The 288,358-nt window shown below is 45.8% G+C and overlaps 6 protein-coding genes, 5 long non-coding RNA genes and 1 pseudogene across 16 annotated transcripts in view; 2 read left to right on the forward strand and 10 right to left on the reverse strand.

The window, feature by feature from the left end:
* Positions 1-4,275: 4,275 nt before the first annotated feature.
* LOC146755097 (uncharacterized) lies at positions 4,276-6,093 on the reverse strand. Its single transcript, XR_014938461.1, has 4 exons — positions 5,884-6,093; positions 5,601-5,697; positions 5,023-5,095; positions 4,276-4,347 (listed from the first exon to the last, which is right to left on the reverse strand). It is a non-coding gene; the product is annotated as an uncharacterized LOC146755097 (long non-coding RNA).
* A 705-nt stretch (positions 6,094-6,798) lies between these two features.
* Positions 6,799-216,562, reverse strand: LOC146755098 (uncharacterized). 4 transcript variants are annotated; one of them, XR_014938466.1, is made up of 5 exons: positions 216,397-216,562; positions 211,699-211,819; positions 11,858-11,956; positions 11,702-11,783; positions 11,035-11,314 (listed from the first exon to the last, which is right to left on the reverse strand). It is a non-coding gene; the product is annotated as an uncharacterized LOC146755098 (long non-coding RNA). The 4 variants fall into 4 exon arrangements; XR_014938465.1 differs by lacking the exon at positions 216,397-216,562 and adding an exon at positions 212,751-212,917; XR_014938464.1 differs by lacking the exon at positions 216,397-216,562 and having other exon boundaries at positions 211,699-212,529.
* LOC146755099 (uncharacterized) lies at positions 57,872-59,871 on the reverse strand. Its single transcript, XR_014938418.1, has 3 exons — positions 59,733-59,871; positions 59,045-59,187; positions 57,872-58,032 (listed from the first exon to the last, which is right to left on the reverse strand). It is a non-coding gene; the product is annotated as an uncharacterized LOC146755099 (long non-coding RNA).
* On the reverse strand, positions 60,255-73,009 carry LOC146755100 (kinesin-like protein KIF20B). The gene is made up of 11 exons (XM_085526415.1): positions 71,807-73,009; positions 71,228-71,366; positions 70,376-70,498; positions 69,915-69,975; positions 69,550-69,675; positions 69,147-69,286; positions 67,790-67,949; positions 67,716-67,729; positions 64,683-64,841; positions 63,636-63,733; positions 60,255-60,261 (listed from the first exon to the last, which is right to left on the reverse strand). Exons 1-11 carry the CDS (start codon positions 72,952-72,954, stop codon positions 60,255-60,257), a joined length of 2,175 nt encoding a protein of 724 aa, XP_085382541.1. The 5' UTR covers positions 72,955-73,009.
* Positions 171,631-172,754, reverse strand: LOC146755101 (olfactory receptor 14C36-like). The gene has a single exon (XM_085526410.1). It carries the CDS (start codon positions 172,594-172,596, stop codon positions 171,631-171,633), a length of 966 nt encoding a protein of 321 aa, XP_085382536.1. The 5' UTR covers positions 172,597-172,754.
* Positions 184,544-185,479, reverse strand: LOC146755102 (olfactory receptor 14J1-like; annotated as a pseudogene).
* Positions 191,762-194,177, forward strand: LOC146755103 (uncharacterized). Its single transcript, XR_014938468.1, has 2 exons — positions 191,762-192,389; positions 193,460-194,177. It is a non-coding gene; the product is annotated as an uncharacterized LOC146755103 (long non-coding RNA).
* Positions 198,531-201,818, forward strand: LOC146755104 (uncharacterized). 2 transcript variants are annotated; one of them, XM_085526353.1, is made up of 4 exons: positions 198,531-200,273; positions 200,348-200,429; positions 200,828-201,021; positions 201,461-201,818. In XM_085526353.1, exon 1 carries the CDS (start codon positions 199,308-199,310, stop codon positions 199,722-199,724), a length of 417 nt encoding a protein of 138 aa, XP_085382479.1. In that variant the 5' UTR covers positions 198,531-199,307; the 3' UTR covers positions 199,725-200,273; positions 200,348-200,429; positions 200,828-201,021; positions 201,461-201,818. The 2 variants fall into 2 exon arrangements, with proteins under 2 accessions (XP_085382479.1, XP_085382480.1); XM_085526354.1 differs by lacking the exon at positions 200,828-201,021.
* Positions 208,815-210,632, reverse strand: LOC146755105 (uncharacterized). Of its 2 annotated transcripts, XR_014938463.1 has the most exons (4): positions 210,423-210,632; positions 210,140-210,236; positions 209,562-209,634; positions 208,815-208,886 (listed from the first exon to the last, which is right to left on the reverse strand). It is a non-coding gene; the product is annotated as an uncharacterized LOC146755105 (long non-coding RNA). The 2 variants fall into 2 exon arrangements; XR_014938462.1 differs by lacking the exon at positions 210,423-210,632 and having other exon boundaries at positions 210,140-210,413.
* Positions 216,563-246,222: 29,660 nt separating the features above from the next.
* Positions 246,223-247,158, reverse strand: LOC146755106 (olfactory receptor 14J1-like). Its single transcript, XM_085526374.1, has one exon. It carries the CDS (start codon positions 247,156-247,158, stop codon positions 246,223-246,225), a length of 936 nt encoding a protein of 311 aa, XP_085382500.1.
* Positions 247,159-273,569: 26,411 nt separating this feature from the next.
* On the reverse strand, positions 273,570-277,524 carry LOC146755107 (uncharacterized). The gene is made up of 7 exons (XM_085526375.1): positions 277,359-277,524; positions 276,240-276,430; positions 275,661-275,799; positions 274,809-274,931; positions 274,347-274,407; positions 273,982-274,107; positions 273,570-273,718 (listed from the first exon to the last, which is right to left on the reverse strand). The coding sequence occupies exons 1-7, from the start codon at positions 277,410-277,412 to the stop codon at positions 273,570-273,572; spliced, it is 843 nt and encodes a 280-aa protein (XP_085382501.1). The 5' UTR covers positions 277,413-277,524.
* A 1,178-nt stretch (positions 277,525-278,702) lies between these two features.
* Positions 278,703-288,358, reverse strand: part of LOC146755108 (uncharacterized) — a 12,420-nt gene continuing 2,764 nt past the window's right edge. The window contains exons 4-12 of the mRNA XM_085526376.1: positions 288,220-288,358; positions 286,431-286,477; positions 282,492-282,647; positions 281,373-281,563; positions 280,794-280,932; positions 279,942-280,064; positions 279,480-279,540; positions 279,115-279,240; positions 278,703-278,851 (exon numbers count right to left, since the gene is read on the reverse strand). The exon at positions 288,220-288,358 is cut by the window's right edge and continues 62 nt beyond it. Of these exons, the coding sequence (XP_085382502.1) occupies positions 278,703-278,851; positions 279,115-279,240; positions 279,480-279,540; positions 279,942-280,064; positions 280,794-280,932; positions 281,373-281,563; positions 282,492-282,647; positions 286,431-286,477; positions 288,220-288,358 (1,131 nt within the window). The remainder of the gene's footprint in view (positions 278,852-279,114; positions 279,241-279,479; positions 279,541-279,941; positions 280,065-280,793; positions 280,933-281,372; positions 281,564-282,491; positions 282,648-286,430; positions 286,478-288,219) is intronic.

A 288,358-nucleotide genomic window follows, 5' to 3' on the forward strand; every position in this document is an offset into this window, starting at 1 on the left:
GGCTCAAACTTTCAGGCATGCGTGAGTCTGTGCTTGACTTGGAAGCAGCAAAATGTCTGCCAGAACACCTCCACCTTCCTGGAAAGAGGAAACGGTGCAATGTCTTAATTAATTTGCCTCTCATGAGGGATGTTGGCTCCAAGAGCCCCCATGGAGGTAGCAAAATAAAGGCAGTGTTTGTTAATAGGATCAGGGGATTAGATGGGGATTCAGTCAATTGATAATGGGGATTTCTGTAGGCCCCATGGCAAGTGTAGCTGTAGCAGGGAGCTGCCTGGCAGCCACTTGGACTGCAGGAGGAGCGGTGAGCTGGGTGAGCTCTGGCTGGTGTTACTTGGTTCCCTCCCCAGAAGAGGAAAGGAAGGAAAGACTGTGTGGTAAGTCCTCAAATTCCCAGGCATCTATCTCAAGCAGTTTTTCTCTTCCATTTTTGACTGTTCAAGCAGGTCTCCCTCTCTGACCACATGCTGTCCCGCTCACAGTGCATCCTTGTGCTCTTCCAGTGCAAGCTGCATGATCCCTTGAGGCAGGTTAATAAGCAGCTTGTGACCCGAGTTCCAGTTCACATAGTTCAATTAAATCCCTATTATTCCTGCTCAGACCTAATTGACTTTCATTCTCATACATGTGCTTCTCTCTGCTTTAGAGATGCTCTCTGCTGATGTTCCCCACTGGCAGCAGCGGAAGAGCCAAGGCTGTCTGTGAAGAGAACCAATACTTCCTTCTTGCTGTTCTGGAAGTTTTGAAGCCAAGATTCTTTCCCAGCCTGGTGTAAAAAACATGAAAAGAGCCCTTTGGTGTCTGGGTGCCAGGGAGTGTCAAGGCTCCATGTGGTGATACTTAAGGAGAAAGCAATGAGGCTGTAGGAGGGGAGGAGGTGGTCGCTGCCTCTGTTCATGGAGGTAGTTCTTCCAGGACGGTGTTCTGTTGCTCACAGCGTGTTCCTGCAGGGATCAAGATGACTGTATTGATTTTGTTTGCTTCTGAATCTCATGAAGCATTGGACTGACTGCAGCAAGGAAGTGGGATGATGAATGGAGAGTGCTGGCGTTTGGATCCTGGCTGCTTGTTTGGTGATGAGGTTGGCTGCCAGGTTTGGTGCTCTGAAAGGATCTGACCCTCCTCATCCTCAGACCAGAAGGGATGATTTGGCTGGGGCCGTCCCACAAGAGATACGGAAGCAAACCAGTGTCGGCTTTGGTGTGTCTGAAACTGCTGCTGACTGCAGGGCAAAGGTCCTGCTCTCCTCCAGTACCTGTAGCTTGTGGCTTTGAGCAGTTCTTCTAAGTTTATGGAGTGGTTTTGTGGCTTTTGTTAAGTGGATCAGAGCAGTCGCTGGTCAAAACGTCCCTTGTTTGGGCTGGCAATTACAGGGTGATGATCCTGTTGGTTTCACATCTCTTCCTTTAAATTCAGCTGCTTTTCCCATCTTTCATTCTTGGTCTCCCAACTTCACCGCCCACCCCGGTCTGTCACCACACATCAGTGCTGTGCAGTCCCCACCTCTGGTGATGTTCACTTCCTTCCCCTCAGCTTGTGGGGTTTCACTCGGAGCCTGAAGGCCCTTGTGTGGCTCTGGAGCTTTCTGTACCCTGTGTGAACAGCAGCTGGCTGCAGCCAAAGGCCCTCAGTCTGCAGCTGAAGCAGAGCCCAGTTGATTCCTGCACAGCCTGGGTCCAACCCACCTGCCAAACACAGAACCATGCTGCTGTGTGAGAGCCTCCTGGCTGGAGAGAAGGATCCCAGCATTAGTCCCCCCGCTTGGCAAACCTAAACCAGCCCTAAGCTCATAACCATGGGTTCCTGATGCTGGCCATGCTAATTGCTAGCTGTCACACCCACACTCTTTGCATGTCTGCCAAGCTCAGTGATTGTAAAATGATAGAATTCCTGAGCTGGAGGGTCCCTGCGAGGACCACTGAGTCCAGCTCCTGGCTGCACGCTTCAATGGCTCCAGGTGGGGATGGCAAAAAGCTGCTTGAGTTCCTGAAAAGATCAGAGCAAAGGCTCTGCTGCATCTGTCTGCGACTCAAACACCACCACTGTGTTATTCATAGTAATAATTCCTACAAATATAGTTGGAATTTGCAGCGAGCAAAGCACAGCTCACCTCAGGAACAGAATCAAAGGCTGGCACAGTCTGGAGCACACACCTCTGCCTGTTTTGCTGTTGCCCGGGCAGATTGCAGCTTGATGACATCCAACAGCAAAGCAGTTCTCCTTCAGCAGGTATCTTCTGAACTCACAAGCACCTCTGCACTGCAGAGCAGCCCTGTGTTTAACAAGGCTGTCCATCATTCACACTGGTTTCAGATCTGACATTCCTCTCCTAGCACCCAGGACCAATGCTTAGTCACTTCCCCATGAGGAGGAATGACTTAGCATTAGGTAGTAAATGAGTACAGGATTCTTTCCTATGTTGCTCCCTTATAAGCTCAATAACCACATGCTGCGCGTGGGTAACAAGAGCCAAACAGGAGCCGTTCCATCCCAGACTACACCTGCAGATGTCTCCACAAGGTCCGTCTGAAGAGTCTAACAGCTGAAGGTCCTGGGACTGCTCTTCCTCTCTCCAAACACACGGTAGCTGAGGAAAGCTCCCTATTAGCTGAAGAGACCAATTTCAGGACCTTCACTGACTGGAGGAGCCACTGTGGGACACAGGTGTCCCCTCCCACTCACCCTCTCTCCACAGCCGACCATGGTGCAGCTCTTGAAAAGATGACGGAGCTGTCTAAATCAAACCCTAGCACTGACTACATAAACAAATACATTGACTAGCTGCATGAAGAGCAAGCAGCAGACAAAGCAACAGCAAGTCAAACGCAACCTCAAAAATTTACTAACGAAGAGTCAAAATGCTACATTTCCATGGGAAGCCTAAAACGGATCAACTCAGGTGTGACAGTGGCTCCCAAGGCAGTTCTGCTCCACACATTGCTGGTGCACTTGCTAAGACACCTCATCTTTGTCTTTGGACACTGGGAAAAGGGGAAAACATTTTGCTACTGGTATGTCATTCTTGGGAATGGGAAAGAAAGTGAGTGTGGGACTTGGGTCACATCAGTGCAGCCTATGGAGAGCCCCTGGGGTGTGTAGCTGCCCTGCAGCACAGCACTGCCGCTCCACTGCTCCAACAACACCTACAGCAGCTGTGCACATAAAGATGGCAGACTACAGGGAGTGCCATGCAGGTGCTGCAGGGCTTCATCCCCTAAGCCCGCAGTATCAGCAGTGCCCAGCTGGCTTTGCTGCACAGCCTTATCACCTGAGAGTCTGCAGACTTGGGGGAAAAGCTCAGCAGCTGCGCAGCTGCCGAGGTTCCATGCCATGCCCCGGCCTGCACACAGCCCGGCTCTCCCTGCTCTGCTCTCCCAGTGTTTCCCGCAGCCCCTGTGCTGTGACCAACACGAGCGGGCCCAACACCCGCTCACATCCCCAGCAGGCAGAAATAGCACACGACAGAAACCCAGCCTACCTGCAACCCCCAGCAGCAGTTCAATCCTTCATTTCTACACTTGTGCTTCGTAACACCAAACCAATAACGACAGGACGAGCATCTCTTTGAGTCATTTTATAAAAGTATTTGACTTACAGAGATATTGTTACAGTTTCCTGAGTACTGGAAATTACAATACAAGGAAATTTCCACAATTAACTTCATACAGTATTTTACCATCCAGTGCTGCTGATCCCTGTTCATGTCCTTGTTCAATAGAGCAATACACAAACAGTGATGCTGGAAGAAAATGAAGACACCACAAGAATCAGGGGCTGGAGATACCAACAGAACCAAGAGCTGAATTCACAGACAGAGCACAGCATGTCAGAATGATGCAAACAAGACAATTTTAACAGGCTTTTCTTTTTCAAGTTTTTTTTTTCTTTTTCTGGAATAGAAACACATTAAAATATCAGCTCCCGCTGCTTGATCAGATGAAGACATGACGCATTTACTGTGCAGCTTCATATAGGAACATTCATATTCATATAGGAACCTGAGCTACCTGGAGCAATAAGGCTTTGTTAATTCGTCCATCAGCAGCTCAGCAGCTCATTCAGTTTTTCATGTCATTTTCATAAGGCAAACAACGAAACAGAAGTTACTTTCATGTTTGAGAATTGGGATTAGTTGGCAGCTACATACGAGTATGTATTTGTTATGCAGTATGAATTCACACAGATCAGGTTGCTCAAGCAGTGCTGGGAGCAGTAAAGTCATTCATCTCAGCTGGAAGTCCAATATTACCTGGGGTTGCAGATGCTGTGGGGTTATCAGTTGCAAATAACAGCTTTTCCTTCAGCTGCTCATAATTCTTATAGGCTGGGAGGTCCAAGCGATTGAAACTGAAAACAAAGAGAAACCTTAAGTATTGAACAACAGTTTAAACCACCAAATATCCATTAGGAACACAGGCATATGAACTGTCCTGTTCAGAAGGAAAACTGCATTTGTACCCTCTAAAACACCTGTATCTTGACATGCACTTGTCTATGAAAGTGAGAGTTAAAGCACAACAAGCACCTGAGCAGCGATAACTTTCCATAACTGGCAATGTATTTAGTAACAAGTCTCACCTAATCTCTCTTCTGTATCTGAAACTTAAAATCTGAGCATCTTCACAAAGCACCAGCGTAACTGAGAAACTGAGTAGAAGCTACATTTTCTCCAGCCAAGAGGGAGCATGAGCGTGGCTATTTATTTTCATTGCCAAGATCGAGCGTGGTGATAATGAAAGATCAATCCCAATCTCTTTAAAAAAAGGACAACCTTAAGTACTAAAAGTAGCTTTACGTTTTTAGTGATGTGCAGATCCATGGCGTTTACAATGGAATCAGCTCCACAACAAAACTGCTTTTCAGAAGTTCAACTATTACTCAGCAGAGCTTACTGCCATAGCCCAGTGCTTTGCTTTCACACAGTCTCAGACACTTCCATATCACACCCACTTCCTAAAATCTCAAAGTAGATTTCTATCCATAAGAACAGAACCACAGCAGAGTTTGATCCTTCGTACTTACCAGGTGTGACTTCCAGGTAACCAGTTTTCCTTTCCAACTTTCTCAATGCAAAATTTTTGGGGTCTGTTGCTCCCTGTACAAAAATCAAACAATGAATTCTTAGGTCTAACTGCCCGTGTATACCAGTAGGTAATACATGAACACAGCGCGTGAAAACAAGACTATAACTACTTGCAGAGCACAAAGACATTTGTCTCTCACTACATCCCTCTGAAGAAATCCACGTAGTGAAATGCATAAATATGAAGCGGTTTTCAAAGAAACTCGACCACTGAATCACATCGTTGGTTTGGTACTGGAAGGAATCTCTGGAGTTTACCTAGTCCTGCCACTCTGATCAACCAAGGATACCCAGAGCAGGCTGCCCTGCCAGGACCATGTCCAAACCATGGATCAAGTCACTGATGCAAGGCGTGTTCACATTCCATCCATCCCTTTTTCTATCACAGCTCTACCAATATGCAAGACTCAGATTCCATATAAATTCATTTAAAAATACCCTTAAACACACAGCTTGGTCCTTATTAAGAAAAAAGGAAATAACATGAGCATAAAATGCATTAAAGAGGGCTCATTACCCGTGAGGTCAGCAAATCCTCCTACTGGTAATCTGCACGTTCCAGTAACAAACTGTAGAAATCTCATTCTCTTCTCATTATCTATTTATTTCCCAAACTGAAAAATAATAATTAACATTGATGTCAAGTTTAATATTGAAATGTTCACTTCCCCATCCCCCATGGGACAGCTGGATTAGCAGTTATCATTTACATTTACATGCTACTTATCTGTTGAGTAATTCTGACTATTGCTCATTAAGCTGTTGCTGCGTTCTTGTGTGGAAAAAAGAAGTCTACAAACCTGCCAGAACCACAATATCTGTCTGCAGGTTCTGCTATCATGCCGGAAGATGGTATTGCCTCTGCCAGTCATTCAGATCAATTTCTTGAATTCCACACAGGAGCACCTTTAGGGAAGAAAAATTTCATAAACATGGAAACTACAAGCTACTACTTTGCTTCTACAGCAAGACTATTGTACTGAAATACTACTGTACTTCAAAGCACCCGCAATCACAGTTGTCATGGTTTAATAATTTTGTAATTTTTGCTATCAGTATTCCACATCATAACATCATATAAAGCATGAATAATTTTACTGAATCTGCAACTTACAGAAGAAGACTACATCTCCCAGAGAACAACACGATAGGTCACGGGACCTGGACTCTATATTAACTCAGTCGCAGACTAGACTGACGTCTTTCGAGTTCTGGCGTTCAGGGGAGTGTGTGGGAGCCTTCAGCCGTTCGCCTAGATTCACAGTAGGCCTCTCGGTTACAGGACTCATTCTCTCTCCTATTTCGCTTGATTCATTAGCTCAATTTTCAATTTTCAATTATATTGTATTATATTGTGTTATCCGGTATTTCGATATAGTATTTAGTAAATAAGTGTGCCTCCTTAGATCGTTGCCGCTGTTTTCTTTTCCTAATTAACTTTTTCCCTTTCGGCCTAGGGCCCCTCCGGGGCCCACGGCCCCCTGTCACGGACGCAGGTGGATTTTTCGTTCAAACCGTGACAACAGTACGCTTGGTTTTAATATTAAACTCTTAAACTTCCACAGCAAATAATAACATCCGTGGCAACAAAGAAGATACACCAGTCATGAAAACGAATGTATTTAGACATATAAACCATACTTTCTCATTGCCTAACCGTACAATTCTGTGCTAGAAATACGATGTTCTGCTGCAGAGTATAATTTGGAGAGACCAAAAGCAGCTAAAACCTGCTCCTCTCTGTAATTTGACCATCCGCTGATATTTGGTTCTTATCTCCCTTGCTTTCCAGTCACTCACTCTTTAGACACACACAAATCACATTGTCAAGGACTACAAAAACACTGTCAGCCAAAAAATTTATGTTGGCAGAATCTTAACGTTAGAAATGTGTCTAAGTTGGTTGCAAAGAAGAAAGTGAAGAACAACACAGTAACCAAATACTACCTGATACATAAGGCTTCTCTCACACATCCTGAAAGCAGAACCACCAGCCTTAATGAACTCTGCTCTTCAGACTCTGACTGAAATTCAAGTATTACATGTAGCAGCCTGGATCTGACAATAGTCTTTTACTTCCAGCTCCTTAGCATCAAAGGACCGCAGATACTGCTGGGGCAGAATTTCATTGAAGCCTTCAAAAGAAGCTTGTGTCTGTTCCTCAGCGCCTCAGGAAAGTCTCCATTCTGCTACCAGCCTGGAAAAGACACAGAAGGATCATTTAAAACGGGCTACGCTAACCCAAGTTCATCTTTGTTAGTTTGTTTTGAAATGAACCGTAAGCTGTGTTAAGAAAAATGCTGGAAAGTTCTGGGGATAGAGCACTGTGTAACTGTATTCTAATTGTGTTCCCAACCTTCACCCTGCACAAACAATTTTAAGTTAAAACCCTATGTTTCCAACCACTCAACTATGGAAAGCATTTTAGGCTCCAATAGCAGGCAGCATCTACTCACTGTTGATATTAATGAGAGCACAGGAGTCCCTTGCTACCCGGAGGAAGAAAAAAATGCAGAGCTATATTCATCTAATATGTTCCATATTTGTTTCTGTTAATCAGGAAACTTTGCTCTGTGGTAGAAACTCCACTCTCCATTAAGAAAAGGGAGAAAAGCAGGCAGGAGACGCAAAGAACCTGAACCCAGGGAGAAGCAGATATTATGCTGAATTCAAGCCTAACCTGTCAGGAGAACTGGAATCGAAAGGAGAGATGAAACTCTGGGGAACGCAACACAGGACCCAGAGTGTGACAAAAGAACATTGCTTAAGCTGCAATCTGAGCTCTCCCTGGCTTCCTCAAAACCAGAAGAGAATGGTCTTCTGCAGGTACTCCCTCCTCTCTATCCCAATGAGTATTTTGCACAACTGCCAATGCCAATACGTTCCTTCTGCAAATGTCACTGTTTCTGTGAAACCTTTCCAGATGACTTGTGACAAAAGCAGTTTCTACTCCCTCATCCCTCAAAACCTTCCCACAAAGAAGCCTTCACAGATCAGATGGTAAGAAAGAGGGAATTCTACGGCCACAGCAATAAAGCGCGCAAAAAAGCAACCAACACAACCATGTCAAACTGCAGCCCGGACTCGTCCCGCTCACTGCAATCCAGACCCACTCCATCTGTACAAACCTTCATCCACGCCCACTGCCCCAGCCCAACACGGCACCGAGGCGTGCGGATCCATCGGCACCAATTCCAGCGGGGAGTCCTCATTCACACCCCCGGAACAACAACGCACACCAACACGGCCGGGGCCGGCTCAGGCTCTGCCTCCAGGCTTTTGGGGCCGGCCGGGTGACTCCACAGCACAGCGAGACCGTGGAGCTGCCTGGGAGCCACCTCTGGGTGCCGGCAGAGCCGCGAGCTCCTCCCCCGACAGCCCCTCCGTGCCCCCGCACCGAGGCCCGACCCCGTTCGCAGCACAGAGCCCACTCCTCCCGGCCTCGCTCATGGCCGCCATGCCGCCATGGCCCGGAAGTGCTCTCCGCCGCCTGCAGGAAGCACTTCCTGTCACTGGCACTGTCACCTGGCTCAGGCCGGGCTGGGGCCTGGTGGGGGGGGGCGGCTGCCAGAAAAGGACCCAAAATTCACGTCTCGTTCCATGTCTTTCCTCTCGCTTTCCCTCCTTTACATTCCCATTCCCTTCCTTCCTTCCTCGCCCTCGTCCCCTTCCCTTCACCACCTCCCTGTGTCCATTCCAGTGCCTGGCCACCTGTTCTGACCAGTAATACCTCGTAGTGTCCAGCCTGAATCTCCCCTGTCGCAGCTTGAAGCCATTCCCTCTGGTCCTATCATTAATGACACGAGAGAAGAGGCCGAGCCCCAGCTCACTACAGCCTCCCTTCAGGAAGTTAGAGAGAGCAATGAGGTCTCCCCTGAGCCTCCTCTTCTCCAGGCTGAACATTCCCAGCTCCCTCAGCCGCTCCTCATACGGCCTGTGCTCCAGACCCCTCACCAGCTTTGTTGCCCTCCTCTGAACACGTTCCAGGGCCTCCATGTCTTCCTTGCAGTGAGAGGCACAAAACTGAACACAGCACTCGAGCTGCGGCCTCATCAGTGCTGACAACAGGGGGACAATCACCTCTCTGCTCCTGCTGGCAACACTGTTTCTGATGCAGGCCAGGATGCAGTTGGCCTTCTTATTATACAGCAAAGGAATCTCCTGAAATGGAAACCAGAATATCTGGCAACATGAAACAAAGTTCGGATTCATAAAAGACTGGCAGCAAGGCCTGAATCTCTTGTGTAATCTGCTCTTGATGTATCACATTAGCACTAGGTGGAATGCAGAAGCTTCCTGAGATGTGATAATCAAAACTTAGTCCAATGCCTTAAAAAAAGCCTTTAAGAGATTACTCTTCCTTGTCTCTTTAAAATAAACTTAGGTAGTACAAAAGGTTGGAAAATTTTTGGACAGCTCCCCAGGGCCAGGCTTTGGAAGGCCATATTGATGAGAGTCAATCAAGCTCCGGCTGCAGGCGTATATGTGTGTGCCAGTTCTTTAACACAGTAGGAATCACAACTTGCTGCATGATCAAAATTCTACATATGCTACTCCTGAACCCCAATTACTTCCAGCAGTGTTAAATTACCCCTGATCTCAAAGCAGAACAAAACAACAAAATGCCACACCAATACTGAATACATAGAAACAAACAACTCCTTGGGCCTCAAGGGGAGGCTGATGCACAGGCCACGGCTGCCAGTGTGCAGCTGGGCTTCCCAGGGCAAACAGCAACACACGGTGCATCAGAAGCTGAAGGAGCCCTCAGGGAAGAGAGGCCAACTCAAGGGGCTGAGCACGGGACACCCTTCTTCCTGCCGGGCTGCTTCCCCTCCTCTGGTTTCTTTCTGTCGGACCTCAGAGAGTAAGGAGATGCTCACAGCCTGTCACCAGCACTTACGGGTTGGCTGAAAGGCCACAGGTTGGGAAGACCAACAAGGAAACAGGGGAAAACGTGCACCATGTCAAGGGAGAGACGTGAAGCCTACCGCTTCATCGCCCTGTGATTGCCAGCCCGAGCGAGGGACGTTCTGACCACCTACTGAAAGAGGCAGCACCAGGTTTAGAAAGTTCGCTTCAATTTTATTGTGGACAAGAAGATTTGGCTATTATTTATTACCCCGCCCACACCCCAAAATGAAACCCCGCTGCCCAGGATTTCCTCTTAGCAATCAGTTACTCAGCCTCCAGTCAGACCCAAGGAGAAGCCAGACCCCGAGGCTACGTCACCTCCTCCCTCTCCAGTCCCAGCCAGCCCTATTTCAGCCTAACCCTACACCAGGCCTGGACCTCAAGAGACACACCCTGAAGGAACACAGCATCTCCAGCTCTTGCCATACACCAAGTCCTGCCTATGTGAAGCCCTCTTTGCTTCTAACGCAGCACAAGCCCTTCCTGTCCAGTTCACTTCCATCATCTCCACCGTCCATGACAGGGAAAGCACGGCTGTGCCAGTAAACTGGACTGTTCAGTCAGCAGCTTTTGGTGCCACCTCCGAGGAAGCGCTGCAGGTGGTTCTGCTGTCCTTTGTAGCTTCTTGCTCAGGCCATCATCCTTACTTTCTGCTTTCCTTCTCAGCTTTCTTCCTCAGCTGAGCAGCGCTTGCCTTGGCTTTCTTCACTCTCTCCCAAGTCTCAGTCCCCAAACTCTCCGAGTCCTACAAGAATCAATTCGGAAACGCTCAGGGAACCTTCTCAGCTAACAACTGGTTGGCGGCTCGCTTTGGGAGCTCAAGTCACCCTCCTGGGCACACTGGGCTGCCAGAACTGGGAACCGCCTTCCTGACAGTCAGGCACACAAGAAACTCCACCCCTGTCTCATTCCCCAAATCCCACACAAACCAGAGCCTAAAGCCCTTTCCTGCAAGGTGGTCCCTGCACGGGCAGGTGGACTCTCTGCCTGGCAGCTCATAGGGCGCAACAGCAGCCACAGGATAAGACGAGCTGGCACCTCCAGGCTGCTGGCAACAGCTACAGATGGTTCCCTCCCAGCTGGTTGCCCGTGCCTTTCTCCCAGCCCATGAGAGCACCACTTACTGCCTTTGGGTACTTGGAAACTGGCAGCATGATGGCCAGCACAGAGAAGCTGCAAAACGGCTCTGTAGAAGAGTCCGTGGCGCAGCATGTTCTTCATTAGCATGGGCTCAGGGATCTCAGGTGGCCAGAAATGCCGTTCAGCAGCCATAGCACAGACAGCCTGCTGCTCTACTGCTCTCACGGAGGCTGCCTGCTGTGAGGGGGGAAAAAGAGGCATCATTACTCTCAGGCACTGTGATGGAGTTACTTCCTGCTAGAAACATTTCCAGGCTGACTTAGAGAAGTGCTCTGAAGCTTGGTCACCTTGGGCTACCGACCCAAGAACAAAGAGGGACATCAAACTTGCATTTTAGTTGCCCTTTAGTGCCTGCCTCGGAGAACAGCCCTCAGCCTTCAGTACTGCTGCACTTACAGGTGAGGGGAAGAGAAGCAAGAGAGGACGGGTGAGTGTCAAAGAAGGGAAAATTTACCAGGCAAGAATAAACCTATCCCTGAGCTCCATCACACACATGTGAATACTGCCTTACTAATATGAACAATAACATCATTCACACAGCTAAATTTACTCACATTCACGTACCTGGTTGTGGACATGTTCGAGGCCTCGCTGCTGCTGTGCTGTTCAACGCCGGCCACAGCAATAAAGCGCGCAGAAAGACCATCTGTTGCAGACAGAGGAATGAGCCGTGCTTAACCAACACTGCTTCAGTGCACGCTTACAGTAAGGCACACCTACCTTGCGCTGGCCATGCAGGAAGCTCGTGACGCAGCTCCAGACTGCTCTCCTGAGGCCCAGCTTCATTTCATGGCCACTCACGCTCTGCTGCTGGACATTCTGCAACGGAAAAGCCACCGGATGCAAATCCCATCCCTCGCAGATGGCATCAGACCTCCGCTCTCGTGGCAGTTGCACTCACGGCGCCGGGGGAGAAAGCAGACGTGTGCTTACCGAGCGAGCGCTGTTTGCTGCCAGCTGCTGGTAGGAACCCACGCCTAACCCTACAGTACCAACAGTAACCTATGCCTAACTCTACTATGGGAACAACAATCTACTCCTAACACTAAAGAATGAAGAGGAACAAACTCCTAACAGGAAAACACCAACTCCTAACACTAAACCTACTCCTAACCTACTCCTAACACTAAAAAATGAACAATAAGCAATGCCTAACTCGAAAACACAAACAATAACCTATGCCTAACTCGAAAACACTAACAACAACCTACACCTAACTCTAAAACTAAACTAAACCCAAAAACCAACTATAGAAACAGGGACTGGAACAAACAGGGTAAAGATGGGACTGGGGGCCCACAGAATGTGGCTGCAGAATAGGCCCAAAGGAGGAACAGATGTTACAAAAATGCCACCCAGCTAATGCAGGGGGCGGGGGCCGTGCAGCGGGTAAGGAGCTCAGCGCCTGGACCAGCCACGGTGGAGCTGTGACCATGCCAACGCGGGGCCTGGCACGGTGGTGTGGTGCCAGGCCAGCTATGCCGCAGGCGGATCCACCTCCATGGGCTCCTCTGCAGGTGGATCCACCTCCATTGGCTCATCTGGAGGTGGATCCACCTCCATAGGCTCCACATGGGTGGTGGTCACGGGGCTGGTCCAGGCACGATGGAAAATGGCTCTCTTACCCCTCCTCTGCCTGGTGGTCATGGCGGGCCCCCTCCTCCTTCTCAGTTCTAGGGCCCCCAGCTCCATCCTCCCGCCTGAAACAGGGAAAACTTCTACCCTAGCCCTCTTAGCTGCCGACATGGCTGCTAACTGCCACAACTGTCAGAGGCGAGTGCGTTGCGCGCGGCAGCGGTGACCAAGGTGACGTGGTGAGGGTTCTAAAATGGCGGCCGCACTGCTGGCACTGGTGTTCCACATAGGATGAGGAGGGGCCTGGTAATAGCAGGACAAGGGGAAACTGATTTAAGTTGAAAGAGGGAAGATTTAGGTTGGATGTTAGGGGAAAGTTGTTTACTAGGAGAGCGGTTAGGCCCTGGAACGGGCTGCCCAGGGAGGTTGTGGATGCCCCGTCCTTGGAGGTGTTCAGGGCCAGGTTGGACAGGGCCCTGGGCAACCTGATCTAGTAAAGGTGTATGTTTGGTGGCCCTGCCAGGCAGGGGGGTTTGTTCTTCATGATCCATGAGGTCCCTTCCAACCTGGGTCATTCTGTGATTCTGTGATACTGGTGTGTGGCTGTTTGTCCCAGCGCACTGACATTTTGTCTTCAGGTTCACCAACAAGACTGTAACTGATTTATGGAGGAGGCAAGTGATGGGTGCTACTGTGTGACAATCAACATCACTTTGTGGACATTTGAAAGCACCTTCCTCCAGAGCTGTTCACCTCCAGAAGAGGGTGCTCAGAAGTGTTTACTGGCAGGAGATCTGGCTCCAGATTGGTATGGGAAAACTGGGGAATGATACCATCGTGTCCTGTGAAGAACAAGAAGCAGGTGGGCATCCCTGCTCCCTCTTGTCTGCTGGCAAGACCCAGATGAGATCCCAGAGCCAGAAGCTGCCATTCCAAGGAGAGCTGACTCAACCATTTTGGATTTGAGCTGTCACACCAAGGAGAACTGACTGAACCACGTTAGACTTATTTGTAAGTTTATACTATCATTGGAAATTGTTGCCGTGGTCACAGTCATCATCAGCGGAACAACAACTCTTGCCCCATATATCTGATCCACATTCACCCACTACATCTCTTGCCCCATAGATCTGAGCCACAGTAGCTCCTGCCCCATAGATATGAACCATACCTGCCCCACAGCAGATCCTGCCCCATAGATCTGACCCACATCAGCTCCACAGCAGCTCCTGACCCATTGATCTGACCTACATCTGCCCCACAGCAGCTCCAGGCCCATAGATCTGACCCACATGTGCCCCATAGCAGCTCCTGCCCCATAGATTGTGCTGTGATGTGAGGTGGAATTAGATGGAAGAACATTAGCAGGGGGAAGATTGAGTGAGGGACTGAGTGAGTGTTGGAGCTCAGTATGCTTCATAGGGAGCATGGGAATGATGGTGGAGTTCTTTATTCCGTAGTGAGGCTGGAGAACTTTCTGTTCACCAGATGTGCAGTAAACCAAGGGTACGTACTACCGTGTTTAAGAACCAGCTGCGTTGTCTTAGGAACGTGGTGTGAATAGGCACGGAAAGATTTTTGTCTGGTTTTGTCTTCTGTAGAGACATTTCAAATGCCTGCAAAGAAGGAAGTGTATAGGTCCCTACTTAAGAGCGGTTGTACAGGGATGGGCTGCGGATCTGGAGTGGTAGAAGTGAATGGTCCACTCGTAATGGGAAGAAGTTTGTTGTTATCCCCTGTGCTGGGTAGCCCAGCTGCGGTCCCAGCGCTCCAGCTGTGATCTCCTCAGGGCTGAGCAGAGGGCGGGATAACCGCCCTTCCCCCACGGGTGGCACCTGGCCTCACGCAGCCCAGGACAGCGTTCGGCAAGGCAGCCCGGGTGGGTTCCTTGCAGGTTCAGCCTGGTGTCCAGCAGGACTGGTGGTTCTGCTCCAGCTGGCTGACCCCAGCTGTAGCACGGCCTGTGGATGTTGGTCCCCAGGAGCAGAGATTTGCCATTACCCTCTCTGAAGCCCGTGGGGTTCGTGTCTGGAATGCAACAGTGGCAGCAGTTGCACGGCAGTAGGAAAAAGGGGAGAGAGCGTCAAGGATGGGGAAGCGTCAACAGCTGTGCTGTTATCAATACCAACACTCAATACCAACACTTTGTTTTTCAATTGTTTTCAATGTTAATTTATTGTTTGCAGTCTTTCTGTTTTCTATTTGAGGTTGAATTGGACGGTGATGACAAGGGTCCGTTGGGGCCAGTGTGTGTCCCAGGTGCTGCCTGGCCCCAGCCTCCTCAGCTGCCCCATGGGCTCTTCTATTGCTGCCAGCGGGGTGGCCTCTTCTTTGATGGTGCTGAGGCCTGTGAGTCGCCGGCCTTCCTCTTCAGGGCTCGCCGGGTCCCCTCAGGTGGGCTGGTGCCGGAGGGCCCTGCCACAGGCTCTCCTGGCTCCTCCTGAGGCGCTGCCTGCTCTGTGGTGACAGTTGCAGGGTTGCCGTGTGGGCGGCTGGGATGCCCACGAACCTCTTGTGTTGCCCTGCCCAGCATTTCGTCCCTGTTGGAGCTGGCAGGGCTGCTGGAGGGTGCTGAGCCAGGGACAGGTGGCTCCTCTGGTGTGGCAGCTCTGGGCTCTGCTGCTGTGGCCTCCTGTGCCCCAGGAGCAGGGGGGATGTTGAGGCCCAGGAAGCGGCCTGCCACCCGGCTGCACCTCCGCACCGCAAAGGCGATGAAGTGCCTCACAAAGGTCACCGTGTGGCCGTGCAGGTCAGGATCCAGCATTTCTATCAGGATCCCCTCTGCCAAGCCTACGAGGAGCAGGGCCCAGATGACACTGTCAACCAGGATATTTGCCTGTGGCCCCTCGGTGCCCAGGATGCGGTGCAGGTTCTGGCGCAGCCAGGACCGCAGGGGCCGCAGCAGGGCCGGGTGCTCCCTGAAGAGGGAAGCCCAGGTGGCAGGGGAGAGGCCGCCCAGAGGATGAGGATGCGTGGGCACTGCAGGCCATGGCCGGGCTGCGTGGTGGAGTGCAGGTCTCCGTGTAGCAACGGACGCCTGTGCAGCTGGTCTGACCTCCACCTCCTTGTACTTGTCGTCCGCTTGCACGGAGTGAATGATGGTCTTCACGTCCCGTTTGCACAGCGGACACTGGGGCCTGGTGCTTGTCCACCGCTGGATGCAGCGGAAGCAGAACTGGTGGCAGCAAGGCATGGCGTATGCTGCGCTGTCCCAGTTCTCCAGGCACACGGGGCAGCGGGTCTCAAACTCTGCCTCCATCCTTCCACCAGTTGCGGTGGGCCAGTGGGAGCAGGAGATGGTAACGTGCTCCCCAGCACTAACGCTGCAGCAGCAGCAGCAGGTGACACGCTGGAAGAGGACAAGAGACATTAGTCAGACTCCGGCCTGGGAAGGGTCCCTCAAGTTGTGCCCCCCCGCTGCCAGTCTCTGTGCCGCCTACCTGTGCTGCTGCACACACTTTTTTCTCTAGGATGTCCCGTCTGCCTGCTCCCGGCAGGCTCGGGGAAAGAACAAATGGCTCTGAGAAGGCCGCTGGGAGCTGTGCTAACAGCACCCAGAGCACTTTCCAGCACCAAAGCTCGCCCTGTCCACACTCCAGTCCTCGCACACACGCTCGGTCGGAGGCCAGGCACGAACTGCTGGGCTGAGCTGCTGCGCCCGCATCAAAGCCGGCGTGGCCTATGGGGTCACAATCCGTTGCCTGGTGACGTCTCCAACCATGGCTTGGCCAAGCTGCTGGGCGTCACCTTCGCTTGACCTTCGCTTGGGTACATCACTGCCCGTCTCACAGCGATGCCGCAGTCCACTGCTGGGTCATCACAGTGAGCCGTCCTCACCCGCAGCACGTGCTCCAGCCCCAGCTCAAGTTTCTGGGCTTTTCCCAGTGCCGCTGCCCTCTCCCTTCCCCACATCTCATGTGCTTGGCATGGGTGTTTCCTACCAGAGTGGGGCCTCAGCCATGTGATCCCATGATCCCCCTCAGGTCTCCCTGGCCATTACACACATGCAAAACACGTATGGTGTGTAGTATTCAATAAAAGTTCATGTTTGTCTCTGATAGATGGACGTGATGATCTTAGTGGTCATTTAACATGTCATGGACTTTGAGTGTCCTCTGTTTTCACGCACGTAATGTTCTTCTGTGATCAGTACTTTCTGTCTTTTGTCACAACCATTTCATTTGTCAAAAGGGTTATTAATCCCTCTGAGCAATCTAAATGATGCATGGATATTCTATTTGAAGTTTTAGGGTGCAATCATTATATTCCTTGTAGAAGGACCATGTATTGAAAAATTTAACTTGAAAGCCATTTTTACAATTTTGTACTGTTAATATACACTGTACCAAGTTCTTATTAGATTTAAATGGAACCAATAGTATATGTGGATATTATTTATGAATACTTTAGATATCACATCAATTGTCGCTGTGAAGTAGAGCGGCATGTATTTGTTGCCCAAGGCATGCATTTGCTGGGTAGTGTTAATATCCATCTTGTACTCCTGAAGAGCTCACTGTTTACAAATGGCACCTGTTCTACTGCTCTTCTGATGGTCTAGAAATGGAATTCAGCTAACTGTAAAGATTGCAAGTACTGCAGTGTTGCAAGGATCGAGTTGCAATGCTTTAATGTAGTAGGTGCCTTCTCTCTGACAACCTTAAGGTATTTTCTTGTATGTATGTGTCATCTTCTTTCCTGAGAGTTTAAGCTCTAGGGTACAATGTTTTGGAGGTCTTGATGCTCTTTGATACAGATTTGAGAGGGTTTTTGACATTTATTGTTTCTGAAATGGTTTGATCTTGTCTTAGAGAGTCGAATGCCACAAATAGGTAAATACTATCTCCTGTTGCTGAATCAGTGCAACATTTATGGCATCCTGCTGGTTTTTTATTTGTTTTTTAATTTCCTGATTGATCTATACATTATTGCTGCATATGAGCTCGCAGATGAGTTAACAGGTGATGAGAACTCTAATGCCGGGCAGGGCATGACTGCTCTTGTAACAAAACAGGGGCTGCTACTGTGACCTGATATTTAAAGGATAAGTTGAGTGAATAAAAAGATGCCTGAAGTTGAACTCAATAATTGTGAGGAAATAGAATGTATTTTTTTGGTTAATCATCTCTTCCTCTTTTTATGAAGGGTATTGGTTTGCCAGATATTTTCAGATTCATTTCAGATAAATGATTTTGTGCTTCTGTCATTTGGTGGGTTGATCGCACAGTTTGTTTTGGGGCAGCGCCTTTGCTGAGGGATGGTGAGAGAAAGCACCTCTGGTACTATGTGTTCATGCCACCTGGTGGCTTTGCTGGGCAGCCTGGGCTTCAGATACACAGTTAAAAACACAGGTGTAAAGTGTCTGTAAAATCCTCTACATTCCAGTACTGTAGTTTTTTTCTACTAACCCAGTGAGAGTTAAACTTTTAGTATATGCAGATCGACTTAAGCTGGTTCTTATCTTTGTTAGCAGTTTTTAGCTTGTGGTTCTTTTGATCTGATATCAATGACATAAGTCAGAGCATTTGTAAATACAGATTCTGAGTGGAATGCACAGATGGTTTGTCTCCAGAACAAAACAAGCCTTCAGTAAAAGGATTTTGTAGGTATTTATAGATAACTATTATCCTGTTGCTAATTACATACTGTGAATTTAAAGTGGAAAATATTCTTTCTTGTCTCACTTAGAATACAAAGAGGTGCATAATGTTGTGCTGTTTCCCAGCTTCATTAATTGACTTTTTTTTTTTTTTTTTTTTTTTTTTTTTCCCAGGCATCAGTATAGGGGTAGGTCCTGTTTAATATCTTTATTGATGATCTGGATGGGGGGATTGAGTGTATCCTCAGTGAGTTTGCAGATGACTCCACGCTGGAAGGAAATGTTGATTTGCCTGAGAGTAGGAAGGCCTTACAGAGGGATCTGAATTGGCTGGATCAATGGGCTGAAGGCAATTGTATAAGGTTCAACAAAGTCAAGTGCCAGCTACTCCACTTTGATCACAATATCATGCCACTCCATTTTGCAGGCTTGTGGCTAGAATCTAGATTCTGGTGGTGTTAGTTGACAGCCAGATGAATGTGAGCCAGCAGTGTGCCTGGTAGCCTAGAAGGCCTGGCTTGTATCAGAAATAGTGTTGCCAGCAGGACCAGGGAGGTGATAATCTCTCAGTACTTGGCACTGGTGAAGCTGTGACTTGAGTACTGTGTTCATTTTTGGGCCCCCTCACTACCAGAAAGACCCTGGCACATGTTCATAGAATGGTAATGAGGCTGGTGCGGGGTCTGGAGCATAAGCCTTGTGAGGAGCAGCTGAGGAAGCTGGGGGTATTTAGTCCAGCGAAGAGGAGGCTTGGGGGGAGACCTCATTGCTCTCTACAACTTCCTGAAGGGGGGTTGTGGTGAGGTGAGGTTCAACCTCTTTTTGTGTGTAACTAGTGACAGGACAAGAGGGAGTGGCTTAGAGTTGTGCCAGGAGAGGTTCTATTGGATGTTCGGAGAAACAACTTCTCAAAAATAGTCATTAGGTATTGGAAAGGTTTGCCCAGGGTGATGGTGGAATCACCATCCCTGCAGACGTCCAAGAAACGTGTAGATGTGGCTCTGAGGGACATAGTGGGCATGCTGGGAGTGGGTTGATGGTTGAACTAGATGACCTTCAGTGGTCTTTTCCAACCTTAAGTCACAGAATCATAGAACCATAGAGTCATTCGTTCTTCTAAGAACCAGCTACACTCTGAAATGCTATACAGGTTGGTTGGTCCTTCTGATCCTTCTCATTTATGGCTCTGTATTATCTTATCCTCAGTGATCCTGCCGTCCTTCAAGAAAGGTGCTTTAGATATACTTCTGTTATACTTCAGCTTGATTGCTTTAAGTGTATCTCTCAATACCACAGTCCAAGGAAATGTGTGTGTACATTCTTCCGGCTAGATAAATAAATAAAAACACAAAGCATCTCTGAAGCTCAGACGCACTGTGTTTATTAAATGTTTTATTAACTTCATAATGACTCACAAAGAAACATTTTAATTTTGATTGTGTGTTTCTGTCTATGCTCTGATTTCTGTTAAAATCAGCTTTTGGATATGTAGAGGGAGAATTTTTTCGGTGAATAACTGTGTGTTTAGGGCAGGAATGGATGATCCTTGATTTCACATGGTAGATGTTCTTTACCTGCTCTGTACTCATTTTACAAATCATTTCATGCTGTAACAGTAAACAAATGGTGAATTCTTCATCAGATACATCTGCTACTGTAAGGTCTTTGTCTGATTTCAAAGTTAAAGTCAGAAGTCAAACTAAAAGAAGAAAAAACTAGTTTGATAAGGACATATAGAAATTCTGCCTTTCTGTAACACAGCTTTGTTGGAAGTAACCGTGGGAGACAAGTCTCATGCTATCATGGTCAACAAGCCTTGTTTATTAGGTGTTACAGCATCTCATTTATACAGTCAGTAGTAAGTTCATGCATATTGCAAAAGTAAAGCTCAGGATTGGTGAATTAGACATTACTTCATCTGACCTTTGTGGTTAGTCTTATAGATACTTTTTCTTTGCAGCTCTGTCTACACCTTGCTACACATCTTGCTTTTCCCTCAGGCCGTCCTTGCCTCTAGATACATATTTCGTCTTTAGCTACATACCCTGTCTTTTCACATCCTGATTTCTTCTCAGCTGCCTAGCCCGTGATCGGCCCTAGAATAGACCGTCTTTGTCTTCAGTCACGTTCATTCTTTCACAATTTAACTAGTGGAATCTCTTCATGTCCTTTCTGATGAAGCCATTCTGCATAAACATTCTCCACACAGCTCTCCTAAATAAATGGCCGTGGTTAAGGGCATGTTTTCAGCAGGCCATTTAGACACACGCTCCTGTCACAGCCTGCCAGATTTCCCCATCCCTTGTCTTTGTTCAGTCAGATACCTCCCAATTATCGGTCTGATTTCTGACTTTTAGGGGGATGACTCACGTTTGCTCCATCTCACCAAAGTCTGATGGACTGTGTTGTCAACTTCTTCACCGTGATTCTTCCCTTCCTATCTTTTCATTTTCTCTTTCTTTTTCTTTTGCTATGTCATTTTCTTCTCCTTTTCCTTTTAATTTTCCTTTTCCTTTCATCCTTTCTCTTTTTTTTTTCTTTTTCTCTTTCTTTTTCTCTTTCTCTCTTTTTAATTTTTCATGCTCAGTGTGTGAAATACTCACAAGTCCTGTTCAATTTTACGTTGATACCTCCCAACTCCCTGGTTGATCTATCCCAGGGAGATTACTGGAATTTTCTCCATTCCTCAAAAATCTGTTGTCAAGTCCTTCACCATGATTTTATCTATCCCATCCTATCAGTGTCTAACTCATTTCTTGTGCAAATATTCCCTAAGAAAGATAAACCTCAATAGAAGCAGCTTGGACGTGGCATGCAATTGATCACTGTGTTTTTCTGTTCATTCAATTGCATCACCTTTCCTTCTGTTTGTTGGCCATAAATAAAGAGAAATCTTTCTTTTTCTGTGTGCAGCTGGTTCTCTGTGGAAAGCCAGTGGGAGTTTGTACAAAGGAGGTTTAACACTGAGTGGGTGACAACAGAGAAGAGTGATGTGAGGAAAAGTGATGCAAGTCCCATGGGGCCAATGAGAGTAGAAGAGGGGTGGGGAGGTTGAGGAGGAACTTTGTCCACACAGCAACAGAATAGAACTCATTGGGGACATCCTGCATTGACATCAGTTGTAAAGTGCTTCTTTAACTTCTTGTATAAAACAAACTATAAATAAACAGACATTAAATGCATTTTGGATTCTTGCTCTTTAAGCTCTCTCCATTTTGCTGAACACGTTCTGAAAACCTGAAGAAGACAACAGGAAGGCACAAGGCACAAGAGGCTCTTTAGTTTATAATGGGCCCCAGTGAGCATTTGGTGCTGAGTCCATCAACCTCCAGTGCAGAGAGAAGTTTGCATAAAGTACTTGGCAAGACAAAGTCAGAAGTAACAGTGAAGTTTCTTGGAGTATTAATGGGTCCACTGAGGGCCATTAGCAAGCAAGCTTCCCAAGGGACTTGTTAGAGCAGATAATTGGAAGCCATGACTCCAGTCAGGCAGAGGCACTGGTATGGTGGCTCTGATGCTAAGAAAATCCTCCTTTGTCTTAAAAAGCAAACAGGACAAGACCTGATTCCCAGACCCTTGGCATGGAGATCCTGTCTCTCATGTTGGCTCAGGGCACTTCCTGTGGCAGTGAGTTGGAAATCTATATGATGTTAAGTGAAAGACATGGGAAGGGAAGATCCCAGGCTCTGCATGTGTTGCAGAAATGCTGTCAAGTTCATAACCCACATGTGCCCTGTGTCTCATCACAGGATGTGGGATGTGAGAAGGGCCCCGTCTGAACAAGCAGTCAATCCCAATGTAACTCTGAATCTCTGATCTCTCAGTTCCAGTGCCCTCCTGTGCACACTCCCCCATAATTTGATGCACTTGATCTTCTGCGGTGCCCAGAAATGCACCCAGTGCTCCAGGTGAGGCTGCAGCAGTGCAGAGCAGACAGGGACGACCCTTTCCCTCACCCAGATGGCAATAACTTACTTGATGCACTTCATGGGACCATTGGCCTTCCAGTCAGCTGTCATGACTCTTAACTTACTTAGATGCAATTGAAATGAGAGTCCAAAGCATACTAAGGTGTCATCATTGAAAGAACGTAGGTGTTCCGTAGCTTTGAAATGCCTTGGACTCCAGAGTATGCCAGAGATGGAGCAGAACAGAAGATTTGCCTCTTCTGTAGTGAGCTCATCCATTTAGTAAGCAGAATAACACTACATGCTACATGGGGACAGTTGCTCTACTCTGTTCTGCTCTGCTTTGCTCTGCTTGCAGGGGAATGGAGCGGGGGGTTGCTCTCATGTCAGTGCAGATAAACTCACTTTCTCTTTAACCCTTTTTCCTCTGTGAACTATTCCACTATTTGTACCCTCAGATACACTTCCACATTCCCTCAACAACACTTCCATATGCCATTAACAATTATGATTTCTTATACCATAAGAACAGTTTGTCAAACAATACAGTTCTTCAGTTCCCATAAACACCGTTAATACCATATATCTTTCCATTAACAGTTAGTATTCTTCAGTGATAAACACCTTGCCACAGAACCAGCACTGACTGGCCCTCCTCCCTCTCACGCTTCCTCACAGGCAGAACATAGTATTACGTAAATGGGTTGACACTCATTAAATAGGATAATAAAAAAGGCTTTTGAAATTATGTTAAGAATAATATGAAGACTAGTGAGACTGTGGGTCCCTACTAAGTGAGGGAGGTGTTCTGGTAATGGGAGTTGTTGAGAAGGTAGAGATACTGAAGGCCTACTTTGCTTCTGTCTTCAGTGTAAAAGCTCTCCTTCAGGAATCCCAGACCCTGGAGCTTAGTGAGAGGGTATGGGGAATGGAGGACTTGCCTTTAGTCAAGGTAGAGTTGGCCCATGAGCGCCTAGGCCACAACAATATTCAGAAATCCATGTGTGCTGAGGGAGCTGGCAGAGATGACTGCAGAACCACTCTCTATCATCTTTGAGAGGTCTTGGAGAATGGGGGAGGTGCCTGAAGACTGGAGGATAGCCAGTGTCAATCCTGTCTTCAAAAATGTGTATGAAGGAAGATCTGTGTAACTACAGGCCAGAGAGCCTCACCTCTGTCCCTGGAAAGGCGATGGAACAGCTTGTGCTGAATGCCATCTTCAGACAGTTGGAAGAAAAGGAGGTTATCAGGAGTTGTCAGCATGGGTTTACCAAGTGGAGGTCATGTGTGACCAACCTGGTAGCCTTCTATAACACTGTTGCTGGCTGGGTGGATGGGGAGAGAGCGGTAGATGTTGTCTACCTTGATTTCAGAAAGGCTTTTGATACTGTCTCCCACAATATCCTTATAACAAAGATAAGGAAATGTGGGAAAGATGAGTGAACAGTGAGGTGGGTTGAGGACTGTCTGACTGACAGAGCACAGAGGGTGGTCGTTGTCAAAGCAGAGTCCATTTGGAGACCTGTAAGTAGCGCTGTTCCCCAGGTGTTGGTGCTGAGCCTGGTCTTGTTCAGCTTCTTCATAAGTGACCTTGACAAGGGGATAGTGGCCACCCTCAGCAAGTTTGCTGATGATTGGCTGACACGCCTGAAGGCTGTGCTGCCATTCAGTGAGACCTGGACAGGCTGGATAGATGTGCAGCAAGAAACCAGACGAGGTTCAATGAAAGCAAGTGTAGAGTGTTGCACTTAGGAAGGAATAATTGCACACACCAGGACAGTTTGGGGAATGAGCTGCTGGAGAGGAGCTCTGTAGAGAGGGACCTGGGTGTCGTGATGTCAGTGTGTGGAAATATGAGTAGGAGAAATGAACAGAAACTGGAGCATAGGAAGTTCTGCACGAATTTGTGCAAGAACTTCTTTATGGTGAGGGTGATGGAGCACTGGAACAGGATACCCGAGGGGGTTGTGTTGTATCCTTCACTGGAGATATTCAAGACCCGCCTGGACGCCCACCTGTGTGCCTACCTGGTGTTCCCCAGGGGTCTGTGCTGGGGCCTGTCCTCTTCAATATTTTTATTGATGACCTGGATGAGGGCACTGAGTGCATCCTACATAGGTTTGCTGATTTCACCAAATTGGCTGGGAGTGTGGACCTGTCTGTCATTAGCAAGGACCTACTGAAGGATCTGGACAGGCTGGAGATCTGGGCTGAAGCCAATGGGATGAGTTCCACCAAGACCAAATGCCACGTCCTGAACTTTGGGACCTGGCATGGACTGCCAAGGGAGGGGGTGGATTCACCGACCCTGGAGGTGTTCCAGGAATCATTGGACATTGTGTTGAGGGCCATGGTTTAGTGGGAGCTATTGGTGATAGGTGAACAGCTGGACTGGATGATCTTTTAGGTCTTTTCCAACCTTGGTGATTCTATGATTCTATGATATCCTGTACTTGTATGAGTGCCCTCTTTGAGCAAATACTCTCTGAGAGGCCTCACCACATGTCAGGAATTAGTCACTGACCACCTGAAATCTGTTGTTAAATTCAACAGATTTCAAAGCACAGTCATGATGCTGTTGACTTTCAGGAACTGTTGGCCATGATGATGCAGGGAAATCTCAGGGGAGACAAGTGGGAAGGATAAAAATGACATCCTCTACTGCTCAGCTTGGTTGGGCACCTAAAACACAGGGAGCTCATAAAAGTGGGCAGAGATGTAGAGAGACAGCTGTGCCCAGAAGCAGCTCCTGTGCAAAGCACAGCCTGCAGGTGACAGAAAGAGAGGAGAGAAATTGGAGTGAGCTTACAAGATATGTACTGTGTGAGCGGGCTGTGAGCTCTATGAAGGAGCATTGCTCACAGACCACAACACGGTAAGTCTCATGCAGTAGGCAATGCAGCTGCTTTTAATAGAGGGTTAACAAAATATGCGACATTCCATAGCAGATTGGCTGCAGGTAATGCATGTTTCTTTACTGTGGAAAAAGCCTTCTACTCCAGCTGAGGGCTTCTGTGCTGCAGCATAAGAGCTACGGGGTGTGTGTGTGGGGGGGAGCTGCATGTCCCAGCACGGCTGCAGGCTGTGCAGACGGGGCTGCAGGCGGGTGCCCAGGGCTGTCCGGCAGAGCAGGGTCCCTGCTGTGCCCCAGGGGCTGTGTGCCGGGTATGGGACTCTGCCGCCTGCCAGGCTCAGCACTCAGCCTGCCCGGGGAGCTGCCCAGGGCGCTGCAGGGAGACGTGTGGGGGGAAGGAGCCCCCTGTCAGGGCTTGTGCTGCCACAGCTGCTGCCTGGGGCAGGGGAACACAGCTCCACTGCACAACTGAATGTTTCTGATGGTGTTTTGTTTCAGGATAGCCAAGGCAGGGGGTTTCCTTTTCCTGTTCTGAGGGAATCTTAATTTTCAGTAGACATGGATAATTCACTCAATCTGCAAACAGGCAGTTTTTTAGGATTCACACTGAATGGCACAGAGGCTGTTTTTGGGGCTCTAAGAGCAGTTGGGTTAAAGATATGAGACATGAAGCACATGAAAATATCCAGGGAGGTGGGATAAGAAAAGAAGAGGAAGGTTAGAGCTCCATATGCTGCTTCTGCTTAAAGAATGCTGAACAACATGAAATTAAATGCAAGTAATGGTGCTAAATGTACACTGTTGTAGGGGAATGAAAACATTTCATATTATAGCAGGAGGAGTGTCTCTGAGAATGGTCTGGACTTGTCATTATCTTCTGCACTCTGAGCAGGACTCCAAGCCCAACAACAGCAGATGCCCAACAGCAGCTCCATCAGCGAGTTCCTCCTGCTGCCGTTGGCAGACACGCGGCAGCTGCAGCTCCTGCACTTCTGGCTCTTCCTGGGCATCTACCTGGCTGCCCTCCTGGGCAACGGCCTCATCAGCACAGCCATAGCATGCGACTGCCACCTGCACACTCCCATGTTTTTCTTCCTCCTCAACCTGGCCCTCCTTGACCTGGGCTGCATCTCCACCACTCTCCCCAAAGCCATGGCCAACGCCCTCTGGGACACCAGGGCCATCTCCTACGCAGGATGTGCTGTACAGCTCTTTTTCTTTCTCTTCTTCCTCTCAGCAGAGTATTCCCTTCTCACCATCATGTCTTATGACCGCTACGTTGCCATCTGCAAGCCCCTGCACTACGGGACCTTGATGGACAGCAGAGCTTGTGCCACCATGGCAGCAGCTGCCTGGGGCACTGGGGTTCTCAATTCCCTGCTGCACACTGCCAGTACGTTTTCACTGCCTCTCTGCCAAGGCAATGTTGTCAACCAGTTTTTCTGTGAAATCCCCCAGATCCTCAAGCTGTCCTGCTCAGAATCAAATCTCAGGGAAGTTGTGCTTCTCTTTTTTACTGCCAGTTTAGCCTTTGGCTGCTTTGTTTTCATAGTTGTGTCCTATGTGCAGATCTTCGTGGCAGTGCTGAGGATGCCCTCTGAGTAGGGACGGCACAAAGCCTTCTCCACGTGCCTCCCTCACCTGGCTGTGTTCTCCCTGTTCCTCAGCACTGGTGTTTTTGCCTACCTGAAGCCCTCCTCCATTTCCTCCCCACTCCTGGATCTGACAGTGGCACTTCTGTACGCAGTGGTTCCTCCAACACTGAACCCTATAATCTACAGCATGAGGAACAGTGAGATCAAGCACGCTCTCAGGAAGGTGTTGCAATACACATTATTCCAGCTTCCATAAAATGCACAACTTCCTCATAGGATTCCCAGTGATGGTTCTTTATGTTCAATGCATCTTTGGTTGTTTGATTACGTGAGATATAGCAACGTAAAAAAAATAAAAAAAAAAATAAAAATAAAAAAAAAAATTGAACTCATAAATAAAAATGTATTACACTTTTTTCCTACCTAATTTCCATTTTTTCACTCCAAGAGCTCATGTAAACATGTAACCGGATTCCCTGAATACGTTTGAAGATACCGAAAATGTTTTCAAAAAAGACATTTGCTTAGGTTTTCTGTTTTCCTACTTTGTCTGGATTTGGGGAGGTACAGCCACAGACAGCAGCTCAACGTGCTCTTTTCATTTCTGATCTCTTTACACCACCACAGTGCTCTCGAGCCCTCTCATTTGTGCAGTCCTGATGGTCTTGTGTGACTCACGATAGTCCTGTTGCCTCTATAGCAGCAATCCAGTGCTGCAGTCAGTAGCCGGCAATATGAACAGGTCTGTTAGAGCTGATCTCCTTGCTGGCACTGCCATAACAAGAGAGCTGCTTTAGAGTAGGACCAGAGAACTGGAGGGAGGCCTCTTCCAAAGCTGGTGTAAGGAATATACCTCAGGAGCTGCTCCCTGAGAAAACCTCGAGATCTTCTGGTGCTCTTCAGTGCGTGACCGGATAAACTGAATAGTCCCAAGGAGATCAGTAAGAGACTTGGGGCAGTGCTGTGGTTTAAATTTTATGGGTTGAGATAAAGAGAAAAAGAAAAGGATAATAATTATGACAAATGTATTTATAAATATATAATTAGTATGTTTTCACACATATACAACATATTCAGTTGTAAACATATATGCACAGATACTAAATACATATGCATATCTGTTTGCAAGTCCAGGACTAGTTGCAGGGATTTTAACAGCCATAGGGTTCACTGTAGGAGCTGTACTGACTTTCAGGCTGTTGCTGGAGTTGAAGCGACCTCAGAGTTCATTGCCAGAGCTGGAACCACCACAGGACATGTGACGAAGTTGGAGCAGCCACTGGGCTCATTGGAGGGGTTGGAGTGACCACAGGGCTGAACCTCCTGGCACAGTGCACCTCCCTTGGGAGGAATTTGTAGGATTTTCTTATTACCATACCTGGAACAGCTACAGGGCCTGTAGCAGGAGTGACTGCAGAGCTCATTATGAGGGGTGGAGTGACAGTGGGATTTGTCCTACAGCTTGGAACAACTGCAGGACACGTGGCAAAAACTTCAAACTGCTGCAGGGTCTGTGCCAGGAGTTGCAGAGGTCGCAGCACTTTCAGCATTTCCAGGTCACTGAATCTGGCACACTGCAGTCATGTATGTGTTTTGGGGAATTACCAGAGCCACAGCAGACCTGCCTCCAATATTCTACCAGTTTCTCAGGATCCTGCAGTTGCTCGGAGATGAAGTTCCAAAGCCCCGGCGGTGCCCACCTCTCCAGGAAGCTGCCCAGACCGTCCCACACCCGCTGCCATGCAGAGCCTTCTCACCTTGGGGCAGATCTCTCCGTGATATTCCTGAATAATTGTTTAACCTCAATCCTAGAATCCTAGAACCACCAAAGATAGAAAAGGCCTAAAAGATCATCCAGTCCAACTGTTCACCTATTACCAATAGCACCCACTAAACCATGTCCCTCAACGCAATATCCAGTCACTCCTTGAATACCCCTGGGCTCCCAGAGAAGACAATGTAAAATGTGTAATTCCTAATCATACCAACAGTATTACTTCCAAAACCCAAAGATGACCACAGAGCTAACTGTGCACAAAATTTCATTTGTCAGCTGCCAATTTTATCATGATACAAATCAAGGTCAAACAGCATAGCAAAATAAATACCCTAACCCAGCATCCCGAGTTGACAATTAATGTAGCAGGGAAAACAAGCAAAAGCAAGGAGCTGTGCATTGCAGCTTCATGAGAAGACTCAACAAGCTCCACAAACAGGGAAACAATCAGCGTCATGGCCTGCAGTTCTCCAGCTTGCACAAAGCCCTGTGTTATCTCGCTCTGGACAGATGTGCTCTTATCTCAACCCTTGGAGCCTCTCATTGGGCACCCGAATGATGGTGGTTGTTGAATCCAGCATGTGGCTCAGCAGCACACAGTGCTTTGTGCACTGCCCCATTCCCAGTGGGATGGGGAAGAGAATTGGGGAAAAAAAGTACAACTTGTGGGTTGTAACAAAGCAGTTTACTAAGAGATATAAAAGGAGAGGAGTAATAGTTATCACTGTATATCTGTTGATATGGAATCGTATGTAACAACTGATGCACAAGCACTTGCTCATCACCACCAGACTCATGCTCAGCTGGGCCCTGGGCAGTGAAAAGACTGAGATGAACTCCCACCCCTTTCAATACAATTTCTGTGTGCTGTCAGGTGCTACAAAACATCCCTTTGGCCACTTCCAGTCAGCTGTGCGCAGTCTGTTCCTTCCCAGCTCCTTGAGCACTCCACTGACCATGGCCTTGGCTCTGTAGAACACTGCTTAGCAGCAGCTGTAAACATCAGAGTGTTATCAACATTGTTTTTCTCTTAGAAACAAAACACTGCACCATAGCAGACAGTCTGAAGAAAACAATTCCATCCCAGCTGTAACTCAGATACCTGCCTGTCCCCTCTTCTTGTTCTTCCTGATCAGGAAGCAAGGAACAGAATCTGCTGCTCTCCACTTTGAGAACTTTCCATCAGTTCTCAGCTGGCTCCTCTGCCATCCCCAGGCAGAGCTCAGTGCCCTCTCACAGACAGCAGCAGCATTTCTTCATCTTCATTGCCTAATCATAATGAAGAGCCTGTACCTACTTTGCTACAGCTCAGAGGTGGAAACCATCCCACCATGTCTCTGTGAGACAAACTAGACCCTAGGCCCGCAAAGGCACAGAGATTTGGAGTTCGCTGAGTGAATGTTTGTGGTCCTCTCATTAGCGTAAAGACTCTTCAGAAAGCATCCCCTTCCAGAAGCATGTTTTGATTTAGCCTGGCTGGGCCTTGCATCGACACTGTGGTACTGGTGTTCAGGGCCTTGCTCAGAAGCAGAAGCCTGCATGAAAGGAAGTGCTCTGTGGTTTTCTCTTGAGTTGTCCCATTTATTTCTCATGCTATCCACACTGGTCTACAGGCAATTTTGGGCAGCAGCAGGTTGGGGTTACCCCCAGAGGGTACATAGTAAGATTTAGGATGGGGTATTGGTAGTAAGACCTTCTCTGAGGAATCCTCCCACAGTCCTATGGAACAACTCAGAGGCTTTCCCTGCAATCTCCAACAGCAACATCATCCCTCAGCCCTTCTCTGTCACATCCAATTCCACTCCCTTCCCACTTCGGACCTGGTTTAAAGCCCTTTAATCAATCAGTGCAGGAGCATTTCAGATGGGGTCATGGAGGAGGCAGACTGCCATTCTTGGGGTGGCCATTTTCCCAGGAGGGCATGGTGGGAGGGCTTGTCCCGTCCAGTTCAACCAACACTTGTATCCACCCAGCAGAAGGCTGTGCCCTCTGTGTCCCACTTGACCTCTGCATGGAGCTTACAGTTGACAGGGACATGGCTGAGAAGCTCTGGGCATGGACTAATGGACAAGGAAGTAAGGTAGCTTCTTAAATTCCTCCCTTCATACCTTAGCAACTTCCTTGTAATCTCCCCAAGTATCCTGTCCTTTCTTCTCAACGACGGAGATTCTCTTTTTCTTCCTGAGTCTCAACAGTTTTTCCCAGTTCAACTACACTGGTCTTCTTCCCCTATGGCTCACCTGATGGCATTCAGGGACAGCCTGATCTTGTGCCTTTAAGATTTCCATCTTGAGGAGTATCCAGGCTTCCTGGACCCCTTTACCCATGCGGAGCGACTCCCAAGGGACCTGTGCTACAAGTGTCCTGAACAGGTCAAAGTCCGCCCTCTAGAAGTTCAGGATAGTAGTTTTGCTAGTCACCCTTCTGACATCTCCAAGAATAGAGAATTCTACCATTTCATGGCCACTCTGCCCAAGACAGTCCCCAACCTTCTAAACTCCAACCAGTCCTTCACTGTTAGTGAAGATTTGGTCTAGCAAGGAACCACATCTGGTGGGACTTCATACCAGCTGCGTAAGGAAGCTGTCTTCCATACAATCTAGAAACCTCTTGGACTGCTTCCTCTGCTCTTTATTATATTCCCAGCATATATCAGGGAGGTTGAATTCTCCCAAGAGAATGAGTGCTGGCGATCGTGCAACTTCAGTAAGCTGCTCATAGAATGCCTCACCCATCAATTCATCTTGATTAGGTGGTCTATAAGAGACCATTAACAAGATGTCACACCTACAGGCCTTTCCCCTGATCCTTACCCACATGCGCTCGTCTTGATTGTTCTGAAGCCTAAGCTTTTCAACATCAAAACTCTCTTCAATATAAAGGGCCACACCTCCACCCTTCCTTCCTCATCTATCCCTTCTGAAGAGCTTGTAACCATCCATCGCAGCACTGCAGTCATGGCAGTGGTCCCACCATGGGTCGGTAATAGCAACTAGGTCATGGTTTGTCAGATGCACAGTTGCTTCCAGCTCCTCCTGCTTGTTGACCAAGCTGTGTGTGTTGGTGTAGACACACTTCAGCTGAGGCATCTGCCTCTCTCCCAGCTCAAGAAGCGTTCCCCTAGGCTCATCTCTGGTGAGCCTTGTTTTGTCCCCTCCCCCATCGTAGCTAGTTTAAAGCTCTTTCGATAAGCCCTGCTACCTTCTGTGTGAGGATTCATTTTCCCCTTTGAGACAGTTGGGTTCCATTCATGGATAACAGACCATGGGCCAAGTAAACTGCCCTGTGATCAAAGAAACCAAAATTTCTGGCTCAATACCAGTCTCTGAGACAACTGTTCATTGCTTTGCTTTCCAAGCCTGCTCCGTGTCCCTCACTGCCACTGAAGGTATAGAACAAAAAATCACTTGATCTCCCACTCTGTGAACTAAATGGCCTAAAGTCCTGAAATCTCTTTTCATAGTTTGTAGTCTTATCTAAGAAATTTCATTACTGCCCACATAAACTATGAGTAGTGGAAAATAATCAGTGGACCTAACCAGCATGGGGAGTTTCCTCGTTATGTCCCTGACCTGAAACCAAGAAGGCAGCAGACTTACTGACGCCTCGGGTCCAGTCTGCAAATGGGGCCCTCTATTCCTCTGAGAAGGGAGTCACCCACCACGACCACCCTTCTTTCTTTCTTTCATGGCAGAGAAAGTCACAAGGCTTGGTAGTGAGTGCCTTGCATTAGGCTCCCTCCTAGGCAAATCCTCCATTGCCTCCCCATTCTTATCTCTTTCAGATTTCAGAGTGTCAAACCTGTTGCTTAGAGGGAGCAGGGGTAGAGGGCTATGCAGGTATGGGGGGGCTCCTGTGATGTTGAGTTGGGACTCTCTTCCAACCCTCCTCATCAGTCAGGTCTGTCCGACTGTGACAGGTCAGGGAGTCAACCACTTTTCTGGGGGTATCTGCGTGGCAGCCTTCCCTCGGGGATGCCAGCAAGTCACTCCACCAGCCCATCTCCAGATCACACTCCCTGATGCTAAACTGTGAGTAAAACCTTGAGTAAAGTGAGAGTTCACCTAGACAAAAGTATGAGTAGAAACCTGGATTGACGTGAGGGTAAACCCAGAGTAAAACCAGGATCCCATCCATCATCATGCTCAGCCTCTAAGGGGAACATTTTCCAGTGTTGCTGTGTAAAAATATAGGTTCCTCACATCTAACCTATGTCTCCCCTTTTTAATTTAAATCCGTTTCCATTTGTCCTGTTATCATCAGACCATCCCATCCTTATTCTAGTGTTAGGCATCTCATCCTCAGATGGAAACCCTAGGGCTGAATTGGGATCAGTTTTTCAAAGAACCACGGGAGCTGCAAGTTCACCTAGCTGAGTTCAGATGTGCACAGTGAGGTGTCTGTGTGTGAGTCCCTCATCTGAATCCTTGGTTTTTATTCCACAGGGACTGCACTGCTCATACACAGTCTCTCAGTGATGCCCAAGGTGCCTTGGGTGATCCTAGTTTTGTGCTAGTGCTTGTAAACTGTGACGGAAAATCTATGAGATAGACACCTCCTTCTGGAGCATCAGCTGAGGGCCAGAAGGGAGGTATTCTTGGCCATCCTAAATACCACTTCAGCCCCGTGCTTAGGGCACCCATTGTGTCTTTTGCACCTGACCCCATGGAGTACGTAGTGATATTCAGCTTATCAAAAGGATGAGCTCAGAACAGAAGAGGCAGACTTTCCTCTCTGCTCCATCTGTGGCATAGTCTGGATTTCAAGGCATTGCAAAGCTATGGCACATCTACGTTCTTGCACTGATGACACTTTAGCATGGTCTGGGCTCGCATTTCAATGGCATCTAATAAATCTAGGGTCATACCTGTTGACAGGAAGCTGGCAAATGTTGTCACATTGTAAGGAAGAGCAAGAAAGATGACACGGGCAACTATGGACCTGTCAGTCTCACTCCAGTGCCTGGTAAAATTATGGAGAAAATGATGGTGGGAGTTATGGAAAAACAACTGAAGGACAGGTCACAGACAACACAAGATACAGAGGGGAAGGTCCTATTTAATTTCAGGTCTTTTTATGACACCTTTATCCATTGAGCTGAACAATGGAAGGCAGTTGATGCAATCCTTGAGGATTTCAGTAGAGCTTTTGATACTATTTCTCCAGCACCCTTCTGAACAGAAATTCCTGCATACAGCTAGACAGAAACAGAACGTGATGTGTTGTAATACAAGAAGAATTTTACAGAGCAGCAGCCATGGATTGAGATAAGGAGTTCAGAGAGCAGCAGCTGCGGAGCAGGATAAACAGCATGAGAACAAAGGACATCTCTAGGAAAAGAATGAACGGCTCGTGGCTTTGAAGGGGGTTATAGGGTTGTTATTGCAGTAGCTTTCCTCCAATTAGCGTGTGTGATTTTTGGACACCCTTGTCTGTCTCCTTTAAAATCATGGCTTTTCGGGCAATAGATTGACGCAGCTATATGTAACTATATTGGTGTTTGTCTGTTTGTCCCAGCACGCTGACATTTTGCCTTTCAGGTTCACCAGCAGTGGTGGGTGAGCAGTTGGCCAGTAGTTCTGTCCCAAAGGATTATAGTCAGTGGGTTCCATCGGGCTGGTAGATGGTCACTTCCAGAGTTCCCCAGGGTTCCATTTTGGGGCCACTTTCATGTTTATGCAGATGATTTGCATGCAGGACTAGAAGACGTTCTGAGCAAGTTTGCTGGTGAGACCAGATGAGGAGGTGCAGTTGCCTCCACTGAGGGTGGAGAGGACTTGCAGAGAGATGTGGACAAGTTAGAAAACTGGGTACCAGTTGGTACTAAGCACCAAGTGCATAACGCATAACAAGAACAAGTGCCTGATTGTGCACCTGGGTATGGGCAACCCTGGACATAAACACTGTCTGTATATTGGACACATTAGAGACGTCTGACTGAAAAGGATTGGGGGTCCTGCTCAACATAAAATTTTAAGTGAGTCAGCAGTGTGCCCAGCCAGCCAAGAAGGCCAACAGTCCCCTAAAGTGCATCAAGCAATTTATTGCCAGCTGGGTGGGAGAAAAGTTTGTCCCTCTTTGCTCTGCACTGCTACAGCCTCACCTGGAGCACTGGGTGCACTTCTGGGCAATGCAGAACATAAAGAACATCAAACTATGGGAGAGTGTGCACAGGAGGGCACTGGAACTGAGAGATCTGAAGTTCAGAGTTTCACTGGGATTGACTGCTTGTTCAGACTGGGCCCTTCTCACACCCCACATCCTGTGATGAGACACAGGGCACATGTGGTGGGATATGAACTTTAACAGCATCCTTGCACCACATGCAAATGCTTTTCCCAGTGCTTCAGTGTTCCACCACCCATTGCTTTCAACATAGTTTTCAACACCCCATTGTATCTTTTAATTTTACCAGAAGCTGGTGCATGGTAGGGGATATGATAAATCCACTCAATGCCATGAACTTTGGCCCAAGTATTTATTAAGGGAATTTTTGAAATGTGTCCCATTATGAGACTCAGTTCTTTCTGAGGTGTCATGTCTCTATAGGACTTGTTTCTAACAACCCAATATTGTGTTTCTGGCAGTAGCATGGGGTACTGTGTATGTTTCAAGCCACCCAGTGGTTGCTTCCACCATGGTAAGCACAAAACGCTTATCATTATGAGATCCTGGCAAGGTGACATCATTCACCTGTCACTCCTCCTAATATTTATACTTTTGCCTCGGCCTTCCCCCCAGAGAGGCTTCATATTCTTGGCTTGTTTAATTATGGCACATGATTCACAGTCATGAATAACCAGTGCAATAGCATCCATAGTTAAGTCCACCCCTCAGTCTCTAGCCCAATTATATGTTATGTCCATTCCTTGATGGCCTGAGGTCTCATGGAACCATCAAGCTTGAAATAATTCACTCTTGTTCTGCCAGTCCAAGTCTATTTGAGCCACCTCAATTCTGGCAGCTCGACCTACCTGATGGTTGTTTTGTTGTTCTGCAATAGCCCGACTCTTGGGCAAGTGTGCATCCACGTGACACACCTTTACAATCATATCTTTTTTTTGAGCAGTTATGTTTTTCTACAGTTCAGCAGCCCAAATAGGTTTACACCTCAGTTGCCAGTTATTTTGTTCCCACTGCTGTAACAACCCCCATAAGGCATTTGCCACCATCCATGAGTCAGTATAAAGATAAAGCATTGGCCACCTCTCCCGTTCAGCCACATCTAAGGTCAGCTGGACAGCTTTTACCTCTGCAAACTGACTTGATTCTCCTTTACCTTCAGTGGCCTCTGCAACCTGTCGTGTGGGGCTCCAAACAGCAGCTTTCCATCTCTGATGCTTCCCTACAATATGAAATGATCCATCAGTGAAAAGAGCATATTTCTTTTCATTTTCTGGTAGTTCGATGTATGGTGGGGCCGCTTTAGCACATGACACCTCTTCTCCTGGTGATGTTCCAAACTTTTTATCTTCAGGCCAGTTCATGATCACTTCTAAAATTTCTGGACGATTGAGGTTCCCCATCCGCGCTTGTTGTCTAATCAGTGCAATCCACTTGCTCCAGGTGGCATCGGTAGCATGATGGGTGGAGGGAACCTCCCCTTTCAACATCCGGTTCATCATTGACAGTCGAGGTGCCAGAAAGAGCTGCATTTCAGTACCAGCTACTTTGGAAGCAGCCCAAGCCCCCTCATACGTGGCTAAGATCTCCTTCTCAGTTGGAGTGTAGCACTCTTCAGACCCCTTGTACATTCAGCTCCAAAATCCCAGGGGTCGGCCTTGGGTCCCTCCTGAGGCTCTTTGCCACAAACTCCAAGTGGGACCTTTCTCTCCAGCAGCAGTATAGAGGATGTTCTTTACATCCTGTCCAGTCCGTACTGGCCCCAGGTCCACGGCACAGGCTATCTCCTGTTTAATCTGTTCAAAAGCCTGCTGCTGCTCTGGGCCCTATGCAAAATCATTCTTCTTCTGCATCACCTGATAAAGGGGGCTTACAATGAGGCTGTAGTTTGGAATGTGCATCCTCCAAAAGCCCACTGCACCCAGGAAAGATTGTGTCTCTTTCTTGCTAGTTGGTGGAGACATGGCAGTGATTTTGTCAATCACTGTTGGGATGTGATGACATCCATCCTGCCACTTTATACCTAAGAACTGAATTTCCTGAGCAGGCCCTTTTACTTTGCTTCACTTAATAGCAAAACTGGCTCATAGAAGAATTTGAATTATTTGCTCTCCAGCACAGCAGCACTCAGTGGGGGTGTGACCTCATTCAGGCCACGGTAGTCTACTGTCAGCCTCCATTCTCCACTGGCTTTACGCACTGGCCATATGGGACTGTTAAAAGGTGAGTGAGTTTTACTGATCACTCCCTGATTCTCCAACTGGCGAATCAAATCATGAATGGGGAGCAAGGAATCCCTGTTGCTGCGATACTGCCATCTGTGCACTGTCTTTGTAGCAATCGGTACCTGCTGCTCTTTTATTTTTACTCGTAGCAGCCTCACAACAGACGGGTCCTCTGGCAGGCCAGGCAAAACAGACAGCAGCTACAGAATGTTGTCCATATCTACAGCAGCGATTCCAAAGGCCCAGTGATACCCCTTAGTATCCTTGAAATGCCCTCTTCTGAGGTAATCAATACCAAGTATGAACGGAAACCCTGGGCCACTCACATAGGATGTTTTTTCCAGTCTTTACCAGTGAGGCTTATTTCAGCCTCCAGCACAGTCAATTCTTGAGAGATATTCAGAAATATGGATTGATTCTGTCCCTTCATGACTGGAGGGCATTAGGGTGCACTGTGCACCGGTATCCACCAGTGCCTTATATTTCTGTGGTTCTGATGTGCCAGGCCATCAAATCCACACAGTCCAATAAACTCTATTATACCTTCCACTCCCTTGACTGAGGGCAGGGCCCCTCTATTGGTTACCTGTGATAACTGGAGCAGCCGTACTGGTGGTTGGACTGTTTTGTAGTTCCCTCACCCGTGCTCATAGTACAGGAGTAGGCTGGTCATGCCACTTCCTCATGTCTTCTCTGTGGTCACGTAGGTAACGCCACAAGGAAACATGCAGTGCAATTGTACTGTTGTTCCTTGCTCGAGCTGGAAAGCACTTGTGTCTAATAGCTGAGATTTTTAATGATACACATGAAGGCTTTATGATCGTTAATTTCTTTACGATCTCTCGCCTTCAACTGAAGCAGCAGCTAGGCCAATTACCAAGTGACACCAAGGAGATGAAGTGGCAAAATGGGAATTTATTGAAACAGACACATCCTTATATAACCTACGCCTTTTTGTCTACACCCACTGTATTACACTAAGATTCTTCCAGAATATGGGGAAGGGCCTGTCACATCACAACAAGCTACCGTCCCAGCTGTCCCAACAGCGAAGAAACCAGGTAACAAGAGATTCATTCTGGTGCCGTGTGAACTCCTTTCTTACGCCTTCGATTTCAGTCATCTTCAGGGGTCGACAAACAGTAATAGAGATTTCCTCCTCATCACTCTCTTCTTCACGCCACTTTTCCTTTTGCCTTTCTCGGTACTGATCCAGACCTGTCAGCTGGATCTTCTGTTGCCTTCTCCTCCACTTCTTTTTTCCGTTCTAGACGTGAGGACATCCATTTCCATTTCTTGCCTTCCACAGGGGCAACTGATATTGTTACTGGTGCCTCCTGTGACTGATCAAAATTGACTTGGGGATTTCCCTTTTTGGCTTGAACCTCAGCTCAGAAACTCTCTCTTTTCGGAACAGTGTTATATAGAGCACGGTAAGAACAATTCAAGCCCCAACTAAGTCATACCCCCTTAGATCTATCTAGGCTGCACCATCCCTGACTCAAATACTGGCTTAGTTTCTCGGGATCCCACAGGTGTTCAAGAGTTAAATCCCATGACATTGCGGCCTCCCACGTGTTGGCGAATCTGAAGGCAAAAGTCAGCGTTCTAGGACAAACAACCACACACCAATATAGTTAAATATAGCTGTGTCCATCTATTGCCTGAAAAGCCGTACTTTTATAGCAAACAAACAAGGGTGTTCAAAAATCACACGCACTAATTGGAAGAAAGCTTCTGCAATAAGAACCCTAAAACCCCGCTTCAAAGCCACGAGCCTTTCACTCTTTTGCTAGAGGTGTCCTTGGTTCTCATGCTGTTTATCCTGCTCCGCAGCTGCAGCTCTGTAAAGTGCTTATCTTGATCCATGGCTGCTGCTCTGTAAAATTCTTCTTGTATTACAACAGAATGGCAGTTCCCTGGGGTCTCCAGCACACCCCCAGCCAGCTGGCAAATGCTGCTGAGGACCTTCAGGAAAGACATGCCCAGGGTAGTGACAATGTCCACTGGACAACTGTGAGCCCCACAATGGGTCTCGTACCTGTGTGCCATCTTCTGAACACCAGTAGCACGGTGTAGATGCAAGGTCCAGCCAGGCAAAATCAAAACATGCTTCTGGAAGGGGATGCTTTCTGAAGAGTCTTTACACTAATGAGAGGACCACAAACATTCACTCAGCTAACTCCAAATCTCTGTGCCTTAGCAGGCCTACGGTCTTGTTTGGTTCACAGAGACACAGTGGGTTGATTCTCAGCTCTGTACTGTAGCAAATGGGGTACAGATTCTGCATGACGGATGGGCAAGGAAGAAGAGAAAAGGCTGCTGCCATCCATGAGAGGGCACTGAGCTCTGCCTGGGGATGGCAGAGGAGCCAGCTGAGAACTGATGGAAAGGGCTCAGAGAGGAGAGCGGCAGATTCTGTTCCTTGCTTCCTGATCAGGAAGAACAAGAAGAGGGGACAGGCAGGAATCTGAGTTACAGCTCAGATGGAATTGTTTTCTTCCGACTGTCTGCTGTGGTGCAGTGTTTTGGTTCTTGGAGAAAACCATTGATAACACTCTGATGTTTACAGCTGCTGCTAAGCAGTGTTCTACAGAGCCAAGGCCATGGTCAGTGGAGGGCACATGGAGCTGGGAGGGAACAGAGTGAGGACAGCTGACTGGAAGTGGCCAAAGGGATGTTTTGTAGCACCTTACAGCACGCAGAAATTGTATTGAAAGGGGTGGGAGTTCATCTCAGTCTCTTCACTGCCCAGGGTCCAGCTGAGCATGAGTCTGGTGGTGATGAGCAAGTGCTTGTGCATCCGTTGTTACATACAATTCCATATCAATGGATATATAGTGATAACTATTACTCCTTTTATCTCTCTTAGTAAATTGCTTTGTTACAACCCAGAAGTTGTACTTTTTTTCCCAGTTCTCATCCCCATCCCACTGGGAATTGGGCAGTGCACAAAGCACTGTGAGCTGCTAAGCCACATGTTGGGTTCAACAAGAACCATTATTTTGGTGCCTGATGTGAGGCTCCAAGGGTTGAGATAGCAGCACATCTGTCCAGAGCGAGATAACTCAGGGCTTTGTGGGAGTTGGAAAAGTGCTGGCCATGATGCTAATTGTTTCCCTATTTGTGGAGTTTGTTGAGTCTTCTCATAAAGCTTCACTGCACAGCTCCTTACTTGGTGCTTGGATGCTGCATTAGGGTATTTATTTTGCTATGCTGTTTGACCTCAGTTTGTACCATGTTAAAATTGGCAACTGACAAAGTGAAGTTTTGTGCACGTTCAGCTCTGTGGTCATCTTTGGGTTTTGGAAATAATATTGTCCATATGATTAGGAATTACACATTTTACACTGTCTTCTGGGAGCCCAGGGGTATTCAAGGAGTGACTGGATATTGTGTTGAGGGACATGGTTTAGTGGGAGCTATAGGTAATAGGTGAACGGTTGGACTGGATGAACTTTTAGGCCTTTTTCAACCTTGGTGATTCTATGATTCTAGGATTGAGGTTAAACAATTATTCAGGAATATCACTGAGAAATCTGCCCCAAGGTGAGAAGGCTCTGCATGGCAGCGGGTGTGGGACGGTCTGGGCAGCTGCCTGGAGCGGCGGGCACCCCCAGGGCTTTGGAACTTCATCTCTGAGCAACTGCAGGATCCTGAGAAACTGGTAGAATATTGGGGGCAGGTCTGCTGTGGCTCTGGTAATCCCAGAGAGCTGGATCTGATGACAGTGCTGCAGCCTCTGCAACTCCTGGCACAGACCCTGCAGCAGCTCCAAGGTTTTGCTACACGTCCTGCAGTTGCTCCAAGCTCTGGGACAGATCCCGCTGTCACTCCACCCCTCATAATGAGCTCTGTAGTCACTCCTGCTACAGGTCCTGTAGCTGTTCCAAGTATGGTAATAAGAAAATGCTACAAATTCCTCCCAAGGGAGGAAGTACAGCCCTGCGGTGACTCCAACCCCTCCAATGAGCCCAGTGGCTGCTCCAACATAATCACAGGTCCTGTGGTGGTTCCAGCTCTGGCAATGAACTCCGAGGTCACTTCAACTCCTGCAACAGCCCAACAGCCACTTCAGCTCCTACAGTGAACCTTGTGGCTGTTAAAACCCCTGCAGCTTGTCCTGGACTTGCAAACAGATGCGCATAGGGATTAGTTCATATATGTTTGCAACTGCATATGTTGTATATGTTTGAAAATACACTAAATATATTATATATGTATAAATACATTTGTCATAATTATTATCCTTTTCTTTTTCTCTTTGTCTCAACCCATAAACCTTAAACCACAGCACTGCCCCGAGACGCTTAAGGATTTCCTTGGGGCTATTCAATCTGATCTAGTCACACACTGAAGAGCACCAGGAGATCTCGAGGTTTTCTCAGGGAGCAGCTCCTGAGGTATATTCCTTACACCAGCTTTGGAAGAGGCCTCCATCCAATTCTCTGGTCCTGCTCTAAAGGGGCCCTCTTGTTATGGCAGTGCCAGCAAGGAGACCAGCTCTGACACAGCTGTTCATATTGCCGGCTACTGACTGCAGCCCTGGATTGCTGCTGTAGAGACAACAGGACTGTCGTGAGACACACAAGACCATCAGGACTGCACAAATGAGAGGACTTATAGCACTGTGGTGGTGTAAAGAGATCAGAAATGAAAAGAGCACGTTGGGCTGCTGTCTGTGGCTGTACCTCCCCAAATCCAGACAAAGTAGGAAAAAAGAAAAGCTAAGTAAAAGTCTATTTTGAAACCTTTTTAGGTATCTTTTAACATATTCGGGGAATGTGGATACATGTTTACATGAGCTCTTGGAGTGAAAAAATGGAAATTAGGTAGGAAAAAAGTGTAATACATTTTTATTTATAAGATCAATAATATATATATATTTTTTTGCACGTTACTATATCTCACATAATCAAACAATCAAAGATGCATAAAAAATAAAGAACCAACACTGGGAATCCTATGAGGAAGGTGTGCATTTTATAGAAGCTGGAATAGTGCGTATTGCAACATCTTTCTGAGAGCCTGCTTGATCTCCCTGTTCCTCATGCTGTAGATAATAGGGTTCAGTGTTGGAGGAACCACTGCGTACAGAAGTGCCATTGTCAGATCCAGGAGTGGGGAGGAAATGGAGGGGGGCTTCAGGTAGGCAAAAATGGCAGTGCTGAGAAACAGGGAGACCACGGCCAGGTGAGGGAGGCACGTGGAGAAGGCTTTGTGCCGTCCCTGCTCAGAGGGCATCCTCAGCACTGCCAGGAAGATCAGCACATAGGACACAACTATGAAAATAAAGCAACCAAAGCCTAAACTCACACCAAAAAAGAGAAGCACAACTTCCCTGAGATTTGATTCTGAGCAGGACAGCTTGAGGATCTGGGGGATTTCACAGAAAAACTGGTTGACAACATTGCCTTGGCAGAGAGGCAGTGAAAACGTACTGGCAGTGTGCAGCAGGCAATAGGGAACCCCAGTGCCCCAGGCAGCTGCTGCCATGGTGGCACAAGCTCTGCTGTCCATCAAGGTCCCGTAGTGCAGGGGCTTGCAGATGGAAACGTAGCGGTCATAGGACATGATGGTGAGAAGGGACAACTCTGCTGAGAGGAAGAAGGTAAAGAAAAAGAGCTGTACAGCACATCCTGTGTAGGAGATGGCCCTGGTGTCCCAGAGGGTGTTGGCCATGGCTTTGGGGAGAGTGGTGGAGATGCAGCCCAGGTCAAGGAGGGCCAGGTTGAGGAGGAAGAAGTACATGGGAGTGTGCAGGTGGTGGTCGAATGCTATGGTTGTGCTGATGAGGCCGTTGCCCAGGAGGGCAGCCAGGTAGATGCCCAGGAAGAGCCAGAAGTGCAGGAGCTGCAGCTGCCGCGTATCTGCCAACGGCAGCAGGAGGAACTCACTGATGGAGCTGCTGTTGGGCATCTGCTGTTGTTGGGCTTGGAGTCCTGTTCAGAGTGCAGAAGATAATGACAAGTCCAGACCATTCTCAGACACACTCCTCCTGCTATACTATGAAATGTTTTTATTCTCTTACAACAGTGTACATTTAGCACCATTACTTGCATTTAATTTCATGTATTTCAGCATTCCTTTAGCAGAAGCAGCATATGGAGCTCTAACCTTCCTCTTATTTTCTTACCCCTTCTCCCTGAATATTTTCATCTGTTTCATGTCTCATAACTTTAAACCAAGTGCTCTTAGAGCCCTTTACCTCAGCTTCTGTGGCATTCGGTTTCAGTTAGAAAATGCTGCCTGTTTGTAGGATAAGTGAATTATTCATGCCTACAGAAAATGATGATAATTCCATCCTTCGAGAAAGGGGAGACAGAAAGCACATCATGTGTGACTGGTCAGAAAACAAGCAATTGATTGACGAAAAATTCTCAGAACTCTTATTGCCCCTTTTAGATTTCTGACTCCAAACCTCTTTGCCTCAGAACAGGAAATGGAAATCCCCTGCCTTGGCTCTCCTCTTGCAAAGTGCCCTCAGAAACATACTGTTGTGCAGTGGAGCTGTGATCCCCTGCCCCAGGCAGCAGCTGTGGCAGCACAAGCCCTGCCGGGGGGCTCCTTCCCCCCACCAGTCTCCCCGCAGCACCCTGGGCAGCTCCCCGGGCAGGCTGAGTGCTGAGCCTGGCAGGCGGCAGAGTCCCATACCCGGCACACAGCCCCTGGGGCACAGCAGGGACCCTGCTCTGCAGGACAGCCCTGGGCACCTGCCTGCAGCCCCGGCTGCACAGCCTGCAGCCGTGCTGGGACACACAGCCCTCAGGGCTGTGCTCTGACACTGAAGCAGGGAAGCACTCAGCTGGAACAGAAGGCTTTTTCCACAGTAAAGGAACATGCAGTGCCTGCATCCAGATCTGCTATGGGATATCCCAAATTAAGTTGACCCTCTATGAAAAGCAGTTCACGGTCTGCAGTGAGACTTACCTTGTCATGGTCTGTGAGCAATGCTCCTGCAGTGAGCATGCAGCCTGCTCACACCATACACATCCTGCAAGCTCTCTTCAATTTCTCTCCTCTCCTTCTGTCACCTGCAGGCTGTGCTGTGCACAAGAGCTGCTCCTGGGCACAGCTGTCTCTCTGCAGCTCTACCCACTTGTATGAGCTCCCTGTGTCCCAGGAGCCTGGACAAGCAAGCAACAGATGATGTCATTTTTATCCTTCCCACTCATCTCCCCTGACATGTCCCTGGGTCCTCATGGCCAACAGCTCCTGAAAGACAACAGCGTCATGACTGTGCTTTGAAATCTGCTCAATTAACCACCACATGTCCAGTGGTCAGTGACTGATTGGAGACATATAGCGAGTACTAATATAGTTTGTTTGATGAAGCACAAAGGGCAACCAGACGAGGACAAGGAGGTTTGGACATTCCCTGTGCAGGGCAGTGATCCAGCTGAGGCAGTGCAGGAGTCTCATCTGTTGACAGAAATCCTGGAGCTGAAATGGGATTCAGCTCCCTACACACCCACAGGAGCTGGGATTCCTCTGGTTCAGTTCAGAAGTGCACAAGGAGTTGCCTGCATGTGAGCTCCTGCTCTGAGTCCTCGGTCCTTCAGCAGGGAGGCAGCTGCTCACACACAGACACTGGGTGATGCCCAAGGTGCCTGGGCTGCTCCTGATGTGTGCCAGAGCTTGTAAACCATGTGGGAAGTCCCTGAGACAGACACCTCCTTCCTGGGCATCAGCCGAGGGCCAGAGAGGGGATAGCACCGGCTGTCTGGTGAATTCACACACAGCTGCAAGTGCAGCACAGGGCCTTCAGCAAAGCCATGCCCATGGTGTGTCCGTGCTGCTACGTCACCTCCAAGACCCACGATCGGTCTAATGTTTGTGTGCCACCTTCTGCACACTGATACCATAGTTGAGCTATCCAGTCAGGCTATGTCCAGTGATGCTTTTCAATTAGGATGTTTACTTCTGTGGTTTTGCACTAATGCAAACACCAACACACAAGAAGCTAGAAATCTTGGTAGAGCTGCAGGCTTGAGCTCCTGTTTGGACCATGGGGACACAGTTTAATGGCTTCCACAACTGCACTGTAGCACAAGGGGGATACAGAGTCTTTAGGATGGATGGGCGAGGAGATAAAGAAGGGTGAATGTTCTCTGTGAGAGTGCACTGAGCTCTGCCTGGGGATGGAAGAGCAGACAGGTCAGAGCTAATGGAAATGGCAAACAGAGGAGACCATCAGTGTCTTTTCCTATCTTCCTGATCAGAGACAGTCAATGGAAGGTGCCCTCTGCAGACAGAGTCTGTCCCTTGTCCCATTTGGGGGCCTTTGTCACTCCATTATCTGCGGCAGGGACAGCACAGCAGGGCATGTGGCATCCAGCAGATCCATGGAGAGCACAGATGGCAGCTTCTTGACCAAGCAGTGGAGGAACCAAAGAGGAGAGGTGCTCTGCTGGATCTCATACTCACCGGCATGGAAGGACTTGTGGGAACTGTGAAGGTCAAAGGGGCATCAGGCCATGTGCAAGATGCAAATGTATCTCTTTTTATTTATTTATTTATTTTGAGGCTGTAAGCTTAATAGTTGATCATAAATGTCAATAAAACTGAAACAAATAATTGAAGACAAAGATGGAAATCAATGAAAATGTGTTAACCCTTCTCAACATGAGAAATTCTCATGAGTCTTGTTTCATTTTAAGTTGAATATATGAATCTTTGAGGTGATTTGATGTCTTTTTTTTTCTTTCTTTCTTTTTTTTCATTAACTGAAACTACAGTGTTTTCCAGAACTGTGTTCGCTGGACACAAATGCCTTCAGGTTCAGAGACACAGACAGCGGTGCCAGTGCCAATGCCCTGTGACTATAGCCCAGTGCCCAGCACTACTCTTCCCTGCTGCCTATTTGATGTGTCTCATCCTCCAGGTGTTTTCAGCTCTCCTAAATAAATGGCCATGGTTAAGGGCATGTTTTTAGCAGGCCATTTGGGCACACACTACTCCCACTGCCCTCCAGATTTCTCCATCCCTTGCTCTTTGTTCAGTCAGATACCTCCCAATTATCTGTCTGATTTCTGACTTTCAGGGGGGTTACTGGAATTTGTTCCATCTCCCCAAAGTCTGATGGAATGTGTTGTCAACTCCTTCACTGTGATTTGATCTATCCCTTCCTATCTATTCTTTTTCTTTTTCTTCTTATACTTTTTCTTTTTCTCAATCACTGTCTCTTTTTTATTAAGGTACGATGTCTGAAAGATGTTCATTAATGTCAGTAAAAGTGTAAAATAGAGTTAGAGACGAAGATAGAAATCAGTGAGAATATATTAACTCGTCTCAATGTGTGAAATACTCAGAAGACCTGATCAGTTTTAAGTTGATACCTCTCAACTACCTGGCTGATCTGTCCCAGGGAGATTACTGGAATTTGCTCCATCTCCCAGAGTCTGATGGCCTCTGTTGTCAACTACTTCACTGTGATTCAATCTATCCTATCCTACCTCAGTATAAATCATTTCTTTTAAAAGTATTCCATATGAAAGACAAACTTCAATAGATGCAGCTTGGACATGGCATGCAGTTGATCACTGTGTTTTACTGTTCATTCAATTGCATCACCTTTCCTTCTATTTGCTGGCCAGATAAAAAAGAGAAATCTTTCCTTTTCCATGTGTAGCTGGTTCTCTGAGGAAAGCCAGTGGGAGTTGGTGCAAAGCAGTTTTAACACTGAGCGGATGAATGCAGAGGAGAAGAGTGATGTGAAGAAAAGTGATGCAAGTCCCATAGGTCCATTGTGAGCAGAAATTGGGTGGGGAGGTTGAGAAGGACCTTTGTCAACACAGTAACAGTACAGAACTCATTGGGACAACCTGGATTGGTATCAGTTGCACAGTGCTGCTTTAATCTCTTCTTTAAACCCAACTATAAATAAATAGACAATAAATTTATAATGGATTCTTTAAGCTCTCTCCAGATATCCCTCCTTTTTGCTGAACAAGTTCTGATAACCTGAAGAAGATAACAAGATGGCATAAAACACAGGAGATTCTTTAGGTTATAATGGGCCCCAGGGCACATTTGATGCTGAGTCGATCAACCTCCAGTGCAGAGAGAAGTTTGCACAAAGTGCTCAACAAGACAAAGTCAGAAGTAACAGTGAAGTTTCTTGGAGTATTAATGGGCCTACTGAGGAACATTAACAAGCAAGCTTCCCAAGGGACTTGTTAGAGAAGATAACTGGAAGCCATGACTACAGGCAGGCAGAGGCACTGGCATGCTAAGAAACCTCTCCTTTGCCTTACGAAGCAGACAGGTCAAGCCCTGATTACAAGACCAGTGGTAGAGAGATCCTGTCTCTCATGTTGGCTCCGGGCATTTCCTGGGGCAATGGGTTGGAATTTTGTATGATGTTAAATGAAAGACATGGGGACAGAAGATCCCAGGCTCTACATGTGGTGCAAGGACGCTGTGAGGTTCATGTCCCATATGAGACCTATGTTTCATTGCAGGATGTGAGCAGGGATGTGAGAAGGGCCCAGTGTGAACAAGCAGTCAATCCCTGTGAAACTCTGAACTTCAGATCTCTCAGTTCCAGTGCCCTCCTTTGCACATTCTCCCAGAGTTTGAAGTCCTTTATGTTCTGCGGTGCCCAGAAGTGCACCTAGTGCTGCTAGTGAGGCAGTAGCAATGCAGAGCAGAGAGGGATGATCCTTTTTCTCACCCAGCTGGCAATAAGTTGCTTCATGCACTCCAGGGGACCATTGTCTTTCCTGGCTGCCTTGGCAAACTGCTGACTCAAATTCAGTGTGATGCTGACCAGCACCCCAACCCTTTCCAGTCAGACTCCTCTCCAGTGTCCCATATCCAGTCAGTGTGTATGTCCAGCGTTGCCCCTACCCAGGTGCACAATCAGGCACTTGTTCTTGTTATATTTTATGCACTTGGTGCTTAGTACCAACTGGTACCCAGTTCTCTGACTTGTCCACATCTCTCTGCAAGTCCTCTCCACCCTCAGTGGAGGCAACAGCACCTCCTCATCTGGTCTTATCAGCAAACTTGCTCAGAACATCTTCTAGTCCTGCATTCAAGTCATCTGCATAAACATGAAAGGAAAGTGGCCCCCAAATGGAACCCTGGGGACCCCGACAGTGACCATCTACCAGCCTGATGGAACCCACTGACTATAATCTATTGGGACTGACCTACTGGCCAACTGCTCACCCACCACGTTGTGTTTCTGTCTAGCCATATGCAGAACATTCTGTCCAGAAGGTTGTTGTGAGAAACAGTGTCAAAATCTCCACTGAAATCCTCAAGGATTACATCAACTGGCTTCCCTTGGTCAACTAAACGGATAACTGTGTCACAAAATGAGCTTAAATTAAACAGGACCTTCGCCTCACAAACTTGTGTTGGCTGCGACCAATGACAGAATTGTCCTTCAGCTGTTTTTCCATAACTCCCACCATCATTTTCTCCATAATTTTACCAGGCTCTGGACTGACAGGTCCATAATTGCCCATGTCATCTTTCTTGCTCTTCCTTACAATGAGTCAACATTTGCCAGCTTCCTGTCAGCTGGCATGACCCTAGACTTCTTTAGATGCAATTGAAATGAGAGTCCAGAGCACACTAAGGTGTCATCATTGAAAGAAAGTAGATGTGCCATAGCTTTGCAATGCCTTGAACTCCAGAGTATGCCACAAATGGAGCAGAGGGGAAGATTTGCCTCTTCTGTAGTGAACTCATTCATTTGGTAAGCAGAATAACACTACCTGATACAAGGGGACTGTGTCTCCACTATTCTCTGCTCAGCTCACAGGGCAGCGGTGCAGGTTGTTGCTCTCATGTCAGTGCAGGTAAACTCACTTTAACCCTTTTTCCTCTGTAAATGCTTCCTCTGTTTCTATGCTCAGATACACTTCCACATTCCCTCAAGTACACTTTCATATATCATTAACAATTACACTTTCGTATACCATCTAAACAGTTTGTCAAACAGTACAGTTCTTCAGTGCACATAAACTCCCTTAATACAGTCTGTATTCTTCAGTTAAAAACACTCTGCCACAGAACCAGCACTGATTGAACCACCTCCCTCACACACTTCCTCACAAGCTGTACATAGTATTACATAAATGGGTTGACACTCATTGGTCAGGTGGAATGTACACCTCTCCTCAGGACCATCTTATTAATCTACAGAGTACAAACTCCCATCTTCTTACATACAAGCAGAAAGTACTTATGAGTGGACAGACAACACAGTCTTTCACTTTGTCCGTGTCTGGCCATTTCCCTCACAGGAGGAAGGAAACATGGATCGGGACTCGGCACTCACCCTGCAGCTGTTCTGTGTCTCACTCACACCACACTCACTCTGACATTTAGATCAAAAACCATGGTTTATTCATACTACACAATGCTGACAACGTTTTCTAGCTGGAATCTTAATAACACTCATACTCTGGTCGACCAGTTGCAAACGTTAATGTTTTTCCCAGAGTCGGCTTGACACACGGTACCAAACACTTAAAGCAGATGATAATAATGAACATACAACCTATAAGCCCCATGATTACACCTTGGAGAACCCAGGCTACCATTTGACAGGCTATCCACTATATCCCATACCCGTAGGAGAGACCAACCTAGGTCCCTCCTATTGCCAACCACCTGGGAGAGAGTATTTGTTCTTGTTTCCATTCATATGACATACAGTTCCCTTTCATAGGAACTCACCCAAGGAGTCTTCCTACCCCAGCTGGCAACCAAAGCCATGAGCTCACCTCCCTGTGAGCAGCACGTATGGCTGTAAACTGTGTAGGATGTCTCCTCAAGACATATGGGCTCCACTTACCATACACATACCTGGTCCACCTATGGGTGGTCCTTGTCTGTCCCTGCAGTGATCAGGTGAGGAAGGGAGTCCTTCAGAGAAATCTCAGGGTGCGCCAAAAGTGTCTCCCTCTCAGCTGGTCCTGCAGCAAACAGAGCTGGTCCCACCTGGGCCGCCAAATTGACTACAGGAATTGAACTCTATAACCTCTATAACTGATACAGTCTCCCATGACATACTTATACCAAAGTTGAGGAAGTATGGGATAGGTGAGTGGACAGTGAAGTGGGTCGAGAATTGGCTGACTGGCAGAGTGCAGAGGGTTGTCGTTGGCGGTGCAGTGTCTGGCTGCAGGGCTGTAACTAGCGGCGTCCCCCAGGGGTCTGTGCTGGGTCCGGTCTTCTTCAACATCTACATCAACAACCACCCTCAGCAAGTTTGCTGATGACATGAAGTTGGGAGGATTGGCTGACACACCTGAAGGCTGTGCTGCCATTCAGCGAGACCTGGACAGGCTGGAGAGCTGGGCAGTAAGAAACCGGATGAGGTTTAACAAAAGCAAGTGTAGAGTCTTGCACCTGGGTAGAAATAATTGCATGCACCAGTACAGGCTGGGGGAAGAGCTGCTGGAGAGGAGCTCTGCTGAGAGGGACCTGGGCGTCCTGGTGGATGACAGATTGACCATGAGCCAGCAGTGTGCCCTTGTAGCCAAAAAAGCCAATGGCATACTGGGGTGCATTAAAAAGAGCGTGTCCAGCAGGTCGAAGGAGGTGATCCTCCCCCTCTACTCTGCCCTGGTGAGGCCTCATCTGGAATATTGTGTCCAGTTCTGGGCTCCCCAGTACAAAAAAGACAGAGATCTCTTGGAAAGAGTCCAGCGGAGGGCCACTAAGATGGTGAAGGGCCTGGAGCATCTCCCCTATGAGGAGAGACTTATGGAACTGAGTCTGTTTAGCCTTGAGAAAAGAAGGCTGAGAGGGGACAGGATCCAGGTTAATAAATACCTGAGGTGTGGGGGTCATAGTGGTGAGGCTGGTGTCTTTTCAGTAACGCATGGGGACAGAATTAGGGGTAATGGGATGAAAGTACAGCATAGGAAGTTCTGCACTAATGTGTGCAATAACTTCTTTATGGTGAGGGTGACAGAGCACTGGAACAGGCTGCCCAGGGTGGTTGTGGAATCTCCTTCTCTGGAGATATTCAAGACCTGCCTGGATGCCGAGCTGTGCAACGTGGTGTAGGGAACTTGCTTTGGCAGGGGGACTGGACTCAATGGTCTCTGGAGGTCCCTTCCAACCCCTAAAATTCTGTGATTCTGTGAATATCATGGGGTGGTTTGGATGGGGGAAGACTACCCCTTTGAATGACCTTTTGTCAGGGCATGTCCTGGGATTCCTAGGATCCTCAAAATGCAGCATTGCTTCTGTCACTGAAAAATGGGGCCCTGTGTGGGACGGAGGGAGGGTCCATGAGTCCCTGGCCCACCTGACTGAGTATTTCCATGGTCTTAGCAAAGACATACTTACAACTTGAGAATGACAGTTAGCTGCGTTCATGGTGGCATGGCCACTGCTGATGGCCTTGAACTGTCTGAACATAACTGAAGAGGCTCAGGCTGATGGAAATCAGCTATTGAATGACAGTGTTGAAAAACTGGAAAGACAGGTGGCAGTTTTGATGGGAAAAAAACCTAATTCAATCATTCTCCTATGGAAGATCAGTAACAACTCTCTGGAAGACCATGGGGACCCTGTACAAGGGAATCTGTATAAAATGGACTCTGTAAATGAAGGCACTAAAAGGTCAGATTTTGAGGTTCCATTTGGACTAGATCTATTTGAGATCTGACTGATTGTAACCCAAAAATGAAAAAAAAAAATAAATAAATGCAGGATAGGCTGGTGAGAGTGCCCTGACCAGTGTCCAACCCCCCAAACCCTGCTGCCCATAATACAGCAGCTGAACTGATGGATATAGTACAATGGTTTAGACAGAAACCAAGAGAGCATGCCAGCATAGCTGCTCTGGTTATAGGACATGGAGGCAGAAAGCGCTGTGGTGAATGGACTGGAAATTTCAAAACTGACATCCATTACTACTCACCCTGCCCTCAGGCAAAGACTGTATGCTCTGTCCAAAATAATGAGGATAGCCATTTGATCAGTGAATGATTTATGGCTGTGTGTCATATAACATGGCCAAATAAGAATGACATACCATTAAATATCAGCCTGTGGTCCTTTATGGAGGACTAACAAAATTATATTAGAGAATTAGGCATGAAAGAGGCAATCTATGAAGATGATTTTGATAGCCCAGTCAATAAATTTTTCATCAGGAACGAGGGATCTCATCCTACAGCCATCACCTTTACATCAGGATGGGTCTATGTTATCCATACTGAACCCCCTAGTGGCCCTCAGGTGCTGTAATACAACAGGCTGCCCAATTGATGGGGAGACAAGAGTGCCTATGGCCAGATGCAGGCTCTGAATGGTGGTGGAAAGGTCAGAGAACCATCTGCTGCCATGACTTAGGTGTCCAGCCCCTAAGGTAATCCAGTCTGGACCCATTAGGGTCTTGAGACAACAAATGTTTAAAGACCAGATTAGAGCAGGAGTTCAGTTTAAAAAGATCGATGGACAGCATAATCAGGAAAAAATATCTGTTAAACAGGCCCAAGCACTGAGTATTTATAGTCCAACCTTTTCAGCCAAACTAGATGTGAATGTAACTCAAGAAGGGTCTGGATGGGGGCTCTGGCAGAGCCGGAGTTCTTTGTGAACCCCTATGAGGTTTTGGTCACAGGTTTGGCATGGAGCAGAATAAAGATACATCACAGCTGAAAAGCATTTATTGGCTACCTATTCTACACTACAGGTGGTAGAACCAGTAACTCAGATTTCAGAGGTTATCGTTAAACAACAAGGCCAGTCCAGGGGTGGGTAAAAGATCTAACACACATCTCTATGATGGGGGTGGCCCAATCACAAGCAGTGGTGCGCTCAGTTGTTCTGCTTGCCTGCTCCTCAAGGAGTTAGGAGAAATCTATGCCTGTTGCGTGTTCGAGTGCATGCGCAATGCCATGTGGAGGGCTTATCACAATAAAGATTGGCGGATTTGCTGCGTAGACCGGTCAGAACTCAGATCTGCGTTGTGCTTCCTGCGGCACCAAACGCCCAGCAGTGGCAGTTCCGTGTATTGGCCAGCAGGTGGCAGCAGAGACCACGGAAAGACCGTCTGCGGGACAGACACTGGGGATCCGTTCTCTTTTGATTATAGGGGAAGAACACGAGGATGGATTAAAAAAAAAGGGGGGTGGGGGGAGGGGGAGTGGGAAAAGAAAAAAAGAAAAAATCAAACCACAGCAAACAAATAAAACTTCTCCAAATGTAGCAAACGTGATTGTCTGTCAATAAATAAATGAGTAATTGAATTGATGTCTGTTTCCCCTCCCCCCCGCCCCTCCCCCCCCCTCCCCCCAACATCTGAGATGAAAAAAAAAACACCTGGTATCAATTGGACAGATGCACACAGTGAAGCCAGGGATGGTCTGAAATGCAAAACAGCTGAGCATCTTTTAGAAGAAAACAGAGTAGTAACAACTTCTGTACCTACATTCACCACTCTGAGATCCTGTCTGGGTCACCCAAGGCTTGTAAATAACCACTGGGTCGGTTCTGATGTCGAGTGATTTGTTGTCAGTTCTCTCATGGTTCTCCGGTCAGTTCTCCGGTGCCAGGATCTGCCACAGGGCATTCTGACCACGGGCATCATGTTTCTACGCTGCCGCCTGCATTAAACAGGCAATGGAACTGCCCAGCATGTGCACGGCAGCACCTCTTTCACACCACCAGAATGTTTAAGGCTGTTGGGATTGTTGTTAGCGTCCCATTAACACTGAGGCTAGAGATACCCTTAGGATTGACATTACTATTAGCATTACTTTGATGGTGCCCTATCTGGGTCATTTCCAGGGGATGTCAGGAGTAAGGCACAGTGTCAGGAGAAAAAGAACAGACTCTGTTACTTTATAAAAGTGATAATAGAGAGAGTTCATTGGAAAAAATACAACTCTTAAATAATACAAAGCTTGCTTCTGATTGGATGCAGGCATCATCTGATTAATATTACTCTTAAGGTAAAGATTATTGATCCCTTAGTGATTGTTTTTTGGATTATGATCAGGGTTAAGGTTCCTTTTGCTACAAACTTCTAGCATCATTTTTGTTGTTGCATTTGGAGTTAGGGACGATTTTAGAATCAGGGTAAGGGTTAGGATTAGAGTTACATTGCGGGTTAATGCTGTTATCTTTACAGCTCCTGTGAGGGTTGGGGTCTGGGTCAGGTGTTTAAAAAATGAAATGAAAAAAGAATAAAAAAATATATTGACAGCTTCAGATTTCCTTAATCTTTGTGGGAATCATATAATGTGCAACTCAGATCTACCTCTTCGTGCAGTGACTGCCTGTAAATTTGCTAGAGCCTAATATAATATGGCCTTGTGCATTCCGCTAACTCACCTTCATTTCATTTTCATTACATTTGCTTGGTAGTCAGATTTTGGTGTGTGGATATTTTAAAACAATCTAACTGACACTGGCAAAAAATTAAAAATAAAGAAATAAATGTACAACAGCATCAATTGTATCAATTTTTAGAGATAAGATAAAGAAGAGCAGTTTCCCTTAGTTTTCTGTGCCTCTTTACTTTCTTACCCTCTCCCCTTGTGTGAGAAACTCTCAAAGTAAAAGATTTCTGGTTAGGCAAAGATGGCAGCGATAGCAGCAGTGTTTATTCATTATTGCAATACTGCGCGCACATCCCCTATTGGCAAGGGAGAAATTGCACACCAGTCAGTGACATTAATTCTGTTCTATGCCCTAAACCCAATGCAGGTAATGCTCTCATGGCTCTCATTGGTTGAGCATCACAGGCTCACAGACTCCTTGAGACTGTTGCTAGGATTCATTTCCATATAAGGTCAATTACCAACCTCTTGTTTTTAGGTCTGCCTTGTACTTTTCTGCGGAGAGAGAAGGGCAATGTTTCCAAAAGTCAGTACATTCATTCTGTCCTGTGCTGGGCTCTACCCACCCCGTGTATTTATCTTGTGCTTGTCTCAATTCTACCCATGTCAGAATGCCCCCAGTCTGAACTTAACTCTGTTCAGCAACTTTCTTGGTGGAAAAACTACTTATACAGCTGTTTTACAAGAGGGTTATACATTCAGTTAGGGCCTACACTATGTACTGAAAATACTGGAAACTCGCACTGCAAAAACACAATCTACCTCTCCCATCTGTGCAGCCTTGCAGACCCAGAGCATGCCAGGTTATTTCTGCTTTCATAGCATTTGCATGCTGTAGGGTGAGCAAAAGGTTCTGCTGCTTGATTCTTCTGCAAGAGCTGCCTACCGGCAAATGGTTGCAGGGATGGAGGATGTGACAGAAAGCATTTGTCTCCACAAGAGCATAGTTACATTCAGTGCAGAGTGTGAGACTCAGGTTGGTGTGGAAAAGCAGTGACACGCTGGGGATGATGCAGTGCTCACATGTCTAACACTCACAGACATTACTGTCAGAAGGGTGGTGCTGTGTTGTGCTTCTACCTTTGGCAGCCCCTGGAGAAATGCTGTGGCACACAGAACACCTTTGTATTGCACTGACTGCTGCCATGCAGCATGGATTTAACACAGCAAATCCAGAGGAGCACGACTGCATCTAACTTCCCTGAGAAAAACTACTGTAACTGAAGAGATGAGGAGGCAGCTGCTCATCTGCAGAACAAGCAGTACTGCCAGACATTGGGCCAGGTGAGCACCTCCTGCTGCAGCGTGATGATGACAGGGCTGGAGATGATCTGCAAAGCCAGCTTAAAAGTGGGAGACGTGAGTCAACATGGCAGGAGGACAGAGGTGTTAGGGAGCAGCCAAGGCATCAGAGAGTATCAAAAGGCTTTGAAAAGTATCACAGAGTGACAGCCAGGAAGACTGGGATTATCATGAGCAGCAACCTGGATGCTAGAGATTATTTGCTCCCATACAAAATGGTAGAGATCTTGCTGCAGACATCCCAAAGCCAGGCAAAATGGGAACCCAGAGCTCCGCCTGCACGAACCCCACAGCCAGAGTGTTGCAAGCTGAGCTGCCTTGCTGTTTGTTGCATTCATCCCAATCCCTGTGAATGAAGACTCGGAATGCAGTCAAGGCGATGACTGAGCATGAGAGTGACTTTATTCAATAAAAGACAGGAGGGCTTGAGAGGTCAAGGGTGAAGATGGGACTCCTCTTGTCAAGATGAGAGTGGCTCAGAGCTGGTGCTGCTGCCTGGTGCCTGGGACTGGCAGCATCCCCCATCTAAGTCCCCATCTAAGATGCTCAGCTTCACCTCACTGATGCTGACCTGCTCCTGCATGGTGGTGCTGCTGCTGGGGCACTCGGGCTGTGCTTGGGATGGGCAGCACTGCAAAGGCACTGGGTCACAATCCAGGCAGGTGACTGCTGTGCCTGGCAGGCTCAGGTCAGCATCTTCAGCAGAGCCAGGAGATATGAGAGCATGAACGTGGATGAGCCCCTTGTGTCCATCACTGTTACCATGTCGAAGGCTGTCATCCGAATTGCAGCGATTCATGCTTAATAAGAACTCTCCATTGATGGAAACACACTGCACATCACTACTTGGTTTGGATCTCTGGGGTTGACAAGGGCTCGAATCACCTAGGAAGGCATAGAAACACAAGGGTTAGTGTCAAACATTTGCAAGTTGAATCATGAAAGGTTGTTGATATTTGGTAATAGAGTGGCGGCAGGAAGAAGCAAATAGGCTTCAAGCAACAGAGCCACTGTCTTGAATGTGATCCTCATGCAGGTCCAGCTCGTGTGTTGTTTCACTGTAATCTGCTTCTTAGGGTCTACCTAGTGGGCAGCAACACTCGAGCTGTTACTGATATCACTGAAAAGAACTGGAGACAATTGTTCTATTCCTAAGAGCTTCAAGGTGCCTAGAAGCACAAATAGAAACCAGCGGTATTTCATCACTTCACCAAAAGGAAGGTCAAACACCTGAGCTGTGAAGAGCAGTTACAGAACCTATGCATAATATCACACCAGGCATAGTTTGTTCTAACAACAGTTATGGCACATAGTCCATTTCCTTCAATATTCCCAAAATGAAATGATGTGGAGCATTACAGGGAAAGAAACACTGCACACAGACACTATGACCCTGATTATACTCAAGCAGCAGACTTAAAACAAGTCAGAGTTTTAGATTCCAGGATATTTCAGGACCTATCATGTGTGAAATTCAGTTACACAACAGTGCCTAGGTGCCTGCGTTTCAAGCAACTTTCAGATCACAGCCATGTAAAATAAAAACAAATTCAGTGCAGAAATAGCAAGCCTGTACCTTAATACTCATGAGATTATCCATTTTTTACAGCACTCTGACTAAGTTCTAAAACTTGCTCATCCCAGTTCACTTCAACAAGTTCCACCAGTTCAAGCAACGCAGTTCTGAGATCCTATGTATGTTATGCAGATAGAATTGAACAGTGCAGAAATAATCTCTGACAGCTTAAAAGCTCCATTCTGCTTACAAACTCTCAGTCCAAAATTATTCGCAGTTTTAAGGAAATGAACACCTGAAGCAGTTGGATCATCTGCCATTTGCTGCATTCTGCTTCTTGGCATCATGATTAGCACAAAGGGTTTTCTGCTGTCCTGCAGAGATGGACAAAGTCCTGCTTACAAATGGACCAAGTTTCAGTGTACAGCAGAGTTTGTACCAGACTAAAAAGCCACGTCATTCAATTCATGTGCTCAGGTTGTTATGCACTCAGAAAGGAAACAGAACTAACTGTTGAATTCTGAAGGTAATCTGTGGGGTCCTGTAGAGAGTGTTTTTTACAGCTAGTTAGCTGAGAAGGGTCGTAAACACGGTGCGGTTAATCAAGCAGCCATAACACCTGCAAGGACAGCAAGAACAACAGGATGCCCTGTGATGGTGAGAAACTAGCCATGGTTCTGGGAACTCAGCAAGGGAGTATCTTTCAGTTGATAACAACAAGCTGTTAAGATACTCGGGGATAGTATGTAATTGGGAACCAATGATGAGCTCCACTTTTGCAATATGTATGAGCTAATTATCCGTATTATAACGGTACACGCAGCCAAGGAATAAATGAGATTCGCTGATCATATGTCAATGACAGGTGTGATCGTCTGCTTTTCTCCCGCCGTTCTGCAACAAACACCTATATACAAATTTAAGAACACAACGGAGTTACTGTTACTGTTTATTAACAACCAGTTTTAATAATACGATAAAAGTATGTCCTGAGAAAGGGGAACAAACACGCTTCTTCAAGGTTTTTTAGCTGTTCTGGATCTCAGCCGTCGCTTGATGATCAGATGATCACTTTCCTTCTTTTGTTCCTCAGATTCCTGAAGAAAACATTTCAAAAGTTACTCATCTTTTCACACAAGACTGACAAGCTCTTCTTGACACACGCAAACATATTTCTTCCCCTAAATGGATTTCAGAATGGCATTTGCTTATTATATTTTATTCAGAAAACTATGGGATACCGAGATCATTTTAATGCAGCTTAATCACAAGGAACAAATATGGAGAATGTACAAAATCCTGTTTATCTTAAAAAAGCACGCACATCTGAGGAAAGCCTGAAGGCAGCTTTCATTTTGAAATACTTGTTTTCAAAAGAGTATTATAATACTTGTTTTGTGAAACATGAAGCGTTCAGAAAACATTTTTAGCCTCAATCCCTGTAGCTATGACTTGCCCAGAATTTCAGTTCTCGGTTCAGTTCCATGTTCTCAGAACTACAGTGAGAAAAGAAATTCTCATCTTCTTCATCCTCTAACAAAAAAAAATAACATTTTGGTTTCTGCCCCTATCATTCGTCAAATCATCAAAAAATTCAGAGGGATATTACAGTATGGGCAAATGAGCACTATGCTGAACAGAAAAAGGACTCTAATATAATTAAAAGATGCAGTTCCAACAGAGCAAGAATGTTCTTAGCACAATAGCTGCCGACAGAGTCATGAAACTGGCGCATCAGATCCAACTTGCAGTTGGCTTAGACAGGAGATCATAGTTTAAGCATACCTAAAAAGCTGTCTAAGTTGTGCTCTAGAAAAGCGTGTAGTAGAATAATCCCACTCCAACACACTGAAATTATCTATGATTCCAAATTAGAAGACATCTCCGTGATTGCTACATCACCTACTTAGTAAACTGTAAGCCAGCCAAACACAGAGATCTTTGAGGACAAACTAAAACAGAACAGCAGGAAGACCAACAAGAATTACTTGGTAGAATAAAGAAATACCTCAGTACTTTCAACCTCCTCCTGCAAATAGATGAAACCTCCAGTCTGTTTGGACTCCTTAGTAGTTTATTTTAAGCCAAGACTACAGTATAATCGCTTACCGAAGAAGCAGGTATATCTAGAGGGCCAGAAACGGCAGTGGAATACAGCTTCCTTTTGGATCGTTTTGGCTTGGTCTCTCCTTCTTCGAGACTTTCAGGTTCGTTTGATTTAGGAGAACTTACTGCTGACATCAGCTTCTTGGCTAGAAGAAATTTGTTTTGATACATAAACCAATCAACATACTGGTTTTGTGAGTCTTTAAATCAATGAATGCAAAAAAAGCTTCGTAACAAACTTGGTTTATAAATGACACGTAAAATTTAAGTGAAAATACTCAGAAATTGTATTTGTTCATCGAGGCTCTTTATTGCTTCTATAGCTGAAGCTGTTTATAGGTTCAGGTACGGCAACTTAAAGCACACATTAAAATGGAGTATGAAAGACAATCATGGCTCAGAAGTCGCTGGAAGTCAGAAACTTCAGCAGGAATTAAACAACAGGCCTAACTTTCGTGCTGACAGAAGCACAAGACAGAACCAACTTTCTCTGTATACTTGTAGGTTTTCACAAATGTAATAATGAATCTCTGAAGAGACGAATAAATGCATTTACTTCATAAATCAAAGGACAAGACAACTTAACATGGCAGACAAGTCCTCTAGGAACACATACATTAATAGCCTACAGGAGAAACAAGCCATTCTACAATGTCTAGAAAACATGGAATAAAACTTATTCTACACCAACCTTTAGAGTGTATAATAGAAGGAGAGCTTTGAATAAAATCTCCAACTTTTTGCAGTGTTTCATCCTTCTTTTTAGTCAGTCTTGAAGCATGTACTCGCTTTCTCAGGAAGTAGTCTTTTCCGGATTTCTGTACAACAGAGATGTGAACATGTGAAACAAGAGCATTGTTTAAACTTCATTTTAGTTCAACGTTATTTTAAGTTGACATTTTGAGCTTTACTACTGACACCTCTGTTCATTATGCTGATGATACCACAATGGCAAGTAATGTAGACAATTTTATACCCTTTAGGGAGTTGTCAAAATCTCAGCTATTTCAAGGCATACGTTTCTTAAAGTTTATTAATAAGGCAGTAGTTTCTTTAAAAGTAGCTCCCAAGCTGTGGAGTTGTTTCTTACATAAGCTGTTCTAATTACATAAAATAAACAAACATACAAAACAGAAGACAACAGATGGGAAAAATCTACTACTCATACTCTGAACATGCCAAGGATACTGCTAAAACATGTGAACATCCGTTTTTAATAACTGCCATGCATATTAATGATATGAACCTTAGTTTAATACAAGGGCTTCACTTACAAAAGCACACGATAATACACTAAAGCTTCTCTTCCCAACTATTCAGTGTGCAATATCCTTCCCTCCAAATCATTACACAGTACAGCCATTACACGCTCTGGGGACAGACTGACTTGCCCTTTGGTTAGCTTATGGAATTTAATAGGAAGAGCTCATAAGCATGTAAGATTCCCATTCAGGTATACACATAAGGATAAGACACTGCTTCTTTCGTGTGACCACACAATTACAGGAAGTCCCAAGCTAGCTTCAAAACTAGAACAAAAAACAACCATTTTCTCGTCACTTGCAGAGGGTGAATTAAAAGCCATGACAGATTTTGTATTTTTCGTGTTCTCACTTTTCACAAAATCCTGGGAAAATAAGACAAGTTTCAGCCATGATTCTTTTGGAAAGAACAATTGATGTCACAAAAGTGAACACTTTAAACACTTTTGCTAATAGTAGGGAAGTATTTGCTAGTGGTAACTATTCCACTGTAAATCAAATAATAAATAAGCATTCAATTATAAAAACAGGACATTAAGATATCAGTATTAGACATCTCATGATGTCTAAAAAGCTGATTTATGTCTACAGGTTTCAAAGAAAATACACAATGGAGTTAAGAGAAATTCCCTTCTCTTAAACCATTATCACTGAGCTTGGCTATTAGTTTTGTTCATTAAAGCAGTTCATTGATTAAATTCTTCAACTACTTTACTGAGGTAGAAATAGCATTTTTTTAATGCTTAAATGAGAATGGTAAAAAGGCATCAGATATTTTGTTTTCTGTTGGGTCTAGGTCATACCTCATCCATGTCATCACTTCTTTTCTTTTTTGCCTTAGGCATTTTCACTCCTAAAGGTATCATGCTGCCGTGCTGCTTTATCTCCATCTTATCAGGTTGCAGAGGTGTCAGTGGGATTTCCAGCTCCGGTTTTGGGAACCGACTAGTTTTGCCATTTTCTGCGGACACTCCAGAAGAGTCGAGGACAGTTTCCAAATGCTCCTGATAGCACAGAAGAATTTTAAGTGCAAGTGTTAAGGTAGCCATGAGATTAAAAAGCTATAAAGCATCTGGAAAAGGATATGTAAGCATTCCATTTTCCTGCTGTAAGAACACTTGTAACAGAAGGAGTCTATTTCAGTTACAGCAGAGTTTTACCCCTCTTTCCTAGAACTTGTTACATTTAAAATTATTTCCAATCTATGATCACAAAAAAAGTTCTCCATGTTAAACTGAGCCTGATACTTTACAAGTCATTTTTTCTCAAGGGCACAGACAACTACGCTTTTTTTTAATAGAGAATGGTGGTAGAACTGACATGATTTTCTTCATCTCAACTCTGCTGTGTCAGAACTGGGCAGGAACAGGAGCATTTGATTCAAGTGTTCGATTAACTTCCAGCTTAATCTTAGGGAATTTGCCCTTCTCTTCTACACTAGAGATGTTATTTACATAAGTAAGGTCCAGCTGGCAAGGTGCAAGCCCAGTACAAGTCATTAAAGAACTCCATTGCTATCTTTTCCCTGGAGAGAATACAGACATTCAAGCAATGACACCGTACTTAAGCTGAAGGCTATCATGTACCTGCTCATGGTCAAATGGCAGCAAATTCACAGCTAAGTGACAGGGAAATGTCAGTATGCATTTCCCCAGCAGCACTTACTGTCCACAATCCACCCAGACCTGTTTTTCTCAACAGGAACAACAAAGTCAGAACTGAGATCACCTGGACTCCTCCTTCTCTATGGCAGGAATTCAGCTAGCATATCAAAAATGAGTTCAGATGCTGGCTGAACACATGGAAGACAGGCTGCTGGGGACATCAGAAAATGGTAGATGGCTGCTTCTACTGCTGCTAGTAACTAGCAAACTCCAGTGTCCCAAACACAGACTAGCAGCTTTTACTACTTACACTGTTCCGACCCCCTGAGGGGAGTCTTCTTCCTCTCAAAAAGTTACCAAAGATTGTAGAAAGACAAAAAGTAATCAGAGCCACTTTATCAGGCTCTGCTAAGAATCTGAATGGAGTATCACCACCCACTGTATTTCCAAGAATTAAGTTGGTTAATAAATACTTTGTTTTTAAAATATATGTAACTGCTATTTTATGAAAGTTAGCAATTAAAAACTTATATAGGAATGATTAACATCATCTGCTAACAAAACAATCTCCAGAAATCCTGCAGAGGAAGAAAATAAGTTCAATTTGCTGTGCCCGTTTCAGTGGCTCCATGAATTTTTTCCAAGTAACTTATCTAATCGTGAGCCACTTCATAAGCATTAACATGAGGAGAGTTTTCAACAGCACCTGACAAAAATTCATCACACAATTGTTTCAACAGCTTTTATTCCTATCAAAGGCTATAAAAACAGGTGATCTGATCACCTTGAAAGGGATAAATAAATTAAAACTTGGGAATTGTTTAGAGAACATGAGATCCTTTCCTACTCATTCCTTATCAAAAGCAATACAATCACAACATTTTCAGATCTGAAGTTTCATACTAACGTCAAATTCATTTAATGAAGTGAGGCTCCTAGTACATCGACGTGACAAATAATTGTCTTCAGCTTTGCATCTTAATGGAATACTTTCTCCAGTTTTAGTTTTGCTTTGTTGTTTCCTAGGCTGTAAATATTTAAAAGGAGTAAAGATTAGGCTATGCATTAGACCTCCAAAATATCTCGAGTTTTCTAAAGTTACAGTGTAAAACCTCAAGCTCAGACGCCACATGAACACGTAAGCTGAAACACAGCACAAGTGTGGGAAGGTAGTAACATCTATTCATTGTGTGATCTTCAGATACACCCTACTGGGTCTCACTAACAGTCTCAGGCAGTATTCTGCCTCCAAAAGAGAGAAAGCGAGACATTATTTAGGGACAAAATCTGTAACGCTGGTCTTTTTGTCATCCATTCCCCCCATACTCTGCACGCTCACAGCTGCTATGCTAGAACACCAAAGGCTAAACCTCTGCCTAATCTTCAGCATCCACATACGAATACATGGAAAACTGCATGGAAAAGTTCCATAATGTACACAGAGAGATGGTGTTCTAGTAAATAAAATATTTTTGAGAAGATGAGAGCTCATGTTTGAGTGGAAGACAAAAAGAACCAACAAGTACTCATCACTGAATATGTAGTTAAAGGACTATATGCTAAGAAAAATGATTCTAGCTCCAGTATCTCCTAGGAAAACAGAAGAACAAAAAGGGGTTAACAAGATGTTAAGTACTGACTTTCTATAAATATAATCATACCTTTTCATTTACAGAGTCATTCCTTCTACTTTGTCTTTCTTCAAGTAAAGGTATTTCTGGCAAACACTGAGGGCTACTGTGGTTAATGCGTTGTTTTAATTCCTTTATAAAGTCATCTTTGTCAGCCAGTTCTTTTCTTAACTCTTCTATCACAGTTGCATTATCCTAATAAACAGTAAAAACTGCTGAGTTGTGGGATTGGCAAAAGGAATTAACACACACAAGCAGTATTGCAATTACTTAGTAGCATCAGTTTTAGAATTACAGGCTAGAACACTTAACTATTCAAGAACAGTAACATTTCACGGATTTGTACGGTCACTGTTACAAGTGCAGTAGTCACAGAATTGCCTGGGAAGTTGTAATACAATATATTTTGATTCTTCTATTTTACTTATGTGCTTCAGCCTTCATCTCCCTTAAGATATAATAACCCAAGCTTTTATTTGTTCCCAAATCCTCGGTACTGTGAGAAAGTTGGCAGTTGTAGGGGAAGTTTTGCTATGAGAACATCTTTCTTCTCAGAGAAAGTGAATCCAAACATTCTCAAAAGAGCACAACTCATTTAGTCTTCTGTTTAGCTTCTGAAATTCTATGCTACGGCTTAGATTGGCTATCCTGATTAAAAGCTGGATGTTGAAATAAGAAATGCAACTTCCAGAGATCATCCCCCCTCTGCTTTTTGATGCTTCCCTTAATCTCTCTCCACGTCCCCTTCTGTCTTTTCATGCCATTGTACATACTACCTCAGAGAAAGCAAAGAAAGTAAGAAACCTGAGACAGAACTACTGTCTGAGTATTGAGCCTAGCTTGGGATCCGGAAATGCTGTGAATTATCGGAAAAAGCTACAGATGTCCAGTATGATTGTAGGATCATAAGCATCAAACTGACATCTGCTTATCTGAATACTGAAAAAATTGAAATTTTAGTAATTAACAGAAATTCTGTTTCTGAAGAACAAAAATAAAAGCTGGTGCTTTTTTTGGTTAGTTGCACATGATGTCAATACGACAGTGTTCAAGAACAGAAGAACACCCAGAATACAAAGAGCAGGTACAGGAGTCTTAAAGAATTTATGGGTAGCTAATCAGGTAGGAGGAAAGGAGAGCTGACCTTGCTTGAATCCTTTAAGGCAGATTGTCTCAGTTTTGCTATTTCTGTCTCTTTTTGTATGGCATTAGAAGCCAAAGTTTTGAGCTGTTCTTCCAAAGCTTCTACTAACTGATCTCTCTCCTCACGCCACTTTTGAAGATTATGGTCCTTTTCCTCCAGCTCCTATATTTCATGTTGAAAGAAAAGCATAGACAGTAGAAACAAGCAGAATCTTTAAGACAGCCTAGAATTAATAAGTTTTTCATATAGCATAAATAAGGACTCAAGCTGATAAAAAGAGTTTATGGTAAGACATTTCAATTAACATATCGTGATGTCACTCAACAAGATCAGGTTATATGCATGTATTACATATGTATTTACTATGCAGATTATTGTATTTAAAGCAATCTGCCAGTGCTCTGTAGTGACTAATTATTTGAATATCTTTCATGGTCTACCGCTAATTTCAGTTGGCCACTTTCATTTTGCTCCAATTTTTTAATTTTTTTTTTCACCTTTTTCCTGTTGCTTGGAAAACCTGCATCATTCATTTAATAAAAATTAAGAGCAAGTAAAATACCTGCTTAATTTGTTGGATATAGAAGTCTTTATAATCCAGCTCATCCTTAAACTGGTTATTAATCCTTTCAAGTTCTTCCATCTTGTTCCTGAGGGATTCCTCCACAGAACGCATCGTGGACACCTGTAATGTAAGCACAGCTCACGGTTCATTAAAAGACTTCTGTAATCCAACCTGGCCAAATACTTCTTTGTTAAATAAAGAGGAATTCACAAACAAGTGCTGAGTAGGAAAACGACAGCAAGTGCAAGGTTACCAAGGAAGACATGAATTCATTTTTAAGCTTCATTTTTCCACCCCAGGCACACCCAATAAACTTTCAGACTAAGATCCTGCAAAATGGGTTTTAAGATATCTTCTTGTTTAATAATTAAATTTTAACTATTAACATCACTGAAGTTGAAATTGAAGAAAAAAAATATACATGCTTATATTAAAGAGCCTCTGGAAATTAGTCTATTTCTCTTCAAGTAAATAGCATTCTTCTTCCCAGTTATCAGCGTTTTTTCACAAGACTTAGGTTTTAAGCTTTGGAGTTACCACGGATACCAATGGCAAGTCACCAGTAACGTAGAGATAATAACAAGTCCCCTCCAGAGGCAGATTAGCTATTCTCTTCACAAACCTTATTCCAGACTACCAACCAACTTTACTTTCCTCTGTTCATTATCTATGTGAAACCATGTTTTAACTTCTGGTCCCCTCTAGAGCTTCAATGGCATCTTTACCTAAGATTTGCTGCTAGCCACACTAGTGTGAAATTTCCAGCTTCATAGTTAAAGTTTGAGAAGTTTTAACAGCTGAAAGCCAAGCATAATCTTACAGAAAAAAATATCTCAGTTGCCTACAAACCTCGCTTTGTAGTTGCTGAATTTGTTTCTCGGCATCACAATGTTTGTCTTTTAGATCTGCATACTCTTCTTCTTTCCTCTGCAAATCTTTTTTCAAATTCAGTACAAGGGCAGAACTCTCAGAAAGAATATTTTCTAGCCTTATGTTAAAAATAAAGACACAAAGAACATTACTGTTACACATCTCATGGAAACAGCAATTACAGCTTAATCCATGCCCTGCCTGTTGGTTTCTATTTGTAAATAGACTCTTAAATCTATCTAGACCAGTGACAAGATTTAAACAATTACTTTCGAATTTCAGCTTGCTTCTCATAATCAGATGCTGAAGCAATAAATTACTCAGATGCTATTCTGAGGGATGTACAAGAAAACCACCAGAAATCCCCATATTATTCTTTATTTCCTTGCACACTCCTGTTTTCCCTTGGAACTCAAGTAGCATACCAAAGCATCCTAAAGTAGTAGTTTGGCCATTGATAAGCATGCAGATGCATTAAGTCGAAGGGATGTTCCCATTAACTATTTTTAACTCTAGTTCATTCTCAAAGGGCTCTTAGTTAACTCAGTGATTACTTACGATTCTATACGTTGCACTTTCTCCATTTCACTCTTTTCCTTTTCCCAAAGAGAATGTTTCATCTGCTCCAAGCTTTCATTTAAAGCCAAACTTTTGAGCTGTTCTTCCAAAGCTTCTACTAACTGATCTCTCTCCTCACGCCACTTTTGAAGATTACGGTCCTTTTCCTCCAGCTGGGCAACAAGTCTTTCCTAAATGAAGAACAGATGAACAGTGAACATCACCTACTACACACTGAACTGTTCTAACACTTCGGTAGTTAGCACCGTTTTACAGTCTTAGTAAATGTATGATCTCTTCAAGATCCACAGGAGCTCTAGAACTAGTTGCACTACATACTTACAGAAGCAAAACCATGCTTCTATTAGACAACCTACATTACTCTCCTTGTGAAAAAATATTGGTATTATTTAAGAACTTCAATTTGCTCATTTAATGATTACTAATGAGCTTTAGGAAAATAAAGTCACAAAGTGATAATAATACTAAGCTCCTCACATCCTTCTATGCTGCTTGCAGGTCCAGAAAGTCGGGACTAACTACTTCCAGATGTAAAAAAAGCTTTGCAGAATGTACAGATTCACATGTTTAAGAAGTTACATGACAAGAGCCCAGCAAACAGCTCAAGTAACTCTAGTGACTTTGTTATCAGTCACTATTTGGAAAGTGATAAAGGAGCAAAACTGTGGCTGTTTGACCAAGTATTTTTATTCAGTATCTGGAGAGAAGTTTGTGGGGTTTCTTTAGAAACTCAATTGCCTTTTCTTCCTTATAAAGGCTTAAAGGCCTTCTGCTTTGCAGAAAAGAGAACAAACAAAAGCTATTGTACAAAATACTTTCTTAGCCTCATTAAATAGTGATCTATTTTTCAACTGTAATTTTCTTATTTAGTCCCACATACGTGACATTTCATTATGCACTTATGAAAGATCTTTCTTTTTGTGGCCCCCCCATTCCTTCCTTTTCCAAATCAAGCAGTTCTCATATGGGCTTTGCCACATAAGAAAGCAAGGGGACTTGGACAAGCTGCTCTTATGCACCCTTACTGTTAATACTTGGTATGTAGTTGTCTCCAAACTACAGGCACCAGACAACTCTGCCAGGACCTCATCACTTACGATTTCTGCTTGTTGCTTTCCATAATGTTGTCGGTCCTCAGCAAATTGTTTCATTTCTTTGTTGCGAAGATTCTCAGCTTCTTTTATCTGATTTAGGAGCTCTTCTTTCTCCTCCAGCCACTTTTTTCTATCAGTTTGATACTTAGTCTCATTTTCCTATTTCAAAGAAACCAAAAATGAAATAGTGAGTCATTAAGGAATAAAAGTCTTAAAAGCCAGGTCATCATTAAATAGACTTGTTTCTGCAAGATAACAGAAACATTAGCAGTTTTTACTACAGAATATTCCCAAAGGCAGGTATTGGATAATCATTAGTTCTTTTCCATTAAAAAATAATCATTTCCAGTATTTCTTATTCAGACTGGAGAGCCTCCATAAAACATCTCTTTTTCTTTATAAATGTTCACACAAGCTTTACAGAACTTACACCAAAAGTCAGTATAAGAAAAACTCTTTTAACTTAAAAACTTCTAACACTTTACGCTGCCTTGCGGCAGTTGTAGAAAAACTTGCAGCTCCTTCAGGGTTGAAAGACAAAGAAAAGCAACATAGTTTACACTGTAGGAGTAGTCTCCTTTCCTATCAAACCTACTGGCAGACATTCTCATATATAGGACAGAGCACCTGAGAAACTGCTTGGAAAAAATAAAAGTCTTTTAACCAAGGAAAATTAGTAGACCCGCAGCCCAACAAAAAAGGCTTCCTGGTGATAAAGTTAGATGATGATTTCGATAGCTTATATTAGTTGCCCAAGCAACTAACAGAAAACAGTTTTGACAAATACACCGTAAGTTACAATTTGCTTTGAGTTAGTATTCCTTTCTTGCAAACAACAGTTGTATAAGTATACTCTGCTTATAGCACATTGACGTGGTATAGAATGAAGCAATGAATGTTCAACTTTCCCCTCTTCTTGAAAAAGTGAATTGGCTCTGCGCATTAAAAAAAAATATCATGAATAAGCTTACTCAAGGTGAAGGAGGAAAGAAGCTCAGAACCATTCCACTAACAGAGTGGATGTAACCTATTGTATACTCACTTAGAAAACTCCCACTGCCAGCCCATTACTTTTATTTAAAAAAACAAACAAACAACAATAACAAAAAATAACATCAGATGGGATAAGACAACTAACTGTTCAGAGGCCAGCAAAAGAAGCACTGCTCATGGCAGCATAATGTAGGGAAGGCTACACTTCCTATACTATGGGGGCATCAGTGATGCCATTCTTAACGTACCACAAAAAAGCTGCACCTGGTTTCTATTGCATGTTGCACTGCAGCTTTTACAGGAAGTTTCTGTAATCAATATAACAGTTTACTTTATCAAGTTACAACTTTGAAGTTAAGTTACCTCCAGCTCTTTTTGCAGCTTTATTAATTCTGTACTGTTTTCATTCAAATTTGCCTCATCACTTTCGTTGTTCTTTTGCTGCCAGTCACCATTGCTCTGGTATTCCAGTTCACTGTATTTGTGTTTCCATGCAATCAGTTCTACTCAATACACAAAATGAGGTTAGATAGCATATCATTTCAAATATATATTTGAAATACCACACCAATGACTTTTTACTAAAGCAGCTTCGGTTTTATCTGCTACAGACATAAAGAAATAACAGAAGCCTTTAACTACAAGAGATTTGTTGTTTACTATGGAACGTTAATGCCTAAGTAACAGTTACATGAAAATGGAAGTGGCTATCACAGTACGTCTAAACCCCTTTTGCATCCCTGCTCCCTTTCCCTGGAAAGATTACCTGAAGCTAATTTTTGGTTCTCTTCTAACTGAGCTTGAAGCATTTCATCTTGTTCAAGCTGCGTTACCTCTTGTTCTTCTAATGTCATCTGCATAACTTCAATTGTTCTATCCCTTGCACACAGATCTGAAGGTTTGAAAATTTACAGATGAACTCCCTACTAGCTCCCATTATTCTCAAATCAAGATTCTCCCATGACCAAAAGCTCTTTTAAAAGAAATAGAGCATCTCCATTGAAATATTTACATACAAATACATGCAGATATGTTTTAAAATCGAAACACAGAAGACTCAAAGTCATTAGCAATGTGACAACATTTACACGGATATTCAACACACACACACACACACAAATAATGGCTGACCGTCACATAGTTGGTCATAGTCTTTGGAGATATCTTCCATCCTCTCAGTTTCCACCAGCTCCTATATTTCATGTTGAAAGAAAAGCATAGACAGTAGAAACAAGCAGAATCTTTAAGACAGCCTAGAATTAATAAGTTTTTCATATAGCATAAATAAGAACTCAAGCTGATAAAAAGAGTTTATGGTAAGACATTTCAATTAACATATCGTGATGTCACTCAACAAGATCAGGTTATATGCATGTATTACATATGTATTTACTATGCAGATTATTGTATTTAAAGCGATCTGCCAGTGCTCTGTAGTGACTAATTATTTGAATATCTTTCATGGTCTACCACTAATTTCAGTTGGCCACTTTCATTTTGCTCCAATTTTTTCTTTTTTTTTTTGACCTTTTTCCTGTTGCTTGGAAAACCCGCATCATTCATTTAATAAAAATTAAGAGCAAGTAAAATACCTGCTTAATTTGTTGGATATAGAAGTCTTTATAATCCAGCTCATCCTTAAACTGGTTAATAACCCTTTCAAGTTCATACGTCTTGTTCCTGAGGGATTCCTCCACAGAACGCATCGTGGACACCTGTAATGTAAGCACAGCTCACGGTTCATTAAAAGACTTCTGTAATCCAACCTGGCCAGATACTTCTTTGTTAAATAAAGAGGAATTCACAAACAAGTGCTGAGTAGGAAAACGACAGCAAGTGCAAGGTTACCAAGGAAGACATGAATTCATTTTTAAGCTTCAATTTTCCACCCCAAGCACACCCAATAAACTTTCAGACTAAGATCCTGCAAAATGGGTTTTAAGATATCTTCTTGTTTAATAATTAAATTTTAATTATTAACATCACTGAAGCTGAAATTGAAGAAAAAAAATATAAATGCTTATATTAAAGAGCCTCTGGAAATTAGTCTATTTCTCTTCAAGTAAATAGCATTCTTCTTCCCAGTTATCAGCGTTTTTTCACAAGACTTAGGTTTTAGGCTTTGGAGTTACCACGGATACCAATGGCAAGTCACCAGTAACGTAGAGATAATAACAAGTCCCCTCCAGAGGCAGATTAGCTGTTCTCTTCACAAACCTTATTCCAGACTACCAACCAACTTTACTTTCCTCTGTTCATTATCTATGTGAAACCATGTTTTAACTTCTGGTCCCCTCTAGAGCTTCAATGGCAACTTTACCTAAGATTTGCTGCTAGCCACACTAGTGTGAAATTTCCAGCTTCATAGTTAAAGTTTGAGAAGTTTTAACAGCAGAAAGCCAAGCATAATCTTACAGAAAAAAATATCTCAGTTGACTACAAACCTCGCTTTGTAGTTGCTGAATTTGTTTCTCGGCATTACAATGTTTGTCTTTTAGATCTGCATACTCTTCTTCTTTCCTCTGCAAATCTTTTTTCAAATTCAGTACAAGGGCAGAACTCTCAGAAAGAATATTTTCTAGCCTTATGTTAAAAAAAAAGAGACAAAGAACATTACTGTTACACATCTCATGGAAACAGCAATTACAGCTTAATCCATGCCCTGCCTGTTGGTTTCTATTTGTCAATAGACTCTTAAATCTATCTAGACCAGTGACAAGATTTAAACAATTACTTTTGAATTTCAGCTTGCTTCTCATAATCAGATGCTGAAGCAATAAATTATTCAGATGCTATTCTGAGGGATGTACAACAAAACCACCAGAAATCCCCATATTATTCTTCATTTCCTTGCACACTCCTGTTTTCCCTTGGAACTCAAGTAGCATACCAAAGCATCCTAAAGTAGTAGTTTGGCCATTGATAAGCATGCAGATGCATTAAGTCGAAGGGATGTTCCCATTAACTATTTTTAACTCTAGTTCATTCTCAAAGGGCTCTAAGTTAACTCAGTGGTTACTTACGATTCTATACGTTGCACTTTCTCCATTTCACTCTTTTCCTTTTCCTGAAGAGAATGTTTCATCTGCTCCAAGCTGTTTTTCAGCTGCATAACTACTTGAATCAGATTTGCTTCTTTGCTACTTAACTCTTCAACCTTTTTGTCTGAATTAGCAGACTTCTCCTGCAGAGTTGCTGTAACTGTCTCCAGATTAACAATAATAGATTCTTTTTCTTTAAGTAATTCATTGAGTTTTGACACATTGTCTTCCATTGTCTTGGAAGCCTCCAGGAGATATTCAAGCTCTCTTATTTTTACCTCACAGTTGGCAACTTCCTCCTGAAATTGTGCAATCACTCTCTGATCTTCTGCAGTCTTTTCTTCAAACTCCTGAGTTTTCTTTTCTATTTGCTCATGTAACTGTTTCACAAGATCATCTTCCTGACTAGTGTGAGTTGTAATCTCACATAGCTTCATTACAAGTTGACGATTATGATATTCAGCATTATTCAGTCCCGCCTTTAGGTTTTCATTGTCTTGAAGCAGTGCTTTGATGTGCTGACTTTTTTGTGAGTAAACATCAACAATACTTCTGCATACTTCCCAAATCCTTTCAAGACTACAGTAAAAGGAGAGGTCCTGCACAAGATCTGAGATGGAAGAAGTCTGTGACTGAGTGCATGCAGAACTAATTTGAGATGTCCCTGTCTCATCTTTTTCAGAGTCTGAGGAATCCTTTACACTGACAAAGTAAGTACCGATGGCACGAAACTCTAAGTGACATTTGTATAATTCATCTAATTTGGTCCGCATTTCTTTTACTTGTGACACTTTATCAATTATATATTCTTTGGCAACTTCTATGTTGTTAGTTAGTTGGGCATTTTTGTCTTCTAGTGTCATATTTATAGATTTCTGTTCATCCAGTTCAGAAGCAATTTCCCGATACTCAGCTTGACCCTGCAGAATTTGTTCACGGAGGACATCAGCTGTTTCTTCAGAAAAAGAAAGCTGAATACGCAGGCTTGTTACCTGCTTACTGAAATCTTCTTTTTTATTTTTTTCTCTTCTGCATTGTTCTTCAAGCACAGCTAAATGACGTTCCAAGATTTCAGTTCTTTCCCTCAGTGCTAGTACTTCCTTTCGGTACGCGGAGCACTTTTGTTTCATGTGTTCAATTGTCTTTTGCTCTACAGTGTTCTTTTTCTTTCTCTCATTTACAACTACTGTAAAACAAACAAGCAAACAAAAAAAAGGGAAAAGGAATGTAGCTCAGATTGATTAAAATCATTATTACATAGCAGTTCACAACACCAAGTAGCAACTTCTAAGTGAAAAACTGTCGTAATATGCAAGCCATGCCCTCACATCACATAGTATTTGATACTAGTGAAGGAATTAAAGTCCTCTGGACACGTATTCAGGTGCCTCAGATTTCTATACAGAATTCACAGCAAAAGGTTTTCAGTCTGGAAGAACACTTTTACCATGGCACTACTCAAACCTTCCACTCCACACCAGTAGAAAATCTAATTAGATTTAAGAAACATGGGAACGAGATAGATAATTCACAGCTATATTCTTTCTATCTTCCGTGCTTCAGCAATCCCTATAAGGCAGCCAGGAATCACTCCATCTACATCTAAATGGTAGATAAACAGTTCTCTAAGAAATTTCATTCCAACTCACAGTCCTCTTACTTTCAAAAGAAAGATAAAACCCTGGACAAGTTGATCACTTAAGTGTTGATATCTGTCTCTCTTATTCAGTTGATCTCTAAACAAAATATGAGGATTCCTACTTCTGTCCACACTTACTCTTTTGCATATAAAGTTCACTCATAAAGTTGTACAAATTTGCAGATTCAAGTTTCCATAAATATTCCATTAGCTTGGGGCTGTTTTTTTCTTTAACTGGTGAGCAATTAGCTAAAATCACAAGCATTTTCTTTCTATCAAAAGCAACTTCTGCTGTATTTCATCATTGCTTTAGAATCCAGTTATGTCCATTCCATAATATGCATACTTTAAGTATTAAAAAAAATAAATATAAGTCAAGACTTACTAGGGATTGGGTCACCACAACAATATATTCCATGGTGATTCTTGTACAGTCCTTTTATTACTACAACTACAGAAATGCAGAATTTTATAGCACCCACGTGCAGCCTGCATTACATACAGATTCACATGTACTACATGGAAACAGCCTCTTAACTCATCTAAGGAGTTTTATATACAGTCCTCAACTGATTTAAAAGTCATACTGAAGAAACAGCAGTGGCATATTCCACCCCAAACCAGGTTTTGGTTTTGACTGCTGCTCCCAGCAACACTAGTGAGGGGAATATGATTTATAAGTAATCTAAACACTTTATGCTGAAAACAACAAGCAAGCACTAAAGCAAGATAAATAAGACTAGGGAGAAGATGTGTAATGTTCAGTCTAGAAGCTCCTTACACAGGAAGTAGGGAAAAAGCATTATTACAGAGCATAGGAAACAAGACCTAAAAGCTCAGAGAATGGTGTAAATACCCTGAACTTGAAGCTGAGATAACCTAGCATCTCCTAAAACACTTTTGCTCGTGCTACTTATGTAACTAATTCTACAAAAGAACCAGCACAACATACCTGTGCTCATTGTTCTACTGTGTATATTTAACATAGCTAAAGAATATATATTAAGCGGTTTTTGAAATTGGACGCTATTAATACTCACAAATAGAAGAAAATTTTAACATGATTGAATACTCAGTACTTCTAAACAGAAAACTTCATGCTGACATTGTGACTATCAGCTACCCATTTTAATTCCTATGTGGAGCATTGCTGTCATTAATTTTTAAATGAGAGCTTTGGTCATATGATTAGAACAAACCCACTACTATTTGGAGTATGGAGGAGTCCACATCCCTCCCTCAGTCTCTGGTAAGATGCTTATATGTGATGCCATTCAGTGGTCACATTAGGATTCAATATTTATGCCAAATAAAGGCAGCAGGAACAAATCATCCAAGAACAGCATCTCATCCAAAGAAGGCCTTGACTTTCTCCCTTGCACATATTTTGCAAGAGGAATACAAGAAAGGAAGGGACTACAGCTAAGTTTTAGATTTTCCCTTCTACACTGTATATGCCTTCCGTAATTCTAGGAACACTGATGCTCAGCTGTGCCCAGAAGTGAAGTTAAACGCATCAGAGCTTATCCAAACCATTTTGCTCAAATATTGCCCATGAGCGAGCAATTAGCAGGTCGTCAACAATTTTGATAGTTGCTTCAGGAAAAACAAAACAAACAAACAAAAAAAAGCACTTGAACAGCTGATGCTACTCAGAAGATCAGCAACAGCAGTTGAAACAATCCTAAAGAAGCTGCTATAAAACCATTACCAAATCTGCAAGTGCATCAACAGATGAGGAAAAAGCAGCAAAAAGGAAAAAAATAGTGCAAAAAACTTTGATTCTTAAGCATTCAAAAACGAACAGCATAGGACCTTCTGAAAAAGGGATATGTACATAACAGTTACTTCTATTTACAGTTTAACACAGTGGCTTTTCTCCTTATACCATAAGGTACGCGCTTCACAGCCTTTTGCTTCCTATCCGGAATAGGAAGCAATTTATTGTTTTGGAAGACACCCTGTTCAACGATGGAAGAAACTGTACCTTTCTTTGGAGGTGGCTCTTCTACGGTAGGCTTATCTTCATCAGTACTGTGCTTTCTTCCCACTTCCAACTCAGTTTTCTCTTGTTTCAGTGCTTTAACTGAAAGCACTGAAAATTGGCTGCTTTCAGTTCCTTTATTAGTGTTCTCTTCTGCCGGTTCTGCTTTAATGGTAGTTAAATGGTAGGTAGTCTTTTCCTGTATTGATATAAGATCAGTTACATTGAAGCTTAACAAAAGGAGCACTTAAGTCTCAGTAATCTTCTGTAGGCAAATATTTACACAAAACCATACAGCTAAAATATTTACCCGGTGACTCTATAGACATCAGTTACAAATCTCAATAGCAGACAGAACAAGTACACCTTCAGATAATGACAAGTGCAATACTCGGTAGAGTATACAAGGGAAAGCAAGAGCCTAGCAGGTTACAAAGTAAAAGACTTGCACACAATCAAGAGTTTACCGGTTTATCAAAGAATTTCCTGTTTCCAAGAAGTCAACAAAATTACAAACATGGTCAAAGAGCAAATGGTCAGCTCTCATACAAGTTCATCACATCACACTTCAGCTAAGCTGCTAAAATCACTTTCATCGTGACAGATATAATCCAACCTTAAAGCTTAGTCAGCTCTGTCACGCATATTTTAGATTGTGTCCTTGACCACAAGTGAAGCTTCCTTACTTACAAGATGACGATTGTTAAGCCATGCTGGCACTGCCAAGGACTGATTATTCATCTTTAGTAGCTTATGAAAAGAAAAGCCTCAGAAGTGTTCAGGCCACACAATCTCACAGATAGAGTTGGAGCCTTGTTCTTGGAAGAAGTAATAGGTGAGGACATGACTACTCATCACAGTCAGCTTTAACGCCATGGAAATACTAAGTTGCAGTGATGCAGACAGTCAAAGACTAAGAAGGGTCAAGTTGCTAAGCTTACAAGGTTAGAGATCTGAGTGACAGAATTAACTATAAATGTTTTCAGAGCTACTTCAGGCTACCAAACATCAAAAAATGAACAAAACCCACCAGAAGTGGTATGCACACATACTTAATCAAGCTAGTCTTCACATATTCAGTAGCTCGCAGTACATTAGTCAGGATAAAGTTTTATGGACTGCATAGAACGTGGAGATATCCTGAGCATTCATAGCATTTTAAGCTACCACAACTTGGTATTAAAACAATTTTACACAACATCTTCTTGATAAAGTTACCTCAGTTGCTTCTTTAAGTTGCTCAACAGACTCATCCAATTTAATCATCTGCATTTCAAAGTCTGTAACACACAGAAAAGGTTGTATTACATAAGTAGCCAATAGATAGTTTATTAAGTAATCAATGTTTCCAGATATTCTAACGTTTAGGTAGCTTTTGAACAGATTAATTAATTTGCATGTGGTCTTCACTTATTGGGAGTGATTCAAAAGTTTTCTATATTTCTTGGAACGAAAACATTGCATCAACAAGACATAAAGAAGAGTAGAGATTACAATATAAAAGTAAAAATCAAGATATAGACATTTAACCCCATACTTACGAAAGCGTAAAGCTGCTAGTTGCAGTTTAAAGGAGAGGGGGGAAAAAAGAAAAGAAATAACCAAAAACCGTGGAATTGCTGAACCTGAATATACACAAGGAACAAACTATCACTTATCTACAGGCTATGGTTCCAAAGGTAGAGCATCTCCTCTAATTCCTACTCAAACTGGTTATTTCTCTTTTATATTAATGAACTATTTCTGTCTTCTACCTTTCACATTGCATAACTCACCTTTGTTCTTCTGCATCAGCTCTTCTTCAGTTTTAAGTAGTTTGGTGTTTTTCTCTGTTAGCTCTTCTTTGGTCTCCATCAGTTCAAAGTTAGTTTTCTCCAGCTGCTTTTCAAACCAGCCAATATCTTCCTTCGGGTCCCCCAGGGATACAATGGAACTATGTGCTGCCTCAGCTTGCTCTTTAATATCCATGACATCATAATGCACAGAATCAAGAATGCCCTCAGGATCAACACAGGTGTCAGGCACTATGCTATGTTCTCCACCCTGAAACGTAATTTATAATCAGTTAAAACTGGTGAATAGCTGACTACATAATAGCTGTTATTTCTACAGATAGTCTGGATAGCCACTATGAAGACAGCCATACAAGAAGTTTTTAATTTCAGCTTCAAAACCCACCCCACAAATTCACATACAACATGACAGTGATTCATATGGGGGGAAGATAAGTGGCATTCTAGTAACAGCTAATATATTTTATAGTATTTGATGACCACACTCCCTTTTTTTTTTTTTTTTTTGTTTTTTTAAATATTACCCCAGATTGATCTCCTTCAAATTTAACGTACAAGTTCGGACTCCCCTTTTCTTTGTATACAGCGTAAATTTTCATTTTGTGTTGCAGAAACAAGGAAAACGCCCAAATTCCCAAAGCTTTCTGAAACTGTTCTTAAGGCTCAGCAGCTATTCCTGCTAGATGAAGAATAGATGTATCTTGCTCATCATACAGCAACACATCATGCACTTCTTTGTAAACAGCCTTGTGTTTCTATAAGATGTGCCCATAACATTTAAATAGTAAAAAGGAAAATATTTAAGAAAAAAAAAAGGAAAATACTGAAGAAAAAAAAAAGAAAAATACCAGGTTGTCATGGTTTAATAATTTTGTAATTTTGCTATCAATATTCCACATCATAACATCATATAAAGCATGAATAATTTTACTGCTCCCGAACACTTGCAGTATATTGATGATATTGTCGTGTGGGGCCATACAGCAGCAGAGATTTTCAAGAAAAGAAAACAGATAGTCCTAATTCTTTTGCAAGCTGGTTTTGCCATTAAGCGCAGCAAGGTGAAGGGGTCTGCGCAGGAAATCCAGTTCTTAGGTGTAAAATGGCAAGATGGGCATCGACACATCCCAGCAGATGTGATTGAAAAAATCACTGCTATGTCTCCTCCCACCAACAAGACAGATACCCAATCTTTTCTGGGAGTAGTGGGCTTTTGGAGAGTGCATGTCCCAAACTACAGCCACACAGTGAGCCCCCTCTATCAGGTAACACGGAAGAAGAATAATTTCTCATGGGGTCCTGAGCAGCAGCAGGCTTTTGAGCAGAGAAAACAAGAGATAGCCCGTGCCGTGGCCTTGGGGCCAGTACGGACGGGACAGGATGTAAAGAACATCCTCTACACTGCTGCTGGAGAGAAAGGTCCCACTTGGAGTTTGTGGCAAAGAGCTTTAGGAGAAACCCAAGGCCAACCCCTGGGACTTTGGAGTTGATCATATAAAGGGTCTAAGGAGTGCTACGCTCCAAGTGAGAAGGAGATCTTAGCCATGTACGAGGGGGTTCGGGCTGCTTCTGAAGTAGTTGGGACAGAGGTTCAGCTCCTTCTAGCACCTCGCTTGCCTGTGGCCCCACTGTCATGGACACAGGTAGATTTTTGTTTAAACCGTGACAACTACCCAGAATGCAGCATCAGGGAATTTTTGCCTAGAACTCTGGAGGACTATTTTTAACTCAGAAAGGTCAGAGATAGAAAGTTCACACTGATTTCTGGGTCACCAGCCTCACCGTACATCAGCATTTTTGGTTTTTAAATGATACATAAAGTTCTCAATGGCACTGCTCTAGTCGGTAGTTCTTTCCCTTTCCGTGCAGCTTGCTCTGTGCATGGCTTGTGAACCGCTATTCAGGCCAGACAGCTGCAGCCCCAAAGACCTGCCATAAATGTACAAATTCTACCAGGATAATGTCTTGGTAGTGGAGAAACAGGATGCGCAGTCGTATGGCTCTCACACATACCTTGTACAACCAGCTTGGCTCTGGACTGGGCATCACCAATGTCACAGGTGTACACGTCACTGTCACTTTTCTCCAGATTTTTTATGCACAGCTGCAGGTCTCGTCCTTTCTGTGCCCTCTTGTATTTCCTGCCAGGCCTGAGCTCAGCAATGCCTTTCCTCCATATGACGAAGGATGCGGCTTTCTCGCTCTGACATGTAAAAAGTGCACTTCCACTTTCTTCAATTTTCACATCTGAAAGCTCCTTGATAAAGTAATTAGGTTTTTCTGGAAGGAAAAAAAAAAGGATGAGGGTGTAGGACAAAGGGATTTGTTACCCCAACAAGTCCCAAGCATACAGAGGTGTCCTGAATCTCCTTTGCCCTCATTTCAGAATATCACATAGAGATGCAAAGAGTCTAAGAAGACCACAGAGTCCACCCATTTACATAGGTTTGATAATTCCAGTAGATATCTGGAAAGTTCAATACCATTATACATGCGCTGGTAGGATCTCATCTGATAAACTGCATATAGTTTTGATTACACATATTCAATATAGACTAATTCAGATTGCCATCTTTTCTTGGCTCACTAACACCCAAGATCATAGAATCATAGAATGATCACAGAATCGTAGAGTGGCCTGAGTAGAAAAGGACCTCAAAGATCATCTAGTTTCAAACCCCCTCCAAGGGGTCACCAACCACCAGACCAGGCTGCCCAGATCCACATCACACTGGAGAATCATTCAGTTTCCAGATTATTTTAAGGAAAAGATTTTAATCCATCATATTTTCTGAAAACTAAGAATTGATCCTGCTCAAGGAAACAGAAGAGAAAAACATCACCCACAGGCTGCAGATATTTACCTCGACTTCTCTACATGCCATCTCCAGTGTGCTTTTCAACTCACCTTGCACAGTGACCCTGGCTTTTGTTATGGAGTACTCTGCCTCACAGGGGTACTCCCCACTGTCCTTGGCAGTAGAGTCATGGATGATTAGTGAAAAACAATAAGAAAACCTTCTACAGGTACATTGGCCAGAAGAGACAGGCCAAAATGGGCGTACCTACTCTGGTAAATTTAAAAGGAGAAATGGCTTCAACAGATGAAGAGAAAGCTGAGGTGCTGAATGAGTTCTTCACCTCGGTCTTCACTGGTGGCCAGGATTCTAGTCTTTTTCACGTCCCTAAGTCTTGCACCCCCATACCTCCATGTGGGGACCAAGGAGGTAAATCCCTCCCCACTGTAAGGGTAGAGCAAGTCCGAGAGTGCCTCCTTAGACTGAATGAGTATAAGTCTATGGGGCCAGATGGCGTGCATCCCAGGGTCCTGAAGGAGCTGGCTGAGGTGGTTGCTGAGCCGCTCTCCATCATATTTGAGAAGTCGTGGCTGTCAGGTGAGGTCCCGGATGATTGGAGGAAGGGTCACGTCACTCCCATTTACAAGAAGGGGAGCAGGGACGACCCGGGTAACTACAGGCCGGTGAGTCTCACCTCTGTGCCTGGGAAGATTATGGAACAGATCCTCCTGGACAACATGCTTGATCACATAAAGAACGAGCATGTGATCCGAGACAGCCAGCATGGCTTCACCAGGGGAAGGTCATGCTTAACTAATCTTGTGGCCTTCTATGATGGAGTGACGGCGTTGGTGGATGAAGGGAAGGCGACCGATGTCATTTACCTGGACCTGAGCAAGGCCTTTGACATGGTCCCCCATCACATCCTCATCTCCAAATTGGAGGGAGGTGGATTTGATGGGTGGACAACTAGATGGATAAGCAATTGGTTGAAAGGCCGCAGACAGAGGGTGGTGGTCAATGGCTCTATGTCCAGGTGGAGGCCGGTAACGAGCGGCGTCCCTCAAGGGTCTGTCTTGGGACCGGTGCTCTTTAACATCTTTATTAATGACATCGATGAGGGAATGGAGTGCACCCTCAGCAAGTTTGCTGATGACACCAAGCTGAGTGGTGCAGTCGATACGGTGGAGGGAAAAGATGCCATTCAGAGGGACCTTGACAGGCTGGAAAGCTGGGTTCGGGTGAACCTAATGAGGTTCAACACAGCAAAGTGCAAGGTTTTGCACTTGGGCCGGAAGAACCCCAGGCACCTGTACAGGCTGGGAGGAGTTGTCCTTGAGAGCAGCTCGGCTGAAAAAGACCTAGGGGTCCTGATAGATGAGAAACTTAACATGAGCCAGCAGTGCGCTCTGGCAGCCCGGAAAGCAAATGGGATCCTGGGCTCCATCAGGAGAGGGGTGGTCAGCAGGGATAGGGAGGTGATCGTCCCTCTCTACTCTGCTCTTGTGAGGCCCCATCTGGAGTACTGTGTCCAGGTGTGGAGCCCTCAGTACAAAAAAGATATGGAGATTTTGGAAAGGGTCCAGAGGAGGGCCACGAAGATGATCAGGGGGCTGGAGCACCTCCCCTATGAGGACAGGCTGAGGGAGTTGGGTTTGTTCAGCCTGGAGAAGAGAAGGTTGCAGGGTGACCTCATTGCAGCCTTTCAGTACCTGAAGGGAACTTACTCCCAGGAAGGGAGTAAACTCTTCGAAAGGGCTGATAATAGCAGGACTAGGGGAAATGGTTTTAAGTTGAAGGAGGGAAGTTTTAGGTTGGATGTTAGGGGAAAGTTCTTTACTAGAAGGGTGGTTAGGTCCTGGAACAGGCTGCCCAGTGAGGTTGTGGATGCCCCGTCCTTGGAGGTGTTCAAGACCAGGTTGGACGGGGCCCTGGGCAACCTGATCTAGTAAATGTGTATGTTTGGTGGCCCTGCTAGGCAGGGGGGTTGGAACTACATGATCCTTGAGGTCCCTTCCAACCCGGGTAATTCTGTGTGATTCTGTGTGTGTGATTAGAATGGCCCCAGTTCCCTCCTGCTGCAAGTCGTACTTCTGGCTTTTTCTGATTGCTTTGCCATCCTTGTACCACCTGATGTTCAAATCCGGTTTTGACAGCTCACAGCTCAGGCTGATGTCCTGCCCTGCTGCTGCTGTCTTATCCTCCAGCTGTTTTGAAACCTCAGTAGGTTTTCCTGGAAGAAAACATTGCTTTTTGAGTAACATACACTTAGGGTAGGATGCCTCTCTCAAAATACATGCATCTACATGCTGGAGATAAGTTAGAGAGGCACTTGCAACAGACGCCATCCTACAGCCAGCAGTAATCTGCAAAGTACAGACAATAGAATTCCAGGCAGCATTTATTCTCTCTTAAATCTACCCAATTGAGGATGATGAACCATGTCTGAAAACTGCCTCTTTCTTCTCTCCACTCATCACACTGGGAGCCTCGGATGATGCTCTCAGATGCACATGTTCTAGATAGGAATTTGTTGTACAGCTAGATGATGTGAAGGCCATCCCTTCAGCTTATACTTAGAGGATATTTGCTCCCACAGTTCCCTCAACAGATCATTCCTGATTTACTGTTAATGGAACAAGCTGTAGTGAGATGCCCATTTCCAGCACTACCCCAGTGCTTTGGGTAGTTCTCACATTTGTGTAAAATGTTTCGTCCTTCTGTTTCTTATGTTGTCTTATGTTTTTACTTATTTTTAAGAGAAATTCTCAGTGCTTCGAGGTTCAAGTAGAAGGTTGCTATTCACTTTAACCATATTATGAGTTAGCTCTCACGACAATCTTATCAGAAGACAGTTGAAGGAATCAGACCCCAGAATCTCTCCCATCTCATTACCTTTCACAGACAGAGAGGCTTTGGAGGTTAGACCACGGGCAGTAAAAAATGACTTCCCCAGCGTCAGTAGGAGTCACACTTTTGATAATGAGAGTATATTTCCGACCCACGTTAGAAGCTTTAAATCGCCCACCACTTTCCACTCTGCTTCCAGTCAGTGTCCAGTTGAACTCATCAATGCTTTCATGGGACGGAATGCATTCAAAAGTACAATCTTCTCCCTCCTGGATTTCAGTGTTTTTCAGCCATTTGGTAATGCCACTATTCAGCTCTGGAAGGTAAGAGATAGGTTAGTATGAGGTTTATATGGAGAAAAGGCATTTGTGACTGACATGAGTAGCAGTACTGGTGTTTGAACTCAGGATTTGCAGAACATGGCTGCATTCCTTACTGATGTATTCTCTAAGACATTCTCCACTCAGAATTACCAGAAAGTTATAAAAAGAAAGAGACGTGAATCTCTTGTCTTTGCTCTGGAAGAACTACAAGGCGAGCAGCTCAGTCCATGGAGCAGAATGAAGATTCAATGAGCTACAGAGGGAACAACCTAACAGAGAGGACAACTCTAGGATGCTGCGTGAGAAAAAGGGTTTTGCCTATGACAAGAAATTAAATGTTTCTATTAGCTAATTTCTTACCATCCTACCCCTACTGGTGTTCAAACCATTTCTCCATTTTAGGGATGTTTAGAAAGGAAATATTTCCAGGACATTCTTGATGTGTTTGGTGATTTTCATGGCAAAATGAGATACATTTACATCAAAAGCAATGGGAATTTTCCAGACATCACTGTGCTAAATTGCAGTAATACACTTCTATTGTAGAAACTATTAAGGCTCGTGGGGGAATAGGTGTAAGACATAGTGACCACACTCAATGTGCTTTCAGCACTCCTTTACTTTCCACAGTACTTACCCTGAATGCCGACCTTTGATTTGGCAACATCAGTGCCAATATCACAGGTATAGAAACCTGCATCTGACTTCTCGAGGTCATGGATAAGGAGACATAGGGTCTTCCCAGACTGTACCAGCTCATACTTGTTGCCAGAAGTGAGCAGAACACCGTCCTTCTTCCACACTGGTTTGACCTTCTCTTTAGAGACTTCGCATTCCAATTTAATCACACCCCGCTCCTCAACAAAAACATCATCCAAGGACTTCATGAAGACAGCAGGCTTCTCTGCAATTAAAAGGGCAAAACAGAACAATGTGATACAGAAGTTGAGACATTTCCAGTTGCTTTCAGATTTTTAAAGAGGGATAAATAAATCTTTACCAGCACTGACGACACCAATATAGAACCTAAAGCGGTTTCATGTGTGTTGACTGAATGCACTTTATGGAATTCTGAACTAATCAGTAGGAGAATACAGGGAACAGGAGGGACAGCCTGCATTGCCGGTGGGTGGGACTGATATCATATGAAGTAATTGGGATGCAGCTCTTCTGAAGCTGGAGAGCTGGAATAGCCCTCACATGGAGCAGAGCTCATACAGGCCACAGGATTAAGAGGATAAGCTGCTGAACACTTTTGATTTTCCTGTTTTATTGACTCCTTTTATCTATCTTCTATTTCACACATCAGATGTTTATACTGGGGAAAAAACTTCCACCAAATGCAAAAGAAAGGAGAAAGAGGAAATCCTTCAAACTCTGAGCGCATAGAGTAAAAGAGCTTAATTGCTGGGGAGAGCAGATTAGAATCACAGTACGCTTAGAATGGGAAGAGACCCTTAAAGGCCATCTAGCCCAGCTCCCCTGCAATAAAAAGGGACATTCACAGCTAGATCAGGTTGCTCACAGCCTGGTCATTAGTCATCCCAGAGGCAAAACACACACTGAATGATCTCTCCCTGCAGTCATAAATCCTTGGAGACAACAGCATTGACACCGCATGTTACTGAAGCAGTAAAAGAAATTGTTCTTGTAACTCTCCTTGTGCTAAATAAAATGATGATAAAAAGCAATGGAATGCTTTGGCAGGACACCAAAACCATCCTCCTTCCTTGATATCTGCTGCAATGGAACCTTCCACTGGAAGAAAGCCTCTGATGACTTGTCACCCCAGAGAGGTCAGCTTTAGAAGCAGGATTGCTGCACAATAGAATGAACTGTAGCTCCTTAGCATCTCTTACATCCAGGAGGGGTGTGATCAGACCCACCTATCACCTTCAGGTGCGCTTTCTGACACCTTGTCTGACTTCACTGTCACTGGGCCAGCATCCTCAGGCTTAACCTGCTTCATTGTCAGTGTGCAGCAATTGCCAATGTTCTTGATGTCATTGTAATTGTTGGTGTAAAGGAGGTTGCCATTCAGGAACCATTCCACGTCCTCATCATTATGGGACAGCTCGCAGGAGAAGACAGCAGAGCTCTCTTCTTCAATTTCTACATCCTGCAGGTGCTTCGTTACTTCTACATTGTGGGCTGTGGGGAAACAAGGTGAACCACTGTTACTATAAATCATACTGGGATGTGGTAGAATGGTTGGACTAGATGATCTTTGTGTAATCTTCTCAGTGAAGATTATACATTTATAAAGTTAGCAGGAGAGAACGGCAGAAATCAACCCCAAGAAGAGAAATCTGAGGTGAAATAGGACATGGAAGAGGCCACCCTCCCTGCTCATACCTTCAGCTGTCAGCGTGGCCTCAGTCTCTGCAATTCCTGCCTTGCACTTGTACACACCAGCATCATCAGGCTTCAGCTTCAGAATCTTGAGCTCTGCTGAATGCTTATCCCTCTTGATCTTGTACTTCTCAGAGGGCTTGATGAGTGTGTGGCCTTTGAACCATTTCACAACATTTGGAGAAGGCCTGAAGTCACAGGACAGGATGACAGAATGACGTTCCAAAGCTGTCTTGTCCTCCAACTTCCTGGTGATTTGTATATGGTAATCTGCAAAGCAGGGGTGGAAGAGAAGAAAGGATGAGGACAATTGGAAGAAGAGGAAAGTCTCTTGCGTGTATTCCATTCCAATTAATGTCATGTTCACAATGGTTCTTTGAACCACTCTAAAGATAAAACAAACGATTGTCTATAGGGAATGCCATTGACTACATTTCTATAAAGTAATACTGTATATTATCTACCAAATGCAAGGTCCAGCTCTTGTTCTGTGCTTATTAAATTGCTCCCAGTTGAGGCTTTTATTCAAATAAGAGTGAGTTGAAAATATAACAAATACTTCAGGATGTGAATGGAGACTCTTATGCTGGGGACAACAGCAGATAAAAAGCCTGCAAGTTTCTTTCAGATGAAATCAATGACAAACTGCATTAAATTTAGGTGCTACCAAACTTAAACTTGTCTAGTTCAGAAATACAATTAATTTCACCTGATCTGAATTCTTTGGTATAGCCAAGGACAAAACCTCAGCTCTGTAGATCTGAATAGTAAGCACATCATAGCTATTCAAACAGATCTTTTACTGAGATGCAGCTGTCTCATTTAGTGTCCAACGACTTTGAACTGGAAATGGAGCAGACCCTCCAGACACACACACAATATTTCAAAGACCCCAGTGAAGGAAGACTGTACGTTAATTAATTCTTCATCTTCATGATGTAAACCAAGCCAGGATATGTTACCTCTGACAAGCAGATTGGCTGTGGATTTTGATTTGCCAATTGAGAACTGAATGGTGCTTGTCATATCAGTGGTGGTTTTCGCTATGGTCAGCTGGTGGATGGTGCCTTCTTGCTGCATAATCAAGTTTCTGCCAGCCTGTAAGACTTCCCCACGTAGGAATACCACTTGGGAGGTTTCACAGAAGGAATGGATATCTGTTGCCTTGTGTAAGGTAACCTAAAGAACTACGTCCATCATTGAGAATGTGCATCTGACGGCCCCATGACCAAGTTACACGCTGATCACACCAATATGGTGAGCTGTAAAATGGCATTTAATGAACCGTGTGAGACCCTTATATAGGGCTCCAGTTTCAGCCTCATACATATACATTACCGAGCACGGGGAGGCCTATCGCGTTACATCCCGTGAGTTCGTGCCGCCTAATACATCATTTCCCCTTCTCCATGCTCGATAAAGTATGCCCCGTTACATCCCGAACGCTAATCCTTAATCCTAATATAAAAATGTTAGTCTCTATAATTTAAACTTAATAAGTTATCTAAAAAGTGAGGTAGACAAGCTACAGAGGTAGGTAGTGCAATATCTAATAACATCAGTAGTTTTCTAATGATTATATCCAAGGCATCTTGGGTTTATACAGTTCCTTCTTCTTCTCAAAGTTTATCATATACCCGTTGGTACTCCATTTTTTCGTTAAACATTCTTTCTATCATATGCTGTAAACAACCCTGGACACACTGAAACAAACAAGGTAAGAAAATCATTAAAGCTAAAAAGAATAAAATACCTATGATTAATACTTTGAGAAACTGCTTAAGCCATGGGCCCAGATTACCAAACAGTCCCTCCAACCAGCTTCCGAATGCATCATCTATTGCGATCTTCTTCGTGTGTTCTTGCATCCATTCCAACTTCCTATGTATCGAATCGCTGTGGTCGCTCAGATTGAAACAACACATCCCTTCAAAGTCCTTGCACCCGTGCCCTTGAGCAAGCAGCAGAAAGTCAATTGCAGCTCTATTTTGAAGAACAGCGTGTCTGATGTTGTTAACGTCCATCAGGAGTTCCGACAGGACTGCTGTGGTGACATTAGCTTGCTTCACGGACCAGCATGCCAATCTCTCAATTTCTCTTAGGGCCTGGGCTGAAGCTACTCCCGGAGCTAAGACGGATGCAAAGATTCTAGCTGTGGGACCCCACAGCTGAACCTCATCACTACAATCCTGGTCCAATGTTTTTATTGACCTTTTCTGGCGTCGAGCTCGATCGATCTTTTTCATAACACTTATCATTGCAGTGTGATTGGGAGCCAACAATGTCAGCTTTCCCAAATAACACGGCCCCCCAGCTGGATTCTTTGGTATCCCTTGCCAAGCTCTATCCCCACATATCAAAAATATGTCCTTAGGAAGGGCCTTGGCTGTACCATTGCAGTTTATTCCTTCCCCAGCTAAAGGTTCCTTTCGAGAACAACAACCAGAACATGCCAGATCGTCAGGGCCCCAGTAGCATGAGAGATTATAGGTGGACCCGTTAGGATGACGTACCACATACTTCTGATTGTAAGAGAGCCACCTCCCACCCTGCTTTATGCATTGGTCTGCAAATCCATTCTTGGAGCCATCCCCGGAGCAGGGACGGGAGAATCCCTCCACCCTTTCAGCTGAGAAACCACAATATGCCCCTGACAAGCTATATGTGTCAAATTGAATGGGGTTAAGTAAAGTAAAGGGTTCCGACCCAGTTGTTCCCGAGAATGGTGCCCCATTCCCGAGTAGGCCTTCCCATACCCTGCGATTGGACAGTTGACCCGGTGTCCTAAAACCCGAAAAATACAAACATCTAACCGGGCGTTCCCACTTTTGAGAGTTCTTATTCCATGTTACGTTACCAACCGATTGGGATCCAAGAAGCTGCAACTCTGGTGGATCCCAGGGCAAGGAGGTGTTCAAGGATCTAATAAAACATGCAGACATTCTGGCCCAGTCAGTGAATTTAGACTCAAATGCTTTCATAAAGAAAACTTTGTCCACTGCATCTCTCTTGCAGTTGTTCTTATGCACATATCCGTTGAACTCCTTTGGGTCCCACCTGGGTACACCTATAAGGCATGTTCTAAACGGTGATGTGGCTGACTGCAGGCTAAGGCAGAAATCTTTCTGCCCAGTTCGATTAGACCATGTAACCCAAATATTTTCTGGTTGTGATGTTAAGTGAGTACCCTCTCCCCCGGTAATGAATGCAATTACACAAAGACACACAGCAAGTGATACAACAGATGTCCTTCTCGTTGGTACTAGCAGCAGTTCTTTATCTGTTCTTTTTCCTTTTTCTGAAGAGTCACTTCGCGGTTGCGGCTGGCGGGTGCCCATCAACAGTAAAACCCGCCGTGGTGAGAGCTTCAACCACCCGCCTTTCCAAGTCGTGTAATCCTTTATAACAGAAGTCAGCGCTTCCTTAGGCAGTTCCGATCCTTCTACTGCCCGTATCAATCGATTGGCAAACTCAGAGAATGACTCTGAGGGACCCTGCATAATCTCTGACCACGGGGCTACAGGCTCTGCTTTTCTTATAAAGTGTATAAAAGCAGAGGTAGCCGCCCCCGTGGTGGCAAGCAGCTCTCCTGGGTGGAGGTCCCTAAGCTGCCTCTCTGCAGATCCAGCCAAATCCGCAGATGAACCTGAAAGCCTCATTAAATCAGTTTTTGGATCTCCCTCCTTCCCATTTGCTGGATGCTGTGGATCGCGCGCAGCCTGTGCTAAAACAGCTTTGAGTTGTATTATCCACTCCTCCTTCCACACAGTAAACTGTACTGGTTCGAGGGCTACTCTCATAAGGCTTTCAATATCATATGGGAGAAGGGGACCTGGGGCTACGAGAGCCTCAAAGGCACTCATTGTCATCGGGGATCTCAATCCCTTTTTGTCAATCGCCTCTATAAACCGAGCAACTGCTTTTGCTTCCAAAGGTACCCAAACCGGTCCCTCCTGTTTGACTACAATTGGGAACACCGCCCAGTCCCGCTCCTTGAGCCCCACCTCTCGCATTGTATCGCAAATGTCAGTCCAATCAGTGGGCTTACGCGTTATCTCTCGCTCCTCCCACTTCTCCCCCCTCCTCCGGGGAACCACGACCGACTGGGTGGGGACAGGCAATTCCTTCCGTTCCTCCCCTTTCTCCTCCCCCTTTGCGGGAGACAAAACCGACGGGGTGAAGGCAGACAGTACCTTTTGTTCCTCCCCTTTCTCCTCCCCCTCCTCGGGAGGCGAAACCAAAGGGGTAGGGGCAGGCAGTACCTTTCGTTCCTCCCCTTTCGCGGGATGAGGTCCCTCCTCCGGGGGCGGGTCTAGGGGTGGCTTAACGCCTCCACGGCACGCCTCGCCCCATGACTCTCCCTCCCTCGGACAGGACCCACCCCCCTCAGGTGAACGAAAGCTCTGCAAACAGGGGTATAGGCGGGGATAATATGGCGGCGCCTCCCCAGATGAGGCAACTTCCGCCATCCCTTCCGGAGTTGTTTCGGGCGCCGCCATGGCCATTGTGAAAACAGCCGGCGTGGTCGGCGCCATCTTGGGTACGGAGTCGCCGCAAGGGAGCGGTTCCTCCGCACCGTCCGGGACCCCAGACGTCCCGGAACCCACCCCAAAAACCCCATTCGCGACTGCCTGGATCTTTTTCTCCTCCTTAGCCGCTTTAAGCGCACCCAGGACCAAAACCCAGGTTTTTAACTCCTCCGCCTTATAATCGTTTGTTGCTCTTAGGAGCAGGGCAGCGGTGAAAGATTCCCACCGCTCCGAATTGAGCAAATTACAAGGGGAGGGTGAAAGCTCCGCTTCCTGCAAAAAAGTAATAACGGCAACAATCTCCTTCTTAGAAGGAGCATTCCTACCGCAGTGGGTTTTACAAACCCGTAATAGTACCTTTGTGACGGAATCCATGTTTTTTCTGGTGCTCGACACCGTACGTCCTCGCACCCTTTGTATATATACCCGGGCCCAAAGTCCCACGGTCTTCCACGGTCTCACTGCAGGATAATCAGTAGCTGCAGTCAATATATCGCCCCTCCGGCGCTTCCACGGGATCTAACCGTAGGATTCGCGTCCGTCTCGCGGTTAGCCGTCGCACACTCACTCTCAGGACTTCCTCACACGGGGCACCAATTGTTGCCTTGTGTAAGGTAACCTAACTACGTCCATCATTGAGAATGTGCATCTGACGGCCCCATGACCAAGTTACACGCTGATCACACCAATATGGTGAGCTGTAAAATGGCGTTTAATGAACCGTGTGAGACCCTTATATAGGGCTCCAATTTCAGCCTCATACATATACATTACCGAGCACGGGGAGGCCTATCGCGTTACATCCCGTGAGTTCGTGCCGCCTAATACATCAGCAATTGATTGACGAAAAATTCTCAGAAATCCTATTGCCCCTTTTAGGTTTCTGACTCCAATTCTCTTTGCCTCAGAACAGGAAATGGAAATCCCTGCCTTGGCTCTCCTCTTGCAAAGTGCCCTCAGAAACATTCAGTTGTGCAGTGGAGCTGTGATCCTCCTGCCCCAGGCATCAGCTGTGGCAGCACAAGCCCTGCCGGGGGCTTCTTCCCCCCACACGTCTCCCCGCAGCGCCCTGGGCAGCTCCACGGGCAGGCTGAGTGCTGAGCCTGGCAGGCGGCAGAGTCCCATACCCGGCACACAGCCCCTGGGGCACAGCAGGGACCCTGCTCTGCAGGACAGCCCTGGGCACCTGCCTGGATCCATGCTGGGACACGCAGCCCTCAGGGCTGTGCTCTGACTCTGCAGCACGGGAGCCCTCAGCTAGGGCAGAAGGCTTTTAACACAGTAAAGAAACATGCAGTGCCTGAAGCCGGATCTGCTACGGGATGTCCCTGATTTGGTTAACCCTCTATGAAAAGCATCTGCATGGTCTGTAGTGAGACTTACCATGTCATGCTCTGTGAGTAATGCTCCTGCTGTGTGCTCCCAGCCTGCTCACACCGTACACATCCTGGAAGCTCTTTCCCCTTTCTCTCCTCTCCTTTTGGGAGCTGCAGGCTGTGCTGTGCACAAGAGCTGCTCCTGGGCACAGCTGTCTCTCTGCAGCACTGCCCACTTGTATGAGCTCCCTGTGTCCCAGGAGCCCGGCCCAGCTCAGCATCAGAGGATGTCATGTTTTATCCTTCCCACTCTTCTCCCCTGAGATGTCCCTGTGTCCTCTTGGCCAACAGATCCTGAAAAACAACAGCATCATGATTGTACTTTGAAATCTGATGAATTAAATACCAAATGTACAGTGGTCAGTGACTGATTCCAGACCTGATAACTGAGATCCTGTGATGAAACAAAATGGGCATACAGGCAAGGACAGAGAGAGGTGGACTTCCCCTGTGCAGGGCAGTGATTTAGTTGAGGCAGTGCAGGCGTCTCATCCCTAATTGGAAACCCTGGGGCTGAAATGGGATTCAGCTCCCCATGGACACACAGTATCATTGGGATTCCTCTGGTTAAGTTCAGAAGTGCACAAGGAGTTGCCTGCATGTGAGCTCCTGCTCTGAGTCCTCGGTCCTTCAGCATGGAGGCAGTTGTTCACACACAGACACTGGGTGATGCCCAAGGTGCCTGGGCTGCTCCTGATGTGTGCCAGTGCTTGTAAACCGTGTGGGAAATCCCTGAGATAGACAGCTCCTTCCTGGGCTTCAGCCGAGGGCCAGAGAGGGGATAGCACCGGCTGTCTGGTGAATTCACATGCAGCTGCAAGTGCAGCACAGGGCCTTCAGCAAAGTCATGCCCATGGTGTCACCATGTTGCTATGTCAACTCCAAGGCCCACAATCAGTCTATTGCCTGTGTGCCACCTTCTGCGCACTAATACCATGGATGAGCTCTCCAGTCTGGCTAAGTCCAGTGATGCTTTCCAGTGAGGATGTTTACTCCTGTATTTTTGCACTAATGCAAACACCAACGCACAAGAAGCTAGAAATCTTGGTAGAGCTGCAGGCCTGAGCTCCTGTTTGGACCACAGGGACACAGTTGAATGGCTTCCACAACTGCACTGTAGCACAAGGGGGATACAGAGTCTTTAGGATGGATGGGTGAGGAGACAAGGAAGAGCGACTGCCCTCTGTGAGAGTGCACTGAGCTCTGCCTGGGGATGGCAGAGCAACCAGGTCAGAGCTAATGGAAATGGCCAACAGAGGAGACCAACAGTGTCTGTACCTGGCTTCCTGATCAGGGACAGTCAATGGAAGGTGCCCTCTGCAGACAGATGGGAGTCTCATGTTGTCTGGCCATTGTCCCCTTTGGGAGCCTTTTTCACTCCATTATCTGCGGCAGGGACAGCACAGCAGGGCATGTGCCATCCAGCAGATCCCTTGAGAGCACAGATGGCAGCTTCTTGACCAAGCCATGGAGGAACCAAAGAGGAGAGGTGCTCTGCTGGATCTCATACTCTCCAGCATGGAAGGTCTGGTGGGAATTGTGAAGGTGAAAGGGGCATCAGGCCACGTGCAAAAGACAAAAGGATCTAATTTTATTTATGTATTTATTTATTTATTTTGAGGCTGTAAGCTTAAAAGATGAACATATATGTCAATAAAACTGAAACAAAGAATTGAAGACAAAGATAGAAATCAATGAAAATGTGTTAACCCTTTTCAACATGAGAAATTCTCATGAGTCTTGTTCCATTTTTAGTTGTAAATATGAGTGTTTGTAGGGATTTTGTGTCTTTTTTTTTTTTTTTTTCCTTTAATTCAGATGCTTTCAGGTACAGAGACACAGACAGCGATGCCAGTGCCATCATTGCCCTGTGACTAAATCCCGGCGCCCACCACTGCTCTTCCCTGCTGCCTATTTGATCCCTCATCCTCCAGGTGTCTCCAGCTCTCCTAAATAAATGGTCGTGGTTAAAGGCATGTTTTCAGCAGGCCGTTTAGACACATGCTCCTGCCACAGCCTGCCAGATTTCCCCATCCCTTTCTTATTGTTCAGTCAGATAGCTCCCAATTATCTGTCTGATTTCTGACTTTTAGGGGGATGACTAAAATTTGCTCCATCTCGCCAAAGACTGATGGACTGTGTTGTCAACTCCTTCACTGTGATTCTATCTATCCCTTCCTATCTTTTCTTTTTCTATTTCTTTTTCTTTTTCTCTTACTTTTTCTTTTTCTATGTCGTTTTCTTCACCTTTTCCTTTTCCTTTTCCTTTTCGTTTTCTTTTTCCTTTTCCTTTTCTTTTTCCTTTTCCCTTTCCATATCCTTTTTTATTCATTTTTCTATTTCTATTTCTTTTTTTTTCTCTTTCTCTCTTTCATTTTTTCATGCTTTAAAGAAAGCATGAATTCTGAAAGATGTTCATTAATGTCAGTAAAAGTGAAAAAAAGAGTTGAAGACAAAGATAGAAATCAAGAAGAAAGTGTTAACCCATCTCAGTGTGTGAAATACTCACGAGTCCTGTTCAATTCTAAGTTGATACCTCCCAACTCCCTGGCTGATCTATCCCAGGGAGATTACTGAAATTTGCTCCATTCCTCAAAAGTCTGTTGTCAAATCCTTCACCGTGATTCTATCTATCCCATCCTATCTGTTTCTAACTCATTTCTTGTGCAAATATTCCCTATGAAAAATAAACCTCAATAGAAGCTGCTTGGACATGACATGCAGTTGATCACTGTGTTTTACTGTTCATTCAATTGCATCACCTTTCCTTCTGTTTGTTGGACATAAATAAAGAGAATTCTTTCTTTTTCTGTGTGCAGCTGGTTCTCTGTGGAAAGCCAGTGGGAGTTGGTACAAAGGAGGTTTAACACTGAGCGGGTGACGGTAGAGGAGAAGAGTGATGTGAGGAAAAGTGATGCAAGTCCCATGGGGCCAGTGTGAGTAGGAGTGGGATGGGGAGGTTGAGGAGGAACTTTGTCAACACAGTAACAGTACAGAACTCATTGGGACATCCTGGATTGACATCAGTTGCAAAGTGCTTCTTTAACTTCTTGTATAAAACAAACTATAAATAAATAGACAATAAATGCATTTTGGATTCTTGCTCTTTAAGCTCTCTCCATTTTGCTGAACACATTCTGAAAACCTGAATAAGAGAACAGGAAGGTACAAGGCACAAGAGGCTCTTTAGGTTATAATGGGCCCCAGTGAGCATTTGGTGCTGAGTCCATCAACCTCCAGTGCAGAGAGAAGTTTGCACAAAGTGCTCAACAAGACAAAGTCAGAAGTAACAGTGAAGTTTCTTGGAATATTAATGGTCCCAATGAGGGCCATTACCAAGTAAGCTTCCCAACAGACTAGTTAGAGAAGATAACTGGAAGCCATGACTAAAGGCAGGCAAAGGCACTGGCATGCTAAGAAACATCTCCTTTGCCTTACGAAGCAGACAGGTCAAGCCCTGATTGCAAGACCAGAAGTAGGGAGATCCTGTCTCTCATGTTGGCTCAGGGCACTTCCTATGGCAGTGAGTTGGAAGTCTATATGATGTTAAGTGAAAGACATAGGAACGGAAGATCCCAGGCTCTGCATGTGGTGCAAGGATGCTGTTAAGTTCCTATCCCACATGTGCCCTGTGTCTCATTGCAGGATGTGGGATGTGAGAAGGGCCCAGTCTGAACAAGCAGTCAATCCCTGTGAAACTCTGAACTTCAGATCTCTCAGTTCCAATGCCCTCCAGTGCACACTCTACCATAGTTTTATGTCCTTCATGTTATGCGGTACCCAGAAGCGCACCCAGTGCTCCAGGTGAGGCTGTAGCAATGCAGAGCAAAGAGGGACAACCCTTTCTCTCACCCAGCTGGCAATAAATTGCTTTATGCGCTCCAGGGTACCGTTGGCCTTCCTGGCTGCCTGGGCACACTGCTGACTCACTTCCAATTTTATGTTGAGAAGGACCCCCAATGCTTTTCAGTCAGACCTCTCTCATGTGTCCCATATCCAGTCAGTGTGTATGTCCAGGGTTGCCCATACCCAGGTGCACAATCAGGCACTTGTTCTTGTTATACGTTATGCCCTTGGTGCTTAGTACCAACTGATACCCACTTCTCTGACTTGTCCACATCTCTTTGCAAGTTTTGTCCACCCTCAGTGGAGGCAACTGCACCTCCTCATCTGGTCTCATCAGCAAACTTGCTCAGAACATCTTCTAGTCCTGCATGCAAGTCATCTGCATAAACATGAAAGGAAAGTGGCCCTAAAATGGAACCCTGGGGAACTCTGGAAGTGACCATCTACCAGCCCAATGGAACCCACTGACTATAATTCTTTGGGACAGAACTACTGGCCAACTGCTCACTCACCACTGCTGGTGAACCTGAAAGGCAAAATGTCAGCGTGCTGGGACAAGCAGACAAACACCAATATGGTTACATATAGCTGCGTCAATTTATTGCCCAAAAAGCCATGATTTTAAAGGAGACAGACAAGGGTGTCCAAAAATCACAGACGCTAATTGGAGGAAAGCTACTGCAATAACAACCCTATAACCCCCCTTCAAAGCCACGAGCCATTCATTCTTTTCCTAGAGATATCCTTTGTTCTCATGCTGTTTATCCTGCTCCGTAGCTGCTGCTCTGTGAACTCCTTATCTCAATCCATGGCTGCTGCTCTGTAAAATTCTTCTGGTATTACAACACACCACGTTCTGTTTCTGTCTAGCTGTATGCAGGAATTTCTGTCCAGAAGGGTGCTGGAGAAATAGTATCAAAAGCTCTACTGAAATCCTCAAGGATTGCATCAACTGCCTTCCCTTGTTTAGCTCAATGGATAAAGGTGTCATAAAAAGACCTGAAATTAAATAGGACCTTCCCCTCTGTATCTTGTGTTGTCTGTGACCTGTCCTTCAGTTGTTTTTCCATCACTCCCACCATCATTTTCTCCATAATTTTACCAAGCACTGTAGTGAGACTGACAGGTCCATAGTTGCCCGTGTCATCTTTCTTGTTCTTCCTTACAATGTGACAACATTTGCCAGCTTAATGTCAACTGGTATGACCCTAGATTTATTAGATGCCATTGAAATGCGAGCCCAGAGCATACTAAAGTGTCATCAGTGCAAGAACATAGATGTGCCATAGCTTTGCAATGCCTTGAAATCCAGACTATGCCACAGATGGAGCAGAGAGGAAGATCTGCCTCTTCTGTTCTGAGCTCATCCTTTTGATAAGCTGAATATCACTACGTACTCCATGCGGTCAGGTGCAAACGACACAATGGGTGCCCTAAGCACGTGGCTGAGGTGGTATTTAGGATGGCCAAGAATACCTTCCTTCTGGCCCTCAGCTGATGCTCCAGAAGGAGGTGTCTATCTCATAGATTTTCCGTCACAGTTTACAAGCACTAGCACAAAACTAGGATCACCCAAGGCACCTTGGGCATCACTGAGAGACTATGTACGAGCAGTGCAGTCGCTGTGGAATAAAAACCAAGGATTCAGATGAGGGACTCACACACATACACCTCACTGTGCACATCTGAACTCAGCTAGGTGAACTTGAAGCTCCCGTGATTCTTTGAAAAACTGATCCCAATTCAGCCCCAGAGTTTCCATCTGAGGATGAGATGCCTAACGCTAGAATAAGGATGGGATGGTCTGTTGATAACAGGACAAATGGAAATGGATTTAAATTAAAAAGGGGAGACATAGGTTAGATGTGAGGAACCTATTTTTTTACACAGCAACACTGGAAATAGTTGCCCTTAGAGGCTGTGCATGCCTGATGGATGGGATCCTGGGTTTACTCTGGGTTTACCCTCATGTCAATACAGGTTTCTACTCATACTTTTCACTAGGTGAACTCTCACTTTACTCAAGGTTTTACTCACAATTTACCATCAGGGTGTGTGATCTGGAGATGGGCTGGTGGATTGACTTGCTGGCATCACCGAGGGAAGGCTGCCAGGCAGATACCCCCAGAAAAGTGGTTGACTCCCTGCCCTGTCACAGTCAGACAGACCTGACTGATGAGGAGGGTTGGAAGAGAGTCCCAACTCAACATCACAGGAGCCCCCCCATGCCTGCCTAGCCCTCGACCCCTGATCCATCTAAGCAACAGGTTTGACACTCTGAAATCTGAAGGAGATAAGAATGGGGAGGCAATGGAGGATCTGCCTAGGAGAGAGCCTAATGCAAGGCAGTCACTACCAAGCCTTGTGACTTCCTCTGCCATGAAAGAAAGAAGGGTGGTCATGGTGGGTGACTCCCTTCTCAGAGGAATAGAGGGCCCCATTTGCAGACTGGACCCGAGTTGTCAGGAAGTCTGCTGCCTTCTTGGCTTCAGGTCAGGGACATAATGAGGAAACTCCCAATGCTGGTTAGGTCCACTGATTATTTCCCACTACTCATAGTTTATGTGGGCAGTAATGAAATTTCTTAGATAAGACTACAAACTATAAAAAGAGATTTCAGGAATTTAGGCCATTTAGTTCACAAAGTGGGAGATCAAGTGATTTTTTGTTCTATACCTTCAGGGGCAGTGAGGGACATGGAGCAGGCTTGGAAAGCAAAGCAATGAACAATTGTCTCAGAGGTTGGTACTGAGCCAGAAACTTTGAGTTCTTTGATCACAGGACAGTTTACTTGGCCCATGGTCTGTTATCCATGAATGGAACTCAACTGTCTCAAAGAGGGAAGTGAATCCTAGCACAGACGGTAGCGGGGCTTATCGAAAGAGAATTTTTTTTCTTCAGACTGCCTGCTATGGTGCAGTGTTTTGGTTCTAGGAGAAAATCATTGATAACACTCTGATGTTTACAGCTGCTGCTAAGCAGTGTTGTACGGAGCCAAGGCCATGGTCAGTAAAGGGCACATGGAGCTGGGAGGGAACAGAGTGAGGACAGCTGACTGAAAGTGGCCAAAGGGACGTTCTCTATCAGCTGACAACAAGCAGAAATTGTATTGAAAGGGGTGGGAGTGCATCTCAGTCTCTTCACTGCCCAGGGTCCAGCTGAGCATCAGTCTGGTGGTGCTGAGCAAGTGCTTGTGCATCAGTTGTTACATACGATTCCATATCAACGGATATATAGTGAGAACTATTACTCCTCTCCTTTTTCTCTTAGTAAACAGCTTTGTTACAACCCAGAAGTTGTACTTTTTTTCCCAGTTCTCATCCCCATCCCACTGGGAATTGGGCAGTGCACCAAGCACCGTGTGCTGCTGAGCCACATGTTGGGTTCAACAACCACTGTCATTTCGGTGCCTGATGTGAGGCTCCAAGGGTTGAGATAACAGCACAACTGTCCAGAGTGAGATAACTCAGGGCTTTGTGGGAGCTGGAGAAGTGCCATGGTGCTGATATGTGTGGATGTGCTCTCTATGTGTGGAGCTTGTTGAGTCTTCTCATGAAGCTTCACTGCACAGCTCCTTACTTGGTGCTTGGATGCTTGATTAGGGTATTTATTTTGCTATGCTGTTTGACCTCAGTTTGTACCACGATAAAATTGGCAGCTGACAAAGTGAAGTTTTGTGCACATTCAGCTCTGCGGTCATCTTTGGGTTTTGGAAGTAACATTGTCCATATGATTAGGAATTACACAATTTACATTGTCGCCTCTGTGAGTCCGGGGGTGTACTGGATATTGTGTTGAGGGACATGGTTTAGTGGGAGCTATAGGTAATAGGTGAACAGTTGGACTGGATGATCTTTTAGGCCTTTTCCAGCCTTGGTGATTCTATGAATCTATGATTGAGGTTAAACAATTATTCAGGAATATCACTGAGAGATCTGCCCCAAGGTGAGAAGGCTCTGCATGGCAGAGGGTGTGGGACAGTCTGGGCAGCTGCCTGGAGCGGTGGGCACCCCCAGGGCTTTGGAACTTCATCTCCGAGCAACTGCAGGATCCTGAGAAACTGGTAGAATAGTGGGGGCAGGTCTGCTGTGGCACTGGTATGACTGCAGTGTGCCAGATCCAGAGAGCTGGATCTGCTGACAGTGCTGCAACCTCTGCAACTCCTGGCACAGACCCTGCAGCAGCTCCAAGGTTTTGCTACACGTCCTGCAGTTGCTCCAAGCTCTGGGACAGATCCCGCTGTCACTCCATCCCTCATAATGAGCTCTGCAGTCACTCCTGCTACGGGTCCTGTAGCTGTTCCAAGTATGGTAATAAGAAAATGGTACAAATTCCTCCCAAGGGAGGAAGTACAGCCCTGCGGTGGCTCCAACCCCTCCAATGAGCCCAGTGGCTGCTCCAACATAGTCACAGGTCCTGTGGTGGTTTCAGCTCTGGCAATGAGCTCTGAGGTCACTTCAACTCCTGCAACAGCCCAACAGCCACTTCAGCTCCTACAGTGAACCCTGTGGCTGTTAAAACCCCTGCAACTAGTCCTGGACTTGCAAACAGATGCGCATAGGGATTAGTTCATATATGTTTGCAACTGCATATGTTGTATATGTGAGAAAATACACTAAATATATTATATATGTAAAAATACATTTGTCATAATTATTATCTTTTTCTTTTTCTCTTTGTCTCAACCCATAAACCTTAAACCACAGCACTGCCCTGAGATGCTTACGGATCTCCTTGGGACTATTCAATCTGATCTGGTCACACACTGAAGAGCACCAGAAGATCTCAAGGTTTTCTCAGGGAGCAGCTCCTGAGGTATATTCCTTACACCAGCTTTGGAAGAGGCCTCACTCCAGTTCTCTGGTCCTGCTCTAAAGGGGCCCTCTTGTTGTGGCAGTGCCAGCAAGGAGACCAGCACTGACAGACCTGTTCATATTGCTGGCTACTGACTGCAGCCCTGGATTGCTGCTGTAGAGGCAACAGGACGGTCGTGTGACACACAAGACGTTCAGGACTGCACAAATAAGAGAACTTGAGAGCACTGTAGTGGTGTAAAGAGATCAGAAATGAAAAGAGCACATTGAGCTGCTGTCTGTGGCTGTACCTCCCCAAATCCAGACAAAGAAGGAAAAAAGAAAAGCTAAGTAAAAGTCTATTTTGAAACCTTTTTAGGTATCTTTTAACATATTCGGGGAATCTGGATACATGTTTACATGAGCTCTTGGAGTGAAAAAATGGAAATTAGGTAGGAAAAAAGTGTAATACATTTTTATTTATAAGTTCAATAATATATATATATATATATTTTTGCACGTTGCTATATCTCACATAATCAAACAATAAAAGATGCATAAAAAATAAAGAACCATCACTGGGAATCCTATGAGGAAGTTGTGCATTTTATAGAAGCTGGAATAGTGTGTATTGCAACATCTTTCTGAGGGCGTGCTTGATCTCCCTGTTCCTCATGCTGTAGATAACAGGGTTCAGTGTTGGAGGAACCACTGAGTACAGAAGTGCCATTGACAGATCCAGGAGTGGGGAGGAAATGGAGGGGGGCTTCAGGTAGGCAAAAATGACAGTGCTGAGAAACAGGGAAACCACGGCCAGGTGAGGGAGGCACGTGGAGAAGGCTTTGTGCCGTCCCTGCTCAGAGGGCATCCTCAGCACAGCCACGAAGATCTGCACATAGGACACAACTATGAAAACAAAGCACCCAAAGGCTAAACTTACACTAAAAATGAGAAACACAACTTCCCTGAGATTTGATTCTGAGCAGGAGAGCTTGAGGATCTGGGGGATTTCACAGAAAAACTGGTTGACAACATTGCCTTGGCAGAGAGGCAGTGAAAACGTACTGGCAGTGTGCAGCAGGGAATAGAGAACCCCAGTGCCCCAGGCAGCTGCTGCCATGGTGGCACAAGCTCTGCTGTCCATCAAGGTCCCGTAGTGCAGGGGCTTGCAGATGGCAACATAGCGGTCATAGGACATGATGGTGAGAAGGGAATACTCTGCTGAGAGGAAGAAGAGAAAGAAAAAGAGCTGTGCAGCACATCCTGTGTAGGAGATGGCCCTGGTGTCCCAGAGGGCATTGGCCATGGCTTTGGGGAGAGTGGTGGAGATGCAGCCCAGGTCGAGGAGGGCCAGGTTGAGGAGGAAGAAGTACATGGGGGTGTGCAGGCGGCGGTCGCAGGCTACGGCTGTGCTGATGAGGCCGTTGCCCAGGAGGGCAGCCAGGTAGATGCCCAGGAAGAGCCAGAAGTGCAGGAGCTGCAGCTGCCGCGTGTCTGCCAACGGCAGCAGGAGGAACTCGCTGATGGAGCTGCTGTTGGGCATCTGCTGTTGTTGGGCTTGGAGTCCTGCTCAGAGTGCAGAAGATAATGACAAGTCCAGACCATTCTCAGAGACACTCCTCCTGCTATAATATGAAATGTTTTCATTCCCCTACAACAGTGTACATTTAGCACCATTACTTGCATTTAATTTCATGTATTTCAACATTCCTTAAGCAGAAGCAGCATATGGAGCTCTAACCTTCCTTTTATTTTCTTATCCCTTCTCCCTAGATATTTTCATCTGTTTCATGTCTCATATCTTTACCCCAAGTGCTCTTAGAACCCTTTAACCCAGCTTCTGTGGCATTCAGTTTCAGTTAGAAAATGCTGCCTGTTTGTAGGATAAGTGAATTATTCATGCCTACAGAAAATGATGATAATTCCATCCTTCGAGAAAGGGGAGACTGAAAGCACATCATGTGTGACTGTTCACAAAACAAGCAATTGATTGACGAAAAATTCTCAGAAATCCTATTGCCCCTTTTAGATTTCTGACTCCAAACCTCTTTGCCTCAGAACAGGAAATGGAAACCCCCTGCCTTGGCTCTCCTCTTGCAAAGTGCCCTCAGAAACATTCAGTTGTGCAGTGGAGCTGTGATCCTCCTGCCCCAGGCAGCAGCTGTGGCAGCACAAGCCCTGCTGAGAGGCTCCTTCCCCCCACACGTCTCCCCGCAGCGCCCTGGGCAGCTCCCCGGGCAGGCTGAGTGCTGAGCCTGGCAGGCGGCAGAGTCCCATACCCAGCACACAGCCCCTGGGGCACAGCAGGGACCCTGCTCTGCAGGACAGCCCTGGGCACCTGCCTGGATCCATGCTGGGACACGCAGCCCTCAGGGCTGTGCTCTGACTCTGCAGCACGGGAGCCCTCAGCTAGGGCAGAAGGCTTTTAACACAGTAAAGAAACATGCAGTGCCTGAAGCCGGATCTGCTACGGGATGTCCCTGATTTGGTTAACCCTCTATGAAAAGCATCTGCATGGTCTGTAGTGAGACTTACCATGTCATGCTCTGTGAGTAATGCTCCTGCTGTGTGCTCCCAGCCTGCTCACACCGTACACATCCTGGAAGCTCTTTCCCCTTTCTCTCCTCTCCTTTTGGGAGCTGCAGGCTGTGCTGTGCACAAGAGCTGCTCCTGGGCACAGCTGTCTCTCTGCAGCACTGCCCACTTGTATGAGCTCCCTGTGTCCCAGGAGCCCGGCCCAGCTCAGCATCAGAGGATGTCATGTTTTATCCTTCCCACTCTTCTCCCCTGAGATGTCCCTGTGTCCTCTTGGCCAACAGATCCTGAAAAACAACAGCATCATGATTGTACTTTGAAATCTGATGAATTAAATACCAAATGTACAGTGGTCAGTGACTGATTCCAGACCTGATAACTGAGATCCTGTGATGAAACAAAATGGGCATACAGGCAAGGACAGAGAGAGGTGGACTTCCCCTGTGCAGGGCATTGATTTAGTTGAGGCAGTGCAGGCGTCTCATCCCTAATTGGAAACCCTGGGGCTGAAATGGGATTCAGCTCCCCATGGACACGCAGTATCATTGGGATTCCTCTGGTTAAGTTCAGAAGTGCACAAGGAGTTGCCTGCATGTGAGCTCCTGCTCTGAGTCCTCAGTCCTTCAGCAGGGAGGCAGTTGTTCACACACAGACACTGGGTGATGCCCAAGGTGCCTGGGCTGCTCCTGATGTGTGATGTGTGAGGCTTCCTGTCAACTGGTATGACCCTAGATTTATTAGATGCCATTGAAATGCGAGTCCAGAGCATACTAAAGTGTCATCAGTGCAAGAACATAGATGTGCCATAGCTTTGCAATGCCTTGAAATCCAGACTATGCCACAGATGGAGCAGAGAGGAAGATCTGCCTCTTCTGTTCTGAGCTCATCCTTTTGATAAGCTGAATATCATCAGTTGTTACATACAACACAGCACAACTGTCCAGAGTGAGATAACTCAGGGCTTTGTGGGAGCTGGAGAAGTGCCATGGTGCTGATATGTGTGGATGTGCTCTCTATGTGTGGAGCTTGTTGAGTCTTCTCATGAAGCTTCACTGCACAGCTCCTTACTTGGTGCTTGGATGCTTGATTAGGGTATTTATTTTGCTATGCTGTTTGACCTCAGTTTGTACCACGATAAAATTGGCAGCTGACAAAGTGAAGTTTTGTGCACATTCAGCTCTGCGGTCATCTTTGGGTTTTGGAAGTAACATTGTCCATATGATTAGGAATTACACAATTTACATTGTCGCCTCTGTGAGTCCGGGGGTGTACTGGATATTGTGTTGAGGGACATGGTTTAGTGGGAGCTATAGGTAATAGGTGAACAGTTGGACTGGATGATCTTTTAGGCCTTTTCCAGCCTTGGTGATTCTATGAATCTATGATTGAGGTTAAACAATTATTCAGGAATATCACTGAGAGATCTGCCCCAAGGTGAGAAGGCTCTGCATGGCAGAGGGTGTGGGACAGTCTGGGCAGCTGCCTGGAGCGGTGGGCACCCCCAGGGCTTTGGAACTTCATCTCCGAGCAACTGCAGGATCCTGAGAAACTGGTAGAATAGTGGGGGCAGGTCTGCTGTGGCACTGGTATGACTGCAGTGTGCCAGATCCAGAGAGCTGGATCTGCTGACAGTGCTGCAACCTCTGCAACTCCTGGCACAGACCCTGCAGCAGCTCCAAGGTTTTGCTACACGTCCTGCAGTTGCTCCAAGCTCTGGGACAGATCCCGCTGTCACTCCATCCCTCATAATGAGCTCTGCAGTCACTCCTGCTACGGGTCCTGTAGCTGTTCCAAGTATGGTAATAAGAAAATGGTACAAATTCCTCCCAAGGGAGGAAGTACAGCCCTGCGGTGGCTCCAACCCCTCCAATGAGCCCAGTGGCTGCTCCAACATAGTCACAGGTCCTGTGGTGGTTTCAGCTCTGGCAATGAGCTCTGAGGTCACTTCAACTCCTGCAACAGCCCAACAGCCACTTCAGCTCCTACAGTGAACCCTGTGGCTGTTAAAACCCCTGCAACTAGTCCTGGACTTGCAAACAGATGCGCATAGGGATTAGTTTCTGTGCATATATGATTGCAACTGCATACGTTGTATATGTGTGAAAATATACTAAATATATTATATATGTATAACTACATTTGTCATAATTATTATCCTTTTCTTTTTCTCTTTGTCTCAACCCATAAACTTTAAACCACAACACTGCCCCGAGACGCTTAAGGATTTCCTTGGGACTATTCAATCTGATCTGGTCACACACTGAAGAGCACCAGAAGATCTCGAGGTATTCTCATGGAGCAGCTCCTGAGGTATATTCCTTACACCAGCTCTGGAAGAGGCCTCCAGTTCTCTGGACGTGCTCTAAAGGGGCCCTCTTGTTATGGCAGTGCCAGCAAGGAGACCAGCTCTGACACAGCCATTCGTATTGCTGGCTACTGACTGCAGCACTGGATTGCTGCTGAAGAGACAATGGGACTGTTGCAAGACACACAAGACCTTCAGTCCAGAACAAATGAGAGGACTTGAGGGCACTGTGTCAGTGTAAAGCAAGCAGTAATGAAAAGAGCACATTGTGCTGCTGTCTGCGACTGTACCTCCACCAGACCCAGACAAAGTAGGAAGAGAGAAGAGATAAACAAAAGTCTATTTTGAAAGCCTTTTAGGAATCTTTTAAACTATTCAGGGAATCTGGTTCCATGTTTACACAATCTCTTGGCGTGAGAAAACAGAAAGTAGGTGGGAAAGAAGTGAAATAAATTTTTATTTATATGTTCAATAACATTTTTTTGCGGGTTACTATATCACACACAATCAAACAATCAAAGATGCATAAAACATGAAGAACCATCACTGGGAATCCTATGAGGAAGTTGTCCATTTTATGGAAGCTGGAATAGTGCTTATTGCAACACCTTCCTGAGAGCGTGCTTGATCTCCCTGTTCCTCATGCTGTAGATAATAGGGTTCAGTGTTGGAGGAACCACTGAGTACAGAAGTGCCACTGTCAGATCCAGGAGTGGGGAGGAAATGGATGGGGGCTGAGGCAGTGCAGGAGTCTCATCCCTTGACAGAAATCCTGGAGATGAAATGGGATTCAGCTCCCTACACACCCACAGGAGCTGGGATTCCTCTGGTTCAGCTCAGAAGTGCACAAGGAGTTGCCTGCATGTGAGCTCCTGCTCTGAATCCTCGGCCATTCAGCAGGGACGTAGCTGCTTACACACAGACACTGGGTGATGCCCAAGGTGCCTGGGCTGCTCCTAATGTGTGCCAGTGCTTGTAAACTGTGTGGGAAGTCCCTGTTCTCTGCTGGATCTCTTACTCTCCGGCAATGACAGTCTGGTGGGAACTGTGAAGGTCAATGAGGCATCAGGCCAAGTGCAAGACGCAAATGGTTCTCTTTTTATTTATTTGTTTGTTTGTTTGTTTGTTTGTTTGTTTATTTATTTATTTATTTATTTATTTGTATTTAGGCCGTAAGCTTAAAAGATGTTCATTAATGTCAGTCAAACTGAGACAAAAAATTGAAAACAGATAATAAAATCAATGAATATGTGTTAACCCTTCTCAACATGAGAAATTCTCATGAGTCTTGTTTAATTTTAAGTTGTACATATGAATCTTTGGCGTGATATGATGACTTTTTTTTTTTTTTTTAGTTCTTTTTCTGAAACTATGATGTTTTCCACAACTGTGTTTGCTGGACACAAATGCCTTCAGGTTCAGGGACACAGACAGTGGTGCCAGTGCCAATGCCCTGTTAGGAAATCCTGGCGTGGCCATTGCTCTTCCCTGCAGCCTATTTGAGGTCCCTCATCCTCCAGATGTCTTCAGCTCTCCTAAATAAATGACCGAGGTTAAGGGCATGTTTTCAGCAGGCCACTTAGACACATGCTCCTGCCACAGCCTGCCAGATTTCCCCATCCCTTGCTCTTTGTTCAGTCAGATACCTCCCAATTATCTGATTTCAGATTTTTAGGGGGATGACTCAAATTTGCTCCATCTCGCAAAAGTCTGATGGACTGTGTTGTCAACTCCTTCACTGTGATTCTATCTAGCCCTTCCTATCTTTTCTTTTTCTCTTTCTTTTTTTTTTTCTATGTCATTTCCTTTTCCTTTTCCTTTTTCACTTTCTTTTTTTTTCCTTTTTCTCTTTCTCTTTCTCTTTCTCTTTCTCTTTCTCTTTCTCTTTCTCTTTCTCTTTCTCTTTCTCTTTCTCTTTCTCTTTCTCTTTCTCTTTCTCTTTCTCTTTCTCTTTCTCTTTCTCTTTCTCTTTCTCTTTCTCTTTCTCTTCTCTTTTTTTTTATTTTTCTTGCTTTTAAAAAAAGCATGAATTCTGAAAGATGTTCATTAATGTCAGTAAATGTGAAAAAAAGTTGAAGATAAATAGAAATCAAGAAGAATGTGTTAGCCCGTCTCAATTTCTGAAATACTCACGAGTCCTGTTCAATTTTAAGTTGATACCTCCCAACTCCCTGGCTGATCTATCCAGGGTGATTACTGGAATTTGCTCCATTCCTCAAAAGTCTGCTTTCAACTCCTTCACCGTGATTCTATCTATCCCACCCTATCTGTGTCTAACTCATTTCTTGTGCAGATATTCCCTATGAAAGATAAACCTCAATAGAAGCAGCTTGGACATGACATGCAGTTGATCACTGTGTCTGACTGTTCATTCAATTGCATCACCTTTCCTTCTGTTTGTTGGACGTAAATAAAGAGAACTCTTTCTTCTTCCATGTGCAGCTGGTTCTCTGTGGAAAGCCAGTGGGAGTTGGTACAAAGGAGGTTTAATACTGAGCGGGTGACTGCAGAGGGGGAGAGTGATGTGAGGAAAAGTGATGCAAGTCCCATGAGGCCAATGTGAGTAGAAGTGGGGTGGGGAGGTTGAGGAGGAACTTTGTCAACACAGAAACGGAATAGAACTCATTGGGGACATCCTGGATTGACATCAGTTGCAAAGTGCTTCTTTTACTTCCTGTATAGAACAAACAATAAATAAATAGACAATAAATGCATTTTGGATTCTTGCTCTTTAAGCTGTCTCCATTTTGCTGAACAAGTTCTGAAAACCTGGAGAACAGGAAGGCACAAGGCACAGGAGGCTCTTTAAGTTTTAATGGGCCCCAGGGAGCATTTGGTGCTGCATCCATCAACTTCCAGTGCAGAGAGAAGTTTGCACAAAGTGCTCAAGAAGACAAAGTCAGAAGCAACAGTGAAGTTTCTTGGAGTATTAATGGGCCCACTGAGGGCCATTAGCAAGCAACCTTCCTTAGTCGCTAGATAGGGCAGATAATTGGAAGCCATGACTCCAGTGAGGCAAAGGCACTGGCATGGTGGCTCTGATGCTAAGAAAATCCTTCTTTATCTTAAGAAGCAAACAGGACAAGCCCTGCTTCCCAGGGAGATCCTGTCTCTCATGTTGGCTCAGGGCCCTTCCTGGGGCAGTGGGATGGAGGTCTGTATGATGTTAAATGAAAGACATGGGGACAGAAGATCCCAGGCTCTACATGCGGCGCACGGATACTGTGAAGTTCATATCCCACTTGTGTCCTGTGTCTTATCGCAGGATGTCGGATGTGAGAAGGGCACAGTCTGAAGAAGCAATCAGTTCCAATGAAACTCTGAACTTCAGATCTCTCAGTTCCAGTGCCCTCCTGTGCAAACCCTCCCATAGTTTGATGTTTTCTATGTTCCGCTTTGCCCAGAAGTGCACCCAGTGCTCCATGTGAAGCTGCAGCAGCGCAGAGCAGAGAGGGACAATCCTTTCCCTTACCCAGCTGGCAATAAATTGCTTTATGCACTCCAGGGGACCATTGGCTATCCTGGCTGACTGGGCACACTGCTGACTCACTTCCAAATTGATGTGTAGCAGGACCCCCAATCCTTCTCATTCAGACCACTCTCCAGTGTCCCATATCCAGTCAGTGTTTATGTCCAGTGTTGCCCATACCCAGGTGTACAATCAGGCACTTGTTCTTGTTATGCTTTATGCACTTGGTGCTTATTACCAACTGGTACCCACTTCTCTGACTTGTCCACATCTCTTTGCAAGTTTTGTCCACCCTCAGTGGAGGCAACTGCACCTCCTCATCTGGTCTCATCAGCAAACTTGCTGAGAACATCTTCTAGTCCTGCATGCAAGTCATCTGCATAAACATGGAAGAGAAGTGGCCCTACAATGGAGCCCTGGGGAACCCTGATAGTGACCGTCTACCAGGCTGATGGAACCCATTGACTATAATCCTTTGAGCCTGACCTATTGGCCAACTGCTCACCCACCACATTCTGTTTCTGTCTAGCCGTATGAAGGACATTCTGCCCAGAAGGTTGTTGTGAGAAACAGTATCAAAGGCTCTACTGTAATCCTCAAGAATAACATCATCTGGCTTCCCTGGTACAACTAAATGGACAACTGTGTCATAAAGGGACCTGAAGTTAAACAGGACCTTCCCCTCGGGAACTTGCGTTGGCTGCAACCAATGACAGAATTTTCCTTCAGCTGTTTTTCCATAACTCCCACCATCACTTTCTCCATAATTTTACCAGGTGCTGGAGTGAGACTGACAGGTCCATAATTGCCCCTGTCATCTTTCTTGCTCTTCCTTACAATGAGACAACATTTGCCAGATTCCCGTCAACTGGTATGACCCTAGACTTAATTAGATGCCATTGAAATGAGAGCCCAGAGAATACTAAGGTGTCATCATTGCAAGAACATAGATGTGCCATAGCTTTGCAGTGCCTTGAACTCTGGAGTATGCCACAGATGGAGCATAGAGAAAGACTGGCCTCTTCTGTTGTAAGCAGAATAACACTGAGTGATACATGGGGACTGTGTCTCTGCTCTGCTATGCTCTGCTCGCAGGGGAAAGGTGCAGGGGGTTGCTCTCATGTCAGTGCTCATATGTGAGGTGTGGGTTCAAAGTGGAGAGACCAGGCTTTTTTCAGCAGTTTGTGGAGACAAGACAAGGGGAAATGGAACAGAAACTGGAGCATAGGATGTTCTGCACAAATGTGTGCAAGAACATCTTTACAGTGAGGGTGACAGAGCCCTGGAACATACTGCCCAAGGGGTTGGGGAGTCTCCTTCTCTGGAGATATTCAAGACCCGCCTGGACGCCCACCTGTGTGCCTACCTGGTGTTCCCCAGGGGTCTGTGCTGGGGCCTGTCCTCTTCAGTATCTTTATTGATGACCTGGATGAGGGCACTGCGTGCATCCTATGTAGGTTTGCAGACTACACCAAATTGGCTGGGAGTGTGGATGTGCCTGAAGTTAGCAAGGCCCTACTGAGGGATCTGGACAGGCTGGAGAGCTGGGCTGAAGCCAATGGGATGAGGTTCACCAAGACCAAATGCCACGTCCTGAACTTTGGGACCTGGAATGGACTTTCTAGGTTGGAGGTGGTGGATTCAGTGACCCTGGAGGCGTTCAAGGAATGATTGGATGTTGTGTTGAGGGCCATGGATTTGTGGGAGCTATTGGTGATAGGTGACCAGCTGGACTGGATGATCTTTTAGGTCTTTTCCTACCTTGGTGATTCTATGATTCTATTATATCCCATCCTTGTATGAGTGCCCTCCTTGAGCAAACACTCTCTGGGAGGACTCAGCACATGTCTGGAATTAGTCACTGACCACTAAATCTATTGAATTTAACACCATATTGGGTCTTGAGAAACAAGTCCTGTGGTAGCATGGCACCCCAGAAAGAAGAGTCTGATAATGGGATGACTTTCAAAAATTCCCTTATAAATACTTGGGCGAAAGATCATGGCATTGTTTGGATTTATCATATCCCCTACCATGCACCAGCTTCTGATAAAGAAGATCAATACAATGGGTTGTTGAAATCTATGTTGTAAGCAATGGGTGGTGGAACACTGAAGCACTGGGTAAAGCATTTGGCAGAAGCCACTTGGTTGGTCAGTACTAGAGGATCAGTCAGTTGTGATGGTCCTACCCAATCCAGCCCCTGTATACTGCAGAGGGAGATAAGGTCACTGTTGTTCATGTAAAGAACATGTTGGGAAAAGCTGTTTGGGTCCTTCCAGCCTCTGGAAAGGGCAAACCTGTCCGTGGAACTGTTTTTGCCCAGGGACCTGGGTGCGCTTGGTGGGCGATGCAGAGAGATGGGGATGTTCAATGTGTACCACAAGGGAATTTGATGTTGGGGGAGTGCAGTCAGTAATTCCGTGTATATATATGTCTCATAGTCTTGTGCGGGTTGGAAGGGACCTTAGAGATCATCGAGTCCAACCCCTGAGATTTGAGTTTCTGTGTAGCACAGTGGCACTTCTACCACTTGCGCCACAGGGGGGATTCGAACCCGGGCCACAGTGTTGCAAGGCAGCATTCCTACCACTGCGCCACCGGGGTAGTATAAAGAACTGTGTGCGTAATGCATTTTAATTACTGTTTATTTGCATTCAGATGTGTTTTCTAAGCATGATATAGTGATGTAGAATTGAGGGTGGAATATCTTGGTTTTGTCATTTTTCCTATTGTTATTCCATATATAGTAGTTAGTAAGACAAGTTTTCCTCCTTAGGTCTTTGCTGCTGCTCTGTTTGTTTCCTTGAGCCCAGCTCCCATCTCCCCCATTCCTTTTTCCCTTCCCATTTTTTTGGGGCCATGGGGCCCACGGGCCTACTGCTCCCCCTGTCGTGGACACAGACTGATCTAGATAACTCTATGACAGTGCCAGCAAGGAGACCAGCCCTGACACAGCCGTTCATATTGCTGGCTACTGACTTCTGTCCTGAAGTGCTGCTGTAGAGACAACAGAACTGCTGTGAGACACACAAGGCCTGCAGAAATACAAGGTCTTGAGAGCACTGTGGCTGTATAAAGGGAGCAGAATTGAAAAGGGCACGTTCTGCTGCTGTCCATTGCTGTAACCCCCCAGACCCAGACAAGGTAGGAAGAGAACAGCGAAGGAAAAGTCGATTTTTAAAGCTTATTATTAATCTCTTAACCTATTCATGGAATATGGTTCCATGTTTCTTTGAGCTCCTGGAGTAAGAAAATGGAAATTTGGTAGGAAAGAGGAAGTGAAATAAACTGCAACTTATTTGCAGATTACAGTATTACAAAAAATCAAAAATACAAAAATAATGGAACATAAAGAACCATCACTGAGAGTTGTGTGAGGAAGATGGGCACTGTATGGAAGCTGGAATAGTGCGTATTGCAACAGTTTGCTGAGAGCCTGCTTGATCTCCCTGTTCCTCATGCTGTGGATAATAGGATGGAGTATTGGAGGAAACAAAGAGCAGAAGTGCCACTGTCAAATCCAGGGGTGGGGAAGAAACAGAGCGAGGTTTCAGGTAGGCAAAAAAGGCAGTGCTGAGAAAGAGGGAGACCACGGCCAGGTGAGGGAGGCACGTGGAGAAGGTTTTGTGCCGTCCCTGCTCAGAGGGCATTCTCAGCACAGCCATGAAGATCTGCACATAGGACACAACTATGAAAACAAAGCACCCAAAGGCTAAACTTACACTAAAAATGAGAAACACAACTTCCCTGAGACTTGATTCTGAGCAGGAGAGCTTGAGGATCTGGGGGATTTCACAGAAAAACTGGTTCACAACATTGCCTTGGCAGAGAGGCAGTGAAAACGTGCTGGCAGTGTGCAGCAGGGAATAGAGAACCCCAGTGCCCCAGGCAGCTGCTGCCATGGTGGCACAAGCTCTGCTGTCCATCAAGGTCCCGTAGTGCAGGGGCTTGCAGATGGCAACGTAGCGGTCATAGGACATGATGGTGAGAAGGGAATACTCTGCTGAGAGGAAGAAGAGAAAGAAAAAGAGCTGTGCAGCACATCCTGTGTAGGAGATGGCCCTGGTGTCCCAGAGGGCATTGGCCATGGCTTTGGGGAGAGTGGTGGAGATGCAGCCCAGGTCGAGGAGGGCCAGGTTGAGGAGGAAGAAGTACATGGGGGTGTGCAGGCGGCGGTCGCAGGCTACGGCTGTGCTGATGAGGCCGTTGCCCAGGAGGGCAGCCAGGTAGATGCCCAGGAAGAGCCAGAAGTGCAGGAGCTGCAGCTGCCGCGTGTCTGCCAACGGCAGCAGGAGGAACTCGCTGATGGAGCTGCTGTTGGGCATCTGCTTTTGTTCCTTGCCTCCGAGTCCTGTTCAGAGTGCAGAAGATAATGACAAGTCCAGACCATTCTCAGACACTCCTCCTAATATGCTTTGAAATGTTTTCATTCTCCTATGATAATATTCATTTGGCAACACTAATTGAATTTAACTTCATTAAGTTCACCATTCTATAAGCAGAAGAAGCCTATGGAGTTTTAACCTTCCTTTCATCTTCTTATCCCTTCTCCCTGGACTTTTTCATCTGTTTTGTGTCTCATATCTTTACCCTCACTGCTCTTAAAATCCTCAGTCCCAGCCTTTGTGCCCTTCACTTTCTGTTCAGGAAAACATGCCTATTTGCAATATAAGTGCATTATTCTTGTCAACAAAATTGATAATCTCAAATAGTTTCCACCCCTGGAAAGGTTCCTTTTTGTGAATGGAGAGGCTGAAAACACTTCACATGTGACAGTTCACATAACAAGCAATTGACTGAAGAAGAATTAGGAGTCTCAGAGCTGTGTTTATATTTGACAGACTCTTTGATTTCTGCTTCCAATCCTTTCCCCTTCCATCCAAACAAGAAATAGAAAATTGCTACCTTGGCTCTCCTCTTGCAAAGTACCCTCAGAAACCTTCTGTTGTGCAGTGGAGGTGTGATCCTTCTGCCCCAGGCAGCAGCTGTAGCAGCACAAGACATGCCGGGGGGCTCCTTCCCCCCACACGTCTCCCCGCAGCGCCCTGGGCAGCTCCCCGGGCAGGCTGAGTGCTGAGCCTGGCAGGCGGCAGAGTCCCATACCCGGCACACAGCCCCTGGGGCACAGCAGGGACCCTGCTCTGCAGGACAGCTCTGGGCACACACCCGCAGCCCTGTCTGCAAAGCCTGCAGCCTTGCTGGACACGCAGCCCTCAGGGCTGTGCTCTGGCGCTGCAGCACAGAAGCTCTCATCTGGAGCAGAAGGCTTTTTCCAGTGTAAAGAAACATGCAGTGCCTGCGGCCATGTCTTCTATGGGATGTCCCACATAGAGATAACTCTCTATCAATAGCAGCTGCATGGTCTGAAGTGAGACTTACCGTGTCATGCTCTGTGAGCAATGCTCCTGCAGGAAACTCAGAGCCTCCTCACACCTCACACATCCTGGAAGCTCTCTCCTTTTTCTCTTCTCTCCTTCTGGGAGATGTAGGCTGTGCTGTGCACAAGAGCTGCTCCTGGGCACAGCTGTCTCTCTGCAGCACTGCCCACTTGTATGAGTCCCAGGAGCCCGCCCAGATCAGCACACCAGAGGATTGGAGTTTCTCTTCCTCACTGCTTCCCCAGGAGATTTTTCCGGGGCTCCATGGCTGAAAGCTCTTGATAGACAGCAGGCTCATCTCTGCTAAATGCACTTGGGGTGGGTGGAGAGGAGACAAAGAAGTCGGAGGAGAACGGTTCAAGAAGGTCCACGGTTGTTGCTGTAACCTCAGCCTTAATGGATCCTAAATCCCCTGTGGCACCAGTTTTGATGAAACTGTCCAGCATTACATCAAGGAGATCTGTGCTCTGTTCAAGACTTCCTCATATTTAAGCCTGAATAGAAGGATACATCTGCTTTTCATTTATTGTCAGTTATAGAATTAGCAAAGATAGCAGTGACTTGCTGGTGCTTTGCACTGTCATTGTGTTTGCAGAATCAGACCAGATTGGACAATCAGGGAGTCATATACTCCAGACAAAGATGGTTCAGTTCACGACTAGATTTCATAAATCATGAAATAGAATCTTCCATGAACTCTAGGGTAAGACCTCTACAATGCCTGTCCTTGGAACTTTCACTTCTGCTCAACCATGTGGCATCTCATTTCTGGAAAGAGTTGGCCACTCTGACTTCCCACCAGGAGAATGGCGTGATATGCCTGGCCTTCGCATCTGTAGGGGACCCTTTCTCACTCTGCTGGTTTGGGGTTCCCCTCCCTGGATATTTCTTGAAGCCAGGGAACTACAGCACGAGACCTAATATCTCAGTTATGACCTTCAATGTGTCGGTAAACACCACTGACAACCTGACATGCCATAACCCTTGGCGATCCCTCATTTACACCTACTCAGTGGCTGTGTCTTGCAACATGCCAGGGGCATTTCGAGTGCTGGCGGATGAGGAGGATGAGGAAGAGGAGGAACTTCAGAGGGTGCTGCTCCACCCTCCATTGGCCACTAACCAAGGCCACCGGGATCACGGTAATGACTGAGGTTCTTAACATGCTCAAAAGGAATAGAACCTCCGACAGGGAAAAAAACACCACTACCGCCATGCAGAGAGTGAAGGATGCTGTGCAGAGGCTCTTAGAAAAGAAAGGGTACATCAGTCACGACTGGTGCTCATGTGGCTGGAAATTGGCTCTGTGACCTTATGCTTTACACCGACTATTCTCTAGTTCATCCAAGGACTCATCAGGATGCAGGTGGTGGCTACGCAATACATGTTGCTTGCAATCCAATAGTCATAAGTGCCATAGTTGAAGCTGTGATGTGATTGACGTCTTTTATCATGGAATTCTCTCCAGAGCTCACTCCGTGACAGTGGGAATATACACAGGGAGAGAAGGAACAAAGTACCTCCCTGCTCTAACAGCGCGGTACTGCATGGAGGCACAGCCTGGACACATGCGCCCCAAGAGAGGGGACGGTGAGGGAGATTGCGAATGGGAATTTCCCCCTAGGGAGGGAAAAAATTAAAAAAAAAAGCAACGATCTGAGAACAAGCGGCATTTTAATGAACCCTGTGACACTAAACAGCAAAGAGAGATTTTCAACAAGGAGAAAAACAAGTCCAAATCTCACCGATGGGCTGCGGGAAGTGGGAAGTTCCAACCACGCTGTCTCCTGCAGGGAACCGGGTTAAACCTTGACACCTTCCTGACCTTCCCTCCAGTGCTACTTCCTTCCCCCCATGCCCATTTAAGGCAGTCCACAGAAAAAGAAAAGAAAGAAAAACTTGTCTTCTTAACTCCCATTATCCCACATGATGTTCTGATGTGGAATAGCAACACCAACCACATTACAAAACTACAACAGTGAGCTTTCCCAGCCTCGCTCACTAACCAGCCGAAGCCTGCCTTGCTGTATGGATGTGGTCCCACTGGGCAGAAGCTCTGCTGTACGAACCCTCAGGGCTGCGGAGACAGGCCTGTCAGGACTGAGCCTCACCAGGCCGTGCTGCAGCCTGCTGGCTGGGCCAGACCAGTCGGGCCCCTTGGAGTCCATTTTGAGATCCCACAGCGCACACGGGAGCCCTGCCTTTGGAAGCAGCCGCTTCAGCCCTGCTGAATGTCTGTCATTGGTTCCAGCCAACACAAGTTCCAACGGAGATGGTCCTGTTTAACTATAGATCCTTTTATGACATGGTTATCCATTTAGCTGAACAAGAGAATCCAGTTGATGTAATCCTTGAGGATTTCGGTAGATCTTTTCAGGCTGTTTCTCACAGCACCCTTCTGGACAGAATGTACTGCATATGGCTAGACAGAAACATAACGTGGTAGGTGAACAGTTGGCCAATAGGTCAGGCCCAAAGGACTATAGTCAGTGGGTTCATAAAGGCTGTTAGATATTCACTATCAGGGTTCCCCAGAGCTCCACTTTAGGGCCACTTCTCTTTCATATTTTATGTATGACTTGAATGCAGGACTAGAAGATGTTCTGAGCAAGTTTGCTGATTTGACCAGATGAGGATGTGCTGTTGCCTCCACTGAGGGTGGAGAGGACTTGCAGAGAGATGTGGACAAGGCAGAGAAGTGGGTACCAGTTGGTAGTAAGCACCAAGTGCATAAAGCGTAACAAGAACAAGTGCCTGATTGTGCACCTGGGTATGGGCAACCCTGGACACACTGCCTGGATATGGGACACTGGAGAGTGGTCTGACTGAAAAGGATTGGGGGTCCTGGTCTGCATCAAATTGAATGTGAGTCAGCAGTGTACCCAGGCAGCCAGGAAAGCCAACGGTCCTCTGGAGTGCATCAAGCAAGTTATTGCCAGCTGGGTGAGGGAAAGGATTGTCACTGTATTCTCTGCACTGCTGCAGCCTCACCTGGAGCACTGGGTGCACTTCTGGGCAATGCAGAACATCAAAAACATCAAACTATGAGAGAGTGTGCACAGGAGGGCACTGGAACTGAGAGATCTGAAGTTCAGAGTTTCATTGGGATTGACTGCTTGCTCAGACTGGGCCATTCTCACAACCCGCAACCTGCAATGAAACACAGGGCACACATGGGACATGAACTTGACAGTATCCTTGCACGCAATGCAGAGCCTGGGATCTTCTGTCCCCATGTCTTTCATTTAACATCATACAGACCTCCATCCCACTGCCCCAGGAAGGGTCCTGAGCCAACATGAGACCAGATCTCCATGACAAGGGTATGGGGATCAGGGCTTGGCCTGTCTATTTCGTAAGGCAAAGGAGGGGTTTCTTAGCATTAGAGCCACCATGCCAGTGCCTTTCATTGCCTGTAATCTTGTCTTCCAATTATCTTCTCTAACAAGTCCCTTGGGAATCTTGCCTGTAATGTCCCTCAGTGGGCCCATTAATACTCCAAGAAACTTCACTGTTACTTATGACTTTGTCTTGCTGAGCACTATGTGCAAACTTCTCTCTGCACTGGAGATTGAGGACTAAACATCAAATGCGCCCTGGGGCCCATTATAACCTAAAGAGCGTCTTGTGTCTTGTGCCTTTCTGTAATCTTCTTCAGGTTTTAAAACTTGTTCAGCAAAATGGAGAGTTATCTAGAGAGAGCTTAAAGAGCCAGAATCCAGCAGACATTTATAGTTTATTAATTTACAGTTATAAAGAAGATATTAAAGCCGCTCTGTACAACTCCTTGTACACATCTTAGCTGAACCAGAGGAATCCCAGCTCCTGTGGGTCCGTGGGGCGCTGAATCCCATTTCAGCCCCAAGGTTTCCATCTGGGGATGAGGTGCCTGTACAGCCTCTGCTGGATCACTGCCCTGCACAGGGGAAGTCCAACCCTCCTTCTTGTTGTCTGGGTGCAATTTTTGTTTCATCAAACACTCCCTGGTACGATTTACCTCATGTCAGGAATTGTCTGGTGGATAATTGAGCAGATTTCAAAGCACACTGTTGTCTTTCAGGAGCTGATGGCCATGAGGACCCAGGGACATCTCAGGGGAGGTGAGTGGGAAACATAAAAACTGACATCATCTTATGCTGAGCTGGACCAGGCTTCTGGGACACAGGGAGCTCATAAAAGTGTGCAGCTCTTTAGAGAGGCAGCTGTGCCCAGGAGCAGCTCCTGTGCACAGCACAGCCTGCAGGTGACAGAGGAGAGGAGAAAAATTGGAGAGAACTTGGAGGATGGGTACTGTGTGAGAAAGCTGTGAGCACGCAGCAGGAACAACGCTCACAGACCATGACATGGTAAGTCTCTTGCAGTAGGTAATGCAGCTGCTTTTAATAGAGGATTATATAAATGTGGGACATCCCATAGAAGACATGGCCACAGGCACTGCATGTTCCTTTACTGTGGAAAAAGACTTCGGTTCCAGCTGAGGGCTTCTGTGCTGCAGTATGAAATCACAGCCCTGAGGGCTGTGTGTCCCAGCACGGCTGCAGGCTGTGCAGCCGGGGCTGCAGGCGGGTGCCCAGGGCTGTTCTGCAGAGCAGGGTCCCTGCTGTGCCCCAGGGGCTGTGTGCCGGGTATGGGACTCCGCCGCCTGCCAGGCTCAGCACTCAGCCTGCCCGGGGAGCTGCCCAGGGCGCGGCGGGGAGACGTGTGGGGGGAAGGAGCCCCCCGGCAGGGCTTGTGCTGCCACAGCTGCTGCCTGGGGCAGGGGGTCACAGCTCCACTGCACAACAGTATGTTTCTGAGGGTACTTTGCAAGAGGAGAGCCAAGGCAGGTGGTTTCAATTTCCTGTTCTGGGGGAATGCAGAAAGGATTGGAGGCAGAAATGTAAAAGGGGCTGTCACAGCTCCGAGAATTTTTCTTCAATCAATTGCTTGTTTTGAGAACAGTCACACATGATGTGCTCTCGGTATCCCATTTCCTGAAGGATGGAACCAATTGAAAATATCCCTACTTTCAGTAGACATGAATAATTAACCTGCAAGCAGGCAGCTTTTTAGAATTTACACTGAATGGCACAGAGGCTGTTTTGGGGCTCTAAGAGCAGTTGGGTTAAAGATATGAGACATGAAGCACTTGAAAATATAGGCACCTTGAAGCTCTTAGGAATAGAACAATTGTCTCCAGTTCTTTTCAATGATATCAGTAACAGCTCGAGTGTTGCTGCCCACTAGGTAGACCCAAAGAAGCAGATTACAGTGAAACAACTCACGAGCTGGACCTGAATGAGGATCACTTTCAAGACAGTGGCTCTGTTGCTTGAAGCCTATTTGCTTCTTCCTGCCGCCACTCTATTACCAAGTATCAACAACCTTTCATGATTCAACTTGCAAACGTTTGACTCTAACCCTTGTGTTTCTATGCCTTCCTAGGTGATTCGAGCCCTTGTCAACCCAAAAGATCCAAACCAAGCAGTGTGTTTCCATCAATGGAGAGTTCTGATTAAGAACGAATCACTGCAATTCAGATGACAGCCTTCCACATGGTAACAGTGATGGACACAAGGGGCTCATCCACGTTCATGCTCTCATATCTCCTGGCTCTGCTGAAGATGCTGACCTGAGCCTGCCAGACACAGCAGTCACCTGCCTGGATTGTGACCCAGCGCCTTTGCAGTGCTGCCCATCCCAAGCACAGCCCGAGTGCCCCAACAGCAGCACCAACCATGCAGGAGCAGGTCAGCATCAGTGAGGTGAAGCTGAGCATCTTAGATGGGGACTTAGAGTCAGGCTTCCAGTCCCAGGCACCAGGCAGCAGCACCAGCTCTGAGCCACTCTCATCTTGACAAGAGGAGTCCCATCTTCACCCTTGACCTCTCAAGCCCTCCTGTCTTTTATTGAATAAAGTCACTCTCATGCTCAGTCATCGCCTTGACTGCATTCCGAGTCTTCATTCACAGGGATTGGGATGAATGCAACAAACAGCAAGGCAGCTCAGCTTGCAACACTCTGGCTTTGGGGTTCGTGCAGGCAGAGCTCTGGGTTCCTATTTTGCCTGGCTTTGGGATGTCTGCAGCAAGATCTCTACCATTTTGTATGGGAGCAAATAATCTCTAGCATCCAGGTTGCTGCTCATGATAATCCCAGTCTTTCTGGCTGTTGCTTTGTGATAATTTTCAAAGCCTTCTGATACTCTTTGATGCCTTGGCTGCTCCCTAACACCTCTGTCCTCCTGCCATGTTGACTCATGTCTCCCACTTTTAAGCTGACTTTGCAGATCATCTCCAGCCCTGTCATCATCACGCTGCAGCAGGAGGTGCTCACCTGGCCCAATGTCTGGCAGTACTGCTTGTTCTGCAGATGAGCAGCTGCCTCCTGATCTCTTCAGCTACAGTAGTTTTTCTCAGGGCAGTTAGATGCAGTCATGCTCCTCTGGATTTGGTGTGTTAAATCCATGCTGCATGGCAGCAGTCAGTGCAATACAAAGGTGTTCTGTGTGCCACAGCATTTCTCCAGGGGCTGCCAAAGGTAGAAGCACAACACAGCACCATCCTTCTGACAGTAATGTCTGTGAGTGTTAGACATGTGAGCACTGCATCATCCCCAGCGTGTCAGTGCTTTTCCACACCAACCTGACTCTCACACACTCCGCACTGAATGTAACTCTGCTCTTGTGGAGACAAATGCTTTCTGTCACATCCTCCATCCCTGCAACCATTTGCCGGTAGGCAGCTCTTGCAGAAGAATCAAGCAGCAGAACCTTTTGCTCACCCTACAGCATGCAAATGCTATGAAAGCAGAAATAACCTGGCATGCTCTGGGTCTGCAAGGCTGCACAGATGGGAGAGGTAGATTGTGTTTTTGCAGTGGAAGTTTCCAGTATTTTCAGTACACAGTGTAGGCCCTAACTGAATGTATAACCCTCTTGTAAAACAGCTGTATAAGTAGTTTTTCCACCAAGAAAGTTGCTGAACAGAGTTAAGTTCAGACTGGGGGCATTCTGACATGGGTAGAATTGAGACAAGCACAAGATAAATACACAGGGTGGGTAGAGCCCAGCACAGGACAGAATGAATGTACTGACTTTTGGAAACATTGCCCTTCTCTCTCCACAGAAAAGTACAAAGCAGACCTAAAAACAAGAGGTTGGTAATTGACCTTATATGGAAATGAATCCTAGCAACAGTCTGGAGGAGTCTGTGAGCCTGAGATGCTCAACCAATGAGAGCCGTGAGAGCATTACCTGCATTGGGTTTAGGGCATAGAACAGAATTGATTTCACTGACTGGTTGTCACGGGTTACTTAGATTTACCTATGCCCGTGACAGGGAAGCCACCCCATGGGCCCCCCCCCGGGGCCCGGAAAGGAGGGGAAAAAAGGGAGTGGGATAAAACAGCGACAATCTAAGGAGGAAAAACTTATTTTACTAAATATGATTCCGAAATACAAGATAACACAATATAATATAATTGAGGCTAACAAATCGAACGAAACAGAGAGAGAGAGTCCCCGAAAACCGAGAGGCCTACTGTGAACTCTAGGCGACACGGCTGGAACGCTTCCCACTCTCCGAGAAGTTCGAGAGAAGAAGGAGGGCACTCCAGCCTGGAAACGAGATTATATAGAGTCCTGGTCCCGTGACTTATCATTAACCCTGTTGTTCTCTGGGATATGTAGTCTTCTTCTGTGGACTGCACATTCAATAGAAGTATCCATACTTTACATGATGTTATGATGTGGAATACTGATACTGATAGCAAAATTACAAAACCATGACATTCCACCCCTTATTCTACATTATTACATCATGGTAAATATATATATATACATATATATACACGTATGTAAAATTATGATAGCTAAACAGTAGAATTACATGTAACATAACTAAATGTACAAATATAATAACTAAAATACACTATACATGCAAACATATATACATATAAATACATAAAATTATTGACTGCACTCCCCCAGCATCAAATTCCCTTGTGGCACACATTGAACATCCCCATCCTTCTGCATTACCCACCAAGTGCACCCAGGTCCCTGGGCAAAGACAGTTCCACGGATAGGTTTGCCCTTTCCAGAAGCTGGAAGGACCCAAACAGCTTTTCCCAACATGTTCTTTACATGTACAACAGGGACCTTATCTCCTTCTACAGTGTGTAGGGGGCTAGATTGACTAGGACCATCACGATTGACAGATCCTCTAGTATTCACCAACCAAGTGGCTTCTGCCAGATTCTTCTCCCAGTGCTTAAATGTTCCGCCACCCATTGCTTTCAACATAGTTTTTAACAACCCATTATATCGTTCAATTTTACCAGAAGCTGGTGCATGGTAGGGAATATGATAAATCCACTCAATGCCATGATCTTTGGCCCAAGTATTTATAAGGGAATTTTTAAAATGTGTCCCATTATCAGATTCAATTCTTTCTGGGGTGCCATGTCGCCACAGGACTTGTTTCTCAAGACCTAATATGGTGTTTCGAGCAGTAGCATGGGGTACTGCGTATGTTTCAAGCCACCCAGTGGTTGCCTCTACCATGGTGAGTACATAACACTTACCACTGCGAGATCGTGGCAAGGTGATATAATCAACCTGCCACGCCTCCCCATATTTATACTTTTGCCACCGCCCTTCCTCCCAGAGAGGTTTCATCCTTTTGGCTTGTTTAATTATGGCACATGTTTCACAATCATGAATAATCTGCGCAATAGCGTCCATGGTTAAGTCCACCCCTCGGTCTCTGGCCCACTTATATGTCGCGTCTCTTCCTTGATGACCTGAGGTCTCATGAGCCCATCGAGCTAGAAATAATTCACCCTTATTCTGCCAGTCCAAGTCAATTTGAGCCACCTCAATTTTGGCAGCTTTATCTACCTGATGGTTGTTTTGTTGTTCTTCAGTAGCCCGACTTTTGGGCACATGTGCATCCACATGACGCACCTTTACAACCATATTCTTTGTTCGGGCAGCAATGTCCTTCCATAATTCAGCGGCCCAAACAGATTTACCCTTCCGTTGCCAGTTGTTTTGTTCCCACCTCTGTAACCACCCCCATAAGGCATTTGCCACCATCCATGAGTCAGTATAAAGATACAGCATTGGCCACCTCTCCCGTTCAGCAACATCTAAGGCCAGCTGGACAGCTTTTACCTCTGCAAACTGACTTGATTCTCCCTTACCTTCGGTGGCCTCTGCAACCTGTCGTGTGGGGCTCCACACAGCAGCTTTCCATTTGCGATGCTTCCCTACAATGCGACATGATCCGTCTGTGAATAGGGCATATTTCTTTTCATTTTCTGGTAATTCGTTGTATGGTGGGGCCTCTTTAGCACGTGATAACTCTTCTGCTGGTGATGTTCCAAATCTTTTATCTTCAGGCCAGTCCATGATTACCTCTAGGATTCCTGGACGATTGAGGTTTCCCATTCGCGCTCGCTGTGTAATCAGCGTAATCCACTTGCTCCAGGTGACATCGGTAGCATGATGAGTGGAGGGAACCTGTCCTTTGAACATCCAGTTCAGCACTGGCAGTCGAGGTGCCAAAAGGAGCTGTGTTTCAGTCCCAACTACTTCGGAAGCAGCCCGAACCCCCTCATACGCGGCTAAGATCTCCTTCTCAGTTGGAGTGTAGCACTCTTCAGACCCCTTATATGATCGACTCCAGAATCCCAGGGGTCGGCCTCGGGTCTCTCCTGAGGCTCTTTGCCACAAACTCCAAGTGGGGCCTTTCTCTCCAGCAGCAGTATAGAGGATGTTCTTTACATCCTGTCCAGTCCGTACTGGCCCCAGAGCTACAGCTCGGGCTATCTCTTGTTTAATCTGTTCGAAAGCCTGCTGCTGCTCAGGGCCCCATGCAAAATCATTCTTCTTCCGCGTCACCTGATAAAGGGGGCTTACAATGAGGCTGTAGTTTGGAATGTGCATCCTCCAAAAGCCCACTGCACCCAGGAAAGATTGTGTCTCTTTCTTGCTAGTTGGTGGAGACATGGCAGTGATTTTGTCGATCACATCTGTTGGGATGTGACGACGTCCATCCTGCCACTTTATACCTAAGAACTGAATTTCCTGGGCAGGTCCTTTTACTTTGCTTCGCTTAATAGCAAAGCCGGCTTGTAGAAGAATTTGGATGATCTGCTCTCCTTTTTTGAAAACCTCTTCTGCTGTATCACCCCACACAACAATGTCATCAATGTACTGCAGGTGTTCAGGAGCACCACCCTGTTCCAGTACAGTTTGGACCAGCCCATGGCAAATGGTTGGGCTGTGTTTCCACCCCTGGGGCAAACGGTTCCAAGTATACTGAATGCCCCTCCAGGTGAAGGCAAACTGTGGCTTACATTCTGCAGCCAAAGGAATAGAGAAGAAGGCATTGGCAATGTCAATGGTGGCATACCATTTGGCTGCTTTTGACTCCAGCTCGTACTGGAGTTCCAACATGTCCGGCACAGCAGCGCTCAATGGGGGTGTGACCTCATTCAGGCCACGGTAGTCTACTGTCAGCCTCCATTCTCCACTGGCTTTACGCACTGGCCATATGGGACTGTTAAAAGGTGAGTGAGTTTTACTGATCACTCCCTGATTCTCCAACTGGCGAATCAAATCATGAATGGGGAGCAAGGAATCCCTGTTGGTGCGATACTGCCGTCTGTGCACTGTCTTTGTAGCAATCGGTACCTGCTGCTCTTTTACTCGTAGCAGCCCCACAACAGACGGGTCCTCTGACAGGCCAGGCAAAACAGACAGCTGCTTAATGTTGTCCATATCTACAGCAGCTATCCCAAAGGCCCATCGATAGCCCTTAGGATCCTTGAAATGCCCCCTTCTGAGGTAATCAATACCCAGTATACATGGAGCCCCTGGGCCAGTCACAATAGGATGTTTTTGCCAGTCTTTGCCAGTGAGGCTTATTTCAGCCTCCAGCACAGTCAATTCTTGAGAGCCCCCAGTCACTCCAGAAATATGGATTGATTCTGTCCCTTCATGACTGGAGGGCATTAGGGTGCACTGTGCACCGGTATCCACCAGTGCCTTATATTTCTGTGGTTCTGATGTGCCAGGCCATCGAATCCACACAGTCCAATAAACTCTATTATCCCTTTCCCTCCCCTGACTGAGGGCAGGGCCCCTCTATTGGTTACCTGTGATGACTGGAGCAACTCCACTGGTGGTTGGTATGTCTAGTAGTTCTTTCACCCGTGCTCGTAGTGCAGATGTGGGCTGATCATGCCACTTCCTCATGTCTTCTCCACGGTCACGTAGGTAGCGCCACATGGAAACACGCGGTGCAATCGTACTGTTGTTCTTTGCTCGAGCTGGGAAGCGTGTGCGTTTAACAGCTGAGACTTTTGATGATGCAGGTGAGGAGTAGGACTGGAATACTTTGATCAGATCCTTCATTAGACCTGGTGGCCCGTACGAGGATTGACCTTCATCAGTTGTTTCTGATACTATTACGGGATCATTACGATTAGTTGATGGAAACAATTTCTTGCACATTTCATCTACTCGGTTTTCTAGCCGTGAGATGGCAGAAACTGCGGCATGCAGTTGGGGGAGCTGCTGATCGGTGGTTTGAAGCATTATAATCAGCTCAACAACTCGGGGCCATCTGTCCACGAATCCTTTAGATCCTGATACCAATGACTGTGCAATTCTCTCTGGTGCTGTACTTGTGATTTTCTGCCACATGTCAGGATCGGCCCTCACTCTCTCAGGGTCAAGTTCGCTTGGATCAGGGCTGTACAACATTTTCGCCATGGCCAATTCCCTCAAGCGCTGAATACCTTTTTGGACGGTATTCCAACTATCAAATTTAGGCTTCAAAGCATCCTTATAGGGGTACCTTTCTCTCACGGCTTCTAACAGCCGCAACCAGAGAGTGGCAGCTCCATCCGAACATCTGCTAATCCCTCTGTCGATACCTGCATCTTGGGCAATGCTTCCTAGTTGGCGAGCTTCATTACCATCTAGAGACAAGCTGTTGGCCCCGTTGTCCCAGCAGCGAAGCAACCAAGCAAGGATACCTTCATCTTGACGCCGTGTGAACTCCTTTCTTGAGCCTTGGATTTCAGTCAGCTTCAGAGGTCGACAATAGGTGATTTCCTCCTCATCATCAGTCTCTTCTTCATGCCTCTTGGTTTTTGCCTTTGCTTTTTTCGGTACTGCTCCATGCCCGGCACCTGGGTCTTCTGCAGCCCCCCCCTGTGCTTCTCCTTCTTTTCGTTCTAGACGCGTGGACACCCGTTTCCATTTCTTGCCTTCCACAGGGGCAATTGATATTGCTACTGATGCCTCCTGTGACTGATCAGAATTAACTTGGGCTTGAATCTCAGATCGGAAACTCTCTCTCTCCAGAATAGTATGATACAAAGCACGGTATGCATAAGCCAAACCCCACATAAGGTTTACCTCCTTAGATCTCTGACCCAAATACTCACTTAATTTCTTAGGGTCCCTTAGGTGTTCAAGAGTGAAATCCCATGACACTGCGGGTCCCCATGCTTCTAAGACTTTTCCTAAGCCTTTCCATATTCCCTGCCAGTCATCATTCTCTGGTTCTGGAGGAGACTTCCGCATAGAACGAATGCATAGGAACATATATGCATTCATTAATAGTGATAACATGGATGCAAGTATGAACCCTATCTCAGTTATTGAAAGGCGTGTGGAAACCTGAGAGTACAACCTAAATAAAAAGGGTTTTTTTAGCCTGTACAATGAATTAAACATGGTGCTGTTTGTAAAATTGCCTGTTCCATCTGGGATGCAAGTACTTGTAAGATTCGCAATTCCATCTGGGATGCAAGTGTTTGTAAGATTCACAATTCCATCTGGAGTGTAGGTGCCAAAATTCTGACCATACCACATCTCATAAAAGTACCAGGCAGGTGTCTCCATCAGTATCCACCTTATTAGGCTATATACCTGCACAATTCCACAACACCAAATTATGGTGTTAATAGTTGACCAATACTTTAAGAAGATCATAATTGCTTTCAATCCCTTAAACAGAGCAACTGGGATGAAGAGTGGATTCATAGCTGGCAGGCTCTGTAAAAGTCAAAGCTAGCTAGCTTTGCTCTAAGGGAGAAAGAAATCCCTTTGTTTTCTACACAAAAGTTAGATAGCAGTGCTGAGAATGTACAGCAGCCCTTAATGTTGACAATTTGTCTGGTATTTCAAGGTCACGTTCTCAGTGAGCAGCTACGAAAAGATAACACTCCCCTAACGAAGCTCTTTAAGAGTAAAGAGAGAGTCGTTCTAAAAGCTAAAAAGCTCTATGCCCGCATTCTCCACCAAAAAATCTGTCACGGGTTACTTAGATTTACCTATGCCCGTGACAGGGAAGCCACCCCATGGGCCCCCCCCCGGGGCCCGGAAAGGAGGGGAAAAAAGGGAGTGGGATAAAACAGCGACAATCTAAGGAGGAAAAACTTATTTTACTAAATATGATTCCGAAATACAAGATAACACAATATAATATAATTGAGGCTAACAAATCGAACGAAACAGAGAGAGAGAGTCCCCGAAAACCGAGAGGCCTACTGTGAACTCTAGGCGACACGGCTGGAACGCTTCCCACTCTCCGAGAAGTTCGAGAGAAGAAGGAGGGCACTCCAGCCTGGAAACGAGATTATATAGAGTCCTGGTCCCGTGACTTATCATTAACCCTGTTGTTCTCTGGGATATGTAGTCTTCTTCTGTGGACTGCACATTCAATAGAAGTATCCATACTTTACATGATGTTATGATGTGGAATACTGATAGCAAAATTACAAAATTACAAAACCATGACACTGGTGTGCAGTTTCTCCCTTGCCAATAGGGGATGTGCGCGCAGTATTGCAGTAATGAATAAGCACTGCTGCTATCGCTGCCATCTTTGCCTAACCAGAAATCTTTTACTTTGAGAGTTTCTCACACAAGGGGAGAGGGTAAGAAAGTAAAGAGGCACAGAAAACTAAGGGAAACTGCTCTTCTTTATCTTATCTATAAAAATTGATGCAATTGATGCTGTCATGCTTTTTTTTTATTATTTTTAATTTTTTGCCAATGTCAGTTAGATTGTTTTAAAATATCCACACACCAAAATCTGACTACCAAGCAAATGTAATGAAAATGAAATGAAGGTGAGTTAGCGGAAAGCACAAAGCCATATTATATTAGGCTCCAGCAAATTTACAGGCAGTCACTGCACGAAGAGGTAGATCTGAGTTGCACATTATATGATTTCCACAAAGATTAAGGAAATCTGAAGCTTTCAATATATTTTTTAATTCTTTTTTCATTTCATTTCTTAAACCCCTGACCCAGACCCCAACCCTCACAGGAGCTGTAAAGATAACAGCATTAACCCGCAATGTAACTCTAATCCTAACCCTTACCCTGATTCTAAAATCGTCCCTAACTCCAAATGTAACAACAAAAATGATGCTAGAAGTTTGTAGCAAAAGGAACCTTAACCTTGATCATAATCCAAAAAACAATCATTAAGGTAACAATAATCTTTACCTTAAAACTAATATTAATCAGAGCCCAGATGATGCCTGCATCCAATCAGAAGCATGCTTTGTATTATTTAAGAGTTGTATTTTTTCCAATGAACTCTCTCCATTATCACGTCTATAAAGTAACAGAGTCTGTTCTTTTTCTCCTGACACTATGCCTTACACCTGACATCCCCTGAAAATGACCCAGATAGGGCACCATCAAAGTAATGCTAATAGTAATGTCAATCCTAAGGGTATCTCTAGCCTCAGTGTTAATGGGACGCTAACAGCAATCCCAACAGCCTTAAACATTCTGGTGGTGTGAAAGAGGTGCTGCCTTGCACATGCTGGGCAGTCCCATTGCCTGTTAAATGCAGGCGGCAGCGTAGAAACATGATGCCCGTGGTCAGAATGCCCTGTGGCAGATCCTGGCACCGGAGAACTGACCGGAGAACCATGAGAGAACTGACAACAAATCACTCGACATCAGAACCGACCCAGTGGTTATTTACAAGCCTTGGGTGACCCAGACAGGATCTCAGAGTGGTGAATGTAGGTACAGAAGTTGTTACTGCTCTATTTTCTTCTAAAATCTGCTCAGCTGCTTTGCGTTTCAGACCATCCCTGGCTTCACTGTGTGCATCTGTCCAATTGATACCAGGTGTTTTTTCATCTCGGAAGTTGGGGGGAGCGGAGGGGAGGGGAAATGGACATCAATTCAATTACTCATTTATTTATTGACAAAGATTCACGTTTGCTACATTTGGAGAAGTTTTATTTGCTTGCTGTGGTTTGTTTTTTTCTTTTTTTCTTTTTTTTTTTCCCCCTTCCCTCCTCTTCCATCTTTGCGTTCTTCCCCTATAATCAAAAGAGAACGGATCTCCAGGGTCTGTCCCGCAGACGTTCTTTCCGTGGTCTCTGCTGCCACCTGCTGGCCAATACACGGAACTGCCACTGCTGGGCATTTGGTGCCGCAGGAAGCACAACGCAGATCTGAGTTCTGACCGGTCTACGCAGCAAATCCGCCAATCTTTATTGTGATAAGCCCTCCACATGGCATTGCGCATGCACTCGAACACGCAACAGGCACAGATTTCTCCTAACTCCTTGAGGAGCAGGCAAGCAGAACAACTGAGCGCACCACTGCTTGTGATTGGGCCACCCCCATCATAGAGATGTGTGTTAGATCTTTTACCCACCCCTGGACTGGCCTTGTTGTTTAACGATAACCTCTGAAATCTGAGTTACTGGTTCTACCACCTGTAGTGTAGAATAGGTAGCCAATAAATGCTTTTCAACTGTGATGTATCTTTATTCTGCTCCATGCCAAACCTGTGGCCAAAACCTCATAGGGGTTCACAAAGAACTCTGGCTCTGCCAGAGCCCCCATCCAGACCTTTCTTGAGTTACATTCACATCTAGTTTGGCTGAAAAGGTTGGACTATAAATACTCAGTTCTTGGGCCTGTTTAACAGATATTTTTTCCTGATTATGCTGTCCATCGATCTTTTTAAACTGAACTCCTGCTCTAATCTGGTCTTTAAACATTTGTTGTCTCAAGACCCTAATGGGTCCAGACTGGATTACCTTAGGGGCTGGACGCCTAAGTCATGGCAGCAGATGGTTCTCTGACTTTTTCACCACCATTCAGAGCCTGCATCTGGCTGTAGGCACAAATCTTGTCTCCCCATCAATTGGGCAGCCTGTTGTATTACAGCATCTGAGGGCCACTGGGGGGTTCAGTATGGATAACATAGACCCATCCTGATGTAAAGGTGATGGCTGTAGGATGAGATCCCTCGTTCCTGATGAAAAATTTATTGACTGGGCTCTCAAAATCATCTTCATAGATTGCCTCTTTCATGCCTAACTCTCTAATATAATTTTGTTAGTCCTCCATAGAGGACCACAGGCTCATATTTAATGGTATGTCATTCTTATTTGGCCATGTTATATGACACACAGCCATAAATCATTCACTGATCAAATGGCTATCCTCATTATGTTGGACAGAGCATACAGTCTTTGCCTGAAGGCAGGGTGAGTAGTAATGGATGTCAGTTTTGAAATTTCCAGTCCATTCACCACAGCGCTTTCTGCCTCCATGTCCCATAACCAGAGCAGCTATGCTGGCATGCTCTCTTGGTTTCTGTCTAAACCACTGTACTATATCCATCAGTTCAGCTGCTGTATTATGGGCAGCAGGGTTTGGGGGGTTGGACACTGGTCAGGGCACTCCCACCAACCTATCCTGCATTTATCTATTTATTCTTTTCATTTTTGGGTTACAATCAGTCAGATCTCAAATAGATCTAGTCCAAATGGAACCTCAAAATCTGACCTTTTAGTGCCTTCATTTACAGAGTCCATTTTATACAGATTCCCTTGTACAGGGTCCCCATGGTCTTCCAGAGAGTTGTTACTGATCTTCCATAGGAGAATGATTGAATTAGGTTTTTTCCCCATCAAAACTGCCACCTGTCTTTCCAGTTTTTCAACACTATCATTCAATAGCTGATTTGCATCAGCCTGAGCCTCTTCAGTTATGTTCAGACAGTTCAAGGCCATCAGCAGTGGCCATGCCACCATGAACACAGCTAACTCTCATTCTGAAGTTGTAAGTATGTCTTTGCTAAGACCATGGAAATACTCAGTCAGGTGGGCCAGGGACTCATGCACCCTCCCTCCGTCCCACACAGGGCCCCATTTTTCAGTGACAGAAGCAGTGCTGCACTTTAAGGATCCTAGGAATCCCAGGACATGCCCTGACAAAAGGTCATTCAAAGGGGTAGTCTTTCCCCATCCAAACCACCCCATGATATTCACAGAATCACAGAATTGTAGGGGTTGGAAGGGACCTCCAGAGACCATTGAGTCCAGTCCCCCTGCCAAAGCAGGTTCCCTACACCACGTTGCACAGCTCGGCATCCAGGCAGGTCTTGAATATCTCCAGAGAAGGAGATTCCACAACCACCCTGGGCAGCCTGTTCCAGTGCTCTGTCACCCTCACCATAAAGAAGTTATTGCACACATTAGTGCAGAACTTCCTATGCTGTACTTTCATCCCATTACCCCTAATCCTGTCCCCACGCATTACTGAAAAGACACCAGCCTCACCACTATGACCCCCACACCTCAGGTATTTATTAACCTGGATCCTGTCCCCTCTCAGCCTTCTTTTCTCAAGGCTAAACAGACCCAGTTCCCTCAGTCTCTCCTCATAGGGGAGATGCTCCAGGCCCTTCACCATCTTAGTGGCCCTCCGCTGGACTCTTTCCAAGAGATCCCTGTATTTTTTGTACTGGGGAGCCATGAACTGGACACAGTATTCCAGATGAGGCCTCACCAGGGCAGAGTAGAGGGGGAGGATCACCTCCTTCGACCTGCTGGACACGCTCTTTTTAATGCACCCCAGTATGCCATTGGCTTTTTTGGCTACAAGGGCACACTGCTGGCTCATGGTCAATCTGTCGTCCACCAGGACGCCCAGGTCCCTCTCAGCAGAGCTCCTCTCCAGCAGCTCTTCCCCCAGCCTGTACTGGTGCATGCAGTTATTTCTACCCAGGTGCAAGACTCTACACTTGCTTTTGTTAAACCTCATCTGGTTTCTTACTGCCCAGCTCTCCAGCCTGTCCAGGTCTCGCTGAATGGCAGCACAGCCTTCAGGCGTGTCAGCCAATCCTCCCAACTTCGTGTCATCAGCAAACTTGCTGAGGGTGGTCATTGATGAAGTTGTTGAACAAGACCGGACCCAGCACAGACCCCTGGGGGACGCCACTAATTACAGCCTTGCAGCCAGACACTGCACCGCCAACGACAACCCTCTGCACTCTGCCAGTCAGCCAATTCTCGACCCACTTCACTGTCCACTCACCTATCCCATACTTCCTCAACTTTGGTATAAGTATGTCATGGGAGACTGTATCAGTTATAGAGGTTATAGAGTTCAATTCCTGTAGTCAATTTGGCGGCCCAGGTGGGACCAGCTCTGTTCGCTGCAGGACCAGCTGAGAGGGAGACACTTTTGGCGCACCCTGAGATTTCTCTGAAGGACTCCCTTCCTCACCTGATCACTGCAGGGACAGACAAGGACCACCCATAGGTGGACCAGGTATGTGTATGGTAAATGGAGCCATATGTCTTGAGGAGACATCCTACACAGTTTACAGCCATACGTGCTGCTCACAGGGAGGTGAGCTCATGGCTTTGGTTGCCAGCTGGGGTAGGAAGACTCCTTGGGTGAGTTCCTATGAAAGGGAACTGTATGTCATATGAATGGAAACAAGAACAAATACTCTCTCCTATGTGGTTGGCAATAGGAGGGACCTAGGTTGATGTCTCCTACGGGTATGGGATATAGTGGATAGCCTGTCAAATGGTAGCCTGGGTTCTCCAAGTTGTAATCATGGGGCTTATAGGTTGTATGTTCAATATTATCATCTGCTTTAAGTGTTTGGTACCGTGTGTCAAGCCGACTCTGGGAAAAACATTAACGTTTGCAACTGGTCAACCAGAGTATGAGTGTTATTAAGATTCCAGCTGGAAAACGTTGTCAGCATTGTGTAATATGAATAAACCATGGTTTTTGATCTAAATGTCAGAGTGAGTGTGGTGTGAGTGAGACACAGAACAGCTGCAGGGTGAGTGCCGAGTCCCGACCCGTGTTTCCTTCCTCCTGTGAGGGAAATGGCCAGACACGGACAAAGTAAAAGACTGTGTTGTCTGTCCACTCATAAGTACTTTCTGCTTGTATGTAAGAAGACAGGAGTTTGTACTCTGTAGATTAGTAAGATTGTCCTGAGGAGAGGTGTACATTCCACCACCAATGAGTGTCAACCCATTTATGTAATACTATGAACTGCTTGTGAGGAAGTGTGTGAGGGAGGTGGTTCAATCAGTGCTGGTTCTGTGGCACAGTGTTTATAACTGAAGAATACAGACTGTATTAAGGGAGTTTATGTGAACTGAAGAACTGTACTGTTTGACAAACTGTTTTGATGGTATAAGAACGTGTAATTGTTAATGATATATGAAAGTGTACTTTAGGAAATGTGGAAGTGTATCTGAGCATAGAAACAGAGGAAGCATTTACAGAGGAAAAAGGGCTAAAGCAAGTTTACCTGCACTGACATGAGAGCAACACCCTGCACCGCTGCCCTGTGAGCTGAGCAGAGCAGAGCAGAGACGCAGTCCTCATGTATCAGGTAGTGTTATTCTGCTTACCAAATGAATGAGTTCACTACAGAAGAGGCAAATCTTCCCCTCTGCTCCATTTGTGGCATACTCTGGAGTTCAAGACATTGCAAAGCTATGGCACATCTACTTTCTTTCAATGATGACACCTTAGTGTGCTCTGGGCTCTCATTTCAATTGCATCTATAGAAGTCTAGGGTCATGCCAGCTGACAGGAAGCTGGCAAATGTTGTCTCATTGTAAGGAAGAGCAAGAAAGATGACATGGGCAATTATGGACCTGTCAGTCCAGAGCCTGGTAAAATTATGGAGAAAATGATGGTGGGAGTTATGGAAAAACAGCTGAAGGACAATTCTGTCATTGGTCGCAGCCAACCCAAGTTTGTGAGGCGAAGGTCCTGTTTAATTTAAGCTCATTCTGTGACACAGTTATCCATTTAGTTGACCAAGGGAAGCCAGTTGATGTAATCCTTGAGGATTTCAGTGGAGATTTTGACACTGTTTCTCACAACAACCTTCTGGACAGAATGTTCTGCATATGGCTAGACAGAAACACAACGGGGTGGGTGAGCAGTTGGCCAGTAGGTCAGTCCCAAAGGATTATAGTCAGTGGGTTCCATCAGGCTGGTAGATGGTCACTGTTGGGGTCCCCAGGGTTCCATTTGGGGGCCACTTTCCTTTCATGTTTATGCAGATGACTTGAATGCAGGACTAGAAGACGTTCTGAGCAAGTTTGCTGATAAGACCAGATGAGGAGGTGCTGTTGCCTCCACTGAGGGTGGAGAGGACTTGCAGAGAGATGTGGACAAGTCAGAGAACTGGGTACCAGTTGGCACTAAGCACCAAGTGCATAAAGTATAACAAGAACAAGTGCCTGATTGTGCACCTGGGTAGGGCCAATGCTGGACATACACACTGACTGGATATGGGACACTGGAGAGGAGTCTGACTGGAAAGGATTGGGGTGCTGGTCAGCATCACACTGAATGTGAGTCAGCAGTGTGCCAAGGCAGCCAGGAAAGCCAACGGTCCCCTGGAGTGCATGAAGCAACTTATTGCCAGCTGGGTGAGGGAAAGGATCGTCCCTCTCTGCTCTGCATTGCTACTGCCTCACTAGCAGCACTAGGTGCACTTCTGGGCACCGCAGAACATAAAGGACTTCAAACTCTGGGAGAATGTGCAAAGGAGGGCACTGGAACTGAGAGATCTGAAGTTCAGAGTTTTACAGGGATTGACTGCTTGTTCACACTGGGCCCTTCTCACATCCTACATCCTGCGATGAAACACAGGGCACATATGGGACATGAACCTCACAGCGTCCTTGCACCACATGTAAAGCCTGGGATCTTCTGTCCCCATGTCTTTCATTTAACATCATACAGACCTCCTACTCACTGCCCCAGGAAGGATCCTTAGTCAGCATGAGGTCTACGCTGCCAAGGGTCTGGGGATCAGGGCTTGTCCTGTTTGCTTCATAAGACAAAGGAGAGGTTTCTTAGCATCAGAGCCACCATGCCAGTGCCTCTTTCTGCCTGTAGTCTTGGCTTCCAATTGTCTGCTCTAACAAGTCCCTTGGGAAGCTTGCTTGATAATGGTCCTCAGTGGGCCCATTAATGCTCCAAGAAACTTCACTGTTACTTCTGACTTTGTCTTGTTGAGCACTCTGTGCAAACTTCTCTCTGCACTGGAGGTTGATGGACTTAGCAGCAAATGTGCCCAGGGGCCCATTATAACCTAAAGAGTCTCCTGTACCTTGTGCCTTCCTGTGATCTTCTTCAGGTTTTCAGAACTTGTTCAACAAAATGGAGAGATATCTAGAGAGAGCATAAAGAGGAAGAATCCAGCAGACATTTATTTTCTATTTATTTACAGTTGGGTTAAAACAAGACATTAAAGCAGCACTGTGCAACTGATAGTGATCCAGGATGTCCCAATGACTTCTATTCTGTTACTGTGTTGACAAAGCTCCTCAACCTCCCCACCCCATTTCTTCTCACACTGGCCCCATGGGACTTGCATCACTTTTTCTCACATCACTCTTCATCTCTGCCATCACCCGCTCAGTGTTAAACCTGCTTTGTACCAACTCCCACTGGCTTTCAACAGAGAACCAGGTGCACATGGAAAAGGAAAATTTTTTATTTTTTTGGATTGCAAACTTAAGGAAAGTTGATGCAACTGAATCAACACTAAAACACATTGATCAACTTCATGGCATTTCCAAGCTGTGTCTATTGAGTTTTATCTTTTACAGGGAATATTTGTTCAATAAATGACTTAGACGCAGATAGGATGGAATAGATAGAATCACAGTGAAGGATCTGACAACAGAGTCCATCAGCATTTTGAGGAATGGAGCAAATTCCAATAATGTCCCTGTAAGTAAGAAATCAGACAGATAATTGGGAGGTATCTGACAAAACAAAGAGCAAGGGATGGGGAAATCTGGAGGGCAGTGGCAGGAGCATGTGTCCAAATGGACTGCTGAAAACTTGCCCTTAACTAAGGCCATTTATTTAGGACAGCTGGAGACACCTGAAAAATGAGGGATATCAAATAGGCAGCGAGGAATAGCAACGGCGGACGCCGGACTTTAGTCACAGGGCAATGACACTGGCACCGCTGTCTGTGTCTCTGTGCCTGAATGGAATCTGAATTATAGGAAAAAAAAAAGGGGTGGGGGGTGGGGGTGGGAAAGAAGATACAAAATCCCTACAAAGACTCATATTTACAACTAAAGTTGTAACAAGACTCATGAGAATTTCTCATGTTGAGAAGGGTTAACACATTTTCATTGATTTCCATCTTTGTCTTCAATTATTTGTTTCAGTTTTATTGACATTTATGATCAACTATTAAGCTTACAGCCTCAAAATAAATAAATAAATAAAAAGAGATACATTTGCATCTTGCACATGGCCTGATGCCCCTTTGACCTTCACAGTTCCCACAAGTCCTTCCATGCCAGAAAGTATGAGATCCAGCAGAGCACCTCTCCTCTTTGGTTCCTCCATGGCTTGGTCAAGAAGCTGCCATCTGTGCTCTCCATGGATCTGCTGGATGCCACATGCCCTGCTGTGCTGTCCCTGCCGCAGATAATGGAGTGACAAAGGCCACCAAATGGGACAAGGGACAGACAACATCAGATTCCCATCTGTCTGCAGAGGGCACCTTCCATTGACTCTCCCTGATCAGGAAGACAGGAAAAGACACTGATGGTCTCCTCTGTTGGCCATTTCCATTAGCTCTGACCTGTCTGCTCTTCCATCCCCAGGCAGAGCTCAGTGCACTCTCACAGAGGGCATTCACCCTTCTCTATCTCCTCACCCACCCATCCTAAAGACTCGGTATCCCCCTTGTGCTACAGTGCAGTTGTGGAAGCCATTAAACTGTGTCCCATGGTCCAAACAGGAGCTCAGGCCAGCAGCTCTACCAAGATTTCGAGCTTCTTGTGTGTTGGTGTTTGCATTAGTGCAAAAGCACAGAAGTAAACATCCTAATTGGAAAGCATCACTGGACATAGCCTGACTGGATAGCTCCTCTATGGTATCAGTGTGCAGAAGGTGGCACACAAACATTAGACCGATCGTGGGTCTTGGAGGTGACGTAGCAGCACGGACACACCATGGGCATGGCTTTGCTGAAGGCCCTGCGCTGCTATTGCAGCTGCATGTGAATTCACCAGACAGCCGGTGCTATCCCCTTTCTGGCCCTCAGCTGATGCCCAGGAAGGAGGTGTCTGTCTCAGGGACTTCCCACACAGTTTACAAGCACTGGCACACATCAGGAGCAGCCCAGGCACTTGGGCATCACCCAGTGTCTGTGTGTGAGCAGCTGCCTCCCTGCTGAAGGACCAAGGACTCAGAGCAGGAGCTCACATGCAGGCAACTCCTTGTGCACTTCTGAACTGAACCAGAGGAATCCCAGCTCCTGTGGGTGTGTAGGGAGCTGAATCCCATTTCAGCTCCAGGATTTCTGTCAAGGGATGAGACTCCTGCACTGCCTCAGCTGGATCACTGTCCTGCACAGGGAAAGTCCAAACCTCGCCTTCCTTGTCTGGGTGCCCTTAGAGTTTCATCAAACGAACTCTGGGAGCACTCCCCATATGTCTCCAATCAGTCACTGACCACTGGACATGTGGTGGTTAATTGAGCGAATTTCAAAGCACAGTCATGATGCTGTTGTCTTTCAGGAGCTGTTGGCCATGAAGACCCAGGGATGTGTCACGAGACACGAGTGGGAAGGATAAAAATGACATCATCTGCTGCTTGCTTGTCCAGGCTCCTGGGACACAGGGAGCTCATAAAAGTGTGCAGGGCTTGCAGGATGCGTATGGTGCGAGCAGGCTGCATGCTCTCTGCAGGAGCATTGCTCACAGACCATGACAAGGTCTCACTGCAGACCGTGAGCTGCTTTTCATAGAGGGTCAACTTAATTTGGGATATCCCATAGCAGATCTGGCTGCAGGCACTGCATGTTTCTTTACTGTGGAAAAAGCCTTCTGCTCCAGCAGAGGGCTTCCATACTGCAGTGTCAGAGCACAGCCCTGAGGGCTGCATGTCCCAGCATGGCTCCAGGCGGGTGCCCAGGGCTGTCCTGCAGAGCAGGGTCCCTGCTGTGCCCCAGGGGCTGTGTGCCGGGTATGGGACTCTGCCGCCTGCCAGGCTCAGCACTCAGCCTGCCCGGGGAGCTGCCCAGGGCGCTGCGGGGAGACGTGTGGGGGGAAGGAGCCCCCCGGCAGGGCTTGTGCTGCCACAGCTGCTGCCTGGGGCAGGGGATCACAGCTCCACTGCACAACAGGATGTTTCTGAGGGCACTTTGCAAGAGGAGAGCCAAGGCAGGGGGTTTCCATTTCCTGTTCTGAGGCAAAGAGGTCTGGAGTCAGAAATCTAAAAGGGGCAATAAGAGTTCTGAGAATTTTTCATCAATCAATTGCTTGTTTTGTGAACAGTCACACATGATGTGCTTTCAGTCTCCCCTTTCTCGAAGGATGGAATTATCATCATTTTCTGTAGGCATGAATAATTCACTTATCCTACAAACAGGCAGCATTTTCTAACTGAAACTGAATGCCACAGAAGCTGGGGTAGGGGGCTCTAAGAGCACTTGGGGTAAAGATATGAGACATGAAGCAGATGAAAATATCCAGGGAGAAGGGATAAGAAAATAAGAGTAAGGTTAGAGCTCCATATGCTGCTTCTGCTTAAGGAATGTTGAAATACATGAAATTAAATGCAAGTAATGGTGCTAAATGTACACTGTTGTAAGAGAATAAAAACATTTCATAGTATAGCAGGAGGAGTGTCTCTGAGAATGGTCTGGACTTGTCATTATCTTCTGCACTCTGAGCAGGACTCCAAGCCCAACAACAGCAGATGCCCAACAGCAGCTCCATCAGCGAGTTCCTCCTGCTGCCGTTGGCAGACACACGGCAGCTGCAGCTCCTGCACTTCTGGCTCTTCCTGGGCATCTACCTGGCTGCCCTCCTGGGCAACGGCCTCATCAGCACAGCCGTAGCCTGCGACCGGCGCCTGCACACCCCCATGTACTTCTTCCTCCTCAACCTGGCCCTCCTCGACCTGGGCTGCATCTCCACCACTCTCCCCAGAGCCATGGCCAACGCCCTCTGGGACACCAGGGCCATCTCCTACACAGGATGTATTGCACAGCTCTTTTTCTTTCTCTTCTTCCTCTCAGCAGAGTATTCCATTCTCACATCATGTCCTATGACTGCTATGTTGCCATCTGCAAGCCCCTGCACTACGGGACCTTGATGGACAGCAGAGCTTGTGCCACCATGGCAGCAGCTGCCTGGGGCGCTGGGGTTCTCAATTCCCTGCTGCACACTGCCAGTACGTTTTCACTGCCTCTCTGCCAAGGCAATGTTGTCAACAAGTTTTTCTGTGAAATCCCCCAGATCCTCAAGCTCTCCTGCTCAGAATCAAATCTCAGGGAAGTTGTGTTTATCTTTTTTGGTGTGAGTTTAGGCTTTGGTTGCTTTGTTTTCATATTGGTGTCCTATGTGCAGATCTTCGTGGCTGTGCTGAGGATGCCCTCTGAGCAGGGACGGCACAAAGCCTTCTCCACGTGCCTCCCTCACCTGGCTGTGGTCTCCCTGTTTCTCAGCACAGCCTTTTTTGCCTACCTGAAGCCCCTTTCCACCTCCTCCCCACTCCTGGATCTGACAGTGGCACTTCTGTACGCAGTGGTTCCTCCAACACTGAACCCTATTATCTACAGCATGAGGAACAGGGAGATCAAGTACGCTCTCAGGAAGGTGTTGCAGTGAGCACTATTCCAGCTTCCATAAAATGCACAACTTCCTCATAGGATTCCCAGTGATGGTTCTTCATGTTTTATGCATCTTTGATTGTTTGATTACGTGAGATATAGCAATGTGCAAAAAAATGTTATTGAACTTATAAATAAAAATTTATTCCACTTCTTTCCCACCTACTATCCATTTTCTCACTCCAAGAGCTCATGTAAACATGGAATCAGATTCCCTGAATAGGTTAAGAGATAAATAAATAGCATTCAAAATACGCTTTTCCTTAGCTCTTCTCTTATCCAACTTTGTCTGTATTTGGGGAAGTTACAGCCACAGATAGAAGCACAAAATGTTCTTTTCATTCCTCCTCTCTTTACACTGCCACAGTGCACAGAGGATTTGAGTCCTCTCATTTCTACAGGCCTGAAGGTCTTGTGTGTCTCACAGCAGTCCCATCATCTCTACAGCAGCACTCAGGGGTTTGCTTAATTTTCTTATCTCAATACTTGGAACAGCTACAGGACCTGTAGCATAAGTGACCGCAGAGCTCCTTATGAGGGGTGGAGTGACAGTGGGATCTGTCCAGAGCTTGGAGCAACTGCAGGATGTGTAGCAAAAACTTGGAGCTATTGCAGGGACTGTGCCAGGAGTTGCAGAGGCTGCAGCACTGTCAGCAGATCCATCTCTCTTCCCCTTGAAGATGCTGAATAGTGTTGAACACAGCTCAGTAGGTGTGAGCCAGGTCCTGGAACACTGCAGTCATTTGTGCCTGTTTAGGATTACCAGTACCACAGCAGACCTGTCTCCAATATTCTACCAGTTTATCAGGATCCTGCAGTTGCTCGGAGATGAAGTTCCAAAGCCCTGGGGGTGCCCACCACTCCAGGCAGCTGCCCAGACCGTCCCACACCCCCTGCCATGCAGAGCCTTCTCACCTTGGGGCAGATCTCTCAGTGATATTCCTGAATAATTGTTTAACCTCAGTCCTAGAATCATAGAATCACCAAGGCTGGAAAAGGCCTGAAAGATCATCCAGTCCAACCGTTCACCTATTACCAATAGCTCCCACTTAACCATGTCCCTCAACACATTATCCAGTCTCTCCTTGAATACCCCTGGGCTCCCAGAGACGACAGTGTAAAATGTGTAATTCCTAATCATACCAACAATATTACTTCCAAAACCCAAAGATATCCAAAGAGCTGAATGTGCACAAAACTTCACTTTGCCAATTTTATCGTGGTACAAACCAAGGTCAAACAGCATAGGAAAATAAATACCCTAATCCAGCATCCAGAGTTGACAACTATTGCAGCAGGGAAAACAAGCAGCAAGCAAGGAGCTGTGCAATGCAGCTTCATGAGAAGACTCAGCAAGCTTCAAAAATAGGGAAACTATCAGCACCATGGCCTGCACATCTCCAACTCCCACAAAGCCCTATCTGCTCAGGACAGATGTGCTGTTACCACAACCCTTGGAGCCTCACATCAGGCACCAAAATTATGGTGGTTGTTGAAACCAACATGTGGCTCAGCAGCACACAGTGCTTTGTGCACTGCCTCATTCCCAGTGGGATAGGGATGAGAACTGGGAAAAAAAGTACAACTTCTGGGTTGTAACAAAGCAGTTTACTAAGAGAGATAAAAGGAGAGGAGTAATAGTTATCACTATATATCCGTTGATATGGAATCGTATGTAACAACTGATGCACAAGCACTTGCTCAGCACCACCAGACTGATGCTCAGCTGGGCCCTGGGCAGTGAAGAGACTGAGATGAACTCCCAGCCCTTTCAATACAATTTCTGCTTGCTGTCAGCTGATAGAGAACGTCCCTTTGGCCACTATCAGTCAGCTGTCCTCACTCTGTTCCCTCCCAGCTCCATGTGCCCTCCACTGACCATGGCTTTGGCTCTGTAGAACACTGCTTAGCAGCAGCTGAAAACATCAGAGTGTTATCAATGATTTTCTCCTAGAACCAAAACACTGCACCATAGCAGGCAGTCTGAAGAAAAAAAATTCATCTGAGCTGTAACTCAGATTCCTGCCTGTCCCCCTCCTCTTGTTCTTCCTGATCAGGAAGCAAGGAACAGAATCTGCTGCTCTTCTTTTTGAAACCTTTCCATCAGTATTCAGGTGGCTCCTCTGCCATCCCCAGGCAGAGCTCAGTGCCCTCTCACAGATGGCAGCAGCCTATCTTCATTGCCTAATCGTAATGAAGAGTCTGTACCTACTTTGCTACAGTTCAGAGGTGGGAACCATCCCACCATGTCTCTGTGAGACAAACAAGACCCTAGGCCTGCAAAGGCACAGAGATTTGGAGTTCGCTGAGTGAATGTTTGTGGTCCTCTCATTAGTGTAAGGATTCTTCAGAAAGCATCCCCTTCCAGAAGCATGTTTTGATTTAGCCTGGCTGGGCCTTGCATCTACACTGTGGTACTGGTGTTCTGGGCCTTGCTCAGAAGCAGCAGCCTTCATGAAAGGAAAAGCTCTGTGGTTTTCTCTTGATTTGTCCCGTTTATTTCCCATGCTACCCGCACTGGTCTACAGGCACTTTAGGGCAGCAGCAGGTTGGGGTTACCCCCAGAGGGTACACAGTAAGATTTAGGACGGGGTATTGGCAACAAGACTTTCTCTGAGGAATCCTCACACAATCCTATAGAACAACTCAGAGGCTTTCCCTGCAATCTCCAACAGCAACAACATCCCTCAGCCCTTCTCTGTCACATCCAATTCCCCACCCTTCCCCATTTGGACCTGGTTTAAAGCCCTTTAATCAATCAGTGCAGGAGCATTTCAGATGGGGTCATGGAGGAGGCAGACTGCCATTCTTGGGGTGGCCATTTTCCCAGGAGGGCATGGTGGGAGGGCTTTGTCCCATCAGTTCAACCAACACTTGTATCCACCCAGCAGAAGGCTGTGCCCTCTGTGTCCCACTTGACCTCTGCATGGAGCTTACAGTTGACAGGGACATGGCTGAGAAGCTCTGGGCATGGATTAAGGGACAGGGAAGTAATGTGCCTTCCTAACTTCCTCCCTTCATACCTTAGCAACTTCCTTGTAATCTCCCCAAGTACCCAGCCCCTTCTTCCAGAGGGCGTAGATTCTCTTTTTCTTCCTGAGTCTCAATAGTTTTTCCCAGTTCATCTGCACTGGTCTTCTTCCCCTATGGCTCACCTTATGGCATTCAGGGACAGCCTGATCTCGTGCCTTTAAGATTTCCATCTTGAGGAGTGTCCAGGCTTCCTGGACCCCTTTACCCATAAGGAGCGACTCCCAAGGGACCTGTGCTACAAGTGTCCTGAACAGGTCAAAGTCCGCCCTCTAGAAGTTCAGGATAGTAGTTTTGCTAGTCACCCTTCTGACATCTCCAAGAATAGAGACTTCTACCATTTCATGGCCACTCTGCCCAAGACAGTCCCCAACCTTCTCAACTCCTACCAGTCCTTCACTGTTAGTGAAGAGCAGGTCTAGCAAGGAACCACCCCTGGTAGGCCTTCATACCAGCTGCGTAAGGAAGCTGTCTTGCATGCAATCTATAAACCTCTTGGACTGATTCCTCTGCTATTTATTATATTTCCAGTATATATCAGAGAAGTTGTAGCCTCCCAAGAAAATGAGTGCTGGCAATCTTGCGACTTCAGTAAGCTGCTCATAGAATGCCTCACCCATCAATTAGGCAGTCTATAAGAAACCTTTAGCAAGATGTCACACTTACAGGCCTTTCCCCTGATCCTTACAAACATGCACTTCATTCTGAAGCCCAAGCTCTTCAACATCAAAACTCTCTTTAATATAAAGGGCCACACCACCACCCTTCCTTCCTCATCTATCCCTTCTGAAGAGCTTGTAACCAATCATCACAGCACTCCAGTCATGTCAGTGGTCCCACCATGGGTCGGTAATAGCAACTAGGTCATGGTTTGTCAGATGCACAGTTGCTTCCAGCTCCTCCTGCTTGTTGACCAAGCTGCGTGCGTTGGTGTAGACGCACTTCAGCTGAGGCATCTGCCTCTCTCCCAGTTCAAGCAGCATTCCCCTAGGCTCATCTCTGGTGAGCCCTGTTTTGTCCCCTCCCCCATCGTAGCTAGTTTAAAGCTCTTTCAATAAGCCCCACTACCTTCTGTGCTAGGATTTGTTTCCCCCTTTGAGACACTTGGGTTCCATTCATGGATAACAGACCGTGGGCCAAGTAAACTGCCCTGTGATCAAAGAAACCAAAGTTTCTGGCTCAGTAACAACCTCTGAGACAACTGTTCATTGCTTTGCTTTCCAAGCATGCTCCGTGTCCCTCATTGCCCCTGAAGGTATAGAACAAAATATCACTTGATCTCACACTCTGTGAACTAAATGGCCTAAATTCCTGAAATCTCTTTTCATAGTTTGTAGGCTTCTCTAAGAAATTTCATCACTGCCCACCTAAACTATGAGTAGTGGAAAATAATCAGTGGACCTAACCAGCATTGGGAGTTTCCTCATTATGTCCCTGACCTGAAGCCAAGAAGGCAGCAGACTTACTGACGGCTCGGGTCCAGTCTGCAAATGGGGCCCTCTATTCCTCTGAGAAGGGAGTCACCCACCACGGCCACCCTTCTTTCTTTCATGGCAGAGGAAGTCACAAGTGACTGCCTTGCATTAGTCTCCTTCCTAGGCAGATCCTCCATTGCCTCCCCATTCTTATCTCCTTCAGATTTCAGAGTGTCAAACCTGTTGCTTAGATGGATCAGGGGTCGAGGGCTAGGCAGGCATGGGGGGGCTCCTGTGACATTGAGTTGGGACTCTCTTCCAACCCTCCTCATCAGTCAGGTCTGTCCGACTGTGACAGGGCAGGGAGTCAACCACTTTTCTGGGGGTATCTGCCTGGCAGCCTTCCCTCGGGGATGCCAGCAAGTCACTCCACCAGCCCATCTCCAGATCACACACCCTGATGGTAAATTGTGAGTAAAACCTTGAGTAAAGTGAGAGTTCACCTAGAGAAAAGTATGAGTAGAAACCTGGATTGACGTGAAGGTAAACCCAGACTAAACCCATGATCCCATCCATCATCATGCTCAGCCTCTAAGGGGAACATTTTCCAGTGTTGCTGTGTAAAAATATAGGTTCCTCACATCTAACCTATGTCTCCCCTTTTTATTTTAAATCCATTTCCATTTGTCCTGTTATCAACAGACCATCCCATCGTTATTCTAGCGCTAGGCATCTCATCCTCAGATGGAAACCCTGGGGCTGAATTGGGATCAGTTTTTCAAAGAACCACGGGAGCTACAAGTTCACCTAGCTGAGTTCAGATGTGCACAGTGAGGTGTCTGTGTGTGAGTCCCTCATCTGAATCCTTGGTTTTTATTCCACAGTGACTGCACTGCTCGTACACAGACTCTCAGTGATGCCCAAGATGCCTTGGGTGATCCTAGTTTTGTGCTAGTGCTTGTAAACTGTGACGGAAAATCTATGAGATAGACACCTCCTTCTGGAGCATCAGCTGAGGGCCAGAAGGGAGGTATTCTTGGCCATCCTAAATACCACCTCAGCCACGTGCTTTAGGGCACCCATTGTGTCTTTTGCACCTGACCCCATGGAGTACGTAGTGATATTCAGCTTACCGAAAGGATGAGCTCACAACAGAAGAGGCAGATTTTCCTCTCTGCTCCATCTGTGGCATAGTTTGGATTTCAAGGCATTGCAAAGCTATGGCACATCTACGTTCTTGCACTGATGACACTTTAGCATGCTCTGGGCTCGCATTTCAATGGCATCTAATAAATCTAGGGTCATACCTGTTGACAGGAAGCTGGCAAATGTTGTCACATTGTAAGGAAGAGCAAGAAAGATGACACGGGCAATTATGGACCTGTCAGTCTCACTACAGTGCTTGGTAAAATTATGGAGAAAATGATGGTGGGAGTTATGGAAAAACAACTGAAGGACAGGTCACAGACAACACAAGATACAGAGGGGAAGGTCCTATTTAATTTCAGGTCTTTTTATGACACCTTTATCCATTGAGCTGAACAAGGGAAGGCAGTTGATGTAATCCTTGAGGATTTCAGTAGAGCTTTTGATACTATTTCTCCAGCACCCTTCTGGACAGAAATTCCTGCATACAGCTAGACAGAAACAGAACGTGGTGTGTTGTAATACAAGAAGAATTTTACAGAGCAGCAGCCATGGATTGAGAAAAGGAGTTCACAGAGCAGCATCTGCGGAGCAGGATAAACAGCATGAGAACAAAGGACATCTCTAGGAAAAGAATGAATGGCTCGTGGCTTTGAAGGGGGGTTATAGGGTTGTTATTGCAGTAGCTTTCCTCCAATTAGCGTGTGTGATTTTTGGACACCCTTGCCTGTCTCCTTTAAAATCATGGCTTTTCGGGCAATAAATTGATGCAGCTATATGTAACTATATTGGTGTTTGTCTGTTTGTCCCAGAACGCTGACATTTTGCCTTTCAGGTTCACCAGCAGTGGTGGGTGAGCAGTTGGCCAGTAGTTCTGTCCCAAAGGATTATAGTCAGTGGGTTCCATCGGGCTGGTAGATGGTCACTGTCAGAGTTCCCCAGGGTTCCATTTTAGGGCCACTTTCCTTTCATGTTTATGCAGATGACTTGCATGCAGGACTAGAAGATGTTCTGAGCAAGTTTGCTGGTGAGACCAGATGAGGAGGTGCAGTTGCCTCCACTGAGGGTGGAGAGGACTTGCAGAGAGATGTGGACAAGTCAGAGAAGTGGGTACCAGTTGGTACTAAGCACCAAGTGCATAAAGTATAACAAGAACAAGTGCCTCATTGTGCACCTGGGTATGGGCAACACTGGACATAAACACTGTCTGTATATTGGACACATGAGAGACGTCTGACTGAAAAGCATTGGGGGTCCTGCTCAACATAAAATTTTAAGTGAGTCAGCAGTGTGCCCAGCCAGCCAAGAAGGCCAACAGTCCCCTAAAGTGCATCAAGCAATTTATTGCCAGCTGGGTGGGAGAAAGGTTTGTCCCTCTCTGCTCTGCATTGCTACTGCCTCACCTGGAGCACTGGGTGCACTTTTGGGCAATGCAGAACATAAAGAACATCAAACTATGGGAGAGTGTGAACAGGAGGGCACTGGAACTGAGAGATCTGAAGTTCAGAGTTTCACAGAGATTGACTGCTTGTTCAGACTGGGCCCTTCTCACACCCCACATCCTGTGATGAGACACAGGGCACATGTGGGATATGAACTTGAACAGCATCCTTGCACCACATGCAAATGCTTTTCCCAGTGCTTCAGTGTTCCACCACCCATTGCTTTCAACATAGTTTTCAACACCCCATTGTATCTTTTAATTTTACCAGAAGCTGGTGCATGGTAGGGGATATGATAAATCCACTCAATGCCGTGAACTTTGGCCCAAGTATTTATTAAGGGAATTTTTGAAATGTGTCCCATTATGAGACTCAGTTCTTTCTGAGGTGTCATGTCTCTATAGGACTTGTTTCTAACAACCCAATATTGTGTTTCTGGCAGTAGCATGGGGTACTGTGTATGTTTCAAGCCACCCAGTGGTTGCTTCCACCATGGTAAGCACAAAACGCTTATCATTATGAGATCCTGGCAAGGTGACATCATTCACCTGTCACTCCTCCCCATATTTATACTTTTGCCTTGGCCTTCCCCCCAGAGAGGCTTCATATTCTTGGCTTGTTTAATTATGGCACATGATTCACAGTCATGAATAACCAGTGCAATAGCATCCATAGTTAAGTCCACCCCTCAGTCTCTAGCCCAGTTATATGTTATGTCCATTCCTTGATGGCCTGAGGTCTCATAGAACCATTAAGCTTGAAATAATTCACTCTTGTTCTGCCAGTCCAAGTCTATCTGAGCCACCTCAATTCTGACAGCTCGATCTACCTGATGGTTGTTTTGTTGTTCTGCAATAGCCCGACTCTTGGGCAAGTGTGCATCCACGTGACACACCTTTACAATCATATCTTTTTTTTGAGCAGTTATGTTTTTCTACAGTTCAGCAGCCCAAATAGGTTTACACCTCCATTGCCAGTTATTTTGTTCCCACTGCTGTAACAACCCCCATAAGGCATTTGCCACCATCCATGAGTCAGTATAAAGATAAAGCATTGGCCACCTCTCCTGTTCAGCCACATCTAAGGTCAGCTGGACAGCTTTTACCTCTGCAAACTGACTTGATTCTCCTTTACCTTCAGTGGCCTCTGCAACCTGTCGTGTGGGGCTCCAAACAGCAGCTTTCCATCTCTGATGCTTCCCTACAATATGAAATGATCCATCAGTGAAAAGAGCATATTTCTTTTCATTTTCTGGTAGTTCAATGTATGGTGGGGCCGCTTTAGCACATGACACCTCTTCTCCTGGTGATGTTCCAAACTTTTTATCTTCAGGCCAGTTCATGATCACTTCTAAAATTCCTGGATGATTGAGGTTCCCCATCCGCGCTTGTTGTCTAATCAGTGCAATCCACTTGCTCCAGGTGGCATCGGTAGCATGATGGGTGGAGGGAACCTCCCCTTTCAACATCCGGTTCATCATTGACAGTCGAGGTGCCAGAAAGAGCTGCATTTCAGTACCAGCTACTTTGGAAGCAGCCCGAGCCCCCTCATACGTGGCTAAGATCTCCTTCTCAGTTGGAGTGTAGCACTCTTCAGACCCCTTGTACGTTCAGCTCCAAAATCCCAGGGGTCGGCCTTGGGTCCCTCCTGAGGCTCTTTGCCACAAACTCCAAGTGGGACCTTTCTCTCCAGCAGCAGTATAGAGGATGTTCTTTACATCCTGTCCAGTCCGTACTGGCCCCAGGTCCACGGCACAGGCTATCTCCTGTTTAATCTGTTCAAAAGCCTGCTGCTGCTCTGGGCCCTATGCAAAATCATTCTTCTTCTGCATCACCTGATAAAGGGGGCTTACAATGAGGCTGTAGTTTGGAATGTGCATCCTCCAAAAGCCCACTGCACCCAGGAAAGATTGTGTCTCTTTCTTGCTAATTGGTGGAGACATGGCAGTGATTTTGTCAATCACTGTTGGGATATGATGACATCCATCCTGCCACTTTATACCTAAGAACTGAATTTCCTGGGCAGGTCCTTTTACTTTGCTTCACTTAATAGCAAAACTGGCTCATAGAAGAATTTCAATTATTTGCTCTCCAGCACAGCAGCACTCAGTGGGGGTGTGACCTCATTCAGGCCACGGTAGTCTACTGTCAGCCTCCATTCTCCACTGGCTTTACGCACTGGCCATATGGGACTGTTAAAAGGTGAGTGAGTTTTACTGATCACTCCCTGATTCTCCAACTGGCGAATCAAATCATGAATGGAGAGCAAGGAATCCCTGTTGGTGCGATACTGCCGTCTGTGCACTCTTTGTAGCAGTCGGTACCTGCTGCTCTTTTATTTTTACTTGTAGCAGCCTCACAACAGACGGGTCCTCTGACAGGCCAGGTAAAACTGACAGCTGCTTAATGTTGTCCATATCTACAGCAGCGATTCCAAAGGCCCAGTGATACCCCTTAGTATCCTTGAAATGCCCTCTTCTGAGGTAATCAATACCAAGTATGAACGGAAACCCTGGGCCACTCACATAGGATGTTTTTTCCAGTCTTTACCAGTGAGGCTTATTTCAGCCTCCAGCACAGTCAATTCTTGAGAGATATCCAGAAATATGGATTGATTCTGTCCCTTCATGACTGGAGGGCATTAGGGTGCACTGTGCACCAGTATCCACCAGTGCCTTATATTTCTGTGGTTCTGATGTGCCAGGCCATCAAATCCACACAGTCCAATAAACTCTATTATCCCTTCCACTCCCTTGACTGAGGGCAGGGCCCCTCTATTGGTTACCTGTGATAACTGGAGCAGCCGTACTGGTGGTTGGACTGTTTTGTAGTTCCCTCACCCGTGCTCATAGTACAGGAGTAGGCTGGTCATGCCACTTCCTCATGTCTTCTCTGTGGTCACGTAGGTAACGCCACAAGGAAACACGCAGTGCAATTTACTGTTGTTCCTTGCTCGATCTGGAAAGCGCTTGTGTCTAATAGCTGAGATTTTTAATGATACACATGAAGGCTTTATGGTCGTTAATTTCTTTACGATCTCTCGCCTTCAACTGAAGCAGCAGCTAGGCCAATTACCAAGTGACACCAAGGTGATGAAGTGGCAAAATGGGAATTTATTGAAACAGACTCATCCTTATATAACCTACGCCTTTTTGTCTACACCCACTGTATTACACTAAGATTCTTCCAGAATATGGGGAAGGGCCTGTCACATCACAACAAGCTACCGTCCCAGCTGTCCCAACAGCGAAGCAACCAGGTAACAAGAGATTCATTCTGGTGCCGTGTGAACTCCTTTCTTACGCCTTGGATTTCAGTCATCTTCAGGGGTCGACAAATAGTAATAGAGATTTCTTCCTCATCACTCTCTTCTTCATGCCTCTTAACTTTTCCTTTTGCCTTTCTCGGTACTGATCCAGACCTGTCACCTGGATCTTCTGTTGCCTTCTCCTCCACTTCTTTTTTCCGTTCTAGACGTGAGGACATCCATTTCCATTTCTTGCCTTCCACAAGGGCAACTGATATTGTTACTGGTGCCTCCTGTGACTGATCAAAATTGACTTGGGGATTTCCCTTTTTGGCTTGAACCTCAGCTCGGAAACTCTCTCTTTTCGGAACAGTGTTATATAGAGCACGGTAAGCACAAGCCAAGCCCCAGATAAGTCATACCCCCATAGATCTATCTAGGCTGCACCATCCCTGACTCAAATACTGGCTTAGTTTCTCGGGATCCCACAGGAGTTCAAGAGTTAAATCCCATGACATTGTGGGCCCCCATGTGTTGGTGAACCTGAAGGCAAAAGTCAGCGTTCTAGGACAAACAACCACACACCAATATAGTTAATTATAGCTGTGTCCATCTATTGCCTGAAAAGCCGTACTTTTATAGCAAACAAACAAGGGTGTTCAAAAATCACACGTACTAATTGGAAGAAAGCTTCTGCAATAAGAACCCTAAAACCCCGCTTCAAATCCACAAGCCTTTTACTCTTTTGCTAGAGGTATCCTTGGTTCTCATGCTGTTTATCCTGCTCCGCAGCTGCTGCTTAGTAAAGTGCTTATCTTGATCCATGGCAGCTGCTCTGTAAAATTCTTCTTGTATTACAACAGAATGGCAGTTCCCTGGGGTCTCCAGCACACCCCCAGCCAGCTGGCAAATGCTGCTGAGGACCTTCAGGAAAGACATGCCCTGGGTAGTGACAATGTTCACTGGACAACTGTGAGCCCCACAATGGGTCTCGTACCTGTGTGCCACCTTCTGAACACCAGGAGCATGGTGTAGATGCAAGGCCCAGCCAGGCAAAATCAAAACATGCTTCTGGAAGGGGATGCATTCTGAAGAGTCGTTACACTAATGAGAGGGCCACAAACATTCACTCAGCGAACTCCAAATCTCTGTGCCTTTGCAGGCCTAGGGTCTTGTTTGGTTCACAGAGAAATGGTGGGTTGATTCTCAGCTCTGTACTGTAGCAAATGGGGTACAGATTCTGCGTGACGGATGGGCAAGGAAGAAGAGAAAAGGCTGCTGCCATCCATGAGAGGGCACTGAGCTCTGCCTGGGGATGGCAGAGGAGCCAGCTGAGAACTGATGGAAAGGGCTCAGAGAGGAGAGCGGCAGATTCTGTTCCTTGCTTCCTGATCAGGAAGAACAAGAAGAGGGGACAGGCAGGAATCTGAGTTACAGCTGGGATGGAATTGTTTTCTTCAGACTGTCTGCTGTGGTGCAGTGTTTTGGTTCTTGGAGAAAATCATTGATAACACTCTGATGTTTACAGCTGCTGCTAAGCAGTGTTCTACAGAGCCAAGGCCATGGTCAGTGGAGGGCACATGGAGCTGGGAGGGAACAGAGTGAGGACAGCTGACTGATAGTGGCCAAAGGGACGTTCTCTATCAGCTGACAGCAAGCAGAAATTGTATTGAAAGGGGTGGGAGTTCATCTCAGTCTCTTCACTGCCCAGGGTCCAGCTGAGCATCAGTCTGGTGGTGCTGTGCAAGTGCTTGTGCATCAGTTGTTACATACAATTCCATATCAACGGATATATAGTGATAACTATTACTCCTCTCCTTTTATCTCTCTTAGTAAACTGCTTTGTTACAACCCAGAAGTTGTACTTTTTTTCCCAGTTCTCATCCCCATCCCACTGGGAATAGGGCAGTGCACGAAGAACTGTGTGCTGCTGATCCACATGTTGGGTTCAACAACCACTGTCATTTTGGTGCCTGATGTGAGACTCCAAGGGTTGAGATAACGGCACATCTGTCCTGAGCAGATAGGGCTTTGTGGGAGCTGGAGAAGTGCAGGCCATGGTGCTGATATGTGTGGATGTTCTCCCTATGTGTGGAGCTTGTTGAGTCTTCTCATGAAGCTTCACTGCACAGCTCCTTATTTGTCAACTCTGGATGCTGGATTAGGGTATTTATTTTGCTATGCTGTTTGACCTCAGTTTGTACCATGTTAAAATTGGCAGCTGACAAAATGAAGTTTTGTGCACATTCAGCTCTGCGGTCATCTTTGGGTTTTGGAAGTAACATTTTCCATATGATTAGGAATTACACAATTTACATTGTCGCCTCTGTGAGTCTGGGGATGTACTGGATATTGTGTTGAGGGACATGGTTAAGTGGGAGCTATTGGTAATAGGTGAACGGTTGGAATGGATGATCTTTTAGGCCTTTTCCAGCCTTGGTGATTCTATGAATCTAGGATTGAGGTTAAACAATTATTCAGGAATATCACTGAGAGATCTGCCCCAAGGTGAGAAGGCTCTGCATGGCAGGGGGTGTGGGACGGTCTGGGCAGCTGCCTGGAGTGGTGGGCACCCCCAGGGCTTTGGAACTTCATCTCCGAGCAACTGCAGGATCCTGAGAAACTGGTAGAATATTGGAGACAGGTCTGCTGTGGCACTGGTAATCCTAAACAGGCACAAATGACTGCAGTGTGCCAGGGCCTGGCCCACACCTACTTAGCTGTGTTCAACACTATTCAGCATCTTCAAGGGGAAGAGAGCTGGATCTGCTGACATTGCTGCAGCCTCTGCAACTCCTGGCACAGTCCCTGCAATAGCTCCAAGTTTTTGCTACACATCCTGCAGTTGCTCCAAGCTCTGGACAGATCCCACTGTCACTCCACCCCTCATAAGGAGCTCTGCGGTCACTTATGCTACAGGTCCTGTAGCTGTTCCAAGTACTGAGATAAGAAAATTAAGCAAACCCCTGAGTGCTGCTGTAGAGACGACGGGACTGCTGTGAGACACACAAGACCTTCAGGCCTGTAGAAATGAGAGGAGCTGCTGTTGGGCATCTGCTGTTGTTCCTGGGCTTGGAGTCCTGTTCAGAGTGCAGAAGATAACGACAAGTCCTGAACAATCTCAGAGACACTCCTCCTGCTATAACATAAAATATTTTCATTCTCCTACAATAGTGTACATTTAGCAACATTACTTGCATTTAATTTCATGTATTTCAACATTCCTTAAGCAGAAGCAGCATATGGAGCTCTAACCTTCCTTTTATTTTCTTATGCCTTCTCCCTGGATATTTTCATCTGCTTCATGTCTCATATGTTTACCCTAACTGCTCTTAGAGCCCTTTACCCCAGCTTCTGTGGCATTCAGTTTCAGATAGAAAATGCTGCCTGTTTGTAGGATAAGTGAATTATTCATGCCTACAGAAAATGATGATAATTCCATCCTTCGAGAAAGGGGAGACTGAAAGCACATCATGTGTGACTGTTCACAAAACAAGCAATTGGTTGACGAAAAATTCTCAGAACTCTTATTGTCCCTTTTAGATTTCTGACTCCAAAGCTCTTTGCCTCAGAACAGGAAATGGAAACCCCCTGCCTTGGCTCTCCTCTTGCAAAGTGCCCTCATAAACATTCTTTTGTGCAGTGGAGCTGTGATCCCCTGCCCCAGGCAGCAGCAGAACAAGCCCTGCCGGGGGCTCCTTCCCCCCACACGTCTCCCCGCAGCGCCCTGGGCAGCTCCCCGGGCAGGCTGAGTGCTGAGCCTGGCAGGCGGCAGAGTCCCATACCCGGCACACAGCCCCTGGGGCACAGCAGGGACCCTGCTCTGCAGGACAGCCCTGGGCACCCGTCTCAGCTGGAGCAGAAAGCTTTTTCCACAGTAAAGAAACATGCAGTGCCTGCAGTCAGATCTCCTATGGGATGTCCCAGTTATAGTTATCCCTTAATTAAAAGCAGCTCATGGTCTGCAGTGAGACTTACCCTGTCATGGTCTGTGAGCAATGCTCCTGCAGTGAGCTCACAGCCCGCTCACACCACACACATCCTGTATGTTCTCTTCAATTTCTCTCCTCTCCTTCTGTCACCTGCAGGCTGTGCTGTGCACAAGAGCTGCTCCTGGGCACAGCTGTCTCTCTGCAGCCCTGCACACTTTTATGAGCTCTCTGTGTCCCAGGAGCCTGGACAAGCAAGCAGCAGATGATGTCAGTTTTATCCTTCCCATTCGTGTCCCCTGACACATCCCTGGGTCCTCATGGCCAACATCTCCTGAAAGACAACAGCATCATGACTGTGCTTTGAAATCCGCTCAATTAACCACCACATGGCCAGTGGTCAGTGACTGATTGGAGACATATGGGGAGTGCTCCCAGAGTTCGTTTGATGAAACACTAAGGGCACCCAGACAAGGAAGGCGAGGTTTGGACTTTCCCTGTGCAGGACAGTGATCCAGCTGAGGCAGTGCAGGAGTCTCATCCCTTGACAGAAATCCTGGAGATGAAATGGGATTCAGCTCCCTACACACCCACAGGAGCTGGGATTCCTCTGGTTCAGTTCAGAAGTGCACAAGGAGTTGCCTGCATGTGAGCTCCTGCTCTGAGTCCTCGGTTCTTCAGCAGGGAGGCAGCTGCTCACACACAGACACTGGGTGATGCCCAAGTGCCTGGGCTGCTCCTGATGTGTGCCAGAGCTTGTCAACCGTGTGGGAAATCCCTGAGATAGACACCTCCTTCGTGGGCATGAGCTGAGGGCCAGAGAGGGGATAGCACCGGCTGTCTGGTGAATTCACATGCAGCTGCAAGAGCAGCACAGGGCCTTCAGCAAAGCCATGCCCATGGTGTGTCCGTGCTGCTACGTCACCTCCAAGACCCACGATTGGTCTAATGTTTGTGTGCCACCTTCTGCACACTGATACCATAGATGAGCTATCCAGTCAGGCTATGTCCAGTGATGCTTTTCAATTAGGATGTTTACTTCTGTGGTTTTGCACTAATGCAAACACCAACACACAAGAAGCTAGAAATCTTGGTAGAGCTGCTGGCCTGAGCTCCTGTTTGGACCACGGGGACACAGTTGAATGGCTTCCACAACTGCACTGTAGCACAAGGGGGATACTGAGTCTTTAGGATGGATGGGTGAGGAGACAAAGAAGGGTGAATGCCCTCTGTGAGAGTGCACTGAGCTCTGCCTGGGGATGGCAGAGCAGACAGGTCAGAGCTAATGGAAATGGCCAACAGAGGAGACCATCAGTGTCTTTTCCTGTCTTCCTGATCAGGGAGAGTCAATGGAAGGTGCCCTCTGCAGACAGATGGGAATCTGATGTTCTCTGTCCCTTGTCCCATTTGGGGGCCTTTGTCACTCCATTATCTGCGGCAGGGACAGCACAGCAGGGCATGTGGCATCCAGCAGATCCCTGGAGAGCACAGATGGCAGCTTCTTGACCAAGCAATGGAGGAACCAAAGAGGAGAGGTGCTCTGCTGGATCTCATACTTTCTGGCATGGAAGGACTTGTGGGAACTGTGAAGATCAAAGGGGCATCAGGCCATGTGCAAAATGCAAATGTATCTCTTTTAATTTATTTATTTATTTTGAGGCTGTAAGCTTAATAGTTGATCATAAATGTCAATAAAACTGAAACAAATAATTGAAGACAAAGATGGAAATCAATGAAAATGTGTTAACCCTTCTCAACATGAGAAATTCTCATGAGTCTTGTTCCATTTTAAGTTGTAAATATGAATCTTTGAGGTGATTTGATGTCTTTTTTTTTCTTTTACTGAAACTACAATGTTTTCCAGAACTGTGTTCGCTGGACACAAATGCCTTCAGGTTCAGAGACACAGACAGCGGTGCCAGTGCCAATGCCCTGTGACTATAGCCCGGTGCCCAGCACTACTCTTCCCTGCTGCCTATTTGATGTGTCTCATCCTCCAAGTGTTTTCAGCTGTCCTAAATAAATGGCCATGGTTAAGGGCATGTTTTCAGCAGGCCATTTGGGCACACACTACTCCCACTGCCCTCCAGATTTCTCCATCCCTTGCTCTTTGTTCAGTCAGATACCTCCCAATTATCTGTCTGATTTCTGACTTTCAGGGGGATTACTGGAATTTGTTCCATCTCCCCAAAGTCTGATGGAATGTGTTGTCAACTCCTTCACTTTGATTTGATCTATCCCTTCCTATCTATTCTTTTTCTTTTTCTTCTTATACTTTTTCTTTTTCTCAATCACTGTCTCTTTTTTATTAAGGCACGAAGTCTGAAAGATGTTCCTTAATGTCAGTAAAAGTGAAAAACAGAGTTGGAGACAAAGATAGAAATCAATGAGAGTGTGTTAACCCATCTCAATGTGTGAAATACTCACAAGTCCTGATCAGTTTTAAGTTGATACCTCTCAACTACCTGGCTGATCTATCCCAGGGAGATTACTGGAATTTGCTCCATCCCCTAGAGTCTGATGGCCTCTGTTGTCAACTACTTCACTGTGATTCAATCTATCCTATGCTACCTCAGCATAAATCATTTCTTTTAAAAGTATTGCATATGAAAGACAAACTTCAATATATGCAGCTTGAACATGGCATGCAGTTGATCACTGTGTTTTACTGTTCATTCAATTGCATCACCTTTCCTTCCATTTGCTGGCCAGATAAAAAAGAGAAATCTTTCCTTTCCCATATGCAGCTGGTTCTCTGTGGAAAGCCAGTGGGAGTTGGTGCAAAGCAGTTTTAACACTGAGCGGATGAATGCAGAGGAGAAGAGTGATGTGAAGAAAAGTGATGCAAGTCCCATAGGTCCAATGTGAGCAGAAATTGTGTGGGGAGGTTGAGAAGGACCTTTGTCAACACAGTAACAGTACAGAACTCATTGGGACATCCTGGATTGGTATCAGTTGCACAGTGCTGCTTTAAACCCAGATATAAATAAAGAGAAAATAAATTTATAATGGATTCTTTAATCTCTCTCCAGATATCCCTCCTTTTTGCTGAACAAGTTCTGATAACCTGAAGAAGATAACAAGATGGCATAAGGCACAGGAGATTCTTTAGGTTATAATGGTCCCAGGGCGCATTTGATGCTGAGTTCATCAGCCTCCAGTGCAGAGAGAAGTTTGCACAAAGTGCTCAACAAGACAAAGTCAGAAGTAACAGTGAAGTTTCTTGGAGTATTAATGGGCCCAGTGAGGGCCATTAACAAGCAAGCTTCCCAAGGGACTTGTTAGAGAAGATAACTGGAAGCCATGACTACAGGCAGGCAGAGGCACTGGCATGCTAAGAAACCTCTCCTTTGCCTTACAAAGCAGACAGGTCAAGCCCTGATTGCAAGACCAGTGGTAGAGAGGTCCTGTATCTCATGTTGGCTCCGGGCATTTCCTGGGGCAATGGGTTGGAGGTCTGTATGATGTTAAATGAAAGACATGGGGACAGAAGATCCCAGGCTCTACATGTGGTGCAAGGACGCTGTGAGGTTCATGTCCCATATGAGACCTATGTTTCATTGCAGGATGTGAGAAGGGATGTGAGAAGGGCCCAGTCTGAACAAGCAGTCAATCCCTGTGAAACTCTGAACTTCAGATCTCTCAGTTCCAGTGCCCTCCTTTGCACATTCTCCCAGAGTTTGAAGTCCGTTATGTTCTGCGGTGCCCAGAAGTGCACCTAGTGCTGCTAGTGAGGCAGTAGCAATGCAGAGCAGAGGGATGATCCTTTCCCTCACCCAGCTGGCAATAAGTTGCTTCATGCACTCCAGGGGACTGTTGGCTTTCCTGGCTGCCTTGGCACACTGCTGACTCACATTCAGTGTGATGCTGACCAGCACCCCAATTCTTTCCAGTCAGAATCCTCTCCAGTGTCCCATATCCAGTCAGTGTGTATGTCCAGCGTTGCCCCTACCCAGGTGCACAATCAGGCACTTGTTCTTGTTATATTTTATGCACTTGGTGCTTAGTACCAACTGGTACCCACTTCTCTGACTTGTCCACATCTCTCTCCAAGTCCTTTCCACCCTCAGTGGAGGCAACAGCACCTCCTCATCTGGTCTCATCAGCAAACTTGCTCAGAACGTCTTCTAGTCCTGCATTCAAGTCATCTGCATAAACATGAAAGGAAAGTGGCCCCAAAATGGAACCCTGGGGACCTCGACAGTGACCATCTACCAGCCTGATGGAACCCACTGACTATAATCCTTTGGGACTGACCTACTGGCCAACTGCTCACCCACCACATTGTGTTTCTGTCTAGCCATATGCAGAACATTCTGTCCAGAAGGTTGTGAGAAACAGTGTCAAAATTTCCACTGAAATCCTCAAGGATTACATCAACTGGCTTCCCTTGGTCAACTAAACGGATAACTGTGTCACAAAATGAGCTTAAATTAAACAGGACCTTCGCCTCACAAACTTGTGTTGGCTGCGACCAATGACAGAATTGTCCTTCAGCTGTTTTTCCATAACTCCCACCATCATTTTCTCCATAATTTTACCAGGCTCTGGACTGACAGGTCCGTAATTGCCCGTGTCATCTTTCTTGCTCTTCCTTACAACGAGACATTTGCCAGCTTCCTGTCAGCTGGTATGACCCTAGACTTCTTTAGATGCAATTGAAATGAGAGCCCAGAGCACACTAAGGTGTCATCATTGAAAGAAAATAGATGTGCCATAGCTTTGCAATGCCTTGAACTGCAGAGTATGCCACAAATGGAGCAGAGGGGAAGATTTGCCACTTCAGTATTGAACTCATTCATTTGGTAAGCAGAATAACACTACCTGATACATGGGGACTGTGTCTCCGCTCTGCTCTGCTCAGCTCACAGGGCAGCGGTGCAGGGTGTTGCTCTCATGTCAGTGCAGGTAAATTCGCTTTAACCCTTTTTCCTCTGTAAATGCTTCCTCTATTTGTATGCTCAGATACACTTCCACATTCCCTCAAGTACACTTTCACAGAATCACAGAATCACAGAATTACCCGGGTTGGAAGGGACCTCAAGGATCATGTAGTTCCAACCCCCCTGCCTAGCAGGGCCACCAAACATACACATTTACTAGATCAGGTTGCCCAGGGCCCCATCCAACCTGGTCTTGAACACCTCCAAGGACGGGGCATCCACAACCTCACTGGGCAGCCTGTTCCAGGACCTAACCACCCTTCTAGTAAAGAACTTACCCCTAACATCCAACCTAAATCTTCCCTCCTTCAACTTAAAACCATTTCCCCTAGTCCTGCTATTATCAGCCCTTTCGAAGAGTTTACTCCCCTCCTGGGAGTAAGTTCCCTTCAGGTACTGAAAGGCTGCAATGAGGTCACCCCGCAACCTTCTCTTCTCCAGGCTGAACAAACCCAACTCCCTCAGCCTGTCCTCATAGGGGAGGTGCTCCAGCCCCCTGATCATCTTTGTGGCCCTCCTCTGGACCCTTTCCAAAATCTCCATATCTTTTTTGTACTGAGGGCTCCACACCTGGACACAGTACTCCAGATGGGGCCTCACAAGAGCAGAGTAGAGAGGGACGATCACCTACCTATCCCTGCTGACCACCCCTCTCCTGATGGAGCCCAGGATCCCATTTGCTTTTTGGGCTGCCAGAGCGCACTGCTGGCTCATGTTAAGTTTCTCATCTATCAGGACCCCTAGGTCTTTTTCAGCCGAGCTGCTCTCAAGGACAACTCCTCCCAGCCTGTACAGGTGCCTGGGGTTCTTCCGGCCCAAGTGCAAAACCTTGCACTTTGCCGTGTTGAACCTCATTAGGTTCACCCGAGCCCAGCTTTCCAGCCTGTCAAGGTCCCTCTGAATGGCATCTGTTCCCTCCACCGTATCAACTGCACCACTCAGCTTGGTGTCATCAGCAAACTTGCTGAGGGTGCACTCCATTCCCTCATCGATGTCATTAATAAAGATGTTAAAGAGCACCGGTCCCAAGACAGACCCTTGAGGGACGCCGCTCGTTACCGGCCTCCACCTGGACATAGAGCCATTGACCACCACCCTCTGTCTGCGGCCTTTCAACCAATTGCTTATCCATCTAGTTGTCCACCCATCAAATCCACCTCCCTCCAATTTGGAGATGAGGATGTGATGGGGGACCATGTCAAAGGCCTTGCTCAGGTTCAGGTAAATGACATCGGTCGCCTTCCCTTCATCCACCAACGCCATCACTCCATCATAGAAGGCCACAAGATTAGTTAAGCATGACCTTCCCCTGGTGAAGCCGTGCTGGCTGTCTCGGATCACGTGCTTGTTCTTTATGTGATCAAGCATGTTGTCCAGGAGGATCTGTTCCATAATCTTCCCAGGCACAGAGGAATTATTATTTCATAAATAAATAAATAAATAAATAAATAAATAAATAAATAAATAAATAAATAAAAATAAAATAAAAATAAATATAAAAATAAAAAAAAAATAAATATAAAAATAAAAAAAAATAAATATAAAAATAAAATAAAAAAATAAAAATAAATAAAATAAATAAATAAAATAAATAAATAAATAGATAAATAAATAAATAAATTATTATTTCATAAATAATTAACAATTACACTTTCTTATACCATCAAAACAGTTTGTCAAACAATACAGTTCTTCAGTTCACATAAACACCCTTAATACAGTCTGTATTCTTCAGTTATAAACACTGTGCCACAGAACCAGCACTGATTGAACCACCTCCCTCACACACTTCCTCGCAAGCAGTACATAGTATTACATAAATGGGTTGACACTCATTGGTGGTGGAATGTACACCTCTCCTCAGGACCATCTTATTAATCTACAGAGTACAAACTCCCATCTTCTTACATACAAGCAGAAAGTACATATGAGTGGACAGACAACACAGTCTTTCACTTTGTCCGTGTCTGGCCATTGCCCTCACAGGAGGAAGGAAACATGGATCGGGACTCGGCACTCACCCTGCAGCTGTTCTGTGTCTCACTCACACCACACTCACTCTGACATTTAGACCAAAAACCATGGTTTATTCATACTACGCAATGCTGACAAGGTTTTCTAGCTGGAATCTTAATAACACTCATACTCTGGTTGACCAGTTGCAAACGTTAATGTTTTTCCCAGAGTCGGCTTGACACACGGTACCAGACACTTAAAGCAGATGATAATATTGAACATACAACCTATAAGCCCCATGATTACACCTTGGAGAACCCAGGCTACCATTTGACAGGCTATCCACTATATCCCATACCCGTAGGAGAGACCAACCTAGGTCCCTCCTATTGCCAACCACATAGGAGAGAGTATTTGTTCTTGTTTCCATTCATATGACATACAGTTCCCTTTCATAGGAACTCACCCAAGGAGTCTTCCTACCCCAGCTGGCAACCAAAGCCATGAGCTCACCTCCCTGTGAGCAGCGCGTATGGCTGTAAACTGTGTAGGATGTCTCCTCAAGACATATGGGCTCCACTTACCATACACATACCTGGTCCACCTATGGGTGGTCCTTGTCTGTCCCTGCAGTGATCAGGTGAGGAAGGGAGTCCTTCAGAGAAATCTCAGGGTGCGCCAAAAGTGTCTCCCTCTCAGCTGGTCCTGCAGCGAACAGAGCTGGTCCCACCTGGGCCGCCAAATTGACTACAGGAATTGAACTCTATAACCTCTATAACTGATACAGTCTCCCATGACATACTTATACCAAAGTTGAGGAAGTATGGGATAGGTGAGTGGACAGTGAAGTGGGTCGAGAACTGGCTGACTGGCAGAGTGCAGAGGGTTGTTGTTGGTGGTGCAGTGTCTGGCTGAAGGCCTGTAACTAGCGGCGTCCCCCAGGGGTCTGTGCTGGGTCCGGTCTTGTTCAACATCTTCATCAATGACCACCCTCAGCAAGTTTGCTGAAGACACGAAGTTGGGAGGATTGGCTGACACACCTGAAGGCTGTGATGCCATTCAGCGAGACCTGGACAGGCTGGAGAGCTGGGCAGTAAGAAACCAGATGAGGTTTAACAAAAGCAAGTGTAGAGTCTTGCACCTGGGTAGAAATAATTGCATGCACCAGTACAGGCTGGGGGAAGAGCTGCTGGAGAGGAGCTCTGCTGAGAGGGACCTGGGCGTCCTGGTGGACGACAGATTAACCATGAGCCAGCAGTGTGCCCTTGTAGCCAAAAAAGCCAATGGCATACTGGGGTGTATTAAAAAGGGCGTGTCCAGCAGGTCGAAGGAGGTGATCCTCCCCCTCTACTCTGCCCTGGTGAGGCCTCATCTGGAATACTGTGTCCAGTTCATGGCTCCCCAGTACAAAAAAGACAGGGATCTCTTGGAAAGAGTCCAGCGGAGGGCCACTAAGATGGTGAAGGGCCTGGAGCATCTCCCCTATGAGGAGAGACAAAGTGAGCTGGGTCTGTTTAGCCTTGAGAAAAGAAGGCTGAGAGGGGACCTGATCCAGGTCTATAAATATTTCAGGTGGGGGGAGTAAAGTGGTGAGGCCAGACTCTTTTCAGCAGTGTGTGGAGATGGGACAAGGGGAAACAGACAGAAACTAGACCATAGGAAGTTCTGCACTAATGTGTGCAATAACTTCTTTATGGTGAGAGTGACAGAGCACTGGAACAGGCTGCCCAGGGTGGTTGTGGAATCTCCTTCTCTGGAGATATTCAAGACTTGCCTGGATGCCGAGCTGTGCGACGTGGTGTAGGGAACCTGCTTTGGCAGAGGGGGCTGGACTCAATGGTCTCTGGAGGTCCCTTTCAACCCCTACAATTCTGTGATTCTGTGAATATCATGGGGTGGTTTGGATGGGGAAAGACTACCCCTTTGAATGACCTTTTGTCAGGGCATGTCCTGGGATTCCTAGGATCCTTAAAGTGCAGCATTGCTTCTGTCACTGAAAAATGGGGCCCTGTGTGGGACGGAGGGAGGGTCCATGAGTCCCTGGCCCACCTGACTGAGTATTTCCATGGTCTTAGCAAAGACATACTTACAACTTGAGAATGACAGTTAGCTGCGTTCATGGTGGCATGGCCACTGCTGATGGCCTTGAACTGTCTGAACATAACTGAAGAGGCTCAGGCTGATGCAAATCAGCTATTGAATGACAGTGTTGAAAAACTGGAAAGACAGGTGGCAGTTTTGATGGGGAAAAAACCTAATTCAATCATTCTCCTATGGAAGATCAGTAACAACTCTCTGGAAGACCATGGGGACCCTGTACAAGGGAATCTGTATAAAATGGACTCTGTAAATGAAGGCACTAAAAGGTCAGATTTTGAGGTTCCATTTGGACTAGATCTATTTGAGATCTGACTGATTGTAACCCAAAAATGAAAAAAAAAATTACAGGAAAGGCTGGTGAGAGTGCCCTGACCAGTGTCCAACCCCCCAAACCCTGCTGCCCATAATACAGCAGCTGAACTGATGGATATAGTACAATGGTTTAGACAGAAACCAAGAGAGCATGCCAGCATAGCTGCTCTGGTTATGGGACATGGAGGCAGAAAGCGCTGTGGTGAATGGACTGGAAATTTCAAAACTGACATCCATTACTACTCACCCTGCCCTCAGGCAAAGACTGTATGCTCTGTCCAACATAATGAGGATAGCCATTTGATCAGTGAATGATTTATGGCTGTGTGTCATATAACATGGCCAAATAAGAATGACATACCATTAAATATCAGCCTGTGGTCCTCTATGGAGGACTAACACAACTATATTAGAGAATTAGGCATGAAAGAGGCAATCTATGAAGATGATTTTGAGAGCCCAGTCAATAAATTTTTCATCAGGAACGAGGGATCTCATCCTACAGCCATCACCTTTACATCAGTATGGGTCTATGTTATCCATACTGAACCCCCCAGTGGCCCTCAGGTGCTGTAATACAACAGGCTACCCAAGTGATGGGGAGACAAGAGTGCCTACGGCCAGATGCAGGCTCTGAATGGTGGTGGAAAGGTCAGAGAACCATCTGCTGCCATGACTTAGGCGTCCAGCCCCTAAGGTAATCCAGTCTGGACCCATTAGGGTCTTGAGACAACAAATGTTTAAAGACCAGATTAGAGCAGGAGTTCAGTTTAAAAAGATCGATGGACAGCATAATCAGGAAAAAATATCTGTTAAACAGGCCCAAGCACTGAGTATTTATAGTCCAACCTTTTCAGCCAAACTAGATGTGAATGTAATTCAAGAAGGGTCTGGATGGGGGCTCTGGCAGAGCCAGAGTTCTTTGTGAACCCCTATGAGGTTTTGGTCACAGGTTTGGTATGGAGCAGAATAAATATACATCACAGTTGAAAAGCATTTATTGGCTACCTATTCTACACTACAGGTGGTAGAACCAGTAACTCAGATTTCAGAGGTTATCGTTAAACAACAAGGCCAGTCCAGGGGTGGGTAAAAGATCTAACACACATCTCTATGATGGGGGTGGCCCAATCACAAGCAGTGGTGCGCTCAGTTGTTCTGCTTGCCTGCTCCTCAAGGAGTTAGGAGAAATCTATGCCTGCTGCGTGTTCGAGTGCGTGCACAATGCCATGTGGAGGGCTTATCACAATAAAGATTGGCGGATTTGCTGCGTAGACCGGTCAGAACTCAGATCTGCGTTGTGCTTCCTGCGGCACCAAACGCCCAACAGTGGCAGTTCCGTGTATTGGCCAGCAGGTGGCAGCAGAGACCACGGAAAGAACATCTGCGGGACAGACCCTGGGGATCCGTTCTCTTTTGATTATAGGGGAAGAACGCAAAGATGGAAGAGGAAGGAAGGGGGAAAAAAAAAAAGAAAAAAAGAAAAAACCAAACCACAGCAAACAAATAAAAACTTCTCCAAACGTAGCAAACGTGAATCTCTGTCAATAAATAAATGAGTAATTGAATTGATGTCCGTTCCCCCCCCCCCCCCGCCCCCCCCCCAAACATCTGAGACGAAAAAACACCTGGTATCAATTGGACAGATGCACACAGTGAAGCCAGGGATGGTCTGAAATGCAAAGCAGCTGAGCAGCTTTTAGAAGAAAACAGAGTAGTAACAACTTCTGTACCTACATTCACCACTCTGAGATCCTGTCTGGGTCACCCAAGGCTTGTAAATAACCACTGGGTCGGTTCTGATGTCGAGTGATTTGTTGTCAGTTCTCTCATGGTTCTCCGGTCAGTTCTCCGGTGCCAGGATCTGCCACAGGGCATTCTGACCACGGGCATCATGTTTCTACGCTGCCGCCTGCATTGAACAGGCAATGGGACTGCCCAGCATGTGCAAGGCAGCACCTCTTTCACACCACCAGAATGTTTAAGGCTGTTGGGATTGTTGTTAGCGTCCCATTAACACTGAGGCTAGAGATACCCTTAGGATTGGCATTACTATTAGCATTACTTTGATGGTGCCCTATCTGGGTCATTTCCAGGGGATGTCAGGAGTAAGGCACAGTGTCAGGAGAAAAAGAACAGACTCTCTTACTTTATAAACGCGATAATGGAGAGAGTTCATTGGAAAAAATACAACTCTTAAATAATGCAAAGCTTGCTTCTGAATGGATGCAGGCATCATCTGGGCTCTGATTAATATTACTCTTAAGGTAAAGATTATTGTTACCGTAATGATTGTTTTTGGATTATGATCAGGGTTAAGGTTCCTTTTGCTACAAACTTCTAGCATCATTTTTGTTGTTACATTTGGAGTTAGAGATGATTTTAGAATCAGGGTAAGGGTTAGGATTAGAGTTACATTGCGGGTTATTGCTGTTATTTTACAGCTCCTGTGAGGGTTGGGGTCTGGGTCAGGTGTTTAAAAAATGAAATGAAAAAAGCATTAAAAAAACATATTGAAAGCTTCAGATTTCCTTAATCTTTGTGGGAATCATATAATGTGCAACTCAGATCTACCTCTTCGTGCAGTGACTGCCTGTAAATTTGCTAGAGCCCAATATAATATGGCCTTGTGCTTCCCACTAACTCACCTTCATTTCATTTTCATTACATTTGCTTGGTAGTCAGATTTTGGTGTGTGGATATTTTAAAACAATCTAACTGACATTGGCAAAAAATTAAAAATAATAATTAAAAAAATGCACGACAGCATCAATTGTATCAATTTTTATAGATAAGAAGAACAGTTTCCCTTAGTTTTCTGTGCCTCTTTACTTTCTTACCCTCTCCCCTTGTGTGAGAAACTCTCAAAGTCAAAGATTTCTAGTTAGGCAAAGATGGCAGCGATAGCAGCAGTGCTTATTCATTACTGCAATACTGCGCGCACATCCCCTGTTGGCAAGGGAGAAACTGCACACCAGTCAGTGAAATCAATTCTGTTCTATGCCCTAAACCCAATGCAGGTGATGCTCTCATGGCTCTCATTGGTTGAGCATCACAGGCTCACACACTCCTCGAGACTGTGGCTAGGATTCATTTCCATATAAGGTCAATTACCAACCTCTTGTTTTTAGGTTTGCCTTGTACTTTTCTGCGGACAGAGAAGGGCAATGTTTCCAAAAGTCAGTACATTCATTCTGTCCTGTGCTGGGCTCTACCCACCCTGTATTTATCTTGTGTTTGTCTCAATTCTCCCCATGTCAGAATGCCCCCAGTCTGAACTTAACTCTGTTCAGCAACTTTCTTGGTGGAAAAACTACTTATACAGCTGTTTTACAAGAGGGTTATACATTCAGTTAGGGCCTACACTGTGTACTGAAAATACTGGAAACTTCCACTGCAAAAACACAATCTACCTCTCCCATCTGTGCAGCCTTGCAGACCCAGAGCATGCCAGGTTATTTCTGCTTTCATAGCATTTGCATGCTGTAGGGTGAGCAAAAGGTTCTGCTGCTTGATTCTTCTGCAAGAGCTGCCTACCGGCAAATGGTTGCAGGAATGGAGGATGTGACAGAAAGCATTTGTCTCCACAAGAGCATAGTTACATTCAGTGCAGAGTGTGAGAGTCAGGTTGGTGTGGAAAAGCACTGACACGCTGGGGATGATGCAGTGCTCACATGTCTAACACTCACAGACATTACTGTCAGAAGGATGGTGCTGTGTTGTGCTTCTACCTTTGGCAGCCCCTGGAGAAATACTGTGGCACACAGAACACCTTTGTATTGCACTGACTGCTGCCATGCAGCATGGATTTAACACACCAAATCCAGAGGAGCATGACTGCATCTAACTTCCCTGAGAAAAACTACTGTAGCTGAAGAGATGAGGAGGCAGCTGCTCATCTGCAGAACAAGCAGTACTGCCAGACATTGGGCCAGGTGAGCACCTCCTGCTGCAGCGTGATGATGACAGGGCTGGAGATGATCTGCAAAGCCAGCTTAAAAGTGGGAGACGTGAGTCAACATGGCAGGAGGACAGAGGTGTTAGGGAGCAGCCAAGGCATCAAAGAGTATCAGAAGGCTTTGAAAGGTATCACAAAGCAACAGCCAGGAAGACTGGGATTATCATGAGCAGCAACCTGGATGCTAGAGATTATTTGCTCCCATACAAAATGGTAGAGATCTTGCTGCAGACATCCCAAAGCCAGGCAAAATGGGAACCCAGAGCTCTGCCTGCACGAACCCCAAAGCCAGAGTGTTGCAAGCTGAGCTGCCTTGCTGTTTGTTGCATTCATCCCAATCCCTGTGAATGAAGACTCGGAATGCAGTCAAGGCGATGACTGAGCATGAGAGTGACTTTATTCAATAAAAGACAGGAGGGCTTGAGAGGTCAAGGGTGAAGATGGGACTCCTCTTGTCAAGATGAGAGTGGCTCAGAGCTGGTGCTGCTGCCTGGTGCCTGGGACTGGCAGCCTGACTCTAAGTCCCCATCTAAGATGCTCAGCTTCACCTCACTGATGCTGACCTGCTCCTGCATGGTGGTGCTGCTGTTGGGGCACTCGGGCTGTGCTTGGGATGGGCAGCACTGCAAAGGCGCTGGGTCACAATCCAGGCAGGTGACTGCTGTGTCTGGCAGGCTCAGGTCAGCATCTTCAGCAGAGCCAGGAGATATGAGAGCATGAACGTGGATGAGCCCCTTGTGTCCATCACTGATACCATGTGGAAGGCTGTCATCCAAATTGCAGCGATTCGTGCTTAATAAGAACTCTCCATTGATGGAAACACACTGCTTGGTTTGGATCTTTGGGGTTGACAAGGGCTCGAATCACCTAGGAAGGCATAGAAACACAAGGGTTAGTGTCAAACGTTTGCAAGTTGAATCATGAAAGAGGTTGTTGATACTTGGTAATAGAGTGGCGGCAGGAAGAAGCAAATAGGCTTGAAGCAACAGAGCCACTGTCTTGAAAGTGATCCTCATGCAGGTCCAGCTCGTGTGTTGTTTCACTGTAATCTGCTTCTTAGGGTCTACCTAGTGGGCAGCAACACTCGAGCTGTTACTGATATCACTGAAAAGAACTGGAGACAATTGTTCTATTCCTAAGAGCTTCAAGGTGCCTAGAAGCACAAATAGAAACCAGCGGTATTTCATCACTTCACCAAAAGGAAGGTCAAACACCTGAGCTGTGAAGAGCAGTTACAGAACCTATGCATAAGATCACACCGGACATACTTTGTTCTAACAACAGTTATGGCACATAGTCCATTTCCTTCAATATTCCCAAAATGAAATGATGTGGAGCATTACAGGGAAAGAAACACTGCACACAGACACTATGACCCTGATTATACTCAAGCAGCAGACTTAAAACAAGTCAGAGTTTTAGATTCCAGGATATTTCAGGACCTATCATGTGTGAAATTCAGTTACACAACAGTGCCTAGGTGCCTGCGTTTCAAGCAACTTTCAGATCACAGCCATGTAAAATAAAAACAAATTCAGTGCAGAAATAGCAAGCCTGTACCTTAATACTCATGAGATTATCCATTTTTTACAGCACTCTGACTAAGTTCTAAAACTTGCTCACCCCAGTTCACTTCAGCAAGTTCCACCAATTCAAGCAACGCAGTTCTGAGATCCTGTGTATGTTAGGCAGATAGAATTGAACAGTGCAGAAATAGTCTCTGACAGCTTTAAGAGCTCCGTTCTGTTTACAAACCCTCAGTCCAAAACTATTCTCAGTTTTAAGGAAATGAACACCTGAAGCAGTTGGATCATCTGCCATTTGCCGCATTCTGCTTCTTGGCATCATGATTAGCACAAAGGGTTTTCTGCTGTCCTGCAGAGATGGACAAAGTCCTGCTTACAAATGGACCAAGTTCCAGTGTACAGCAGAGTTTGCATCAGACTAAAAAGCCACATCATTCAATTCATGTGCTCAGGTTGTTATGCACTCAGAAAGGAAACAGAACTAACTGTTGGATTCTGAAGGCAATCTGTGGGGTCCTACATTACCTCCTGATTCTGGAAGAGGAAATTCTAATAGCAAATGCAGAACTTTGCTCTTCGTAGACATGAGAAGAGCTGGCATTTAGCAACATTCCTTTCTGGGAAATCAAATGATGTGTCTGTATTTTTACTACAGATAGTATAGGGAGCAGCCATTTGAAGAACCAGATACAAAAAAATCCAGCCCATTGGCAGGAAAATACTTCTCCTTAAATTCTGTATGCTATCATGGTACAGAATTAGGCTACAGTGCCACATAGGCCAACCAAGTGTAGAACCAAATCCACAAAATACTGGTAGACAAAGCAGCAAAAACAGGGACAATATTCAGCAGACAGGCCTTTCTACCCACAGCTCAGCATGTTCTGCCATCCGAAAAGCAAGGCCTCTTGTCAAGCTCAGCTATTTCCCTTCTCAGTGTATTCTAGCACAACTGATACCCACTGGTATCCTCCTGTAGAGTGCCATCATATTGTCATCATCCAAAGGGAAAACCCACACAGCAGAGCATACAGCACTACACCCATGCTCCAAATATCCGCCTGAAAAACAAAAAGACAAGCTTACAAACCTGAAGCACCTCAAATGGCTTCCTGACAGACTGGATTGTCTGCCCTTGCCAAAGCCCACATATAGCCCATGAAAAGCTGTCTCTTTCCCTCACGAAAAAAAAACCTTATCGTCCCAGAGAAAGCATATAACCCTCATTCAATTGTTCTTCCACTCAGCTTAGAGCACTACTAAAACCAGCATCTTCACCTTAGCTCATCACACTGCTGCAGTTCCTTTTACAAGGATTTCACTGGCAAAAATGAAATCAAAGCCGTCACAAGGGATTTAGCACAGTTACGTGTTACTGGCTACGAGAGCTGTCAGCACAGTCACCTGTCTGGCTTTGCTGCTGTTCTATTTATGTATAGGTACAACAAGGTTCAGACACCTCACAGTGCAATTCTCACTTTGACTGTAAAGAAAAAGGAGGCTTGAAAAGCAGCGTGTGGAAAACAAAGAAACAAGAATTAGAACAACAGTGGGGCCATGGCCCTTGTAGGAATTGCTCCGCCTTTAACAGCAGAGCGATTCAAGAAGTACGAGGGCATTCCAAACCAGACCAGTTTGGACAGATTAACAACTGCAAGTAGTGGGTTCCAAAATTCCAGACATGAAATCAAAGCTGGAAAAACTCTTCACATTTTCATCTCTCAATTTTTAGTACATTGTGCATTACAACGGAAACAATTCTTCACATACAACTTGGAATCTAGAGACAAGTCTGACAAAACAGACTGCACAAAAATGATGGATAATTAACAGAGCAAATTGCTCTTTCAAAAACTTAGTAATAGAAAGAGATCTCTGAAGTTGCTGTTCTGTAGAGCCCCAAAGCAGTCACTTGAGGCAGTTCAGGATTAGCCAGAGACAAACCAGCCAGCTGTGTGAACTGAGACCAATTGCAATTTTCCAGTCTGTGGCCACTGACAGCTTCTGAGAGCTACCAAGCGATGCAACCTAGCAGAATTCAGAAGGGAAACCAAGAGAGCCTACCTGAGCTCCACTGCCTTTAAATGCTCTGTGGAGACATTTGGGTGATTCTGCATGGCTGAAGCAACTCTTTATTGCTTTGTATTACTGCAATCATCTTGCTTGTTTTAATGTACGTTGAAATGAGGTGTGTATTCTGGCAGTGTAAAACCAGTGGGAATAGCTATGAAGAATACAAAATGAACAAGCTAAGACAGAAAGTGGAGAGCGGAAGTTATTTGAAATCTTCCCTTTCCCAGAATGTAGTAATCAAGCAAAAGTATTTACAAAGTCCAAGAAAAGGGGGATTGAGTTTGAACGAGGGGACAATCTAAGGATTAACTATTGCAGAGGGGCTTGGGTAAGCAGGATGTCAGGTCAGATGAGAAAAGAATATTTTGAAACTCCATTGTCAGCGTTACAGGGAACACTGGGCAAGGGACCAGCTGGAAATGGTTGCAGGCTGAAGTCAATGCACAGTTTGATGAACAGCTGTGTGCTTCCTGCTGGATTGTGGGCTTCTGAGAACATCCGACCCCAACAGCTCCAGAAATGTCTTACAAGAAGGAGGACAGACAGAGTAACTGCATGTCCTCAATTCTTTTAAGGTTCACGGAGAGCCTAATTCATTATGTACAGTGTGTCTGGGCTACACTAAGAAGTTACAAGCTGAAGAGGAATTGATTTGAATAATGACATTTTAGTAAAGTGCATTACAGTATTTTTAAAAAAAAAGAATAAGATTTAATACATTAGACTTATAAAAATCGATTGAAACAAAACAAAGAGTTTGCAACAGTAAAAAGCTGCATTACATGTCATGAATTCCAATAGACAGGCAATTCACTGCATTTAAAATACATCTGGTCATAACTTCCCTCACAGCATTCTTGACTTCATGGTTCCTCATGCTGTAGATGAGGGGGTTTACTGCTGGAGGCACCACTGAGTACAGAAGTGCCACCATCAGGTCCATGGATGGGGAGGAAATGGACGGGGGCTTCAGGTAGGCAAAAAAGGCAGTGCTGAGAAACAGGGAGACCACGGCCAGGTGAGAAAGGCACGTGGAGAAGGCTTTGTGCCGTCCCTGCTCAGAGGGCATCCTCAGCACAGCAAGGAAGATCTGCACATAGGACACCACTATGAAAACAAAGCACCCAAAGGCTAAACTGGAACTAAAAATGAGAAAAACAACTTCCCTGAGATTTGATTCTGAGCAGGAGAGCTTGAGGATCTGGGGGATTTCACAGAAAAACTGGTTGACCACATTGCCTTGGCAGAGAGGCAGTGAAATCGTACTGGCAGTGTGCAGCAGGCAATAGGGAACCCCAGTGCCCCAGGCAGCTGCTGCCATGGTGGCACAAGCTCTGCTGTCCATCAAGGTCCCGTAGTGCAGGGGCTTGCAGATGGCAACATAGCGGTCATAGGACATGATGGTGAGAAGGGAATACTCTGCTGAGAGGAAGAAGGTAAAGAAAAAGAGCTGTGCAATACATCCTGTGTAGGAGATGGCCCTGGTGTCCCAGAGGGCGTTGGCCAAGGCTTTGGGGAGAGTGGTGGAGATGCAGCCCAGGTCGAGGAGGGCCAGGTTGAGGAGGAAGAAGTACATGGGGGTGTGCAGGCGGCGGTCGCAGGCTACGGCTGTGCTGATGAGGCCGTTGCCCAGGAGGGCAGCCAGGTAGATGCCCAGGAAGAGCCAGAAGTGCAGGAGCTGCAGCTGCCGCGTGTCTGCCAACGGCAGCAGGAGGAACTCGCTGATGGAGCTGCTGTTGGGCATCTGCTGTTGTTGGGCTTGGAGTCCTGCTCAGAGTGCAGAAGATAATGACAAGTCCAGACCATTCTCAGAGACACTCCTCCTGCTATACTATGAAATGTTTTTATTCTCTTACAACAGTGTACATTTAGCACCATTACTTGCATTTAATTTCATGTATTTCAACATTCCTTAAGCAGAAGCAGCATATGGAGCTCTAACCTTACTCTTATTTTCTTATCCCTTCTCCCTGGATATTTTCATGTGCTTCATGTCTCATATCTTTACCCCAAGTGCTCTTAGAGCCCTTTACCCCAGCTTCTGTGGCATTCAGTTTCAGTTAGAAAATGCTGCCTGTTTGTAGGATAAGTGAATTATTCATGCCTACAGAAAATGATGATAATTCCATCCTTCGAGAAAGGGGAGACTGAAAGCACATCATGTGTGACTGTTCACAAAACAAGCAATTGGTTGACGAAAAATTCTCAGAACTCTTATTGTCCCTTTTAGATTTCTGACTCCAAAGCTCTTTGCCTCAGAACAGGAAATGGAAACCCCCTGCCTTGGCTCTCCTCTTGCAAAGTGCCCTCAGAAACATCATGCTGTTCAGTGGAGCTGTGATCCCCCTGCCCCAGGCAGCAGCTGTGGCAGCACAAGCTCTGCCGGGGGGCTCCTTCCCCCCACACGTCTCCCCGCAGCGCCCTGGGCAGCTCCCCGGGCAGGCTGAGTGCTGAGCCTGGCAGGCGGCAGAGTCCCATACCCGGCACACAGCCCCTGGGGCACAGCAGGGACCCTGCTCTGCAGGACAGCCCTGGGCACCCGCCTGGCGCCATGCTGGGACACGCAGCCCTCAGGGCTGTGCTCTGACTCTGCAGCACGGGAGCCCTCAGCTAGGGCAGAAGGCTTTTAACACAGTAAAGAAACATGCAGCGCCTGAAGCCGGATCTGCTACGGGATGTCCCTGATTTGGTTCACCCTCTATGAAAAGCATCTGCATGGTCTGTAGTGAGACTTACTATGTCGTGCTCTGTGAGTAATGCTCCTGCTGTGTGCTCCCAGCCTGCTCACACCGTACACATCCTGGAAGCTCTTTCCCCTTTCTCTCCTCTCCTTTTGGGAGCTGCAGGCTGTGCTGTGCACAAGAGCTGCTCCTGGGCACAGCTGTCTCTCTGCAGCACTGCCCATTTGTATGAGCTCCCTGTGTCCCAGGAGCCCGGCCCAGCTCAGCATCAGAGGATGTCATGTTTTATCCTTCCCACTCTTCTCCCCTGAGATGTCCCTGCGTCCTCTTGGCCAACAGATCCTGAAAAACAACAGCATCATGATTGTACTTTGAAATCTGATGAATTAAATACCGAATGTACAGTGGTCAGTGACTGATTCCAGACCTGATAACTGAGATCCTGTGATGAAACAAAATGGGCATACAGGCAAGGACAGAGAGAGGTGGACTTCCCCTGTGCAGGGCAGTGATTTAGTTGAGGCAGTGCAGGCGTCACATCCCTAATTGGAAACCCTGGGGCTGAAATGGGATTCAGCTCCCCATGGACACACAGTATCATTGGGATTCCTCTGGTTCAGTTCAGAAGTGCACAAGGAGTTGCCTGCATGTGAGCTCCTGCTCTGAGTCCTCAGTCCTTCAGCAGGGAGGCAGTTGCTCGTACACAGACGCTGGGTGATGCCCAAGGTGCCTGGGCTGCTCCTGATGTGTGCCAGTGCTTGTAAACCGTGTGGGAAATCCCTGAGATAGACACCTCCTTTCTGGGCATCAGCTGAGGGCCAGAGAGGGGATAGCACCGGCTGTCTGGTGAATTCACATGCAGCTGCAAGTGCAGCACAGGGCCTTCAGCAAAGCCATGCCCATGGTGTGTCCGTGCTGCTACGTCACCTCCAAGACCTACGATAGGTCTAATGCCTGTGTGCCACCTTCTGCGCACTAGTACCATAGATGAGCTATCCAGTCCGGCTATGTCCAGTGATGCTTTCCAGTGAGGATGTTTACTCCTGTATTTTTGCACAAATGCAAACACCAACACACAAGAAGCTAGAAATCTTGGTAGAGCTGCAGTCCTGAGCTCCTGTTTGGACCACGGGTACACAGTTGAATGGCTTCCACAACTGCACTGTAGCACAAGGGGGATACAGAGTCTTTAGGATGGATGGGCGAGGAGACAAGGAAGAGCGACTGCCCTCTGTGAGAGTGCACTGAGCACTGCCTGGGGATGGCAGAGCAGCCAGGTCAGAGCTAATGGAAATGGCCAACAGAGGAGACCATCAGTGTCTGTACCTGTCTTCCTGATCAGGGAGAGCAAGTGGAAGGTGCCCTCTGCAGACAGATGGGAGTCTCAAGTTGTCTGGCCATTGTCCCCTTTGGGAGCCTTTTTCACTCCAGTATGTGCTGCAGGGACAGCACAGCAGGGCATGTGCCATCCAGCAGATCCCTGGAGAGCACAGATGGCAGCTTCTTGACCAAGCCATAGAGGAACCAAAGAGGAGAGGTGCTCTGCTGGATCTCATACTCTCCGGCATGGAAGGACTTGTGGGAATTGTGAAGGTGAAAGGGGCATCAGGCCATGTGCAAAAGACAAATGGATCTCTTTTTATTTATTTATTTATTTGTTTATTTGTTTATTTAGTTATTTATTTTGAGGCTGTAAGCTTAAAAGATGAACATATATGTCAATAAAACTGAAACAAAGAATTGAAGACAAAGATAGAAATCAATGAAAATGTGTTAACCCTTTTCAACATGAGAAATTCTCATGAGTCTTGTTCCATTTTTAGTTGTAAATATGAGTCTTTGTAGGGATTTTGTGCCTTTTTTTTTTTTTTTTTTTTTTCCGTTTAATTCAGATGCTTTCAGGTACAGAGACACAGACAGCGATGCCAGTGCCATCATTGCCCTGTGACTAAATCCCGGCGCCCACCGCTGCTCTTCCCTGCTGCCTATTTGATCCCTCATCCTCCAGGTGTCTCCAGCTGTCCTAAATAAATGGTCGTGGTTAAAAGCATGTTTTCAGCCGGCCATTTAGACACATGCTCCTGCCACAGCCTGCCAGATTTCCCCATCCCTTTCTTATTGTTCAGTCAGATACCTCCCAATTATCTGTCTGATTTGTGACTTTTAGGGGGATGACTAAAATTTGCTCCATCTTGCCAAAGACTGATGGACTGTGTTGTCAACTCCTTCACTGTGATTCTATCTATCCCTTCCTATCTTTTCTTTTTCTCTTACTTTTTCTTTTTCTATGTCATTTTCTTCTCCTTTTCCTTTTCCTTTTCCTTTTCCTTTTCCTTTTCCTTTTCCTTTTCCTTTTCCTTTTCCTTTTCCTTTTCCTTTTCCTTTTCCTTTTCCTTTTCTTTTTCCTTTTCCTTTTCCTTTTCCTTTTTCTTTTCCTTTTCCTTTTCCTTTTCCTTTTCCTTTTCCTTTTCCTTTTCCTTTTCCTTTTCCTTTTCCTCTTCCTTTTTCTTTTTCTTTTCCTTTTCTTTTTCCTTTTCCCTTTCCATATCCTTTTTTTTTCCTTTTTCTATTTCTATTTCTTTTTTTTTCTCTTTCTCTCTTTCATTTTTTCATGCTTTAAAGAAAGCATGAATTCTGAAAGATGTCAGTAAAAGTGAAAAAAAGAGTTGAAGACAAAGATAGAAATCAAGAAGAAAGTGTTAACCCGTCTCAGTGTGTGAAATACTCACGAGTCCTGTTCAATTCTAAGTTGATACCTCCCAACGCCCTGGCTGATCTATCCAAGGGAGATTACTGAAATTTGCTCCATTCCTCAAAAGTCTGTTGTCAAATCCTTCACCGTGATTCTATCTATTCCATCCTATCTGTTTCTAACTCATTTCTTGTGCAAATATTCCCTATGAAAAATAAACCTCAATAGAAGCTGCTTGGACATGGCATGCAGTTGATCACTGTGTTTTACTGTTCATTCAATTGCATCACCTTTCCTTCTGTTTGTTGGCCGTAAATAAAGAGAATTCTTTCTTTTTCTGTGTGCAGCTGGTTCTCTGTGGAAAGCCAGTGGGAGTTGGTACAAAGGAGTTTTAACACTGAGCGGGTGACGGTAGAGGAGAAGAGTGATGTGAGGAAAAGTGATGCAAGTCCCATGGGGCCAGTGTGAGTAGGAGTGGGATGGGGAGGTTGAGGAGGAACTTTGTCAACACAGTAACAGTACAGAACTCATTGGGACATCCTGGATTGACATCAGTTGCAAAGTGCTTCTTTAACTTCTTGTATAAAACAAACAATAAATAAATAGACAATAAATGCATTTTGGATTCTTGCTCTTTAAGCTCTCTCCATTTTGCTGAACACATTCTGAAAACCTGAAGAAGAGAACAGGAAGGTACAAGGCACAAGAGGCTCTTTAGGTTATAATGGGCCCCAGTGAGCATTTGGTGCTGAGTCCATCAACCTCCAGTGCAGAGACAAGTTTGCACAAGTGCTCAACAAGACAAAGTCAGAAGTAACAGTGAAGTTTCTTGGAATATTAATGGTCCCACTGAGGGCCATTACCAAGTAAGTTTCCCAACAGACTAGTTAGAGAAGATAACTGGAAGCCATGACTACAGGCAGGCAAAGGCACTGGCATGCTAAGAAACCTCTCCTTTGCCTTACGAAGCAGACAGATCAAGCCCCGATTGCAAGACCAGAAGTAGGGAGATCCTGTCTCTCATGTTGGCTCAGGGCACTTCCTGTGGCAGTGAGTTGGAAGCCTATATGATGTTAAGTGAAAGACATAGGAACGGAAGATCCCAGGCTCTGCATGTGGTGCAAGGATGCTGTTAAGTTCCTATCCCACATGTGCCCTGTGTCTCATTGCAGGATGTGGGATGTGAGAAGGGCCCAGTCTGAACAAGCAGTCAATCCCTGTGAAACTCTGAACTTCATATCTCTCAGTTCCAATGCCCTCCAGTGCACACTCTCCCATAGTTTTATGTCCTTTATGTTATGCGGTGCCCAGAAGTGCACCCAGTGCTCCAGGTGAGGCTGTAGCAATGCAGAGCAAAGAGGGACAACCCTTTCTCTCACCCAGCTGGCAATAAATTGCTTTATGCGCTCCAGGGTACCGTTGGCCTTCCTGGCTGTCTGGGCACACTGCTGACTCACTTCCAATTTTATGTTCAGAAGGACCCCCAATGCTTTTCAGTCAGACCTCTCTCATGTGTCCCATATCCAGTCAGTGTGTATGTCCAGGGTTGCCCATACCCAGGTGCACAATCAGGCACTTGTTCTTGTTATGTATTATGCACTTGGTGCTTAGTACCAACTGATACCCACTTCTCTGACTTGTCCACATCTCTCTGCAAGTCCTCTCCACCCTCAGTGGAGGCAACAGCACCTCCTCATCTGGTCTCATCAGCAAACTTGCTCAGAACACTTCTAGTCCTGCATGCAAGTCATCTGCATAAACATGAAAGGAAAGTGGCCCTAAAGTGGAGCCCTGGGAAACTCTGACAGTGACCATCTACCAGTCCGATGGAACCCACTGACTATAATCCTTTGGGACAGAACTACTGGCCAACTGCTCACTCACCACTGCTGGTGAACCTGAAAGGCAAAATGTCAGTGTGCTGGGACAAGCAGACAGACACCAATATGGTTATATATAGCTGCATCAATTTATTGCCCGAAAAGCCATGATTTTAAAGGAGACAGACAAGGGTGTCCAAAAATCACACACGCTAATTGGAGGAAAGCTACTGCAATAACAACCCTATAACCCCCCTTCAAAGCCACGAGCCATTCATTCTTTTCCTAGAGATGTCCTTTGTTCTCATGCTGTTTATCCTGCTCCACAGCTGCTGCTCTGTGAACTCCTTATCTCAATCCATGGCTGCTGCTCTGTAAAATTCTTCTTGTATTACAACACACCACGTTCTGTTTCTGTCTAGCTGTATGCAGGAATTTCTGTCCAGAAGGGTGCTGGAGAAATAGTATCAAAAGCTCTACTGAAATCCTCAAGGATTACATCAACTGCCTTCCCTTGTTCAGCTCAATGGATAAAGGTGTCATAAAAAGACCTGAAATTAAATAGGACCTTCCCCTCTGTATCTTGTGTTGTCTGTGACCTGTCCTTCAGTTGTTTTTCCATAACTCCCACCATCATTTTCTCCATAATTTTACCAGGCACTGGAGTGAGACTGACAGGTCCATAGTTGCCCGTGTCATCTTTCTTGCTCTTCCTTACAATGTGACAACATTTGCCAGCTTCCTGTCAACTGGTATGACCCTAGATTTATTAGATGCCATTGAAATGTGAGCCCAGAGCATGCTAAAGTGTCATCAGTGCAAGAACGTAGATGTGCCATAGCTTTGCAATGCCTTGAAATCCAGACTATGCCACAGATGGAGCAGAGAGGAAAATCTGCCTCTTCTGTTCTGAGCTCATCCTTTTGATAAGCTGAATATCACTACGTACTCCATGGGGACAGGTGCAAAAGACACAATGGGTGCCCTAAGCACAGGGCTGCAGTGGTATTTCGGATGGCCAAGAATACCTCCCTTCTGGCCCTCAGCTGATGCTCCAGAAGGAGGTGTCTATCTCATAGATTTTCCGTCACAGTTTACAAGCACTAGCACAAAACTAGGATTACCCAAGGCACCTTGGGCATCACTGAGGGTCTGTGTATGAGCAGTGCAGTCCCTGTGGAATAAAAACCAAGGATTCAGATGAGGGACTCACACACAGACACCTCACTGTGCACATCTGAACTCAGCTAGGTGAACTTGCAGCCCCCGTGGTTCTTTGAAAAACTGATCCCAATTCAGCCCCAGGGTTTCCATCTGAGGATGAGATGCCTAACGCTAGAATAAGGATGGGATGGTCTGTTGATAACAGGACAAATGGAAATGGATTTAAATTAAAAAGGGGAGACATAGGTTAGATGTGAGGAACCTATATTTTTACACAGCAACACTGGAAAATGTTCCCCTTAGAGGCTGAGCATGATGATGGATGGGATCCTGGTTTTACTCTGGGTTTACCCTCACGTCAATCCAGGTTTCTACTCATACTTTTCTCTAGGTGAACTCTCACTTTACTCAAGGTTTTACTCACAATTTACCATCAGGGAGTGTGATCGGGAGATGGGCTGGTGGAGTGACTTGCTGGCATCCCCGAGGGAAGGCTGCCAGGCAGATACCCCCAGAAAAGTGGTTGTCTCCCTGCCCTGTCACAGTCAGACAGACCTGACTGATGAGGAGGGTTGGAAGAGTCCCAACTCAACATCACAGGAGCCCCCCCATGCCTGCCTAGCCCTCGACCCCTGATCCATCTAAGCAACAGGTTTGACACTCTGAAATCTGAAGGAGATAAGAATGGGGAGGCAATGGAGGATCTGCCTAGGAGAGAGCCTAATGCAAGGCAGTCACTACCAAGCCTTGTGACTTCCTCTGCCATGAAAGAAAGAAGGGTGGTCGTGGTGGGTGACTCCCTTCTCAGAGGAATAGAGGGCCCCATTTGCAGACTGGACCCGAGCCGTCAGTAAGTCTGCTGCCATCTTGGCTGCAGGTCAGGGACATAATGAGGAAACCCCCAATGCTGGTTAGGTCCACTGATTATTTTCCACTACTCATAGTTTAGGTGGGCAGTGATGAAATTTCTTAGAGAAGCCTACAAACTATAAAAAGAGATTTCAGGAATTTAGGCCATTTAGTTCACAAAGTGGGAGATCAAGTGATATTTTGTTCTATACCTTCAGGGGCAATGAGGGACACAGAGCAGGCTTGGAAAGCAAAGCAATGAACAATTGTCTCAGAGGTTGTTACTGAGCCAGAAACTTTGAGTTCTTTGATCACAGGACAGTTTACTTGGCCCATGGCCTGTTATCCATGAACGGAACCCAAGTGTCTCAAAGGGGGAAACAAATCCTAGCACAGAAGGTAGCAGGGCTTATCGAAAGAGCTTTAAACTAGCTACGATGGGGGAGGGGACAAAACAGGGCTTACCAGAGATAAGCCTAGTGAAATGCTGTTTGAGCTGGGAGTGAGGCAGATGCCTCAGCTGAAGTGCATCTATACCAACGCACGCAGCTTGGTCAACAAGCAGGAGGAGCTGGAAACAACTGTGCATCTGACAAACCATGACCTAGTTGCTATTACCGACCCATGGTGGGACCACTGCCATGACTGGAGTGCTGTGATGGATGGTTACAAGCTCTTCAGAAGGGATAGAGGAGGAAGGAAAGGGGGTGGTGTGGCCCTTTATATTAAAGAGAGTTTTGATGTTGAAGAGCTTGGGCTTCAGAATGAAGTGCATGTTTGTAAGGATCAGGGGAAAGGCCTGTAAGTGTGACATCTTGCTAAAGGTTTCTTATAGACCGCCTAATTGATGGGTTAGGCATTCTATGAGCAGCTTACTGAAGTCGCAAGATTGCCAGCACTCATTTTCTTGGGAGACTACAACTTCTCTGATATATGCTGGGAATATAATAAATAGCAGAGGAATCAGTCCAAGTGGTTTATAGATTGCATGCAAGACAGCTTCCTTATGCAGCTGGTATGAAGTCCTACCAGGGGTGGTTCCTTGCTAGACCTGCTCTTCACTAACAGTGAAGGACTGGTAGGAGTTGAGAAGGTTGGGGACTGTCTTTGGCAGAATGGCCATGAAATGGTAGAATTCTCTATTCTTGGAGATGTCAGAAGGGTGACTAGCAAAACTACAATCCTGAACTTCTAGAGGGCGGACTTTGACCTGTTCAGGACACTTGTAGCACAGGTCCCTTGGGAGTCGCTCCTTATGGGTAAAGGGGTCCAGGAAGCCTGGACACTCCTCAAGATGGAAATCTTAAAGGCACAAGATCAGGCTGTCCCTGAATGCCATCAGGTGAGCGATAGGGGAAGAAGAACAGTGCAGTTGAACTGGGAAAAACTGTTGAGACTCAGGAAGAAAAAGAGAATCTCCGTCATTGAGAAGAAGGGACAGGATACTTGGGGAGATTACAAGGAAGTTGCTAAGGTATGAAGGGAGGAATTTAAGAAGCTACCTTACTTCCTTGTCCATTAGTCCATGCCCAGAGCTTCTCAGCCATGTCCCTGTCAACTGTAAGCTCCATGCAGAGGTCAAGTGGGACACAGAGGGCACAGCCTTCTGCTGGGTGGATGCAAGTGTTGGTGGAACCAGATGGGACAAAGCCCTCCCACCATGCCCTCCTGGGAAAATGGCCACCCCAAGAATGGCAGTCTGCCTCCTCCATGACCCCATCTGAAATGCTCCTGCACTGATTGATTAAAGGGCTTTAAACCAGGTCCAAATGGGGAAGGGTGGGGAATTGGATGTGACAGAGAAGGGCTGAGGGATGTTGTTGCTGTTGGAGATTGAATGGAAAGCCTCTGAGCTGTTCTATAGGATTGTGTGAGGATTCCTCAGAGAAAGTCTTGTTGCCAATACCCCGTCCTAAATCTTACTGTGTACCCTCTGGGGGTAACCCCAACCTGCTGCTGCCCTAAAGTGCCTGTAGACCAGTGCGGGTAGCATGGGAAATAAACGGGACAAATCAAGAGAAAACCACAGAGCTTTTCCTTTCATGCAGGCTGCTGCTTCTGAGCAAGGCCCTGAACATCAGTACCACAGTGTAGATGCAAGACCCAGACAGGCTAAATCAAAGCATGCTTCTGGAAGGGGATGCTTTCTGAAGAATCCTTACACTAATGAGAGGACCACAAACATTCACTCAGCGAACTCCACATCTCTGTGCCTTTGCAGGCCTAGGGTCTTGTTTGTCTCACAGAGACATGGTGGGATGGTTCTCACCTCTGAACTGTAGCAAAGTATGTACAGACTCTTCATTACGATTAGGCAATGAAGATGAAGAAAGGCTGCTGCCATCTGTGAGAGTGCACTGAGCTCTGCCTGGGGATGGCAGAGGAGCCACCTGAATACTGATGGAAAGGTTTCAAAAAGAAGAGCAGCAGATTCTGTTCCTTGCTTTCTGATCAGGAAGAACAAGAGGAGGGGGACAGGCAGGAATCTGAGTTACAGCTCAGATGGATTTTTTTTCTTCAGACTGCCTGCTATGGTGCAGTGTTTTGGTTCTAGGAGAAAACCATTGATAACACTCTGATGTTTACAGCTGCTGCTAAGCAGTGTTCTACAGAGCCAAAGCCATGGTCAGTGGAGGGCACATGGAGCTGGGAGGGAACAGAGTGAGGACAGCTGACTGAAAGTGGCCAAAGGGACGTTCTCTATCAGCTGACAGCAAGCAGAAATTGTATTGAAAGGGGTGGGAGTTCATCTCAGTCTCTTCACTGCCCAGGGTCCAGCTGAGCATCAGTCTGGTGGTGCTGAGCAAGTGCTTATGCATCAGTTGTTACATACAACTCCATATCAATGGATATATAGTGATAATTATTACTCCTCTCCTTTTATCTCTCTTAGTAAACTGCTTTGTTACAACCCAGAAGTTGTACTTTTTTTCCCAGTTCTCATCCCCATCCCACTGGGAATTGGGCAGAGCACAAAGCACTGTGTGCTGCTGAGCCGCATGTTGGGTTCAACAACCGCAGTCATTTTGGTGCCTGATGTGAGGCTCCAAGGGTTGTGGTAACAGCACATCTGTCCAGAGTGGACAGGGCTTTGTGGGAGTTGGAGATGTGCAGGCCATGGTGCTGATAGTTTCCCTATTTGTGAAGCTTGCTGAGTCTTCTCATGAAGCTGCATTGCACAGCTCCTTGCTTGCTGCTTGTTTTCCCTGCTGCATTATTTGTCAACTCTGGATGCTGGATTAGGGTATTTATTTTGCTATGCTGTTTGACCTTGGTTTGTACCACGATAAAATTGGCAAAGTGAAGTTTTGTGCACATTCAGCTCTTTGGATATCTTTGGGTTTTGGAAGTAATATTGTTGGTATGATTAGGAATTACACATTTTTCACTGTCGTCTCTGGGAGCCCAGGGGTATTCAAGGAGAGACTGGATATTGTGTTGAGGGACATGGTTAAGTGGGAGCTATTGGTAATAGGTGAACGGTTGGATTGGATGATCTTTCAGGCCTTTTCCAGCCTTGGTGATTCTATGATTCTAGGATTGAGGTTAAACAATTATTCAGGAATATCACTGAGAGATCTGCCCCAAGGTGAGAAGGCTCTGCATGGCAGGGGGTGTGGGACGGTCTGGGCAGCTGCCTGGAGTGGTGGGCACACCCTGGGCTTTGGAACTTCATCTCCAAGCAACTGCAGGATCCTGAGAAACTGGTAGAATATTGGAGACATGTCTGCTGTGGCACTGGTAATCCTAAACAGGCACAAATGACTGCAGTGTGCCAGGGCCTGGCCCACACCTACTGAGCTGTGTTCAACACTATTCAGCATCTTCAAGGGGAAGAGAGCTGGATCTGCTGACATTGCTGCAGCCTCTGCAACTCCTGGCACAGTCCCTGCAATAGCTCCAAGTTTTTGCTACACATCCTGCAGTTGCTCCAAGCTCTGGACAGAGGCCACCGTCACTCCACCCCTCATAAGGAGCTCTGCGGTCACTTATGCTACAGGTCCTGTAGCTGTTCCAAGTATTGAGATAAGAAAATTAAGCAAACCCCTGAGTGCTGCTGTAGAGATGATGGGACTGCTGTGAGACACACAAGACCTTCAGGCCTGTAGAAATGAGAGGACTCAAATCCTCTGTGCACTGTGGCAGTGTAAAGAGAGGAGGAATGAAAAGAACATTTTGTGCTTCTATCTGTGGCTGTAACTTCCCCAAATACAGACAAAGTTGGATAAGAGAAGAGCTAAGGAAAAGCGTATTTTGAATGCTATTTATTTATCTCTTAACCTATTCGGGGAATCTGATTCCATGTTTACATGAGCTCTTGGAGTGAGAAAATGGATAGTAGGTGGGAAAGAAGTGGAATAAATTTTTATTTATAAGTTCAATAACATTTTTTTGCACGTTGCTATATCTCACATAATCAAACAATCAAAGATGCATAAAACATGAAGAACCATCACTGAGAATCCTGCGAGGAAGATGTGCAATTTATTGAAGCTGGAATAGTGCTTATTGCAAAATCTTCCTGAGAGAATGCTTGATCTCCCTGTTCCTCATGCTGTAGATAATAGGGTTCAGTGTTGGAGGAACCACTGAGTACAGAAGTGCCACTGTCAGATCCAGGAGTGGGGAGGAAGTTGAGGGGGGCTTCAGGTAGGCAATAAAGGCAGTGATGAGAAAGAGAGAGACCACAGCCAGATGAGGGAGGCACGTAGAGAAGGCTTTGAGCCGTCCCTGCTCAGAGGGCATTCTCAGCACGGCCATGAAGATCTGCACATAGGACACAACTATGAAAACAAAGCAACCAAAGACTAAACAAGCACTAAAAATGATAAGCACAACTTCCCTGAGATTTGATTCTGAGCAGGACAGCTTGAGGATCTGGGGGATTTCACAGAAAAACTGGTTCACAACATTGCCTTGGCAGAGAGGCAGTGAAAACGTACTGGCAGTGTGCAGCAGGGAATAGAGAACCCCAGTGCCCCAGGCAGCTGCTGCCATGGTGGCACAAGCTCTGCTGTCCATCAAGGTCCCGTAGTGCAGGGGCTTGCAGATGGCAACATAGCGGTCATAGGACATGATGGTGAGAAGGGAATACTCTGCTGAGATGAAGAAGAGAAAGAAAAAGAGCTGTGCAGCACATCCTGCGTAGGAGATGGCCCTTGTGTCCCAGAGGGCGTTGGCCATGGCTTTGGGGAGAGTGGTGGAGATGCAGCTCAGGTCAAGGAGGGCCAGGTTGAGGAGGAAGAAGTACATGGGGGTGTGCAGGCGGCGGTCGCAGGCTACGGCTGTGCTGATGAGGCCGTTGCCCAGGAGGGCAGCCAGGTAGATGCCCAGGAAGAGCCAGAAGTGCAGGAGCTGCAGCTGCCGTGTGTCTGCCAACGGCAGCAGGAGGAACTCGCTGATGGAGCTGCTGTTGGGCATCTGCTGTTCCTGGACATGGGGAATCATCCCAGAAGAAAATAAAAGAAAGTTAGATGAGATTTCTCTTGGCACAAACCTGTACTGTTCTTTGGTGACCTTCCTCCTGCTGTATCATCCAATCCTTTTTCATTTTCCGATGGAAATGTTGGTTCAGATCCATGGCCTAAGATTGTTGACATGAGTTGGAATGTGGATGGAAGAGGAGAGGAGAAGAGGCCTCTTCTGGTTGGCTCTGGAGAAGGTGACCATGAGCCACCCAGGTGGGTACAATGTAAAGTGACAGGAGTGCTCAGTTTTACTTGTAGAATGTGACGTCTTTCTTAGCATCTCTCTACATCATCTCCCTGGGCAGATGCTCTTTCTGGTAACGGAGAGATGCTAAGGCAAATACTTGCATCCTGCAGGGCAGTTCACAGCTTGGAAGGACCTCTCTCTTATAGAGAGAGCCAAGTGTCCTAATGATGGAGTCTCATTAAAAGAAATACAGCTCATTTCCCAGCTGCACAGAATGTGTTCTCCACAGCCCTGAGCAGCTGCTCTCAGCCTGTGTGCTGGAGAAGGAAATGCACTCACGCCTGGAGAGATGCAGCTCTGCTCTGCTGGAGCTCTGGCTGCAGAGGAGGCGGTTCAAACCTGAATGGGATCAGCAAAGCTGATGCTCATTGTGTCCATCGAGCCAGAAAAGGCTGATGGAGCACGAGGATGCTGCTCACAAACCCACTCATCTCCAAAGATACAGCGCAGCAGTCTCAGTGCTGTGTTAATATATACAGCTTGACTCCCATTTCTCCGGTCAACCCTACCCTAACAGCAGAAAAATGAACAAAAGGCAGGAATTCCCATGTTTGGTCCTCTCTTTCTTTGAAGTCCCCTCTTCAATGCCCTGAGCATGCAGTGCAGCTGTGAGCCTCCAGCCTCATGCAGCACCCTGAGCAGCAAAAGGCCCCAGTGCTGCTGGGGGGCTCCTTCCCCCCCCACGTCTCCCTACAGATACCTGTTCAGCTCCTCGGGCAGGCTGAGTGCTGAGCCTGGCTGGTGATTGACTCCCTGCCCAGGCACAGTGCCCTGGGATGCAGGGATTTTGGCTCTGCAGGACACCTTTACACTTCCATAGGGACGGGATTCAGCTGAATCCATTCAGGCATCTTATCCTGAGGTTGTAGTTCTGTCTCCTGGAGGGGACTCAGCTTCCTCCCATGCCTCCCACACACCCAGCCGGACCAGCACTGACCACACATCTGGCCACAAGCATCTGCATCCCTCCTCTTGCACAGCCTTCTTTCTCCTCCATCACCATTCATTCCCATCTCTGACTGTTGCAGTCACACTCCAGATATCAGCTCTCACTGACTACATTTCCCTCTTGGATCCCAATGCTACCCCCATGCTGGCTGTACCTCCCTCTCCCTGGCAGAGCTGCCATCTGTGTCACACGGGTTGTGCTGCACTCGGTGACATCTCAGTGCTTGCTGTAAGACAAAGTACCCTTAAATAGGACATCTCCTTTTTTGGACAGTGATCCTTGAAACCGTCATCTGCAACACTGAGACCTCCCTAAGGAGCAGTTCAGACCTTGAAGACTTGAGGGAAATGGCTTGTTAGGTCTTTCTGCACTGTAATGAGCCCCACAGCGTGTGTAGTGTACATGAACTTCGGGGACTGAGAGAAGATTGCTGTAAGCAAACGATGGAGGTACAGTCAAAATGCTGTCCAGAAATGTTTGAGAAAGTTGGAGCTGTGATTGGTCCCTGTGGGGCCATTGCCAACAAAGTCTCCCCACAGCTGTGTTTGAGCAGATAATTGGAGGCTGTCATTACAGGCAGGCCTTCATCTTTTTGCTTAGCACCACTACTATGGCAAAGTGGGCTACAAACTTCAGTTCCAGACGATGAGCACAACACCAAGAGATGGTAGCCTGACAATCACACCTGGTTTGACTCAGATGGTATTGGCTATTCTCTCTTCTCTGTTGGCAAAGCACAAAGAGAAGTTTGTTACTGTCAGACTTTCGCTCTTTCTACTGCCACTATTGATGGAGGGTAGTTAGGGACACCAGACTCTCCTGAAATAAATTCTCATTTTGCAGTTTTTCATATTCAGTTAGTTGGCCATGAAAACCATGGAGCCCACTGGCTATGTGCTACACCACGTCAACTTCTAGGAAGCCGGTGAAACATTAGGACAAGTGAGGCTCTTCTTGAGATACTCCTTTAAAGAATTAAGAATAATTTGTATTGTTGTCCAGGCTGAGTGGCTTCTAGTAGACTCCCACAGTGACATCCACTTTATTTCCTTGACCCTTAACCAGTATGAAAGTAGGAATCAGGTAAATAGGGCTCTTCCTTGAAGATGAAGTATCCTTGGCTTTGGGGAATGTCAGAAGAAAAGGATCAGTGGGACATGTAGACATTGCTATAGTTACAATACAGCTGGGTCTATAGTTAAGACAATACAGCTGGGTATACATAAGGGAAGGGTAGCCAAAGAAACTGGTTTTGACCAGACTAAGTGAAGGAGCTGGGTCAAAGACAAGAGGTCAACCTCTCATCAATAGTCCTTGAAGGTCATTAAGAACTAGGGAATGGTTTGGGATGGCATGATCTCCTTGGGAGGCTCCTTGATGATCAAAGAACCGTGGATCGGCTTGTGTTGGAAGGGTCCTGGAAGGTTTGGGTGTTCCTTAATGATGATAGAAGTACAGAAGAGTTTGTGGGGGGTTTTAGGTTTGGGGTTTGTGTTAGGGTAGGGTTGGTTATAGCTTTGGGGTTTGGGTTTGAGTCTCAGTTGGGACTGGGTTTGGGGTAGGGTTGGTTTTAGCTTTGGGGTTTGGGTTTGTGTCTATGTTGGGATTGGTTTTGGGGTAGGGTTGGTTTTAGATTTGGGGTTTGGGGTAGGGTTGGTTTTAGGTGTGGGGTTTGGGTTTGTGTCTGTGTTCGGTTTGGGTTTAGGGTAGTGTTGGTTTTAGGATTGGGGTTTGGGTTTGAAGTAGGGTTGGTTTTAGCATTGGGGTTTGGTTTTGTGTCTATGTTGTGTTTCGGGCACAGTTGGTTTCAGGTTTGGTGTTTGGGTTTAGGGTAGGGTTGGTTTTAGGTTTGGAGTTAGGGTTTATGTCTATGTTGGGTTTGGGTTCGGGGCACAGCTGGTTTTAGGCTTGGGGTTTGGGTTTGTGTCTATGTTGGGTTTGGGTTTGGGGCACAGCTGGTTTTAGGTTTGGGGTTTGGGTTTGTGTCTATGTTGGGTTTGGGGCACAGTTGGTTTTAGGTTTTAGGTTTGGGTTTGTGTCTATGTTGGGTTTGGGTTTGGGGCACAGTTGGTTTTAGGTTTGGGGTTTGAGTTTGTGTCTCTGTTGGGTTTGGGTTTGTGTCTATGTTGGTTTATGGTTAGGCTTCGGCGCTGGATTAGGGTTAGGGTTGGATTTGGGTTTGGCTTCGGCATTGGATTAGGGTTCGGGTTTGGTGTAGCAGTTGGGATGGCGTTTGGGTCAGGGTTAGGGTTGTGAATCATGCACAACTTAAGGCTCAGGACCGCTCGGTGCGGTTGGGGTCGGGGGGAGAAGAATTAAGGCTCACCCTGCGCCCCTCCCGCTCACCCCCCCCCCTCCCGGTCAATGCCGTATTCAGCTCCTCGGGGGGTGTGTCTCCGTCTCCGCTTTGCCCCCCCTTCCTTTACCCATAGCGGCTCAATTGCAACCATTGGCCGTCCCCCACCCTTGGGACGCCTCCAGGTGGCGCTGCATGTTCGGCGCCATGTGGGAAACGCTGGGGGGGGAACCCGAAAGCCGGTTAGTGTGGGAAGGGGCTCGACCCCCCGCTGCCATCACCCCCTTCGTGTTGGATGAAGGGGACGGAGATGGGGGGTGGGTGGCGGCCGCCTCGTTGCCCCCCTGCGGTCTGGCCCTAATTTGGGGGAGGGAGGGGAGAGTGGACGTGCGGTGTCAGCGCTGGGGGGCTCTGGTCCCTTTGGGTCGCCTATTGAGGGGGGAGGCTTGAGGGCAGCACACGGGTGGTTCGGGAAGGTATCTATGGGTCTGGGTCGGTTCTGCGGGGTGGGAAAGGAGGGGTGTTTCTCATGAGGTTTTCTCTGTAAATGGGAACGATGCAGATTGGAGTGTTGAGTTTAGTGTTCCGTAAGGATTTGGATGCGCGGTTCCGGTCCGGTTCTGCTGACCCAACTTCGTTTCGTTGTCGTAAAGAGAGCGGAGAGCTCTCTGCTGCCACCGCGTGGCCAAAGAGCGGAACTGCACCCCGGTGTCACCCCAAACTGACCCCCCATCGCCACCCCAGCGATGTCGCCCCCGAAGGGATACCCCAACATAACTCCAACATGACCCCAACATGACCCCCCAGCGTCGCCCCCCAGCAACAAAAACATCCCTCCCTCCCTGATAGCAACCCCAGTGATACCGCAACATCGCTCCTAACATCGCTCCCCAACATTACTCCAACGTTATCCCAACAGCATCACACCAGTGTCACCCCAATGTCACCCCAACACCATCACCCCAGCGTCACCCCAACACAGCCCCAATGTCACCACGTCACCCCAACACAGCCCCAATACCACCCCAATGTCACCCCAATGTCACCCCAACAGCATCACTCCCGACATCACCCCAGTGTCCTCCCAATGACCAACCCCCAGCTCACCACAGCCTCCCTTTGTGAATTATAGGGAGCAATAAGACCCTCACTACCCCATAGCAGATCAATCCATGCCCCCACTTGGTGTTATCTGATGGCTGTTTGCTGGCGGGCTGTTGCTCCATTCAACCACCACTGTCTGGGCCCATCCTCCAGTCAGTTCCTCACCCAGCACAGAGTGCACCAATGCATGCCAATGACCCCAGAAGTGCCCCCAAATGACTCCAAATGACCCGAAATCCCCCCAAGTGACCCTAAAATGATCCCGTAAGTGCCCCCAAAGGGGCTGCAGCTTCCCCAGAAGAAACCCATGGCGGATGGTGCGGAAGTTTTGCTGAAGTCAGTGCAGACCAACAGACACCAACAGCCTCAGCTGTCACCTCCCCCAGCACTCATGGATGGATCCCATCCGGCCCCATGGACTCGTGGTGCTCCAGGTGGAACAGCAGGACTCTGTTTCCTCTTGCATCGTGGGGGTTTGCTCTGCTCCCGATCCCAGACAGCCAAGTCAGATAGCAGAGAACCCATCAAGAGCCTTTTTGTCCCCCATTTTCCCTTCACATCCCTTACCCACTGCAGCCTTTGCTTCCCTGAAGCTGCTCTCCCCATACACTGCTGGAAGGAGCCTTAAAGCCACAACTACCAGCCCTGGGGCTCAGGGCTTGGTGACAGGGATGCATCATTGGGCATTGGGGTGCATCTAAAAGGGCTTCAATCTTTGGTCCTTGGGTTCAGGCCTTTGAGAGGGGTTCACCCTTTTATTCCTTGGAGTTATACACTTTTCTGACCCATTTGGCATCACGGTTCTGCTTTTAGTTGCCCTTTCTCCCCCGTTTTCCATCTCTATCCCCCTCCAGGGCTCCATAGCAGAGACACTTTGCTGCAGCCTTCATATATAAACTTCATATATAATCTTCATGTATGAACTTCATATAAAAGCAGAAGAGAAGCATGCAGACCAAGCAGCATCTGAGCGCAGAATGGATGCTGCCCATCCCATCTCTCTTCCTATCTACGTCTGCTCTCACTCTGTGCTTTTCAAGGGGGGAATCTTTCCCCATCTCCAATGCAAAGGGTCCCAAACTCCAAAGTGAGGGGAATAATAGATATGGATTTTATTGAGGGCTTTCTTAACAACTAACAACAACCAATTGGGGGTAACATTGGCTAATGGGTTAATATGGGCTAATTACAATTAGAGGCCGTTCTTATAGGCCATGGCTGCTCTGATAAGCCATAGAATGAAAGACGACCAAGAGTAAAGACAGAAGAAAGGGAAAGAGGGACAGAGAGACAGCAAAGAGAGGCGGTTCAGCGCTGGTAGATCCATTCACATCCTGCTGTTGGGTGCGGATCTTCAGTCCGATGGGCCATCAGAGGTTTGTTGTTTGACAGCGACTCCCGATGACAGTCCAGACTGATTTCCAACAAGTCCAACGTGGTGGCACTCAGCCACCTGCCAGCACTGCCCCACTGCTGTGCCTGGGGGCAGGAGCACAGGAGAGGCCCCTTCCGTGGGAACCGTGAAAGTCTTGGGAAGCTGAGTTTCTAGATGTATATCCATGGAGCATCTGCAGTGTGCACAGCAGGAGAAGACGGATCAGAGCCTTGCTGTGGTGATGCCCCTGTTTCTGCACTGGCTTGTGGCATCACCTTCCTCCTGAAGATACCATCTTCCTGATGAGAAGCAGTTACTTACAGCCCTACTCTCTTACCTCCTTTCTAAAGGGACTGACGCAGAGCCTGCTCACAGGGATGCATTTCAGCAAGGCATCTGTCGCACACTGCCCATCCCTCTGGGAGAAAGAGAGGCTTGGCAAGCAGCTGGCACTCCAGGTAAGGGCCGCCGGTAGAGCTCCGTGGCTGTGGTTAGAGGTTGCTCCCCTCCCACTGCACCCAGTTCCCAGGGACTTAGGAACTTTGTCCTTTTGGGAACAAGGCCACCAAAACCAAATTCAGCAGAGATGGGATGGAATAGAACCCTTCAACGTACCTCCCTCCCACAGTCCCTGCATTCCGGAGCTTGCTGTGCCTCCCTTGAGGCTCCAGGCACACCAGCAGCCTGGAGCGGGGTCCCTCCTGCAAACTGAGGTCCAGAGAGATGCACTGACTCACAGATGGCGCAATGGCATAGAGGGAGCCTCCTCGTCCTTCTGCCTCCTCTGTGCCTGCACCATGCCCAGACTTTGCCTTTCTCTCATTCTTCACAGCGCTGTCCAATCCCGGGGAAGCCCACCACAACTGGGTCTGTTGTTTTCTGAGGAATCCAGGTAAGCAGCGATCTGGCAGGAGTTTATAAGCAGGAGAAACATCCTGAAAACCAGGAGCGTGCAAGTTGTGCCCATGCCGGGGGGAAGGAAAAGGGGAGAAACAGGTTCAGGTGCTGCTGAGGGGCCCTGACTCTGCCCCTGAGGAGTGGGGTCTGAGTGGGAGGGGAGAGCTTAGGGCAGCACTCCCTGCACAACACGACAGTGGTTCTTGTCCACATCACTCTTAGCAGCAACTGATTAAACAGATGCACACACTCTCCTTCTGCTCTAATGAGTTTTGTTTAGTCAGACGACATGTCCCAAAGGGTCACGGTGTGCCGGCCTGCGGCAGCACTACCCAGCCTCACAAGGCAAGGGTAGGTGAGTGCAAAAGAAATGTTAGAGCATGATGGAGAAGAAGGAGCAAATCTGGCAGAGCCAGAGCGTACCCAAAGCTGAGAGGCAAAATAGAGGCTCCAGAGCGCCTCGATGCGAGGTGCCTTTGGGAGTTCCCTTTGCATCCCCTGGAATCGGAGAAGCATTGCAGCCTGAGGATTTTCACTTGTTCCAGGAGGCCAACAAAATGGAAAAGAATTGTGTAGCAATGTCAGACCTCCTTGAGATTTCCATTAGGGCACGAGACAAAGCAATGACCATGTTGTTCCTCCAGGTGTGCCTGGTGCAGGGCATGCAAACACCGAGCAAGTTAAAGTTGGTTGGAAGTTCTACCTGATACTTGCTGGAGCTTCCTTGGGTTCCCTATTGCTGGGGATGCTTCTGTGCTGGCTTCTTATTTACTGGTACAGGAACAGAAAGTGAGTTGTTGACCCCCATCCCCATCCTGCCCAACTCTTTTCTGTAGGGCTGCTGTGGGCCAGGAGGCGTTTCTAGTTAAAGCAGCGTAAAGAGACCAGTTAATTGTTGGCTCACACGGTCTGTGATTGACGCAGTTAGATGTTGTCATTGGCTTCAGCCCATCCTTACTGCTGGGCCAGAGACAGGCTGGGAGCTGAGGGTGGCTCTTTGCCATGCGCTGTGAGAAAGCAGAGCAGGGGCTCTCCTGTGCCCTCAGCACGTTCCTCTCTTTGCAGGCGCCGCGCTGAAGCTAAAAAATGGGCTAAACAAGTCCAGGACAATACCAGCATCTACAGCTCACAGTCAAGCTTCCTAACTGGGGGTTTCTGACAAGCCCAGCAGCCCCCGGTCCCAACAGGCATCAATGCCACCCCCCCCAACCCCCCCCGCCATCCTTCAGGGGGCGGGAGCGGTCCCCTCAGCTCCGGAGCATCACCCAGCACCCGGACAACTGCTGCCTTGGGGAAGCCTGAGAGGCCCGGCAGCCCCCAGCCCCCTCCCCCCCGGCACCAACTCTGCCCTCTTCCTCCCCTCCAGCATCCATCAGGGGACGCAGAGTGCAGAGGTGGGGAAACAGTCCAAGAGACAGACAACCACTGCCTGGGGGAAGCACAACCAGCCCAGCAGCCCCCCACCTCCCCAGGCACCGTCACCACCCTCCCGCTCCCCTCCACCATCCTTTATTAGGTAGAAGCGCCCCCCCCCACCGTGTCAGCTTAGGGGCATCAGACACCTGGAAAACCACTGCCAGGGGGAAACAGACCAGGCCCAGCAGCCCCCAGCCCTTCCCCAGCACCACCTCTGCCCTCCCGCTCCTCTCCACCATTCATCAGGAGGTGGGAGCACCCCCAGTGGGTTGGTTTGGGGCACCATCTGACATCCACAGAACCACTGCTGTCATCAACCAGAGTTTTCCAGGCCCCACACTACCAATAAATTGACAGTAATAGCACAGTTGTCCGTGTACTGTTGTCGTGTCATTACCTGACCCACTACCAGACCTTGCATGTCACTTGGCATTGGCAGACAGCGATCATACGAGTGGGAATGGCTTTAAACTCCAAGAGTGGAAATGGAGGTAGATGGGTGGAGGAAATTCCTCCCCCAGAGGCAGTGAGGCCCTGGCCCAGGCTGCCCAGAGGCTGTGGGTGCCCTATGGCTCGTCTCAGGCAGGTTTTGAACATGATGCAAATGCTCCAGTGCTTCTGCAGGAGGTTTCCCAGACAGCAGGCACCATCCTGCTCTGACTAGCAGGCAGTCATTTGCTTTGCAATTAGAACTAAGCAAGAACTATGAGCACATTTTCTCCCTCCTCCATTTCATTTTGCTTTGTGGGCTGGACTGAGAATCCAAAAGCGAAAATCTTACCTTCATCAGCACAGTCATTCCACATAAACATTCCTGTAGTACAGATGGGCTCTATTGTAGGTAATGATAACCTCCTTACTGAACAAAGATGGCTGTAATTCCACTGTGTATTAAGGATGCCAACTCCTGGACCTACCACTGCACCTGTACTGAAAAGGAGGCAATGGACTGCCTGTGTCACACCTGTAGCTCACATTTGCTGGTGATAAGGACTCTTGTGTTTGCTGTATCCAACCTCCAGAGCTTCTGCAAAGGATACCAGGGCAGAAACAGGCATCTAAGAAAAGCAACACTGAATTAAAAACACAAGACAATAACCTGTAACTGCTAGCTGGACCATTTTAGAAGAGGCCTCGGAGAGCACTTTGTACCTCACAAATAAAGATCATCTTAAAACATCTTAAAGCAATACTTGAGAGAGTGTGAATCACATTCACTTTCTCACACTGACTTTCACCTCCCCAGTTACGCTGTGGATGAATCACTCAGGCACATAAACGTACACCAGTCTGTACGTGGTTAAATGCTGCCTGGGAAACACATGCAGTACCAAAAGTAACAGAGAGCATGGGATAGATTAAGTAGTTCCACTTCAGACAAAAGGGTCTGTCCCCCCCCGATGGGCAAATGAAAGAGCCTTTATTTGAGAAACAGGCTCTATAGGAAAAGATATCAGAAGGAATGAACCCTGGGTGTAGTGCAAGAAAAGAGAAATTCATTTTGTCAACAGCAAAACTGCGGAAACATGGGTACCATGAAAACAGGCCAGGAAGCCTCTCAGGGAAGGAGGTTTCTAGTGGGACGTGGGGTTAAAGGGAAAAGAGGGGGTCACGCACTGTGGCATGGTCATGGTCAAGGACATGGACTGGGTAGCCTTCAACTCTTTTCCCTTCTCTGTCCAGAGAAGGAAAAAGCAAAGCAAACCCCAAGCAAACTCCATGCACTTGATAAAGGAAGTGCTTCACCAAGGCAGCTACAACAGCATCTTCTTATTTCTAGCCCAGGATGTGCTTCTGGAGCTGGCACACTGCCTCTGCTCTGATGTGGGCTCTGGGCCTTTGCCACACTGCGCTCCACCTTTGCGTGTTTTTTGGCAGGCCACAGCTCTGCTTTTTGCTCCTCTTCCTCCACTCCCTTGCGCTTTCTTGCAGCCACCGTCCTGCAGAAGGAGTGGTTGTCAGCTGTGGGGGAAGGTCGTCCCCCTGTCCTGGGACCTGCTGTTCCAGGAAGCCCTCCAGCCTGGAGAGCAGCTTTCACGTAGATCTTGCCATTTGGCTCAGCACCTCTCCCTGTTAGAACCAAGAAGGGGGAAGCTGCAAGATTTAATGAGTCCAGCACTACCTTCAATCTGCAAACTGGCACAGAATCACAGAATTAGAGGTGTTGGAAGGGACATCCAGAGATCATCGAGACCAACCTCCCTCATAGAGACCAAAGGCCCAACTGGGCCACGATACGGAGAAATCTCATCTCCAGTGTTGACTGCAATGGATCTTAGGCTCTTGGGTGAACTGTGGGCTCGATTTTCCAATCCTGGACAGGAAAGGTCACTGTCAACCCCTCCAACTGCAAGACCTCAAGCAACATGCAATGACAACAGTCGCAAAAAAGGACAGACAGCAAGCCTGACTAGAAAGACAGGACCCAGAACCCAGATGCCTGCTGTGTGTCTGTAGCTCTCTTCACAGCTGGGCCACACTCCACACCAGTGTCCTGCCTTCCTGCAAGGCCATGCTTCACTGCAAGCCTGTTTGCTTCAGCTTCTAGCAGAAAGGAAACAAGAAAGACGTGAAGAGCATCTCTTGGGAGGAAGATCTGAGCACAGCCAAACACAAACTTCTGCTCCTCAAGCGTACTTTCTTCCATTCATTCCCATGGTGGGAATCCAGACTCCCTGCAAGTGAAAGAAAAATGAGGCGTGGAAGGGTTATGGGCTGGCTGGAGGAAGAGCTGGAGTTGATCCAGCGTAGGGACAGAGCTTAGGAGCCCTCTCCCAATGTTCAGAGACACAAGCCAGGGCACAGGAAAGGGCACAGGGCACAGGACTCGGAGAGTTTGGGGACTGAGACTTAGGAGAGAGTGAAGAAAGCTGAGGCAAGGGAAGCACTGCTCAGCTGAGGAAGAAGGCCGAGATGGAAAGCAGAAAGCAACGATGAGGGCTTGAGCAAGAAGCCACAAAGGACAGCAGAACCACCTGCAACGCTTCCTCGGAGGTGGCACCAAAGTCAACGGTCAGTATGGTCCGGATTGCAGGCACGGCCGTGCTTTCCCTTTTGTGGACAATGGAGAGGAAGGAAGGAAGCTGGAAGGGAAGGGCTTGTGCTGCATTAGAAGAGGGCTTCACCTGTGCAGGACTTGATGTATGGCAAGAGCTGGAGACGCTGCATTCCTTCAGGGTGCTTCAGCTCGATCCCTGTTTCAACGTATTGATTATTAGCTGACCTTATAGCATGTCTTTAGTCATTGTTAGTATCTTACCTACTTAATTTTGTGTTGAAATGTATTTTAGTTGCATTTTGCATCTCTTCATTTCAAATAAAAGCGAACCAAACTTTTTAAAACTGGTGCTGCCTCTTTCAGTAGCTGCTCAAAATGTGCCTGGCTTGGGCTGGCCATCGTAGGGCGATGAAGCGGTCGGCTTCAGGTCCCTCCATGGAAATGCAGCTGCTTTTCCCCCGTTTCCCTGTTGGTGTTCTGCACCTGTGGCCTTTCAGCCCAACTGGAACTGCTAGCAACAGACTGTGAGCATCCCCTTGCTCTGCGAGGGCTGAGAGGAAAGCAAGGGAGAGGAAGCAGCGTGGGAGGAAGAAGGGTGTCCCTGCGCTCAGCCTCTTGAGCTTGTCTGTCTTCCTGGCTGTCTCTTTCAGCCTTCTGATGCACCGTGTGTTGCTGTTTGCCCCGGGAAGCCCAGCTGCACGCGTGGAGGAGGACAGGGCAGCTGGAGGGCTGCAGGTGAACGCGCCTCAGGCACAGAGCTGAGCCGTGAGCCGGGAGGGCCCTGAGCCGTGCGGCGCTGCTTCAGCTCCAATGGCTTCAAGCGCGCGATGGGCAGCGCTGCATGTTTAGTGCCAGGGTGCTGCGAGGGCATGTTGCTGAGCCAGAGCCCAAAGAGGAGAGGCTGGATGCCAGGAGTGTCTGGTGGCCATTTTCAATTGGCGCCTTCTTCCACCAGCCTGCACAGTGGACTCGGTACAATGAGCTACAAGGCACTGCCTCCTGCTGCCTGCATGGCAGCAAGCAGCGCTGCCGGAGGTGAAAGAGAGGATTGTTGGGCTGTGTGCAGCAAAGGACCTGGATGTGAAGGAGGGAAACCAAATATTGATGAGTGGTCATTGCATCTCAGCTGTGGGTCTGGGCTCAGCCCGTGCAGCAGCACCTCGGGGGCTGGGGCCGAGCCCGGTGCCCGGGGCTGTGCTGCCTGCAGGAGGCTGCGGGGCTGTGGGGCTGGGGCAGCCGCTGTGGGTGCAGCACATGGGCATGGGGGAGGGCCGGCAGCAGGGAGGGAGTTGGGTCCGAGCACAAATCGTGTTGGTCACAGCACAGGGGCTGCAGGGGATGCCAGGAGTGCAGAGCAGGGAGGGCTGGGCTGTGTGCAGGACACGGCATGAAATCTTCCCTCGGCAGCTGCTGAGCTTTTCCCCCAAGGCTTCAGACTCAGATGATGAGGCTCTGCAGTAAAGCCAGCCTGGCCATCCTGATCCTGCAGGGTTAGGAAAGGGCACAACAGAGCAGTCAGTGAGGAGCACAAGGCAGTGAAGCGCAGCACGAGCCATTGATTGCCTGCACTGATGATCTTCTGCAGCCACCTCCATTGAGATCTGCGTCCTGAGTGCGGATGGAAAGTGAAGGGAAAGGAGGAGCGGGGGATGGAGGGGCAGGAAGCGCTTGGTGCCGGCGGGAGCAGTTCCAGGCCATGGCGGCATGGTGGTGCCAGGAAGGTGATCGGAGCTGAAGGAAGGTGTGTAACATGTCCTTGCTCTGGCTGTCAGTGAGCGGGACGAGTCGGGGCTGCAGTTCTGTGCTGGTGTTTGTTGCTGGGACCGGCTGCCTGAGCAGAATGGGGGCAGCGAGAGGGAGGCTGGACAAGCGGCAGCATCAGGAGCACGGCCCGGTTCTGCTGTGCTGATGGTGCTGTACGGCTGTGGGTCCCCACTGAGGGTCGGTGAAGCAGCGTGGCCCCGTGTGTGTTCCAGCATGGTGTGCGGATGTGGGATGTAATCAGAGTGAGTGGATGCAAATGGAGTCAGAGGTGTTACAAGGAGAGGCTCTGGATTGGAACATGGAGTGCAGAGCTGGTGTGTCCCAGCAGGCAGGCATAGTCAGGTGCCCTTTGGAGCCTGCTGTTGTTGGCGCTGAGCTCAGGAGCCCCATCAGATCAGCGTGGTGCTGCGTGCTGCGTATGGCAGCGCCAAGAGATTCCCTTGTGGAAGAAGGGGGAGGATGAAGGAGGCCGAGGGCCCTTTGCTCAGGGCCAGCTCCTCTGTGGCCTCTTGCTGCTGGAGAGAAGAGCTGCCCGCTGGGCACAGGCAGTGCCTTCTGGCTCCCGTGCCGTGCCCTGTCCTCCAGCCCCCTCCTCATACCATGTGGAACGCCAGTGCCAGCAGTGCCAGCAGTGCAGCCGCCATGTTAGAACCCTGGCCATGTCACCTTGGTCACCTTGGTCACTGTTGCCCCATGCAACGCACTCGCCTCTGAGAGCTCTGGACGTTGACAGCCATGTCGGAAGCCAAGAGAGCAAGGCTGGAGGATTCCCACGATTTAGGTGGGAAGATGGAGCCGGGGACTGCAGGGTCGAAGAGGAGGAGGAGGGGGCCCGCCATGACCATCAGGTGGCAGACAGGCAAGCGAGCCCGTTCCCATCGCGCCTGGACCAGCGGCATGACCACCTCCGTGGAGCCCATGGAGGTGGATCCACCTCCGGATGAGCCCATGGAGGTGGATCCGCCTCCGGATGAACCCATGGAGGTGGATCCACCTCCAGATGAGCCCATGGAGGTGGATCCGCCCGTGGCACAGCTGGCCTGGCACCATACCACCGTGCCAGGCCCCACATCCTTACCATCTCAGCTCTGCCATCACTGGTCCAGGCGCTGGGCTCCTTACCGTCTGCGCGGCCCCCGCCCCCGGCATTAGCCGGGTGGCTTCATTTAACATCAGCTCCTCCTTTGAGACCTCTGCGGGCCCCCGGTTCCATCTTAACCCTATTTCTATTGTGGATTTTAGTGTTAAGTTTAGTTGTAGTTTTAGGAGTAGGTTATTGTTTGCATTTTTTAGTTAAGAGTAGGTTATTGTTCACGTTTTAGTGTTAGTAGATGATTGTTCCTGTTTTAGAGTTAGCTGTAGGTTACTGTTCATGTTTTAGTGTTAGGTGTAGGTTTCTGTTCCTGTTTTAGAGTTAGGCATAGGTTAGTGTTCGTACTTAGAGTTAGGTGGGGTCCTACCAGCAGATGGCAGCAAACAGCGCTCACTCGGTAAGCACACGTCTGCTTTCTCACCCAATGACATGAGTGCTGCTTCATGAGCGCAGAGGTCTGTGACATCTCCGAGGGATGGGATTTGCATCTTGTGACTTTTCTGTTGCAGATTGTTGAGGAGCACAGCGTGAGTGGCTGTGAAATGCAATTGGGCTTCATGGAAACAGTCCGGAGCTGTGTCTAGAGCTTCCTGCGTGGCCATTGTAAGGTAGGTGTGCCTTACTGTAAGCGTGTGCTGAAGCAGTGTTGGTTAAGCACAGCTCACTCCTCTGTCTTCAACAGATCAGCTTTCTGCGCACTTTATTTCTGTGTCTGGCGTTGTAGAGCACAGCAGCAGCAAGACAGCAAACACGTCCACAACCAGGTACGTGAACATGGGAAACTTTAATTCTGTGAATAATACTGGTATTAATATTAATGAAGCAGTGGTCACGCGTGTGTGATGGAGCTCAGGGATAGGTTTATTCTTGTCTGTTAAGCTCTTCCCTTATTTGACATCCACCCGTCCTCTCTTGCTTCTCTTCCCCCCACCTGCAAGTGCAGCAGTACTGAAGGCTGAGGGCTCTTTTCCTAGGCAGGCGGGCAAAGGCAACTGAAATGCAAGTTTGCTGTCCCTCTGTTCTCGGGTCAGTAGGCCCTGGATATCTTCCCAGCACCTCTCTAAGTCAGCCTGGAAATGTTTGCTCGCAGGAAGTAACCCCATTGCAGTGAGACTGAGACCCATTAGCCTGAGACTAATGATGCCTTTTTCTCCCCTTACAGCACGCAGCCTCTGTGAGAGCAGTGGAGCAGCAGCTGTCTGCGCTATGGCTGCTGAACTGCATTTCTCACCACCTGAGGTCCCTGAGCCCACAATACTGGAGAACATGCTGCGCTACAGACTCTTGTTTGGAGCCCTTTTCCAGCTCCTGTGTGTGCTGGCCATCATCCTGCCAGCTTCCAAGTCCCCAAAGGCAGTAAGTTGCGCTGTGTGAGATTGATAGGAATGCTCAGGCAGTCGGCTGGGAGGGAACTGTCTGTAGCTGTTGCCTATGGCAGTGTGCCCCGGCACTGCTGAGAGTGCTGCACTTGGTTCTGTCCTTCCTTCCGCACGCCAGCAGCCTTGAGGTGCCAGCTCATCCTATCCTGCAGCTGCTGCTGCGCCCTATGAGCTGCCAGGCAGAGGGTCCACCCTCCCAGCATGGACCGCCTTGCTAGAGAGGACTTTAGGCTCTGGTTTGCATGTGTTTTTTGGGAACTTGACAGATGTGGAGTTTCTTATGTGCCCTGAGGTCAGGAAGGCGATTTCCTGTGCTGGTCTCCCAAAGCTGCTCGGTCAGGTGACTTGAGCTCCCAAAGCAGCTGTCAGCCAGTTGTTAGAAAGCTCCCTGACTGTTTCCCAATTGCTTCTTGCAGGACTCAGAGGGTTTTGAGTCTAAGACATGGGAGATGGTGAAGAAACCCAAGGCAAGTGCTGCTCAGCTGAGAAGCAAGAAGGAAAGCAAAAAGAAACGATAAGGGCTTGAGCAGGAAGGCACAAAGGACAGCAGAATCACCTGGAACGCTTCCTCAGAGGTGCACCAAAGGACACACACTGCGTGGTCTGGTTTTCAGGCCTGGCCGTGCTTTCCCTTTCATGGACTGCGGAGAGGAACTAAGGAAGCTTTGTCTTTAGTCACTACCAGTATCCCAACTATTTGATTTCATATTGAAATGTATTTTTGATGCATTTAGCATCTCTCTATTGCAAATAAAAGTGAAACAAACATTTGAATAGTGGTGCTGCCTCTTTCAATAGCTGCTCAAAATGTGCCTGGCTCAGGCTGGCAATCGCAGGGTCATGATGTGGTCTGCTTCATGTCCCTCCTGGAAATGGAGCTGCTTGTCCCACGTTTCCGTGTTGGTGTTCCCAACTGGTGGCCTTTCAGCCCATCTGGAACTGCTGGCGATGGACTGTGAGCATCCCTTGTTCTCCGAGGGCTGAGAGAAACAAAAGCAGCGTGGGAGGAAGAAAGGTGTCCCTGCGCCTTGAGCTTGTCTCTATTCTGTACTTCTGTGGATACTGTATATCTAGAGCTTGTTCCTTGAGAATGATGACTGCTTTGTTTGATGTGTGGTTTCTGGCCCTCATTTGTCCTATTAATGCGATAGAACTGACAAACTTGTTTGTGTTTAAGTTGTTTGTATGCTCTATTTCTTATTTTCTCTGTATGCACTCTCCCCGTGATTTCCTGTGCATGTGATTAATTCACATGACAATAAACAAAAGAGACACTCTCCATTTCTTAGGAATGATGCTTAGGTTCAGGTACAGATGAGCTTCTTAGTTTTAGAGGCCTCAGGCTTTGGAGACTACCTTGGTTTGAACAGCAGAAGGCATCAGTGTTCACTTCTCAGCAGCACCAATCTACAAACCTGAGTAATAGCTGCTTGTTGCTCTGTTAATGCAGAGCCTCGCAGCTCCTCATGCACTGATTACAGCCTTTGGAAAGGCAGCCAACTCACTTTCCTTGGGAAGCCACACAGATGTGAACCGTAATAGCCCATTGACTTTAGAGATGATTGAACAGGACTCTTTGATTAAAGGATACTGTCAGATGCGTGTCTGCCCCACTGTTATCTGGTGCTCTGTGTTGGAAGCTTGAAGCTAGCACATCTTGCTCTGCCGTTTTCTGTGTGTCCTTTTCCAGTTGGCAAGCTCTGACTGCTAGAACCCAAGATGCTAAAGCAATGTTTAGACTCAAATGCATTTAATGAAAGGAGGCAATCTGTGTGTGTGCGCTTTCTCCAATGAGACTGGCACTGTTCCCTCGTGTCTTTACCAGATAACTAGACTTTATTTCCCATGGCTGAAATATGATCTGTCATCTGCCCTGAAGGAAACAAGCTTTATAGCTTAGGATTCCTTGTTAGTGCAGGTGAAGAGAGCTTTGCCTTCGGTGCTCTGCCTGGATTTTGGTCTTGGTGTAAGGGCTCTGACTGTGACATTCTGACTGCTGTTTTGAGGCTTACCTTTTGTCTCGCACGTGATAAGGATGAAAATTTAGCAGAAATACCTTTTCAGTGGTTTAATACATGCTGGTGATTCTGTGATATCTTTTTCTGGTGTGAATAATTGTTGTTTAGTGTTGGTTTTTGTCCTGCTGTTAAAATGGGGGTGTTTTTTCTCTACAAAGCCTGATTTAGGCACTTAAGCTTATAACAACCTCTGTGGTAACAGGCTGTGTGTGGATTAACACTCATCCAGAAACACATGCAGAGGAAGCAGGGATGGTGCTGCTCAGGTCTTACTAAATGTAGGCTCAGCCTGATATAGATGCATTCCAGCGGAGATACCCAGCACTTACGTACTTTTGCTTTCACATAAATGCCCGAAATGAGCTGGGCATCAGCACGTTGTTAGAAAGCTCCCTGACTGTTTCCAAATTGATTCTTGTAGGACTTGGAGGGCTTTGAGTCTAAGACCTGGGAGATGGTGAAGAAACCCAAGGCAAGTGCTGCTCAGCTGAGCAAGAAAGCCAAGGAAAGCAAAAAGAAGCGATAAGGGCTTGAGCAGGAAGGCACAAAGGACAGCAGAATCACCTGGAATGCTTCCTCAGAAGTGCACCAAAGGCAACAGACTGCGTGGTCTGTTTTTCAGGCATGGCTGTGCTTTCCCTTTCGTGGACTGCGGATTGGAACTAAGGAAGCTGGAAGGGAAGGGCTTCCAATGCATTAGCAGCAAAGAGGACTTCACCTATTTGGGACTTGATATATGGCAAGAGCTGAAGACACTGCATTCCTTTAGAGTCTGTCTCTTCAGGGCCAGGGACCTGTGTTAGCCTGAAATATGGCTAGAAGGGTCTGGAGAGAGGTGGTGTCATAGCCAGAGTCTCCGTAAGGCATCTGGAGCTTCCTGATGCCAGCTCACTGCTTGGTTTGTTTGATCACAAATGAGTCAACGGGAGGAGAACCTGATGTGTTAGGTGCCCCAGAGCTTACAGTGGCTTTGAAGAAAAGGGTTCTGTGGTGGGGCTGCAAGTCTGCCATCCTTTTGCATACACAGACTGCCATCCTCAATTGACAAATGCATTGTGAGCCCAGGTCCAGCAGCAGTGCTGTGCTGTGTCTGTTCTCTACCAGAAGACTAGCAGCACATTTGCTGGAACCATCAGTGTGAGAAGGACCACGTTTGCTTCTCTCCCTTGCTGTTGGTGGATGAGTCAGGTGGGCAGCATGAGGAGAACAGAACAAAGCATGCGAGACAAAAGCACTCCGAAGTTGCTTGGAGATCTCAGGACAAAGAAACATGACAAAAATATCTGATACCAATTACATATAATCTTTGTTTCAAATTAAAGCCAAAGTAACTTTTTAAAAGTCATGCTGCCTCTTTCTGTTTACTATGAAAGCTTCTTGAGCTCTGTAGAAACACAGGGACATCCATGGCCTGTTCACGAGAGTGACGCGTTTAGGGGAGGCCTTTCAGCTCCTTCGATCTGTGTGAGGGTGGTTGGCTCAAACTTTCAGGCATGCGTGAGTCTGTGCTTGACTTGGAAGCAGCAAAATGTCTGCCAGAACACCTCCACCTTCCTGGAAAGAGGAAACGGTGCAATGTCTTAATTAATTTGCCTCTCATGAGGGATGTTGGCTCCAAGAGCCCCCATGGAGGTAGCAAAATAAAGGCAGTGTTTGTTAATAGGATCAGGGGATTAGATGGGGATTCAGTCAATTGATAATGGGGATTTCTGTAGGCCCCATGGCAAGTGTAGCTGTAGCAGGGAGCTGCCTGGCAGCCACTTGGACTGCAGGAGGAGCGGTGAGCTGGGTGAGCTCTGGCTGGTGTTACTTGGTTCCCTCCCCAGAAGAGGAAAGGAAGGAAAGACTGTGTGGTAAGTCCTCAAATTCCCAGGCATCTATCTCAAGCAGTTTTTCTCTTCCATTTTTGACTGTTCAAGCAGGTCTCCCTCTCTGACCACATGCTGTCCCGCTCACAGTGCATCCTTGTGCTCTTCCAGTGCAAGCTGCATGATCCCTTGAGGCAGGTTAATAAGCAGCTTGTGACCCGAGTTCCAGTTCACATAGTTCAATTAAATCCCTATTATTCCTGCTCAGACCTAATTGACTTTCATTCTCATACATGTGCTTCTCTCTGCTTTAGAGATGCTCTCTGCTGATGTTCCCCACTGGCAGCAGCGGAAGAGCCAAGGCTGTCTGTGAAGAGAACCAATACTTCCTTCTTGCTGTTCTGGAAGTTTTGAAGCCAAGATTCTTTCCCAGCCTGGTGTAAAAAACATGAAAAGAGCCCTTTGGTGTCTGGGTGCCAGGGAGTGTCAAGGCTCCATGTGGTGATACTTAAGGAGAAAGCAATGAGGCTGTAGGAGGGGAGGAGGTGGTCGCTGCCTCTGTTCATGGAGGTAGTTCTTCCAGGACGGTGTTCTGTTGCTCACAGCGTGTTCCTGCAGGGATCAAGATGACTGTATTGATTTTGTTTGCTTCTGAATCTCATGAAGCATTGGACTGACTGCAGCAAGGAAGTGGGATGATGAATGGAGAGTGCTGGCGTTTGGATCCTGGCTGCTTGTTTGGTGATGAGGTTGGCTGCCAGGTTTGGTGCTCTGAAAGGATCTGACCCTCCTCATCCTCAGACCAGAAGGGATGATTTGGCTGGGGCCGTCCCACAAGAGATACGGAAGCAAACCAGTGTCGGCTTTGGTGTGTCTGAAACTGCTGCTGACTGCAGGGCAAAGGTCCTGCTCTCCTCCAGTACCTGTAGCTTGTGGCTTTGAGCAGTTCTTCTAAGTTTATGGAGTGGTTTTGTGGCTTTTGTTAAGTGGATCAGAGCAGTCGCTGGTCAAAACGTCCCTTGTTTGGGCTGGCAATTACAGGGTGATGATCCTGTTGGTTTCACATCTCTTCCTTTAAATTCAGCTGCTTTTCCCATCTTTCATTCTTGGTCTCCCAACTTCACCGCCCACCCCGGTCTGTCACCACACATCAGTGCTGTGCAGTCCCCACCTCTGGTGATGTTCACTTCCTTCCCCTCAGCTTGTGGGGTTTCACTCGGAGCCTGAAGGCCCTTGTGTGGCTCTGGAGCTTTCTGTACCCTGTGTGAACAGCAGCTGGCTGCAGCCAAAGGCCCTCAGTCTGCAGCTGAAGCAGAGCCCAGTTGATTCCTGCACAGCCTGGGTCCAACCCACCTGCCAAACACAGAACCATGCTGCTGTGTGAGAGCCTCCTGGCTGGAGAGAAGGATCCCAGCATTAGTCCCCCCGCTTGGCAAACCTAAACCAGCCCTAAGCTCATAACCATGGGTTCCTGATGCTGGCCATGCTAATTGCTAGCTGTCACACCCACACTCTTTGCATGTCTGCCAAGCTCAGTGATTGTAAAATGATAGAATTCCTGAGCTGGAGGGTCCCTGCGAGGACCACTGAGTCCAGCTCCTGGCTGCACGCTTCAATGGCTCCAGGTGGGGATGGCAAAAAGCTGCTTGAGTTCCTGAAAAGATCAGAGCAAAGGCTCTGCTGCATCTGTCTGCGACTCAAACACCACCACTGTGTTATTCATAGTAATAATTCCTACAAATATAGTTGGAATTTGCAGCGAGCAAAGCACAGCTCACCTCAGGAACAGAATCAAAGGCTGGCACAGTCTGGAGCACACACCTCTGCCTGTTTTGCTGTTGCCCGGGCAGATTGCAGCTTGATGACATCCAACAGCAAAGCAGTTCTCCTTCAGCAGGTATCTTCTGAACTCACAAGCACCTCTGCACTGCAGAGCAGCCCTGTGTTTAACAAGGCTGTCCATCATTCACACTGGTTTCAGATCTGACATTCCTCTCCTAGCACCCAGGACCAATGCTTAGTCACTTCCCCATGAGGAGGAATGACTTAGCATTAGGTAGTAAATGAGTACAGGATTCTTTCCTATGTTGCTCCCTTATAAGCTCAATAACCACATGCTGCGCGTGGGTAACAAGAGCCAAACAGGAGCCGTTCCATCCCAGACTACACCTGCAGATGTCTCCACAAGGTCCGTCTGAAGAGTCTAACAGCTGAAGGTCCTGGGACTGCTCTTCCTCTCTCCAAACACACGGTAGCTGAGGAAAGCTCCCTATTAGCTGAAGAGACCAATTTCAGGACCTTCACTGACTGGAGGAGCCACTGTGGGACACAGGTGTCCCCTCCCACTCACCCTCTCTCCACAGCCGACCATGGTGCAGCTCTTGAAAAGATGACGGAGCTGTCTAAATCAAACCCTAGCACTGACTACATAAACAAATACATTGACTAGCTGCATGAAGAGCAAGCAGCAGACAAAGCAACAGCAAGTCAAACGCAACCTCAAAAATTTACTAACGAAGAGTCAAAATGCTACATTTCCATGGGAAGCCTAAAACGGATCAACTCAGGTGTGACAGTGGCTCCCAAGGCAGTTCTGCTCCACACATTGCTGGTGCACTTGCTAAGACACCTCATCTTTGTCTTTGGACACTGGGAAAAGGGGAAAACATTTTGCTACTGGTATGTCATTCTTGGGAATGGGAAAGAAAGTGAGTGTGGGACTTGGGTCACATCAGTGCAGCCTATGGAGAGCCCCTGGGGTGTGTAGCTGCCCTGCAGCACAGCACTGCCGCTCCACTGCTCCAACAACACCTACAGCAGCTGTGCACATAAAGATGGCAGACTACAGGGAGTGCCATGCAGGTGCTGCAGGGCTTCATCCCCTAAGCCCGCAGTATCAGCAGTGCCCAGCTGGCTTTGCTGCACAGCCTTATCACCTGAGAGTCTGCAGACTTGGGGGAAAAGCTCAGCAGCTGCGCAGCTGCCGAGGTTCCATGCCATGCCCCGGCCTGCACACAGCCCGGCTCTCCCTGCTCTGCTCTCCCAGTGTTTCCCGCAGCCCCTGTGCTGTGACCAACACGAGCGGGCCCAACACCCGCTCACATCCCCAGCAGGCAGAAATAGCACACGACAGAAACCCAGCCTACCTGCAACCCCCAGCAGCAGTTCAATCCTTCATTTCTACACTTGTGCTTCGTAACACCAAACCAATAACGACAGGACGAGCATCTCTTTGAGTCATTTTATAAAAGTATTTGACTTACAGAGATATTGTTACAGTTTCCTGAGTACTGGAAATTACAATACAAGGAAATTTCCACAATTAACTTCATACAGTATTTTACCATCCAGTGCTGCTGATCCCTGTTCATGTCCTTGTTCAATAGAGCAATACACAAACAGTGATGCTGGAAGAAAATGAAGACACCACAAGAATCAGGGGCTGGAGATACCAACAGAACCAAGAGCTGAATTCACAGACAGAGCACAGCATGTCAGAATGATGCAAACAAGACAATTTTAACAGGCTTTTCTTTTTCAAGTTTTTTTTTTTCTTTTTCTGGAATAGAAACACATTAAAATATCAGCTCCCGCTGCTTGATCAGATGAAGACATGACGCATTTACTGTGCAGCTTCATATAGGAACATTCATATTCATATAGGAACCTGAGCTACCTGGAGCAATAAGGCTTTGTTAATTCGTCCATCAGCAGCTCAGCAGCTCATTCAGTTTTTCATGTCATTTTCATAAGGCAAACAACGAAACAGAAGTTACTTTCATGTTTGAGAATTGGGATTAGTTGGCAGCTACATACGAGTATGTATTTGTTATGCAGTATGAATTCACACAGATCAGGTTGCTCAAGCAGTGCTGGGAGCAGTAAAGTCATTCATCTCAGCTGGAAGTCCAATATTACCTGGGGTTGCAGATGCTGTGGGGTTATCAGTTGCAAATAACAGCTTTTCCTTCAGCTGCTCATAATTCTTATAGGCTGGGAGGTCCAAGCGATTGAAACTGAAAACAAAGAGAAACCTTAAGTATTGAACAACAGTTTAAACCACCAAATATCCATTAGGAACACAGGCATATGAACTGTCCTGTTCAGAAGGAAAACTGCATTTGTACCCTCTAAAACACCTGTATCTTGACATGCACTTGTCTATGAAAGTGAGAGTTAAAGCACAACAAGCACCTGAGCAGCGATAACTTTCCATAACTGGCAATGTATTTAGTAACAAGTCTCACCTAATCTCTCTTCTGTATCTGAAACTTAAAATCTGAGCATCTTCACAAAGCACCAGCGTAACTGAGAAACTGAGTAGAAGCTACATTTTCTCCAGCCAAGAGGGAGCATGAGCGTGGCTATTTATTTTCATTGCCAAGATCGAGCGTGGTGATAATGAAAGATCAATCCCAATCTCTTTAAAAAAAGGACAACCTTAAGTACTAAAAGTAGCTTTACGTTTTTAGTGATGTGCAGATCCATGGCGTTTACAATGGAATCAGCTCCACAACAAAACTGCTTTTCAGAAGTTCAACTATTACTCAGCAGAGCTTACTGCCATAGCCCAGTGCTTTGCTTTCACACAGTCTCAGACACTTCCATATCACACCCACTTCCTAAAATCTCAAAGTAGATTTCTATCCATAAGAACAGAACCACAGCAGAGTTTGATCCTTCGTACTTACCAGGTGTGACTTCCAGGTAACCAGTTTTCCTTTCCAACTTTCTCAATGCAAAATTTTTGGGGTCTGTTGCTCCCTGTACAAAAATCAAACAATGAATTCTTAGGTCTAACTGCCCGTGTATACCAGTAGGTAATACGTGAACACAGCGCGTGAAAACAAGACTATAACTACTTGCAGAGCACAAAGACATTTGTCTCTCACTACATCCCTCTGAAGAAATCCACGTAGTGAAATGCATAAATATGAAGCGGTTTTCAAAGAAACTCGACCACTGAATCACATCGTTGGTTTGGTACTGGAAGGAATCTCTGGAGTTTACCTAGTCCTGCCACTCTGATCAACCAAGGATACCCAGAGCAGGCTGCCCTGCCAGGACCATGTCCAAACCATGGATCAAGTCACTGATGCAAGGCGTGTTCACATTCCATCCATCCCTTTTTCTATCACAGCTCTACCAATATGCAAGACTCAGATTCCATATAAATTCATTTAAAAATACCCTTAAACACACAGCTTGGTCCTTATTAAGAAAAAAGGAAATAACATGAGCATAAAATGCATTAAAGAGGGCTCATTACCCGTGAGGTCAGCAAATCCTCCTACTGGTAATCTGCACGTTCCAGTAACAAACTGTAGAAATCTCATTCTCTTCTCATTATCTATTTATTTCCCAAACTGAAAAATAATAATTAACATTGATGTCAAGTTTAATATTGAAATGTTCACTTCCCCATCCCCCATGGGACAGCTGGATTAGCAGTTATCATTTACATTTACATGCTACTTATCTGTTGAGTAATTCTGACTATTGCTCATTAAGCTGTTGCTGCGTTCTTGTGTGGAAAAAAGAAGTCTACAAACCTGCCAGAACCACAATATCTGTCTGCGGGTTCTGCTATCATGCCGGAAGATGGTATTGCCTCTGCCAGTCATTCAGATCAATTTCTTGAATTCCACACAGGAGCACCTTTAGGGAAGAAAAATTTCATAAACATGGAAACTACAAGCTACTACTTTGCTTCTACAGCAAGACTATTGTACTGAAATACTACTGTACTTCAAAGCACCCGCAATCACAGTTGTCATGGTTTAATAATTTTGTAATTTTTGCTATCAGTATTCCACATCATAACATCATATAAAGCATGAATAATTTTACTGAATCTGCAACTTACAGAAGAAGACTACATCTCCCAGAGAACAACACGATAGGTCACGGGACCTGGACTCTATATTAACTCAGTCGCAGACTAGACTGACGTCTTTCGAGTTCTGGCGTTCAGGGGAGTGTGTGGGAGCCTTCAGCCGTTCGCCTAGATTCACAGTAGGCCTCTCGGTTACAGGACTCATTCTCTCTCCTATTTCGCTTGATTCATTAGCTCAATTTTCAATTTTCAATTATATTGTATTATATTGTGTTATCCGGTATTTCGATATAGTATTTAGTAAATAAGTGTGCCTCCTTAGATCGTTGCCGCTGTTTTCTTTTCCTAATTAACTTTTTCCCTTTCGGCCTAGGGCCCCTCCGGGGCCCACGGCCCCCTGTCACGGACGCAGGTGGATTTTTCGTTCAAACCGTGACAACAGTACGCTTGGTTTTAATATTAAACTCTTAAACTTCCACAGCAAATAATAACATCCGTGGCAACAAAGAAGATACACCAGTCATGAAAACGAATGTATTTAGACATATAAACCATACTTTCTCATTGCCTAACCGTACAATTCTGTGCTAGAAATACGATGTTCTGCTGCAGAGTATAATTTGGAGAGACCAAAAGCAGCTAAAACCTGCTCCTCTCTGTAATTTGACCATCCGCTGATATTTGGTTCTTATCTCCCTTGCTTTCCAGTCACTCACTCTTTAGACACACACAAATCACATTGTCAAGGACTACAAAAACACTGTCAGCCAAAAAATTTATGTTGGCAGAATCTTAACGTTAGAAATGTGTCTAAGTTGGTTGCAAAGAAGAAAGTGAAGAACAACACAGTAACCAAATACTACCTGATACATAAGGCTTCTCTCACACATCCTGAAAGCAGAACCACCAGCCTTAATGAACTCTGCTCTTCAGACTCTGACTGAAATTCAAGTATTACATGTAGCAGCCTGGATCTGACAATAGTCTTTTACTTCCAGCTCCTTAGCATCAAAGGACCGCAGATACTGCTGGGGCAGAATTTCATTGAAGCCTTCAAAAGAAGCTTGTGTCTGTTCCTCAGCGCCTCAGGAAAGTCTCCATTCTGCTACCAGCCTGGAAAAGACACAGAAGGATCATTTAAAACGGGCTACGCTAACCCAAGTTCATCTTTGTTAGTTTGTTTTGAAATGAACCGTAAGCTGTGTTAAGAAAAATGCTGGAAAGTTCTGGGGATAGAGCACTGTGTAACTGTATTCTAATTGTGTTCCCAACCTTCACCCTGCACAAACAATTTTAAGTTAAAACCCTATGTTTCCAACCACTCAACTATGGAAAGCATTTTAGGCTCCAATAGCAGGCAGCATCTACTCACTGTTGATATTAATGAGAGCACAGGAGTCCCTTGCTACCCGGAGGAAGAAAAAAATGCAGAGCTATATTCATCTAATATGTTCCATATTTGTTTCTGTTAATCAGGAAACTTTGCTCTGTGGTAGAAACTCCACTCTCCATTAAGAAAAGGGAGAAAAGCAGGCAGGAGACCCAAAGAACCTGAACCCAGGGAGAAGCAGATATTATGCTGAATTCAAGCCTAACCTGTCAGGAGAACTGGAATCGAAAGGAGAGATGAAACTCTGGGGAACGCAACACAGGACCCAGAGTGTGACAAAAGAACATTGCTTAAGCTGCAATCTGAGCTCTCCCTGGCTTCCTCAAAACCAGAAGAGAATGGTCTTCTGCAGGTACTCCCTCCTCTCTATCCCAATGAGTATTTTGCACAACTGCCAATGCCAATACGTTCCTTCTGCAAATGTCACTGTTTCTGTGAAACCTTTCCAGATGACTTGTGACAAAAGCAGTTTCTACTCCCTCATCCCTCAAAACCTTCCCACAAAGAAGCCTTCACAGATCAGATGGTAAGAAAGAGGGAATTCTACGGCCACAGCAATAAAGCGCGCAAAAAAGCAACCAACACAACCATGTCAAACTGCAGCCCGGACTCGTCCCGCTCACTGCAATCCAGACCCACTCCATCTGTACAAACCTTCATCCACGCCCACTGCCCCAGCCCAACACGGCACCGAGGCGTGCGGATCCATCGGCACCAATTCCAGCGGGGAGTCCTCATTCACACCCCCGGAACAACAACGCACACCAACACGGCCGGGGCCGGCTCAGGCTCTGCCTCCAGGCTTTTGGGGCCGGCCGGGTGACTCCACAGCACAGCGAGACCGTGGAGCTGCCTGGGAGCCACCTCTGGGTGCCGGCAGAGCCGCGAGCTCCTCCCCCGACAGCCCCTCCGTGCCCCCGCACCGAGGCCCGACCCCGTTCGCAGCACAGAGCCCACTCCTCCCGGCCTCGCTCATGGCCGCCATGCCGCCATGGCCCGGAAGTGCTCTCCGCCGCCTGCAGGAAGCACTTCCTGTCACTGGCACTGTCACCTGGCTCAGGCCGGGCTGGGGCCTGGTGGGGGGGGGCGGCTGCCAGAAAAGGACCCAAAATTCACGTCTCGTTCCATGTCTTTCCTCTCGCTTTCCCTCCTTTACATTCCCATTCCCTTCCTTCCTTCCTCGCCCTCGTCCCCTTCCCTTCACCACCTCCCTGTGTCCATTCCAGTGCCTGGCCACCTGTTCTGACCAGTAATACCTCGTAGTGTCCAGCCTGAATCTCCCCTGTCGCAGCTTGAAGCCATTCCCTCTGGTCCTATCATTAATGACACGAGAGAAGAGGCCGAGCCCCAGCTCACTACAGCCTCCCTTCAGGAAGTTAGAGAGAGCAATGAGGTCTCCCCTGAGCCTCCTCTTCTCCAGGCTGAACATTCCCAGCTCCCTCAGCCGCTCCTCATACGGCCTGTGCTCCAGACCCCTCACCAGCTTTGTTGCCCTCCTCTGAACACGTTCCAGGGCCTCCATGTCTTCCTTGCAGTGAGAGGCACAAAACTGAACACAGCACTCGAGCTGCGGCCTCATCAGTGCTGAGAACAGGGGGACAATCACCTCTCTGCTCCTGCTGGCAACACTGTTTCTGATGCAGGCCAGGATGCAGTTGGCCTTCTTATTATACAGCAAAGGAATCTCCTGAAATGGAAACCAGAATATCTGGCAACATGAAACAAAGTTCGGATTCATAAAAGACTGGCAGCAAGGCCTGAATCTCTTGTGTAATCTGCTCTTGATGTATCACATTAGCACTAGGTGGAATGCAGAAGCTTCCTGAGATGTGATAATCAAAACTTAGTCCAATGCCTTAAAAAAAGCCTTTAAGAGATTACTCTTCCTTGTCTCTTTAAAATAAACTTAGGTAGTACAAAAGGTTGGAAAATTTTTGGACAGCTCCCCAGGGCCAGGCTTTGGAAGGCCGTATTGACGAGAGTCAATCAAGCTCCGGCTGCAGGCGTATATGTGTGTGCCAGTTCTTTAACACAGTAGGAATCACAACTTGCTGCATGATCAAAATTCTACATATGCTACTCCTGAACCCCAATTACTTCCAGCAGTGTTAAATTACCCCTGATCTCAAAGCAGAACAAAACAACAAAATGCCACACCAATACTGAATACATAGAAACAAACAACTCCTTGGGCCTCAAGGGGAGGCTGATGCACAGGCCACGGCTGCCAGTGTGCAGCTGGGCTTCCCAGGGCAAACAGCAACACACGGTGCATCAGAAGCTGAAGGAGCCCTCAGGGAAGAGAGGCCAACTCAAGGGGCTGAGCACGGGACACCCTTCTTCCTGCCGGGCTGCTTCCCCTCCTCTGGTTTCTTTCTGTCGGACCTCAGAGAGTAAGGAGATGCTCACAACCTGTCACCAGCACTTACGGGTTGGCTGAAAGGCCACAGGTTGGGAAGACCAACAAGGAAACAGGGGAAAACGTGCACCATGTCAAGGGAGAGACGTGAAGCCTACCGCTTCATCGCCCTGTGATTGCCAGCCCGAGCGAGGGACGTTCTGACCACCTACTGAAAGAGGCAGCACCAGGTTTAGAAAGTTCGCTTCAATTTTATTGTGGACAAGAAGATTTGGCTATTATTTATTACCCCGCCCACACCCCAAAATGAAACCCCGCTGCCCAGGATTTCCTCTTAGCAATCAGTTACTCAGCCTCCAGTCAGACCCAAGGAGAAGCCAGACCCCGAGGCTACGTCACCTCCTCCCTCTCCAGTCCCAGCCAGCCCTATTTCAGCCTAACCCTACACCAGGCCTGGACCTCAAGAGACACACCCTGAAGGAACACAGCATCTCCAGCTCTTGCCATACACCAAGTCCTGCCTATGTGAAGCCCTCTTTGCTTCTAATGCAGCACAAGCCCTTCCTGTCCAGTTCACTTCCATCATCTCCACCGTCCATGACAGGGAAAGCACGGCTGTGCCAGTAAACTGGACTGTTCAGTCAGCAGCTTTTGGTGCCACCTCCGAGGAAGCGCTGCAGGTGGTTCTGCTGTCCTTTGTAGCTTCTTGCTCAGGCCATCATCCTTACTTTCTGCTTTCCTTCTCAGCTTTCTTCCTCAGCTGAGCAGCGCTTGCCTTGGCTTTCTTCACTTTCTCCCAAGTCTCAGTCCCCAAACTCTCCGAGTCCTACAAGAATCAATTCGGAAACGCTCAGGGAACCTTCTCAGCTAACAACTGGTTGGCGGCTCGCTTTGGGAGCTCAAGTCACCCTCCTGGGCACACTGGGCTGCCAGAACTGGGAACCGCCTTCCTGACAGTCAGGCACACAAGAAACTCCACCCCTGTCTCATTCCCCAAATCCCACACAAACCAGAGCCTAAAGCCCTTTCCTGCAAGGTGGTCCCTGCACGGGCAGGTGGACTCTCTGCCTGGCAGCTCATAGGGCGCAACAGCAGCCACAGGATAAGACGAGCTGGCACCTCCAGGCTGCTGGCAACAGCTACAGATGGTTCCCTCCCAGCTGGTTGCCCGTGCCTTTCTCCCAGCCCATGAGAGCACCACTTACTGCCTTTGGGTACTTGGAAACTGGCAGCATGATGGCCAGCACAGAGAAGCTGCAAAACGGCTCTGTAGAAGAGTCCGTGGCGCAGCATGTTCTTCATTAGCATGGGCTCAGGGATCTCAGGTGGCCAGAAATGCCGTTCAGCAGCCATAGCACAGACAGCCTGCTGCTCTACTGCTCTCACGGAGGCTGCCTGCTGTGAGGGGGGAAAAAGAGGCATCATTACTCTCAGGCACTGTGATGGAGTTACTTCCTGCTAGAAACATTTCCAGGCTGACTTAGAGAAGTGCTCTGAAGCTTGGTCACCTTGGGCTACCGACCCAAGAACAAAGAGGGACATCAAACTTGCATTTTAGTTGCCCTTTAGTGCCTGCCTCGGAGAACAGCCCTCAGCCTTCAGTACTGCTGCACTTACAGGTGAGGGGAAGAGAAGCAAGAGAGGACGGGTGAGTGTCAAAGAAGGGAAAATTTACCAGGCAAGAATAAACCTATCCCTGAGCTCCATCACACACATGTGAATACTGCCTTACTAATATGAACAATAACATCATTCACACAGCTAAATTTACTCACATTCACGTACCTGGTTGTGGACATGTTCGAGGCCTCGCTGCTGCTGTGCTGTTCAACGCCGGCCACAGCAATAAAGCGCGCAGAAAGACCATCTGTTGCAGACAGAGGAATGAGCCGTGCTTAACCAACACTGCTTCAGTGCACGCTTACAGTAAGGCACACCTACCTTGCGCTGGCCATGCAGGAAGCTCGTGACGCAGCTCCAGACTGCTCTCCTGAGGCCCAGCTTCATTTCATGGCCACTCACGCTCTGCTGCTGGACATTCTGCAACGGAAAAGCCACCGGATGCAAATCCCATCCCTCGCAGATGGCATCAGACCTCCGCTCTCGTGGCAGTTGCACTCACGGCGCCGGGGGAGAAAGCAGACGTGTGCTTACCGAGCGAGCGCTGTTTGCTGCCAGCTGCTGGTAGGAACCCACGCCTAACCCTACAGTACCAACAGTAACCTATGCCTAACTCTACTATGGGAACAACAATCTACTCCTAACACTAAAGAATGAAGAGGAACAAACTCCTAACAGGAAAACACCAACTCCTAACACTAAACCTACTCCTAACCTACTCCTAACACTAAAAAATGAACAATAAGCAATGCCTAACTCGAAAACACAAACAATAACCTACACCTAACTCTAAAACTAAACTAAACCCAAAAACCAACTATAGAAACAGGGACTGGAACAAACAGGGTAAAGATGGGACTGGGGGCCCACAGAATGTGGCTGCAGAATAGGCCCAAAGGAGGAACAGATGTTACAAAAATGCCACCCAGCTAATGCAGGGGGCGGGGGCCGTGCAGCGGGTAAGGAGCTCAGCGCCTGGACCAGCCACGGTGGAGCTGTGACCATGCCAACGCGGGGCCTGGCACGGTGGTGTGGTGCCAGGCCAGCTATGCCATTGGCTCATCTGGAGGTGGATCCACCTCCATAGGCTCCACATGGGTGGTGGTCACGGGGCTGGTCCAGGCACGATGGAAAATGGCTCTCTTACCCCTCCTCTGCCTGGTGGTCATGGCGGGCCCCCTCCTCCTTCTCAGTTCTAGGGCCCCCAGCTCCATCCTCCCGTCTGAAACAGGGAAAACTTCTACCCTAGCCCTCTTAGCTGCCGACATGGCTGCTAACTGCCACAACTGTCAGAGGCGAGTGCGTTGCGCGCGGCAGCGGTGACCAAGGTGACGTGGTGAGGGTTCTAAAATGGCGGCCGCACTGCTGGCACTGGTGTTCCACATAGGATGAGGAGGGGCCTGGTAATAGCAGGACAAGGGGAAACTGATTTAAGTTGAAAGAGGGAAGATTTAGGTTGGATGTTAGGGGAAAGTTGTTTACTAGGAGAGCGGTTAGGCCCTGGAACGGGCTGCCCAGGGAGGTTGTGGATGCCCCGTCCTTGGAGGTGTTCAGGGCCAGGTTGGACAGGGCCCTGGGCAACCTGATCTAGTAAAGGTGTATGTTTGGTGGCCCTGCCAGGCAGGGGGGTTTGTTCTTCATGATCCATGAGGTCCCTTCCAACCTGGGTCATTCTGTGATTCTGTGATACTGGTGTGTGGCTGTTTGTCCCAGCGCACTGACCTTTTGTCTTCAGGTTCACCAACAAGACTGTAACTGATTTATGGAGGAGGCAAGTGATGGGTGCTACTGTGTGACAATCAACATCACTTTGTGGACATTTGAAAGCACCTTCCTCCAGAGCTGTTCACCTCCAGAAGAGGGTGCTCAGAAGTGTTTACTGGCAGGAGATCTGGCTCCAGCTTGGTATGGGAAAACTGGGGAATGATACCATCGTGTCCTGTGAAGAACAAGAAGCAGGTGGGCATCCCTGCTCCCTCTTGTCTGCTGGCAAGACCCAGATGAGATCCCAGAGCCAGAAGCTGCCATTCCAAGGAGAGCTGACTCAACTATTTTGGATTTGAGCTGTCACACCAAGGAGAGCTGACTGAACCACGTTAGACTTATTTGTAAGTTTATACTATCATTGGAAATTGTTGCCGTGGTCACAGTCATCATCAGCGGAACAACAACTCTTGCCCCATATATCTGATCCACATTCACCCACTACATCTCCTGCCCCATAGATCTGAGCCACAGTAGCTCCTGCCCCATAGATATGAACCATACCTGCCCCACAGCAGATCCTGCCCCATAGATCTGACCCACATCAGCTCCACAGCAGCTCCTGACCCATTGATCTGACCTACATCTGCCCCACAGCAGCTCCAGGCCCATAGATCTGACCCACATGTGCCCCATAGCAGCTCCTGCCCCATAGATTGTGTTGTGATGTGAGGTGGAATTAGATGGAAGAACATTAGCAGGGGGAAGATTGAGTGAGGGACTGAGTGAGTGTTGGAGCTCAGTATGCTTCATAGGGAGCATGGGAATGATGGTGGAGTTCTTTATTCCGTAGTGAGGCTGGAGAACTTTCTGTTCACCAGATGTGCAGTAAACCAAGGGTACGTACTACCGTGTTTAAGAACCAGCTGCGTTGTCTTAGGAACGTGGTGTGAATAGGCACGGAAAGATTTTTGTCTGGTTTTGTCTTCTGTAGAGACATTTCAAATGCCTGCAAAGAAGGAAGTGTATAGGTCCCTACTTAAGAGCGGTTGTACAGGGATGGGCTGCGGATCTGGAGTGGTAGAAGTGAATGGTCCACTCGTAATGGGAAGAAGTGTGTTGTTATCCCCTGTGCTGGGTAGCCCAGCTGCGGTCCCAGCGCTCCAGCTGTGATCTCCTCAGGGCTGAGCAGAGGGCGGGATAACCGCCCTTCCCCCACGGGTGGCACCTGGCCTCACGCAGCCCAGGACAGCGTTCGGCAAGGCAGCCCGGGTGGGTTCCTTGCAGGTTCAGCCTGGTGTCCAGCAGGACTGGTGGTTCTGCTCCAGCTGGCTGACCCCAGCTGTAGCACGGCCTGTGGATGTTGGTCCCCAGGAGCAGAGATTTGCCATTGCCCTCTCTGAAGCCCGTGGGGTTCGTGTCTGGAATGCAACAGTGGCAGCAGTTGCACGGCAGTAGGAAAAAGGGGAGAGAGCGTCAAGGATGGGGAAGCGTCAACAGCTGTGCTGTTATCAATACCAACACTCAATACCAACACTTTGTTTTTCAATTGTTTTCAATGTTAATTTATTGTTTGCAGTCTTTCTGTTTTCTATTTGAGGTTGAATTGGACGGTGATGACAAGGGTCCGTTGGGGCCAGTGTGTGTCCCAGGTGCTGCCTGGCCCCAGCCTCCTCAGCTGCCCCATGGGCTCTTCTATTGCTGCCAGCGGGGTGGCCTCTTCTTTGATGGTGCTGAGGCCTGTGAGTCGCCGGCCTTCCTCTTCGGGGCTCGCCGGGTCCCCTCAGGTGGGCTGGTGCCGGAGGGCCCTGCCACAGGCTCTCCTGGCTCCTCCTGAGGCGCTGCCTGCTCTGTGGTGACAGTTGCAGGGTTGCCGTGTGGGCGGCTGGGATGCCCACGAACCTCTTGTGTTGCCCTGCCCAGCATTTCGTCCCTGTTGGAGCTGGCAGGGCTGCTGGAGGGTGCTGAGCCAGGGACAGGTGGCTCCTCTGGTGTGGCAGCTCTGGGCTCTGCTGCTGTGGCCTCCTGTGCCCCAGGAGCAGGGGGGATGTTGAGGCCCAGGAAGCGGCCTGCCACCCGGCTGCACCTCCGCACCGCAAAGGCGATGAAGTGCCTCACAAAGGTCACCGTGTGGCCGTGCAGGTCAGGATCCAGCATTTCTATCAGTATCCCCTCTGCCAAGCCTACGAGGAGCAGGGCCCAGATGACACTGTCAACCAGGATATTTGCCTGTGGCCCCTCGGTGCCCAGGATGCGGTGCAGGTTCTGGCGCAGCCAGGACCGCAGGGGCCGCAGCAGGGCCGGCTGCTCCCTGAAGAGGGAAGCCCAGGTGGCAGGGGAGAGGCCGCCCAGAGGATGAGGATGCGTGGGCACTGCAGGCCATGGCCGGGCTGCGTGGTGGAGTGCAGGTCTCCGTGTAGCAACGGACGCCTGTGCAGCTGGTCTGACCTCCACCTCCTTGTACTTGTCGTCCGCTTGCACGGAGTGAATGATGGTCTTCACGTCCCGTTTGCACAGCGGACACTGGGGCCTGGTGCTTGTCCACCGCTGGATGCAGCGGAAGCAGAACTGGTGGCAGCAAGGCATGGCGTATGCTGCGCTGTCCCAGTTCTCCAGGCACACGGGGCAGCGGGTCTCAAACTCTGCCTCCATCCTTCCACCAGTTGCGGTGGGCCAGTGGGAGCAGGAGATGGTAACGTGCTCCCCAGCACTAACGCTGCAGCAGCAGCAGCAGGTGACACGCTGGAAGAGGACAAGAGACATTAGTCAGACTCCGGCCTGGGAAGGGTCCCTCAAGTTGTGCCCCCCCGCTGCCAGTCTCTGTGCCGCCTACCTGTGCTGCTGCACACGCTTTTTTCTCTAGGATGTCCCGTCTGCCTGCTCCCGGCAGGCTCGGGGAAAGAACAAATGGCTCTGAGAAGGCCGCTGGGAGCTGTGCTAACAGCACCCAGAGCACTTTCCAGCACCAAAGCTCGCCCTGTCCACACTCCAGTCCTCGCACACACGCTCGGTCGGAGGCCAGGCACGAACTGCTGGGCTGAGCTGCTGCGCCCGCATCAAAGCCGGCGTGGCCTATGGGGTCACAATCCGTTGCCTGGTGACGTCTCCAACCATGGCTTGGCCAAGCTGCTGGGCGTCACCTTCGCTTGACCTTCGCTTGGGTACATCACTGCCCGTCTCACAGCGATGCCGCAGTCCACTGCTGGGTCATCACAGTGAGCCGTCCTCACCCGCAGCACGTGCTCCAGCCCCAGCTCAAGTTTCTGGGCTTTTCCCAGTGCCGCTGCCCTCTCCCTTCCCCACATCTCATGTGCTTGGCATGGGTGTTTCCTACCAGAGTGGGGCCTCAGCCATGTGATCCCATGATCCCCCTCAGGTCTCCCTGGCCATTACACACATGCAAAACACGTATGGCGTGTAGTATTCAATAAAAGTTCATGTTTGTCTCTGATAGATGGACGTGATGATCTTAGTGGTCATTTAACATGTCATGGACTTTGAGTGTCCTCTGTTTTCACGCACGTAATGTTCTTCTGTGATCAGTACTTTCTGTCTTTTGTCACAACCATTTCATTTGTCAAAAGGGTTATTAATCCCTCTGAGCAATCTAAATGATGCATGGATATTCTATTTGAAGTTTTAGGGTGCAATCATTATATTCCTTGTAGAAGGACCATGTATTGAAAAATTTAACTTGAAAGCCATTTTTACAATTTTGTACTGTTAATATACACTGTACCAAGTTCTTATTAGATTTAAATGGAACCAATAGTATATGTGGATATTATTTAAGAATACTTTAGATATCACATCAATTGTCGCTGTGAAGTAGAGCGGCATGTATTTGTTGCCCAAGGCATGCATTTGCTGGGTAGTGTTAATATCCATCTTGTACTCCTGAAGAGCTCACTGTTTACAAATGGCACCTGTTCTACTGCTCTTCTGATGGTCTAGAAATGGAATTCAGCTAACTGTAAAGATTGCAAGTACTGCAGTGTTGCAAGGATCGAGTTGCAATGCTTTAATGTAGTAGGTGCCTTCTCTCTGACAACCTTAAGGTATTTTCTTGTATGTATGTGTCATCTTCTTTCCTGAGAGTTTAAGCTCTAGGGTACAATGTTTTGGAGGTCTTGATGCTCTTTGATACAGATTTGAGAGGGTTTTTGACATTTATTGTTTCTGAAATGGTTTGATCTTGTCTTAGAGAGTCGAATGCCACAAATAGGTAAATACTATCTCCTGTTGCTGAATCAGTGCAACATTTATGGCATCCTGCTGGTTTTTTATTTGTTTTTTAATTTCCTGATTGATCTATACATTATTGCTGCATATGAGCTCGCAGATGAGTTAACAGGTGATGAGAACTCTAATGCCGGGCAGGGCATGACTGCTCTTGTAACAAAACAGGGGCTGCTACTGTGACCTGATATTTAAAGGATAAGTTGAGTGAATAAAAAGATGCCTGAAGTTGAACTCAATAATTGTGAGGAAATAGAATGTATTTTTTTGGTTAATCATCTCTTCCTCTTTTTATGAAGGGTATTGGTTTGCCAGATATTTTCAGATTCATTTCAGATAAATGATTTTGTACTTCTGTCATTTGGTGGGTTGATCGCACAGTTTGTTTTGGGGCAGCGCCTTTGCTGAGGGATGGTGAGAGAAAGCACCTCTGGTACTATGTGTTCATGCCACCTGGTGGCTTTGCTGGGCAGCCTGGGCTTCAGATACACAGTTAAAAACACAGGTGTAAAGTGTCTGTAAAATCCTCTACATTCCAGTACTGTAGTTTTTTTCTACTAACCCAGTGAGAGTTAAACTTTTAGTATATGCAGATCGACTTAAGCTGGTTCTTATCTTTGTTAGCAGTTTTTAGCTTGTGGTTCTTTTGATCTGATATCAATGACATAAGTCAGAGCATTTGTAAATACAGATTCTGAGTGGAATGCACAGATGGTTTGTCTCCAGAACAAAACAAGCCTTCAGTAAAAGGATTTTGTAGGTATTTATAGATAACTATTATCCTGTTGCTAATTACATACTGTGAATTTAAAGTGGAAAATATTCTTTCTTGTCTCACTTAGAATACAAAGAGGTGCATAATGTTGTGCTGTTTCCCAGCTTCATTAATTGACTTTTTTTTTTTTTTTTTTTTTTTTCCCAGGCATCAGTATAGGGGTAGGTCCTGTTTAATATCTTTATTGATGATCTGGATGGGGGGATTGAGTGTATCCTCAGTGAGTTTGCAGATGACTCCACGCTGGAAGGAAATGTTGATTTGCCTGAGAGTAGGAAGGCCTTACAGAGGGATCTGAATTGGCTGGATCAATGGGCTGAAGGCAATTGTATAAGGTTCAACAAAGTCAAGTGCCAGCTACTCCACTTTGATCACAATATCATGCCACTCCATTTTGCAGGCTTGTGGCTAGAATCTAGATTCTGGTGGTGTTAGTTGACAGCCAGATGAATGTGAGCCAGCAGTGTGCCTGGTAGCCTAGAAGGCCTGGCTTGTATCAGAAATAGTGTTGCCAGCAGGACCAGGGAGGTGATAATCTCTCAGTACTTGGCACTGGTGAAGCTGTGACTTGAGTACTGTGTTCATTTTTGGGCCCCCTCACTACAAGAAAGACCCTGGCACATGTTCATAGAATGGTAATGAGGCTGGTGCGGGGTCTGGAGCATAAGCCTTGTGAGGAGCAGCTGAGGAAGCTGGGGGTATTTAGTCCAGCGAAGAGGAGGCTTGGGGGGAGACCTCATTGCTCTCTACAACTTCCTGAAGGGGGGTTGTGGTGAGGTGAGGTTCAACCTCTTTTTGTGTGTAACTAGTGACAGGACAAGAGGGAGTGGCTTAGAGTTGTGCCAGGAGAGGTTCTATTGGATGTTCGGAGAAACAACTTCTCAAAAATAGTCATTAGGTATTGGAAAGGTTTGCCCAGGGTGATGGTGGAATCACCATCCCTGCAGACGTCCAAGAAACGTGTAGATGTGGCTCTGAGGGACATAGTGGGCATGCTGGGAGTGGGTTGATGGTTGAACTAGATGACCTTCAGTGGTCTTTTCCAACCTTAAGTCACAGAATCATAGAACCATAGAGTCATTCGTTCTTCTAAGAACCAGCTACACTCTGAAATGCTATACAGGTTGGTTGGTCCTTCTGATCCTTCTCATTTATGGCTCTGTATTATCTTATCCTCAGTGATCCTGCCGTCCTTCAAGAAAGGTGCTTTAGATATACTTCTGTTATACTTCAGCTTGATTGCTTTAAGTGTATCTCTCAATACCACAGTCCAAGGAAATGTGTGTGTACATTCTTCCGGCTAGATAAATAAATAAAAACACAAAGCATCTCTGAAGCTCAGACGCACTGTGTTTATTAAATGTTTTATTAACTTCATAATGACTCACAAAGAAACATTTTAATTTTGATTGTGTGTTTCTGTCTATGCTCTGATTTCTGTTAAAATCAGCTTTTGGATATGTAGAGGGAGAATTTTTTTGGTGAATAACTGTGTGTTTAGGGCAGGAATGGATGATCCTTGATTTCACATGGTAGATGTTCTTTACCTGCTCTGTACTCATTTTACAAATCATTTCATGCTGTAACAGTAAACAAATGGTGAATTCTTCATCAGATACATCTGCTACTGTAAGGTCTTTGTCTGATTTCAAAGTTAAAGTCAGAAGTCAAACTAAAAGAAGAAAAAACTAGTTTGATAAGGACATATAGAAATTCTGCCTTTCTGTAACACAGCTTTGTTGGAAGTAACCGTGGGAGACAAGTCTCATGCTATCATGGTCAACAAGCCTTGTTTATTAGGTGTTACAGCATCTCATTTATACAGTCAGTAGTAAGTTCATGCATATTGCAAAAGTAAAGCTCAGGATTGGTGAATTAGACATTACTTCATCTGACCTTTGTGGTTAGTCTTATAGATACTTTTTCTTTGCAGCTCTGTCTACACCTTGCTACACATCTTGCTTTTCCCTCAGGCCGTCCTTGCCTCTAGATACATATTTCGTCTTTAGCTACATACCCTGTCTTTTCACATCCTGATTTCTTCTCAGCTGCCTAGCCCGTGATCGGCCCTAGAATAGACCGTCTTTGTCTTCAGTCACGTTCATTCTTTCACAATTTAACTAGTGGAATCTCTTCATGTCCTTTCTGATGAAGCCATTCTGCATAAACATTCTCCACACAGCTCTCCTAAATAAATGGCCGTGGTTAAGGGCATGTTTTCAGCAGGCCATTTAGACACACGCTCCTGTCACAGCCTGCCAGATTTCCCCATCCCTTGTCTTTGTTCAGTCAGATACCTCCCAATTATCGGTCTGATTTCTGACTTTTAGGGGGATGACTCACGTTTGCTCCATCTCACCAAAGTCTGATGGACTGTGTTGTCAACTTCTTCACCGTGATTCTTCCCTTCCTATCTTTTCATTTTCTCTTTCTTTTTCTTTTGCTATGTCATTTTCTTCTCCTTTTCCTTTTAATTTTCCTTTTCCTTTCATCCTTTCTCTTTTTTTTTTTCTTTTTCTCTTTCTCTTTCTCTTTCTCTCTTTTTAATTTTTCATGCTCAGTGTGTGAAATACTCACAAGTCCTGTTCAATTTTACGTTGATACCTCCCAACTCCCTGGTTGATCTATCCCAGGGAGATTACTGGAATTTTCTCCATTCCTCAAAAATCTGTTGTCAAGTCCTTCACCATGATTTTATCTATCCCATCCTATCAGTGTCTAACTCATTTCTTGTGCAAATATTCCCTAAGAAAGATAAACCTCAATAGAAGCAGCTTGGACGTGGCATGCAATTGATCACTGTGTTTTTCTGTTCATTCAATTGCATCACCTTTCCTTCTGTTTGTTGGCCATAAATAAAGAGAAATCTTTCTTTTTCTGTGTGCAGCTGGTTCTCTGTGGAAAGCCAGTGGGAGTTTGTACAAAGGAGGTTTAACACTGAGTGGGTGACAACAGAGAAGAGTGATGTGAGGAAAAGTGATGCAAGTCCCATGGGGCCAATGAGAGTAGAAGAGGGGTGGGGAGGTTGAGGAGGAACTTTGTCCACACAGCAACAGAATAGAACTCATTGGGGACATCCTGCATTGACATCAGTTGTAAAGTGCTTCTTTAACTTCTTGTATAAAACAAACTATAAATAAACAGACATTAAATGCATTTTGGATTCTTGCTCTTTAAGCTCTCTCCATTTTGCTGAACACGTTCTGAAAACCTGAAGAAGACAACAGGAAGGCACAAGGCACAAGAGGCTCTTTAGTTTATAATGGGTCCCAGTGAGCATTTGGTGCTGAGTCCATCAACCTCCAGTGCAGAGAGAAGTTTGCATAAAGTACTTGGCAAGACAAAGTCAGAAGTAACAGTGAAGTTTCTTGGAGTATTAATGGGTCCACTGAGGGCCATTAGCAAGCAAGCTTCCCAAGGGACTTGTTAGAGCAGATAATTGGAAGCCATGACTCCAGTCAGGCAGAGGCACTGGTATGGTGGCTCTGATGCTAAGAAAATCCTCCTTTGTCTTAAAAAGCAAACAGGACAAGACCTGATTCCCAGACCCTTGGCATGGAGATCCTGTCTCTCATGTTGGCTCAGGGCACTTCCTGTGGTAGTGAGTTGGAAATCTATATGATGTTAAGTGAAAGACATGGGAAGGGAAGATCCCAGGCTCTGCATGTGTTGCAGAAATGCTGTAAAGTTCATAACCCACATGTGCCCTGTGTCTCATCACAGGATGTGGGATGTGAGAAGGGCCCCGTCTGAACAAGCAGTCAATCCCAATGTAACTCTGAATCTCTGATCTCTCAGTTCCAGTGCCCTCCTGTGCACACTCCCCCATAATTTGATGCACTTGATCTTCTGCGGTGCCCAGAAATGCACCCAGTGCTCCAGGTGAGGCTGCAGCAGTGCAGAGCAGACAGGGACGACCCTTTCCCTCACCCAGATGGCAATAACTTACTTGATGCACTTCATGGGACCATTGGCCTTCCAGTCAGCTGTCATGACTCTTAACTTACTTAGATGCAATTGAAATGAGAGTCCAAAGCATACTAAGGTGTCATCATTGAAAGAACGTAGGTGTTCCGTAGCTTTGAAATGCCTTGGACTCCAGAGTATGCCAGAGATGGAGCAGAACAGAAGATTTGCCTCTTCTGTAGTGAGCTCATCCATTTAGTAAGCAGAATAACACTACATGCTACATGGGGACAGTTGCTCTACTCTGTTCTGCTCTGCTTTGCTCTGCTTGCAGGGGAATGGAGCGGGGGGTTGCTCTCATGTCAGTGCAGATAAACTCACTTTCTCTTTAACCCTTTTTCCTCTGTGAACTATTCCACTATTTGTACCCTCAGATACACTTCCACATTCCCTCAACAACACTTCCATATGCCATTAACAATTATGATTTCTTATACCATAAGAACAGTTTGTCAAACAATACAGTTCTTCAGTTCCCATAAACACCGTTAATACCATATATCTTTCCATTAACAGTTAGTATTCTTCAGTGATAAACACCTTGCCACAGAACCAGCACTGACTGGCCCTCCTCCCTCTCACGCTTCCTCACAGGCAGAACATAGTATTACGTAAATGGGTTGACACTCATTAAATAGGATAATAAAAAAGGCTTTTGAAATTATGTTAAGAATAATATGAAGACTAGTGAGACTGTGGGTCCCTACTAAGTGAGGGAGGTGTTCTGGTAATGGGAGTTGTTGAGAAGGTAGAGATACTGAAGGCCTACTTTGCTTCTGTCTTCAGTGTAAAAGCTCTCCTTCAGGAATCCCAGACCCTGGAGCTTAGTGAGAGGGTATGGGGAATGGAGGACTTGCCTTTAGTCAAGGTAGAGTTGGCCCATGAGCACCTAGGCCACAACAATATTCAGAAATCCATGTGTGCTGAGGGAGCTGGCAGAGATGACTGCAGAACCACTCTCTATCATCTTTGAGAGGTCTTGGAGAATGGGGGAGGTGCCTGAAGACTGGAGGATAGCCAGTGTCAATCCTGTCTTCAAAAATGTGTATGAAGGAAGATCTGTGTAACTACAGGCCAGAGAGCCTCACCTCTGTCCCTGGAAAGGCGATGGAACAGCTTGTGCTGAATGCCATCTTCAGACAGTTGGAAGAAAAGGAGCTTATCAGGAGTTGTCAGCATGGGTTTACCAAGTGGAGGTCATGTGTGACCAACCTGGTAGCCTTCTATAACACTGTTGCTGGCTGGGTGGATGGGGAGAGAGCGGTAGATGTTGTCTACCTTGATTTCAGAAAGGCTTTTGATACTGTCTCCCACAATATCCTTATAACAAAGATAAGGAAATGTGGGAAAGATGAGTGAACAGTGAGGTGGGTTGAGGACTGTCTGACTGACAGAGCACAGAGGGTGGTCGTTGTCAAAGCAGAGTCCATTTGGAGACCTGTAAGTAGCGCTGTTCCCCAGGTGTTGGTGCTGAGCCTGGTCTTGTTCAGCTTCTTCATAAGTGACCTTGACAAGGGGATAGTGGCCACCCTCAGCAAGTTTGCTGATGATTGGCTGACACGCCTGAAGGCTGTGCTGCCATTCAGTGAGACCTGGACAGGCTGGATAGATGTGCAGCAAGAAACCAGACGAGGTTCAATGAAAGCAAGTGTAGAGTGTTGCACTTAGGAAGGAATAATTGCACACACCAGGACAGTTTGGGGAATGAGCTGCTGGAGAGGAGCTCTGTAGAGAGGGACCTGGGTGTCGTGATGTCAGTGTGTGGAAATATGAGTAGGAGAAATGAACAGAAACTGGAGCATAGGAAGTTCTGCACGAATTTGTGCAAGAACTTCTTTATGGTGAGGGTGATGGAGCACTGGAACAGGATACCCGAGGGGGTTGTGTTGTATCCTTCACTGGAGATATTCAAGACCCGCCTGGACGCCCACCTGTGTGCCTACCTGGTGTTCCCCAGGGGTCTGTGCTGGGGCCTGTCCTCTTCAATATTTTTACTGATGACCTGGATGAGGGCACTGAGTGCATCCTATATAGGTTTGCTGATTTCACCAAATTGGCTGGGAGTGTGGACCTGTCTGTCATTAGCAAGGACCTACTGAAGGATCTGGACAGGCTGGAGATCTGGGCTGAAGCCAATGGGATGAGTTCCACCAAGACCAAATGCCATGTCCTGAACTTTGGGACCTGGCATGGACTGCCAAGGGTGGGGGTGGATTCACCGACCCTGGAGGTGTTCCAGGAATCATTGGACATTGTGTTGAGGGCCATGGTTTAGTGGGAGCTATTGGTGATAGGTGAACAGCTGGACTGGATGATCTTTTAGGTCTTTTCCAACCTTGGTGATTCTATGATTCTATGATATCCTGTACTTGTATGAGTGCCCTCTTTGAGCAAATACTCTCTGAGAGGCCTCACCACATGTCAGGAATTAGTCACTGACCACCTGAAATCTGTTGTTAAATTCAACAGATTTCAAAGCACAGTCATGATGCTGTTGACTTTCAGGAACTGTTGGCCATGATGATGCAGGGAAATCTCAGGGGAGACAAGTGGGAAGGATAAAAATGACATCCTCTACTGCTCAGCTTGGTTGGGCACCTAAAACACAGGGAGCTCATAAAAGTGGGCAGAGATGTAGAGAGACAGCTGTGCCCAGAAGCAGCTCCTGTGCAAAGCACAGCCTGCAGGTGACAGAAAGAGAGGAGAGAAATTGGAGTGAGCTTACAAGATATGTACTGTGTGAGCGGGCTGTGAGCTCTATGAAGGAGCATTGCTCACAGACCACAACACGGTAAGTCTCATGCAGTAGGCAATGCAGCTGCTTTTAATAGAGGGTTAACAAAATATGCGACATTCCATAGCAGATTGGCTGCAGGTAATGCATGTTTCTTTACTGTGGAAAAAGCCTTCTACTCCAGCTGAGGGCTTCTGTGCTGCAGCATAAGAGCTACGGGGTGTGTGTGTGGGGGGGAGCTGCATGTCCCAGCACGGCTGCAGGCTGTGCAGACGGGGCTGCAGGCGGGTGCCCAGGGCTGTCCGGCAGAGCAGGGTCCCTGCTGTGCCCCAGGGGCTGTGTGCCGGGTATGGGACTCTGCCGCCTGCCAGGCTCAGCACTCAGCCTGCCCGGGGAGCTGCCCAGGGCGCTGCAGGGAGACGTGTGGGGGGAAGGAGCCCCCTGTCAGGGCTTGTGCTGCCACAGCTGCTGCCTGGGGCAGGGGAACACAGCTCCACTGCACAACTGAATGTTTCTGATGGTGTTTTGTTTCAGGATAGCCAAGGCAGGGGGTTTCCTTTTCCTGTTCTGAGGGAATCTTAATTTTCAGTAGACATGGATAATTCACTCAATCTGCAAACAGGCAGTTTTTTAGGATTCACACTGAATGGCACAGAGGCTGTTTTTGGGGCTCTAAGAGCAGTTGGGTTAAAGATATGAGACATGAAGCACATGAAAATATCCAGGGAGGTGGGATAAGAAAAGAAGAGGAAGGTTAGAGCTCCATATGCTGCTTCTGCTTAAAGAATGCTGAACAACATGAAATTAAATGCAAGTAATGGTGCTAAATGTACACTGTTGTAGGAGAATGAAAACATTTCATATTATAGCAGGAGGAGTGCCTCTGAGAATGGTCTGGACTTGTCATTATCTTCTGCACTCTGAGCAGGACTCCAAGCCCAACAACAGCAGATGCCCAACAGCAGCTCCATCAGCGAGTTCCTCCTGCTGCCGTTGGCAGACACGCGGCAGCTGCAGCTCCTGCACTTCTGGCTCTTCCTGGGCATCTACCTGGCTGCCCTCCTGGGCAACGGCCTCATCAGCACAACCATAGCATGCGACCACCACCTGCACACTCCCATGTACTTCTTCCTCCTCAACCTGGCCCTCCTTGACCTGGGCTGCATCTCCACCACTCTCCCCAAAGCCATGGCCAACGCCCTCTGGGACACCAGGGCCATCTCCTACGCAGGATGTGCTGTACAGCTCTTTTTCTTTCTCTTCTTCCTCTCAGCAGAGTATTCCCTTCTCACCATCATGTCTTATGACCGCTACGTTGCCATCTGCAAGCCCCTGCACTACGGGACCTTGATGGACAGCAGAGCTTGTGCCACCATGGCAGCAGCTGCCTGGGGCACTGGGGTTCTCAATTCCCTGCTGCACACTGCCAGTACGTTTTCACTGCCTCTCTGCCAAGGCAATGTTGTCAACCAGTTTTTCTGTGAAATCCCCCAGATCCTCAAGCTGTCCTGCTCAGAATCAAATCTCAGGGAAGTTGTGCTTCTCTTTTTTACTGCCAGTTTAGCCTTTAGCTGCTTTGTTTTCATAGTTGTGTCCTATGTGCAGATCTTCGTGGCAGTGCTGAGGATGCCCTCTGAGTAGGGACGGCACAAAGCCTTCTCCACGTGCCTCCCTCACCTGGCTGTGTTCTCCCTGTTCCTCAGCACTGGTGTTTTTGCCTACCTGAAGCCCTCCTCCATTTCCTCCCCACTCCTGGATCTGACAGTGGCACTTCTGTACGCAGTGGTTCCTCCAACACTGAACCCTATAATCTACAGCATGAGGAACAGTGAGATCAAGCACGCTCTCAGGAAGGTGTTGCAATACACATTATTCCAGCTTCCATAAAATGCACAACTTCCTCATAGGATTCCCAGTGATGGTTCTTTATGTTCAATGCATCTTTGGTTGTTTGATTACGTGAGATATAGCAACGTAACAAAAATAAAAAAAAAAATAAAAATAAAAAAAAAATTGAACTCATAAATAAAAATGTATTACACTTTTTTCCTACCTAATTTCCATTTTTTCACTCCAAGAGCTCATGTAAACATGTAACCGGATTCCCTGAATACGTTTGAAGATACCGAAAATGTTTTCAAAAAAGACATTTGCTTAGGTTTTCTGTTTTCCTACTTTGTCTGGATTTGGGGAGGTACAGCCACAGACAGCAGCTCAACGTGCTCTTTTCATTTCTGATCTCTTTACACCACCACAGTGCTCTCGAGCCCTCTCATTTGTGCAGTCCTGATGGTCTTGTGTGACTCACGATAGTCCTGTTGCCTCTATAGCAGCAATCCAGTGCTGCAGTCAGTAGCCGGCAATATGAACAGGTCTGTTAGAGCTGATCTCCTTGCTGGCACTGCCATAACAAGAGAGCTGCTTTAGAGTAGGACCAGAGAACTGGAGGGAGGCCTCTTCCAAAGCTGGTGTAAGGAATATACCTCAGGAGCTGCTCCCTGAGAAAACCTCGAGATCTTCTGGTGCTCTTCAGTGCGTGACCGGATAAACTGAATAGTCCCAAGGAGATCAGTAAGAGACTTGGGGCAGTGCTGTGGTTTAAATTTTATGGGTTGAGATAAAGAGAAAAAGAAAAGGATAATAATTATGACAAATGTATTTATAAATATATAATTAGTATATTTTCACACATATACAACATATTCAGTTGTAAACATATATGCACAGATACTAAATACATATGCATATCTGTTTGCAAGTCCAGGACTAGTTGCAGGGATTTTAACAGCCGTAGGGTTCACTGTAGGAGCTGTACTGACTTTCAGGCTGTTGCTGGAGTTGAAGCGACCTCAGAGTTCATTGCCAGAGCTGGAACCACCACAGGACATGTGACGAAGTTGGAGCAGCCACTGGGCTCATTGGAGGGGTTGGAGTGACCACAGGGCTGAACCTCCTGGCACAGTGCACCTCCCTTGGGAGGAATTTGTAGGATTTTCTTATTACCATACCTGGAACAGCTACAGGGCCTGTAGCAGGAGTGACTGCAGAGCTCATTATGAGGGGTGGAGTGACAGCGGGATTTGTCCTACAGCTTGGAACAACTGCAGGACACGTGGCAAAAACTTCAAACTGCTGCAGGGTCTGTGCCAGGAGTTGCAGAGGTCGCAGCACTTTCAGCATTTCCAGGTCACTGAATCTGGCACACTGCAGTCATGTATGTGTTTTGGGGAATTACCAGAGCCACAGCAGACCTGCCCCCAATATTTTACCAGTTTCTCAGGATCCTGCAGTTGCTCGGAGATGAAGTTCCAAAGCCCCGGCGGTGCCCACCTCTCCAGGCAGCTGCCCAGACCGTCCCACACCCGCTGCCATGCAGAGCCTTCTCACCTTGGGGCAGATCTCTCCGTGATATTCCTGAATAATTGTTTAACCTCAATCCTAGAATCCTAGAACCACCAAAGATAGAAAAGGCCTAAAAGATCATCCAGTCCAACTGTTCACCTATTACCAATAGCACCCACTAAACCATGTCCCTCAACGCAATATCCAGTCACTCCTTGAATACCCCTGGGCTCCCAGAGAAGACAATGTAAAATGTGTAATTCCTAATCATACCAACAGTATTACTTCCAAAACCCAAAGATGACCACAGAGCTAACTGTGCACAAAATTTCATTTGTCAGCTGCCAATTTTATCATGATACAAATCAAGGTCAAACAGCATAGCAAAATAAATACCCTAACCCAGCATCCCGAGTTGACAATTAATGTAGCAGGGAAAACAAGCAAAAGCAAGGAGCTGTGCATTGCAGCTTCATGAGAAGACTCAACAAGCTCCACAAACAGGGAAACAATCAGCGTCATGGCCTGCAGTTCTCCAGCTTGCACAAAGCCCTGTGTTATCTCGCTCTGGACAGATGTGCTCTTATCTCAACCCTTGGAGCCTCTCATTGGGCACCCGAATGATGGTGGTTGTTGAATCCAGCATGTGGCTCAGCAGCACACAGTGCTTTGTGCACTGCCCCATTCCCAGTGGGATGGGGAAGAGAATTGGGGAAAAAAAGTACAACTTGTGGGTTGTAACAAAGCAGTTTACTAAGAGATATAAAAGGAGAGGAGTAATAGTTATCACTGTATATCTGTTGATATGGAATCGTATGTAACAACTGATGCACAAGCACTTGCTCATCACCACCAGACTCATGCTCAGCTGGGCCCTGGGCAGTGAAAAGACTGAGATGAACTCCCACCCCTTTCAATACAATTTCTGCGTGCTGTCAGGTGCTACAAAACATCCCTTTGGCCACTTCCAGTCAGCTGTGCGCAGTCTGTTCCTTCCCAGCTCCTTGAGCACTCCACTGACCATGGCCTTGGCTCTGTAGAACACTGCTTAGCAGCAGCTGTAAACATCAGAGTGTTATCAACATTGTTTTTCTCTTAGAAACAAAACACTGCACCATAGCAGACAGTCTGAAGAAAACAATTCCATCCCAGCTGTAACTCAGATACCTGCCTGTCCCCTCTTCTTGTTCTTCCTGATCAGGAAGCAAGGAACAGAATCTGCTGCTCTCCACTTTGAGAACTTTCCATCAGTTCTCAGCTGGCTCCTCTGCCATCCCCAGGCAGAGCTCAGTGCCCTCTCACAGACAGCAGCAGCATTTCTTCATCTTCATTGCCTAATCATAATGAAGAGCCTGTACCTACTTTGCTACAGCTCAGAGGTGGAAACCATCCCACCATGTCTCTGTGAGACAAACTAGACCCTAGGCCCGCAAAGGCACAGAGATTTGGAGTTCGCTGAGTGAATGTTTGTGGTCCTCTCATTAGCGTAAAGACTCTTCAGAAAGCATCCCCTTCCAGAAGCATGTTTTGATTTAGCCTGGCTGGGCCTTGCATCGACACTGTGGTACTGGTGTTCAGGGCCTTGCTCAGAAGCAGAAGCCTGCATGAAAGGAAGTGCTCTGTGGTTTTCTCTTGAGTTGTCCCATTTATTTCTCATGCTATCCACACTGGTCTACAGGCAATTTTGGGCAGCAGCAGGTTGGGGTTACCCCCAGAGGGTACATAGTAAGATTTAGGATGGGGTATTGGTAGTAAGACCTTCTCTGAGGAATCCTCCCACAGTCCTATGGAACAACTCAGAGGCTTTCCCTGCAATCTCCAACAGCAACATCATCCCTCAGCCCTTCTCTGTCACATCCAATTCCACTCCCTTCCCACTTCGGACCTGGTTTAAAGCCCTTTAATCAATCAGTGCAGGAGCATTTCAGATGGGGTCATGGAGGAGGCAGACTGCCATTCTTGGGGTGGCCATTTTCCCAGGAGGGCATGGTGGGAGGGCTTGTCCCGTCCAGTTCAACCAACACTTGTATCCACCCAGCAGAAGGCTGTGCCCTCTGTGTCCCACTTGACCTCTGCATGGAGCTTACAGTTGACAGGGACATGGCTGAGAAGCTCTGGGCATGGACTAATGGACAAGGAAGTAAGGTAGCTTCTTAAATTCCTCCCTTCATACCTTAGCAACTTCCTTGTAATCTCCCCAAGTATCCTGTCCTTTCTTCTCAACGACGGAGATTCTCTTTTTCTTCCTGAGTCTCAACAGTTTTTCCCAGTTCAACTACACTGGTCTTCTTCCCCTATGGCTCACCTGATGGCATTCAGGGACAGCCTGATCTTGTGCCTTTAAGATTTCCATCTTGAGGAGTATCCAGGCTTCCTGGACCCCTTTACCCATGCGGAGCGACTCCCAAGGGACCTGTGCTACAAGTGTCCTGAACAGGTCAAAGTCCGCCCTCTAGAAGTTCAGGATAGTAGTTTTGCTAGTCACCCTTCTGACATCTCCAAGAATAGAGAATTCTACCATTTCATGGCCACTCTGCCCAAGACAGTCCCCAACCTTCTAAACTCCAACCAGTCCTTCACTGTTAGTGAAGATTTGGTCTAGCAAGGAACCACATCTGGTGGGCCTTCATACCAGCTGCGTAAGGAAGCTGTCTTCCATACAATCTAGAAACCTCTTGGACTGCTTCCTCTGCTCTTTATTATATTCCCAGCATATATCAGGGAGGTTGAATTCTCCCAAGAGAATGAGTGCTGGCGATCGTGCAACTTCAGTAAGCTGCTCATAGAATGCCTCACCCATCAATTCATCTTGATTAGGTGGTCTATAAGAGACCATTAACAAGATGTCACACCTACAGGCCTTTCCCCTGATCCTTACCCACATGCGCTCGTCTTGATTGTTCTGAAGCCTAAGCTTTTCAACATCAAAACTCTCTTCAATATAAAGGGCCACACCTCCACCCTTCCTTCCTCATCTATCCCTTCTGAAGAGCTTGTAACCATCCATCGCAGCACTGCAGTCATGGCAGTGGTCCCACCATGGGTCGGTAATAGCAACTAGGTCATGGTTTGTCAGATGCACAGTTGCTTCCAGCTCCTCCTGCTTGTTGACCAAGCTGTGTGTGTTGGTGTAGACACACTTCAGCTGAGGCATCTGCCTCTCTCCCAGCTCAAGAAGCGTTCCCCTAGGCTCATCTCTGGTGAGCCTTGTTTTGTCCCCTCCCCCATCGTAGCTAGTTTAAAGCTCTTTCGATAAGCCCTGCTACCTTCTGTGTGAGGATTCATTTTCCCCTTTGAGACAGTTGGGTTCCATTTATGGATAACAGACCATGGGCCAAGTAAACTGCCCTGTGATCAAAGAAACCAAAATTTCTGGCTCAATACCAGTCTCTGAGACAACTGTTCATTGCTTTGCTTTCCAAGCCTGCTCCGTGTCCCTCACTGCCACTGAAGGTATAGAACAAAAAATCACTTGATCTCCCACTCTGTGAACTAAATGGCCTAAAGTCCTGAAATCTCTTTTCATAGTTTGTAGTCTTATCTAAGAAATTTCATTACTGCCCACCTAAACTATGAGTAGTGGAAAATAATCAGTGGACCTAACCAGCATGGGGAGTTTCCTCGTTATGTCCCTGACCTGAAACCAAGAAGGCAGCAGACTTACTGACGGCTCGGGTCCAGTCTGCAAATGGGGCCCTCTATTCCTCTGAGAAGGGAGTCACCCACCACGACCACCCTTCTTTCTTTCTTTCATGGCAGAGAAAGTCACAAGGCTTGGTAGTGAGTGCCTTGCATTAGGCTCCCTCCTAGGCAAATCCTCCATTGCCTCCCCATTCTTATCTCTTTCAGATTTCAGAGTGTCAAACCTGTTGCTTAGAGGGAGCAGGGGTAGAGGGCTATGCAGGCATGGGGGGGCTCCTGTGATGTTGAGTTGGGACTCTCTTCCAACCCTCCTCATCAGTCAGGTCTGTCCGACTGTGACAGGTCAGGGAGTCAACCACTTTTCTGGGGGTATCTGCGTGGCAGCCTTCCCTCGGGGATGCCAGCAAGTCACTCCACCAGCCCATCTCCAGATCACACTCCCTGATGCTAAACTGTGAGTAAAACCTTGAGTAAAGTGAGAGTTCACCTAGACAAAAGTATGAGTAGAAACCTGGATTGACGTGAGGGTAAACCCAGAGTAAACCCAGGATCCCATCCATCATCATGCTCAGCCTCTAAGGGGAACATTTTCCAGTGTTGCTGTGTAAAAATATAGGTTCCTCACATCTAACCTATGTCTCCCCTTTTTAATTTAAATCCGTTTCCATTTGTCCTGTTATCATCAGACCATCCCATCCTTATTCTAGTGTTAGGCATCTCATCCTCAGATGGAAACCCTAGGGCTGAATTGGGATCAGTTTTTCAAAGAACCACGGGAGCTGCAAGTTCACCTAGCTGAGTTCAGATGTGCACAGTGAGGTGTCTGTGTGTGAGTCCCTCATCTGAATCCTTGGTTTTTATTCCACAGGGACTGCACTGCTCATACACAGTCTCTCAGTGATGCCCAAGGTGCCTTGGGTGATCCTAGTTTTGTGCTAGTGCTTGTAAACTGTGACGGAAAATCTATGAGATAGACACCTCCTTCTGGAGCATCAGCTGAGGGCCAGAAGGGAGGTATTCTTGGCCATCCTAAATACCACTTCAGCCCCGTGCTTAGGGCACCCATTGTGTCTTTTGCACCTGACCCCATGGAGTACGTAGTGATATTCAGCTTATCAAAAGGATGAGCTCAGAACAGAAGAGGCAGACTTTCCTCTCTGCTCCATCTGTGGCATAGTCTGGATTTCAAGGCATTGCAAAGCTATGGCACATCTACGTTCTTGCACTGATGACACTTTAGCATGGTCTGGGCTCGCATTTCAATGGCATCTAATAAATCTAGGGTCATACCTGTTGACAGGAAGCTGGCAAATGTTGTCACATTGTAAGGAAGAGCAAGAAAGATGACACGGGCAACTATGGACCTGTCAGTCTCACTCCAGTGCCTGGTAAAATTATGGAGAAAATGATGGTGGGAGTTATGGAAAAACAACTGAAGGACAGGTCACAGACAACACAAGATACAGAGGGGAAGGTCCTATTTAATTTCAGGTCTTTTTATGACACCTTTATCCATTGAGCTGAACAATGGAAGGCAGTTGATGCAATCCTTGAGGATTTCAGTAGAGCTTTTGATACTATTTCTCCAGCACCCTTCTGAACAGAAATTCCTGCATACAGCTAGACAGAAACAGAACGTGATGTGTTGTAATACAAGAAGAATTTTACAGAGCAGCAGCCATGGATTGAGATAAGGAGTTCAGAGAGCAGCAGCTGCGGAGCAGGATAAACAGCATGAGAACAAAGGACATCTCTAGGAAAAGAATGAACGGCTCGTGGCTTTGAAGGGGGTTATAGGGTTGTTATTGCAGTAGCTTTCCTCCAATTAGCGTGTGTGATTTTTGGACACCCTTGTCTGTCTCCTTTAAAATCATGGCTTTTCGGGCAATAGATTGACGCAGCTATATGTAACTATATTGGTGTTTGTCTGTTTGTCCCAGCACGCTGACATTTTGCCTTTCAGGTTCACCAGCAGTGGTGGGTGAGCAGTTGGCCAGTAGTTCTGTCCCAAAGGATTATAGTCAGTGGGTTCCATCGGGCTGGTAGATGGTCACTTCCAGAGTTCCCCAGGGTTCCATTTTGGGGCCACTTTCATGTTTATGCAGATGATTTGCATGCAGGACTAGAAGACGTTCTGAGCAAGTTTGCTGGTGAGACCAGATGAGGAGGTGCTGTTGCCTCCACTGAGGGTGGAGAGGACTTGCAGAGAGATGTGGACAAGTTAGAAAACTGGGTACCAGTTGGTACTAAGCACCAAGTGCATAACGCATAACAAGAACAAGTGCCTGATTGTGCACCTGGGTATGGGCAACCCTGGACATAAACACTGTCTGTATATTGGACACATTAGAGACGTCTGACTGAAAAGGATTGGGGGTCCTGCTCAACATAAAATTTTAAGTGAGTCAGCAGTGTGCCCAGCCAGCCAAGAAGGCCAACAGTCCCCTAAAGTGCATCAAGCAATTTATTGCCAGCTGGGTGGGAGAAAAGTTTGTCCCTCTTTGCTCTGCACTGCTACAGCCTCACCTGGAGCACTGGGTGCACTTCTGGGCAATGCAGAACATAAAGAACATCAAACTATGGGAGAGTGTGCACAGGAGGGCACTGGAACTGAGAGATCTGAAGTTCAGAGTTTCACTGGGATTGACTGCTTGTTCAGACTGGGCCCTTCTCACACCCCACATCCTGTGATGAGACACAGGGCACATGTGGTGGGATATGAACTTTAACAGCATCCTTGCACCACATGCAAATGCTTTTCCCAGTGCTTCAGTGTTCCACCACCCATTGCTTTCAACATAGTTTTCAACACCCCATTGTATCTTTTAATTTTACCAGAAGCTGGTGCATGGTAGGGGATATGATAAATCCACTCAATGCCATGAACTTTGGCCCAAGTATTTATTAAGGGAATTTTTGAAATGTGTCCCATTATGAGACTCAGTTCTTTCTGAGGTGTCATGTCTCTATAGGACTTGTTTCTAACAACCCAATATTGTGTTTCTGGCAGTAGCATGGGGTACTGTGTATGTTTCAAGCCACCCAGTGGTTGCTTCCACCATGGTAAGCACAAAACGCTTATCATTATGAGATCCTGGCAAGGTGACATCATTCACCTGTCACTCCTCCCAATATTTATACTTTTGCCTTGGCCTTCCCCCCAGAGAGGCTTCATATTCTTGGCTTGTTTAATTATGGCACATGATTCACAGTCATGAATAACCAGTGCAATAGCATCCATAGTTAAGTCCACCCCTCAGTCTCTAGCCCAATTATATGTTATGTCCATTCCTTGATGGCCTGAGGTCTCATGGAACCATCAAGCTTGAAATAATTCACTCTTGTTCTGCCAGTCCAAGTCTATTTGAGCCACCTCAATTCTGGCAGCTCGACCTACCTGATGGTTGTTTTGTTGTTCTGCAATAGCCCGACTCTTGGGCAAGTGTGCATCCACGTGACACACCTTTACAATCATATCTTTTTTTTGAGCAGTTATGTTTTTCTACAGTTCAGCAGCCCAAATAGGTTTACACCTCAGTTGCCAGTTATTTTGTTCCCACTGCTGTAACAACCCCCATAAGGCATTTGCCACCATCCATGAGTCAGTATAAAGATAAAGCATTGGCCACCTCTCCCGTTCAGCCACATCTAAGGTCAGCTGGACAGCTTTTACCTCTGCAAACTGACTTGATTCTCCTTTACCTTCAGTGGCCTCTGCAACCTGTCGTGTGGGGCTCCAAACAGCAGCTTTCCATCTCTGATGCTTCCCTACAATATGAAATGATCCATCAGTGAAAAGAGCATATTTCTTTTCATTTTCTGGTAGTTCGATGTATGGTGGGGCCGCTTTAGCACATGACACCTCTTCTCCTGGTGATGTTCCAAACTTTTTATCTTCAGGCCAGTTCATGATCACTTCTAAAATTTCTGGACGATTGAGGTTCCCCATCCGCGCTTGTTGTCTAATCAGTGCAATCCACTTGCTCCAGGTGGCATCGGTAGCATGATGGGTGGAGGGAACCTCCCCTTTCAACATCCGGTTCATCATTGACAGTCGAGGTGCCAGAAAGAGCTGCATTTCAGTACCAGCTACTTTGGAAGCAGCCCAAGCCCCCTCATACGTGGCTAAGATCTCCTTCTCAGTTGGAGTGTAGCACTCTTCAGACCCCTTGTACGTTCAGCTCCAAAATCCCAGGGGTCGGCCTTGGGTCCCTCCTGAGGCTCTTTGCCACAAACTCCAAGTGGGACCTTTCTCTCCAGCAGCAGTATAGAGGATGTTCTTTACATCCTGTCCAGTCCGTACTGGCCCCAGGTCCACGGCACAGGCTATCTCCTGTTTAATCTGTTCAAAAGCCTGCTGCTGCTCAGGGCCCTATGCAAAATCATTCTTCTTCTGCATCACCTGATAAAGGGGGCTTACAATGAGGCTGTAGTTTGGAATGTGCATCCTCCAAAAGCCCACTGCACCCAGGAAAGATTGTGTCTCTTTCTTGCTAGTTGGTGGAGACATGGCAGTGATTTTGTCAATCACTGTTGGGATGTGATGACATCCATCCTGCCACTTTATACCTAAGAACTGAATTTCCTGAGCAGGCCCTTTTACTTTGCTTCACTTAATAGCAAAACTGGCTCATAGAAGAATTTGTATTATTTGCTCTCCAGCACAGCAGCACTCAGTGGGGGTGTGACCTCATTCAGGCCACGGTAGTCTACTGTCAGCCTCCATTCTCCACTGGCTTTACGCACTGGCCATATGGGACTGTTAAAAGGTGAGTGAGTTTTACTGATCACTCCCTGATTCTCCAACTGGCGATGAATGGGGAGCAAGGAATCCCTGTTGCTGCGATACTGCCATCTGTGCACTGTCTTTGTAGCAATCGGTACCTGCTGCTCTTTTATTTTTACTCGTAGCAGCCTCACAACAGACGGGTCCTCTGGCAGGCCAGGCAAAACAGACAGCAGCTACAGAATGTTGTCCATATCTACAGCAGCGATTCCAAAGGCCCAGTGATACCCCTTAGTATCCTTGAAATGCCCTCTTCTGAGGTAATCAATACCAAGTATGAACGGAAACCCTGGGCCACTCACATAGGATGTTTTTTCCAGTCTTTACCAGTGAGGCTTATTTCAGCCTCCAGCACAGTCAATTCTTGAGAGATATTCAGAAATATGGATTGATTCTGTCCCTTCATGACTGGAGGGCATTAGGGTGCACTGTGCACCGGTATCCACCAGTGCCTTATATTTCTGTGGTTCTGATGTGCCAGGCCATCAAATCCACACAGTCCAATAAACTCTATTATACCTTCCACTCCCTTGACTGAGGGCAGGGCCCCTCTATTGGTTACCTGTGATAACTGGAGCAGCCGTACTGGTGGTTGGACTGTTTTGTAGTTCCCTCACCCGTGCTCATAGTACAGGAGTAGGCTGGTCATGCCACTTCCTCATGTCTTCTCTGTGGTCACGTAGGTAACGCCACAAGGAAACACGCAGTGCAATTGTACTGTTGTTCCTTGCTCGAGCTGGAAAGCACTTGTGTCTAATAGCTGAGATTTTTAATGATACACATGAAGGCTTTATGATCGTTAATTTCTTTACGATCTCTCGCCTTCAACTGAAGCAGCAGCTAGGCCAATTACCAAGTGACACCAAGGAGATGAAGTGGCAAAATGGCAATTTATTGAAACAGACACATCCTTATATAACCTACGCCTTTTTGTCTACACCCACTGTATTACACTAAGATTCTTCCAGAATATGGGGAAGGGCCTGTCACATCACAACAAGCTACCGTCCCAGCTGTCCCAACAGCGAAGAAACCAGGTAACAAGAGATTCATTCTGGTGCCGTGTGAACTCCTTTCTTACGCCTTCGATTTCAGTCATCTTCAGGGGTCGACAAACAGTAATAGAGATTTCCTCCTCATCACTCTCTTCTTCACGCCACTTTTCCTTTTGCCTTTCTCGGTACTGATCCAGACCTGTCAGCTGGATCTTCTGTTGCCTTCTCCTCCACTTCTTTTTTCCGTTCTAGACGTGAGGACATCCATTTCCATTTCTTGCCTTCCACAGGGGCAACTGATATTGTTACTGGTGCCTCCTGTGACTGATCAAAATTGACTTGGGGATTTCCCTTTTTGGCTTGAACCTCAGCTCAGAAACTCTCTCTTTTCGGAACAGTGTTATATAGAGCACGGTAAGAACAATTCAAGCCCCAACTAAGTCATACCCCCTTAGATCTATCTAGGCTGCACCATCCCTGACTCAAATACTGGCTTAGTTTCTCGGGATCCCACAGGTGTTCAAGAGTTAAATCCCATGACATTGCGGCCCCCCACGTGTTGGCGAATCTGAAGGCAAAAGTCAGCGTTCTAGGACAAACAACCACACACCAGTATAGTTAAATATAGCTGTGTCCATCTATTGCCTGAAAAGCCGTACTTTTATAGCAAACAAACAAGGGTGTTCAAAAATCACACGCACTAATTGGAAGAAAGCTTCTGCAATAAGAACCCTAAAACCCCGCTTCAAAGCCACGAGCCTTTCACTCTTTTGCTAGAGGTGTCCTTGGTTCTCATGCTGTTTATCCTGCTCCGCAGCTGCAGCTCTGTAAAGTGCTTATCTTGATCCATGGCTGCTGCTCTGTAAAATTCTTCTTGTATTACAACAGAATGGCAGTTCCCTGGGGTCTCCAGCACACCCCCAGCCAGCTGGCAAATGCTGCTGAGGACCTTCAGGAAAGACATGCCCAGGGTAGTGACAATGTCCACTGGACAACTGTGAGCCCCACAATGGGTCTCGTACCTGTGTGCCATCTTCTGAACACCAGTAGCACGGTGTAGATGCAAGGTCCAGCCAGGCAAAATCAAAACATGCTTCTGGAAGGGGATGCTTTCTGAAGAGTCTTTACACTAATGAGAGGACCACAAACATTCACTCAGCTAACTCCAAATCTCTGTGCCTTAGCAGGCCTACGGTCTTGTTTGGTTCACAGAGACACAGTGGGTTGATTCTCAGCTCTGTACTGTAGCAAATGGGGTACAGATTCTGCATGACGGATGGGCAAGGAAGAAGAGAAAAGGCTGCTGCCATCCATGAGAGGGCACTGAGCTCTGCCTGGGGATGGCAGAGGAGCCAGCTGAGAACTGATGGAAAGGGCTCAGAGAGGAGAGCGGCAGATTCTGTTCCTTGCTTCCTGATCAGGAAGAACAAGAAGAGGGGACAGGCAGGAATCTGAGTTACAGCTCAGATGGAATTGTTTTCTTCCGACTGTCTGCTGTGGTGCAGTGTTTTGGTTCTTGGAGAAAACCATTGATAACACTCTGATGTTTACAGCTGCTGCTAAGCAGTGTTCTACAGAGCCAAGGCCATGGTCAGTGGAGGGCACATGGAGCTGGGAGGGAACAGAGTGAGGACAGCTGACTGGAAGTGGCCAAAGGGATGTTTTGTAGCACCTGACAGCACGCAGAAATTGTATTGAAAGGGGTGGGAGTTCATCTCAGTCTCTTCACTGCCCAGGGTCCAGCTGAGCATGAGTCTGGTGGTGATGAGCAAGTGCTTGTGCATCCGTTGTTACATACAATTCCATATCAATGGATATATAGTGATAACTATTACTCCTTTTATCTCTCTTAGTAAATTGCTTTGTTACAACCCAGAAGTTGTACTTTTTTTCCCAGTTCTCATCCCCATCCCACTGGGAATTGGGCAGTGCACAAAGCACTGTGAGCTGCTAAGCCACATGTTGGGTTCAACAAGAACCATTATTTTGGTGCCTGATGTGAGGCTCCAAGGGTTGAGATAGCAGCACATCTGTCCAGAGCGAGATAACTCAGGGCTTTGTGGGAGTTGGAAAAGTGCTGGCCATGATGCTAATTGTTTCCCTATTTGTGGAGTTTGTTGAGTCTTCTCATAAAGCTTCACTGCACAGCTCCTTACTTGGTGCTTGGATGCTGCATTAGGGTATTTATTTTGCTATGCTGTTTGACCTCAGTTTGTACCATGTTAAAATTGGCAACTGACAAAGTGAAGTTTTGTGCACGTTCAGCTCTGTGGTCATCTTTGGGTTTTGGAAATAATATTGTCCATATGATTAGGAATTACACATTTTACACTGTCTTCTGGGAGCCCAGGGGTATTCAAGGAGTGACTGGATATTGTGTTGAGGGACATGGTTTAGTGGGAGCTATAGGTAATAGGTGAACGGTTGGACTGGATGAACTTTTAGGCCTTTTTCAACCTTGGTGATTCTATGATTCTAGGATTGAGGTTAAACAATTATTCAGGAATATCACTGAGAAATCTGCCCCAAGGTGAGAAGGCTCTGCATGGCAGCGGGTGTGGGACGGTCTCGGCAGCTGCCTGGAGCGGTGGGCACCCCCAGGGCTTTGGAACTTCATCTCTGAGCAACTGCAGGATCCTGAGAAACTGGTAGAATATTGGGGGCAGGTCTGCTGTGGCTCTGGTAATCCCAGAGAGCTGGATCTGATGACAGTGCTGCAGCCTCTGCAACTCCTGGCACAGACCCTGCAGCAGCTCCAAGGTTTTGCTACACGTCCTGCAGTTGCTCCAAGCTCTGGGACAGATCCCGCTGTCACTCCACCCCTCATAATGAGCTCTGTAGTCACTCCTGCTACAGGTCCTGTAGCTGTTCCAAGTATGGTAATAAGAAAATGCTACAAATTCCTCCCAAGGGAGGAAGTACAGCCCTGCGGTGACTCCAACCCCTCCAATGAGCCCAGTGGCTGCTCCAACATAATCACAGGTCCTGTGGTGGTTCCAGCTCTGGCAATGAACTCCGAGGTCACTTCAACTCCTGCAACAGCCCAACAGCCACTTCAGCTCCTACAGTGAACCTTGTGGCTGTTAAAACCCCTGCAGCTTGTCCTGGACTTGCAAACAGATGCACATAGGGATTAGTTCATATATGTTTGCAACTGCATATGTTGTATATGTTTGAAAATACACTAAATATATTATATATGTATAAATACATTTGTCATAATTATTATCCTTTTCTTTTTCTCTTTGTCTCAACCCATAAACCTTAAACCACAGCACTGCCCCGAGACGCTTAAGGATTTCCTTGGGGCTATTCAATCTGATCTAGTCACACACTGAAGAGCACCAGGAGATCTCGAGGTTTTCTCAGGGAGCAGCTCCTGAGGTATATTCCTTACACCAGCTTTGGAAGAGGCCTCCATCCAATTCTCTGGTCCTGCTCTAAAGGGGCCCTCTTGTTATGGCAGTGCCAGCAAGGAGACCAGCTCTGACACAGCTGTTCATATTGCCGGCTACTGACTGCAGCCCTGGATTGCTGCTGTAGAGACAACAGGACTGTCGTGAGACACACAAGACCATCAGGACTGCACAAATGAGAGGACTTATAGCACTGTGGTGGTGTAAAGAGATCAGAAATGAAAAGAGCACGTTGGGCTGCTGTCTGTGGCTGTACCTCCCCAAATCCAGACAAAGTAGGAAAAAAGAAAAGCTAAGTAAAAGTCTATTTTGAAACCTTTTTAGGTATCTTTTAACATATTCGGGGAATGTGGATACATGTTTACATGAGCTCTTGGAGTGAAAAAATGGAAATTAGGTAGGAAATAAGTGTAATACATTTTTATTTATAAGATCAATAATATATATATATTTTTTTGCACGTTACTATATCTCACATAATCAAACAATCAAAGATGCATAAAAAATAAAGAACCATCACTGGGAATCCTATGAGGAAGGTGTGCATTTTATAGAAGCTGGAATAGTGCGTATTGCAACATCTTTCTGAGAGCCTGCTTGATCTCCCTGTTCCTCATGCTGTAGATAATAGGGTTCAGTGTTGGAGGAACCACTGCGTACAGAAGTGCCATTGTCAGATCCAGGAGTGGGGAGGAAATGGAGGGGGGCTTCAGGTAGGCAAAAATGGCAGTGCTGAGAAACAGGGAGACCACGGCCAGGTGAGGGAGGCACGTGGAGAAGGCTTTGTGCCGTCCCTGCTCAGAGGGCATCCTCAGCACTGCCAGGAAGATCAGCACATAGGACACAACTATGAAAACAAAGCAACCAAAGCCTAAACTCACACCAAATAAGAGAAGCACAACTTCCCTGAGATTTGATTCTGAGCAGGACAGCTTGAGGATCTGGGGGATTTCACAGAAAAACTGGTTGACAACATTGCCTTGGCAGAGAGGCAGTGAAAACGTACTGGCAGTGTGCAGCAGGCAATAGGGAACCCCAGTGCCCCAGGCAGCTGCTGCCATGGTGGCACAAGCTCTGCTGTCCATCAAGGTCCCGTAGTGCAGGGGCTTGCAGATGGCAAGGTAGCGGTCATAGGACATGATGGTGAGAAGGGACAACTCTGCTGAGAGGAAGAAGGTAAAGAAAAAGAGCTGTACAGCACATCCTGTGTAGGAGATGGCCCTGGTGTCCCAGAGGGTGTTGGCCATGGCTTTGGGGAGAGTGGTGGAGATGCAGCCCAGGTCAAGGAGGGCCAGGTTGAGGAGGAAGAAGTACATGGGAGTGTGCAGGTGGTGGTCGCATGCTATGGTTGTGCTGATGAGGCCGTTGCCCAGGAGGGCAGCCAGGTAGATGCCCAGGAAGAGCCAGAAGTGCAGGAGCTGCAGCTGCCGCGTATCTGCCAACGGCAGCAGGAGGAACTCACTGATGGAGCTGCTGTTGGGCATCTGCTGTTGTTGGGCTTGGAGTCCTGTTCAGAGTGCAGAAGATAATGACAAGTCCAGACCATTCTCAGACACACTCCTCCTGCTATACTATGAAATGTTTTTATTCTCTTACAACAGTGTACATTTAGCACCATTACCTGCATTTAATTTCATGTATTTCAGCATTCCTTTAGCAGAAGCAGCATAGGGAGCTCTAACCTTCCTCTTATTTTCTTACCCCTTCTCCCTGAATATTTTCATCTGTTTCATGTCTCATATCTTTAAACCAAGTGCTCTTAGAGCCCTTTACCCCAGCTTCTGTGGCATTCGGTTTCAGTTAGAAAATGCTGCCTGTTTGTAGGATAAGTGAATTATTCATGCCTACAGAAAATGATGATAATTCCATCCTTCGAGAAAGGGGAGACAGAAAGCACATCATGTGTGACTGTTCACAAAACAAGCAATTGATTGACGAAAAATTCTCAGAACTCTTATTGCCCCTTTTAGATTTCTGACTCCAAACCTCTTTGCCTCAGAACAGGAAATGGAAATCCCCTGCCTTGGCTCTCCTCTTGCAAAGTGCCCTCAGAAACATACTGTTGTGCAGTGGAGCTGTGATCCCCTGCCCCAGGCAGCAGCTGTGGCAGCACAAGCCCTGCCGGGGGGCTCCTTCCCCCAACACGTCTCCCCGCAGCACCCTGGGCAGCTCCCCGGGCAGGCTGAGTGCTGAGCCTGGCAGGCGGCAGAGTCCCATACCCGGCACACAGCCCCTGGGGCACAGCAGGGACCCTGCTCTGCAGGACAGCCCTGGGCACCTGCCTGCAGCCCCGGCTGCACAGCCTGCAGCCGTGCTGGGACACACAGCCCTCAGGGCTGTGCTCTGACACTGAAGCAGGGAAGCCCTCAGCTGGAACAGAAGGCTTTTTCCACAGTAAAGGAACATGCAGTGCCTGCATCCAGATCTGCTATGGGATATCCCAAATTAAGTTGACCCTCTATGAAAAGCAGTTCACGGTCTGCAGTGAGACTTACCTTGTCATGGTCTGTGAGCAATGCTCCTGCAGTGAGCATGCAGCCTGCTCACACCATACACATCCTGCAAGCTCTCTTCAATTTCTCTCCTCTCCTTCTGTCACCTGCAGGCTGTGCTGTGCACAAGAGCTGCTCCTGGGCACAGCTGTCTCTCTGCAGCTCTACCCACTTGTATGAGCTCCCTGTGTCCCAGGAGCCTGGACAAGCAAGCAACAGATGATGTCATTTTTATCCTTCCCACTCATCTCCCCTGACATGTCCCTGGGTCCTCATGGCCAACAGCTCCTGAAAGACAACAGCGTCATGACTGTGCTTTGAAATCTGCTCAATTAACCACCACATGTCCAGTGGTCAGTGACTGATTGGAGACATATAGCGAGTACTAATATAGTTTGTTTGATGAAGCACAAAGGGCAACCAGACGAGGACAAGGAGGTTTGGACATTCCCTGTGCAGGGCAGTGATCCAGCTGAGGCAGTGCAGGAGTCTCATCTGTTGACAGAAATCCTGGAGCTGAAATGGGATTCAGCTCCCTACACACCCACAGGAGCTGGGATTCCTCTGGTTCAGTTCAGAAGAGCACAAGGAGTTGCCTGCATGTGAGCTCCTGCTCTGAGTCCTCGGTCCTTCAGCAGGGAGGCAGCTGCTCACACACAGACACTGGGTGATGCCCAAGGTGCCTGGGCTGCTCCTGATGTGTGCCAGAGCTTGTAAACCATGTGGGAAGTCCCTGAGACAGACACCTCCTTCCTGGGCATCAGCCGAGGGCCAGAGAGGGGATAGCACCGGCTGTCTGGTGAATTCACACACAGCTGCAAGTGCAGCACAGGGCCTTCAGCAAAGCCATGCCCATGGTGTGTCCGTGCTGCTACGTCACCTCCAAGACCCACGATCGGTCTAATGTTTGTGTGCCACCTTCTGCACACTGATACCATAGATGACCTATCCAGTCAGGCTATGTCCAGTGATGCTTTTCAATTAGGATGTTTACTTCTGTGGTTTTGCACTAATGCAAACACCAACACACAAGAAGCTAGAAATCTTGGTAGAGCTGCAGGCTTGAGCTCCTGTTTGGACCATGGGGACACAGTTTAATGGCTTCCACAACTGCACTGTAGCACAAGGGGGATACAGAGTCTTTAGGATGGATGGGCGAGGAGATAAAGAAGGGTGAATGTCCTCTGTGAGAGTGCACTGAGCTCTGCCTGGGGATGGAAGAGCAGACAGGTCAGAGCTAATGGAAATGGCAAACAGAGGAGACCATCAGTGTCTTTTCCTATCTTCCTGATCAGAGACAGTCAATGGAAGGTGCCCTCTGCAGACAGAGTCTGTCCCTTGTCCCATTTGGGGGCCTTTGTCACTCCATTATCTGCGGCAGGGACAGCACAGCAGGGCATGTGGCATCCAGCAGATCCATGGAGAGCACAGATGGCAGCTTCTTGACCAAGCAGTGGAGGAACCAAAGAGGAGAGGTGCTCTGCTGGATCTCATACTCACCGGCATGGAAGGACTTGTGGGAACTGTGAAGGTCAAAGGGGCATCAGGCCATGTGCAAGATGCAAATGTATCTCTTTTTATTTATTTATTTATTTTGAGGCTGTAAGCTTAATAGTTGATCATAAATGTCAATAAAACTGAAACAAATAATTGAAGACAAAGATGGAAATCAATGAAAATGTGTTAACCCTTCTCAACATGAGAAATTCTCATGAGTCTTGTTTCATTTTAAGTTGAATATATGAATCTTTGAGGTGATTTGATGTCTTTTTTTTTCTTTCTTTCTTTTTTTTCATTAACTGAAACTACAGTGTTTTCCAGAACTGTGTTCGCTGGACACAAATGCCTTCAGGTTCAGAGACACAGACAGCGGTTCCAGTGCCAATGCCCTGTGACTATAGCCCAGTGCCCAGCACTACTCTTCCCTGCTGCCTATTTGATGTGTCTCATCCTCCAGGTGTTTTCAGCTCTCCTAAATAAATGGCCATGGTTAAGGGCATGTTTTTAGCAGGCCATTTGGGCACACACTACTCCCACTGCCCTCCAGATTTCTCCATCCCTTGCTCTTTGTTCAGTCAGATACCTCCCAATTATCTGTCTGATTTCTGACTTTCAGGGGGGTTACTGGAATTTGTTCCATCTCCCCAAAGTCTGATGGAATGTGTTGTCAACTCCTTCACTGTGATTTGATCTATCCCTTCCTATCTATTCTTTTTCTTTTTCTTCTTATACTTTTTCTTTTTCTCAATCACTGTCTCTTTTTTATTAAGGTACGATGTCTGAAAGATGTTCATTAATGTCAGTAAAAGTGTAAAATAGAGTTAGAGACAAAGATAGAAATCAGTGAGAATATATTAACTCGTCTCAATGTGTGAAATACTCAGAAGACCTGATCAGTTTTAAGTTGATACCTCTCAACTACCTGGCTGATCTGTCCCAGGGAGATTACTGGAATTTGCTCCATCTCCCAGAGTCTGATGGCCTCTGTTGTCAACTACTTCACTGTGATTCAATCTATCCTATCCTACCTCAGTATAAATCATTTCTTTTAAAAGTATTCCATATGAAAGACAAACTTCAATAGATGCAGCTTGAACATGGCATGCAGTTGATCACTGTGTTTTACTGTTCATTCAATTGCATCACCTTTCTTTCCATTTGCTGGCCAGATAAAAAAGAGAAATCTTTCCTTTTCCATGTGTAGCTGGTTCTCTGAGGAAAGCCAGTGGGAGTTGGTGCAAAGCAGTTTTAACACTGAGCGGATGAATGCAGAGGAGAAGAGTGATGTGAAGAAAAGTGATGCAAGTCCCAAAGGTCCATTGTGAGCAGAAATTGGGTGGGGAGGTTGAGAAGGACCTTTGTCAACACAGTAACAGTACAGAACTCATTGGGACAACCTGGATTGGTATCAGTTGCACAGTGCTGCTTTAATCTCTTCTTTAAACCCAACTATAAATAAATAGACAATAAATTTATAATGGATTCTTTAAGCTCTCTCCAGATATCCCTCCTTTTTGCTGAACAAGTTCTGATAACCTGAAGAAGATAACAAGATGGCATAAAACACAGGAGATTCTTTAGGTTATAATGGGCCCCAGGGCACATTTGATGCTGAGTCGATCAACCTCCAGTGCAGAGAGAAGTTTGCACAAAGTGCTCAACAAGACAAAGTCAGAAGTAACAGTGAAGTTTCTTGGAGTATTAATGGGCCTACTGAGGAACATTAACAAGCAAGCTTCCCAAGGGACTTGTTAGAGAAGATAACTGGAAGCCATGACTACAGGCAGGCAGAGGCACTGGCATGCTAAGAAACCTCTCCTTTGCCTTACGAAGCAGACAGGTCAAGCCCTGATTACAAGACCAGTGGTAGAGAGATCCTGTCTCTCATGTTGGCTCCGGGCATTTCCTGGGGCAATGGGTTGGAATTTTGTATGATGTTAAATGAAAGACATGGGGACAGAAGATCCCAGGCTCTACATGTGGTGCAAGGACGCTGTGAGGTTCATGTCCCATATGAGACCTATGTTTCATTGCAGGATGTGAGCAGGGATGTGAGAAGGGCCCAGTGTGAACAAGCAGTCAATCCCTGTGAAACTCTGAACTTCAGATCTCTCAGTTCCAGTGCCCTCCTTTGCACATTCTCCCAGAGTTTGAAGTCCTTTATGTTCTGCGGTGCCCAGAAGTGCACCTAGTGCTGCTAGTGAGGCAGTAGCAATGCAGAGCAGAGAGGGATGATCCTTTTTCTCACCCAGCTGGCAATAAGTTGCTTCATGCACTCCAGGGGACCATTGTCTTTCCTGGCTGCCTTGGCAAACTGCTGACTCAAATTCAGTGTGATGCTGACCAGCACCCCAACCCTTTCCAGTCAGACTCCTCTCCAGTGTCCCATATCCAGTCAGTGTGTATGTCCAGCGTTGCCCCTACCCAGGTGCACAATCAGGCACTTGTTCTTGTTATATTTTATGCACTTGGTGCTTAGTACCAACTGGTACCCAGTTCTCTGACTTGTCCACATCTCTCTGCATGTCCTCTCCACCCTCAGTGGAGGCAACAGCACCTCCTCATCTGGTCTTATCAGCAAACTTGCTCAGAACATCTTCTAGTCCTGCATTCAAGTCATCTGCATAAACATGAAAGGAAAGTGGCCCCCAAATGGAACCCTGGGGACCCCGACAGTGACCATCTACCAGCCTGATGGAACCCACTGACTATAATCTATTGGGACTGACCTACTGGCCAACTGCTCACCCACCACGTTGTGTTTCTGTCTAGCCATATGCAGAACATTCTGTCCAGAAGGTTGTTGTGAGAAACAGTATCAAAATTTCCACTGAAATCCTCAAGGATTACATCAACTGGCTTCCCTTGGTCAACTAAACGGATAACTGTGTCACAAAATGAGCTTAAATTAAACAGGACCTTCGCCTCACAAACTTGTGTTGGCTGCGACCAATGACAGAATTGTCCTTCAGCTGTTTTTCCATAACTCCCACCATCATTTTCTCCATAATTTTACCAGGCTCTGGACTGACAGGTCCATAATTGCCCATGTCATCTTTCTTGCTCTTCCTTACAATGAGTCAACATTTGCCAGCTTCCTGTCAGCTGGCATGACCCTAGACTTCTTTAGATGCAATTGAAATGAGAGTCCAGAGCACACTAAGGTGTCATCATTGAAAGAAAGTAGATGTGCCATAGCTTTGCAATGCCTTGAACTCCAGAGTATGCCACAAATGGAGCAGAGGGGAAGATTTGCCTCTTCTGTAGTGAACTCATTCATTTGGTAAGCAGAATAACACTACCTGATACAAGGGGACTGTGTCTCCACTATTCTCTGCTCAGCTCACAGGGCAGCGGTGCAGGTTGTTGCTCTCATGTCAGTGCAGGTAAACTCACTTTAACCCTTTTTCCTCTGTAAATGCTTCCTCTGTTTGTATGCTCAGATACACTTCCACATTCCCTCAAGTACACTTTCATATATCATTAACAATTACACTTTCGTATACCATCTAAACAGTTTGTCAAACAGTACAGTTCTTCAGTGCACATAAACTCCCTTAATACAGTCTGTATTCTTCAGTTAAAAACACTCTGCCACAGAACCAGCACTGATTGAACCACCTCCCTCACACACTTCCTCACAAGCTGTACATAGTATTACATAAATGGGTTGACACTCATTGGTCAGGTGGAATGTACACCTCTCCTCAGGACCATCTTATTAATCTACAGAGTACAAACTCCCATCTTCTTACATACAAGCAGAAAGTACTTATGAGTGGACAGACAACACAGTCTTTCACTTTGTCTGTGTCTGGCCATTTCCCTCACAGGAGGAAGGAAACATGGATCGGGACTCGGCACTCACCCTGCAGCTGTTCTGTGTCTCACTCACACCACACTCACTCTGACATTTAGATCAAAAACCATGGTTTATTCATACTACACAATGCTGACAACGTTTTCTAGCTGGAATCTTAATAACACTCATACTCTGGTCGACCAGTTGCAAACGTTAATGTTTTTCCCAGAGTCGGCTTGACACACGGTACCAAACACTTAAAGCAGATGATAATAATGAACATACAACCTATAAGCCCCATGATTACACCTTGGAGAACCCAGGCTACCATTTGACAGGCTATCCACTATATCCCATACCCGTAGGAGAGACCAACCTAGGTCCCTCCTATTGCCAACCACCTGGGAGAGAGTATTTGTTCTTGTTTCCATTCATATGACATACAGTTCCCTTTCATAGGAACTCACCCAAGGAGTCTTCCTACCCCAGCTGGCAACCAAAGCCATGAGCTCACCTCCCTGTGAGCAGCACGTATGGCTGTAAACTGTGTAGGATGTCTCCTCAAGACATATGGCTCCACTTACCATACACATACCTGGTCCACCTATGGGTGGTCCTTGTCTGTCCCTGCAGTGATCAGGTGAGGAAGGGAGTCCTTCAGAGAAATCTCAGGGTGCGCCAAAAGTGTCTCCCTCTCAGCTGGTCCTGCAGCAAACAGAGCTGGTCCCACCTGGGCCGCCAAATTGACTACAGGAATTGAACTCTATAACCTCTATAACTGATACAGTCTCCCATGACATACTTATACCAAAGTTGAGGAAGTATGGGATAGGTGAGTGGACAGTGAAGTGGGTCGAGAATTGGCTGACTGGCAGAGTGCAGAGGGTTGTCGTTGGCGGTGCAGTGTCTGGCTGCAGGGCTGTAACTAGCGGCGTCCCCCAGGGGTCTGTGCTGGGTCCGGTCTTCTTCAACATCTTCATCAACAACCACCCTCAGCAAGTTTGCTGATGACATGAAGTTGGGAGGATTGGCTGACACACCTGAAGGCTGTGCTGCCATTCAGCGAGACCTGGACAGGCTGGAGAGCTGGGCAGTAAGAAACCGGATGAGGTTTAACAAAAGCAAGTGTAGAGTCTTGCACCTGGGTAGAAATAATTGCATGCACCAGTACAGGCTGGGGGAAGAGCTGCTGGAGAGGAGCTCTGCTGAGAGGGACCTGGGCGTCCTGGTGGATGACAGATTGACCATGAGCCAGCAGTGTGCCCTTGTAGCCAAAAAAGCCAATGGCATACTGGGGTGCATTAAAAAGAGCGTGTCCAGCAGGTCAAAGGAGGTGATCCTCCCCCTCTACTCTGCCCTGGTGAGGCCTCATCTGGAATATTGTGTCCAGTTCTGGGCTCCCCAGTACAAAAAAGACAGAGATCTCTTGGAAAGAGTCCAGCGGAGGGCCACTAAGATGGTGAAGGGCCTGGAGCATCTCCCCTATGAGGAGAGACTTATGGAACTGAGTCTGTTTAGCCTTGAGAAAAGAAGGCTGAGAGGGGACAGGATCCAGGTTAATAAATACCTGAGGTGTGGGGGTCATAGTGGTGAGGCTGGTGTCTTTTCAATAACGCATGGGGACAGAATTAGGGGTAATGGGATGAAAGTACAGCATAGGAAGTTCTGCACTAATGTGTGCAATAACTTCTTTATGGTGAGGGTGACAGAGCACTGGAACAGGCTGCCCAGGGTGGTTGTGGAATCTCCTTCTCTGGAGATATTCAAGACCTGCCTGGATGCCGAGCTGTGCAACGTGGTGTAGGGAACCCTCTTTGGCTGGGGGACTGGACTCAATGGTCTCTGGAGGTCCCTTCCAACCCCTACAATTCTGTGATTCTGTGAATATCATGGGGTGGTTTGGATGGGGAAAGACTACGGCTTTGAATGACCTTTTGTCAGGGCATGTCCTGGGATTCCTAGGATCCTCAAAATGCAGCATTGCTTCTGTCACTGAAAAATGGGGCCCTGTGTGGGACGGAGGGAGGGTCCATGAGTCCCTGGCCCACCTGACTGAGTATTTCCATGGTCTTAGCAAAGACATACTTACAACTTGAGAATGACAGTTAGCTGCGTTCATGGTGGCATGGCCACTGCTGATGGCCTTGAACTGTCTGAACATAACTGAAGAGGCTCAGGCTGTTGGAAATCAGCTATTGAATGACAGTGTTGAAAAACTGGAAAGACAGGTGGCAGTTTTGATGGGAAAAAAACCTAATTCAATCATTCTCCTATGGAAGATCAGTAACAACTCTCTGGAAGACCATGGGGACCCTGTACAAGGGAATCTGTATAAAATGGACTCTGTAAATGAAGGCACTAAAAGGTCAGATTTTGAGGTTCCATTTGGACTAGATCTATTTGAGATCTGACTGATTGTAACCCAAAAATGAAAAAAAAAAATAAATAAATGCAGGATAGGCTGGTGAGAGTGCCCTGACCAGTGTCCAACCCCCCAAACCCTGCTGCCCATAATACAGCAGCTGAACTGATGGATATAGTACAATGGTTTAGACAGAAACCAAGAGAGCATGCCAGCATAGCTGCTCTGGTTATAGGACATGGAGGCAGAAAGCGCTGTGGTGAATGGACTGGAAATTTCAAAACTGACATCCATTACTACTCACCCTGCCCTCAGGCAAAGACTGTATGCTCTGTCCAACATAATGAGGATAGCCATTTGATCAGTGAATGATTTATGGCTGTGTGTCATATAACATGGCCAAATAAGAATGACATACCATTAAATATCAGCCTGTGGTCCTTTATGGAGGACTAACAAAATTATATTAGAGAATTAGGCATGAAAGAGGCAATCTATGAAGATGATTTTGATAGCCCAGTCAATAAATTTTTCATCAGGAACGAGGGATCTCATCCTACAGCCATCACCTTTACATCAGGATGGGTCTATGTTATCCATACTGAACCCCCTAGTGGCCCTCAGGTGCTGTAATACAACAGGCTGCCCAATTGATGGGGAGACAAGAGTGCCTATGGCCAGATGCAGGCTCTGAATGGTGGTGGAAAGGTCAGAGAACCATCTGCTGCCATGACTTAGGTGTCCAGCCCCTAAGGTAATCCAGTCTGGACCCATTAGGGTCTTGAGACAACAAATGTTTAAAGACCAGATTAGAGCAGGAGTTCAGTTTAAAAAGATCGATGGACAGCATAATCAGGAAAAAATATCTGTTAAACAGGCCCAAGCACTGAGTATTTATAGTCCAACCTTTTCAGCCAAACTAGATGTGAATGTAACTCAAGAAGGGTCTGGATGGGGGCTCTGGCAGAGCCGGAGTTCTTTGTGAACCCCTATGAGGTTTTGGTCACAGGTTTGGCATGGAGCAGAATAAAGATACATCACAGCTGAAAAGCATTTATTGGCTACCTATTCTACACTACAGGTGGTAGAACCAGTAACTCAGATTTCAGAGGTTATCGTTAAACAACAAGGCCAGTCCAGGGGTGGGTAAAAGATCTAACACACATCTCTCTGATGGGGGTGGCCCAATCACAAGCAGTGGTGCGCTCAGTTGTTCTGCTTGCCTGCTCCTCAAGGAGTTAGGAGAAATCTATGCCTGTTGCGTGTTCGAGTGCATGCGCAATGCCATGTGGAGGGCTTATCACAATAAAGATTGGTGGATTTGCTGCGTAGACCGGTCAGAACTCAGATCTGCGTTGTGCTTCCTGCGGCACCAAACGCCCAGCAGTGGCAGTTCCGTGTATTGGCCAGCAGGTGGCAGCAGAGACCACGGAAAGACCGTCTGCGGGACAGACACTGGGGATCCGTTCTCTTTTGATTATAGGGGAAGAACACAAAGATGGAAGAGGAGGGAAGGGGGAAAAAAATAAAAGAAAAAAAGAAAAAATCAAACCACAGCAAACAAATAAAACTTCTCCAAATGTAGCAAACGTGAATGTCTGTCAATAAATAAATGAGTAATTGAATTGATGTCTGTTTCCCCTCCCCCCCGCCCCTCCCCCCCCCCTCCCCCCAACATCTGAGATGAAAAAAAAAACACCTGGTATCAATTGGACAGATGCACACAGTGAAGCCAGGGATGGTCTGAAATGCAAAGCAGCTGAGCATCTTTTAGAAGAAAACAGAGTAGTAACAACTTCTGTACCTACATTCACCACTCTGAGATCCTGTCTGGGTCACCCAAGGCTTGTAAATAACCACTGGGTCGGTTCTGATGTCGAGTGATTTGTTGTCAGTTCTCTCATGGTTCTCCGGTCAGTTCTCCGGTGCCAGGATCTGCCACAGGGCATTCTGACCACGGGCATCATGTTTCTACGCTGCCGCCTGCATTAAACAGGCAATGGAACTGCCCAGCATGTGCAAGGCAGCACCTCTTTCACACCACCAGAATGTTTAAGGCTGTTGGGATTGTTGTTAGCGTCCCATTAACACTGAGGCTAGAGATACCCTTAGGATTGACATTACTATTAGCATTACTTTGATGGTGCCCTATCTGGGTCATTTCCAGGGGATGTCAGGAGTAAGGCACAGTGTCAGGAGAAAAAGAACAGACTCTGTTACTTTATAAAAGTGATAATAGAGAGAGTTCATTGGAAAAAATACAACTCTTAAATAATACAAAGCTTGCTTCTGATTGGATGCAGGCATCATCTGATTAATATTACTCTTAAGGTAAAGATTATTGATCCCTTAATGATTGTTTTTTGGATTATGATCAGGGTTAAGGTTCCTTTTGCTACAAACTTCTAGCATCATTTTTGTTGTTGCATTTGGAGTTAGGGACGATTTTAGAATCAGGGTAAGGGTTAGGATTAGAGTTACATTGCGGGTTAATGCTGTTATCTTTACAGCTCCTGTGAGGGTTGGGGTCTGGGTCAGGTGTTTAAAAAATGAAATGAAAAAAGAATAAAAAAATATATTGACAGCTTCAGATTTCCTTAATCTTTGTGGGAATCATATAATGTGCAACTCAGATCTACCTCTTCGTGCAGTGACTGCCTGTAAATTTGCTAGAGCCTAATATAATATGGCCTTGTGCTTTCCGCTAACTCACCTTCATTTCATTTTCATTACATTTGCTTGGTAGTCAGATTTTGGTGTGTGGATATTTTAAAACAATCTAACTGACATTGGCAAAAAATTAAAAATAAAGAAATAAATGTACAACAGCATCAATTGTATCAATTTTTAGAGATAAGATAAAGAAGAGCAGTTTCCCTTAGTTTTCTGTGCCTCTTTACTTTCTTACCCTCTCCCCTTGTGTGAGAAACTCTCAAAGTAAAAGATTTCTGGTTAGGCAAAGATGGCAGCGATAGCAGCAGTGCTTATTCATTATTGCAATACTGCGCGCACATCCCCTATTGGCAAGGGAGAAATTGCACACCAGTCAGTGACATTAATTCTGTTCTATGCCCTAAACCCAATGCAGGTAATGCTCTCATGGCTCTCATTGGTTGAGCATCACAGGCTCACAGACTCCTTGAGACTGTTGCTAGGATTCATTTCCATATAAGGTCAATTACCAACCTCTTGTTTTTAGGTCTGCCTTGTACTTTTCTGCGGAGAGAGAAGGGCAATGTTTCCAAAAGTCAGTACATTCATTCTGTCCTGTGCTGGGCTCTACCCACCCCGTGTATTTATCTTGTGCTTGTCTCAATTCTACCCATGTCAGAATGCCCCCAGTCTGAACTTAACTCTGTTCAGCAACTTTCTTGGTGGAAAAACTACTTATACAGCTGTTTTACAAGAGGGTTATACATTCAGTTAGGGCCTATGCTATGTACTGAAAATACTGGAAACTTCCACTGCAAAAACACAATCTACCTCTCCCATCTGTGCAGCCTTGCAGACCCAGAGCATGCCAGGTTATTTCTGCTTTCATAGCATTTGCATGCTGTAGGGTGAGCAAAAGGTTCTGCTGCTTGATTCTTCTGCAAGAGCTGCCTACCGGCAAATGGTTGCAGGGATGGAGGATGTGACAGAAAGCATTTGTCTCCACAAGAGCATAGTTACATTCAGTGCAGAGTGTGAGAGTCAGGTTGGTGTGGAAAAGCACTGACACGCTGGGGATGATGCAGTGCTCACATGTCTAACACTCACAGACATTACTGTCAGAAGGATGGTGCTGTGTTGTGCTTCTACCTTTGGCAGCCCCTGGAGAAATGCTGTGGCACACAGAACACCTTTGTATTGCACTGACTGCTGCCATGCAGCATGGATTTAACACAGCAAATCCAGAGGAGCACGACTGCATCTAACTTCCCTGAGAAAAACTACTGTAGCTGAAGAGATGAGGAGGCAGCTGCTCATCTGCAGAACAAGCAGTACTGCCAGACATTAGGCCAGGTGAGCACCTCCTGCTGCAGCGTGATGATGACAGGGCTGGAGATGATCTGCAAAGCCAGCTTAAAAGTGGGAGACGTGAGTCAACATGGCAGGAGGACAGAGGTGTTAGGGAGCAGCCAAGGCATCAGAGAGTATCAAAAGGCTTTGAAAAGTATCACAAAGTGACAGCCAGGAAGACTGGGATTATCATGAGCAGCAACCTGGATGCTAGAGATTATTTGCTCCCATACAAAATGGTAGAGATCTTGCTGCAGACATCCCAAAGCCAGGCAAAATGGGAACCCAGAGCTCCGCCTGCACGAACCCCACAGCCAGAGTGTTGCAAGCTGAGCTGCCTTGCTGTTTGTTGCATTCATCCCAATCCCTGTTAATGAAGACTCGGAATGCAGTCAAGGCGATGACTGAGCATGAGAGTGACTTTATTCAATAAAAGACAGGAGGGCTTGAGAGGTCAAGGGTGAAGATGGGACTCCTCTTGTCAAGATGAGAGTGGCTCAGAGCTGGTGCTGCTGCCTGGTGCCTGGGACTGGCAGCCTGACTCTAAGTCCCCATCTAAGATGCTCAGCTTCACCTCACTGATGCTGACCTGCTCCTGCATGGTGGTGCTGCTGCTGGGGCACTCGGGCTGTGCTTGGGATGGGCAGCACTGCAAAGGCACTGGGTCACAATCCAGGCAGGTGACTGCTGTGCCTGGCAGGCTCAGGTCAGCATCTTCAGCAGAGCCAGGAGATATGAGAGCATGAACGTGGATGAGCCCCTTGTGTCCATCACTGTTACCATGTCGAAGGCTGTCATCCGAATTGCAGCGATTCATGCTTAATAAGAACTCTCCATTGATGGAAACACACTGCACATCACTACTTGGTTTGGATCTCTGGGGTTGACAAGGGCTCGAATCACCTAGGAAGGCATAGAAACACAAGGGTTAGTGTCAAACATTTGCAAGTTGAATCATGAAAGGTTGTTGATATTTGGTAATAGAGTGGCGGCAGGAAGAAGCAAATAGGCTTCAAGCAACAGAGCCACTGTCTTGAATGTGATCCTCATGCAGGTCCAGCTCGTGTGTTGTTTCACTGTAATCTGCTTCTTAGGGTCTACCTAGTGGGCAGCAACACTCGAGCTGTTACTGATATCACTGAAAAGAACTGGAGACAATTGTTCTATTCCTAAGAGCTTCAAGGTGCCTAGAAGCACAAATAGAAACCAGCGGTATTTCATCACTTCACCAAAAGGAAGGTCAAACACCTGAGCTGTGAAGAGCAGTTACAGAACCTATGCATAATATCACACCAGGCATAGTTTGTTCTAACAACAGTTATGGCACATAGTCCATTTCCTTCAATATTCCCAAAATGAAATGATGTGGAGCATTACAGGGAAAGAAACACTGCACACAGACACTATGACCCTAATTATACTCAAGCAGCAGACTTAAAACAAGTCAGAGTTTTAGATTCCAGGATATTTCAGGACCTATCATGTGTGAAATTCAGTTACACAACAGTGCCTAGGTGCCTGCGTTTCAAGCAACTTTCAGATCACAGCCATGTAAAATAAAAACAAATTCAGTGCAGAAATAGCAAGCCTGTACCTTAATACTCATGAGATTATCCATTTTTTACAGCACTCTGACTAAGTTCTAAAACTTGCTCATCCCAGTTCACTTCAACAAGTTCCACCAGTTCAAGCAACGCAGTTCTGAGATCCTATGTATGTTATGCAGATAGAATTGAACAGTGCAGAAATAATCTCTGACAGCTTTAAGAGCTCCATTCTGCTTACAAACTCTCAGTCCAAAATTATTCGCAGTTTTAAGGAAATGAACACCTGAAGCAGCTGGATCATCTGCCATTTGCTGCATTCTGCTTCTTGGCATCATGATTAGCACAAAGGGTTTTCTGCTGTCCTGCAGAGATGGACAAAGTCCTGCTTACAAATGGACCAAGTTTCAGTGTACAGCAGAGTTTGTACCAGACTAAAAAGCCACGTCATTCAATTCATGTGCTCAGGTTGTTATGCACTCAGAAAGGAAACAGAACTAACTGTTGAATTCTGAAGGTAATCTGTGGGGTCCTGTAGAGAGTGTTTTTTACAGCTAGTTAGCTGAGAAGGGTCGTAAACACGGTGCGGTTAATCAAGCAGCCATAACACCTGCAAGGACAGCAAGAACAACAGGATGCCCTGTGATGGTGAGAAACTAGCCATGGTTCTGGGAACTCAGCAAGGGAGTATCTTTCAGTTGATAACAACAAGCTGTTAAGATACTCGGGGATAGTATGTAATTGGGAACCAATGATGAGCTCCACTTTTGCAATATGTATGAGCTAATTATCCGTATTATAACGGTACACGCAGCCAAGGAATAAATGAGATTCGCTGATCATATGTCAATGACAGGTGTGATCGTCTGCTTTTCTCCCGCCGTTCTGCAACAAACACCTATATACAAATTTAAGAACACAACGGAGTTACTGTTACTGTTTATTAACAACCAGTTTTAATAATACGATAAAAGTATGTCCTGAGAAAGGGGAACAAACACGCTTCTTCAAGGTTTTTTAGCTGTTCTGGATCTCAGCCGTCGCTTGATGATCAGATGATCACTTTCCTTCTTTTGTTCCTCAGATTCCTGAAGAAAACATTTCAAAAGTTACTCATCTTTTCACACAAGACTGACAAGCTCTTCTTGACACACGCAAACATATTTCTTCCCCTAAATTGATTTCAGAATGGCATTTGCTTATTATATTTTATTCAGAAAACTATGGGATACCGAGATCATTTTAATGCAGCTTAATCACAAGGAACAAATATGGAGAATGTACAAAATCCTGTTTATCTTAAAAAAGCACACACATCTGAGGAAAGCCTGAAGGCAGCTTTCATTTTGAAATACTTGTTTTCAAAAGAGTATTATAATACTTGTTTTGTGAAACATGAAGCGTTCAGAAAACATTTTTAGCCTCAATCCCTGTAGCTATGACTTGCCCAGAATTTCAGTTCTCGGTTCAGTTCCATGTTCTCAGAACTACAGTGAGAAAAGAAATTCTCATCTTCTTCATCCTCTAACAAAAAAAAATAACATTTTGGTTTCTGCCCCTATCATTCGTCAAATCATCAAAAAATTCAGAGGGATATTACAGTATGGGCAAATGAGCACTATGCTGAACAGAAAAAGGACTCTAATATAATTAAAAGATGCAGTTCCAACAGAGCAAGAATGTTCTTAGCACAATAGCTGCCGACAGAGTCATGAAACTGGCGCATCAGATCCAACTTGCAGTTGGCTTAGACAGGAGATCATAGTTTAAGCATACCTAAAAAGCTGTCTAAGTTGTGCTCTAGAAAAGCGTGTAGTAGAATAATCCCACTCCAACACACTGAAATTATCTATGATTCCAAATTAGAAGACATCTCCGTGATTGCTACATCACCTACTTAGTAAACTGTAAGCCAGCCAAACACAGAGATCTTTGAGGACAAACTAAAACAGAACAGCAGGAAGACCAACAAGAATTACTTGGTAGAATAAAGAAATACCTCAGTACTTTCAACCTCCTCCTGCAAATAGATGAAACCTCCAGTCTGTTTGGACTCCTTAGTAGTTTATTTTAAGCCAAGACTACAGTATAATCGCTTACCGAAGAAGCAGGTATATCTAGAGGGCCAGAAACGACAGTTGAATACAGCTTCCTTTTGCATCGTTTTGGCTTGGTCTCTCCTTCTTCGAGACTTTCAGGTTTGTTTGATTTAGGAGAACTTACTGCTGACATCAGCTTCTTGGCTAGAAGAAATTTGTTTTGATACATAAACCAATCAACTTACTGGTTTTGTGAGTCTTTAAATCAATGAATGCAAAAAAAGCTTCGTAACAAACTTGGTTTATAAATGACACGTAAAATTTAAGTGAAAATACTCAGAAATTGTATTTGTTCATCGAGGCTCTTTATTGCTTCTATAGCTGAAACTGTTTATAGGTTCAGGTACGGCAACTTAAAGCACACATTAAAATGGAGTATGAAAGACAATCATGGCTCAGAAGTCGCTGGAAGTCAGAAACTTCAGCAGGAATTAAACAACAGGCCTAACTTTCGTGCTGACAGAAGCACAAGACAGAACCAACTTTCTCTGTATACTTGTAGGTTTTCACAAATGTAATAATGAATCTCTGAAGAGACGAATAAATGCATTTACTTCATAAATCAAAGGACAAGACAACTTAACATGGCAGACAAGTCCTCTAGGAACACATACATTAATAGCCTACAGGAGAAACAAGCCATTCTACAATGTCTAGAAAACATGGAATAAAACTTATTCTACACCAACCTTTAGAATGTATAATAGAAGGAGAGCTTTGAATAAAATCTCCAACTTTTTGCAGTGTTTCATCCTTCTTTTTAGTCAGTCTTGAAGCATGTACTCGCTTTCTCAGGAAGTAGTCTTTTCCGGATTTCTGTTCAACAGAGATGTGAACATGTGAAACAAGAGCATTGTTTAAACTTCATTTTAGTTCAACGTTATTTTAAGTTGACATTTTGAGCTTTACTACTGACACCTCTGTTCATTATGCTGATGATACCACAATGGCAAGTAATGTAGACAATTTTATACCCTTTAGGGAGTTGTCAAAATCTCAGCTATTTCAAGGCATACGTTTCTTAAAGTTTATTAATAAGGCAGTAGTTTCTTTAAAAGTAGCTCCCAAGCTGTGGAGTTGTTTCTTACATAAGCTGTTCTAATTACATAAAATAAACAAACATACAAAACAGAAGACAACAGATGGGAAAAATCTACTACTCATACTCTGACCATGCCAAGGATACTGCTATCACATGTGAACATCCGTTTTTAATAACTGCCATGCATATTAATGATATGAACCTTAGTTTAATACAAGGGCTTCACTTACAAAAGCACACGATAATACACTAAAGCTTCTCTTCCCAACTATTCAGTGTGCAATATCCTTCCCTCCAAATCATTACACAGTACAGCCATTACACGCTCTGGGGACAGACTGACTTGCCCTTTGGTTAGCTTATGGAATTTAATAGGAAGAGCTCATAAGCATGTAAGATTCCCATTCAGGTATACACATAAGGATAAGACACTGCTTCTTTCGTGTGACCACACAATTACAGGAAGTCCCAAGCTAGCTTCAAAACTAGAACAAAAAACAACCATTTTCTCGTCACTTGCAGAGGGTGAATTAAAAGCCATGACAGATTTTGTATTTTTCGTGTTCTCACTTTTCACAAAATCCTGGGAAAATAAGACAAGTTTCAGCCATGATTCTTTTGGAAAGAACAATTGATGTCACAAAAGTGAACACTTTAAACACTTTTGCTAATAGTAGGGAAGTATTTGCTAGTGGTAACTATTCCACTGTAAATCAAATAATAAATAAGCATTCAATTATAAAAACAGGACATTAAGATATCAGTATTAGACATCTCATGATGTCTAAAAAGCTGATTTATGTCTACAGGTTTCAAAGAAAATACACAATGGAGTTAAGAGAAATTCCCTTCTCTTAAACCATTATCACTGAGCTTGGCTATTAGTTTTGTTCATTAAAGCAGTTCATTGATTAAATTCTTCAACTACTTTACTGAGGTAGAAATAGCATTTTTTTAATGCTTAAATGAGAATGGTAAAAAGGCATCAGATATTTTGTTTTCTGTTGGGTCTAGGTCATACCTCATCCATGTCATCACTTCTTTTCTTTTTTGCCTTAGGCATTTTCACTCCTAAAGGTATCATGCTGCCGTGCTGCTTTATCTCCGTCTTATCAGGTTGCAGAGGTGTCAGTGGGATTTCCAGCTCTGGCTTTGGGAACCGACTAGTTTTGCCATTTTCTGTGGACACTCCAGAAGAGTCGACGACAGTTTCCAAATGCTCCTGATAGCACAGAAGAATTTTAAGTGCAAGTGTTAAGGTAGCCATGAGATTAAAAAGCTATAAAGCATCTGGAAAAGGATATGTAAGCATTCGATTTTCCTGCTGTAAGAACACTTGTAACAGAAGGAGTCTATTTCAGTTACAGCAGAGTTTTACCCCTCTTTCCTAGAACTTGTTACATTTAAAATTATTTCCAATCTATGATCACAAAAAAAGTTCTCCATGTTAAACTGAGCCTGATACTTTACAAGTCATTTTTTCTCAAGGGCACAGACAACTACGCTTTTTTTTAATAGAGAATGGTGGTAGAACTGACATGATTTTCTTCATCTCAACTCTGCTGTGTCAGAACTGGGCAGGAACAGGAGCATTTGATTCAAGTGTTCGATTAACTTCCAGCTTAATCTTAGGGAATTTGCCCTTCTCTTCTACACTAGAGATGTTATTTACATAAGTAAGGTCCAGCTGGCAAGGTGCAAGCCCAGTACAAGTCATTAAAGAACTCCATTGCTATCTTTTCCCTGGAGAGAATACAGACATTCAAGCAATGACACCGTACTTAAGCTGAAGGCTATCATGTACCTGCTCATGGTCAAATGGCAGCAAATTCACAGCTAAGTGACAGGGAAATGTCAGTATGCATTTCCCCAGCAGCACTTACTGTCCACAATCCACCCAGACCTGTTTTTCTCAACAGGAACAACAAAGTCAGAACTGAGATCACCTGGACTCCTCCTTCTCTATGGCAGGAATTCAGCTAGCATATCAAAAATGAGTTCAGATGCTGGCTGAACACATGGAAGACAGGCTGCTGGGGACATCAGAAAATGGTAGATGGCTGCTTCTACTGCTGCTAGTAACTAGCAAACTCCAGTGTCCCAAACACAGACTAGCAGCTTTTACTACTTACACTGTTCCGACCCCCTGAGGGGAGTCTTCTTCCTCTCAAAAAGTTACCAAAGATTGTAGAAAGACAAAAAGTAATCAGAGCCACTTTATCAGGCTCTGCTAAGAATCTGAATGGAGTATCACCACCCACTGTATTTCCAAGAATTAAGTTGGTTAATAAATACTTTGTTTTTAAAATATATGTAACTGCTATTTTATGAAAGTTAGCAATTAAAAACTTATATAGGAATGATTAACATCATCTGCTAACAAAACAATCTCCAGAAATCCTGCAGAGGAAGAAAATAAGTTCAATTTGCTGTGCCCGTTTCAGTGGCTCCATGAATTTTTTCCAAGTAACTTATCTAATCGTGAGCCACTTCATAAGCATTAACATGAGGAGAGTTTTCAACAGCACCTGACAAAAATTCATCACACAATTGTTTCAACAGCTTTTATTCCTATCAAAGGCTATAAAAACAGGTGATCTGATCACCTTGAAAGGGATAAATAAATTAAAACTTGGGAATTGTTTAGAGAACATGAGATCCTTTCCTACTCATTCCTTATCAAAAGCAATACAATCACAACATTTTCAGATCTGAAGTTTCATACTAACGTCAAATTCATTTAATGAAGTGAGGCTCCTAGTACATCGACGTGACAAATAATTGTCTTCAGCTTTGCATCTTAATGGAATACTTTCTCCAGTTTTAGTTTTGCTTTGTTGTTTCCTAGGCTGTAAATATTTAAAAGGAGTAAAGATTAGGCTATGCATTAGACCTCCAAAATATCTCGAGTTTTCTAAAGTTACAGTGTAAAACCTCAAGCTCAGACGCCACATGAACACGTAAGCTGAAACACAGCACAAGTGTGGGAAGGTAGTAACATCTATTCATTGTGTGATCTTCAGATACACCCTACTGGGTCTCACTAACAGTCTCAGGCAGTATTCTGCCTCCAAAAGAGAGAAAGCGAGACATTATTTAGGGACAAAATCTGTAACGCTGGTCTTTTTGTCATCCATTCCCCCCATACTCTGCACGCTCACAGCTGCTATGCTAGAACACCAAAGGCTAAACCTCTGCCTAATCTTCAGCATCCACATACGAATACATGGAAAACTGCATGGAAAAGTTCCATAATGTACACAGAGAGATGGTGTTCTAGTAAATAAAATATTTTTGAGAAGATGAGAGCTCATGTTTGAGTGGAAGACAAAAAGAACCAACAAGTACTCATCACTGAATATGTAGTTAAAGGACTATATGCTAAGAAAAATGATTCCAGCTCCAGTATCTCCTAGGAAAACAGAAGAACAAAAAGGGGTTAACAAGATGTTAAGTACTGACTTTCTATAAATATAATCATACCTTTTCATTTACAGAGTCATTCCTTCTACTTTGTCTTTCTTCAAGTAAAGGTATTTCTGGCAAACACTGAGGGCTACTGTGGTTAATGCGTTGTTTTAATTCCTTTATAAAGTCATCTTTGTCAGCCAGTTCTTTTCTTAACTCTTCTATCACAGTTGCATTATCCTAATAAACAGTAAAAACTGCTGAGTTGTGGGATTGGCAAAAGGAATTAACACACACAAGCAGTATTGCAATTACTTAGTAGCATCAGTTTTAGAATTACAGGCTAGAACACTTAACTATTCAAGAACAGTAACATTTCACGGATTTGTACGGTCACTGTTACAAGTGCAGTAGTCACAGAATTGCCTGGGAAGTTGTAATACAATATATTTTGATTCTTCTATTTTACTTATGTGCTTCAGCCTTCATCTCCCTTAAGATATAATAACCCAAGCTTTTATTTGTTCCCAAATCCTCGGTACTGTGAGAAAGTTGGCAGTTGTAGGGGAAGTTTTGCTATGAGAACATCTTTCTTCTCAGAGAAAGTGAATCCAAACATTCTCAAAAGAGCACAACTCATTTAGTCTTCTGTTTAGCTTCTGAAATTCTATGCTACGGCTTAGATTGGCTATCCTGATTAAAAGCTGGATGTTGAAATAAGAAATGCAACTTCCAGAGATCATCCCCCCTCTGCTTTTTGATGCTTCCCTTAATCTCTCTCCACGTCCCCTTCTGTCTTTTCATGCCATTGTACATACTACCTCAGAGAAAGCAAAGAAAGTAAGAAACCTGAGACAGAACTACTGTCTGAGTATTGAGCCTAGCTTGGGATCCGGAAATGCTGTGAATTATCGGAAAAAGCTACAGATGTCCAGTATGACTGTAGGATCATAAGCATCAAACTGACATCTGCTTATCTGAATACTGAAAAAATTGAAATTTTAGTAATTAACAGAAATTCTGTTTCTGAAGAACAAAAATAAAAGCTGGTGCTTTTTTTGGTTAGTTGCACATGATGTCAATACGACAGTGTTCAAGAACAGAAGAACACCCAGAATACAAAGAGCAGGTACAGGAGTCTTAAAGAATTTATGGGTAGCTAATCAGGTAGGAGGAAAGGAGAGCTGACCTTGCTTGAATCCTTTAAGGCAGATTGTCTCAGTTTTGCTATTTCTGTCTCTTTTTGTATGGCATTAGAAGCCAAAGTTTTGAGCTGTTCTTCCAAAGCTTCTACTAACTGATCTCTCTCCTCACGCCACTTTTGAAGGTTATGGTCCTTTTCCTCCAGCTCCTATATTTCATGTTGAAAGAAAAGCATAGACAGTAGAAACAAGCAGAATCTTTAAGACAGCCTAGAATTAATAAGTTTTTCATATAGCATAAATAAGGACTCAAGCTGATAAAAAGAGTTTATGGTAAGACATTTCAATTAACATATCGTGATGTCACTCAACAAGATCAGGTTATATGCATGTATTACATATGTATTTACTATGCAGATTATTGTATTTAAAGCAATCTGCCAGTGCTCTGTAGTGACTAATTATTTGAATATCTTTCATGGTCTACCGCTAATTTCAGTTGGCCACTTTCATTTTGCTCCAATTTTTTAATTTTTTTTTTCACCTTTTTCCTGTTGCTTGGAAAACCTGCATCATTCATTTAATAAAAATTAAGAGCAAGTAAAATACCTGCTTAATTTGTTGGATATAGAAGTCTTTATAATCCAGCTCATCCTTAAACTGGTTATTAATCCTTTCAAGTTCTTCCATCTTGTTCCTGAGGGATTCCTCCACAGAACGCATCGTGGACACCTGTAATGTAAGCACAGCTCACGGTTCATTAAAAGACTTCTGTAATCCAACCTGGCCAGATACTTCTTTGTTAAATAAAGAGGAATTCACAAACAAGTGCTGAGTAGGAAAACGACAGCAAGTGCAAGGTTACCAAGGAAGACATGAATTCATTTTTAAGCTTCATTTTTCCACCCCAGGCACACCCAATAAACTTTCAGACTAAGATCCTGCAAAATGGGTTTTAAGATATCTTCTTGTTTAATAATTAAATTTTAACTATTAACATCACTGAAGCTGAAATTGAAGAAAAAAAATATACATGCTTATATTAAAGAGCCTCTGGAAATTAGTCTATTTCTCTTCAAGTAAATAGCATTCTTCTTCCCAGTTATCAGCGTTTTTTCACAAGACTTAGGTTTTAAGCTTTGGAGTTACCACGGATACCAATGGCAAGTCACCAGTAACGTAGAGATAATAACAAGTCCCCTCCAGAGGCAGATTAGCTATTCTCTTCACAAACCTTATTCCAGACTACCAACCAACTTTACTTTCCTCTGTTCATTATCTATGTGAAACCATGTTTTAACTTCTGGTCCCCTCTAGAGCTTCAATGGCATCTTTACCTAAGATTTGCTGCTAGCCACACTAGTGTGAAATTTCCAGCTTCATAGTTAAAGTTTGAGAAGTTTTAACAGCTGAAAGCCAAGCATAATCTTACAGAAAAAAATATCTCAGTTGCCTACAAACCTCGCTTTGTAGTTGCTGAATTTGTTTCTCGGCATCACAATGTTTGTCTTTTAGATCTGCATACTCTTCTTCTTTCCTCTGCAAATCTTTTTTCAAATTCAGTACAAGGGCAGAACTCTCAGAAAGAATATTTTCTAGCCTTATGTTAAAAATAAAGACACAAAGAACATTACTGTTACACATCTCATGGAAACAGCAATTACAGCTTAATCCATGCCCTGCCTGTTGGTTTCTATTTGTAAATAGACTCTTAAATCTATCTAGACCAGTGACAAGATTTAAACAATTACTTTCGAATTTCAGCTTGCTTCTCATAATCAGATGCTGAAGCAATAAATTACTCAGATGCTATTCTGAGGGATGTACAAGAAAACCACCAGAAATCCCCATATTATTCTTTATTTCCTTGCACACTCCTGTTTTCCCTTGGAACTCAAGTAGCATACCAAAGCATCCTAAAGTAGTAGTTTGGCCATTGATAAGCATGCAGATGCATTAAGTCGAAGGGATGTTCCCATTAACTATTTTTAACTCTAGTTCATTCTCAAAGGGCTCTTAGTTAACTCAGTGATTACTTACGATTCTATACGTTGCACTTTCTCCATTTCACTCTTTTTCTTTTCCCAAAGAGAATGTTTCATCTGCTCCAAGCTTTCATTTAAAGCCAAACTTTTGAGCTGTTCTTCCAAAGCTTCTACTAACTGATCTCTCTCCTCACGCCACTTTTGAAGATTACGGTCCTTTTCCTCCAGCTGGGCAACAAGTCTTTCCTAAATGAAGAACAGATGAACAGTGAACATCACCTACTACACACTGATCTGTTCTAACACTTCGGTAGTTTGCACCGTTTTACAGTCTTAGTAAATGTATGATCTCTTCAAGATCCACAGGAGCTCTAGAACTAGTTGCACTACATACTTACAGAAGCAACACCATGCTTCTATTAGACAACCTACATTACTCTCCTTGTGAAAAAATATTGGTATTATTTAAGAACTTCAATTTGCTCATTTAATGATTACTAATAAGCTTTAGGAAAATAAAGTCACAAAGTGATAATAATACTAAGCTCCTCACATCCTTCTATGCTGCTTGCAGGTCCAGAAAGTCGGGACTAACTACTTCCAGATGTAAAAAAAGCTTTGCAGAATGTACAGATTCACATGTTTAAGAAGTTACATGACAAGAGCCCAGCAAACAGCTCAAGTAACTCTAGTGACTTTGTTATCAGTCACTATTTGGAAAGTGATAAAGGAGCAAAACTGTGGCTGTTTGACCAAGTATTTTTATTCAGTATCTGGAGAGAAGTTTGTGGGGTTTCTTTAGAAACTCAATTGCCTTTTCTTCCTTATAAAGGCTTAAAGGCCTTCTGCTTTGCAGAAAAGAGAACAAACAAAAGCTATTGTACAAAATACTTTCTTAGCCTCATTAAATAGTGATCTATTTTTCAACTGTAATTTTCTTATTTAGTCCCACATACGTGACATTTCATTATGCACTTATGAAAGATCTTTCTTTTTGTGGCCCCCCCATTCCTTCCTTTTCCAAATCAAGTAGTTCTCATATGGGCTTTGCCACATAAGAAAGCAAGGGGACTTGGACAAGCTGCTCTTATGCACCCTTACTGTTAATACTTGGTATGTAGTTGTCTCCAAACTACAGGCACCAGACAACTCTGCCAGGACCTCATCACTTACGATTTCTGCTTGTTGCTTTCCATAATGTTGTCGGTCCTCAGCAAATTGTTTCATTTCTTTGTTGCGAAGATTCTCAGCTTCTTTTATCTGATTTAGGAGCTCTTCTTTCTCCTCCAGCCACTTTTTTCTATCAGTTTGATACTTAGTCTCATTTTCCTATTTCAAAGAAACCAAAAATGAAATAGTGAGTCATTAAGGAATAAAAGTCTTAAAAGCCAGGTCATCATTAAATAGACTTGTTTCTGCAAGATAACAGAAACATTAGCAGTTTTTACTACAGAATATTCCCAAAGGCAGGTATTGGATAATCATTAGTTCTTTTCCATTAAAAAATAATCATTTCCAGTATTTCTTATTCAGACTGGAGAGCCTCCATAAAACATCTCTTTTTCTTTATAAATGTTCACACAAGCTTTACAGAACTTACACCAAAAGTCAGTATAAGAAAAACTCTTTTAACTTAAAAACTTCTAACACTTTACGCTGCCTTGCGGCAGTTGTAGAAAAACTTGCAGCTCCTTCAGGGTTGAAAGACAAAGAAAAGCAACATAGTTTACACTGTAGGAGTAGTCTCCTTTCCTATCAAACCTACTGGCAGACATTCTCATATATAGGACAGAGCACCTGAGAAACTGCTTGGAAAAAATAAAAGTCTTTTAACCAAGGAAAATTAGTAGACCCGCAGCCCAACAAAAAAGGCTTCCTGGTGATAAAGTTAGATGATGATTTCGATAGCTTATATTAGTTGCCCAAGCAACTAACAGAAAACAGTTTTGACAAATACACCGTAAGTTACAATTTGCTTTGAGTTAGTATTCCTTTCTTGCAAACAACAGTTGTATAAGTATACTCTGCTTATAGCACATTGACGTGGTATAGAATGAAGCAATGAATGTTCAACTTTCCCCTCTTCTTGAAAAAGTGAATTGGCTCTGCGCATTAAAAAAAAATATCATGAATAAGCTTACTCAAGGTGAAGGAGGAAAGAAGCTCAGAACCATTCCACTAACAGAGTGGATGTAACCTATTGTATACTCACTTAGAAAACTCCCACTGCCAGCCCATTACTTTTATTTAAAAAAACAAACAAACAACAATAACAAAAAATAACATCAGATGGGATAAGACAACTAACTGTTCAGAGGCCAGCAAAAGAAGCACTGCTCATGGCAGCATAATGTAGGGAAGGCTACACTTCCTATACTATGGGGGCATCAGTGATGCCATTCTTAACGTACCACAAAAAAGCTGCACCTGGTTTCTATTGCATGTTGCACTGCAGCTTTTACAGGAAGTTTCTGTAATCAATATAACAGTTTACTTTATCAAGTTACAACTTTGAAGTTAAGTTACCTCCAGCTCTTTTTGCAGCTTTATTAATTCTGTACTGTTTTCATTCAAATTTGCCTCATCACTTTCGTTGTTCTTTTGCTGCCAGTCACCATTGCTCTGGTATTCCAGTTCACTGTATTTGTGTTTCCATGCAATCAGTTCTACTCAATACACAAAATGAGGTTAGATAGCATATCATTTCAAATATATATTTGAAATACCACACCAATGACTTTTTACTAAAGCAGCTTCGGTTTTATCTGCTACAGACATAAAGAAATAACAGAAGCCTTTAACTACAAGAGATTTGTTGTTTACTATGGAACGTTAATGCCTAAGTAACAGTTACATGAAAATGGAAGTGGCTATCACAGTACGTCTAAACCCCTTTTGCATCCCTGCTCCCTTTCCCTGGAAAGATTACCTGAAGCTAATTTTTGGTTCTCTTCTAACTGAGCTTGAAGCATTTCATCTTGTTCAAGCTGCGTTACCTCTCGTTCTTCTAATGTCATCTGCATAACTTCAATTGTTCTATCCCTTGCACACAGATCTGAAGGTTTGAAAATTTACAGATGAACTCCCTACTAGCTCCCATTATTCTCAAATCAAGATTCTCCCATGACCAAAAGCTCTTTTAAAAGAAATAGAGCATCTCCATTGAAATATTTACATACAAATACATGCAGATATGTTTTAAAATCGAAACACAGAAGACTCAAAGTCATTAGGAATGTGACAACATTTACACGGATATTCAACACACACACACACACACAAATAATGGCTGACCGTCACATAGTTGGTCATAGTCTTTGGAGATATCTTCCATCCTCTCAGTTTCCACCAGCTCCTATATTTCATGTTGAAAGAAAAGCATAGACAGTAGAAACAAGCAGAATCTTTAAGACAGCCTAGAATTAATAAGTTTTTCATATAGCATAAATAAGGACTCAAGCTGATAAAAAGAGTTTATGGTAAGACATTTCAATTAACATATCGTGATGTCACTCAACAAGATCAGGTTATATGCATGTATTACATATGTATTTACTATGCAGATTATTGTATTTAAAGCGATCTGCCAGTGCTCTGTAGTGACTAATTATTTGAATATCTTTCATGGTCTACCACTAATTTCAGTTGGCCACTTTCATTTTGCTCCAATTTTTTAATTTTTTTTTTTGACCTTTTTCCTGTTGCTTGGAAAACCCGCATCATTCATTTAATAAAAATTAAGAGCAAGTAAAATACCTGCTTAAGTTGTTGGATATAGAAGTCTTTATAATCCAGCTCATCCTTAAACTGGTTAATAACCCTTTCAAGTTCATACATCTTGTTCCTGAGGGATTCCTCCACAGAACGCATCGTGGACACCTGTAATGTAAGCACAGCTCACGGTTCATTAAAAGACTTCTGTAATCCAACCTGGCCAGATACTTCTTTGTTAAATAAAGAGGAATTCACAAACAAGTGCTGAGTAGGAAAACGACAGCAAGTGCAAGGTTACCAAGGAAGACATGAATTCATTTTTAAGCTTCAATTTTCCACCCCAAGCACACCCAATAAACTTTCAGACTAAGATCCTGCAAAATGGGTTTTAAGATATCTTCTTGTTTAATAATTAAATTTTAACTATTAACATCACTGAAGCTGAAATTGAAGAAAAAAAATATACATGCTTATATTAAAGAGCCTCTGGAAATTAGTCTATTTCTCTTCAAGTAAATAGCATTCTTCTTCCCAGTTATCAGCGTTTTTTCACAAGACTTAGGTTTTAGGCTTTGGAGTTACCACGGATACAAATGGCAAGTCACCAGTAACGTAGAGATAATAACAAGTCCCCTCCAGAGGCAGATTAGCTATTCTCTTCACAAACCTTATTCCAGACTACCAACCAACTTTACTTTCCTCTGTTCATTATCTATGCGAAACCATGTTTTAACTTCTGGTCCCCTCTAGAGCTTCAATGGCAACTTTACCTAAGATTTGCTGCTAGCCACACTAGTGTGAAATTTCCAGCTTCATAGTTAAAGTTTGAGAAGTTTTAACAGCAGAAAGCCAAGCATAATCTTACAGAAAAAAATAGCTCAGTTGACTACAAACCTCGCTTTGTACTTCCTGAATATGTTTCTTGGCATCAGAATGTTTGTCTTTTAGATCTGCATACTCTTCTTCTTTCCTCTGCAAATCTTTTTTCAAATTCAGTACAAGGGCAGAACTCTCAGAAAGAATATTTTCTAGCCTTATGTTAAAAATAAAGACACAAAGAACATTACTGTTACACATCTCATGGAAACAGCAATTACAGCTTAATCCATGCCCTGCCTGTTGGTTTCTATTTGTAAATAGACTCTTAAATCTATCTAGACCAGTGACAAGATTTAAACAATTACTTTTGAATTTCAGCTTGCTTCTCATAATCAGATTCTGAAGCAATAAATTATTCAGATGCTATTCTGAGGGATGTACAACAAAACCACCAGAAATCCCCATATTATTCTTCATTTCCTTGCACACTCCTGTTTTCCCTTGGAACTCAAGTAGCATACCAAAGCATCCTAAAGTAGTAGTTTGGCCATTGATAAGCATGCAGATGCATTAAGTCGAAGGGATGTTCCCATTAACTATTTTTAACTCTAGTTCATTCTCAAAGGGCTCTAAGTTAACTCAGTGGTTACTTACGATTCTATATGTTGCACTTTCTCCATTTCACTCTTTTCCTTTTCCCGAAGAGAATGTTTCATCTGCTCCAAGCTTTCATTTAAAGCCAAACTTTTGAGCTGTTCTTCCAAAGCTTCTACTAACTGATCTCTCTCCTCACGCCACTTTTGAAGATTACGGTCCTTTTCCTCCAGCTGGGCAACAAGTCTTTCCTAAATGAAGTACAGATGAACAGTGAACATCACCTACTACACACTGAACTGTTCTAACACTTCGGTAGTTAGCACCGTTTTACAGTCTTAGTAAATGTATGATCTCTTCAAGATCCACAGGAGCTCTAGAACTAGTTGCACTACAAACCTACAGAAGCAAAACCATGCTTCCATTAGACAACCTACATTACTCTCCTTGTGAAAAAATATTAGTATTATTTAACAACTTCAATTTGCTCATTTAATGATTACTAATGAGCTTTAGGAAAATAAAGTCACAAAGTGATAATAATACTAAGCTCCTCACATCCTTCTATGCTGCTTGCAGATCCAGAAAGTCGGGACTAACTACTTCCAGATGTAAAAAAAGCATTGCAGAATGTACAGATTCACATGTTTAAGAAGTTACATGACAAGAGCCCAGCAAACAGCTCAAGTAACTCAAGTGACTTTGTTATCAGTCACTATTTGGAAAGTGATAAAGGAACAAAACTGTGGCCGTTTGACCAAGTATTTTTATTCAGTATCTGGAGAGAAGTTTGTGGGGATTCTTTAGAAACTCAATTGCCTTTTCTTCCTTATAAAGGCTTAATGGACTTCTGCTTTGCAGAAAAGAGAACAAACAAAAGCTATTGTACAAAATACTTTCTTAGCCTCATTAAATAGTGATCTATTTTTCAACTGTAATTTTCTTATTGATGTCCCACATACGTGACATTTCATTATGCGCTTATGAAAGATCTTTCTTTTTGTGGCCCCCCCATTCCTTCCTTTTCCAAATCAAGCAGTTCTCATATGGGCTTTGCTGCATAAGAAAGCAAGGGGACTTGGACAAGCTGCTCTTATGCACCCTTACTGTTAATACTTGGTATGTAGTTGTCTCCAAACTACAGGCACCAGACAACTCTGCCAGGACCTCATCACTTACAGTTTCTGCTTGTTGCTTTCCATAATGTTGTCGGTCCTCAGCAAATTGTTTCATTTCTTTGTTGCGAAGATTCTCTGCTTCTTTTATCTGATTTAGGAGCTCTTCTTTCTCCTCCAGCCACTTTTTTCTATCAGTTTGATACTTAGTCTCATTTTCCTGTTTCAAAGAAACCAAAAATGAAATAGTGAGTCATTAAGGAATAAAAGTCTTAAAAGCCAGGTCATCATTAAATAGACTTGTTTCTGCAAGATAACAGAAACATTAGCAGTTTTTACTACAGAATATTCCCAAAGGCAGGTATTGGATAATCATTAGTTCTTTTCCATTAAAAAATAATCATTTCCAGTATTTCTTATTCAGACTGGAGAGCCTCCATAAAACATCTCTTTTTCTTTATAAATGTTCACACAAGCTTTACAGAACTTACACCAAAAGTCAGTATAAGAAAAACTCTTTTAACTTAAAAACTTCTAACACTTTACGCTGCCTTGCGGCAGTTGTAGAAAAACTTGCAGCTCCTTCAGGGTTGAAAGACAAAGAAAAGCAACATAGTTTACACTGTAGGAGTAGTCTCCTTTCCTATCAAACCTACTGGCAGACATTCTCATATATAGGACAGAGCACCTGAGAAACTGCTTGGAAAAAATAAAAGTCTTTTAACCAAGGAAAATTAGTAGACCCGCAGCCCAACAAAAAAGGCTTCCTGGTGATAAAGTTAGATGATGATTTCGATAGCTTATATTAGTTGCCCAAGCAACTAACAGAAAACAGTTTTGACAAATACACCGTAAGTTACAATTTGCTTTGAGTTAGTATTCCTTTCTTGCAAACAACAGTTGTATAAGTATACTCTGCTTATAGCACATTGACGTGGTATAGAATGAAGCAATGAATGTTCAACTTTCCCCTCTTCTTGAAAAAGTGAATTGGCTCTGCGCATTAAAAAAAAATATCATGAATAAGCTTACTCAAGGTGAAGGAGGAAAGAAGCTCAGAACCATTCCACTAACAGAGTGGATGTAACCTATTGTATACTCACTTAGAAAACTCCCACTGCCAGCCCATTACTTTTATTTAAAAAAACAAACAAACAACAATAACAAAAAATAACATCAGATGGGATAAGACAACTAACTGTTCAGAGGCCAGCAAAAGAAGCACTGCTCATGGCAGCATAATGTAGGGAAGGCTACACTTCCTATACTATGGGGGCATCAGTGATGCCATTCTTAACGTACCACAAAAAAGCTGCACCTGGTTTCTATTGCATGTTGCACTGCAGCTTTTACAGGAAGTTTCTGTAATCAATATAACAGTTTACTTTATCAAGTTACAACTTTGAAGTTAAGTTACCTCCAGCTCTTTTTGCAGCTTTATTAATTCTGTACTGTTTTCATTCAAATTTGCCTCATCACTTTCGTTGTTCTTTTGCTGCCAGTCACCATTGCTCTGGTATTCCAGTTCACTGTATTTGTGTTTCCATGCAATCAGTTCTACTCAATACACAAAATGAGGTTAGATAGCATATCATTTCAAATATATATTTGAAATACCACACCAATGACTTTTTACTAAAGCAGCTTCGGTTTTATCTGCTACAGACATAAAGAAATAACAGAAGCCTTTAACTACAAGAGATTTGTTGTTTACTATGGAACGTTAATGCCTAAGTAACAGTTACATGAAAATGGAAGTGGCTATCACAGTACGTCTAAACCCCTTTTGCATCCCTGCTCCCTTTCCCTGGAAAGATTACCTGAAGCTAATTTTTGGTTCTCTTCTAACTGAGCTTGAAGCATTTCATCTTGTTCAAGCTGCGTTACCTCTCGTTCTTCTAATGTCATCTGCATAACTTCAATTGTTCTATCCCTTGCACACAGATCTGAAGGTTTGAAAATTTACAGATGAACTCCCTACTAGCTCCCATTATTCTCAAATCAAGATTCTCCCATGACCAAAAGCTCTTTTAAAAGAAATAGAGCATCTCCATTGAAATATTTACATACAAATACATGCAGATATGTTTTAAAATCGAAACACAGAAGACTCAAAGTCATTAGGAATGTGACAACATTTACACGGATATTCAACACACACACACACACACAAATAATGGCTGACCGTCACATAGTTGGTCATAGTCTTTGGAGATATCTTCCATCCTCTCAGTTTCCACCAGCTCCTATATTTCATGTTGAAAGAAAAGCATAGACAGTAGAAACAAGCAGAATCTTTAAGACAGCCTAGAATTAATAAGTTTTTCATATAGCATAAATAAGGACTCAAGCTGATAAAAAGAGTTTATGGTAAGACATTTCAATTAACATATCGTGATGTCACTCAACAAGATCAGGTTATATGCATGTATTACATATGTATTTACTATGCAGATTATTGTATTTAAAGCGATCTGCCAGTGCTCTGTAGTGACTAATTATTTGAATATCTTTCATGGTCTACCACTAATTTCAGTTGGCCACTTTCATTTTGCTCCAATTTTTTAATTTTTTTTTTTGACCTTTTTCCTGTTGCTTGGAAAACCCGCATCATTCATTTAATAAAAATTAAGAGCAAGTAAAATACCTGCTTAAGTTGTTGGATATAGAAGTCTTTATAATCCAGCTCATCCTTAAACTGGTTAATAACCCTTTCAAGTTCATACATCTTGTTCCTGAGGGATTCCTCCACAGAACGCATCGTGGACACCTGTAATGTAAGCACAGCTCACGGTTCATTAAAAGACTTCTGTAATCCAACCTGGCCAGATACTTCTTTGTTAAATAAAGAGGAATTCACAAACAAGTGCTGAGTAGGAAAACGACAGCAAGTGCAAGGTTACCAAGGAAGACATGAATTCATTTTTAAGCTTCAATTTTCCACCCCAAGCACACCCAATAAACTTTCAGACTAAGATCCTGCAAAATGGGTTTTAAGATATCTTCTTGTTTAATAATTAAATTTTAACTATTAACATCACTGAAGCTGAAATTGAAGAAAAAAAATATACATGCTTATATTAAAGAGCCTCTGGAAATTAGTCTATTTCTCTTCAAGTAAATAGCATTCTTCTTCCCAGTTATCAGCGTTTTTTCACAAGACTTAGGTTTTAGGCTTTGGAGTTACCACGGATACAAATGGCAAGTCACCAGTAACGTAGAGATAATAACAAGTCCCCTCCAGAGGCAGATTAGCTATTCTCTTCACAAACCTTATTCCAGACTACCAACCAACTTTACTTTCCTCTGTTCATTATCTATGCGAAACCATGTTTTAACTTCTGGTCCCCTCTAGAGCTTCAATGGCAACTTTACCTAAGATTTGCTGCTAGCCACACTAGTGTGAAATTTCCAGCTTCATAGTTAAAGTTTGAGAAGTTTTAACAGCAGAAAGCCAAGCATAATCTTACAGAAAAAAATAGCTCAGTTGACTACAAACCTCGCTTTGTACTTCCTGAATATGTTTCTTGGCATCAGAATGTTTGTCTTTTAGATCTGCATACTCTTCTTCTTTCCTCTGCAAATCTTTTTTCAAATTCAGTACAAGGGCAGAACTCTCAGAAAGAATATTTTCTAGCCTTATGTTAAAAATAAAGACACAAAGAACATTACTGTTACACATCTCATGGAAACAGCAATTACAGCTTAATCCATGCCCTGCCTGTTGGTTTCTATTTGTAAATAGACTCTTAAATCTATCTAGACCAGTGACAAGATTTAAACAATTACTTTTGAATTTCAGCTTGCTTCTCATAATCAGATTCTGAAGCAATAAATTATTCAGATGCTATTCTGAGGGATGTACAACAAAACCACCAGAAATCCCCATATTATTCTTCATTTCCTTGCACACTCCTGTTTTCCCTTGGAACTCAAGTAGCATACCAAAGCATCCTAAAGTAGTAGTTTGGCCATTGATAAGCATGCAGATGCATTAAGTCGAAGGGATGTTCCCATTAACTATTTTTAACTCTAGTTCATTCTCAAAGGGCTCTAAGTTAACTCAGTGGTTACTTACGATTCTATATGTTGCACTTTCTCCATTTCACTCTTTTCCTTTTCCCGAAGAGAATGTTTCATCTGCTCCAAGCTTTCATTTAAAGCCAAACTTTTGAGCTGTTCTTCCAAAGCTTCTACTAACTGATCTCTCTCCTCACGCCACTTTCGAAGATTACGGTCCTTTTCCTCCAGCTGGGCAACAAGTCTTTCCTAAATGAAGAACAGATGAACAGTGAACATCACCTACTACACACTGAACTGTTCTAACACTTCGGTAGTTAGCACCGTTTTACAGTCTTAGTAAATGTATGATCTCTTCAAGATCCACAGGAGCTCTAGAACTAGTTGCACTACAAACCTACAGAAGCAAAACCATGCTTCCATTAGACAACCTACATTACTCTCCTTGTGAAAAAATATTAGTATTATTTAACAACTTCAATTTGCTCATTTAATGATTACTAATGAGCTTTAGGAAAATAAAGTCACAAAGTGATAATAATACTAAGCTCCTCACATCCTTCTATGCTGCTTGCAGATCCAGAAAGTCGGGACTAACTACTTCCAGATGTAAAAAAAGCATTGCAGAATGTACAGATTCACATGTTTAAGAAGTTACATGACAAGAGCCCAGCAAACAGCTCAAGTAACTCAAGTGACTTTGTTATCAGTCACTATTTGGAAAGTGATAAAGGAACAAAACTGTGGCCGTTTGACCAAGTATTTTTATTCAGTATCTGGAGAGAAGTTTGTGGGGATTCTTTAGAAACTCAATTGCCTTTTCTTCCTTATAAAGGCTTAATGGACTTCTGCTTTGCAGAAAAGAGAACAAACAAAAGCTATTGTACAAAATACTTTCTTAGCCTCATTAAATAGTGATCTATTTTTCAACTGTAATTTTCTTATTGATGTCCCACATACGTGACATTTCATTATGCGCTTATGAAAGATCTTTCTTTTTGTGGCCCCCCCATTCCTTCCTTTTCCAAATCAAGCAGTTCTCATATGGGCTTTGCTGCATAAGAAAGCAAGGGGACTTGGACAAGCTGCTCTTATGCACCCTTACTGTTAATACTTGGTATGTAGTTGTCTCCAAACTACAGGCACCAGACAACTCTGCCAGGACCTCATCACTTACAGTTTCTGCTTGTTGCTTTCCATAATGTTGTCGGTCCTCAGCAAATTGTTTCATTTCTTTGTTGCGAAGATTCTCTGCTTCTTTTATCTGATTTAGGAGCTCTTCTTTCTCCTCCAGCCACTTTTTTCTACCAGTTTGATACTTAGTCTCACTTTCCTGTTTCAAAGAAACCAAAAATGAAATAGTGAGTCATTAAGGAATAAAAGTCTTAAAAGCCAGGTCATCATTAAATAGACTTGTTTCTGCAAGATAACAGAAACATTAGCAGTTTTTACTACAGAATATTCCCAAAGGCAGGTATTGGATAATCATTAGTTCTTTTCCATTAAAAAATAATCATTTCCAGTATTTCTTATTCAGACTGGAGAGCCTCCATAAAACATCTCTTTTTCTTTATAAATGTTCACACAAGCTTTACAGAACTTACACCAAAAGTCAGTATAAGAAAAACTCTTTTAACTTAAAAACTTCTAACACTTTACGCTGCCTTGCAGCAGTTGTAGAAAAACTTTCAGCTCCTTCAGGGTTGAAAGACAAAGAAAAGCAACACAGTTTACACTGTAGGAGTAGTCTCCTTTCCTATCAAACCTACTGGCAGACATTCTCATATATAGGACAGAGCACCTGAGAAACTGCTTGGAAAAAATAAAAGTCTTTTAACCAAGGAAAATTAGTAGACCCGCAGCCCAACAAAAAAGGCTTCCTGGTGATAAAGTTAGATGATGATTTTGATAGCTTATATTAGTTGCCCAAGCAACTAACAGAAAACAGTTTTGACAAATACACCGTAAGTTACAATTTGCTTTGAGTTAGTATTCCTTTCTTGCAAACAACAATTGTATAAGTATACTCTGCTTATAGCACATTGACGTGGTATAGAATGAAGCAATGAATGTTCAACTTTCCCCTCTTCTTGAAAAAGGGAATTGGCTCTGCGCATTAAAAAAAATATCATGAATAAGCTTACTCAAGGTGAAGGAGGAAAGAAGCTCAGAACCATTCCACTAACAGAGTGGATGTAACCTATTGTAAACTCACTTAGAAAACTCCCACTGCCAGCCCACTACTTTTATTTAAAAAAAAACAAACAAACAACAACAACAAAAAATAACATCAGATGGGATAAGACAACTAACTGTTCAGAGGCCAGCAAAAGAAGCACTGCTCATGGCAGCATAATGTAGGGAAGGCTACACTTCCTATACTATGGGGGCATCAGTGATGCCATTCTTAACGTACCACAAAAAAGCTGCACCTGGTCCCTATTGCATGTTGCACTGCAGGTTTTACAGTTAGTTTCTGTAATCAATATAACAGTTTACTTTATCAAGTTACAACTTTGAAGTTAAGTTACCTCCAGCTCTTTTTGCAGCTTTATTAATTCTGTACTGTTTTCATTCAAATTTGCCTCATCACTTTCGTTGTTCTTTTGCTGCCAGTCACTATTGCTCTGGTATTCCAGTTCACTGTATTTCTGTTTCCATGCAATCAGTTCTACTCTAGAGTCTATACGTTGCACTTTCTCCATTTCACTCTTTTCCTTTTCCCGAAGAGAGTGTTTCATCTGCTCCAAGCTGTTTTTCAGCTGCATAACTTCTTGAATCAGATTTGCTTCATTGCCACTTAACTCTTCAAACTTTTTGTCTGCATTTGCAGACTTCTCCTGCAGAGTTGCTGTAACTGTCTCCAGATTAACAATAATAGATTCTTTTTCTTTAAGTAATTCATTGAGTTTTGACACATTGTCTTCCATTGTCTTGGAAGCCTCCAGGCGATATTCAAGCTCTCTTATTTTTACCTCACAGTTGGCAACTTCCTCCTGAAACTGTGCAATCACTCTCTGATCTTCTGCAGTCTTTTCTTCAAACTCCTGAGTTTTCTTTTCTATTTGCTCATGTAACTGATTCACAAGATCATCTTCCTGACTAGTGTGAGTTGTAATCTCGCATAGCTTCATTACAAGTTGACGATTATGATTTTCAGCATTATTCAGTCCCGCCTTTAGGTTTTCATTGTCTTGAAGCAGTGCTTTGATGTGCTGACTTTTTTGTGAGGAAACATCAACAATACTTCTGCATACTTCCCAAATCCTTTCAAGACTATAGTTAAAGGAGAGGTCCTGCACAAGATCTGAGATGGAAGAAGTCTGTGACTGAGTGCATGCAGAACTAATTTGAGATGTCCCTGTCTCATCTTTTTCAGAGTCTGAGGAATCCTTTACACTGACAAAATCAGTACCGATGGCGTGAAACTCTAAGTGACATTTGTATAATTCATCTAATTTGGTCCGCATTTCTTTTACTTGTGACACTTTATCAATTATATATTCTTTGGCAACTTCTATGTTGTTAGTTAGTTGGGCATTTTTGTCTTCTAGTGTCATATTTATAGATTTCTGTTCATCCAGTTCAGAAGCAATTTCCCGATAGTCAGCTTGACCCTGCAGAATTTGTTCACGGAGGACATCAGCTGTTTCTTCAGAAAAAGAAAGCTCAATACGCAGGCTTGTTACCTGCTTACTGAAATCTTCTTTTTTATTTTTTTCTCTTCTGCATTGTTCTTCAAGCACAGCTAAATGATGTTCCAAGATTTCAGTTCTTTCCCTCAGTGCTAGTACTTCCTTTCGGTACGCGGAGCACTTTTGTTTCATGTGTTCAATTGTCCTTTGCTCTACAGTGTTCTTTTTCTTTCTCTCATTTACAACTACTGTAAAACAAACAAACAAACAAAAAAAAAAAAAAAGGGGAAAAGGAATGTAGCTCAGATTGATTAAAATCATTATTACATAGCAGTTCACAACACCAAGTAGCAACTTCTAAGTGAAACACTGTCGTAATATGCAAGCCATACCCTCACATCACATAGTATTTGATACTAGTGAAGGAATTAAAGTCCTCTGAACACGTAATCAGGTGCCTCAGATTTCTATACAGAATTAACAGCAAAAGGTTTTCAGTCTGGAAGAACACTTTTACCATGGCACTACTCAAACCTTCCACTCCACACCAGTAGAAAATCTAATTAGATTTAAGAAACATGGGAACGATATCGATAATTCACAGCTATATTCTTTCTATCTTCCGTGCTTCAGCAATCCCTATAAGGCAGCCAGGAATCACTCCATCTACATCTAAATGGTAGATAAACAGTTCTCTAAGAAATTTCATTCCAACTCACAGTCCTCTTACTTTCAAAAGAAAGATAAAACCCTGGACAAGTTGATCACTTAAGTGTTGATATCTGTCTCTCTTATTCAGTTGATCTCTAAACAAAATAAGAGGATTCCTACTTCTGTCCACACTTACTCTTTTGCATATAAAGTTCACTCATGAAGTTGTACAAATTTGCAGATTCAAGTTTCCATAAATATTCCATTAGCTTGGGGCTGTTTTTTTCTTTAACTGGTGAGCAATTAGCTAAAATCACATGCATTTTCTTTCTATCAAAAGCGACTTCTGCTGTATTTCATCATTGCTTTAGAATCCAGTTATGTCCATTCCATAATATGCATACTTTAAGTATTAAAAAAAATAAATATAAGTCAAGACTTACTAGGGATTGGGTCACCACAACAATATATTCAATGGTGATTCTTGTACAGTCCTTTTATTACTGCAATGCAGAATTTTATAGTGCCCACGTGCAGCCTGCATTACATACAGATTCACATGTACTGCATGGAAACAGCCTCTTAACTCATCTAAGGAGTTTTATATACAGCCCTCAACTGATTTAAAAGTCATACTGAAGAAACAGCAGTGGCATATTCCACCCCAAACCAGGTTTTGGGTTTGATTGCTGCTCCCAGCAACACTAGTGAGGGGAATATGATTTATAAGTAATCTAAACACTTTATGCTGAAAACAACAAGCAAGCACTAAAGCAAGATAAATAAGACTAGGGAGAAGATGTGTAATGTTCAGTCTAGAAGCTCCTTACACAGGAAGTAGGGAAAAAGATAGGAAGATAGATAGTCTGGATAGCCACTATGAAGACAGCCATACAAGAAGTTTTTAATTTCAGCTTCAAAACCCACCTTACAAATTCACATACAACACGACAGTGATTCGTATGGGGGGAAGATAAGTGGCATTCTAGTAACAGCTAATATATTTTAAAGTATTTGCTGACCACACTCCCTTTTTTTTTTTTTTTTTTTTTTTTTAAATATTACCCCAGATTGATCTCCTTCAAATTTAATGTACAAGTTCGGACTCCCCTTTTCTTTGTATAAAGCGTAAATTTTCATTTTGTGTTGCAGAAACAAGGAAAACGCCCAAATTCCCAAAGCTTTCTGAAACTGTTCTTAAGGCTCAGCAACTATTCCTGCTAGATGAAGAATAGATGTATCTTGCTCATCATACAGCAACACAGCATGCACTTCTTTGTAAACAGCCTTGTGTTTCTATAAGATGTGCCCATAACATTTAAACAGTAAAAAGGAAAATATTTAATAAAAAAAAAAAGGAAAATATTTAAGAAAAAAAAAAAGAAAAATACCAGGGTGTCATGGTTTAATAATTTTGTAATTTTGCTATCAGTATTCCACATCATAACATCATATAAAGCATGAATAATTTTACTGCTCCCGAACACTTGCAGTATATTGATGATATTGTCGTGTGGGGCCATACAGCAGCAGAGATTTTCAAGAAAAGAAAACAGATAATCCAAATTCTTTTGCAAGCTGGTTTTGCCATTAAGCGCAGCAAGGTGAAGGGGTCTGCCCAGGAAATCCAGTTCTTAGGTGTAAAACGGCAAGATGGGCATTGACACATCCCAGCAGATGTGATTGACAAAATCACTGCTATGTCTCCGCCCACCAACAAGACAGAGACCCAATCTTTTCTGGGAGTAGTGGGCTTTTGGAGAATGCATGTCCCAAACTACAGCCACATAGTGAGCCCCCTCTATCAGGTAACACGGAAGAAGAATTATTTCTCATGGGGTCCTGAGCAGCAGCAGGCTTTTGAGCAGAGAAAACAAGAGATAGCCCGTGCCGTGGCCTTGGGGCCAGTACGGACAGGACAGGATGTAAAGAACATCCTCTACACTGCTGCTGGAGAGAAAGGTCCCACTTGGAGTTTGTGGCAAAGAGCTTTAGGAGAAACCCAAGGCCAACCCCCGGGACTTTGGAGTCGAGCATATAAAGGGTCTGAGGAGTGCTACACTCCAACTGAGAAAATCTTAGCCATGTACGAGGGGGTTTGGGCTGCTTCTGAAGTAGTTGGGACAGAGGTTCAGCTCCTTCTAGCACCTCGCTTGCCTGTGGCCCCCCTGTCACGGACACAGGTAGATTTTTGTTTAAACCGTGACAACTACCCAGAATGCAGCATAAGGGAATTTTTGCCTAGAACTCTGGAGGACTATTTTTAACTCAGAAAGGTCAGAGATAGAAAGTTCACACTGATTTCTGGGTCACCAGCCTCACCGTACATCAGCATTTTTGGTTTTTAAATGATACATAAAGTTCTCAATAGCACTGCTCTAGTCGATAGTTATTTCCCTTTCTGTGCAGCTTGCTCTGTGCATGGCTTGTGAACCGCTATTCAGGCCAGACAGCTGCAGCCCCAAAGACCTGCCATAAATGTACAAATTCTACCAGGATAATGTCTTGGTAGTGGAGAAACAGGATGCGCAGTCATATGGCTCTCACACATACCTTGTACAACCAGCTTGGCTCTGGACTGGGCATCACCAATGTCACAGGTGTACACATCACTGTCACTTTTCTCCAGATTTTCTATGCTCAGCTGCAGGTCTCGTCCTTTTTGTGCCCTCTTGTATTTCCTTCCAGGCCTGAGCACAGCAATGCCTTTCCTCCATATGACGAAGGATGCGGCTTTCTCGCTCTGACATGTAAAAAG

Source organism: Coturnix japonica, chromosome 36 (assembly GCF_054131305.1).
Source record: "Coturnix japonica strain WE chromosome 36, WE-NBRP24, whole genome shotgun sequence".
In the NCBI taxonomy this organism is placed as follows: domain Eukaryota; kingdom Metazoa; phylum Chordata; class Aves; order Galliformes; family Phasianidae; genus Coturnix; species Coturnix japonica.

What these genes read in the sequence shown, in the direction of transcription:
- LOC146755107 (XM_085526375.1), bottom strand. Translation starts at nt 277,412, where the DNA reads ATGAAACAATTTGCTGAGGACCGACAACATTATGGAAAGCAACAAGCA. An exon ending in AAAGTGCAACATATAGAATC is followed by an intron (nt 275,800 to 276,239) that starts GTAAGTAACCAC and finishes TTTTAACATAAG; the next exon opens with GCTAGAAAATATTCTTTCTG. An exon ending in GAACCAAAAATTAGCTTCAG is followed by an intron (nt 273,719 to 273,981) that starts GTAATCTTTCCA and finishes TGTATTGAGTAG; the next exon opens with AACTGATTGCATGGAAACAC.
- LOC146755101 (XM_085526410.1), bottom strand. Translation starts at nt 172,596, where the DNA reads ATGCCCAACAGCAGCTCCATCAGCGAGTTCCTCCTGCTGCCGTTGGCA.
- LOC146755100 (XM_085526415.1), bottom strand. Translation starts at nt 72,954, where the DNA reads ATGAAACAAAAGTGCTCCGCGTACCGAAAGGAAGTACTAGCACTGAGG. An exon ending in ATATCCAACAAATTAAGCAG is followed by an intron (nt 69,976 to 70,375) that starts GTATTTTACTTG and finishes CATGAAATATAG; the next exon opens with GAGCTGGTGGAAACTGAGAG. An exon ending in CCTTAAAGGATTCAAGCAAG is followed by an intron (nt 63,734 to 64,682) that starts GTCAGCTCTCCT and finishes ACTGTTTATTAG; the next exon opens with GATAATGCAACTGTGATAGA.
- LOC146755104 (XM_085526353.1), top strand. Translation starts at nt 199,308, where the DNA reads ATGTCGGAAGCCAAGAGAGCAAGGCTGGAGGATTCCCACGATTTAGGT.
- LOC146755106 (XM_085526374.1), bottom strand. Translation starts at nt 247,158, where the DNA reads ATGCCCAACAGCAGCTCCATCAGTGAGTTCCTCCTGCTGCCGTTGGCA.